Source organism: Pithys albifrons, chromosome 8, assembly GCF_047495875.1.
Source record: "Pithys albifrons albifrons isolate INPA30051 chromosome 8, PitAlb_v1, whole genome shotgun sequence".
NCBI lineage: Eukaryota > Metazoa > Chordata > Aves > Passeriformes > Thamnophilidae > Pithys > Pithys albifrons.
The window spans coordinates 12413685-12702042 of NC_092465.1; the positions used below are offsets into that span (position 1 = coordinate 12413685).

At 42.2% G+C, this 288358-nt stretch overlaps 1 protein-coding gene across 4 annotated transcripts; it reads right to left on the bottom strand.

Moving 5' to 3' along the window:
* Positions 1 to 12847: 12847 nt before the first annotated feature.
* On the bottom strand, positions 12848 to 205252 carry GLI2 (GLI family zinc finger 2). 4 transcript variants are annotated; one of them, XM_071562407.1, is made up of 14 exons: positions 205198 to 205252; positions 153952 to 154114; positions 80790 to 80895; positions 54066 to 54268; positions 52194 to 52385; positions 41674 to 41875; positions 39372 to 39585; positions 37686 to 37811; positions 34082 to 34213; positions 30376 to 30525; positions 27023 to 27187; positions 22327 to 22605; positions 18914 to 19250; positions 12848 to 17861 (listed from the first exon to the last, which is right to left on the bottom strand). In XM_071562407.1, exons 2-14 carry the CDS (start codon positions 154082 to 154084, stop codon positions 15505 to 15507), a joined length of 4596 nt encoding a protein of 1531 aa, XP_071418508.1. In that variant the 5' UTR covers positions 154085 to 154114; positions 205198 to 205252; the 3' UTR covers positions 12848 to 15504. The 4 variants fall into 4 exon arrangements, with proteins under 4 accessions (XP_071418508.1, XP_071418509.1, XP_071418507.1 ...); XM_071562408.1 differs by having other exon boundaries at positions 37698 to 37811; positions 205190 to 205252; XM_071562406.1 differs by lacking the exon at positions 205198 to 205252 and adding an exon at positions 204662 to 204873.
* Between the last annotated feature and the right edge of the window lie 83106 nt (positions 205253 to 288358).

The window sequence follows — 288358 nt, forward strand, 5'->3', positions numbered from 1 at the left end:
AAATCCAGGCTGTGGGCTGGAGATGCTTCTCTGGGTTTCAAGAAGCAAGCAGTGTCACAGCTTATCAGCAGAGCTGGGACCTCCACCTCTCTGCAAGGCTGCCTTGAGTCTTCCCATTTGAAGACTCAGGAGTCTACAACTTTGCCAGACTTTCAACAGTCTCTGTGCCTGAACTAGATTTGGAAAGTTTCAAGTTAAAATGATGATGACATTTGTAAGAGTGAGATTAAGGGAAAATATGATGCCCATGCTTAAACTATTCTCACAGACATTTTCCAGGGAAGCTCTAGGGCTCCTGGGCCATGGAGCAAGACTTCGACAATTGGCATGTGCCTACCCTTGAGTCAGGCTGGGCTTTTGCTAGTCCCATCAAAATGCACCCACATTAACACTTTCAGAAACAAGGGAAATGAAGTCAAACCAAACCCCGTGTGTGTTTTCAGGTGCCATTTTTGATGAAATGAAGTTTGAGGAGTGCACCGAAAAGTTTGTAATTTCTGGGCATTACATCTGGTGAATGCTCCAAGCTGTGGAGTAAGAGTGCTTGTGTGAGATTATCTGCCTTCATTCTTGCTGGTTTTAAAAAGTTATTTCCAAAGTTTATGCCTTCATGAGGGAAAAAAAAGCATCAATCAAGCTGGAGGCATGGATCCTCAATAAGAAGCATCAAATAAAATCTTTGATTTATAATCTTATCATTTCCAAGCCAGTCACCTTATTTTGGAAGACTTGTGTTTGAGATCAGTGTTAATTGAAGAGAATACCTTAAAATAAGCTCACTGTGGAGATATCTCATTGAATCAGATCCTAAAGGAGCAGTAATACATCAAGTATCAGATATGAAAATAAATAAACCTCTTCCTGGCATAACTAACAGCTATTTCTGCTATTAAAGCTAAAGCATTTAAAGCAGTGGAACTATACTGAGTGCTTATATTGTTATTTCCTTGATTTTTAAAATTTATTTTCAGTGGTAGCCCCAGCTAATTCCCTTTCAGACTGCAGTTACTTCCAGTTTCACCTTCAGTTCTGATTTGGTGCTGGTGGTGATACACCAGTGTGGAATAAAATCAAAATTAAACAAACAAACAAACAAACAAACAGGTGAAAGATCCAATTGGTGGTGGTGGAGAGGAGTGGATAAGGATGGCATTGGGCCAGTGGTATTAGCAACTGGCACTTTTTAAAGTGCTAAAAGCTTTGGACATAGATTACCATGCGCATATTTCAATTTCCTTTAAACCCAGGGAGATTTCCTCTTAGAACACACTCTTTCTCTCTGACTCTTTCTCTTCTTCTTCTTTTTTTTTTTATTCAGCTAGATTGTGCTTGATGGGGACTGTTAACTGAATGTAGCATATTATATATTACTTCAATAAATCACCGACAGCCGAAGCATTCAATATCATGCAGAGCAGTAATCAGGGGAAGTCTTAATCACACTTTAAATGGTTTGGATTTATGCTCTGCTTTCCATGGGCTACTGCCACTGCTGGAAAGGCATAGAGACACGTCTCCGTGGTGGCCTGCCAGGACCTGGTCCAGCCAGTGCTAGGGGCTGGGAGCACAGCCAGGGTGCAGGGTTTATGGCAGAGGTGTAGTGCTTGGGCCAATGAGGATGAACAGCCATAGGGTTATTCCTGGAGATTTTTGTACCTCTGCAATTGTCTCTTTAGATTTTTCAGGGATTAAGGGGTAAAAAGGTATCACTCTGACAATGTAAACAGCTGCTTTAATTGCATTAAGGTTGTTCAGATGTGTGGCAAGTCCTGGCTTTTTCTGGACAAAAAAAATGTTTTGTAACATAGAATTTATTTTAAAAGAAATAATCAGATAAGAGCAAAACCAGCTGCTGTATTCCTTTACCTTTTGCATTTTGTCCAGGAGATTAGGAACGCCTCCTGGATTTTTGTCAGGAAGTGGGAGAAGCAAAGAGGAAGGGCTAGCTTAAGAAAACCTAAACAAACCACAAAGCCCCTAAATAAAAGTTTTAAACACATTGATGTATGATTGGTGACCCACCAAGACTTTCCATGAAAGTAAAACTTTCCAGGCGGGGCTGTGGGTGTGAGGTGTGTGTGGGTCTCGCAGAGGCAGGTGCCAAGTGTCAGCCCACCAGCAGCCGCCGGCAGAGGATGAGCACCTTCCTTCCCAGCGCTGTCACGCGCCCGACCTTCACCTTCACCCTTGCAATGATATACAGATGTGCAGTGATGTCATCTGCCTTGGCCACTGGGAGGAAAAAGAGGAGAAATCATAGCAGAAAACAATAGCCCTTTGGGGGAGGGGAGGAAGTTAATCATTTGGGTGAGCTCCATGGTCTGGAGCATGGCAGTAGATGCGAGAATGCTCACCGAGCATTGGCACCCTCTGGGGACAGGGACATCTCACTGGGGGGCAGGGGGTTAAAAGGTTTGTTAGCCACATCTGGCTGGGAGAGCCCTGGGCACTGTGTCTGGCTTTCCCAGTGCAGAAATACTTTGTGGGCCCCTTCAGCTGGAGAGAATGAGTCTCCCTTCCACCCTGGCATTAAAAGTAGTCACACTGCCTGCACCATAAATTACTGCTCTACCAGTGGAAATTTGAACAAGACCCAAGCGGAGCAGAGACACAGCAGCTGAGATGGTTAAACAATAGTCCTACACACAGGAAACTCTCCCATAATGGTGGATTTAAGTTCCAAGGAGCTTTAGTATCTGACTGTTAGGCTCATCCCCTCCACCCCTCATTTTGTTTTTCATTCAATGCCATGTTGTTCATGTCTCTTAATAGGGCATCCTTCATTATCATTATCCCTAATAGTGGTTTATTGTATTAGTTACAGTTAATTTAAATGTTACCGAAGCATTGAAAACAGATTGCAGATGTTTTGAAACAGATGTTATTTTAATGTTAAAACAAAATCATGAATATTTATGGGTCATTATTGACTGGGTTGAATTAAATTCTTTAAATAGTAATGTATGGGCTTAACATCTTTTGAAGGAAATGCTCCAAAAAAGGTGAATGGAAAAACACTGTCATGTAAAGATGTATAAATCATTTCTTCTGGCAGTACTGTTTTTCCTTTATGAACAGTCAGAATTAATTGCTGTTATATTACTAAACCAGGTACAGTTCTTCTTCTACAGCTGAAGTTAACCTAAGACAAATTTTTTAGCTCAGAAACACCTTTCCAGCTCTCTGTTTCCTAGAGAAGGGGCCCACGAGCTCCCTGCAAGCAGACTTAAAATTGTAGGAATATTATGAAATGAAGTAATTCATTTTAAAGGAAAATAAGGTGAAGATGATGCAAGCACATGACTCACTTAGTGTCAGTCTTTCCTACAGAAACACAAAGAGGGTTTGTTAATTCCCTATGTGGGCTGTCTCTGCTTGAGTTGTATTTCTTTCTTTATGGAGATGGAGTTAGTTTTCAAGGCAGCAGCTCAAAATGGCCCTTCATTCATTACAAAGTTATTTAGTTACGGGTAGGTAACTCTGAATGACATTTCTACATCTTGCACTTTATTAGTTGATCCTAGCTGCTAAATGACATGGGGAGGTAAGCAGACTATAGCAGGGGAGTTCAGTGTGTTTTGACTAATTTTAGACGGGATCCAACCTTCTGGAGTTGAAAATTTGCCTTTGAGATGATCAGCTTAAAGGGAGTCAATGATGGTCAACTCACGTTGGTGGGGCAGTGTAAGAAAATGCAGGAATTTAAAAATAATGAGGCTGCAAACACAGGGATGATTCCCTGTTCCACAGAGAGACAAGCAACACTTCTGCTGCCTTAGACGAGTCATGTCCTATTTAGAAGAGGAACGGCCCAAGCATTAGTTTGTCAGCACTGACTCTGAGGATGATGCTGAGATGGGAATGGTATAAGCAAGGGGACATGCGGCCACCACCCATCTTACTACACTTTGCTTGTGTCTGCTAGGACAATGTGCCTTAACCTGCAGCATTGAGCATTTGTCCTTCTTTTTTTTCCTCCAAATTTATCCTTGGAGGAAAGCCTCAGTTCTCCTGAAGCTGGCAGAACTCCTTGTCTACAGGCACAAAACCCCAGAGCAGATGGGCACAGGTTTTGGCTAACCACAGTGGCAGTTGTTCAGCATTAAGGTCTGTAATCTCATCCAGGAACATCTGAACAGTCTCCTTCTCCCTCAGCTGAGGGGAGAGAGCATCACCCGCACTGCTCAGGCTGGCACCCACCTCAAGTGACACTGCGCTGCAGCCACTGGGCACGACAGAAACACCGGGATCTCAGGAACTACAAGGTCAGGAAAAGAAGCTCCTACAGTGTTATCTAGGTATGGGGGTCAGAGGAGAAGTGCTAAACAGCTGCATATGACATTTGACTACCGACTTGAGCGGATGAATAGAGCAGACCTGACTTCTGGGTCAGTTTGCCATCTGAGGGGTGTCTGAGCTACAGGGCTTGGCTGCACTTAGGTCCAGTGAGCTCTACCAACTGACTGCATTGAGGCACAAAGTCACAGAGCCCTTGCAGGCTCACAGAAATGTTAAGACATTGTTTTGATTTCCAGAAGTTGGCCAAGAAAGTTTTCTATTGTGGCCTTATCTCTTAATTTTAAAAGCCATATTGAGAAATTACATACATCCAAGTGAAAAGGTGTTCCTTCAACAGCTTGGACTTGCACTTCCATTGCGTTCATGTCCTGAGGATCACAGAAAGGCTGGTAGAGTACATTATATTCAGTAGACTGCCAGAAAGGGAGTTCATTTAGTTTGATGACAGATTAATACTGATTCACAAATTAATTTTGTCTCTTTGTATATCAAGGGTGTCCGCAACTTATTTAATTTGTAATAAATATAATTATAGAAATGAATGAGCTATCAAGATTTTTAAAGTATGATCCATCAATGTTGGCATGACTTGTAATCCTGGTCATTATAAATAAAATGGGTCTTTTGCAATATGGAATGCAATTTTCCCTGTAGTTTGTCTCATTATTTTCTGACATGTGGGTTAATATTAAATTACAATGCCTTAATTTTCAAATCAGGGCTCAATTTGTAAATAAGAGGTTAATAAATAACCTTTCCAGCTGGAGGCCTTATTGTGACTTCATTAAAATAAACTTTTAAATGAGATGAAGCCTTGATGGTATCCACATTGTCTCATCCTGTACATTACAAACCAAAAAAAGAATCTCCCATGGCTGCTAAAAAAACCTTTTGTAAGAGTCACTGGGCTTGCAACACATTCATATGGTCTTTTAAATGTCCCACATTACTGGACTATACCCTGAATTGCTCCATCTCCTGCTTCCTGACACATGGAACATATACCAAGCTGTCTTTCATTCTGTGTGACCTTGAGCACACTGTAAAGGCTGCAGGTGGATGGAGTTTTCTGTCACATGTTGTCCTTCAGTTGATGAAACTTATCATTTCTAAGTCACTAGGCTCAGATCTGCTTCTCAGATCTGCTTTCTGTTGTACTTCATGTGAAGTTTAGATAGGATATTAGGAAACATTTCTTCACTGAAAGGGTGCTCAAGCATTGGAACAGGTTTCCCGGGGAAGTGGTGGAATCATCATCCCGGGAGGTGTTTAAAAATGTGTAGATGTGGTGTTTATGGGCATGGTTTAGTGGTGGACCTGGGTGTCTTAGATTAATGGTTGGACTTTATGATCTTTGATATCTTTTCCAACATAAGTGATTCTATGATTCTATGATGCTCATGATTGTCTCTCTCATCACAACTTCCAGTGAAAAAGACTTTTCTCAATAGGTGCCACATTCTTCACTGGGATTTCATATTTTAAGCTAGATTTCCGCCATCACAGAGATGGAAGGAAAGCTCTGACTTCTCCATTGAAGACACTCACCTCTAACTGGTATTGTTTGGGCCCTGAACCTAAATTAAGTTGGATTGTTCTTTTCCTATTACTGGTTTTCCAGCTTGGACAAAAGCTATTTCCATTGCAAAGGAGAAGCTTCCCCTGAAAGAAAAGTAACATTATATGCAAGTTTACATATATAAAAAAACCAAATACCCAAGCCCAAATCAATAACTCCAAGATATGGTAGGAAAACCCCAAAAACCCCAGGCCACTCTTAAAGCAAGCAGCAGGTTGCTCTATGAGACAGAGGCTGAACTAAGGCAGCTTCTAAGAGCAAAAAGGTTATTTGAAACAGAAAATTTCCAGACCTTAGCATCAAGAGATTATTTTCCAAAGAGATCAGCATGTTTGCTTCTCTTTCACCAGACCAGACCCACATCTTTTATCACTGGTCCACAATGAGTAGCTTGTCTCCTCCCTTGCAGGGTGTCACAAATATCAGCCCTACCAGTGCAGCGAGAGCAACTCACACCAGTGTCATTTGTTCTGGGCCAGGGCAAGTTTCCTTTGAAAAATTGGCATGCCCTGCCCAGAGCAAACACCCTGAAGCCCCAGGAACAAGGGGCCATAAAGACCAGAGAGAGCAGTGCTTTGGTCTCCTCTCCCAATGCTAGCTCAAGCACCTCTGTGCCTTCCTCATCCTGCTGCCTGCCTACAGGAGCATTCTGGACCGTATGCAGCTGGGCCATATACAACTAGGTAAGGAGCAACAAGGACTCATTTTGTACCTCTACTAAGCCGCTATGTTGATCTGCCTCCAGCAAAAATCCCTCTGAGTGCAGAAGGAGATAAATCCTTCCTTGAGGTCAGTGAGATATTTCTTGGTCAAGTTTTCAGGCTTTGGGCTGTTTTTGCCCATGAATGTTTTTGCTCTGTGCTTTCTTTAGCTGTGAGAAATGGTAGGCTCAAAATTTGTTGTCTTAACAGAGAAAAACCACCACAAAAGAAACATATGACTCAGGTCTGTCCTCAAGATCTTCTTGGTCTTAATTGTATGGACAAGGTGAGATAAATGCTCCTAGCAGACACTGTGTGATAGCAAAACCTCTGGAGCTGGACTGGTTCTGCCAACAGGGCAGAAGTTTTGTCAGATTAGAGGGATGCAGCAGGATAAGGAGCAGAGAGTGAAAGGCACAGGTAGAGTGAGCAGCAGACTCTGCAGCAGTAGCCACAAGATGCAGGAGGCACTTGACGTACTACAGGCCACTGGCCACCTGAAAAAGATGGGAAGGGGTGATTACTGAAGAAATGAGGACCCCAGGGTAATGTTCCTGTTGGCAAAGTGTCTCAAAGGTTGGACATCTAGCCCCATTTTTCTATTCAGTTTCCTCCTTCATAACACTGTTAAAATATGGTCTTTCTGCATTCCAACTATTTTTCCATTCTTCACACAGCCCAAGTACTCTTCTTGGGCCCTCCTCACATGTGACAGGATAGCCCTGTGGTAATATAGCCAATAAGGCAAATTATGATGCCTCACTATCTATGCTAGGGGAGAATCTTCTTTGGATTCTGGCATGATACCTGGTTTGGTTCATTTGAGTAGTTCTCACTTAATCTCACTTAATCTCACTTAGAGAACACTGATGCATGCACAGAAGACCAAATTTACTACTGAAATCCCCTGGTGGTTCTACAGTTTTTATTCAAAAAATGGTAATGTCTTTTTTTCAGTAGTAGTAAAGGTGTTCGAAATATCTTAAAATAAATAAACTTCCTCCTCTCTATTGATGGGGTTTATTCTGAGGGGAGAAAATACCGTCTTTGTTCACCAGGTGTGCTCCCAAATGAGCCATTTGTAAGCCCTGCTGAATCTGTTGAAACATCTGTGGAGCAGTGCTTTGCCTGAAGGACCGTGTGTCAGCAATGAAATAAGGGCTGGGAAAGATGTTTTACCTCAGCTAATCTAATTGCAACACAGTACAATACTTGGTGTGTTACCTGGAATAATTTTAAACACCCCTAACAATGTGGTTTTTCCTGTTATAAGGAGGGAGGATGCTAAACTAAAAGGACCACAGCCCCTAATTTTATTTTACACCTCTGTCTTTTGTGAGATTTGCCCAATTCCAACTTCTTACAAGTGGAACAACTTTGTAGTGGGAGCAGGGGTTGAAAACAGCTCTTTGTGGACTCTTTGGAGACTTTAGTTTTTCTGATATTGATTCACACATGATGAATCCAGCATACTAAATACTCTTTGCATACTAAATGTTTTTTTTTTGTTAATGTAAATGACAGTTAAAACGTTACTGAAGAAATGTGCAGAAAATAGTTTAAATGAAAATCCTTTTGGTGTCACTATTTACAGGACTACTTTAGAAGTCATGTCTGAGCCCCATGGTCTTGTAAATTCAGTGTTTAGATTTGGAGGGTTTTCAGGATAAAGTTGTTGATGAACTATCAGTATGTGTTAAATTTTGAGGAAGCTTTTGAATGGGTTCAGATTTTAGATTTCCCTTGTAATTTTGGGAGATTACATTATTAATTTTTTAAGTGTTCAATGACCACAAAGCTGACTCTCATCTCTAAGAAAAGCTTTCTCAAATACTTTGGTTGTCATTGGTGCTTTCAACACATAGACGTTGTTGATCTGCTCAAAATGTTCCCACTTATTTCCAGTTAATCATGGAAATACTAGGATCTATTTTTTTTTCAATTAAGTAGAAACCTTCACCTGGCTCAGTCCCAGCTTCTGTTCCCTGAAAACATTTTTCATATTCTCTGGCAAATCTCCTGATATTACTAAGACAGGCAATCATTTTCTGAGAGCTCCTTAAGCAAGGTGAGACCTGTTTGTTTCTTGGATGTCTGCTTACAAGCAAAATTCAGTGGCCTGCAGGAAGCGATTAGAATCACCATTTGGAGCACCCTCCTTAGTTGGTGCTGGTGCTACAGGGGGTTCAGCCTCTTAGACTGCAGAGCAAAACCCCTTTTTCTCACCCCTCCTTAAGATCTCCCAGATACAGTAAGACCGCCCACTTTCAGTGTGCCTCGAGTGATGTTTAATCCTCTGTGCATTTCATCGAATTTCACTTATCGTCATTATTGATGAGTGACACAGAGGTTAAATGATTCACATCAAGACATAAAAAAACCCGTCAGTTTTCAGTCAGTGGAGATACTTTGCTCCAATGCCAATCAGATGGGTAAGTGCAGCAGGCAGGTACCTTCTCAGAGGGCTGCTTTGCCAGTTGGGAAATGGGCCCAATAAAGCCACCTGGAGATTACCAAGTTCTTGCTATACAGTAACAGTAGGCAGACAGGGAGAAGCACGTTTGTTTCTTGCAGTTTGGCTGAGCTGCAGAGCCTGGGAGCGCCTTTGCTCTGAGGTCTGCAGGCAAGGGGAGGATGCTGGTGCTGCCAAAGGGTGGGGCAGCCCACCTACAGACTCCAGGCCCGGGGCTGCTTTGTCTTTCCATGCTTGCTGCGAATCCATCCCAGTTGTGTTTCTTGGTCACTGTCACTGCTGTGGTTGGATGGCTGAAGCCCTCCAAGTGCTGTACCACTGCTGTGCCAGCCTGTCACACTGCCCTTTCAGGTGATGGCTTGCTTGCATGACTGGTCAACAGAGCAGTGGGCAAAAGAAGTAATACAGCTAAAAATGTTGCTTTGGTTCCAAAAGCTGTGAAGTTCTACAGATCTACTCTTCAAAAACAGATCTCTCTTATACCCTCAGAAGCTTAATTTCCTTGTTCATTTTTTTTGTCAGCTCCTCAAGACCCTTGGAACTCCCAGGTGGGACACACAAAGCCATGAAGAAAATTAGCCCTGCTCTGTCCGGAGCTTTGCTTTTTTCCTTCCTTCTCTGCTGCTCTTCTCATTTTATTTCATCTATTTTAACTGCTACCATCACAATGTAGCATGAACCTTGGTGCTTTGGCCAACATCCAGTTGTGAAATGTGTGCTCTTCTTCTGCATGATTCACTCTGCAGGTGTCAGGAAAGCTGTTCCTCATGCTCCTGAGTCAAAAAATTCAACTGTCTGTCTGTCAAAGCCTGGCAGAGAAGATGTTTGCATGGGCAGAGCACTCTGGGGTACTTCCCAAAGTGGAACAGAAAAGGCATACTGACAGGGGAGAGAGGAGGCATTTATGAAGGTTGCCATTTGTGAAGGTTGCCTTTATCATACAATTTATGTACAGCAAATTGAGAGAGAAAGGGAAAGGGAAAGAGACAATCCTTTAGAAGGCATTCGGAGCATCAGCCCAAGCTTCTGCTTCAAAGTCCTTCCTTAAACAACCTTTCTCTATGAAGACTAGCCTGGGAGGTACTTAAAAAGAGTTAAGGCTAGACAGCAATGTAGACCAAAGATTTATGCAGCCCCATTCCCTGTTTCCTGGTGCAGGAGCTGCCTTTCGTGGTGTGCTACCACGCCTGCTGTTCCTTGGTGCTACCACCCTACACATGATGGCAAAGGTGTGATGGCAAAACAGCCTCTGAAGGACACACCTAACAGCTGCAGAATTTGCTTTTTGGTAAGCCATAGATACTTGGGGAGATGTTTCCAAAAAATGTGCTGTAGTTGAATGCAGCAGCTCTTTCAAAGTTGACAGCAGTCAGGCCACCATGCCCCCTACATATCTGCCTGACAGGTCAGTGCAGGGAAAATGGAAATAGGGAGGGAAAGGGACCTGTGTAATGAATCAAAGGTGCTGGTGCAATTGGAGAAAGCTACAGTAGTCACAAACCTTCATCACATGTGAAAACATAGCTTTGTTCTTTTTTTAAAATTTTATTTTTACACCAAACATATTTAATATAGCAATTTCAAGTTTTACATGAAACATAAATCAAAGAGAAATAAGTCTATTGGCCACAACATAGGTTGTTTTGTAGCTTCTAAATTTCTTAAGTGTTAGGTCATTTTATTTACAAGTTAAATAGTTGTCTGCAAGAGCCTTGCTTGGTCATAAATTGTCCTTCCAATAATATAAAACACACCATTTATTTACAACACGTAGGCTCTTCCAAGTAGATCCAACAGCTCGTAAAGAACAAGAGCTCCTGTGTCATCCCTACTGAGACCAATGCAATAAAGAGCTGTCGGAGTGACTCCATATCCAGAAAGTGCAATCAGATCCAGCAACAGTAGCTTTTATGGGCTTTTCCTCCCCCCCAGGAAAACCTGAGATATTAGTGTAATATTAAAGAGCTGTGATGATTTTACCCAGACCGAGATCTTACTCTTCCTATGCTCCCACTGGTTTTGGGAGTGGTGTGAGGTTCATACTCACCAAAGAGCATCAGAATCAGACCTATTACAATGGCTTGTTTTCATAAGGGATATGATTGATTAAAAAGAAGGTTAATTGAATATTATGCAGCTGTCACAGTAGTATAAACTCCAAGCTCTGGCTTATAAACAGTATTTGTTGCAGAAGGGTTATTATCTGCTTACAATTGGAGCAATGAGCCTTTTCATCCTTGTTTATTCTAGGATGGTGAAGCAATAAAAATGCACATGCTGGTACCTGACCTCAGGTGGGCTCCTAGGAAATCTTAGCCCAGTTTAAGTAATAAATATGTTCTCACACAGGCAGAGGTGTGCCCTGATTGAACTCTGAAGTGCTAAAAGCAACATTTGATCTAGATTAGAAACTCACTTTAGGTATTTGAAGTAGAAAAGTAGCAGGAGCTGATCTGAGTCTACGAAGCCTTCTGTCAATAGAAAAGCTCTGAACAATTTCCTTTTAATAATATGAATGCATTTTTTATTGTGATTTCTGTAGTTCTTGGACAGTGCAGAGGTGTGTTATGTTTATGCAGTGGATTTACAGGCTAACAAGATCATTAACACATTCACTGACTCAACCTCAGATCATGCTGAGGGTGACTAGATCTGTGTAAGAGATTCAAGAGCACGGTATTCACCTCACCCTACTGGAAAAGGTATCTGAGCTGGCTTCTTGCAGTCTCTCTGTAAACAGTGAGAGTGGCACATGACTTCCAGAGGAAAGTCCACCTCATCCTATGTGTCTAAACCAGAAAAGATTAATTTCCCAAGAGGAATGTGCCAATCTCTTGCTGTGGACTATGAAGGAACCCTGATGATAGGGCAAGGATTTGCCCCAAATATTCCTGATTTTACCACTCATCTCAGCAGGGATACTGCACAGAGGAAAAGGAGTGCATCCACTTCAACTGCTTCTGCATCAAACTGCTGGTTCATTTATACCAAGTGTGATTCACCAAACAATTGCTTTGTCCAACAGCTGACCTTCATTCCAAAGGGATTGCTGTGCTGGTGAGGATCACCTGTGAGCAGCCTCCTCACTCTCCCTTAAAGCTCTAGTCCTGTCCACACCAACCCTCCTCTACAAAATCAAACTGCAAATCAGTCTCTTGAGTAGCTGAGCTAGCTCTTGCTGCAGCCAAATTAAACCTTTTTCACCAATGGGCTGGATGAAGCTCTAACTGGATCCCAACCGATGTATCTGTTGCTCACTGTGTCATTCCTTCCCATCCCATACATAATGCACAGATTAATTTCTCCTTTCTCCAAACCCAGTATTCAATTTGTCCCTGCCATGGCCCAACACAGTTCTGCTGATCTGTCCTATTTCTGTCTCCTTTTGGACACTGTCCAAGACAGTCAACAAGCCATTTTTACTGTAAATCTTCCAGTTGCCCATTTCTGCAGCCCTTGTGCTGAGCCCCTCTCCTGTGCTGTCTTTGCTGCACTGACATTTTCCTTCAAATCACCTCTGGCAAGAGGCCAGTGAAAGACACCTGGACAGCAGGACTGTGCTTGCAGCACACCCTGGCCTTGCTGCCGCTCTTTCTACCACCTCCATCTCATTGTTGACTGGAAGTTCTTCAAGGCAAGACCATCACACATCCATGCTGTGACACACCAGGCCCATCCAGTTCCTCACCAGGTTTATAAGCAACCACCAGAGTCCAACTGACTGCTGGTGTGGCAATGACAGACCAAGACCAATCACCATTGCCAATAAAAAGAAGTAACAGCAGACACAATGAATTATGAAAAAAAATTACTTTTTAATGTACAAAAGGTTTATATACAGGTTCAGCATGTTACCTCCATTCTTATGATGTAGAAAACAGCTAAAAATGTTCTTAAGATATAAATTTGACAGAACAATTCACCTACAGTACTTTTAGTAATGATGTCTTCTATACATAATATATACAGTGCTGGAATGGTTATTATAATACTTTTTCTGTAAATGAAGGAAGATCACCACTGGGAAGTCCGAAAAATCTCAAGTCATTGGAGATTTGGTTTCGCTTTTGTATTTGAATTTTTGCTAATGAGATATCTGTGAGGAAGGACTCAGTAGCCATCGTTGCCCTATGCAGCTGTTAAAAAATCAGATTACCAGTTGAAGAACACGCGAAAGCCTGATCTGTCTCAGTACAAGGAATGCCCAGTTACACTCCAAGTGACCAGGACAACATACAATGTCCTATAACATGTACTGCCCTCTTTTCATAAATGCAAAGGCAAGGGCAAGGTCGGTAATTGCAGGAGAATATATACAGCAGACTATAAAACAATCCCTTTAAACACAACTTTCATGGGAGACACAAATAAACAGCCAAGCACCTTGCTTTGCTTTCCTGTCCTCATGCACCCTGGACATCAGCAGGAGTCACTGAGGGGTGAAGGGCAGTGGTGAGAGCATCCTGTGTGTGCACTCTGCATTGGGATGAGGACAGGTGAGATTGCAGGATGCTGAGCAACACCTCCCTGCACCATCTGTACCCAGGGCTACCCAACAGCAGTGCTGTCCCAATCTACCACTGTCAAGCACAGCTGCCAGATACACTGCTGTGTATCTGATATCACAAAGTTTGCCTGGAGGTAGCACCTGGCATTTTCATGTCAGTCCCTGTTCATGCTGAAAGAGTGATCCTGACACCCGTTTGTGCAAAAGAAAAGCAAAGACACCAGAAAGCACCCTTGCAGAGCTGCCCCAGTCCCGTGCAGAGAATGGGGGTCAGATGCAAGTGAGAATATCACCCTGATATGATGGGGAGATGGGAACAAAAGAGTGAAGCTCTGCAGATGCTTCCCCAGTCAGACTGGAAGAACCTGGGGGGAATGTCATGTTTGTTCCCTGTCCTTCAGCATATGAGGTACAAGATATTTGAGATCAGCATGAGAAGAGTTGTCCTTGTCCAAAGCAGTCAGAAATTAAACAAGGCCTTGTCCCAAGTACATGCACCCCACTGCTTCTACCCTTTCATCTAAGGACAGAAAAAATAAATAATGCAACTGAGATTAACTTCAGAGCCAGGTGGGACTGTCTTGGAAACAGCAGATCATTATTATAAGTAGTTCTATTTTGGTGGAGGATTTGGCTTTGGGAGGCCCTGCTTCTCCCATCTCTTCCCCAAGGACACTTTCAAGAGATTCTCACTGATCAAGCTACTATTCTGGCTCAAATACCTGTTTTGAGACTGTTCAGATGTATGCCTGCACTGCAGAATGAAGGTTCAGTCTACTACTCAAATGAACAACCCAGGTTGACTGTGGTGTTTTTTGGATACGGCAGCACTTTTCATACTGTGGGACATGTTAATATAGCACTGGGTGCATGCCAACAAGCCTGCTTGTGGGCTAGGGTGTATTAGCTCATGCTTGGCCCAGCATCAGTGCAGCCACGTGCCTGTTGTGTGCATGGAGCCCTGGCAGAACCCTACATTGAGATCACAGGGATACAGTAATGTGTGCTCCAGGACATTAAAGATGCATGTGGGGCCCGCGCAGAAAGTCACTGTGCTCAGAAGGTGCAGAAGTTATGCATGTGTGTCAGTCTGCATGCCAGAGCCTTCCTGCCACAGGGGATTATTTCCCAGTGATTGCTGTTCCCAGGCCTTTGCTCCACTCTGCACATGATATAAACTACGTTGTAAACACATCTGATCAAAGTGTGCATTCACCTTTTATGTGTCTCATCAATGTGTCTTTCCAATGTTTTCTCAGAAATACCACTATGTTTTTATAAACGTACATTTTATATATGCTTCTGGCAATACACTATATTTGATTTTTAAAGGAAGAGAGGCCTTGGCTACTTAACAAGAAAGCATGGTAAGGCACTTTGCTGAGAAGCCGTTTGGAATCATTGCTCTTTGCAAGGTACAAACATATTTATGGTATAAAACAATACTGCTGGCAGAGGGCTTGTTTGGAGAGATAACTAAACCCTACTCTCGTCAGAGTGGATTACATAGTATGGCTTTTATTCTAATCAAAACTGCATCCTCCTGTTTCTTTCTGGGGCAGTTTGAAAACAGATTTTTTTTGCAAATGTAACTATTAGAAAACAATGGGGAATGCTATTTACAGGAATTCCAGGAAGGGAGAGTTTCATCTCTAACCACCCTCACGCTGTCTCCTAGTTTGGTGGTGATACTGTTCAGTGCTCTGGGAAACCAAGCCAAAAAAATAATACTAGAGGTGCACCCCTGTGGTGCTGAACTGCCTGGATATAGTTTACGTAATTCTGTACAAAGACCTCTTAAAATTTTCCTTTAGAATCCCTTCAATGTATTTAATACTTTAAAAAAAAACTACTCTATGGAAAGAGATTATTTTTTGAAAAGCACATTCATAAAACTGTTTCGCTCAGAGCCCCTTGGATCACGCTAAGGCCTTGTGCTTTACTGTTATGACATCATGTTTAGAAATTTACTCTCTTCTGCCAGCGTAGTTAGCATGGAGCTCATATCACCTATTGCCATATTGCTTATCCCTGCAGGTATGGTGGGCAGTGTCAGAGAGTTTCGTGGAGTCGTCAGGCGAGAGGAGTTCTGGGAGAGGTTCTGCAGGATGCTGGGGCTCAGGGTTCCCGACATCAGGCTCGAATGGTCCCCATCATCCATAATGGCATCAAAATCTATCTGGGATGGCTCAAGACCTTGAGAATCCACCGTGCTGGACACCTGGTTTGCACCTGGGGAAGGCAGAGTGGCTGGCTTGCTGTTCAGTGTGCACTGCTGCTGCCTGACCCGGCAGTCCGCGTGATTATCAAAGCTGCTGTTCTGTTCATACATGTGGATTTGACCGTAATAATACATCAAATTGTTTTCCCTCGTTCCGTCTGCACACTGCTGGGCTGGCGCCAGCAACATGTCACTGGTTCTTTTATGCATGGCCTCTGTCATCTCCTGACCTGGGCTGACGGTGTTTGTAGAATTGGGAGTTCTCATGTACCCCAGCTGCTGGACGGTGCGGAGGCCTCGGGGTCTGCTGCCTGGGTTTGGCTCGGGCGGAGGACGAGGCTGGATCATGCTGGTTGGATACGTCTGTGCAGCTGAAGCCATCATGCTCTGTTGAGGCTCAAAGCTGGGCTGATTGGAGGCCATGATGGGCTGATGAAAGGTCTCCTGAGCCATGGGGAAGTTCAGCTGGGTTGGCTGAGATGAGTAGTTCTGCTGATTCGGTTCATGCATGACCTGTCCCAGCACTGGGCGCTCACTGTTGCTCCTGACCATCAAAGAAGGGTCGGTCACCATGTCCATTGGCTGAGGGTGAAGATGGGGTCCGGACTTTGCTGCCATGTTGCTGCAATTAGGAGAGATCTGATTTGCATTACCACTGACTGCACTGGGGCTCAGCATCTGATGAGTTTGGTTATAGCCTGTGTGTAAGCCCATATCAGGGTTCATACTGGGGCCTAGGCTCATTGGCTGCTGCCGCAGCTGCATGCAATTTAGCCTCTGCCCATCCATGGCCACGTTTCTTTGCATAAAGCTCTGCTGTGTCACATTCATACTATTGTCTGGAAGCTGCATCTGCTGCTGGTTGTAGTTCTGGTACTGACCAAAGTTCTGCTTCTGCTGGACCACTGCTAAGTTCCCTTGTGAAAACTGCTGCTTTGACTGATTGGGCATGATATCAATCGTACCTGAGCTGACTTCATTCCACTGGACAGGCATGTTATTTTTATTCATGTCTGAAGAAGTATCAAAACTCATGGAACAGTCTGCCATCATGGGTCCCAAGTGACTCATGCTTGCCTCAGACACTGCCATCCTGCGCTGGCTGGGCAAAGCTGGATGCTGCAGCTTCCCGCTTCCCTGGAAGTTCTGCATCTCATTGCTGTACCCCATGGAGGTGCTCTCGGCCACAGTCCCATTGCTCTGGGATTTGATGTACTGTACCACGTCATCCGGCAGCACAATGTCATCATCTCCAATGGGTGCCTCTGTCTCCCCAGACATGGCTTCCATGGCGATGTTTTCACTGATGCTCAGTGGTCGGGGTGAGTAAGTGTGCCGGGGAAGGCTCCCATCGGAGTGCCCATAGCTCTGGAGACCAAAATTCCTCCTGTCTGTGGGGTGTGGAGGATGTAAGGGGTTCACGCTGTTGGTACTGTTGAAGCGGTGAACTCGTGGGAGGGCCTGGGGGTCTCCAACAGGTCTCCTCACTGGGTCACTTGCCCGTCTCATGCAGTTACCCTGCACTTCATGGGGAAATGCTGGAGCTGATGGGTAGCCGTAGGTGTTACCATCACTGCAACGCCTTGGGCCTGGTGGGAGGCGGATGGAGGGCAAGGTGGGGTCTGGTCCATCCATAAGTGAGATCCTGTTCTTCAGTGTCATCCTCTCCATGTTTGGCAGGGGAGTTGGAGGAGGGCCCCCTGTGGCAGCAGCATACTTGGCTTTCAGCCTGTAGTGCTGAGCTGGTGTGAGGTTCAGCAGACCTGGCATCCCACTGCACTGGCTCGCCTCGCTCGACCGCCGGGAGGCGTCTGTTGAAATTGGGTCATAGGAGTCAGCAGAGCTTGTGTTATTGGGACGGTGCCCGAGATGTGAAGCCTCACTGGAACGGCGGCTGGAGAAGTACGGGGAGATCCCTGATGATCTGCGGCTGACAGTGTAGGCAGAGCTGACGGTGCTTGTTGTACTGTCACGGCGCTCGTTGAGTTGGTTCAGCATTGTAACCTCATTGACAGACAGCTCCATTATTCTGGGATTAGGCAGCGTAGCAGAAGAACCACCACAGTTTTCTAGAACAGAGCCTGTGAGAAACATTGAAGGGAAGGAAAAGGTTTAGTTAGCTGAGACATTTCACTTAGTAATGTTTCTGGTGCCAGGAAACAAACTCACAGAGCCACTCCCAAATATTTCATGGTAGTGATAGTGAATTTCATTTGCTGCTAGTGAATTCAAAGCTTCATCTCTAGCTCTATGTCCATGCAAAAAGAGCAAGGTAGCTGTGGAGAAAAGTTAAGAAGTCCCTCCTGGAGAGTCTTTGTAACGTATAAGACCCGATCCTCAGCTGCTGAGGAAGTGTCTCCACATGGGCTTCCCTCAGTAGGAAAAAAAGTATGAGAACAGTGCCACAGGGACAGCACGTAGCTACAACCACAGCTGCTCTCTGAGACAGCTATAGTCAGAGACAGGAGGTCAAGAGCCCAAAAGCTGACATTCAAAGCCTCTTCCAAGAGTAACCCAAGAACTCCCAGTATACTAAGCTCTGAGGTCTAGTATAACCCAGGCACTGTGCCTTGGGACTTCTTGGCAAAGCTAAGAGGAACACTGTAGGAATTATAAAGATGCTTTTAACAGGAACTGCCAGCCAGTAAGAAACTGGCATATGAAGCTGGAGGCAACAGCCAGAAGTCTTCAAAGTGACAAAAGGCCTGTCAGAGCAAAATTAGGGAGGGAGGTCTTGTCTGGATTGCTGTTATGCTCTACTGGTATCCCAGGAGGCACATTAGCCCTTGGGGGACTATTACTGCTGAAAGAAATGCAAGCAGTCTTGTGGTTGTCACTGAGACAATGAGGACAGCTGTGTCTGGGTCCTGGGCAAGCCCAGAAACAAGGACACCAATACCTCTGCCTCCCTTCATAGCTCTGTAGAACTGAGCATCTGGGTTGCTGTTGCACATCACCAGATGGCTGTGTTTACACCCAAGCTGTCCATTTTATCTGACATCTTCATCTAGCAAGGACTGACTCAGAGGCAATAAGAAATGATCCTCATTCCTTCAGGGCAGACTCTTGGTTATAAAACCAGAGTCAAACTCTGGAGGATTCCTACAGGACATGGTCCAGGCCCAGGGCTTACCATTTCCTGAGATGGGAGGCAGCTTGGTGTTTCTGGCTTGTGGAGCTGGGCTCACCCATGAGCAGGAATCCTTAACTGTCTTGAGTTTCTCTTTCTTGAGCTGTTCAAGTCGTTGCATTGTCGTCATGTGTTTCCTTAGCTGCAGGCTGACTGCTGAATTACCAGAAGAGACCGTTGAGTCCACAACAGGAGTGTTGTCATCCAACGCCGTCAGATCTCCCAGACTTCCCCCGCTGTGCATGTTCATTTCTACTCCACTGTCATTGTTGTTGATGCTGCCAAGGGGTGACGGCTCACTGCTGCATGACGACTGGCCACCAGGACTGGACTGACACATCTTGGGGAAGGAAAAGAGAAGGAAGAGTTGGATGCGTCAAAACATGGATGGAAAGAAATCAGAAGCACAACATCCCCAGTGTTAGTCCTGGAGCACCGAAGAGATCCTGTCCCAGGCTCTCCCCTCTGTTGTTACCCTTCCCTGATGTAGCATCAGCTTTACAAGAAGGCATTTGCCCTTTCCCTGTGAGAGGAGGTCAGGACAGCACCCCACAGCTGGAAAAACTATGGTTAAACTGGAAGGTGGAGAGAAACCAAATGCTCTTCTCCAAAAGAATAAGGACGGATGTTACTCGAAGAAAAGGAGAATATTACCTGGTTGTGTAAGGTACATTGCAGCAAACACTGGCTTATCTAACATGGAATCATGGCCTAAGTATTTCAGACACAACTTATTTCTGACTTTAAAACACCCTAACATATAATTAGGTTAGTTGAAAAACTTCCCAGCCAGATAAAAACTTGGTTCACTGTTTGCAAACTCCCACTTACAGATAAGGCAGATAAGCACCATAAATATTTATTTTATTTACATTAGGAACTGCATTTCACATTGAGTAGTTTATTTGCTGCAGACGCTATATGGTCTGAACTTGCTCTGAGGTAGCTATTACTGCTGCCAAAAAGGATGCCTGGCTTCTCTGCTTCAGGCCCATGCTCCAGCAAAAATGGGAGTGCTGAATAGGCAACACACTCTGCCCCAGGCCAAGGTGTAAATGCAGGGTGTTGTAGTGTTTTATTTTGCTCCATAGCACACCCCATGGGCAGGTTGACTGACTCTGACTGCCCATCAAACCAGATGACAGAGATTGCAATGCCAGGATGTAATATCAAGTTGTGATGATGGGAGAAAGGAGACAAAGGGGATCCTTGGGCACTGTGTTCTCCCATTTTTTGTACTCAATATATGCAGTATCCCCTATCCCTCCCCATTGCCCTGCATGCCTCTACCTCCACCCTGCAGGGATTAAATGGAGACAGGAGATCTGTAAGAAATCATGCTTTATACAGCTATTTTAATACAAAGGAGTTATTTGCTCACCTTAGTACCGACTGTCCTTAGGAAGGTAGAGTAAGGAAGGGTGAGTGGGAATAAAGAACAGGTTGTTAGGACAAAGACATCATTAACAAAAAGGACCATGTTAGTAAAAGGAGGAAGAGGGAAATGCAGAATACAGCACAAATTTCCAACATTTACCCCACTCCCATAACTCATCTTCCCTGCCTTCCCTCTTTGTGGGCCCAGATAAAATCCCTAGAAGAGACTTTCTACCTGTTTTCATGGAGTTTGGACCCAAAGATAGGTCAAAACCAAGGGGCCTGGGAGTGATGGGAACCAGTGAGGCATCTCACCCCTCCCACCACCCTGACCTTAACCAGGAAACAGGAATTGGATGTGGACCCCCCACATCACATGCCACCTGTTAGGCATGCACCAGTGAAGTATCCAAGGCTGGATGGGGACAGCAAAGAGAAACATACAACTCATGGCCTTGCTGCCAGCAAGATGGCTTGGCTGGAATCCTGGGAGCACAGAGCATTAGGAAAACAACTCCATACGTTTTGGAGAAACAGGGTGGGGACTCATCATTGTGTCTGCGTTTTCATAGGAAAAAACCAACAAAACACATGGAGAAAGTATTGGAGAGAGGTCATTCTGTCCAGTGGTTCTCACACTCAGCCTTTGTAATACAGAGCCTCATCACAGTAAACTGTTCCTTTCATCAATTAGAGACACTTTGGATGGCAAAATACTCAATTTTTTCCTAACTGAAGAAATGCTGCGTATTAGTGATTTGTCCAACAGCACATCCCCTATCTCTTTTCAGAAAATGTCTGTAGCTCCAAAGGATGTTTTTCTTAGCAATAACAATCTTTTAGCCTGGATTCAAATCAAGATAAAATATATTTTGGAGCTCAAAGTCCTTTCAGCCCTAGTGAGAAGTCGGGGGAATACGTGAATACTCCTTTGCAGCTGAAAGTCTTTTCTGCTGTATCCAGATCATAGCCTGTCCTCCTCTGAGCTTGTGCAGCACATCAGGACTTTGGGTACAAATGTGAAAAGAAACATCCATAGTGATCTGTGTGTTGCAATGCTTCATCACCTTCACCAGCCTTGGGCTTCCTCTGTGGGATGGAAAAGGCTTGAATGTGTTTGAACCCATCACTATACACAGCTCCTTTGAACCACTGGAGCTCCTGTAATGGCCAGAAGGCTGATAGACAATCTTTGGTTCAGCTGGTGGTCACTCATGGGGTTGGTAAAGCATGATCACAGTTGGCTGAAAGCCTGCACTATGTAAGCCACAGTGTTGCTCCCAAGTTTACTCCTACTTTCACTCCCTAGCCCCACCATCCCATGACAATGTTCTGTGGCAGCTGGGAACATGTATTGAACTTGTGCACTCCTGAGCTCTAGCCAAACTTGACTGATCAGGAAGGCTGGTCTAGGTGAACTTGAGTGGTCCCTGCCAACCCCAGCAACTTTGTGCTTCAGTGTAAGGTGGACAGACCAAGGAATTGAACTTGCTTAAACATACCCAACAAAAATAAAACAGCTACTTTTTCCCCACTGGCTTCTTTAGACAACCCACAACAGAGTTGTGTCAGCTAAAGTGCAGTGCAGCAGTAGCAGCCTGGAAAGAAAAACAGAGAAGGGTGCAGGGAGGAGGAGAAAAGTGACTACTTAAGCCAGTACATCAGCTTCAAGAAATGTTCATCCATCTGTGCCTTATGGTTGTTGCCCAGTTTAAGCTGGTGAGATAGGTAGAGCTCGTTTGACCATGACACTCTTGCGTTTTACCCACTCTCAAAGCACAGGAAGGACCAGCTCAGCACTAGGCATCATATGGCTCCCATGACTATGAGGGCAGAAATTTGTGATGCTGGGTAGGAAGGTGCAAAATGCACTGGACTGTGCCCTGACCTGCAGTTTCATTTCTGGACTTGAACTCAAGGGTGTTGGCAGGTGAAGGGCACCTAGCCAGAGAGGTAAATGGCATACAAATGCTTCATGCCCCCATTGCGTCAGAGAGATTTGGGGCCACGTCATTTCTCCCAAGAGCAACTGCTCTTACCACAGAATTCTCTGTTTTTATCGTTTTGACTTGTAAGCAATCCTCCATGCTCCTTATGGTGCTGTTGGCCTCAGGGCTCTCTGAAACCTTGCTGCTCTGCTTGGCACTCGCCTCATTGTCCCCATTTTCCTTGAGAGGAGGTGGCCTTGGGTGAACGTCGTTGCGCTGCTTCTTTGTGACGTGAGCATCAGGCCCGTGCACTGTTTTGACGTGTTTCCTGAGGGAACTAGGGTCCGTGTACCGCTTCGTGCAGCCAGGGATTTTACAGACATAGGGTTTCTGTCAATAAAATAAAATCTTGGGTTATATTTAGAATAAGCCAAAATATTCCAGTTACAGCATACAGTCCAAGAAAACAATGAGCATCGCAGCAGACAGCCCAAAATGTAGAGCATCTGCCCCACAGGCAGAATCCCACAGGATTCTGTAAGACTGAGATATCAAAGATGTGATATATGGGCTGCTGCTGATCCACACAGACTTGGCCAGTCACTTCATGTGGCTAAAGTTCTTGTTTTCAGTCTCTGGATTAAAAGGCAGCTAAGAAATCATGAAATAATTTCCTAATATTACTTTCCTATGTATGTATTTGCTTGGGTGGCCACAGGAATGTTTCCTGATTAAGGATGGAAGGAAGGTGATATAGGGAAGTAGGTGGGTTCTACACCAAGAAAATGTCTGAAACCTTCCCTTCTGGATGATGGAATTCCATTGAATCCAAGCCAGACTGGATTCAGCCTACCCAATCTATCATACCACTCCAGCACCTGTCACCTTGAAATCTGTTATTGTGCAAAACAAACCACAGGCATGCAACGTTTTTTTCAGACGATAGCACTCAAGTCCTGAATTCATGAATCATTGATTGCCACAGGAAAACAAGGCTGAACCCATGCTTCTGAAAACAGAAGTCAGCAAAGAGATACTTTTCTTCTTTTAACTTTTTTCTTTTTATTGAGTTTCCAATTCCAAAGTGTATTAGCGCTGCAGTTGTTTAAGCTGGTGCTGCTGCACTGGAAGCTCTGAATTAATCACAAGTTTTGTTTTCAGTCTCACTACTACTTTTTGTATTTTTCTGCCAATGCACTAGGATAGATGCATGAGAAAAAACAGATAGATGTTATTTGAGTTATTTGAAGGCTACTCAAAATGACCATTCCTATTCTTTTTTTTTTAATCTGTCTTGTAATTTCATTCAGGAACTTAAGTGAAAATATACAAAGGAATATATTTTCTTTGTAGAAAACCAGAATAATCACATGAAAAACACTGAAAGTCTGTTTTTTATTCAAAAACATACTTTCTGACTGATCCTGGCACATCACTCAGTGAAGTTAAATCCTCATCGCACCCCACTGAGGTAAATATTTAATATATTTTAAAGCTGGGTAAACCAAAGCACAAAAAGTAAAATAATTTGTTTAAAAAGCTATGCAACATTTTGGACAAACATTACAGAAATATTATTGCTGCTATTAAACTCTATTCCTGAGAACAGAACCCCCACCACAGATGCTAAAAAAACTCTTATACATAAACAGCTCAAAGATCCTTTAGGCTCAATAGTTCTGACTTTTCAGACCCCAGCCATAAGGGTAACATAATCACTATTGGCTGGACAGCAGATGCTCCACCTAAGAGGATTCCATCATTGTCTTCATCAGGCCATAATCCCCTGCAACTGAACTAAGCACAACTGCTGTTTTGTTGGCTTGTCTTCATCTATCCCCTGAGTTATCCAGATTCTGACATCTAATGCAGTGTATGCCCTAGTGAAGTCAACAGTTTAGATATCTCAGATGCCTCCCTCCTACTCCCAGGTACATACAGGGTAATACTTGTTAGGGTGAGGGAACCAGAGAACTCCCCAGGTACTAAGGAGAGTTTCTGCATTTTACCCTTGTTCATCTTGAGTTGCAGAAAATGTCATACCGTGCCTTTGACTGGGCATAAACTCATGCCACTCTTTTGTGTATGCAGTGGAGAGTGGTCACAGGATGAAAGCCCTTTTCCCAGGTGTAACTTTGAAGATATCTTCTGAAGGAATTCAAATAGTCACTCAAAGTTTAAAATTAAATGGTGTGTCTGACATTTCAACAATCAAACAAAAGCCAGTTTGGTAATATATCCTCAGCCTTGAACTTCAGCATGTTTGGACTATACACCTACATCCTGTCACACGATGATAGTGACAAATACAGGGAATCTGGAACTTCCCCCTTAGAGAAGATTTGGATGATTAATCTGAAATTGTGGTGTATTCCAAGTAAACACTGGAAGCAGAGGAAAAAGGGCTAGGAACCACAACAGAATTGCCAATGGGTGATGGCAAATACAGCCACAAACTTCTGCTTTGCGTTTGTGTGGTTTTGTGAGCCAAGGTCTCAGTGCACTTTGCTAACCCAGTGGTCATGGCCACAGCTGGATGCACGACCCTTGCCTGGGCCTGCTGCCCAATGCAATGAGCTTTGCCATGAGGCATTCCAACGGTTGGAAAGGATCACGTTATATGTTCCTCAAAAAGAGGGTGTCAAATATATGGCCCAGCGAGCCTTTATATGCACCCTACAGATCTCCCCCAAGTCTTGGGGCATGTCTGTACTGCATCAAGGAGGACTGAACACCAGTTCAGGAGTGAGTACGACCTCAAAATGTACAATCATGAAGTGCCATGTAGTTCCCATGGCAATGTCAGCCGGTCTGGTACAAATCCTCTATTAGTGGTTGTGCTGTTTCTGCACCTGAGATGGCTTTGGCATCCTCCAGGGAAAAAACAGCAGAGAATAAAATTCCTGTCTGTTATGTGAGTCTTTAATTTGTGTTGAAAGCAGCTTGTGCCAAGTGTCAGCATATTAGATCAGGGTTCATCATAGGCATGAAGTTGGATGCTCCTGCCCTACAGGCCTCACCTTCATGCACAAGGGGAACTCAAAAGGGCAGACCTTCGAGTGTGTCCAAGCTCTGCCCAGATGCAGTGAGGAGCCATCCCAAATCCAGTCCATCTTACAATCTGGATCACCCATTGGAGAAACTACATTTAATAACACAGCCAAAATGAAAATCTCACATCTAGGGATGTGGGAGATTATCAAGCTCAACAGATGGGATACTCTGCCCTGCCAAGAAAGGATCCTAGTAAAGCTCTAGGGATCTGTGATCAAGTGATCTATGGGCAAAAAGTAGCTCACATACTGCTTCAGTGTGCACAAACTGGGCTGATTGAGTTTGTACCCAGCACTAAAAGCTGTACCAGGAGTCATGATTCATTTGCATGAGAATCTAGGAATTGAATAGAGATGAAAATCTCCTTTAAGAATGGGAAAAAATGCTGCAGAAATGTGAATCTTCAGTGGTTTGATTTATGCAGCTTATGAGCAAGAATACAAAGAGTGGCTTAACATTATAGGAATTAAGAGGTGGAAATAGCAACAATGAAAGAACACTGGATCCAGTGCTGGAAGAAGGCAGAGAAAGTATCCAGGACTGGAGAATGAGCCATTTACAATACTTGAAATGTGAGATTAAATTACAACTGCCTACCTTTCAGGGGAAAAAGCTTTAACATAGAGTAAATGATGTCATAGTCAAACACTACTTACAAGGAATGCAGGTTGCTGAGCTGACGAGAGGTTGCCTGTCTTTTTGGTCCCTCCTGGCCTCAAAGTTGGTGTAGCTTTAAACAACCCCAAACTACCCAGTGTACGTGTGGATATGGGTTAGTTTTAACCGGTGTCCTGCTGGGTAAGTGGCTTGCTGGTGGAGGACAACCCTGATGTTGGGGTTCATACACAAAGAAATACAAACAACACCACAATCCTGGTCATTCATTGGCTCCATCTCACACAGCACAGAAGGACATTCTAGACTTTGAGTCCTTATTCTGACTCCAATAGAATCTCTGAAACCTACAGACCTTTGGTTATCACTGACTGATATGCCAGAGATAAAAATATTCCCAACAAGCCCTTTGTAGACACAGCATCACTTCAAAAAGCTGCCAACCGTGGCAACTGAGCTCCATTCTCCAATAGTCTATATTTAACTGTTGCAAATGAGGCTACAGACTGAATTCTTCAGGGCTGAAAACTCTATTAGAACTTTAGAGTATTGTTTTTTCTTCCCTTGTCGGTTAATTAGTGGTAATATAAATTTCAATTGTTGGCTGTGGTTGATTCCAACAGACCATCACATGCGTTACAATAAAGGCAATTTCCTTTACTTCCCAACTACTAATAGTGAGTCTTAATTATCCAAAGTTAACAAAGCATTGCATTGTGCTCTATCATTGTACATCAAACGATGGAGGGAGTATTATTTCCAGAGCATCAGGATCCAGGGTAGCTGCAATATTACTACAAGTCTGCTCCACAGTAATATTAAACACCACAATCACAACTGTACAATACTATCTGTGCTATTAAAAATTACAGATTTGGAAAATGCTTGTTTTAATTTCCAAAGTCAATTAAAAAGTTTGCATACTTTAACATCTGTTTATGATTTCAAACACAGCTTCCATAAATATAAAGTAATGTGGTCTGGCTCTCCAGCAAAATAAATCCCATTAAAAAATAAGAAAAATCTCTCATTACAGTAGGTTTCTTTTTACATGAGTCCAGTGTGTAAAATGTATGTTTATTGTCAGCAAAATTTAAAAAAAAAGCCCTCTGTTTTGCTGCAGTGAGCCCAGGCTTACCTCATTGGAATGTGTCCTGTTCTGGTGCTTGGCTCTGTCTGAGGCATTGGAAAAGGCTTTATTGCAGCCTTCATGTTCACAGACATAGGGTTTTTCTCCAGTGTGGGACCTCAGGTGTGTCTTTAAGTTCTCCAGGCGGGAATAGGCTTTGGAGCAGCCCTCAAACTAAAATAAAAAAACACAAGAGGAGTGATTAATTAACCAGAAAAAAATTGATTTACCCTCTGCCTAAACCCTTCTCATCTGTTTCTCATTCTTTCCTTTTTTTCCTTTCCTTTAAAGGCCTTGTGTTTTAGGGAACAACATCCACTTTGTTGAGAGAATTTGCTTTCCTAGGCAGGTTGAGAGTTTCAGCAATGAGTCATATTCAAGGTGCTGCTCCTTTTTGGGTACCTACCTGACATTTCAACAAGAGACTCTTTTTCCAGAAGGTTTAAACACCCGTCCACTCCTCCCAGAGCTATCTTAGCCCCTTCTGCCACCACTCTGCAGCTAACACGCTCAGAAATGGAGGGCCCCTCCTTCCCACCCAGGGAACTGACAGCTTCTCGACAGTTTGACCAGCCTTGCAACTTCACTAGCACCAGCACTGGAAAGGGCAGACCATTCCGTAACACAAAAGCACAAATCTAGTGAGCTTTGAAGTTTCCCAAATTACAGCTTGGGTCTACTCTTGGAGGATGCTGTGGTCAGGCTGTCTGACATTACCAGTTTAAAAAATACAACTCTCAGTCTTGAATACAGATGGATTTTTGAATGACAAAACAGGCCAGGAACCTCCCTCCTGGAAGGAAACCAGCTGCCCACACAACGAGAACGCGCAGCTTGGGGGACATGGTGAGGCTTTGGTTGATGTAAGTCCTGCCATACTCCACTCTGGCTGGGCTGGAGGCTTCTCCCTGTACCTGTCCTGTCTCAGTGTGGGAGGATTTCATCTCAAATCAAGTTCAATCCAGATGTGACAGAACTTCACATTGCTCTTTTGAGTCTTGGCCAGAGAAGAAACTGGTGCCACAGCAGGACAGGTCATGACCAGTGTCTGATTTCCCCATGGGCAGCTCAGTGGACCTACATGTCCAGAGGTCTGGCCAAAGTCAAGGGCATGCAATAGCAACAAGTACTCCACATGTACAGGACTTGCCTGCACTGCAGGGAGTGAGGCAAACATGCAGCCCATGACAGCCATGAAGCATGTAGGCACAACATTTAACTTTGTTGTGCTGGCAAATAAGTAGGGTTACTTAAATCTTTAAGGTCTAGCATAGGGATGGTGGAAATAAGGCAAACTCGCTCTGATCTTGAGATATTTAGATCTCTTCAATGATAGTACAAACATCCTGCAAGAGCTGATTCCTCCCACAGCTTTTTCAGGGTGGGATGATCCAGTTCCTCTTCCTCAGACAAGTTTCATTAGCCCATTTGTCCCATAGAACACACCACAATTTTGAGATAGCACAGTACATCCCTTTCTTCTCTTGCCCTGTGCAAGCAATCCTTTATAGCTCAAGTTGCTTATGGTTATTGAAATACATCATTCCTCTTGCTGGAAAACAAAGAGAACTCAGCGTGAAGCAACTCATGTCCATTCTGGTTTTGCTGGATACTGACACAAAAATGCAGTTATTAAGAGCAAAAGTTCTAAGGCTACATTTTCAAATAAGAGCTTCTCAGCAAAGTAGCCTGTGCATGTTCAAAGCAGTAGTTCCCACTCTTACGTGTGGATTTCATTATGTCAGTGGGAGTTCTGGCTGTCATCTGCTGAAATAATCCTTGACCAAATCCCAGGCTGCAATTGGGCTCATCTGTAGCTTTATGTACACCACAAACTTCTTGTCTGAAACAAATGGTGCTTTGAAAAATCACTGCCAGACTTGGACAAGGAATGCTCTGCCACAGAAAGGCACGCTCTGCAGAGCTGCCATGTATCCCAGGCAATTGGAAAGAGATGGTACTCCAGTTCAGGGAGAGTTGCTGCGACATATTGCCCATGGAGGGACTGCAGATCTCCAGGAGGCAGAGGAAGACTTGAGACTCAAATACACACAGCTTTGCCATTGCTCCAGTGTGACAAAACTGAGGCTTGAAAGAGACAGGATTGTGCAGCAGCGCTTTTTCCTGCTCCATCACAGCACTGAAGAGGATGCAGTCACTGATGCTTTTTGTCTTCCAAGTCCCCCTACCTGCAAGGGCAGGGCTAGATTTTCCCTCAGTGCTCACTTTGTACTCCACCAACAATTGTTATTTCTTGATATTTTTAAGGAAGATTGGTAAAGCACTAGACTGGGCAAAAGGCTTTAGAAGATTAAAACAAAGGACATGGCCCTGTGCCCCAGGGGAGCTTATGCTCTAAATTAAATGAACACAGGGCTAGAAGATTGATAAAGGAGTCATGCAGCAAGCAAATCATACATATCCTAATATTTGTAAGGAGGAGCTGGGGCAGAGGCAGGGAGAGAGCAGGGCTAGAAGTGGCTAATGCAGTAGAAGAGGAAGATATGTGCTGAGCAGAAAGAGACATCCTCGAGACTCTGGGGATAGGAACAGCGAAATGCTGACAGCAGAGGAGGTATGAAAAACTGGCAGGAGAAGGCAGACAGCAGAGGATATCAAAAGACAAGGGACAAACCTTCAGGAGGAATAAGGTCTCAAGCATATGAGAAGGGAGATTGTGAACACCTCTCCTCTCCCACCAGTTGACCACAGCCACTAAACTTCACACCTTGCTTCCCTCTTGTGCATCCCATTCGGCCTCCCTGAGCCAGCAGTGAGGTGGGAGACTTCAGGTGTGAGGGCAGATGTGGGCTGTAATGTCTTGAGGATGAGCAGGACAAGAGCCCAGCTCTCTCATGTATTGCCAGGGCTGAGATACAAAATAGCACCCCATACTCTTACTCAGGCAGTGTTTAAACACTAGACGGTGCTGCTGAGATGCAGAAGGTCTGGGCACTGGGGTGATGTCAAGGTTAGGTGGTTCCCCACAATGTGGCATTACTGGATTTCTTTCTTAGATGTAGGCAACTAAATTGTCAGGATTTCCACTTCAAGTGACTTGCCCTGCATTGCTCTGGATCTCCGTGGTAGATCTGAAACCATTCTTCTCAAAGAAATGCAGTTTTGTCCACTAACATCTTTACCATACTCCTTGAGCTCTTGCCCTGTCCCCTGGGTCTAACCTGCAAGTAGCTGTAACCCAGACACAGAGGGCTGGACTGACTCTGAGCTGTGTGCCAGTGAGTACCTTGCTAAAGCCCTACTTGAAGCCATGCCTGTGTCTGCACATACAGTTTTGTGACTACCAAAACCCAGTGTCCCACTTGTCAAGTGAGATGCACCACATGTCCCTGGCAGCTCACCGTGCACTTGTGTGGCTTCTCTCCCGTGTGCCTTCGCATGTGCACCACCAACATATACTGGGCCTTGAAGGGCTTCTGCTCCCGTGTGCAGTCCTGCCAGCGGCAGACAAACTCCTTCTTCTCCCCATGGATGTGATCATTGTTGATGTGCTGACAGGAGAGAAAGGAAAACCAGGTCACTCCTGGAAGAGCTGATGTCAGCAAAGCACATACAGTGCTCCAAAAGCCAAACATTCTCGCCCCAGTGCTTGTGGTCAGGCATTGCACCTGGGTGCCAGGTGCACAGATAACACCAGGGACACAGGATCCAGAACTGTGGTCTGGTGTGTCCTGCAGGAGAGAGGAGAAAGGAGCTTCCAGTACACTGGCTCCAAGGCAACTATAAATGGGAAGTTAGCAAAAGCAATGGGGACCCATGGTGGAAGGGAGAGAGGAGCCCTCTCAGTGTCCCCCCAGCTGCTTGATGTCACTGATGAGGGTGATGACAGAGTAATTTTTGTCTCTGCTGAACCCTTCTGTACCACATTTATGCAAGTGGGACCCTCTTCTGGGACGCTGCTGGAGAGTGGCAGAGAGGAGGAGTCAAGCTTTGGTTGGATTTAGAGATCTTAAAGGTCTTTTCCAACATAAATGATTCTATGTTTCTAAGGCCGCTTGCACACCAGCCCACACACCAGTCCCAAGACATCCACCTGCTGTCCAGTGCTGGTGGCTGACAGGAAATGACAGCATCTGTGAGCTATGCACCAATAAAAGCTCGTCTGCATCAATTACTGCTAATTACTCTGGTCCACGAAATCCTGTGCTGGGGTGTTGAAAAGCCAGACCCAGAATGGTGCCTTCGTCCACCCTGGGAGGAAGAGCTGCTTTTTTCCCAATGTAGGGCAGATGAAGCTCTGCTGAAAATAAGCAGAACCAGAGACCAGTCTGTCGGAGTGCTGTTCCTGCGGCGGCCTTGTCTCTCTGAATAGGGTCTTACTGCCAAAAATAATGCCTGTCCTCACTCCTGTGTTTTCAGTAGACATTCACTGACAGGAAATCCTAAAATAAACTACTTTGGGTTTGGGTTTTGGCTTTTTTTGTGCTGAGATTTTTTCCAGCCCCTGCTTTTGTCGCCTTGGCCAAAGCCAGACACACACTTTACAGCTTGGGATGAGAGTTTCTTGGGGCAGTGAGGCAGTGTGAGGACACAAAAGTACATTAAAACAGAATCATCAGCCTTCACAGTCCCAGCAAAATCCAGCTTCAGCATTCTGTGTGCTGTGGTCGAATCCTGGAGTCAGAGACATGCTGTCTGGGGTCCCAATTCTACCCAGGGACAAGAGGAGGGGTGTGGGGCTCAGCTGGTCTCTCAGGCACTGCTGGTAAATACTGAAAGCCAAAGCTGCATGCTGGGAGAGTGCTGTTTGAGAGAGGTTTTGTATGGGTTTGGAGTTCTGCTGCCTACAGCTCTGGTCTTATTACGTGGCCACCAGTGTGAGATTTTATCCTGAGATGGTGGGAATCTGGTGAGCCTCCGAGGAGACTCATGGACATGCTAAACCATGCCCAGACCAGACTGGGAAGATATGTCTCCAGGCTCTGTTTGTGTGGGAGTTTGACTTGCAACCAAGACTACAGAAGGCAGTGCTAGGAGTGGGGGAGAGCACAGGCTTGCCCATTTGATCTTGCTTGGGCCAGAGGAAGAACATTTATGGAAGGGGAACTGTAGCCCGTGTTCAGGACTATTCACTCACTAGCTGGGCAACATCTTCCCATCACATGGTGGAGGAGCAGTTGCACAACTCACTCAACTTCAGCTACAGCTCCATAGCCCCCACCTAGCCAAAGGCTTTGCCTGAGCTTCTCTCAAACTGAGTGTGATCTTTGAGGTTGGGAGCAGTAGTGGTGCTTGCAAAAGTATGTCTTCACTCCTGCAGCTTCCCGTTGACATGCACTTCTCCCACAAGCACACTGTGCACTGCCTATGGGGAACAGACCCTGCTTGCCCAGGTACTTTTCTTTGTAGACAAAATAGAATTTTTCCAAGCACAGTGAGATGCCACCTTCTCAGAAGTTGGCCCATGACCTCTGTATTTAATTTGCATATGTATTTTGGGCATCCCAAATCCACAACCCCATGTTGCTAGTAATCATAGTATAGAAGCCTCCATTTTCATAACCTTCCAAATTTAGGAAAATCTTGGCTATTTCATCAAATGTTTCAATTTGGTTTTTTTTTTATGGAAACAAATTCTGCTGAGCTGATTGGTGCTCTGCACTTTGCTCTAGTCAGAATTAGTTTTTCTTACATCTGAGAGGGAAACACACAAAAACTGCTGGGCAAATGTGGGCCCAGCCCATCTGACAGGGATGCTGTTGTTTAATCCCAGAAAAGCAGTGCTCCATGGCATGCAATGTGCAACCCATTAAGCACTTTATCATTCATTTGTCCTTGAAAACCATTTTCAAATCTGTCTGTACTCAAGGACTTGTTGCACTGAACCAGTGACTTCTGGCAGAGGTGGGCAGACACTAGCCTTACATGGAAGAAGAGCATGTGCTCAAAATTATAATTTAGAGTGTTTTGTAAGTTATATAAAAAAGGGTGAGAGCAGACACAAGCCCTCAGGAAGAGGGCTACGTGTGAGTTGCACATGGGTGGCCCCTGGCAGACTGGGAGCCTGGCTGAGACAAGCAGCAAAAGGCTGAAGGAAAAGGAGAAGGTAGCAGATCCTGTTGCAAAATTTGCTCAATCCAACACTGCTGCAAGCAACAGGGTTGCTAGGCTGATGAATTCCCAGAAGATATGGACTGGTTTCAAACAAATGAGGCTCACACCAGGGACCCAAAATAAGGACTGGGAGGGTGTTGGGCTGGGGGCAGGATGGGGCTTAGTCACAGATCATGTCTGATTGCACAGGCACTTGCTCTGAGTATGGGGGATGTGTTGACCCCAGAAGCCAAAGGAAACCAAACGATGGATTCTCAGATGAAGCAAAGCATACAAAAGGTTCTTGGAATTAATTAGAATTCAAAATCTGATTAATGATTTGGTTTCAGGATCCTTCAGAGAGCAGTTTTTACTCTGGTTTGGGGACATCACTGTGATTATGGAAGTGCTATTTCCCAAGTTTTAGAAAATCAACCCACTTTCTGTATTTCAGGCTCTGATGGAGACAGTGGGGCATATATTCAGACTCTGGAAGTGCTCTGTTTTTGTGGGAGGGATGAGCTGAGCAGGTCAACAGCCTCTAAGTGATATGGCCCCACAGTTCCTGTCACAGCATCATAAAAGGCTTTCACAGCCTGGACTAGGACTGAGGACAGCATGAACGATCTCTGACCCAGAGCTGGTGTACTGTGTGGAAAAGCTCAGTCAACACAGCCAGCGAGGAGGGAAGGGCTCAGCCCCCTTCCCCATTTTCTCATCAGGTCCTCTGCAGAAAGCCTTCTGTTGTTGGGCCATGCACAAGGGAGACTGAAACTGCAGCCTCAGCAGCTGAGAAGGGAGCAATATCACATAATCTATGAGAGACTTCTTTCAGCTGAACTCCTCGGGGAGCAGCGACCTGCTTTGGCAGTGTTTACACACCGTATCTCTGATTTGCACCTTTAGTAGCTCCCAGGGTGAGCTCTGGCTGTACAGCAGCTAGTGATAAAAAATGAGGACAAGTGCACAGAAACCCAAATTTATCGCTGGGGTTTCCTCCCAACCATTACTCACATGGACGAGCTGCTCTTGAGTGTCATATTCCTTTGTGCATCCTTCCCAGTGACAGTTAGTCTCATAAATAACCTCAGGCTCCTGTTTACATTCATCCTTATCTAGATCTTCTTTCAGGTCTGTCAGATGCTCCTGTAACACACAACAGTGCATTGTATCAAGTGAACATCTTTCATCTGAATTCCTCTATCACTCAATAGATTGAAGGGCAGGTATCAACTGATCACAAAACTATGCTCATTGTGGCCACATAACTTCCATGATTATCATTATGGTTTTGGTAGAAGGGGATCAGAGTTAATCACAAGATGTGAAACATCCCAAAGCCATCATGATAGCAATGCCTGATTTCAGCCAGGTCATGGGCAGTCCCAGGAAAGGCTAGAGTAAAGAAAAAGCTGACTTTTGACCTTTGCTTGTGTTCTTTGCTGGAGCAAAACTTCTGATCTGGGCAGAGTGGGGAAACATGTGCGTGAAGAAACCACAGAGCAGTTATAGCCTAGTGGATACCACACTCACCTTACATGGGCTGGGGAGAGGGTTCCTGTTTTCTACATCTTTCAGTAGGTAAGAAAATCATACCTAATCCTTAGCCAAAGATTTATGCCTACAGGATGCTCCGCAGGGACAAAGTGATAAGCTCTCAAAGCACTTCTCTGAGAGGGAAATTTGGGAAGCTTGAGTAAGACCCAGTGAAAAGTGGCATTGGAGAACAGAGCTCCAGGGACTCTAAGCTCATAAATGAGTTACTTTAATGCTGAGCACACTGTGGGCTCTCTCCTTAACTTCTCTGTCTCACCAGCTCCTCAGTGCTAAATGAAGCACAGAAGATTTTTATTATGGCTGCTATGAGGATTAAAGCATGGGCAACTACACAATAGTGTAACATACAACGTAATTAGTACAATTCAGAGTAAGAACAACTGTCAGCTCTGAATGCATCAGACACTTGCATGAGAGACAAGGTATTCAGCAGCCAATACTGCCTTGGGAATTTGGCAAGACAAAGCCTTGCAGGTTTTGTCCCCCTTCATTCTCTTTCCTCGCAATTACTACTAATACCTAGCACAAAACATTCCTCCTCCAGGACAGCTTTGCACAGGAGCATCTGGGGTGACTGACCACAGCAGATACTGTTCCTAATGATCTGATGCTCCGGTAGGACCCATATCTGTGTAGACAGAGCCAGACCCATCTCAACCTGTCTCTGGCTTGCCCAAACAGATCTATCTGGCTGCCATCTCCTTCCCCACCAACACCTCCCTAAATGCCTACCAGCGAGCTGCAATGATTAATGACTTAATGGCATTATATGGTTTGGAAAGTGAGACATACGGTACCAAAGTTCAACAATTTTCATTAACTAGCTCATGACATACATGCCAGCTGTGACGTTCAATTCAAAAGTTTAGATACGTAAAGAAAGAGATTTGTTTTAATTAGCTCCTAATTTCTTAAAAAAAATATTGCAAGGTGCCTCTTGAGACAGAAAACTGTGGTAATTTACAGAAAGACTTATGGAGATTCAAACTATAAGAGAACCCAAAGCAACAGTCTGAGAAAGTTCAAACAGCATCTTCTTTTTCCTGCTATTCTTATTTGGTTGAGCTGTGAGCATTACTTTTTGTTGAAACATTCATCTCCATGCAAAATGCCGTTCCTGGAAAACTGTAATTTTCTACTAAAAATCTTATTTTGCCAAAATTTTTCTACCTTCTGTTGGAAAAAATGGACTAGAAGCCATTTTATTTGTTGAAGGGGATTGACTTGTTTCATGTCTGGCTAGTTCAATGCTAATCTGAAACTGTACTGAAGCTCTTGTGGCATTGTAAGAGCTCACTAACTCAGGTCCCTCATGCCAGGTGCTTCAGTGTGTCCCACAAATCTTGCCTGGATTGCATTTTTTTATAGCACAAGCCATTGTGGGAGATGCTGTCTGGCCAAGGATTTTGAACACTCAAACTATAACTCACATGAGGCATCTCTAGTGCAGCATTTCCAGTGCAGCATTTCCAGTGCAGCATTTCCAAAACAAAACATACACATACAAGTTTTTTTGGGGGGTTGGATGAACTTTACAGTCAGCAAAAAATGGATCAGTCAATAACTAATTGACTGTAATACAACTTTTCAGCACAGTCTCCTGCAGAAAATGAATTCCCAAATTCAGTGAATTACTGTTGCTTAGATCAACCAAAGAGGAGACACCCACTACATTCAGTGTTTTAACCTGTTCTCCTTGCCAAGAATGGACTGCCTCTTACACAGTACTTTCCAGTGATTTCCCAGTCAATACTGAAGTGCTGCAAGATGTGGAGCCTACACTTTCCTTAGGGTATTGCTTCACATATCACCTCATTAGGAACTATTAGATGATCAGCATGCATTTTCCAACTCTTAATTTCACCTTGCTATTGTAATCAAATCTCCTTGCACCACTTTACACTGCTTCCTCCCTTCTTTCAGTGCTAATTTCAGTGCCTATAAGACCCAGTGGATTAAACTCCGGCGCAGGGCTGCAGGGGTGAGGCAGGCTGCTGCTATCCAAGCACTCACTGAGGCTGGGCACATATGATTTTCCACTGGAGCAGAGAACAGAGGATGACAGCCATTGAGCAAGCAGTTGTCTGTCCCACAGCTCCTCAGCTACACATGCTTTGACAAAGCAGGTAATAGCTTTCAAATATTTTTCCATTTGCTGTGAGAAATAAACACGTTGCCCTATTAGCTCAGGTGGTGGCCACATTGGTTTTTCAGGGCATGTGATTTTGCAGCAGTGTGTAGATACACTCCTAAACTCAAAGCTCCAGAGAGGTGCCTCCTTGCCCTAATCGTGCTGACTACAGCATGTTTATCTTTCCCGATATGCTATCTTCATCAATTTTACCAGCCCCCTGATGACTGCACACATTGCTGTCCCCATGCATCATGCTGAGACCTGCTCCTGAACCAGGGCAGAAGGAGAAATTTGTCATCAACTCTTCCATTCACTTGACAATAACACGGTCTAATATTTCATGAAAATGAAGTGCCCAGAGCACTCCTGATAGTTTACAGTTGTGATAAAGGACGGTCAGATGGATACTGTCAGCCATTAAACAGTTTGCAATCACAGAGCTCCAGAAAGAAAGCAAAGGCCTCTGGGCCCTTCTTGGTGTCAAGTGTTGTGTCACCAGTGTAAAGGATGTTTCTAGGAGCAATTCCTTGTTGAGTCAAAAAGTTGTCCTTTTTTTGCAAGCCTTCCACCTACATGCAAGCTTCCCTCATAATCTATGTTTGCTCTGAGACATTAATGCTGCCTGCTTTGCAGAACAAAAAACTCAGACATCATTTTTAAATTATCACACTTGGTATATTTCCTCTCTTCCTTTTTTTTCTATCCAAGCACACCTGCAGCAAGCTGAGTCCCAGGCACCCATTGAATGTTTCACTTAATCACTGCAGCTCTGCTCTGTACCTTCCTGGGTCTCACACTCCAAGAGACACCACCTGCCTGGCAGACTTTGTTGCCCTGCTCCCAGCTGCAGCACAAGGTGCCAAGAGTATCATTCCCAAAGATGAGACCCAGCAGCTTGTTGCCTTGGCCCCACAACATGTGTCTCACCAGGGAGGTTACCTGTGTGTTTGGAGACACTGGCGGCAAGCCCTCGACTTCAGTCTTGACTTTGCTGCGCTTGTTAATTACTGGATTGACGGTGCTGCTCACGGCCGACTCGCTGCTTTGCTTGCTCTAGGAAAGAAAACCAGGCAAGATATGGCACTGGGGTTTGGGATGAGAGACAGGCAGCAGCCCACCTCCTCATTAAAAATTAACTCAAAAATCAGTCAAGGTTGAACTTCAGAAGTGGCAGGAAAGAGCAGGGTATTGGCCTGTTGGCCTGGATTTCATTTGAAAACCAGCCCGTGTGGGTTTGTGCAAGGCAGAGGGATGGAAGAGAGGCAAGAAGAGTCAAGGGTAGTCCCATCTTCTGCAGGCTCACAAATGAACTTGGCCTCACCACTGCTATGCTGTTTCAGAGCAATCCAGTCCATGTCAAAGCCACTCAAGCTTTATACAACCCCCACCCAAGCCACAATTTTAGTTCTCAATGTGACGAAATGATTTGTTGAGCAAATGAATTCCTGGGGGAAGCAGGGGTCTCTGGTTATGTATGAGGGCTCTGGCATGCTGGGTGCATGAAAGACCATGCGTGTATTTTGCTCAGTTCTTAAAAAATGAGAACAGCTTCAGGAGAAAAAATATCCCATTGTATGTGAATAAAATTGGAACATTAACGTTTTCAATACTCTTGCTAATTGCTCAAGATTGGTCCTGCAAATTATTAAACAGAGGCAGGACTCCTGCCAGCCACATTACTTTGGTAGCCAGTTTGAAGATGAAAACAAAACCAATCAATCAAATAACCTGCAATAACAAACAGAGTTTTCAGTGCAGCAACCATGAGAAATCCTAAAACAATAAACCAGCCTGAAAAGTTCAGTATGATACAACTAAAACAACAATTGGAAATGGGTGTGAAATAAGGTGAAATAAGTCTCTGGGGAGAAAAGTAACTGCAATTTAAACTTTGAAGGAATGTAAGTGGAATAGAAAAATGATTAAGAATGTGTTAGACACATTCACTAACCCAGTGCATGTGGAGGGCTTGTGCACACATATATGTGCCTGGGTGAGGTCACAGGATTTTTAAGGATGCATTTGAGGTGTGGGTTTTCACACACATCATGGCATTCCCAGTTTTCAAAATCCGGCCCCTGCTTTTGCAAAATTTGACAGTAAAAATCAACAGTAGGGATACACTGAAAAAGAAGGAACAGTAAGTAAAATGTGAGGAGGTCCCATGTAGGATGCACTTATTTATTAAAGATTAAGATCATTGCCATGGTTCACATCAGTACAAAAAAGGAAGGAGGGACTGGTGAAGGTACTGATGAAGCTTTGTTCACAGGGCTCAGGTACTTATCTTGCAAAACGCTAAACATGTGCTGAATTCCCTCTATTTCAATAGGACATAACACACGTTTAAGGAGTTTTTCTGCTTGAGATGACCTTTATAATCATGTTCAATACTTTGATGAACCAAGACCTTTGGTTTCTGCATAGGCGGTACATGTGTGTGAAAGGAAGGGGTGTGGATGCAAAATTTGGTTGTGACTAGTTCAGAAACACTGCCAGAAAAACAGCAAAAGCAATGTAAAGGGATAGTGCGAGTAAAAAAGAGAATGGGTAAAACTCCTATAGCCTCATGAAGGGCAGTGTTCATATGCCATGCAGGATGGCTGTCCCTACCTGGCTGGAGTCAGAGATGCAGTTGCTGTTGTTGTTGATCTGTGTTGGTGGTGGGTTGACAGAGACCACTGCCATGTGCTGCCGTGAGGGGAAGGTCGGGGATGGCTGGATCAGCGGAGGAGTGTGTCCAAAGGCTGAGCTCAGGCCTCTTTGTTGTGTGAGGATCTGCTGGTATGTCATGGGGTTAAGCGGGTGGGGGAAACTGAATGCAGGACTGCGGTAATAAGAGAAAGAAAAATTGTAAGTTATTTTAAACAATATTTGACACATTAGTTGGCAACTGATTCAAGTTTGGCTTCCTGGAGACTCCAGAAGACAGGCTGCAATGTCCCAGCTAGATGCCTTCAATGCTATGAGAAGCCTGAGAGCCTGCTTTACTGCAAAGACATAATTTGATTTGCATGTACTTCAACAAACTGGTGAATCATTTTGACCCATTTGAGATCTGTAATTTCTTTGCTTCCTGTGTAAAAAGCCAACAAAAGTCCTTGTCAGGGAGTGCAGAAAAGGATAGGACTTGGACACATCTGGCTTTGCAGCCCCTGAGGCTCCTGAGTTTTCCCAGACAGACCTATTTTGCAGACTTGCAACCTCGGGGTTACGTTAACCTGGATATGAAAAACCAGCATCACCTGGCTCACTTGGCACAGATTACAGCCGGGATGAATAACTATCCACTTTACATAGTCCAAACACATGCAATTTACTCTGCATTCAGGTGAGGTGCTGGCTCAGGGGACTGCTGAAGTATGTTACCCTTCCTATGTAGGTCACTGGTTCATCTCCAATCTAGGTCAGCAGTGACCAGAAACACCACCAGTCTCTGGCTGTTTGGGCAGTAACTGGGGCAACAGGTCCAAGACAAAGCTCTGTTTCTGGAAAAAAGGGGTTCACTTCCAGGGCCAAGTCCACTGGGCAGAGAGAGAGAAGCACAGAAGATGTTCTGTGGTTACTCCAGGCAGCTAATTCATGAACTATAGATTCTCAGCCCAAAAACTGATTATTTGCCACCTTTAAAAAGTGACTGCCCTGAGAACCTTTACCCTCATGATACTTTCTCTCACATCACTGAAACTGTCCAAGGTGTGAAGGTTCAGAGAATGGGGCTATAATTAGCAACAAGTTTAATTTACAATTTTGCTTTTAGAGAGAGGATTTCATTCCAGCCACTAAGACAGAAAAGTATTTTCACCCCAAATTTCTAGCAGTTATCCCCTTATATTTGTAACCCACTATATAATTCCTGACATTTAGGATACTTTTAGAACACCAAGAAGAGTTTCAAATTATTATTATTATTATTATTATTATTATTATTATTATTATTATTATTATTATTATTAAATTATTCTCTTAGAGGATAACATTTGACTATTAGGACAGTCTCTGCACTCTACCAATTTGTTGAAAATACCAGGCATTTTCCTTAAAATCTGAGTGTAAGTTGAAATGCTAGAGGTATGTCCAGCTAATGACAACAGGTAAAAAGACTAGAAAAAATAAGATTAACAGACAAGGAGTTGCAATTTGTTTAAATCAACATTATGTTTGACTTTACAGTCAATTTCTAAATGATGATGCTGCCGGATAAAGGAACTTGCAAAACAATGTTAGAGCTACTAATAGCAGTATCTCTGTTTTCCCCGACAAATTTTAGGAGTGCATAATCTTTATTACTCCTTGCTTTGCAACATCAGTGTTAATTAAATCTAACGTTTTTAACAGTTAAGTAATAAAAAGAATAATAACATTGTGAAACTTGGGTGAAGCAATCACGGCAGGAATTGACAACACTCCGCTGCCTAATGTAAGTGCTTTTTAATTAGGATTTGAACAAAACTTTACTCGAGGGTTTAGATCTGTTTTAAATGTGTTTTCAGAATTAGGGTGTTCAACCACCCAGACAACATTTTTTCTAAGAATGTGGGCCAATAATTTGGAGAACATTTTGGGCCAATCTCTTAAATCAGAGTGTTTCTTAATCAGTCCAACTACTCACAATGAGCATTTTGTTAGATGAATTTATTATCTGTTTCTGCTTGCACGGAGGTATGATCATACTTCAGTTACTGGAAACATAGTAACCAATAACCTCCATCCAGCCAAAAAACCCACCCCATATGCCACAAAATACCGTTTTTCACATGCAAAACCAGATGGGGGCTTGGATTTACTGCACTACACAGCCCTGATGCACAAAAGCAGAGGTTGCAAAGAAGGGACCATCTCCCTTGCTGGAGGATCATCCCTTCTTTTGTTGGGATGGTTCCTCAGTGGAATGGAGCCGGTCCCAGAGCATTACCTGATTGTCCCGGCAGATAAATGGCCATAGGAGCCACTTGCTGCTGAACTGCTTCTGGAGTTGTTGATATACGCCACGAGAGAGTTTGGGGAGGTCCTGATCATTGTCTGGAGATCAATGCTGGCATCAGACAGCGGGGAGATAGACAGGGCTCGTTTTCGGCTTAACCTTGGAGTCACCCGTGGGCTTGAAAACCGGGACACTGTAGGAAAGAGAGACTTTGTCAGACTAAACCACTGGGCTGTTCCCTTCCTGCGGGCAGGTTGGAAGTGCTGAGAACTGCTGCACCCATGACCGCTGTGGGTCATTCAGGAGCCAGAAACAGCACAGGGACCAGCTGCATTCTGATGGGAAGTTTCCTCTCTTCTGGGTTCTGAAAGATAGGGGCCAGTCAATGCCATTAATGCGCGCTTGCTTCGCTATCCCTGGAGGATACAGAAGGCTGTCCATCACCCCCTTTCACCAATACTGAATTAACTTAAAATTAAAACGGAAGAGGTCCTGCAAGGTTTCCAGGAGCACAGCCATACCCATTGACTTAGCGTCAGGAGCAGCAGGCCAGAAGAGCCGCACATCCAAGCCAGAGCAACCATTGCAAATGGTGTGCGTGCTTGTGTGGGAGGGAATGGAAACCAAACGAGCACCAGCACAATGCTGACCATCCAATTAATGAAGGAGGCAAGGCTCCAGAAATCCAGAAAGTAAATTAAGAGTTTTAAGAAAACAATTTGGCAGCTCAGGCACAAAGTTCAAACTCTTCCACTCCAAGGGGACCTGCTAGTGCCTGGACCCTATTAGCCATTGTCAATCATTCAGGCATGAAGTCATTTCCAACCCTGCCAGTCCCGTTTGTGGATCTGCAATACATGACGAGTTACTACTGTACAAGTTTGGCAGCCCTCAGTGTATCAGCACTTGTAACTGAAACGACTGACTTCATCGAGAGGAAACTCTGCCTAGACCTGACCCACCTTCAAATCTCTGAGGTGGCATGGATGGGAGTTGCAGATGGGCCAATACCACAACATTACCTAGTACCAGGGTACCAGATCCAAAGCCTGCCTGAACCCTAGCCCTGCCTGGAGTAAATCATCTCTCCAAAGCAAGCAGTGTTTACGTCGTCTATTTTAAAAGAAAAGTTACTGAGGGTAAAGTACTGCACTCAGCCATGGGGCCTGGCTAGTAATTCCTGCCATGCACCTAGGGGTGCAGGAGGGCTCAGCTGCATCATCTCCTTCCCTTGATTAGCACAGCACTGCATCACCACCTGACTTTTCCAGTGGTGGTCTCCCCAGAGAGCTTCCTATGGGTATATTCTATTAAACACTGTGAATAAAACTCAGAGAAGCAATATGAGCTATTTTCCTCTAACTGTTTGAAGGCACTGATTTTGGTTGCAAATCACCAAATATAAGCCTGGCACTTTGCAAGAGTATAAACTTTCCATCCTGATGACAGTACTGGTATGTGAGAGAGTGACTGGGACATACAAGGAGGGAAAATACATCCTGTCAGCTTGATTTGTGTTGGCTCACAGAAGTTTGTGTCAACATTTCCCTGAGACCAGTGGCTGGATTGCAGTCTCCCAGTCTCCACATGACTCACCATTGCACCTAAGTGGCTCTGTCATTAACATGCCTGGGTGCTGTGTAATCGATGGGGTTTAGTACCACCATCCTCTTATTACCCATAATGTCCCTCATAAATGGTCCCGAAGTCCCACTGCAAGTCCAAGGCTAAGTCGGTACTTGAACCAAGCACTCTTGTGACTTTTGTCCTACATTTTCAAGTGTTGCTAGATGCAGTACCTTTATTGAATTACTGACATTACTGAGAATTTCTCTTAAAAATCAGATTGTTGGATATATGCTGAATACATTCTTCTTATAATATTTTGTATAACTTCTTATAATATTTTGTATAACTGCCTCATAGGGCAGGTTGATGCTAGAAAACATGACTCAAGGATCAGGTAGCAAACAGAAAGAGTAGTAGCATATAAAAATCACTTCTTCAATATTAAAGATGTTACATGATTTGGAGGAACTATTCTCAAACTTCCCTAATGCTTGCAGCTGGAAGACTCCATCCCTTGAGCCACTTTCCTGGAAAGCTGGAAAAGGTGCAGACACTTTGCACAAGCACTATGGACACAAACCCAAACTGAGCAAATGAGCTTCTCTCAGCAAAGGCTGGCCCTAAAGGCTGGGGTGCAGAATTCTCAACCTTCACACCTGGTTCATGAAATCTGAGCCCTGCCAGAGCCCTAGACTAAGCAATGTGAAGGTTGCTTGCATCCAGATCACAATGGTCAAAACTGTGCTCTGTCCACAGCATATTAATGTATTAACGTAACTGGTTTGAACTAATTAAACTTTCCGGGTTTTCCCTCCTCTGGCCACAAGGCACCTTGATTCAATACATGTGCCACAACCTGGGAAGACATGGGTGCTGTTCCCAGTCCTTCCCAGCCTATCTCCTTGAGCAAATTGCTGCTTCCCTCTGTGTCCCTATTTCCCAGTGTCATTTATTTAGATGAACTCCTTTAGAGAGGGTTTGTGTTTTATTCTGTACATACTGCACCAGGTGCAATGGGGCCCCATCTCAGATGAGTTGTCAGTGTTTCTGTCCCACAAATAATATGTGTCTTTCCAGATATAGAAACTGTTTCCTACATTTGCATTCCCACAGTCTCCTCCTTCTCTAACAGAAGGAAGCAGGCCAGATTTGACAGTCATATTTATCTCTGTTACTCCCACACCTCAAGGGAGATCTGTTTATTAATGTGCCACTTCCCTTGATAAATTACTAAATAGAAAGAAAAGCCTTGTACTCATTTCTCGCTGTTCCTTCACATGATTTATGTCCACAGTGCTGGTTCAGCCATTGGTTGCCATTAATTTGCAGAGGGAAGAAGTCCTGATGTCCAACAGAAACCTGGGTTTTGGCAGTGCAGCCAATGTGGGCACCTCTCCCCGCTGCACACAGGTACATCATTTTTTCCCCATGTAAAACTCTGCAGGAAGCTGTCAGATTTTCAAGACAGCCTGGGAATTCCCCAGCCCAAAACCAGCAATATGCATTGTGTTACTGTCCACTCTAATTTAGATCTTGCAAGTACCGTGGGCTATCTGAAAGGTTTGATGGCAGATCCAATAGGTTGGGCTCGTGCTTTACATAAAAGCCTCTTAGGTTTTACAGGCTTCCAGGGAAAGATGTGACCTATAATAGTACTATGGATGAACAATTCCTCTCTTCTTCATGGCAGTCTGACCAAGATGCCTGGGAAGGGAAGCGTCTGGGAAATGGAAAAGGAGTTTAAACACATTAAGAAATGCTCACTAGTGCATTTAGGAAGAGATATTATTTTCAAATTGCTATTCTAAAACAGATTAGCAGCACTGGGATTGTTCTTAATAATAAAGTTCTCCTGATCTGAGGACACTGAGCATGAGGGTTAAATGATACCAAGCAGCAGCACTGCTAAGCATTACTGCACCTGTACATTTAGGAAAGGTGCTCAGTATGGGCTGACTGGCAGCCACTTGGGCACAGAAGCAAAAACCTCTGTTGCCTGAGTTCCAGTGATGTCTCAAAGGAAAAACCACACACAACTTCTTCAGCAGGGACTCTGCCCAGAAAATTAAATGAAAGCAGGATCCATTTTTTAGACACAGAGATGGAGAGCTTCAGGAACATTTACTACTAACACTCCTTCTCTCCTCTCCCCTTCAAAAATGCTGACCTCTCAAAATGAACTGGGTTAGCTTCAAGATTTTTTGATATTTGAAAAATATGTTGGGGGAAGTTCAAAAACCTAGAATTATCATATGTTAACATGAATTTTAAACAGTCACACATTGAAATAAAAGTAGGAAATTACTCAAAAATTAATTCCATTTCTCTACCAGTGTTTCAGTTTTTAAAATTAATATCTTTGTGCCTCTCTACCTTGGATGGAGATGTTTCTTAACTTCAGTTTCTTTCCCTTGACTACTGAGAGATGGGAAAACCTCTTTTTTTCTCACCCAGGTCCACAATGAATTGATGGGCCAAAGCCCACACAGCAAAACAAGAAAAAAGATGGCTCCATGAGATAGAAATCTGTATCGCTGCCTTCTCTGGTGTTGGATAGTATTTCCAGCCACATACATTTACAACATCCCCAGGGTGGGTGGTGGCTGTTACTTTATCAATTTGCTCTGCTATTTCTACCTCTCATCTTGAAAGAACATTTATGAAAGCCAGCAGATGATTTCATGGACTTAGAACATGGAATCAGTTTAGTAAGCTGACCTAGGGACACCCCTATTTGAGATATCTCACCTTACTTTCAGACTAATACTTTCCCACTCTGAAAACATGGGATGTTGATGAACTCATTTTTTGGATATAGTAGCATCTCAGTTTTTATTTATTAGGTGTATATTAAGAAAATTAGCACCGAATGGAAGAAATCTGATTTTCTCTTTGTTTTTGCAAAAGCTGAAGATACCTTCTTAGAATTCAAACTGTTTCAGAGGCCTGAAGTAAGACACAGGAACTTTCAAGCCAAAAGACTGTCTCTCCTTCTCTCTCAGAGTCAGGTGGACAAGAAAGCTGGTGAATGCAAGGCTGCAGTAAAGGTTGAGCCCAAAGCTCTGAGCATTGGTGGCAGAATTGTGGAAAGCAGTTCATGAAGGATAATAAAAAATTTTGACCCTGCTCCCTCTCCTTAAAAAAAGTCAATTCCAGATACATTTTACAGTGTTTCAACTGTTGTGCACTGGCCTTTTCTTTCCATTTCACACACAGACCCAACCACACTGACTGTCACAGGCTCAGGTTTATGTGCTAGAGAATAAATATAACCCACGTATTTTAAAAAACCTTTTAAAACTGCCTGAAATAACTTTTCAGTAGAAAAAACTTGACTTTACAGCAGCACAATCTTTGCAGGGTACACGTAAATGCCACAGCTCACAACCAAAAGCCATTTCTCTCCTGGTGTGTGTGTGTTTAAATATCTCATTTCTAAATTAGCAAGAATTCAAGGCTGAGTTTCCAAGTGACTCTGGCTGTGCCTGTCAAATGTTCCAGCCCCATCCTCCAGCCAGCCTTGAGCTTGGAGGACAGTCCAGATTTCCTAGTTGGAAGGTAGAAGAATCCTTGGCAGTTTCCTATGGTGTCTGTGAATTATCACATCCACAAGTTGCTCAGAAATTGGGATACTCTTCCTAAATTTAGATTAATCCACAACAGATCAGTGATGATCAAATGGTCAGCTTTTATACATGTGGCAGCTTGTGGACTGACTCCTGTGACTGATCCTAGTGCCGTTTTGCCCACGGGCAGGATCAGACCCTGAGTCATCTGGGAGATGGGAGCAGAGGTTCCCGCTCTGGCCACTTTCTGTGGCTGTGGGCCATGAGAAGGATATTACAATAGACGATTTTTCTGAAGGGAGATTTCAGACCTCATGCCACGTTAGATATAGTGGCAGCAAAGCCTTTCTGAAAGCAAACATCAGGCACTCAGTGGGCGCTCCTTCAAGGCTCCTTCAGGGTAAGGAAATCTCAGGCAAATCGTTACAAACATGTTGCTGTGATCTCAACTGCAGAGGGTCATCGAGGGAATCTGCTCCAAAAGGGACAAGCCTGTAAGGCACATGGGCTGCAGATGGCTCATCACCCTCTCCCCCCTCCCCCCTACACTGAAATCCAGCCAGCGCCACTGCTTCCCCAGCATCCCCTGGCCAAGCCCCAGGATAAATATAGTGTTATCAAAATGGTGCCTCTTCCTGACCACTCACCAAGAAAACTCCATCCGAAGTGTACAGAAATATCCCTTTCCTCCCATCACCAAATTAAATCCAAGGGCAGCATAAGAACACAGAATGGTCTCTTAACTGATAAGCTGCAGCATTAAACTACAAAGCAGTTCCTTATTCCCCTCTCCCTTTCTGCAGGGGCAACACACCTCTTTTTCAGACTGTAGCAGATGCTGGACATTTGTTCTGGCAGCAGACACTGTCCTGGGACCCTTCTTTCTTCCCTCCCCAGGCCGAACAACTTTGCAGTTCAAGGAATACTAATGGTTCCCTCAAATCCTTGCTGAAAGACATGGCTGCATTCTTCTATTCCCAATCCACAAGGTAACTGTTTAGTCGACTGAACTTGCATATGTAAATTGAATTCTTTAGAAACCAGATTGCAGCAGGATTCCAGACACAGCACTTATGGGATGCTCTGGGACTTCTTCTCTCTTCTGTACATATTTTTCTGGGGAGCAAAATAGCATTGCTGGCTAGAAATGGGTGGGAAATTGTTTCCCCTTCTCTGAACCTTTTCTGAGATTTCAGCAAGTTTCCATTCTATACTAGGACAAAGAAAACAACAAAAAAATAGGTCTTTCAGAGTTTTTAAGGAAGCAACTACAGGGCGTGCCATCTGTCCAGAGTAGTCAACGGCTGGCCTGTTTGGGAAGTCATCTGCCATCCAGCACATCCAGCCTGAAAACCCAGAGCTGCTGGTCCCTGTAGCTTGGGCAAGACACTTCCTTTCCAGGTCGCCATGAGGCTGAGCTCTCTCCCTTCGTCCTGGTGGAGCAGTCGCTTCACATGGACCTGCTGAAGAGAGTCCTGAGCTCACCCCTCAGGGATATGTGCCTGCTGACTGCAGTCAGTACTAGGCTGCACTGCCAGCCCTGTTCCTTACCCTGCTGACTACTAAATCATTTCCTTCAAGTAGAAAGGCTCCAACAACACTAACTCAAAGAGACTGGTGAAGCTGAATCATTGTTTGATTTGGGGAAATAAAGTCGTGCTTGATGATTTGTTCATATCCCAGGCAACCGTGCCAGCTGCTGGCTTGCTGGCTATGCTGGGCTGAACAAAGCCTCTTCCCAGTTAAATTGCTGGTTGTGAATCAAGGCATTTGTGACCGCCTGGCACCAGACAGCAAGAAATAGGGTAGGACTACTCCTGTTGCTCCAGAACTGACAAAATGCAATGACAGCACTGCAGGGTCATTCCTGCTATTGTTAAATGTAAGGTTGCAAGGTTGCACAAACACATCTCTGCAGCCTTCCTGAGCTGGAGGGACTATCTCTGTGCAGCACCACTTGGACCTAAGTTGAACTCAAGATCTTTGCTCCCCATTCCCTGACTCAGCACAGACAACCCAATCACACTTCCAATGCTGTGCCAAGTGATGGATTTAAAGATGATCTCTACTTTCCATCCTGGCCGTAAGAGTCTTATTCCAAAGATCTGGATCTTTTCCCTAAAGCTGCCACTGCTCTGCTCATTGACCATTTAAACTTCATTCTCTTTGGAGTCTCCAGTGATGAAATGACTTTGCTTTGTACAGCACTTTGACATCCTTTGATATACAGAGCTATAATAGTAACAGTATGGGTTCAGCCTGGATAGACTCCTCTTGAGAGATAATGTCCCCACCTGAAGGACTGAGGTGAATCACGGGAACCCCTGTTCTTAGGAGAAAAAAACAGCTGGATGTACTAAACGTGCTTAGAAAGCTGGAGTCATTTCCAGGGTCATCCATACCCCCCACTAGTTTTTAGTGCGCTAGGGATGTTCTTGTGCAACCAATTCATCACCTGGAATAATCCAACATGTAGCACCACTTCTAGAACACAAATGCAAAAGATTCTTTTGTTCTGGTGAACAGAACCTGTAAATTAATCTGAAACTTAAGCCATCACGTTGTGACATTGGAAAGTGATTAACTTTTGATTTGAAAGTCTAGGCTTTCTAGACAATAGGTTTAAACCTGGATTCAAACTCCACTTTTGGATTTTGGGTCCCTGTTTGGATGAGGAAATGAAATATGAGAACTGGCTGAAGGGTTGTTTAGTCTCCACTGGAACTGATCTGAATACCCCAGCAGTCTGGTGCGTAAGCCTTAAATCTGGTCTACTTTAGGGGTGTAACTACTTCTAGCCACACACTGAATACCCTGCAGAGATGCAGCTCAGGGCACTGTAGTCAGCGTTTGAACTCAGAAGACTTAGCACAGTGTTGTCACCAACAGCTCCAGCTGACATTTATATCCTATTATTTTTCCTGACCCTAGACATGTGATGGGATGAAAAACACAAGAAAAAATATGAAGGCATTGAGCAATTCTCCAAGAAACATAATTACAACAATCAGAAAGACTGTCTGTCTGTGGAAGAACTACCTTACCACAGGGTCTAGGGCTCCCATGGACCTGCAGATGTTTGGAGGTGATGTGACACTGAATAGGCCACATTTAATATATGCTTATCTGCTCCTTTTCATTTTGCAGGTGCCAGTGTTAGCACAGATGTGTGATGGTGCTGCATGTAGTTTAGTAAGAGCTACGTGCATTTTCAGCAAACTAATTCTTGTAAAGTTTCTATGTTCTGGGGCTCCTTGAGAAGAAAAGGGCTGTCTGAATGACAGATTCAGTGAGGTGGTGACTCACACTACTGGGGTTTTATGCATGCTACTGATATTCCTGTCTCAGAAAAACACCATAACAGGATGCTTTATTAAATTATCTGTTCAACTATTTACTTAGGCCCTGCTGATTTAAATTTTTGAAATAACTTTCTAAAAACAGAAGGAGACTCTGGTTCCTCAGCCAGCATTTTAGAGCCATCCATTTTACTCTCTGTCCTAATAATGCACAGTTCTCTCTTTTCTCCAGCTGATGGATAAACACAAACATGTAGACCAATGACTGGCACTGGGCTGCCGCTGCTTTACACATTCTTAAAAAGTAACTTTCTGCTGTCTCATGTCACGTTCTCCTGATGTTTCAAAGTTTTCATCTCAGGGAGAACAGGTGAAGGCCCAGAAGACTCATTCCAGTTACTCATCAACAAAACTTTACCAAAAGATCACAATAAGTGCTTGGTGAGCCCTGGCTCTGCAGTGAACCATGGCTATAAGTTTGGCTGCATGAACTGAGACCTTAGATACATTATTCACTCCAGAGTTGTTTTCAGGAGAAGGCAAACAGTACTAGAGTCTTCTGCCAAGGAGAGTATCTCAGTACCTCAGTATCTCAGACTGATTCAGCAAACCAGAGGATGAGCATTTCGGTGTCCTGAAAGTCAGTCTGTGCTACCATGAAAACAGTTGTGATTGCTCCCCTTCCTGGTTGTTTATCTGGCACTTCAGTGAGGACACTGCTGGTCAGAGATGGACTAATAAGGAGGCAAGGAGGAAGGAGTCTTCTTCATAAGCTCGAGAAGAACTTGGCAGGGCTGGTTTGCACCCATCTGCTATAACCGCAGGCATTAACCCTTTGGAGGGAAGACAGAGTAGTTCTACTGAGCAGCTGCTTTGTAGCAGAGAAGTCTAGGATATATTGTGGGTATCAGAAGGCAAGTTGGTACCAAGGAGCATGTGCTTTCCCTTTCAGACTGCAATTCAGGTTCCCATTAATCTAGGAATTGGCAGCATGACTATTCAGGTAAAACTTCCACAGCAGCTGCAGACAAGAAACTGTTTTTTCATTAGAAATATCTGTAAGCCCCCATCACTGTACAGCCAGAACAGCTTTTATCATTCTAAACCAGTCGCTTTACGAAGCAGCAAGACCACAAAGTCTTTCATCTTAAAAGCTCAACAACAGAAACTTTGAAGCGGTAATGAAACGACGCAGATCTCCACTCCAAAAATTATAACGGTCCACAGGCAAATCCAAAGGCATCCCAGGAAACAGAAGCTGGATCTGAAAGTCGAACTTAGACTTCTCTTTTTTGCAGCAGAAATAATCCCCAAACTGCCCTCTGTAATATCTGTACAACCCCAGTACTCAAAAAATGCAGCATAAAGTGAAAGTAAAGACATTTCTAACAGCTCTAAAAATCATTTGGGTCCCAGATATGTTTCCAGATAGACTTTATGCATCTCACCAGGGCAGCAGTCAGGCCATAGAGGTGACTCAGCACCACAACGTCTAACATGATTCTATTTCTTCATTTAGGCAGAAGCAAGAGCCTTCTGGTTTATAATACCCAATACTAGAACAAATACCACATTCCAGGATTTCTTTCCTCCTGTGAAGTACTAATGTATTCTCTCTGTCATGGCTCTCCATTAACATATTTTTACTCCTTGGGGACCTGAGAGGTCCAAACAAAGATGAGAGGTCTACCCTGCCTAGCATGGCTATGCATGAAAATGGCCTGCCTTTCCCCCAGACACTAACCAGGATAAACACGGAGTGGGATGGGGAGCTCTGCAGACAGAGCTTGTCCCTACAGGTCACCCATTGCCAATGCAGCAGGACAGCAGCAATGCCCAGCTCACTGGTCCAGCAGCCACACAACAACCATGCCATCCTCCCAAAGAGACCAGGACGTATGTATATTAAACTATGTGTACTTTGGAAGGAGGTGACCTTTTAAGCCAAAAATTATACTGCAGCACTCACAAGTTTCAGCAGGGCATAGTGACCACCTATTGCAACCTCCATTTGGAGGGTAGCCCCATTCATCTACCGCAAAACTTCAGTCATGCCAGCAGTCAAACTGCTACTCACCATCAACGGGGCTGAGGTAATCGTGGAGATGTGCTGTACTGGCTGCTCCCCCGCCCTGCATGAGGAGGTCCCCGTAGGGGTTTGGATGGCCAGCCATCAGCGTCATTTGGTGGTAGTAGTCGGTGGGGTTGGCTCCTGGTGGTGGCGGGGGCAGCCCAAAGAGACCTCGTTCCTTCAGGTGCTCATGAGCCACTGTTGGAGTTGCAAGCGAGGAGAAAAACATGGGGAGAAGGTTCCCACTGCTATGTTAGACCTCAGTGCTGACGTTGGAGGCCCCGTCTCCCCCCGTGCCCCCCGCCAGCCCCAGCCACACGGCTCCGTGTAGGGCTCTCGTGACGTGTGCTTGGGCGTGCTTCTGCGGACAAAAGAGACTAAGCTGGGGCCTCTGCATTCCTCTATTTCCGCAAATTTATAAACAATCTCTCGTTCCCCCTTCTAATAATCCTCCCGTTCGGACGCAGCCAGCACCCCTGGGAGGGGGGGAGAGGGCCCAGGCTGCCGGCAGCAGTAACCCTGTCAGCATTAACATCCCTGCCTATTAGGAAGGAAAGACAAATGCAGCCCAGTTCCCGATAGCAGCGTGAGGAAATTAAAGCCAAGGTCTAATGCATGGAGCTAGGTTTAGTGTCTGGCAGCATAAAACCATTTTGGCTGCCAAAGCCAATTACACTCACTTTCTCCCAGCTGTAATTTTTCAAACCTGCCTTCCCACCCGCTTGCCCCATTAACTTATTTACCACTGCCTTAAACAAAAAAAAAAAAAAAAGAGGAAAAGAAAAGTAACCCAAAACACAATGCCTTTATTCCACAGCAAACAATGAAACTGGCTTTGGAAGGAGAGGACGAGGCAGAGCACACGCACACCAGCCATCAGACCTCTTTGTGGCGGGTGGCTGAGAGTTTGGATGATGTTTTAGGGGAGGGAAGAAAACACATGCATGTCTCCATCACTCTAGTGATGTTTTTTTAGCCACAGAGCATGGTTTTATGCCAGACACTAATCCAGGGTCCCTGTTGCTCTCTGGTGCACTTTGCTTTGCAGCAGTGAAGGGCTGCCTGTTACTGCAGCTGCTCGGGAACCCAGAGATGTTGGGGTTTGCTGGATGTGCAGAGACCAGACCCCCAACCCCAGCTCCTCCCTGGGAACTGAGCCAACCACCTGCAACCACGTAATGAAGCTCTTTTGATGAACTAGGGCATGACTTACACCTCGCCAAGTGAAAGCAGTGTTGTGCATTTTCTCCTTTCCCTGCCTAAACATTATTGACCTCAGTTCCCCAACACGGGGTCTGACTGGGCTCAGAGAGCATGATCACCTCTGCTTGCACCCAGGGCCAGCCCCCCACATGCCCCTGCCTTCCCCAAAACCTGCTGCAGGGCAGCTCAGGAAGAAAGAGGTAGAAAGTATGGCCCCTCTTCTTCACACAGGAGCCACCCTGACCACAGACATAAAGTCCACAGAGGATAACCCAGCTGGCATTGCCTCCTCTGCAATGTCAGTCCTAGACAAGCCAGGCAGCCAGAGCAACTGTGACCCTCTTTGGGAGAAACAGGCCTCTCTGTAGAGATGTAAGATTGGGGAAGCTCCTAAGAGAGATGAGAGTGCTGCAGAAAGGAACATACTTTAAACAAAATATTTATAATACGATCCAGCAGTAATAGCTATTCTCACGCTCTGCTTTCTCAGTGCGATGATGCAAAACAAATGTGTAGTTAGAGGGAAAAAAAAAACCAACAAAAAGGAAAAGAGACAGCTCTCCCACTTCAGAGAGCAGCTGCAGAGCCTCTGCAGCTGTAAATCCCCCGGTTTTAGGGAATTTCAGTACTGATGAGCTACAAAATCGCTGCAGTACCAGTAGCACAGTGCCTTACCATCGGCAGGGCTGAGGCCCCTGGCAGCAGAGATGACAGAGAGTGTGGGGCTGCTGTGAACAGAGCGGAGGTAATGCTCCATGTGGGGTGCCACGTAGGGGTGTGGTGGGCTGAAGGGCGACTCGCCAGGCCCGGCTGGGTGCGGAGACAGGCGGATGAGGGAGATGTCAGAGATGACAGGGCTGCCGCTCAGAGGAGGAGGCCTGGGAAGAAAACAAAGACATGCTGTCATTCGCAGCCACCTGGGGTGGGCATGGCCATATGTCACCCTTCTCTGTCCTGCCCCACTGCCTTTGCCCATGAGAGAGGAGTTCAAGCACATAGTGGGAAGAACCTCCTCTCTTGGCATACGCAGACCCTGAAGTCCCCAAGCTTCCTCTGTACAAGCACCCATAAAGCACTGAACACATATCTGTGCAAGGTGGCTCATCCCAAATGGGCTGGTGTGAAAGGGAGCACAGGCTGCTTTTGGCAGTGCCTGTGCATACAGGCAGCATGGAACACATCTTGTGTTAGAGATCCCACCCAATCTGCTTGGAGACACTGCCCACACAAAGATATTCAAGGCAAACCAGGGGTTCGCAGGTTCCTCACTGTCCCTGAGTATCCAGATGTTTAGTGCTGCCACATGCAGACAAAGACCCAAACAGGGCTGTCTGTGCAAGGATGCAAATGGAGAATTTATGTGATGTTGAGCTGCGCTTTGCTCGGCACAGCACGTGCGGCTTGGAACAGTGCAAGCAAAGCAGCCCTCCCCTCCTGCGTCCATCATGGCTAGCACAAACCTCCATGACAGGCTGGCAGTAAGGTTCAGAGAGCAAAAGTTCATGAGAGGTTTTACTGCATGCTTTCTGGGGGCCACCTCTCTTAAATCCCTCAGATCTTCCTTAGGCCAAGTGCTACCTGAGAAAGAAGTCAGTAAATGCTGAGGGATTCAGAAGGTAACAAAAAAAGTCGTATGCATGTTTCAGCACTTAAGCAGTTTTTTGAAGGGTGAACAAGGATGGAAGAGAAAGTCGGCAGACTTCTCCCAGACACGTGTCCTACTGTACCCTCCACCTGCAAGGACAGGAGAAAAAGTTACTCGCCCTGACTGGAGAAGCAGAAAATCTGAGCTGGACACCAAAAGAGGCAGAGCTATCATTAGACAAAACAAAAGAGGCAAAATCTGCTTTGTATAGCGCTCTCTGTACTCACAGACTGTTGGAAGCAAAGCTGTTGTTGACACACAGGTCACAGCAGGGATGGCATTCATCCCTAGCTGGGTGCTCTGGCAAAGCTGAGGGAGATGGATGTGCACCCTGTGGGCTGCACCCTGGGCACAGGAGACAACGGTGATTGGGAGGTCAGGGATCTGGAACGTGGGCTGATCTAAGGGAGGGTATTACAACGTCCTTCCCTAAGACTAGCCAAATATGCCTCTAGTGAGTGCATGTAAGATCTGTCTCTCCATGCACAGACAACCACAAATACGATGGTCTGAGCTGTTTAGACATGCCTCCTGCACCTCAGGATCACAGTCCCACCCTGTCTTATCAACAGTTCAGGTGCATTTTAATTTATTTGTAATTCTTGCGTATCAACAAAACCACACAGAAATGTAATATAAGCTTTGCAGACTTATTCAGCAGTTTAACGAGCATGTTTGTCTTTGTTTGATCTTCCGTGTGTTTCTCTGTCTTTCTGATAAACTAGTAAACCTTGTGGCTTTTTGAACACCTTCCGTTGATGGGTAGTAAATTAAATGCCTTCTGAAATATTTATAGTTCAAAGTACTTTCCTGTAGCAATACACTCTGTGGCTCACTGGTGTGAAATGCCAAGCAATGAAAACCTATCAGATATGAAGGACTTGCCGAGACACACAGCCACCAACACAGGCACTCCTCCGACCCAGGCCAGGGTTTTGCCAGAGGAACACCCACCAGCATTGACCCTATTTTCTTTTACAACACTGAAAGACAAACTGATGATAGCATGGCTATTTCAGACCTCATAACCTTCCCACCTGTATGGCCACAGCCTTCTGTTACCAAAATTATAGTGTGACCAAAGTCACTCTCTGGTGCCTCTCGCCATGATGTCAGCCATGGTGGCGGCAAGCTCGGAAAGCTGCAGCCGGGGCTGGTTTCTGTTGAGGCTGCCAATAAAGGCGGCCGAGAACGGAGCTGACCAATTTATTTCTACCAGGGAGGAGGGAGAAGTGAATCAAAGTCTCTGTTCCAGATTTAGTTTCAATTCATTTCTAATAATCTCCATCGCCTCATCTGGAAAAAATGAAGCAGGATTAAAAAAAATGATGTCATTAAGAAAACATCTGACTAATTTTTCTTCTGACGAAAACTTAATATAAGTGAGGGGCGATGTAAATTAAAAGCAGCCCCAATCTTCCCTGGGCCACAGAGCCTGTCTTAATACATAAGCCATGAAAGAAGTTTTCTTACATATACAATAAGTTCCTTCTTTCATCAGTACTCACAGCTTCTCCCAAAAGGGTTGTGAACTTCTTTGATGCAGTCTTGGAACTATGTATTACCAGGTTTACGAGCCTTTGGAGCCTCTGCTGATCAAACTGTGAGGCCGACATCTAAAATGTGTATAACAATATGAAGGGTTTGCTGTTCATTTTCTATGTGCAAAATTGGGCAGAAATACTGGAGTCCCTCATAACAGAAAACTCCACCCTGTCCAAAGAGGTAACACTAGGAAAAAGATCAAGAATTCTCCCAAAATGCATGCAGCTGGTGTTTGAACATGAGCTTGGCCCTGTGCACAAAGACTGGGCTAGAGAGCAGGCTGCTCCTTATGGCTCTACTTAAAGCTCATTGTTCCATCTGCAGACTGTGACAGCCATGCTCTCATCCAGGTCTGGCTTCCGTGAGACCTCCCAGGCAGGGATCACCTCCCATTGTTGTACACTCGGAGTTCTAGCAATACACCATCCCACAGGGCAGCATGTCCCAAAATAACATGGCTTCCAGTAGCTAACAACCAGGAACAACTCACTCAGCCAGAGAGATCCTCTGCTCCTAAGTCCCTCAAAGTTTGACTTTTCCCTGTTTTTTCCCCAGTTGTGTTATTTCTTATCTAATCCCTAAGTCCCACATTGAGCTGTTACATTGGCATTGTAACTACACAGTGAGAGGCACCAGTAACCTCACAAGTCTGCTTCTGACAAGGAACCACCATGTCCTGCTCTTTAGAGATCCTGCTCTCATCTACTGGATGAGAGATGAAGTAGTGCTGGAGGAAGGCAGCTCTGACTCCATGCTCAGCTCACATCCAGGTACACAAGACTCTGCATCACCATGCCCCAGACCCTGCAGCGGGACAATCTTCATCTTGGTGTGGTGAACCAGACCATGCAATGAAGTCACCGTGCCAGAGGTGTATTTCTCAGCCTGGCCACAGAGCTCCCTGCCCAGACCACCGCTGTCCATATCACTCTCCACATCCTTCCTGGATCCCATGGATGATGGCACGAGGAAAACACCCTGGCATCTAGGGGATTGCTCCTGGCTTTGCTGAAGACAATGCTATAAAAACATTGCCATCTGCAGTAGGATGAGGGATTTCACCTGACAACATGTATTTCTGGAGAAAGTGAGATTCTGGTTTTCAAATAGGCTAAGGGAATTGGCTGTCCAAACGCCATTAAATTTAATGTGAGCCAGGGGCCTGTTTTCCCCACAGCTCCAGCAAGAAGCCCAGGCTCTATAATTAATGCCCAGGACTTGTAGAGCAATTTGCATCTCTGATGAAGCACGTGAGCCTGGATTCATTTCCTCCCCCACCCAGGAGAGGCTTTTCCTTTGTTGCTTTCTAAAAGAGGGAGACACTGAGGTGTGGGAGACATTACCTGACTCCATCTAAGGGCTGAAGAGCCTCATGGTGATGCTGGATGCATGCAAGCTGATGAAGACTTTACAGAGCAGGTCCACCTGTGCCATGGATGACTCTCCTTGGAGAGCAGAAATCCTTGTACTCTCTACCTGACTCCACCTGCCTGCAGAGCAGAACTGTGGTGCAGTGGTGACGTGGCAGCAGAGGAGCACAACCAGCAAAAGAACAGATACCAGCATCTGAGACACGACAAACTACCAGTGGGATGCTTTGGTGATTTCCCAGGAGCTGATTACTCTGTAACAGTTGTTCCACTGGGGAAAAGATATCAGCTTAATTTTCCTGCCACTTGGGTTTTGCTGAAAGGAGTGACAGTTTGTTTGAAACTCTGCAGTCTCATCCCAAAGTTTGGGGGAAGGAGCTGGTAGTCTTCCTTTGAAAAACAAAGCAAAAATTCCTCAGCCTGTGGTTTTCAGTGAGGCAGGACACCCGTATCCCTGGATGCGCCTTGGAGCCTGGTAGGTGCTCATCTTTGGTGTTGCTGCTCACAGGAGGTGCATGTGTGGTGCATGTGATGCATCGCAACTGGACGCAGTGCTGAGAAAGAATCCTCATAGTCCCATGGCAGAGGAGCAGCATTCTCTCTGAGGAATTGGGCTGGGCTCCTGGTAGGGTAAAACCTCAGGGATTGGCAAAACCAGTGCGGGCTGCTATGAATAGGGTCTTGGGGATGACTTTTTCTCATCCTGCTTTCCCTCTGTGGACATGCACCAGCAATCCCAAAATCTTGCATGGTGGAGATGTGGTAACATCTCACTGCTGTTGCATGTGAGTCTGACGCCTCTGTAAGGGGCACTCAGCAATGAATGTAACAGTTAAAGAAGTTGCACATTACTGAAATAACCTCCATCAGTTAAATAAACACCAGAAAAATGGGGACAATTAGCTAGCACTAATGTCCCATGACTAGTCCAAATTAATACTTAAGTGACAAATAAATTTATTCAGCTGAAAACAAAGGGCTGAATACTTTTCCATATGCTTAATGGAATATGGACACTTGAAGGCAATTGTTTGGCTGTACAATAAAAAACATATCTGCTAAACAGACATGGAAGTGATAAACAGAGATGCTCATGGGGAGGGGTATCATAGCCTTATAGAGTTTTGCTAAAAGAAAAAAAGCTTTTAAAGTCAACAAGCCTGTCTAAACCCCACAAAAAAAAATCCTTGTTTTTGTTTTGTTTTAAACAGAGCTTGCTGGCCTAGTTTTCCAAGTGCTGTGTACCCAGAACACCACCTAATATCTGAAGGAAATGGAGCCACACAGATGCCCAGAAAATGCACTGCTCTCACAGCAGGCACTGTATGTATGGGATGCCAAAGCTGTATTCAACAGGAAACCTGAAGTGCCCCAGGATTCATGCTAAATGATTCAGTCTAAACAGCTCTCACTGGTCCCTCAACTTCACATCTGTTTATTTCTGATTTAAAGTCCCTTACAACAGGAAGGGCGAGAGGTCGCAACAGTTGTGCAGTACCCTTAGGATCAAACCCCACGAGGTCCCTCAAAACAAGGTACCTTTCAGAGGTCAAAGCTGGGCCATGACTATCAAATTCACATGGCATTTGATCATTCACAAAGATTCCCCTCCCTCCCTCCGATGTTTTCAGCTGGGAGAGCAGAGGATGTACAGAAGCAGCAGCACAAAGCTGCCTTGCAGCCGCTTCTCCCCCACCAGCCGCTGCCAGGGAGTGCAGGGCAGCCTGGTAATGAGGCGATGGGGAATCACTTGTACTTCCCAGGTCTCCCAGCACTGCAACAAGCTGATAATTATCCAGTCAAATGACCTGATACTCAAATATAAAGCTATCAAATTGAAGACACCAGCTTATGTGTCCCACCACAAAGAGATCGGGATGGGGACTCAAGAGACATCGCTGTTGACTCCCAGCCCCTGCCCTCCCATCAGGATGCTCAGCACAAGTAATTTTCTTTTTTTTCCCTGTATCTTCTCAGCTCTAAAATAAGGTTAATAATTCTTTTTGTCATACTCACAAAAATGAATATATACCTTTGCTAATTCAGCAATTAATGCTCTCTCTTATAAGAAACTGTTACAGAGACGATGAATCTGGACAAAAAAACTATTACAGCTTCTCTGCAGAAATTTAATGAGCAATGTTTCATGCAGTTCCTATTTTCTCTTTTCCCCTCAAACATGTTTTTGAGGCATAGGAAGCATGAAAAATAATAAAAATAATTTAAAAAAAATTTTTTTAAATAAAAAGCTCTTTATAACAGCAAAGGCAAGTTCCTATTGGACACATTTATGGATGGAATTGGTAAATTCAGCAAGACTCTATGACAAAGGTGTATGTTTTTCTAAAAGTGCTCCAAGCGCACTGCTAAGTTTGGAGTTTTAATAGTATGAAATAGTAATTTCTCTTACTGTAGAAATTCAAGAGGGGAATCCTATAGCCAGTGTCATAAATGTCAGATCACATAACTGTGGTAATTCCATTGGGCCTGAACAGACACAGATCTCTGAATATGAAATCCCTTATTCTTGAATTTGTGGTTTGGGCAGTGCTTTGAAAAGGATTTAGGCAGACTCTGTGAAAAATCCCATTCTGCATCCATTGGCAATCGTAGTTGTCATGACTTGAACTCTAATCTTATACCACTGAAGTCAAAGGGAACTCTGCCACTGACGGCAGGAGCAACAAGAACCAGCAATTCCTCTATTTTTCATCTACACAGTACCATAATCTAAGGCAGGTACAATTTCTTATCACAATTTTTTTTCCATCCCTTGGAAACACATATTCAAGACTTAATGCCAATTCTAGTGTAGGAGGTAAATTTAAAATATTTGCTCCAGGTAAGAAATTTTTTTTTGGTTTCCAAAGTGGAAACAAAAAAAAGGTAAACATCTTTCATTTTTTCTTTGAAAAGACCATTCAATTTTCAAATACACTTGACTTCAATCCTAAGTCTAAAATATCTAAACCCAAGAACCAATCAAATTAAATATATGAATTCACCTGGTATATGAGTATTACTTTTTTAATCAATGAAATCACCATTATTTTGGCTTAGAGCTTGAAACATTTTTTCATCTAAGTTACACCATGAGTTAACAATGTTTTTAAGCTCACAGGTTGTCGGCAGTGTGAGGAGACAAGGGTGACTTTTGGAGGGAGCAAAGTTGGGAGCATGAGTACGGGAATTGGTTCTCAGATGAAAAACTCTCCTAACCACATATGGTTTCTTTTTGCATTTATGCTGCATTTACCACAACACAGGTCTAGTTTTGGCTAACATTTGTAGCCACAAATGCAACAGAACAACAATATCAACATTTGCTTTTAAAATGGCAGAAAAATGCAAATTTTTATAAGTAAGGTTGCCCTCCATTATACAACATACAAAGAAGCAAGACATCAAAGGTAGAAATTAGGGTTAATATAGGACCTTCAAACCCAAATCAAATTAGTGTCTTGGGGAGAGATCTTTGATTTAAGCTTAATAGTGGTGATTTTTCCTTGGATTGTTTTATACTTAATCAGCCACACAACCCACTGTGCAGACATATGTTCCCAAAGCACATCAAAGCAAGTAAACATTCTGTTTCAGATCCTAATATCCTTTTTTATCCAATTATCTTACTTACACAATCTTTTAATTTAAGTTCTGAAAGCCCACCTTTTCACACAAGCTTTCCTTTAGCAATGGAGGTAGAGGGATGACCAGCTCAGTTCTTGTGAGATATTTGCCAAAAAACCCACACAACGAATAAATCAAAGCACAGCAGACGAGTCTCTAAGATAGTTTCTTGAGAGATTAATGATGAAAGCCTTCAGAGAAGAAACATACTTTAAGAAGGGGAACTTCAAGGAAGGTAGATAAGGGGGAAAGAGAGAAGGAAAGTGAGAGAAAAGGCACGAAGGCAAGCGTGGATAGAAGTGCAGGAGCCAGTGAAAGGAGTTCAGTGACAAAACAAAGGAGCAGTGCAAACCTTGAGGCATGTGAGCTTCAGGCTGAAACCCCCAGGCATGAGATCTTGATTCCAGTAGTCATTAAATTCAAGAACTGGGATATCAAGACACTGCAGGCTCAGGGCAGGGAGGGGATGAAGTCTGGGCAGTGGCACGGTAGCTTGAAGGAGCAAGTAAGGTGGGAAGTCGTGAGTAAAGAGATGCAGAGTGGTGTAGACATGGACTAGATCCAGAGAGCAGAGCTGAGGGAGATCTGAGAGAACTGAACACTGGTGTGGGGATGTGGGAAATAGGTGTTGGAAAGATGTGTCAGATGTGACACAGTCATTTCTCTGCATCTGATTGTCTTCCCTTGGGATACATGTTGAGGATATTAGCACTTTCAAGTGAATACTTTGCTTGCAGCTGTGAAGACACTGGGCTTGGGAAAACAAACGGGAAGTGCATGTTTGTGGGGAAGAAATCTGAATTTTTGATCCCTGCCCAGTGTCTTCTTCCTATGCTACTTTTGGGTGGGGACTTCTCTCCCTTAAAAGGTAATAACATCCAAGTGCTACAGAAGGGTTTAACATTTAAAAGTCTATTCCTATAGTATTTCTAAAAAGTCTCTTTTCATGTTATGCCAACATTAACCCATTGAGGAGAAAGCAAGTTAGTGGGAGCAACACCACAGCAGTGAAGCCCATGGAAGAGTCAGGCAAACCATCGAAAATGCTTATTCATTCATTACACTTTAAATCTGCTTTGGCTTCATACCCGTCATATCCCAGAAAAGCAAAAAAAGACCATTCCTCTTCATCATGACTGTAATACAATCAACTGGCTGCAGCGTTACTCTAAGCAACATTAACTAACAGAGTCTGTGTCTGACACCTATAATTTCATGTTAACAAATTAGGTAGACTCTTGCAATTCCTGGTACCTTGAATGCCCAAGAAGCTCATAACTTTTCTTTATATGCAAAATGTCAGGGAAAGGGCAAACAATGTTATGCCAGAAGACCATAGCCAAATCACTTGGTTGGAATGTGCTGTAAATCATGGGGTGAATGGAAAATTAATCTTTGTTCCAGCACTGTGACTTCCAGCATTAATGCTTCAGCTAATATCCTCCTTTTCTATTGGGAATGCCCTCTTCCCATAATCCAAGGTCCTATAACCTAATTCCTATAGCTAAACAAGACACCAAGGAAGGAAAACCTACATCCAATTAGTTACAAAAACCTGAAATGTCCTGCTTCTCTTTTCTAAAGTACAGTGGGAAACCACTGGTGTTCAGGCTTTAGACAGATGACATGCTTGCTCTAAGCATCAGTAAGCTGCCATAACTAACTGGAAGTAACCAAAAAGCCATAGTTTACAAAGAGGAATAAAACAAAATGGGAACAGGTATAGCACAGATCACTACAAAGCCCTTCCAGACACAGCAGTCAGAGGAGCTCTGTCTGTATATAGAGGTGATTGTGATAGCTGCACAGAAATACATCTCACACACACACACACATGCCAGGTGTCTGCCTCTGGTGCATCACAGCACAAAGGAGGAAAAGATGTGCATTCCCATAATAGCAAAGCTTTTGGTTGGGGCTCCCTGGGTTTTCTATAGGAATTAATTTTACTGGCATTTGACACATTTTAAACAGCAACAGCACTCACAGCAACCTCCAAAGGGAAATATTCCTGTACAATATATAATAAATACATTGATTTCTAATAATAACCACCTGCCCTAAATCTTCTTGCTGACAGGTTTAGTTGGACCAAAGGCCCTTTTCACATCTACTTCATGACAGTTCCCATCACTACATAAAGACTTTGAAGTGCCCTAACGTGCAGTAAAATGCAAGATAACCTACCAAACTGTCAATATTTCTTCACTTCTAAAAGGAAATGCTAATGGCACTCAAAGAGCTCAAGATGTAATGTAAGATCTGATCCAGCAGCCTGCCTGATCTAACCAGCCTTTCCTTTGCTACGAGTATGTTGAAAAGCAAGCAATTATGTGGTGAAGAGCAGAACTAGGTAAAAGTTTTTCACTGATATGATCGCAGGGAATAAACCTTTTTTATTCCAAACGAGCTTTTCTCTCAGAAGTGTCTGGAGTTTTCTCTACAAAGTAAGAAAATTAGCAGCAGCATAAATTTCTTCTAATTTCAATCTAGTACCTTTTTTCCTTTTCTGTTTTTTTTTTTTTTGTGGTTGTTTTTTATTATCATTACAAAAAAGTGAATCTGAATGAAACACGAATGTTTTAAAAATCTGGATGACAATCAAATTTTCCATAGGGAAAAGATGAACACAAATAATTCAGTCTCCCTCCAACTGACTGCGATAAACAACTGGCATTTCTCTATCAGCTCTAGCCTGCAGTGTAAGACTAAGAAAAGCTCTATAGCAGGAGAAAGTAAATGCAATAAACAGAAGCCCAGCCCCTATAGCAAAACCCCAGCACTGCTCACTGCACTGTACAACTTCAACATACCAAAGGAGCACGGATGCTTCCCCGACTCCCCAAATCATCATTTCATGGTAAAAAAAATGAGGTATTTTATATCTCATTTGCCACATAACCACCCAAAAAGCCTTGCTTCTAACACTCCCAGGTCTGCTGGTGTCACTGACTACAGCTGCTTTCCTATTCTTCCAGTTTTTCAATGGCACAGGAAAATATAACACATTTATCAAGGAAGGAATAGGGATCTGATGTTCCACAGCTGTTTACTGCTGAAAGTTTACACAAGCGCTTTTCAACCTGCGGTTTTCAAAACCCTTGGGAATCACTAAAAACTCCTTCAGGGGCTGTGAAAGGCAGCAAAAAACCCCTGCAAGCCTCTTGTTATTCACGTCAAATTCACTATACCATGTTTAACAACTCTGGAAGAAAATTTTTAGGGAGGCCACAAACTGTAATAGCTTGCAAACCCCTCATCAACCCTATGCTTCCCAAAATCAATAAAAATAACATACAAAATGTTCTTAGAGTAATCCCTGACCACTGCCCCAATCATCCAACACCCACTGACGTCAGCTAGTGCTGGATGCACGTGTGATTTAGGCAACTTCCCTACGCTGCCACAGAGGTAATCCCATCTCCCATGCCAGAAGCTCTCTGTACCTACAGCGATACTTCCCTCCCTACACCATGCAATGGGAGACCTGCAGGCCTCATCTTTCATTCTCTTATCTCATGCAGCTATTCCTTATGCAGACACATTTCTGTATACAAATCCCATTATACTTGACCCTCAGTTCACCCTGTTTCCATTACAACGCTGTAGACTCAACCAGACTTGCTCCAGTGCCAACTCTGTGCTGTCATTCCTTGCGCAGAGTGGTAATAAAGAAATCACTGTTTTAAGCTGACAAAGAACAGATTTCTTACTAAGTAAACACTGATGTTTTGGTAGGGAAATTAAGTTATAAAATTGTGTCTACAAAGCGAGGCCATACAGATGGAGTTTGTTAAGAGACAGCAATACAGTCAACAGTGGTTAATTCAATTGCCTGCTACTTATCAGATTTTTTTAAAAAAAGGCTTATCCAGCTTTTGTAAATGCAAATGCAGAAAAGCATTTCAAAGAGCCGTTGTCATCATAGCTGGAGAGTGATGTACACACGCACATGGCCTTTGAGGCCAAAGAACCCACCCTTGTGCATCCGCCGTGGCTGTGCTGGTGTCCAGTGTGTCTGGTGCTCACCAGCCTGGCAGAAGAGGAGGTCTGAGCACACACAGCTCATCACCACATCACCAGCCTCCAGTGGCTTCTGCCCTCAGGGCTGTGCCGTGGCCCCTGTTTCCTTGGCCACTGTATCTCTGCCTGCACAGGGCCTCACATCAGTATTAGACACACCAGACCTTCCCTCTACTCACATTAAAACTGGGCACTAGGCTCAGCTGGGTAAAAGTAGGAAATTCAGTATATCCAGTCCTTAGCTGACCCTTAAATTATCCCAACCCAACCTTAAATGTTGCATTTAATTCCCAAAAGTGCCAGGTTGATGCCTGAAGCTGTAACAGCAAAGGCACAGCCATTCTTTACCCTCTCCTTTCCAGGGAATTGCAGTTGGATTTGGGATGCTGCTTGAAAAACAGTTTTTTTTTCACAGCATCAGTGCTGGCAAAGGCCCCCAGACATTCTCCTCACTCTCACAGTTCTGGTGCTTGTCCATCCTGCTGACCCAGGAGCAGAAATAGCAGTATTTTCATCCCCCCATGACCTCAAAAATCACTGTTCTTCCATATCACCAAACACAAGTTTACACTCCTGTTGTGGCATTTAAGTGGTGAGAGGGGTAAGAAATCCAGCCCCATTTCTGCACACTCTCAAACTATGCAGAGCCAAGGAAGAGACAGCTCTTGTCTTTGCTTGGTCAACTGCAGGTGCACAACTGAGGTTATGGCCATTGTTTTTCACAACAGTAGTCAAAGTCTGTCTGAGACAATACTCTATGTAGCCTGAATGCAATCTCAATGCAATAGGGACAGTTTAAAATGACCACAGAATTGTGGGGGGGTTTAACGTTTTATAAGGAAGGATAGAGAACCTGATTTATTTTTTGCATAGGATAAAGTTCACTATGGGATTCAGCGTGCAGCGTGATGTAGTCTCAAGTGAGCCAAAAGGTGTTAACACTGTATGCCCTTTAAATGATGCACTTAGTCAGTAGAACAAGGTGTGCTTAGGCTGGAACTATGTACATACACTGATTTTATTAATATAAGGAAAAAAAACTAAAAAAAAGAGATATTGCTGGGTAATTAAGTCAACAAGTATTGGTTCTATTTAAAATTTGAGAGAAGGGCTATTAAATATACTCAAATTTTAATGAAAACATTTGCAGCAATTTTAGTAATGCAGCATGAGATGTTATTTAAACATTTCTCTCTGGTTTTTGAAAAGGCAAACACAGGGCCATTGTACTGTGGTCTGGAAATGAGAAATCAGAACTGCTCATGTGCAGTGGATTGCTTTACCTGTTTTAAGAAACACAGTGGCAAACAAACCAAGCCTGGAAATCAAAGCTATGCTAAAATCCCAGCAGTGGGGTTTTCCATGTAGTAGCAGCTTTAGAAAGTCCCATCTGTCATCTTTTTGCATCATCAGGTAGGTATTTTTGCAGCCCAAGTTGATTTCAGTGGGGTATAAGCTCCCATGTACGGTCATTGTAGGAGTAGGGTGCTGATGGGATATTGGTATCAAATACTTCTGTCTCAGAGTTTACTTTAAAAATAGGACTTAACGTCCTGCACTTTGCATATTGTGGGGTTTCGTTTATTTAGTTGTATCTGCTGCCTGATTTGTTAATATAAGCAAAGGATGTAACAGGTGAAAATAATGTGAATTTTTAAAATATTTAATGGTTTAAATAATCTGCAGTGTTTTTAGCAACTAAGGAAATTCGCTATTCAGATCTGAACTGCTAATATTCACAATTCCCTTTGTGCACATCACATTACAGTACAAGCTTTAAAGCTGTTCATAATCTAATAGGAAAATAATTTCTTTTACCCAGCATGCAGTACACACTTGGTACTCATGAAAGCTGTAAGGATTAATCAACCATTCATGCTTGCTATAAAACAGCTTCTAGCCAATAAAAAAAAGGTACAAGAATGTACAGGCTATTTTCTAAGGTCAGTCATAGAGTATCTGAGGGACAGAGTAAGTGCGAGAAGAGTTATGAGGACCTACTGGTAGGAGATAAACTTTTAATTACAAGTCCCACTTGAAAGCTCTCATTCTGCTGTTCAAGAAAGCAGTAGAAAAGTTTGACAAGCCAAAAATCAAGTAGAAATGCAGCCCATGCTATTGTACTCATGGATTTTTGCTGGCATATTTGTCAATTTCATGTGACACTTCCATAGATGCCAGATTCTCTGGCTACACCACCTCCATCTTCTACATTCAGCCTTCACAAACAGCTTCTAAAAATCTACAGTTTCATTTTAATCAAAGATTTGCTCCTGGATGCCAATAACTCTTTCAATTGAAACTCAAAATTCAATCAGGGGGGTGCAGACCATTATGCACTGTAGGCAAAGAGATGAACTTTCAGCCTAGCTTTCACCCAGTGTGGATGATAACAGGAGGAGGAGATTAGATTGAGACCTTGCACTGGTAAATAAAGGCTACACACACTCAATACATGTACACATAAATTCCTATTGCACCGGAATTTCACCGAATGCAGCAATTTTACTGGGGAACATGTGAACCACAAAATTTACCTACCTGGGAGAAAAGCCATCGATGAACACTGAGCTAGAACGGTTAAGGCTGGGTTTATAAAACACAAAGTAATGAAATCAATCACAGCAACCAGACTCTGGAAAAAGGTCAGTTTGGCAACATAGTCAAAAAACAAATGAAGGGATAGGAAGGCACTGCATCTAGTGACAGATTTTGGCAGGAAGCACAATCTACTTTTCAGTGCAAGGCATCTCAAGGAATTTTCTATCCCTCAGATTGTGCCATTTACTCAGAGTCACCGTGAGAAAGGTCACTCACCCAATATGCTACACCAGTGACATACCTGAAGCCATGTGATATCTGCACAGAAATCACACCCAAGCCTCTGCTCACCATCCATCCTCATCAGAAACCATCACACAATTCACCAGAAATGCAAACCATGCCCTGCAGAGATCAAGAGAGGAGAAACCAGGATGATATGATCCTGAGGTCCACCAGTGCATCAGGACTTGAAGGGAAAAAAGTTACAGCTTACAGAGCTCCTACCTTCTTCACATTTGGCAGAAGCCAGCTCTTAAAAAAACAAACAAACAACTCTTTGAAGAGTTTCTTATTCTTGTGGTAACACTCGTCTGGGCAGTGACAGGATTCAAACCAGACGCGGTCGAGGAAAGTCTGGAGTCATACCAGGTTTAGATCTTACATGCCAAGAGAGGTCAAGACCTAGCCAAGCCTTGAATTGATGACTTGCAAAGAAAATCCCAGGACACAGAGGAAGTGGTGTTGGTGGGAGAGTGCCTTTCCCTCTGACTCATTAGGCAACACCATGTGATGATGCTCTGGTGAGGAATATAAAGTGGTTGTCATTCCTATCCACTAAAGCCCAGCAGTCCAGTGTATTTGTCCTCTGTAAAGGTCCTGTGGAACTCTTAGAAGACATGGCTTATAAAACATCTAACTGGCTCAATTCCATTTTAGTCTCTCATATTCTGGCCATTTCATCCCCTGAAGGTGGGTTTGAATTTCTCTGACTTAACCTAAAAAATTATTTGGTTATGTGTGCATGTACCATTTCTTTTCCAAAGACAGACAGAAATCTATTTAGACTTTGGAACGTCACTATTTTTTCAAGTGAATAAAGTGGTTTGGGGCCTGCTGACACTGATTTCCTTATGACTATTTCTCTGTTTAGAGATTTCTACTAGAAATAATACACAAACAGGTAATAACCAAGCATTAAAATGTACAGGATAAAACTCTGCAGATATCCTACTGTTCATCAGTTCCTAACAATACTTCTTACAGAGATATCAGTTGGGCTGGAGGACTACGAAAAAAAGGGGAAAAGCTAGAAATAACTTCTATATAATTTCTCCCCTTGGAACCAACTGCAAAATCCTTCCCACTGGTCTAGAGATTATAGAATTATTCACCTTGACCTGGACGCTACAATACACTAACTTCCCAAGAGATGTCATCACGAAATGAGTGCCTTATGATCAGGGTAACACGGCAGCAAAGATCTCCCAAAGAACTGAAAATATCATTTGCTCCTTGAGCATCTTTCCAAACAAGCATGACCAACACTGTCTGACTCGAGTCATGATCAGTTACTCAAAGCAGCACCTCAAATACTGCTAATTCCTTGAAAATTTGCTCTTCATAGAAAGCAAACATCAAGACATTTTGTCCACATGGTAACTCGGTGGCTAGGCTCCTCCAAATTGGCTTGTGTGACAACAGTGTTGGAATCTCTGTGATGAGGCTGGACTCACAGCAACATTAAGTGGAAGTAACCACCACAGCTCTAGAGTCCTTCTTCACTAGACCTTGACTTCTACTTCTAAAGAAACATAACCAAAGTGAAGCCTTTCACCAGAATAACAGCAAATAATCCATTCCCATAACAGGTCTGAAGTCAATAGCCAAGTCTATATCAGCACAAGAAAAATCACTAATATGAACTATTTTTACAACAGAAATACACAAGCACCATTTAGTAAACATTTCTATTCTATGGTATCTTCAGGAGAACACCTCTCTTCAGGACAGTATGTGAACATGCATTTAAGTTTTTCTGAAGTCAACAAACCTAAACAGGCATAAACTTACAATTAAGCATATACTTACATGTTTTCTGGAAGAGAAAGAGGCTTTACAACAGCTCTGTGGCCTGGATCACTCTCTGCATCATCAGCTCATCATTTCTTTTCAAATATCTTCTACAAATCTTCTTCTTCTTGCTAATCCTCATTAGACTGATCTTCCTTTAATTTACTGATTTGATGACTGAATGCGTTAATTCCTTCACCCTCCTATCATTCTACAGTTTAATTTCTCTCATCTACAACACAGTTTTCTCTTGTAAAATATCACACTGCACTTGAGTAATGATGAAAGCATATGAAATTAAGTGTTTTATCTCACAGTGAAGTCTCAAATAAGAATGTGTATGTAAGAAAACATAATCCAGCTGATGTCCCAAGTTAATGCAGTTGTAAGCTTGAAACCTTCCTATTTTTATTTTATTAACCACAGTCTGGTAGACTTTCCTTTACCAGTGGCAATTTGGGATGTGTGGTTACTCTGAGGGATCTTAGGAAGCCTTCAGATGGAGCATTTAATCAGCAGGTACCATGTGTGGCAACTGGTTTGCAAATCAAAAGCCGTTTAAGTAGCTCCATAACCAAGCTAGGAAAGCATCTTGTGAAGAGTCAAAAGGAGGAATAAGACAAATTCTTCTCCAGAATACTTTCACAGGACGAAAAGGGAAATATTTCAAAGGTCCTTACAGGTTTTAAGAATGCATTTATTTCTCTGAGAGACTTAAACTCAAAAAGCTGAACATGACTTCATTTCATACTTCCCTAAAAATTTTTTTCAGTCATCTCTGACTGTACCCAGGTGCTGTTATAAGTGACTTGGGTTTGCCTGTGCAGGGCAGGGAGAGGTGTAAGAGAGAGATAAAATGAGCTGTGGCAGGAAGAAATACCTCTGCTGTGAGGAGGCTCCACCTCTACAAAAGAAACACTGTCACACCACTGCGTTCACAGAAAGGGTAGCAGATGGTGGTGGAGCCTACCTCTAACATTCAATCCAACAGCATGTGCTCAGCAGTGGGGAGACCATGGTGCAGGTCCTTCTGCTGCCCAGGGATTATGAAAGGATAGCTCCTACCATGCTCTAAATTGTTCCCCCGCAATATCAGCTTAAAAAAATCATCAAAAGGCTCACATTCTCCTGCTTAACTATCAGCTACCACGATCAATTCTATCAAAAACCAATCCCACACATGCCAATAAAGCGAGTGCAGGGAATGCAGTAAACTTGCTCTTGAAGTGGAGCCTGGCCAACTGATATCATCTAAACCTTGAGTATGTTTTTTTCCATAGCACATCCTCCCACAAGATTTGCTATGTGCATGCTCCAACAACAGAGAGGAGTAGAAAACATCCTATCAGTCCTGCAGGAGCTGCATGACCTGGCCTTGCATGCTGGACTCCAAGCATGCACAAGCCATCTCATTAACATGTTTGTGTTTCTTAACTCCATCCATTCTTCTAATTTTTAGGTACTTAACTCCTTTACTAGAGTAGGCTTTAGTGTCCTGAGTTTCAGTGGAGGTTAGAGGAGTTTGACATGAACTGTGATCCAGCATGTTTGAAAAGCCCACTGAACCTTTACATTACCAGTATTCAACAAGCCAGTCCTAAGAGTCAACACTATTTGGAAACCCACAACGCCCACTTTCAGACATTGTTATGCAGACTCAATACAGTGAGATTTATGATTTGAAATAATACAAACACTTTAAAAAATTTATCCCTTGAGAAATGCTATTTTAACTCTTAATTGTATTTTTAGTATCAATGGTGAAACATAAAATAGCAGGAAAGAAAAGCCTTCAAGGCAGAAAATAGTGTAAAATCACAAATTCTCAAAATGGTCTGGCACACAGAAATAAAACATACATATGTGGCTTAGTATCAAAGCCAGGAATCTAGAATGCCCACTTAAATGCATGTGCTCCCGCAGGAGTGCTGTGCAGATCTGAGATTTGCCAGAGTAACAGCACCCAGATCTGCCCCTTGGTTTGTGCAGATGTCTGCACGGTGTCAGCTGCATGCAGGGTATCCAGATCCACAGTTCTGCCAAACAGGGTGCTTTTTTTTATTAGTATTACTTTTTTTTTAACTTTCCTCCAGTCATCTGGGTGGTCTGAGAATCAGACCCAAAATACCTAGGCTCCCTCGAACCACATGTTGTAATCCCAGCAGAGTTGACTCAGTCCTTCATCCATCCAGGGTAAATTGACTTCTCTGCTCTTTGCTGCGTGGGGGGAACTTTTGGATGAGATTTGAAAATTTTCACTCTGTATGGACATTAAAAATCCTACATTTTTCTGCCAGTATCACAAGACCGCATTCCTGCCATTAGTTTTTATCTCTCAGCACCTTGTGCGATTTGCTCCCCATGGCCACTGGTAGCTGGGAATCCAGATTAACCAGCACCTGAAAAGTGAGGTGCCACAGGCTTCATTCGACAAGCCAGTGGGATGGATGGAGTTTGTTCATTGATTTTCACACACACTGAAAGGATTTCAGAGAAACACAGTGAAAATGAGGAGGCTGAGCAGACTGATACTTGATTATATGCTGCAGGCTGCAGTCTGGCCAGAGAAGGGAGGAAGGATATGACAACATGGAGCAAACATCTGAAGGGATGTATTACACAAGGAGGTGTGCTCAAAGCAGGAGCGTGAAATTAAGGAAGAGAGAAAAAGGATAGTGGACCAGGACAGTGAACTCTATGTAGAGCTCTACATACTGAGAAAGGATTTGCTACAGGATAGAGTAAAAGTTCAACCAAGAGATAAGACTAGAAAGGGGGAAGATACACACCCCTGTGCTGTACAAGAAAAAATGTTACAGAGAAGCAAAAAACCACAACAAGTCTGATCATCTCATGTCTTCACGACCATAAGAAGCTGGAGAGGTGAAACACCATCTAGAGAGTGGATGTATTCAGGATTAAGAAAAAGAAAAGGCCAGGATGGGCAGTGCTCGTCATTTAGCTGAGAGAAAACTTGAGAAACAAATTCAGAACACTGGAGTTTAAAAGGGCAGGAAGTTGGCACTGAACATTTATCTATTCTCACAGATGCTGAAAGCAACAGAGAATGGGCAATCCTATTGAGATAGCTTCTGAAAGACATGCACTCTCTGTTTAGAAACTCTTTAGAAAGCAGCAGGAGAGGTGAGTTCAAATAATTTTTTTTCTAAAGCACAAGCTTAACAGCGGATAAGGTGGAAGCATGAAGTCACTTTTAATCTACTATAAAGTGAGGTAAGCAAAGGGATTATCACTTAAGACTCGCTGACATGAAGCTCTGAGAATGACATTTAAAAGCAATGGTGGATTACAGAGTGACATCATATTAAACGAACACATGCCAGAGGTTTACATAAAAGACCGCAAAGATCACGCTTTTGTTCTCAATACTAAAACCTCTTAGCCATTTTTACACTTCTGGTGGTGATTAGGCTAAATTAGAGCTGCAGTTTTTCACAGCAGCAGCAACTTGGTGGCCCAGATCTTCACTAAGTACTAATGGGCACGACTCCATCTGAGCTCACTGAGACCCCTCACTCCAGAACAATGTCACCAGCATTCAGCAACTGAAGATCCAGCCCAAATGTTTCTAAATCTGATCTGCATTTCATCTCACAATTTAGTGACTCTAAACCATGCCCCTCCAGGTCCCTCTGGACTTCAGGTTTGAGTTATTCAAAGTATTCTGAAGGCTATTTAACTAAACACACATGATGAAAATATCCTGAAATTAAGGAATGGCATAGATATGCAAATCTCTCCCATAAGGGAATATGCTTAAAAACTATTTCTCTTTCAAAAGAGAAAGCTGTCAGGTTTTGTGTTTGGTTGGTTTGTTTTTAGTTTCTGGGGCCTTTTTTTTTGTAGAATAGTTTATCAGATTGGAAAAGCCTACAGAAACATTCTAGTCCTGATGAGTATTTTGGATTATGTCTGCCCCATTTTCAAAAGACCTGATCAGCCTGTCCTCCCAGTGAGGCCAGAAGAGGCTAAGTGTGTACCTTCTCAGTTTCTGCACAGGTAGGCAGCGCTGTGTACTTCTTTCCTGATGACTGAAAACATGCTAGAAGCCCAATCTGGGAAGTCAGAGGAGTCACAGACCACCTGGCTATTTTTAGCCCTCAAGACATCAGAAGGGCAAGCATTACTGTGATGGCATTTTAGAGATAAGAAAAATAAAGCACAGATGGAATTAAAGTAATTTTCCAGCTCCCAAAACATGACAGCAGCAGCCCAGTATTTAGTCTGTGGTCTCCTGGAGTTGGATCAAGTGACCATCAAGTATTAATCTTGGTATTGACAGTCCCCAAATCACCTCCTGTATGTTACCAAAGAGCCACCTAAAAGCAACATATTCCTGCTAATTACAGACCAGAGAGAGGTTTGCACCAGCCTTCTGGAAGGGACTAGCCTCTGCAAACCATTGAAAATTCACACATTATTTTCTTAAATAAATAAAAGAAGCATGTGGGAAAGAAGGGGACAGAATAAATTGGATGTGGGAGCCCCCAAACCTGTTTCCCAAATGAGCAATGTATCTATTCCGTGAAACTCGTAAAACTTTGCAAAACACATAAGAAGGCCTCTCTGAGCAGCTGTTTGCTTTGACTCCGGAGGGAGCTCGCTCTGTCTCCTAAGCAGCACAGTACCATCAATCACGGCCTGCCAAAGATTTTCTACTCCAGTAGCAAAGTAAATATGAAAACACACAGGTTTTATTGGTGTGTACGTTCTGTGGCTCAGCAGAGCAGCATCCTTGCTGCAGGAACAACCACTACCAGGGGTCCCATCCTAAACCTCCTGAGGGGACCCCAGCTCCTGCCTCGTGGGAGCTGTGTCCCATGGAGGTTAACTGGAGGCACTTCACGCACATCCAGTCATGCACAAAAACAGCTCCGAGAGCACATGATGCAAACAGCTTCTCTCCGCCGTGGAGCCATGGATCCCCTGTGTGGAAGGGATGATGAAGAAGGGCAGCAGAAAATGGGGAGCACCATTAGGTAAGCCCTGGCCAGGCTCATCTGAAGCACGGTCAGGGCCACAGGGCACTTGGAAAACTTCACTGCAAAACTCCAATACCCCTTCACTGCGTGTATTGGAAGTGAGACTTTTCAAAGGACTTCTATCCGGCAAAATTGATGGGGGTTTGTGCGTGCTTTTTGTAGAATGGGAACAGCAAAAAGCACATCTGTGACAGTAACAAATTCCAACTCCAAAGCAAGAGACACTGCTGTTTCTAAAACCAGTTATAAGATGATGATGATTATTTTTTGTATGGCTAAACAACATATTTTCCCTTAACCCCACTTGGCCTCCCTTGGCTGAATCTCACAAACATCAACAAAGGAAAGAGCAAATCACCCTGAAACAGAAATTCAACTCGGAAAAACTTGGGTTTGACATTAAATTTGGCAAATTTTTAAATTTGAGACATAGCCTTGTTATGATGAAAAGTTCAACAGTCAGCTTGCCTACCGGTGAATTATTCTGCCTAAACAGCTGAGGAACATTGGAACTGGTCCTGAAAAGGTGTTCTGTAATTTTTAATGTAGCAAAAACAAAAAACTAAACTTCAACAAGGAGGGGGAATAGGATCAGATAAAGAAAAAAGTGTAGGCTGGGTATCAGGGAAAATCTGTAATATATTAAGATCTCAGGGAAATGCAGGAAGATCCCTGATTAAATGAGATAAAATCCCTACCAGAGGGAAATTAAGGGCAACTTCACATTATCATAGAGATGGAGTCTTTTCTATATTTAGGTCTTTGGGACAATTTAGTCCTCATGAAAGCCATGGAATTTGTGATTACCAGCTTGTTGTTTTTGTTTGGGTGTGTTGTTTGGTTTTTTTTCACTATTTTTATTTGTGGACAGAAGAGCAGCAACAATATTTTGTTAATAAATAATGTCAGAACTGCATCCTAAAACACCACCAGGATGTTAGCAGAAAAACAAGGCTGCTTTTGTTTGTTACACTGTGTAATGCCTGATGGGTTTTAACCACAGTTTAGGAGCTACTGTTAAAAAGCTTCTTGCTGAGTCAAGCCTAGACATGCTGTTTACAAGGGTTAGCCCCGAAGGCTCTTGCACTGGCAAGGACTTTTAAGCTGAGCTAAGGAGTTTTTAGCTATTTTTGTTATGCTTTAAAAAATAGTTGAGTGTAGCTAAGCACACCAAATAGTGGGGAGTGGAAGGAAGGGAGCTATCAGTAATCACCTCCCATATCTACTAGCAGCTTTTCTCTGGAGTCAAGGGCTTGGTATTGCAAAGCTGACCCTGAGTCCCCTTAGTTTAAGGTAGATTGGAATTATTGCAGAGACCAGGCCACAATGGAACTTCTGAAGAAGTTTGCTAAAATAAAATACGCCTTTTACTAGAAATGGACCTGTTCAGTCTTATGAATTGAATTTCTCTAGTTCAGCTTTGAACCTGCAGACACACTCTGGCTGATGACTTTCGTTCCAATAGCTCTGACCTGTGTTCTGCCTACAACCAATGGTAAAGAGGGAAATTCTGACAAATCAATAAAAGCTGCACACAAAAAATGCATGCAACACCCACCATTGCTCTTCCACAGCATCTGGGCCATTCTCTGCTGCAGAAGAGAGGATGTCACGGAAAAACAGTACATAGCTCTGTAATTTGATGCAATGTCTCCAGAATAATGCAGAATCTCCAAATTTATTTTTCTGTCTTTTTTTTATCTTTTGAGTACTGTAGCATTACTTAACTATTAAATGGATGCTACTTTGTGTTGCATCATACAATTGATATGTACTAATACAACTTAATTTATTAATTCTGCTCTAATTCTACACTTCTGGGATAGATTTCATCCCATATTCAATTTAACTCCATTCTTCTGCATTACACCCTTTAAAGTGTCCACTGGGCTCCAATCCTGCTTCTCCCTCTATCCTCCATATTACCACAAGCTCACAAGCAATAGAATCCAGGACAATGCCTTGAATTCACAATATTCCTGTTGGTTTGCACTGCAGAGAGCTCAAGGATCATTTGAATGAGATACTTTATTTTTCTAGACAAGCCAAGCAAGCACCATGATTCTGTCAAACTGTTCTTAATGCAAAAAGGAAAAATAAAAATCCCAAAATCAAAGATGTTCAAAAAATGTATCATGAAGTAAGTAAAAACAACAGAGTTTGTACAGAAAAGCGGGTTGTCCTAATGGCTGGAGAAACACTGGAACGCCCTGAAAAAATCTCAAGAAGGATTCTTCAAGGAAACACCAACGTAATCTGGTTTTGGACATACATAATAAATCCTCAGTGAGTTGGAAGAAGCCTCAAGTCCTGAAAATAATTTGTCATGCTACTTAACAAGGAAATCACTGAGACAGAAGGAATGACCACACTGAAGAGAAACGCAGCAAGTGTTTCAGGCCCATCTTGGTGTGGGGATCTTTTATTACTTGCACTTTCCACATTCCTATCTACGTTCTCAAGAAAAGGGTCCCACGGGTGGTCCTGCTCAAGAGAGCCTTGTAACTGGAGTTCCCCCCAGTTAAGATAAAATAACGTATGTTCTTATTAGGCCAAATGCAAACAGTGATGAAGGGGAATGCACTGCCATGTCACACTGAGCAATCAGGAAGCAAACCTTTGACACAATGCAGCAGGCAGATAATAAGACCCTATAGTTAGCAACAAATGAGACTGCACTTAATTTGCTGTGCAATGTTCACATAATTAGATAAATTTGGTACCGTCAAGACAGCAGACGGCTAGAATATGGACTTGATGAATTGGGGGCTCTCTGTCAGGCACTGATCACATTAATCAGGAAGCCAAAATGCAGTGACATAATTTTTCTTCCAAACATTTGCCATGATTTCTAGAGTGAAAATATGCATGTTGTTCTTTATTTTTTATGCACTGTTTACTTTAAAACAAAGAGGATTGATTTCGGCACCATTAGTTGGAATACAAATTTCTAGAGGCTCAATTGTACCCACAGTCCACCCAGTGTACTGAGCAAGAGCCAGGCAACCACTAAGTCTGTTCTAGCCTAGGTCTACCACCATGTTCTGGATGATTTCACACTGGACATCCTCCAGCGAGGAGGGGGAGTGCTATGTTATGACCTCCAGAGCAGAGACTGGAGGAGAGATAAGAAAGACAAAAGAAACATAGAATGAAAACTAGAGGAGTAAAGGGCAGGACATAAGGTTACAATGTTTGCAGATAAAATTTAAAGAGGAAAAGTTATTGAGAGACTAATTCTACAGCTGCTGAGAATATTCCCAATGTGGTTGTGCCATAGTGCAGGGCACTCGGAAAACAGCCAAAACAGAAGTGTCGTTCTCTTGACCCAAAAAATTTGCCACAGCCAAGAAGCACTTGGCTGCTCAGTCTTGGTGCTTCACCATCCACAAAGGCACCGTTCACTGCAGTGCCCAGGTAGTTGCAAAGAAGACTGTGTTTCCTCTTCTAAGACTTGCAACCAAGTTTTCTCTTCAGTACCACGCAAGTTAGTTTTGTGAGCAAAGCTGCTGGGAAGGTGCGGAATCCCAAAGAAGAAAGGCAATAGTTATTTGCAAATTGTTATTTGCCAAAAACTGTACCCAAACAGTCAGCAGGACACTCTTTGTCCACTGACAGACAAATGTGATCACTGCCAAAACAGCAGATTATTAATACTGGTCCAGATGAACTGAAACCTGATCTGCCAGCACTATACACTTGGCCAGAGTTGATCAGCTGAACTCCAAAAAGATAAAATACTGGCTTCCATTACTGGCAATATGATTCACAGGTACAGAGCATCAGCTGGTGTGCACTTGGTTGTGTTTTGGAGAAGATCTTTCTTCATGACCCCACCAGAAACTGCTGTGGAGCCCCAGGGTAGATGCAGTGCACCAGTTCTCCTCATGAGGAGTGAAGGGGAGCACCAAGTGAGGCACACAAATAACACGTGACAAACATCAGAACATCTGTCATCCTCTCTTCTAACCACTATTTTGAATATTACCCTTTTCAAAAGTCAGGATGTGCTTTATTTGCCAGAGCTCTGGCTTACTATCTCCCAGTATGTTGTTTTAATAGTCTATCTTTTTCTACAATTTTTACATGTACTTGCATGAAAGATCAGAACTATTTCATTTAGTCCCCTTATCCCCTCCAGTTCCCATGTTAGCAACCTGCTTTGTCATTTCCCTTTTGCACACAGCACATAAGAAGCTGCTCTGTCCCTTTAAACATGCAGTAAAACTGACTGCCAGCCAAAAAGACAATGACTTGTCTTCTGGTAGGATCCAGGGGAATGCCCTATCATTTATTTCCCACAGTATTTTGGAAGCAGAATAAAGCCCTGATAGCTGTGGGATTCCACAGATCTCCTGGCTGCTGCTTTCTGCATTACCTGCCTCCCAGGGACTGTTCTCCTACTCACACCTATCCAGAAAAAGCACAGCTCCACAAGTAGCCCCTGCAAAGCGGGGTGAGCACTGACCCTGGCCAGACAGCAAGGCTACAACAGGACTCCAAGGGATCAAAGGAGTGTTTTAAGTGATGAGCCCTAGTTGTTCTTCCCTTGCTCTATTTACAAAAGGTTTCCATCCCATACCGGTTCCCTTCTACCATGTGCTCTGGGACCTGTCCCTAGCTGATGTCTGAACCCTGTGTTACAGCTGCAGGTTGAAGGATTTTGGGATGGCTGTGGGACCATCAACTCCATCACACCGCTCCTCACCTCCCATGGGGACGGTGCATTTCAGAGACAAGAAGAAATGTTTCCAGCCACATGATCATTACAACCTCTGTTCACATCCCTGCTGGCTCCATTTTCCTTGCCCCGATCAAAGCTTACAGGAGGTGAACCCAGATCTCTCTATAAGCATCTCCTGCAACATGTCAGGACTATTGAGCTGCCATGTCCATGGATGAGAAGATTAACCATGAACCGTCCCCCAGGGTATAGCACCCGACCAACACCCGTGCTTGCTGCCTATCAGCTGCCTCAGGGAGGTGAGGCTTTCATGAGTAGGTCACCGCTGAAACCCAGAGTCCTGCCCCTCCAGAGTGGACACAGACACCACATGAGGACGTGACTTCTTATATTTTAGAAAATGTTGCCCAGCCCACTTGGGCTGTTGTCCAGTGAAATCAAACTGAATTATGGCATTCCTGGCAGCCTTTTGCCCACACCTGGCAGGCAAGGAGGAATGGTACTCAAGGTCCCCAAAGGGAGGAGGCAGTGCTGGGTCTTTGCCAAGATGGTGACAGAAATGACCCAGGCAAGGCATGATGTGAGAAACACAGCGGGTGCAAAAACACAAGTCAAGCCTGTTCCTAGGACCTGAGCTGGATAATGACAAAGAAGCCCTGTATTCCCATACTGCTGCTCTAGGGGACTTCTGTAGACTTAACAGAGCTGTAAAGCGTTCTTTCCAGGCAGGTTGGTATTGTCACTGGATGGGGACAATGAGGTGGAGGGTGGCCATAGGGACAGCTTGCCCAAATGGCAGTAAGTCCCTGGGACTTCAGCGGTGGGATTCAGCATACTGCAGGTGGCTGATATTTTAGCAAGGCACGGGAGTGGAGGTGCAAGACTTACCCATGGATAGCGTGGATAGAGTGAGGTTCATAATGGTATCGTCCTTCCTGGTGGCGCATGTCAATTGGCAAAGGAGCGTGGAAGGCCGGAAAAATGTGCTGCGGCACTGTTATTGGGAATAGAAGAAAAAAAAAGGGACTTCAAAAACTTTTCCTTCCCTTTTAAAACAATTTCAAAGGCACTAAATCTCCATGAATTTCAGAGCAAGAGCAGTGCAAGACAAGAGGTCTTCATGATATCCGCGCTATCATACACCAGAGAAGTGGAATGAATAAATAATCAAAGTCATGCGGAGAAATCCTACATCTTCGACATAAAAGATCTCCAACAGGGTTTTTGACAAAGACAAGCAGCTAAGCGCTCTTTGAACTTGAGGAGATTATAGCAAGCACCAAGGAAAACTAGACTTGCAACGCAAATCAGACTCAATAGAGCCTGGTGGGATCCAGACCTGCATCATCCCTCAAGCCTGGAGTGGCAGCAAACACTGTTCCTGAAGGTCTGTACACACAAGTCGGAAATATTTACCTAAAAATATAAAAGCAAGAGCAGCGCTAATGCAGAACATCTAGGCAGTCAGAAGAGGCTCAAAAGTGCCTACTGCCAGGTTCTGAGAGAGGAACCCAAATTGCTCTCACTTGTAATCACTTGAGGCCCTATTTTTTATTCATTTGAGAAGCTTGTTTCATCTTTGATGGAAAGATAAAGTGGTCTCAAAAGGCACTGAACACCTACATTGACTTATTAAATCTACAGGTTTTAATATTTATTATTGACCCCAAAAGTTAACAGCGAGAATATTTGAGTGAGTTGAGCTGATGGAAAATTCATCAGGTTTTTTCTCCTCACCACCCTCAGCAACGCTGCCTGGCTGCCTGGGCCTTTCCTGCTAAAATTACAGAAGCTAAAGAAATACAATTAGCAGAGGCTCGATAGCAATACCATACGATCACGATAGCGATGCCATACAGTCACCCTCTGACAGGGCTTAGCGCATCAGTAAAGATGCCTCTTTCTAGATTTGTGGCAGCAATTGGCTTAGAGATAAAATGCTGATCTTGCTCTGCCTTTACAAACAGAATTTATTCATTAAACACTACTTAGTATTGTTGCAGGTTTTCCCGTTCCTTCTCTGGCTTCTTGGCCTTTCTGTCTAACTGGCAAATAAAAGCAAAACAAAATCAACCTCCTAAAAGAGCATTTCAAAACCCAGTCTGAGCTCCATATTTCACTGTGACTTGCCTCTGCGACAGGTACCATCTCTCTGTAGAATGGGGAAGCACCATCCAAAACCAAAGTGTCAAGGCTTGTGTCAAGTCGCTCGCTGACGCTCAGCAAACTCCAGTAAACGCCAAACTTTTTCTATGAAAACTTAAAATTCAGCCTTTTGCATCTGTGACTCCAGCTGCAACAGAGCTACGCTGATTCTGTCCGGTGGGGATGTGCTTCTCTCGGGTCCGTCGCGCAAAACCTGCGTGTAATCCTCATATACGTCTTTCCCACCATATCAGCAAGAGGATCTGAGGCTCCTACTCCCATTGCAATGTACAATCCCTGAGCACAGTGCAGCACAGGCGCCGTCAGTCAGGCTGCCGGGAGAGGTGAGAGACTACACAAAAACAACCCTCCTGCCAACTCTGCTGAAAGGCGTTAAGCTAAGGTAGTCGGGGTGGAAAGTATTTAGGGCTCCACAGCAGACTTGCTCTCCATGCTCCAGCAAAGGTCTGGCACCTCACACTACCTGATACACTGGGAGCATTTTTGCAGCTCGCCTAATGTCAGGACACAGTAGACTAACTGTTAGCTGCCTCCCCCACTTCTGCTCCCTTCCCCTCCTCTTCCAAAAGCAGCTCATAGAGAGAATGAACTTGCATCCTTTATGATTTGCTTTGGCAAGAGGAAGAATCACCCTTTAGCTGTATTGAGTAGGGATGATCTCTCACATAACGATACTTGTAAGGATTCTCCATTTTAAGAGGTAACCAGTGTTTTTCCAGGTCAAAAATGCATCAGAGTTTAGCTGTCACACCTCATCCCCTGCTTTCACAGCTCAGTAAAGCCTCTGGTCTCCCCAAATCATGCTCAGCTCAAACAGCTGCCCAGGCAGGCAGACACCTAAAGCTACTGTCCTCCCTGGGGACATTGTTGTCCCCAGGAGTTTTTACATTACCACATACAAAGCACGGTCACAAAATCAACTGGCCCTGCGCAGACATCCAATGGCAGACAACACAAACATCTCTTCCAGCCTCAGCCCCTAGGCTGGGCTTCCTGCAGTACTCGCCCCATGTTTATGCTGTACAAATAAACCCAAAGGAGCAGGAATAATTCTGTGGTCCTGGGATCAACACATAACCCTGCTGGTGAAATTTAGGATCCTCCCAAAGCAGGGTGGCCACTCTGGCAGTAATGGACAGGTCCATGGCTGAGTTAACCCCCAAAGTGCAGGAAAGTGCGAGCTGACATGGGCTGAAATTGTATTTGCCATTATGGTCAAGTTTTAATGATACTGCAAGTCATATCCTAATCCTTTGGCCCATTCCCTAAAGCATTTTAATTTATTAATAATGATAAAACTACTAAAACCAGGTCAAATTAATATCTTAAAAGGCAGGCCAGTTATGTTTTATTTTGTAAGTGTGCATTTCTACATGATTGATTGCTGAGGTAACACTGGAAATTTTTGTGCTAAAAGAGTCTTTCCCTGTCATGCAGGAGAGCTGGGAAATAAAAAGCACAGGTTGTTTATTACCTGGCCTCCTTTTCTAGCTATTGCTATTGGCATAAAAATGACATCTGAGGAGAATTTCTCCCTTCTCACACCTCTGATTATTAATGGGAGAAAAATTTCCATGAAATTCCTCACTCCCATTGGCACTGTGGGTTTGCTTGTAGCATTTCAACTTATTTGGTCCATGGGAGGGTCAGTAATGCCTCTGCCTTGGGCATCTGTTTCACACTCCCATTTCCAACCCCATCGTGTGTTCTGTGCTTGGCTGCCACTAATGGTGAGGGGAAGGGTTGTTTTTTGTGACATCCCTTTGCAATGTTCCTGTTCATGACTTCCCTTCTGCTTCCCTGACTGGGAGCACCAGCCAAGGCTACAGGATCCAGTGGCTGGTGCTGTTCTTTTTTATTCTCTTCCAGGTGCTTGGTCAGAAATAATGAATGGTTTTATAGGCAATCAACTACCAATTCATAAACATCAGCCTGACTCTGCCTCTTGTTCCCACCCCTCCAGAAGAGTACTGTAAGCTGGCAGCAGGACAGCAACACTGTCCATTAACAAAGATGGATGTTTTACACATATGAGTTAAAAAGACAATTAAATTCAATTACGTCAAATAAGTTATGGTGATGTATTCCTGAATAGCCACGGGAAGGGCAATATGATGATTAGGGCAATGAATTTGCCAACTTTAATCTAATCAACACAATCTTTTGTTTAGCATTATCTGCTTTGCAGTGGCAGAGGATTTACCAAACCCAAGCAATCTTTGCAGATTTAACCCCAAAGCTGCCCAATTAGCACTAATGATGATTGTTTTACATAAGAGGGAGGAAGGTTTTAGGAGGCCTGGGGAAAGCTTTTTCCCAGGAAAAAGTCGGGCCACACTAAATCATGCAGTACAATACACTGGGGTGCAAAGGCACACCATGGCACCCTCAAAAGTCCCCCAAACACTGGAACCACAGATAAACATTTTTTCTGCTTCCTGTTGAAGGAAGAGAAACTGAAGAACACATCAAAACCAACACCCAAGGGGCAGGGACAATGAAAGAACAGGGTGTTTTGTATAGAAGTAATACAGTTCTATGTCGAGTGATAGGCACGCAGCTCCCAGGTGAACCATGGTGGCAGAGCAGCAAGGCGCAGTCAGGAGGCCCCACCTTCCACTCCGCCGCAGCTCCTCCAGGAATGTGTCTGCTCCACTGTGCCATTTGATAAGCGGAAAGACGCTGCTACCTGTCCCCACTTGTCGGATCTGATTTTCTGGCCAAGGTTTATGAGCAAGACACAGACCTCCCACTGCTGTATTCTCATCCTTGTCTATTCAAAGGCCAGCCAACCCTCTGGCTTCAAAGAGAAAAGATATGAGGCAGAAGCACAGGTTTAAAGGGGATGTCCCTTTACCGAAAATGCCAGGAATCAGGGTGGGAGGCATCAGAAACAGGCATTTTTTTGAGGATGATGCAGGCTTTTGATTATCTCCACAGATAAACCTGTACCTCAAGAGAAACACAGACTGCACATATGGGTTTGTACGTCAGGCAAAGGAGCTGTTTAGACATCACTCACAGCAGCACCTCTTTTTGAGCCCCTAAAAGAGAATTAGGAAGGGTCAAGTAAGCTTTTCCTATTCCAAATACTTCAGCTTTCACACAATTGCTAAAAATCCCATAAAATGACAGAAGAAGAAATCAGACCCCACAGTGCTAAACTGGGTTTCATTTGCAGTTCGCTTTAACAAAAATGATTCAAAAAGCCCTTGAGAAAGGAATTACAGAACATCCTCTCTTCCCACTTGCAATTGGGGGTGCTGCAGGGAGGCTGGGAAGAGACCCTTGCTACCACTAAATATGTACTAGGCTTCCCCTGCTTTATCTGATGCACATGCAAGTTGCACAGACCACCACGTGGGCTAAATAAAATATGGTTTTCCTTATCAATGTCCAGCAGTTTTCTGTGGCAACAAGCAGTCCAGCCTGTAAGTGGGTTTCTGGCCATCAGAAACCAATCAACAAGAAAATTCATTTGATGAGGAAAAAACCCAAAAGATCCCAGTCCGGATAATTCAGTACCTTTAGTGTTTTTATCAACAAATTTGCAAAAACACCTCTAAAAAACTAACATCTTATAAAAGAGGAAACATGAATACTGACTTCTTGAGATGCCTTTTGGCTTCATTTTCTAAGGGATTAGTGATGCATGTGACACACCTTTCTTAAAGGGATCACAGGCTACCTTGCAAAGACTAGCAGAGGTTCACTTCTCCTTAGGAAGGGAGACAAACACATTTGAAACACAGCCGTGTTTTTTAACTTGAGAGGGGCTGAAACAGGGTAACGTAGAGTAACTTGAGCAAGTCCACACAGTCAAACAAGAGCAGGTTACCCAGTGAACCTCAATCACAGCAGGCAGAAACAGCAACTTTATCTCTAAAACGCTTCAGAGCCCCAGGGTACTGGCTTGATTTGTGTTAGTGGGAGAAAAACTTTTCCACACAACAGTCCACACACTCCTGTCACTGGGTTGTCATTAGCAACTGTGCAGAAGCAGCTGACACAGAAAAAAAAATAGGAAAGGGATGTCCCAAAAGATGCTGGTGAGAGTCCACCAGCAGTTCCACAGCAGCAGCTTTTACTGGAGAAGGTGGGATGCTGCTTGGTGAGACACAGCAGCTTACAATAACTTTTGCTTCTTTTTTTCCCCCTTCTGGGTCCACCTTCTTTGAAAAGGATAATAGGAGAATAATTGCTGTCTACACTAGACACTACAGGGAAACCTCTAACACGAGGAGACTTTTCCTAGTTTTCCCCATCTCCTCAATGTCCAAATCTCACTCTCTTCTCAAACAAAAGGTTAAGGTACAACAAATGTGAAGTGTTCTTCACTCAGTCATCCCCCAGAGAACCCCAAAGCATCAGGTGAGAACAAAATTTTAAGTAGCATTTGTTTTTCTTACTACACTTTTAAATGTCTCAATTTTACTCATCCACATTCATTCAAAGGGATGTGTTTTGGCATCCAACTAGTGTAGTGGCTGTGAAACAGCGAAGGCAGGCCCATGCTTTGCTCCCCAGCCTTCCTGTGGTAATTCTCCTCACATCAGAGCTATCCTGGGATTGTTGAGTTCTGAGCATCCTTGGACAGCCTCAGCATGCAAGCAGCGGGGCCAAACCCAGCCTCGAGTGACTGAGTGTGTGTGTGGCTACTTGACTCCCTTTGATAGCCCATCCTGGGTGTTTCAGTGTTGAATTTGGATGGTGGCCCCTCTGGCAAAGTGCTGCAGGACTGTAGGTGTCTGCAAGGGAGATGTTTTTGTGTTTGTGTGATGTCCCCAGAATAATGATCTAGCTGTTTAAGTGAGCTGAGCGAATGAATGAGCACAAGAAAAACATCTTCACTGAAAGCACAGCCAAAGTTAATGCACCATTAATAATGGTCTGGGTGAATTACTGGAAAGGATAATAGGCCTGGGGTCAGGGAAGGTCTGAGACAAAGAACAGGGAAAATTGGGTCACAGAAACATGACAGAGCAGATCACACTGATGCGTCTGTGGGATTCTCCTTGAATGAAGTCATATACCACTACACAGAATATTAAGGGCTTTGCAAGGACAGCCATTCCCAGAACCACCACTCGGATCGATATGGGGAGGAGGGGGAGCAGCAGACACAGAAGGCTACAGAGGCTACTTCTTAGTCCCCCACGAGTTCCCCTTTAAGACAGTCATTTTAATGTTGTTTAGGTACTTTGCAATATACACCAATTCCCCGCCTCCCTCAAAAAGGAGTACTTATGTGGTTGCCAATTACACCAATCTGAGAATTTTCTAAGCAGAGAGACATGCCTGGGGAGTATCTGCCATTCCCTGAATGGCAGCACCGTGCCTTTCACAAAAGCCAACTGAGGTGCTTCAGCAGCTCTGCTTTTCTCTCTACAAAATTGCAGCAGACCGGCCAAGGAGCTGCAAACTCTTCTCCTGCCCTGTCAGCTGCCTGTCTTCACGACACTAAAATACCAACTAATCTCACTTTGTCAGAATTTCCCCTTCTTTAAAATGGAGATAATAATACCTCCCTACCTCAGAGGTTTGGTTCATGTTTATACAGCACTTTAAAAATGATGTGGTAATTAAGTACTCAGTATTATTATATCAACGTGTATAATGATTCCAGCAGACAGTACTATAAACAGGGCTGCACCATGCCTGCTTTCCTTTTGTTTGGCTTGTTAGCATTTGCTTTTGTTTTGATACAGCATACTTGAATAATTATTGGTTAATTGTCCTGTTGTTTTATTACCTGCTCAGTGGCTTTGACAAAAACAAAAGAGGAACTACACAGGTAGGATAATAGGAAATAATAATGTTGGCCCACTGTGAACATTATGACAAGCTAAAAAGGAGGCAGGCTCTCACCAGCTCACCTGTGGGATACCTCTCTCCTGCCTCAGGCACTACAGATCATTCTGAAATAAGCTGTTTCCATCCAGAGGGATGCAGAACCAGATTTCTGTTGTAACAAAACTAATGCAAAAAGATGCTGATCCTGATTACAAAACTATTTTTTCCAGACAATGTGTATCAGGATGGAGAATGTAACATGCTTAGTTTAACTGTGGGTTGGGTACAGCAAAACCAAGTTTGCCATCCAGGATAAGAAATAAAGATCACACAAGTAACTTCTGTTGGGCAAACAGCTCAAGTAATGATGAATACCTTGTAGGAGAGTTGGAAGAAGCCTTGCTGGAATGCAGATATGTGAAAAGTAAACAAGAAACAATAAAATACATTGCCCTTCAGCTGTAAAATCACCAAAAAATAGAAGCCTTGAAAAGGCATTATTGTACTGACATCTCAGAACACCTGCAGGTCAAAGCCAGTGTGACTTCACACTCAGAGAAATTTAGGTGTGGTGTGGAGCAAAGGACAACACTAAGAAGCCTTCCCTCTCCACTCCAGTACTGCTGGAGTCTCCCTCATGCATCTCGCTGCCACACAATGACCCAGGAGCAGCTGGTTTCCCTGTTCAAGTCCCTGAGGGAATAGAGACTTTGGATGGCCGTGTGGATGCAGTAGTTATTTTACACAGAAAAATGCCCATTCCTGGGGTTACCTGTATAAAGAAACGCCATTTTAAAATCCACGTGACACAGGAAACATCTTGATCAGACACTGCAAATAGAAGTCTGCCAGAGGCAGCAACTTTGGATGAGATCACAACCACCATACATGCACTTGAGGATGGCCCAGAGTTGTTTATCCTCTTACAAAGTTTATTCTACTGCTTCCTCTCAGGTGGAAGAACAAAACCAAGTCTTCTGAAGATGCTGAGGGCTGCCCTTACACAGCCCCTGCCTAGGACACAGGCACTGCTGGCATGCTGTGGGCAGAAACGTGGTCCTGGGGGCCGTGCAGCCACGGAACACATTCCAGCCTGGCCACTGCTTTTGCATTTGGGCAGCACTGCTGAGCCGCAGGCTGTGTTCAAAAGCAGGGCAGGCAGGCAGGCAGGCACCTGCGAAGCGAGCTGAATCTTGCAGCTGGGATAGGGCGAGATTACATCAGTGAGCACCCCTCACAGCCCCGTGGCCAACTCGAGGCAACACTGAAGGAATTTGCCCGTAAATTTCCTCTCCAGCCCTAGAGTGAGGCAGCGCACTTAAATGAACTCAGGCCCTAATGGAAGTAGGATATTCTTGTTCGTCTCAATGTCTAACCCATCCCGAAGCTCCTGGCAGCTCTGCTCAGCTCTCTTACGTGCAATGCCTAACCTTCAGTAAGGGCATTAAACCTGTCAGTCTTTTCCCGGGCAAAAGAGATGGAACAATTACAGTGAGGCTAAAAATGGCCTTTCCCTATACATGGAAAATTTAGATTAAAAATTCAAGAGTTCATTGACATTGTCTATAAGAACATAGAATTTTTGTTAGGAAATCAAATCCTGAAATTCCTCAGTTGCTATCTACCATCTCTGAAATGCAGGATGAGGGGTTTTGTGCCTCATCCACTGAAGGGGCAGGGACAGCTGCTGCTGGCAGACACAAGGACACCAGGAACCCTTCAATGTGCTCCCATGCAGCAGCTGGCTTTACAGCACCCTTCACGTGTGACAGAAAATAGGGCACTTCACTTCTTGGTGAGAACACTGAAATTTTCTGAAGCCTGCTGACAACTCACATGGAAAGTTCTGGCTTTGCTCTTGTAAAACAAGTTGTACCAAAAACTTTGAAAAACTTTAAAATTGTGTGTGTGCCATGAATGTATTCAGGTCTATAGAAGTATTTTCAAACATGTAGATGGGCATCTGTGAATGAATACATTCTCTATTGCTGTACAAGAATTCCTAGGGTTACTGATATGCAGCAGCCTTAGGGGACAAACCATTATTTCTTTGTACCTCTGGGAAGGGTAAATAACATGAAAGCAGAGCTCTCCTGCAGCCGGGGGAACCACACAAGCATGAGGAAATCTCACAGTGGGGTGCCCAAACAGCGAAGCTCTGATGGCTTTTCGAAGAGCAGTAATTAGAAAAGTCTCTTGATCAGCCTTGCTGCCACCAGCCATCTTCTTCGATCCCAAATAGTTGGGGGAAGGTTTAAAGCAGAACAATCTTCCTTCAGCAAACATTTTCCAGGTACCAGCAGTGCTGTCAGAAGCAGCACAGAAGAGATTAAGATGGTTTAAGTTCTACTGCGGACTAGAAGAAGAACATAGAAGTGATGAACTTGAAATGCCTTGATTTAATTGCAACAATATCTGCCAACATGGGAAGTTTCTGAAAGAGATTGCTGAGAGGTTTTGCTTCCTGGGAAATTAGAAACAAAATAAAATTGCCATTTCCTGCTAAATAAATGTTGAATTCTTCTTTGGGCCATAATGAAATCTGAAACATCAGCAGTGCAATGGCACATGGAAACCTGCTCCACTCACATGTTGCTGCTGGAGAAGTTGCAGGATGCCAATCCCACCTGGGGCATACCAGTCTACCCCACCATACCTGATCAGGAGTTTCCATCTCCATGCTGAGCATTTTCAGACCCAGGCTTTCCCACCAGTGCTAGCTTTTTATTAGTTGGATGAAGAGATATGACCAGCAAATGGCAGAAGAGAAACCCAAAAGGCCTAATGCAGCTTATTTTTTCTGCAGGTGAGCTATAAATATTGAGAGTCTTGAAAATCACTTAATTGCCAGGCTGTCAGGCCAAGATGTGTTTTGAGGATGCTGCCAATCTGACAGTTATTAACAAACAAAGAGGCCACAAGCCCTGACTGCACAGAAATCCTTGTTATTTCTACTCATGTGCCACCTCCCAACAGGAAGTACTTAATAAGAATAATAATATCCCAAAAGGCCAACCTACGGCAGTGCAATTAAAAAGCTTTTCTGTCTCACTTTGAGGGGAGGAAAAAAAATGAGGGGGAAATTAAAATCAGACAGGAAATTCCACTAGAACAAACTAGCTTATGTCCTAATAACATGGGATTGTGCCAACTCCTCCAGAAACTCAATAAGAGAAAGAAAAAAAAAGGAGGGGAAAAAATGAAGGAAAATAAAAGAAAAAGAGAAAAGCAGCCCTCTAGACTGACTCAGATCTGAGGTTACATTGTGGTTTGGTTGTGGCTGCAATTCTAAAGGGAGAAAGGCAGCACAAGCAAATAAAAGGCGGCTTGCTTTTCAAGCAAGTTGCTGCTATATGATGTAACTCCTGTATGAAGGCGCAGCCACTGCCCTTTGTTGAGAAAAGATACAGCCCAATAAGCTCAGAGTACCAGATGGATCTTGGGGCTTGTTCTCCCAACAGCTGCTGACAGAAAATGGAAAGAAAAATAAAAAAAAAAATCCCAACCATCGAGAAAGAAATCTCGGCACATGAAGGGCAGGCAGAGAGGTAGGGCAGACCAGATGGTGGTTCAGCTTGTGCCTGCCTGGACAGGCAGTAGGAGAAAAATTAGTTTGTCAAAAACTTCTACGAAAACTTACAGATCTCTCAAGAAAGACACGTTCACAGAAAAAGAAAGGAGAGAAGTTTAAGGACAGAAGTTTTCTACAAGGCATTATCATCCTCCTTCCTGAGAAGCCAGTAGCATACTGGATTCAGCAATTGCTTGTAACTCCAGCTGATCCAGCAATTTCCAAAAAAAAAAAAAGGGCCAAGAGGATTTGCTCCTGACTGCTCTGGGAGCAGGCCAATGAATGGCAAACCCTGCCTATTTCACAGTAAAGCTCCTTTCACAGTGGAAGCCACACGACTTTAAAACAGCTGGTGAAACAAGATTGTATGAACCTCATTTGATTGCTGAGTGCCCAGAGTATTCCCTAATATTTCCTGCCTTTGTCCCTCAGTCCCCAACACCTGAGATGCCTCAACTCTTCAATTTGCTTCTTTTTCTGGGTACCCAAAGAAAAAAGAAATGCATTTGATGCACATGCAGACGTGGTCCTGACAGCAGTCTCACCTCCTGCGGTAGAGATTGTCAGAAGTAGAGAACCAGAGCATGAATCCATAGGCAGGTCAACATGTTGCTTGATATGGCTCAGGTGCTCCTGCAGCTTGATTTTATATCTGAGCAGTTTGCGTTCCAAACTCCCTTGGCTTTCAAAAGTGCTACTGCTTCAGATCACCTATAATACAAGGCTAATTTATAAAATGTGCCATTAGATTGAGGCTTTATGGGAAAAAGTACTAACTAGCATTTATGACCAGGAGGCAGCAGGAGCACCAGATGACACTGCTGCCTTTGGTTGCATCTGACCTGACCAAGCCCAGCATCTCTGTTGGCGAGATGTGGAGTGACAGTGCAGCAGCCTAGGATTGGAAATGACAAGACTGTTGGAGTACCAAATGCCAAAAGAGTGAGTCAAGAAGAAGGAAGAGCACATCAGCTAAAACAGTGGTCTCTGGAAAACACTTCTCATCTGACAGCAAATCTAGCAGAGCCCTGACCATGCACCTTCCATTCATGCAAAAAACCCCTTATTGAATGAGGAGCGTCATCCCAAGCTGCATCCCAAGGAGCAGGTCTACAGATGGAGAAGTCTTTTAGCATTCACGCCCCCAGTCATGCATTCACACCCCTCCCTCCCCTGGAGGTGGCACTGGCACTCACAAATAACACACTGAGCCAGCTCAGGGAGTTCATCCAGTTGAAAACTAATCACTGAAAATTTTATTGCGCAGGGTTTAGGCTGGATCAACTCCCTGAACCAGTTCACCATGAGATCGCTGCTGAAGAAAATGCAAAAGCTCTTAGGCTGCTGTTCAGCAACCACTTCCAGACCAGGCTGCCACTGAAACCATTAGTCCTGACCTCCCCTGGCCACTTGTCCCCGATATTTTTGTGTGACTGCAGGGCTGACTGGACTGAGAAGTGCACCTCACTGAAAGATAGGTTACCCCTTCCCAAGAGCTGATGCTCACAGCTCAACTTCCCAGGTACTGGTCCTGTAAGGCATGGTTGCTTCTACATGTATGGTGTAGCTGGGCTGACTAGCCATTGCTAACTAAACACATTTCCCCAAATCCATCAGGTAGCACACCATGAGATGTGTGCTTAACCAGCCAGCACAACTTGCAGGAGTTGGAAAGCTGCCTTGGAGAAGAAAAACTCCCAAGGAGATGCCTAAATCCTGTGAAAGCTCAAGTGCCAATGCCAACAAGAAAGGGCATGCCAGCCCGCCCTGATCACAGACCTACCTGAACGGTCTCTCCCATTGCAGGGCTGCCTGCTGCCATCACGGGGACACCTGTTCTGCCTCGTGATAAAAAGACTTGCTCAATCTTTCAGGACAAGGCTGCGCTTCAAATTCAGCACTGGCATTTCCAGCTTCTCCAATCCAAACCACAGGAGTGAGTTTGCTTTCTTTATGCATATGCTCCTCCAGGCACTAAAACAAACTGAAATTCAACTATTCCTATATAGGCAATGGCTTGAAAAATTTCCCCTTCGTATGAAAGGTCTGTTTATATTATTTGTAAAATTGAACAAATTGAGTCTGGAAAAAACCCATGCAGAGTCTGCTGTGCACTTTGACCAAACTTCTTTCCAGAAATGGAAGAAAAAGTGTCTGTTCCCTACTAGTTGTGATAAAACTGCAGTGCTGGGTAGGGTTTTTTTCTTGCATTTACAAGTGATAAGCGTCTTGATAGCTTTCAATGAAGAGTTTTGGGAGCTTTCCTGCTTCAGGACACCAATCCCCAAAGCACTCCTAGTCGATAAAGACAGAGAATACTGCTCGAGCTTCTTTTAACCAGGCATAAGGCAGCCTGATGCTCTTAACTAAGCAGAAGGTCTGATGAGAAGGGTGAGGAAGTTATCTGTTTTACCCAGCTGTGGTTTTGGTGCAGGCTAATAACTCCCATGTATCATCCTGCCTTGGTATGAAAATTTTCCGACTGGTATTAAAAATGGTCCCAGTGCAGTTTGCAGCAGATTCTCTGGGCAGCTCATGCAAAGAGCTGGTTGTTAGCATGCTGCTTGTGTAATGAGGGTGCTTAAGACTGTAAGGGGTCTCTAGAAGGTCCTGAAGAGTGATTGCAGTTCAGGAGACTCACCCACCTGGCAACACGCTGATTTATGGCCTGCTCAGTTAATAGCCCTGCTTAACACAGGAGTTTGTCGAGATTAAGTAATTGCCTGAAACAAAAAGTTTATTATCTTTAAGTCTCTGCTGATGAATGACTGGGTGTTGGAAGAATCATGTGAAAGATCATCTGTGATTCCCTCCCACTTTAAGAGGAGGAAAAAAAAAAGAATAAATAATAAGGTTTTAAAAGACAAGCTCTTCCAAAACGATTTTGGAAGCTCACAATGTACACTGAAACATGGTCGCAATTGCAAGGAGGGGTTTTCATACCTAGGGTGCCATCTAATAAATAGCTCAAGTAATAACACAGTTCTGTGATGCATTTTTCCCCAAGAACTGCAAATGTTTTGTAAACATTAATTAATGCCACCTCTTGAGAGATAACTGATCCTGTCACACAATAATAAGATTGGGAATAAATCAAGATGCAAAGCCTGTTTAGTTTCCATACATCACATACTGGCCTTTCCCATCCTAAAAAAACCCTGGAAGTTTTCCAATCTAGAAAAGACTGCAGATAACTGTAAAGTTGAAAGATTTTGCATGCTAAATTCTGCTACAATTATTTCTCATCTTCATTTCCAGATGCTTCAGCAAGGGTAATCGGCTTGATTAAGGTCACACACACTTACACTGCCTCATGAAACCAAGATGCAAAGTGTACCAGAACGCAAGGCTTTGCAGCTTCTTGCCTTGTTCCACCCCCACCCTGAGATGAGCTGCCTGCCTGCTGAGCATCCCTCGCAGAGGGACTCGTGCTAGAGGATCACACGATCCAAACCTCTCCTTCCTTGTCCCTCACTTCCTTTCCACCCCCGAATTTGCTCACAGTTGGCACATGAGCACGAGAGGTTGGACACGAGGGAAACAGGACTGACAAGAAACCCCCATCTCTATTTTAACTGCTAAGTAACGTTCCCACAGTCCCAGATGTCAGACACACTGTCCCTCCTCACATCACTTCGAGGCCTTCCTGCAATAAAATGGGAATTGGCTCCAGCTTTTCCTAGCACTTCTCATATTACCTTTTAATCCAAATACATATGGTTCAGGGAACACTGAGAGACTTGAATGAAAGGATGTACACCAAGAGAATGCAAACCCTGGAAAAAAGGGGATTAGATCTGCAAGACTCCCTTGGCCCCAAACATGTGCCCCCCAACTCCCCAGCATATTAATCAAGGGTCTGATGAGATTCCTTTTGAAATCCCCCAAAAGATTTCTGTAGACTTCAGTGGCTTTTGGATCAGACTACAAACTCAGAATAAATCATACACTAGCTACATCTGCCAAGTTTATTTCTTTCTTTTCCAGGTTTCAGAACAAATCCATTTTACTGCTGGGAAAAACCAGAATGAAATAACTGACAAGAGTTCAAATATCCTGTATCACTCCTCATATTAATTCAGCCAGTCAATCTATCCCACAACTTTGGGAAGTGAAGCAGATTACTTTGGCCGGATCAAACCACAAAAACTGTGTTGCTTCATTTATGTTCAGTTTATAATTTAAGACAGTCTGTGCAAACCCTTTCCTTTGGGTTAGAAGTGACAATGTGGGAGACTAAAGTTAAGCACAGGCTTAAGCTAAGCCTCAATTAACCAAATTAAATCTGTACTGAACAATGTAATGATCACGACAAACCCCTCTTACCTCCCCAGTCAATTTTGGAGAGCCTCTCTAATTAAAAAATACCTAATCTTAAAGGATGCACAAAATAAAGGACTTCGAAACGACACAAGACTCTGGAACCTCATGTTTTGCACAAATTTGATAGTCTTATTAATTTGCAGTTAATGCACTGCCTTTTTTTTAACTCTATTTAGCACTGATAGCAAATTCCCTATGTGTAAAAGACCTCATTACACCTCCAAGTTGGGTGATTCTGCATCATGTCCCTCTATCAGCACCTGTCCTCAGTGAGCAGAAAATGGAGCTGTTTCCCCACTCTCAATTCTGAGCCAGACTGATGTGTGCTGATAACTTCAAGGTACCTTGGGATATCTGCAAGATGGGAAACTTCCTATGGCAAATAGCTTCAGATATCATTCAGGGTTTAATTTATTCATTCATCATCTCCTGAAAGCAACATTAGCACTGGCTTTGAGCTGAAAAGCCTCTGCACAATGGATATAGCACTGTATTGAACTTTTCTATCATTTTCAGTGCTTCCAGGAAAAGCATCCAGACATCCTGGAAGACCCTTGGATTTGCTCTGACCCACTGCTTGGAGTTTCATATGCCATTTCAGGATGGGATCTACACAACCACTCGTGTACTGGGCCCCCAAACTAGGGCGGCAGCATCAGAAATAGGCATATTATAAGTTCTTAAAAAATGCAGCACTGGTAGATCAAAACATCTGTGAACACTGTGTTTTACTGACAACACACTTCTAACTTTGAAACAAGTACTGCTATCAGGCTATTAGTACAAGCACTTTACTTTGAAGTATGTACTGTAATTCTTGCTATTTTACTCCCAGCTCTGGAATTCATTTGGCTCAGGTTACTTCTATAATTTATCTTCCCACTGCAAAATTCAGACTGTAATACAACCATTCAGAGTGGTATGGGTATGTGCACCCTCTTTCCGTGCCCCTCCTTTATCATGCATGATATTTTCAAAAAGAAACCTTAAAGGGGTAAAAAAAAAAAAAAAAGAAAGAGGTTTTCAATTCCATTGATGTTGGATCTCAGTTTTTCCCATGAGAAAATCACTTAGCACTTCTCTGACTTCGGTGAGTCATTGCTGTTCCCCTGCTGACGCTCCATACTCCCCTCGTGGTGTTTTACCCAGGCATGTAACTCACCGTGGTGTGGTAGTCATGTTAGCATTTTCTAATAGGCTTCTGGGCTGTCCCCTGAATGTGATGGCTGAGACAAAAGGTTATGATATGATTTCTGTTTACAGAGCAGGTATGATAAGCTGACATTTGCCTCTAGCTGTTGGGTTTGATAACTCAAGTACGGCCTACATTAGTGCTCCTCTGAGCTGGCGACATTCTTGTCGAGAGTCATTTTAGAGGAACTTTCCACTGAGCCTCCTAAAAATTACAAGTGAATTTCTAATGAATGTGAATGAGGCCGCATCAACAGCTGAGGAAGTTGCAGTGCCTTAATCTCTGTACTCATGTCATCACATGTCATGTCACCTCTGCCACCTCACTGGCAGTGGTCAGTGCTCTTCTGAAGACTCAGTTTCCTGGCTCCCAGTCTGAGGATGATTTCCTTCACCCAGCCCCCACAAGAACTGGACATGTCCCTCAAACGGAGTATGTGCTGCCAGGGAGCATCAGCAGCATGATCTCTTGAGCAGCAAAGCTCCAGCAGCAGATGCCTTTGAATACTTAAATGGCATTTTCCCACCACCAACCCCGATTTCACAACTCGTAAGTAACAGCCTGTGTGTGCTCAAAAGGAGAAGGGATCTAGGTCAGGAACTAGGGACAAAAAAACATACTGCAAAAAGAGTTACTTTGTTCCTCAGGGAACAACAATGCCAGGTAGGCATCAGCACCTTGAAACATCACTGAGGCTGCTGAGGAAGAGGAAGGAAATAAAGCACCCAGATAAATCTGTATTGGCACCCTTTGGATTGTCAAAGCCACAGCTGGTGGAGGTGATGGCACACCTAAGCACGCTGGTGGGTTCACAGGGCCTTACTCCATGCCTCCAGGAATCAGCTGGTCCCGATCCTGACATGTTCACTTAGTAAAGAAAAGAGGAAGAAGAAGAAACAGAGCAGAGGAAGCTACAATGTGAAGGAAGGGGACGACTACTGCAGCCTTTTGAACTACTAATTGAACAGCAATGGCCACAAATGTCTATGGATATGTACAATTATTCACAGTTATCCCTCTGAGATTTTCAGTTATTCGGTTGGCCAGCAAATGAGGTTTTGGGCACAGAAATTTTTCAGATTATTGCTTTGTTTCAATTCCTCATTATACATTCTTCTTTTATCTTCTCTTGACTTTGTCTGTCTCATCTAGTACCAATGCAAGCTACATCCACAGCCCAAAAGAATTGCCAAACACAGTTGTGACAGTACACACAAGTGCTAATTATTATTATTACTAAACTGTTGTAACCACAGCTCTCAGCCAAGAAGGGACTTCCAGAGTATAATCCAAATCACAGGTACCTCTATCACCTCTCCTGCCAAACACTATGAGACAGACAACTGGGAAATGCAGGCAGACTGGTTAATACATTTTCCTCTGACTCAGATGAAAGAAATCTGTTAGTAGTTGGGCAAAGAAGGAACATGAATTGTTCACCTTCAACTACATGATGTTTCTTAATTCATTAGTTTTAAGTCACGTTTTGCTACACTTATTTATGTCCAGTAATGCCACAGTGTGTAAACAGTTCCACTGACTTTAATGAGCTCCATCTGGGGCTGGATGGAAGATTTGGACTTTGGAAAACAGCACTCATTTCAGGAAAGCGATGGTGTATATCCTTATCTCCATCACAGTGCAGTTATATCTCTTTTCATATCCTGAACTTTCAAGCAACACAACACAAGCGACACAGCCTAGTCATGCAGTGGTGGTGAGAAAGGCAGGGCCAGGTCTCCATCAACCCATGGCAGGCACATCCCCCGTGTTCCAGCCCTTCACCCCGGGTCAGGAGAAAAAGGCAACTCTGATGTTCAAACCAGGACACTTGAGACCAAACTATCATATAGCTGGGAGCATCTTTCGGTTACCAAGCAGGGAAAAGAGCAGAGAGATGGTCTGCATTGAAAAACATCAGCACTGCTCCCTCGGCATCCTAATTAAAGTTCTGTGACTCGGGCTCCCAGTGGAAACAAAATGCCCATTTTTATCACCTCACCTCATCCCGGGTCTATAGAGAAATGAAAGGTGAACACAGTGACTGCTAATATCTTTAGCCACATTTACTGAAACCTTTTGACACCAAGGCTATTTTTATTAGCTAAGTGCACTATGCCTCTATCAGAATGCAAGTTTTATTGCTTACAGTTCAGCCTTGCAAAAAGCCTTTTCCAATCACTGTCTGTGGCAAAGATAAGCCCTAATGACATGGGGAGAGGTTACAGTACCTCCTAGCACAGCCTGGCACTTAGAGCAGCCTTGGACATCCCACGCATTGCTAACTCTTGCAGCCTTCACTCCCCTGCAGGGCTATCTGTACACCAGGGCTGCAGCCACAAACATCTGGCTTAGCCAGTCAGCTGGACATGTTGAAAGTGTACACATAAAACAGGAATCAACATAGGCCTACGATTTTTGTTCAGCATTTCAAAACAGCATAATAAGCAGATTTTATTACTTAGAAGTGGATGATACATTCATTCTCCTCCTCCTCCCAACCTGCTGACCAGAAGCTGCAATGCCCAGCACTACCCAAGGACCTTCAAGCAACCCCACCAGGTCAGACAAGGCTCATGGTGTCCCCTCTCCAGCACTGTCCCTCTCCCAGAGAAGACCCTAAAGCCAGAAGATGTTTAATCCAGAGTACTCCCCCTAGAAATTTTTCTACTTTGAGTCCTGAGCCAGAGATGTGTCTTGATATTTAATAACTTTGAGAGTTTTTCCTTCCAAGCTGTGTCTCAGTTTCAGCAGCAGCAGAATGGAAAAAAAGGGCTGTCTCAGTTTTACAAAAATCTTTTAACTATACCACTGCTTGCAAATGGCTTCAAAAAAGATCGGACAGAAAACATGCATATGTATGTAAAGCCCTTAATTTTTAATTATATGGGACTCCCTACCTGTCTGTTCTTTTTTTCCTGGAACTGCTGACTCTTTCAAACCAGTAACCTGTATCCCAAGTGAACAGAAGCAGTTTAGAGTGATACAATCTAGTGTCTAACACCCTCAGAGCATCACATGCCACACCAATATTGAGAAACCAGGAACATGAACAGATGCAGTCAGATTGCTCACGGTGGGAGTTCAGAGACAAATAATTCAACCTTTCATCACTCTCTAATCCCAGGAAAGATATCAAGGTTAAACTACTGAGAAAAATACAGAGAGTGTTAAGCAACATGGATGTCTTTCTGGAAACGTGTAATTAGTCTGCTAGCCACGGTCACCCAGCTCAAGAATTTGAATTTACAGTAATTCCTTCCTTCACAAGATGCACAACCCAAGTAGGTGCACTTGCTGTCTGCAGCCACAGTGTGGGTTTGGTGTCAACCGCGTGCTCTATAATTGGCTCTTTATTGTGAGTTACTGTGAAAGGCTCCAGGCAGTCCCCATAGTCCTTGCCCTTGATCTGGGTTAAGATACTTTGACCCATGATCCTTTATAATAAATGATATCCCCCTGTTAAAGAATGCTGCCTTAAACAATATGGGCCTGCCCTCAGGAAATGGGAAAGGAATTTTCCTATAAAAGCAGATTAAGGAGATTCCACGCAAATTTCATGCATTTTGAATAATCATCTGAACCATGACGAACCAGCTTCCCCTTGCAGGGATCCTGCTTCAAATCTTTGTAGTTTGAAAACAAATTTAGCTGTCTCTTTCTTGGCAGCAAGGCATGCTCTTTTTCTTGGACTTAGCACATCAGGCTGAGTGTGGCACTCAGGGCAGCTTTCTCTCGGGCTTGTTTGCCCACCAGACAGAAACCACCAGCCAGGCACCTGTACATTCATGTGCAAGGATGGCTGTAGTTTAAAGTTTATACACAACCCAGTATTGCCTGTTGAAATGGGAAGAACTCCAGTGCAGGAACCAAAGAGGGATCATTGTGGCCATACCCCTTCTCCTTGGCCCAGCAGGTAACAGAGGCAGTGAAACCTTCCTGTTGGGTACTGACTTTCTTATTTCATTTTGGTAGCTCATGGAACTTAGGGTTTGGGATTGGACTGTGCTGAGCAGCTGTACAACCTGCATTGATGGTAACCCATGGGTTGCCCCCCGCCCTGGGACAGCTCTGAATGTTCTTCTCTCAGTATTTTCCTTTTGCTTAATTTCTGATTTCTCTGCCATCTCCCTAAACACGATGACAATAGGTGTCCCACTTTTCCAACTCTGGGCTTCTCTCCAGTTCCTCTCTTAGGGGTTTCCCAGTTCTGAGGATGTCTGCACTCGCCAGTTCCCCCACCAAACCCCTTCTCTAAGGCACATCTCCACTGCTCTTGGTCATGTCTCCACTGCAGTCAGGTATTTCCCCTGCCAGATGTGCACCATTCCTCCCAGCACCTTCTTGATGGTCAAGGTTGTATCTGCCTCAGCACTTCTGAGGTTCACTCTCTGCGTTTGGAACCAAAGTCAGCCAAAGTCCTTACCAAGGCATGGTATTTCACATCTTCCTGCTGACCAGGGTCAAATGAAAAAGCAGCAAGGAAACATCATCTACTTTTACAATTTTAATTTCTTAAACAAAATGGTCCATTTTGAGGGACATGGCTGTGTTAGTTTGACACAAGCATTTTTTTTCTAGAGTAGTGTGTGGTGATGGAATCCCATGGGACCGTAAGAATTTTAAAGCATTACACATTTTTAAAAAATATATACGTAATACAAATTATAACAATTTTCACTATTCTTCCACGAGTTTGTATCAAAATGTTTTGCTGATACTCATGAAAATATCAGATTAAAAATTTTTCAGTTTACAAAATGAGTCTTAGGAATCTTTTACACGGAGCAATGTTAATGAGATTGCAGCCATAAGGAGTGAAAGCACAGAACAGTGTTGTAGTGTATATGTCAGCCCTCATGTGTGCTTTCAGAGAAGGAAGCAAATAAAATGTTTTGCCAGGCTCCTGAAATGGTATGATGTTAGGACAAACTCCTGCACAGCTTTACTTACTGGAAAATACAAAAATGCAACAATTATCAGTTGTCATTGCTACAGCTAAACTAGGTGATATTCAAAAGCAATGCTATTTTCCGGCAATCAGCATTACAATAAAAGATAGAGAGAGAGTTGCTCTAAAAAGGATGGCACTTTCTTGCGCCAAGTAAATCATTTATGAAATTGGGATTTTCTTTTAAACAAAAAAGTTTGGGAAAAGAGTATTACAGTTAAAAGCAAAGCAGACAACAGCATGCTAACAGCCTAACGTAAAGTCTATTGAAATCAATGAGAGTCTTTCCACCAACTTCATTGGGGTTTGGATCAAATCCTCCAGGAGAATAAGCTATTCTGCAATATCTATTATTACGCACTGTTTTGTTCTGGTAATTAGATGCCGGGAGAGCTCAGTGCGATTGTTTAAGGAACTGATCACTCACCCATGGAGACCTGTGTTCAGAGCCTGGGTGGGTTGAACTCAAAGAGGGGCTGCAGATTCCCACTGAAGCCTGTGTGCATTCCCAGCTCTGCTGCTGCCATCAGGCAGACAGGACAGGCAGCAGCGAAAGAAGGCAAAGGTTGGGCCTGAGCTGGCAGAGATGTGGTGAGCCCCTGCCCAAGTATACCTGGCTCCTGCCCTTCCTCCAATTCCCCCATTTCCCCTATGCACCGTCACTCATGCAAAGTATTTTCAAAGTAAAAGTGGACAGCCAGCAGGCTTCAGGTCTGCACAAAGCAGCTCTGTATGGCCCGAGGCATTTTGCACAGCACACTGAGCATCATCGGCATTACTAACTATGCAGGGAACATGACCCTGTGTTTGCATCTTGTTTCCAAGGTAAAACGTACTGCTCCTTAGAGGATAGGTCTGAGGGAGGGACTGCAAGTTCCCTGCAACCAAAACACAAACAGAAAACGGGTACACCATTCAGAAAGGACTCCCACCATGAAGCTATGCATTTGGCTTACTATGAATTCAGGACTCCATACCATTAGCAGCCAACAGAAAAAATGGTATAGCCTGAATTCTCAGAGGAGATCGGCATCACAGAGCTCTGCCACTGCAATGAGGCTCAATGCAGAGAGTGAGCAGACCTATGCTCATCAGTTTGCCAAAGGAAAAAAAAAGGAACAACTAAAGGAAGTTCAGCAGGTTGTGGCTGGGATGAAGACAGTGCTACAGGTTGCTAGTTCACAATTTCTTCCCATGGAAGACCTGGAAGTCACCAACTAACGTGGAGAGGATGCTGGCTACAACGATCAAAGGCACAGTTCAAAGCCTACCCGCGGCACTCCTCGCTGTAGGACAGTGCTTGCAATAAAAGGATGTATCATTTCAGAAAATTATTACAACTTCAGGGAAGAAAAAAATCTTGTGATGACACCTGCAAATCAGCCAGTCCTTGAACTTCGATGTTGACATGGCTGTGAGAACACCACTGGGAAACAGCTTGCACACCTGCCCTGCAACTGAGTGCTCTCCCTCTCCAAAGCCAGAGTCAGAGGTAGACAGAACTTGACCTCGACCTAAGCTGCTGGTGCTTCTCCTGTGAAGAAGTTTCATGGAGACCCCTCCCTGGCACAGCCTAGCAGCACATGGAAGCAGGGGGGAGGCTTCTAAGCAAGGGCCTGGCATTAATGGCAATGCTTGCTTGAGTCAGGTCTTCCTTACTCCCAGCATTTTTTGCGCAGCTAAACATTACAGCTAACCTACAGCTGCCTGTCTTTCCATCAGATGGCTGCAGCAGCTGGGGGTCCTCCACTTTTCCTGTTTTTCTTGCTGAAGGGTAGCCTCTTGCTCACACAGTATGCTGCAAATTCCCAGCTCCCGGTCCCAAACCACCTCTTGGTCTGGGAGCTGGCTCTTTTGCACCAGCAGCAAGAGGCTACACTTCAATCTCTGATACTTCAGCAGAACTGAAACCCTCAGATGTGCCACTAGTCTAGATGCAGAACAGCTATCATGCACCATGCTCCATCTGTGATGTCTGACTATCTCTCTGCACTGCTGGGCCTCAAAATCGCAGTACATGAAGTATTGCCTCCACTGCTCCCCATCTCAGGTATCACAGGATTTACTAAAACAGGGTGCAAGCAATCTACAAGAATAATTCAATCAACAAAATCAACTGAATGTGTTTGGATGAGCTTTGGTCACACAAGTGTGAAAACCCCCCAGAAACAGCAGACTAGTACAGATCTCATGGGGGGACTGCATAGGCTGGTATGGAGCAGTGCTGTGAAAGTGAGCCCCATGCAGTCAAAAGCGTGGCCTCCCTCCCTGCGCCACTCCGACATCTTGGAGATCTGCAAAAGTTATTTGCAGTAAGAGGCTTTCTTGTAAAACACAAATGAATACCAGCTGTCCAGACAGGCTCAGAGCACAGCCTCTCTCCTTGGATGGGCTGCGGTCTCCGGGGAAGCCTGCTGGGCTGGTGGGTAGTGCCTTGTCTGTCCATCCAAGGGAGACACACAGGCAGTGGCTGTGGTGAAAGGGCATCAATGCTCCTCTTGAGGTGTCGCTTGGTAAGCAAACTAAGTGTTTTTTCCCTTAGAGGGGAATATGTGGTTTATTATCAACCCTCACTTTTTTAAAAAATACATCTCTTTTTAACTTTGAAAACAAATCCCATTTTATGTTACCCAAGGAAGTCTGAGTCTTCCGCACTGTACCCACAGACACGCTTTGGATGCACTCATCCATTGCTCCCCTTTGAGCACATTCCTGCCCAGTGCTGGGCTCCAGTGGGGTCTGCCTCTGCATATCCCAAAGCTCCAGCTGGGTTGCTCTACCCATTTCTTTTTTTTTTCAATTTACCTTGGAAATAATATTTCCTGGCAACATATTAATGCCCTTTTCAAGGCTCAAAAGAAAATCCAAACAGCAGCACAGACCAGAAGCCAAGTGCCTGAGCAATGAGAGCAGTAACTGCTTTGTAGTTAAATATTCATAATTGGTTAATATTGTCATTAATATTTAGTTTTATTTTACTTATATGTTTTATCTGTTTAAATAGTTACTTGGCCTTCTCTCCGATAAAACATCACGGACTGTGGCAAATGTTTCACTCTTCTTGCACTGACACAACAGACCTCACTTTGATTTGTGGGGTTTTTTCACTGCATATGAGCAAAGGCAAACACACAAGAGATAGCACTGTTTGCTCTTGCTGCTTCTCAAGACTTTCATAATTACAGTATGGAGGGACACCAGGCTTTCCCAGTTTCCCAGTCAGGTAGAACAAGGCCAATCCATGTCAGGGACAGTATCCCAGACCCCAGCAGCTCTGGCCACTGGGGTGACACATGTAAGTATGTCCCAGTGATGATGCAAGGGCAATGTTCAGGTGCTGGCTTTAAGCATTTGTTGGCTGGGAGTTTCAACTTCCAAAATTATTTGTAGGTGTAAATGGTGGCATACAACCCTGTACCACTTGTGTGAGAGCTGAATCCTGACACTACCTGACGGTTTTTGCATAGTTAAGACTGAAGCAGCTCTGAAGGGTTGGCTGGGACCAGCAGCCACAATGAGGGAGTGGTGCTCTGGGGCAGTGCATGGCACTGTGTAGTTTGGAGCTGGTTAGGATTGGTTTGGTGCAGCTGATGGCCAAGCCAGTAGCCCTGGGGGAGGGAGGAGGCAGGGCAGTGAGTGCCTGGCCACGGTGGCGGGCTGCCAGCCCCAGAGGAACTGCAGGGCTGGGTGCCACTTCCATCCTCACAGCAGAGACCTCAACAACTCATCTCACTTGTGTCCTCACACTATGGTGAACATGAGGTATCAGGAATGCTAATCGCTGCTCAGCTGAACATTTCCCCATAATAACCTTTAATGACTCTGTAATTACTCTTTAAACCATTGACTTTGCAATCATTTTTTAATTCCCCTTTGCCACATCTCTCCCTGTGCTACCAAGCTGGCAGGCTGAACTGTAAGTGAATATTAGCCTGCTAAGTTGAGGGTTGTACCACTGCAAGGGCTTTGAAAGAGTTGGGAGGGCAGGGGGAGGGGAGGGAGGAAACAAAAAGCACAGCGAGATTTTCCCCAAATTGGTTTCCCTCAAAACAAAGCCCTACCACTTTGCTAAGCTGCTTTAGGGAACGTTTGGAAAAAGCAGGGATCCCTTAGCGACTTGCTCTGCTAAATCTGCAAATAGACTTCTGTGCTGCAAGCACTGATTTTCAGCTGAAACAAATATCAGAAACTATATAGTGATAATTCAAGGGAAAGACAAGTCCTGGTGAATGAAATTGACTGAATCTGCCCCACTGGAAACTAGTATTTCATTGGAGGGGGGTTACAGAAGCAGTAAAAGAAACTTGAGTGTCCAAGACTCAGCGTGAAGCCAGCACAAAGCAGGCAGGGACGGGCAGTTTCTTTTCAAGCCTTTGCCCCCAGGAACAATGGCCCTATTGCAACCACCCTTTGCTTTTTTTCCCGTGATTAACATGCAGCCCATGTGGGAAGAATGGGAATTTATTCTGCAGTTGAGATTCCAGAGGTGGTATCGGGTCAGGTGGCTAATCGTTAAATCAAACTGCTGTCATCTTCATTCAGGTCCTGTCACCCAGGGCCACGTTATTACTTGGGTTTATGCAAAATAAACAGCTTTGCTAAACATTCCTCTAAAAGAGGGTCAAATAAAGAAGGGAAGGAGGAGATACACCACTGACATCAAGTAAATCCCACGTTCGCTCCTAGCCCTGCTCCTGCTCTGTCCTGGACTGATTAGATGGGGATGGGGGAAGGAAGGATTTCTTCAAGTTTTTAGGCCTTTGTTTTTATCAGCAGGCTATTTTTCTCTTTTCTAATTCCACTCAAGGCTCCTTAGTGAGTACTGTTAACTTATTCTTGTCTGGGTCTGGCTAATTCAGTTTCTTTCTTGAACTACATAGACTTACAATTCTGTATTTTCTATAGGTGAACTCAGCCATAAGAAATCTCTTATAACTCCTCTATAAAAGACAATCTCTCAGAGGTTTTCTTCAAGACACATAGAGAGATGCTTAATGCAAGGCACTTGGAATGTTAATTGCAGTACTGCACACGCACATTTTTGGATCAATGGGTTATTTGGAAATCTTGGGCTTGCTGCTCTGACAGGTAGCTGAGGGGAGAAAGTCTGCTGGAGTGTTCCTGGTTACTAATGGGCCAAGGCATTAGTGAGGGAGCAGATTACTGCCTGGCACATAGTGTTAGAGGGAAAACAGTGTGGTATTTTGCAGCAAGGAGAGAAACAGCATCTCAAACCTCTCTTGCATCACTCTACCTCCAGTTTGGCTTCAAAGAGTCCATCTGCAAGGATACACAAATGCATGGGATCCAAATACTGGCTCATTCTAGTCACTCCCACCACAGAGCACCACAGTCAAGGACTCTTCACAGAGACCTTCCCAGCACCATGCTCATGTGATACAAAGGACTGGTCATCCTGCACAGCAGCCTGATGTCCCCAAAATAGCCAGACAGAATGTACAACTGTGAGTGCCAAAGAGCAGCAATACTGTCCTAGATATAGGAGCAGAATGATACCCCTTAAAAGTGAGGCACTCTGCTGTTTCACCTCCTTCACACTGGCAGCAGTCAAAAACTCCCCCAACAAACCCCAAACATAAATCCCACCCTCATGATTAACATTCATCTGCCAAGTTTTAAAATATGTTTTTGTTCTCTGTGGCTTGTTGATGCCAGGCAAAAAGTCAAAACTGGGATTAAAACTGAAGGGCTGTAGCCAGGATACTGTCACTTCTGGTTTCTCTTCCCTCAAGGATTAAAAAGTTACTTTTAATTAATGTTGTTTCAAAATGTCAATCCTGCTGTGGCTGCCCCCAGCACTGTTTCCAAAGGCTGGTAAAGGCAAGTGCACTCAGGCTCTTCTGACACCTCTCACAGTCTGCCTTTTGTGGCACGCACACCCCTGAACCAGCGCACATGAGCCGTCCTGGGGAGTGATGTACCTGTGAAGCCAGGGAAGTGTGCCCATGTGGTGGGTCTGGCTTGGATGGGTAGGGGCAGGTAAACTCCAGCTTTGAAATGCACTCATGCAGCCTGAGAGGGCCGTGCACAGGTTGAGCTCTGGCATCTATTACAAAAATGTTTTCACTGCCTGAGCTCCCTGGGGCAAAGTATTGATCTTCCCAAGCACTGAAAGCCTGTTTCATGTATGAAGAAATCCCCTCCTAGCCCAAACATCAAAACATCTAAGCGTGAGTCCAGCTTTGCAGAATTATGCCAGCTTATTCCTGGACTGTACACAAATTGGATGCTAAACACACACCAAGGCATATGACTAACACATGTCACTTCCTTCCTGCATGCTCTGGCAGCGAGTTCAATTGAAACAGGACTGTCTGAAAAATCCTGCCCCAAAAGGTCAGACACAGAGAGTGTCTCGGTCCTTCTGGTTTCACAGAGAATCTGGTATGAGGAAAAATTATGGCAAGCAAAAACCGAAGCAGAAATGTGACCACAGCCCCAACCTCTGATTGAAAACGCCTCATTGCTAGTTCAACCACAGGCAGACAGACATGATTTAATCCAACTTTTTCACTCCCCTTACTGCTCACTCACACTTTTGCTGCTCCTCGGGGGTATAAAACATTTTTTATCCACCCACTGTAGCCAAGGTACATATGCCACAACCACCAACTATGAATTTATTCAAGGTGTGCTCAGAACTTGGCAGGTTGAAACAGTTTAAGAAGCCCTGGAACATTTTTAAAACACACGTCCAAGGAATTATGTATCTATTCAGCCATTTGGGGAAGGGGATAGCGCCAAAAGTTCCAGGGAGCTCTCTAAATAAAACTCAAGTGAAGTGGGAAGGTCCCACTCCCCAAAATGATGGCATGACCCAAATCTTGAATTGCACTTTCCACTGCTAACTGAAAACTTGGTGCATCATGGATGGAGAGGCCCCACTGGCCACAGCACAGCAGGTGCCACGAGTTCTGCCCTACCAAGGTGGGTGAGCATCTATCTCCCTGGCATGCAGGGCCACAGGGCTTTGAGAAGCTGAACACCTGGTGCATCTGGGCCCAGACTACCTCCATCACTCCTGGGCATGACGTGAGGAGCACCACTAGTGCTTCACAGATAAAAATGTGAATAATCTGGTCACCTTTCACCTTTGCACCATCTCCCCAGCTGAGGGATTGACAATGAGAGCTATCACAGCAGCTGATTTCCCATCCTTCACCAGTGGGAAGCAAAAGGGCTGAATCTCACTAAGTGCTCAGGAGAAGTAGCAATTAAAGCCAGCTCTTAGGCCGGAAAGCACCAGCGTGAGATTCTGGCAGTCCAAGAACAAGAGATTTTAGTGCTCTGTGAGTAAAGGCCAGTACAAAGTTTTTGCCATTAAAAACTTTCACATTACATTTTTGCTCTATTTTGCAGGGAGTGTAGATCACGGGAAATAAGCTGGCTGAATTGTCTCCCATATAAGCCCATCCATTTGCAAGCAACTGACAGTAAGTAGTCAGAAAGCAAATGACTACAATTAAAGGAAGCAAACAAGCAAACCCCTCATTGCTCTGAGACAGGTGGCACAAGAGAACTTACCTCTGTGCACAGTAGGGAAAGAAACGTTCATCAGCTTGGAATCATTTCACTCCACTGAACAGAAGGATCAGAGTCATGTGACCACTGCTTAAAAAAAGGGATGGGAGGGGGACCGAGAGGGAGAGATCCCATTCATCTATAGATTGTTGAGGGTCAACATAATGAGTTCTGCAAACTGGACCAAGCAGTTCTGTAAGGCATTATTGCTAGTAAATAAATCACTTAGCAGGAGAAGAAAACGCATGTATAAATCTTCTGAGCTGGTAGCAGACGTGTTTCACTAGCAACTACCTCCTGAATAACATGCCAAGAAAGCCAGTAGAGAGAGTTTGTGAATGCATGTCCAAAGCTTCTTAGCAAACTGTCATATTGATCTAGCACAGCCTAAGGAAGCCTAAGAAGACTCAAGGAGTTTGGGCAAATGCTTGTATTAGTGTTCCTTTCCTCTTAAGAGTTTGCTGAGACGGCACTTCAGTGTTTCCCAAGTAGTGCACCTCCGACCCTGGCAATCCATCAAGTGAATGCAAATTGCGGACCAGACAAAACCAGGCAAACAGCAATGCTGCTTAATAATAATGTACTCCCAAAGAGAAGGACTTCCTCTACAATGATTGCTGTGTACACATTTAAACTAAACACCCAAACTTCTTATTAGCCTCATCATGATTTGTGTTTTTGTTCCCTTTGAAATGCTCCAAAGTAAATGGTACAAGTTTACTCAAGGCTAACCTCAAACAGTAGGCTTTCTGAACTGTGCAAACGAACAAAAGTTGGGCTATATATAGATGGCCCACATTTATTATAAGGCCCTTTTGAAAACCAACATCCAGCAAAGTAGAGCTAAGGAGCAAGTTTAAAAGAAAATAATCTCGGTAATCACCGCTCTCTTTGCATTTGGCCTGACCGGCCCTAATTTAGTGGGATTGTCCAGAAAAATGCCAGGGGGCAGCTTCCCTAAAAGTCCATCTCCAGCCATGTAATCAGCAGGAGTCAGATCAAGTCAGAAAAGCAGTTTTTCTTCTCACCTGCACAAGGTGTTCCTACTGCCAATATTGTTTCTCAGAGCCTTTCACACTTGGGGGAAAGAAAACACAAAGAAAAAGGGGAAGAGGGTTCCAGAGTGCTTATTTATTAATTGCATGTTAAACACCAGAAATGATCCCAAGATCATGGGGTAGCCCAAAATATCAGATCCTCTGCCAAAGCACTTCTGATACAGCTCTTAAGAAATGTGGTTATCACAGACTGTTTGTTTTAAACTCTGGCTAATGGATCAGGCAGACCTACACTGAGAAACTCACTAAATTATATTTGACCTTGTTAATTTAGCTCAAGAATTCATTATTATATTCTAATGAGCTTTCCATTCCTTGCTTTTCACTTGGATTTGCAAAATCCCTTCTGTGTAAAGGAAGTTTTCGTTATCTGTTTTAACGGGAACATTCCCAAAATATCCAAGTGCTTACGTTTAGCTTGACTTAGACCATCACTACTACATTATTTAGCTTGGAAAAGAAAAACACTGCCACACACACATGCTCAGATTTGTCATGGGTTCATGGGATATATGAATATACAGGAGAAAAGACCATGTGCTGGCTGTCACAGACTGGCTATGGTGCCCCTTGTTGGAAGGGATCAAAATCACTTTCCCATGGAGTCAGGCCCAACCCGCTTGTGAGTCATTGCCTTCAAAGAGCCATTGCAAAATGTGCCTAAAAGTCCTCTAAGGCCACTGAGATGGAGCTGCAATAGCAAGTTGCCTTTTGTAAAAAACCCACACATACCTTCAAAAGGGACTAAAATCAATCAGGAAATCAACTAATAAGCATACAGAGTCTGGTTTCACTCTCCATATACTCAGTTAATTGGAATTTATTCTGGAGCACTGATACTACAGTAAAGTGCCTGTAATGCGGTGCCTGCTGGCACTTACACACACGGGAGTACAAAAACACTGACTCCCATAGAAAGCAAGACTGCTATGCTGCAGACACAGAACTAACACTCTGTGGTGTCAGCCAAAAGGAGTGTGATGTACTCCACTGAAGTCTGTGTTTAAGGACAGTCTATGTATGATTGCTCCGCCCTGAGCACTCAGTCATGCAAACTTACTGTAAGCACCACTGGAGCCAGACACCATAATATTACTGCAGGAGCAATGCCAGAACCAAGGGAAAAAAAACCCAGAATTTTGGCTTTGTAAGATGATTAGAGCTGATTCCCAAGCAGCTTGGGCCAAAAGTATCAGAACTAATTATGAAAAATTATTAAAACAGGCCCAAGCAGATCCTGATGGTGGGTTACAACGTATTTCTACTCATCTTTCCATCACTGATAGTGAAATTGGCAATCCAGTGGTTACTTTGGGAAATGAACATTACGCTGAGAATAAACTATGACCAAAAATGGCCATCATCCCTCAAGCACACAACAGGCCAGAAGAAAGAAGAAAGCAGCAGTGGTCTTGCAATTAGCCCATGCTTCAGTCAACTGCACATCAGGGAGCTTTCTTGGGCTACTCCAGAAACACCCCAGTACATGAGCTAGACCTGTGCTCGTGAGCAAGTTATTATATTCTTAGTGAGGATGGGTCAGCATTCCCCTGGCCTTGACTTAATGGATGTAAATATGTTTAGATCTCCTTGCTGCTGCTAGAGTCTGAATACCACAGATCCCAAGCAGGAAGCCACTGATGACTGGGTGTGTGCAAAGTATAAAATAGCCTGTTTATGGCAAACCATTCAGTATTACTAGGAGCATAGCATCCAAATTGTCTGGGAGAGTGCCTTTAGAGTAAGCCACACTTCAGCTCTGTACCTTCTTAGGAGCAGGTTGAAGAGGGTTTAATGGAGCCTCAGCACATTCACAGAAATATTTCAAGAGCATTTTAAGAGATTTTAAAAGTCCAGTTTGAGACTCTGTGCTGTTTTCTGACAGCTTGTGTCTCATTCTGTTGAAACGTTCTGCCTACATGCTTCAAACCAGACAACCTATAATCACAGAACCATAGAATGGTTTGTGTTGGAAGAAGCCTTCAAAAACCAATTCAGCATCCCTGCCATCTTTACACAAAGCCCCATCCAGTCTGGCCTTGAACACTTCCAATGATAGGGCATCCACAGCTGCTCTGGACAACCTGTTCCAGTACCTCACCCTCCTCTCCATAAAATATTTCTACCTCATGTGTTCTCTAAACACACTGTCTTCCAGTTTAAAATCACTACATCTTTGACTTTACAGCGTGTTTCTTCATCTTTCATGTAGGCCCCCTATAAGTATGGAATGGCTGCAATGAGGTCTCCTCTGAGTCTTCTTTTCTCCAGGCTGAACAACCTGAACACTCTCAGCCTGTCTTCACAGGGAGGTGCTCCAGTCACATTTGTGGTGTCCTGTGTGCTCTCTTGTGCTGAGGGCCCCAGAGTTGTATGCAGTATTGCAGGTGGGGTCTCACAAGGTAAGAGTCGAGAGGCAGAATCAGCTCTCTTGTTCTGCTGGCCCCTTGCTTTGCACCCCAGGATACAGTTGACTGTCAGGTCTCTGAGTGCACATTGTTGGCTCCTGTCCAGCTTTTCATATCCCAGTACTCCTAGGTCCTCCTTGGAAGGGCTGTTGTCAATCCTTCCAGCCTGCAGTGATAGTGGGTTGCCCCAACCCAGGTACAGAATTTTGCTGAACTTCATGAAATTCACACAGGCTCACCTCTCAAGGACATCCAAGTCCCTCTGGATGACATCCCATTCCTCCAGTGTGTTGACTGGATCACACAGCTTGGTGTTGTTGGCAAATTTGCTGAGAATGCACTCAATTCCCGTCTGTGTCATTGATGAAGATAATAAATAGTATTTCTCCCAGTAGGGGTCATTGAGATATATCATTCAAGTGTAATAAAAAGAATGCACTAAAATGAACAGTTCTGTTCATTTTGTTGACGTTCCTCACTGAAAAGTCTCTACTGCAGAATTGCCATGGGCATCCATCATGGTACGATCATTTTGGACTGGGAGGTATCCAACAAATTGGACTTTGATTTCTCTTATGGACTGAGGTGGTAACAAAACCATTTCATAGCAGCTCAAAACTAAGTCTCTAACATGGCTGCTGAAGTAGTTAATTTCTTTCTTTGCATTCTAGGACCCAAAGATAATGCTGGCTCCCTGACTGTATTTACCACGTCTTCACTTTACTAAAAGTCATTTATAGATGAAACAGACAGGGATGCATGCTCATGCCTCCTTCAGAAGCCATGGCTGACATTGCTTATGGACCATGTAGGACCCACCACAGCACTTCTGTTTGGTAGCTCTTGCGGTGTAGATGGAAAGTGCAGGTTTGATCAAAACAGGGACAGAGGCCAAGGATGTGATTTTCATTTGCGAGTTTGTCCCTGCTTACCTTGGGCCCATTGAAAAAGCTCTGTCTGAACAATTAAACATTATGGGCCTGAAGAGGTTTCACAAGTCTTCTGTGAGAGGGAAATTAAAATGTTTGTACAAATTAGAAGCTAAATTCTATCGCTTCCCACATCTCAAAATTTTAGTTTTTGCGAACACACTAACGCATGGCTGCACTTAAGCCTCACACAAATTAGATCTACAATAAAAATTACAGTGCATTCTTTAAGAGTTAGTCTCTTTTTCAATACAAACCAGCTGTTTTGTAACTAAGAGACAATTTCCTCCTTTTTCTCTCTCCCTCTTGTTTTGTTTTAGGTCACTGACTAGAAGTAATGTCTGTGCAGAACTACCACAACATTTTCCTATACATCAGAGAAACCAAAGTCATTAACTGAATTCGAAACAAGGAAATAAACAAATAAAAAAGAACCACCAAAGGGAAAAGAAACAACATTAATGTTACTCGTTTTGATTTGGGTTTCAAAAGAAGCACTGAGTTAGGGAAGGACCTTAGCCTGGCTTACCTTACTTCTTAGTAAAAGAAGCTGGGGCATGATAGATAAGACAGTGCAACAAGGTCATAAAAACGCACGTAAGAGCAAAAAGTCCTTCTGCTGAGTGATTCACTTCTTCACATGTGCATTTCCACATCAGCACCAACCTGCAGCACCTTTCAGGTCCCAGTCACTAACTGAACCACCTGGGTGTACACAGATACAAGCAAAGCCACAGGCAAATTAATATCCTCACTGTTACCAGTTATGCTTGTATCTACTAAGTTGCTCCTTCAATTAACCCCAAGAGAACCACCATTGCACTCAATGCTTTGCCATTTCTACAGTGGGTCCCATTGAACAGACTGGCCAGACCCCTTTCCAGGTACTCTGGGGGTTGAAGATACCCAGCCACTGACAGGGTAGAAGCCATGTGGCTTCCCAGACTTCCCAGAGAAGTGCCCAGGAGTGCAACAATGGTGTGGTGACTTAACAAACAAAGAACTGGGTAGCTGCTCCAAGGCACACCTCCTTAGCCCTGAAAAATTCACCATCCTGATTCTGGAGCAAGAGGTTACAAGTAAAACTGAGGTGCTGAGCACTAGAGATTTTCCCCAGAGACTGAATCCCACAGTGATGCAAGAAATGTGATGGTCTTTAGAAACTCATCTAATGCAAATGTTCATTTATACAATGAGTATATGAACAATGACCGAGCATCGAGAGTTACAGCTGAGTAAGGGTTTCTGGGCTGGTCTCAGAGGAGCTAATCACTAGAGAAAAAAAAATCCCACCTCACTTCACATATGCAAATTGAAGCTTAAAAGAGCGAGTAACTCTCATTATACCTTTCAACACACAATTTGTGTATTTCTGCCAGCACCTGATGCTATGTTAAAGTGCATTCAGTTTCCAACTATCATTCTCTGGGCCCCTACTACATGGTATGAATAGACAAAGCATGCAATTAGGGTCAAATTTCTATCTGATGGCCACTGAAGATATTTTGTTTGTTTTGGAAGGGGGACAGGGTGGGATGGGTAGGAGAGAAGAGTTTGGTTAAAAAACAATCTTTATTTTGAGCAGCCTGGGCAGAACTGCAAAGCATTTCGAGTAGAGAATATTTTCTTTGTTAAAATCTTTAAGTGAGCCTCAGCAGTGAACTGATGAGAGGGTAACATTCCTCACTGCTAATTATAAGCAATGTATAAAATTTCATTCAATAGTAAAGTAGCATAGAAACACAATGAAAAAGCTACTGCACAGCTAAAATACCCCAAGTTGTTAATGAAAAGTAGCTGAAATAACATATTGGTTAGGCCAAATCTGTGAACATAAAAGATGCATTTATATCAGAGTGGTGCATGGAAAAAAAAGATGACGACAATACTATTTCTGTGGAATACTAAATGATTAAAGGCAATAAAGATTTCTGTACAGCTGGGAGAAACTTACGGTCTCAACTCCTATAAAGCATACTGCATGAGCTTTGATAAAGAGTTGCTGTACAAGGGAAAACAGGTCTTTGAGAGCAAAGATTCTCCTAAGAATGTGTATACACACACTCTTGTGAATCAGAAAGCCTCTAAATATACACCACTAGTTCAGTTAAACCAAACAACTTGCTCAATCTCTGGGCTGAAAGTTACCTTTATTGTCATTTAAAACGCACAGCAATTTGTAATGAGAAAATACTGATCTTTCAGAGGTGAATGCAAACAAAGATTAAGAGGCAGCCCTGGCCTCTGGAAACCCAGGAGCTCAGAGGGATGTTAGGGGGATAAGTATTTCAGAGCACACTACAAAGGCACCACCGTTCATCTCACCCACAAATCGGTTTCTGAATAAATGTTGCTTGGGCTGTCTCTGAGACATGCTGATTTCTAGCGACTGCTTAATGGGACTACTCAACAGGAATACTTAAAACAAAGTTTTGCCTCTTGAGATTTGAACTATTCAAGTTTAGATAGATTTCAAGATGTAGTTTCTCATGTACTTTGTCCTTAGGATGCCACTCCAGATTGGTACCCATAACTCATTAATACACAAGGCACTAACATGCAAATAAAATAATTTCTGCCAAACTGAGACAGCTTTGGGGATTGTATATTAATAACAAAAAGTTGCATTCATGTGCAGTGATAGGACTGTACTCCACAACTGCTTAAACCTCACAAATTCTCAATAAGGATATTCTTTTTTTTCCCTTTGTCTGATAGAGAAATAGCAATACTATTTTTCTTCCCAAATTTGTCTGAAAGGTCTTTCCACCTTGCCTTGGTAACTGGGAGCAGAATCCAAATTGTTCTCAATGCTCCTGTAGATCTAACAGGAGCAAACAGGTCCTAGTCCAATGCTTACTGAAGTCAACAGCTATAAAATGGTAAAATAACAGCTTTCCAAGGGACTGCTAAAGCACGTACACACAAAGTGTGTAGCCTGAGGCCAAATAAAGAGCCAAATTTAGGACTTGAAGCAATTCCCAGTAACTCTGCTCTCACCACCAAACAACTCCAGATATAGAGAAAAAAAGTAAAAATTGACCCCTTTTTGTAATAAGGAAGGGCAAAGATACCACTGCAGCACATCATGAGTCTCAGAGCCAGCACATAGGGAGCTGCTGCTGCAAAAGGGCCCTGCTGGGCACTGCCAAGAACTGGCTGCTTGTGCTCCATGGGAAAGCACAGGACAAATGGGGGGTATCCAATTAGGAGGCTTGCATGGGCAATCCCACACAGACCGAAGGCTAGTGTGAATTTTCCATGCTGGAGGTCACAGCCTAGTCCAGCTGCAGCAGCAAGACCAGCACCAGCTGCCCAGGCTGTCCCACCATGCTGCCAGCACCCTTGGTTTCTCTCATCAAATATACCCATCCTTGAGTCTTCAACGTGAATTGCTGTGAGCACACAATCCTGGTGCAAGTTTCCAGCACTGTTGTGCCTTTTCAGGCTGTCACCTACACCAGCTGCAGTCCACTCCCAGCATAGAGGGAAGAGAAGTATTGATACAGGCACACCAGAAGTGGATGTGCATGTAATTGTAAAATGATAGCTACTTCACTGGAGCTTGGAGTAGGGAGGTTACAATGTGCCTAAATTACACAGTTAGCTCCAGCATGTGCAAACATGGCTTACAAAAGTTTAACGTCAGTTTTTCTCTCTTGTATGAATTTGGGATGTTTTTTCTCTGCAGCTGCCAAAATGCTAGCTGTTGACAAACTAGTCGAAGTGCTACCAAAGCATCTTTCATGAGCTGACTGCGTACATCTGAACAGACACATACCTCATTAATGTGCTATATTTCAGGCTAGAGAAAACAATGCATGTCGAGAGACTATAAACCACAAGTACAAATGATCCAGGTCACCTATGATGAATATAAGCAGTGTTACATGAAACATGACACATTGGGCTCTCTCTTCTTGGGAAAAAAAAAAAAAAGAAAATTAGAAGAGAAAAGATGCAGAAGGGGTCCACATTCTTATCAATTCCTCTCTTTTGAAAGCTGTTGGAGCCAAGGAGATTTTCAGAATTCTTTTCCTTGCTGTTCTGCACACAGGGTGCTTTCACCTCCCACCAGACACCACCCGTCCTGCAGGAACATCAAAAGAAACTGATTTTGAATCCAGATTAGTCTCTAAGTCCAGGATTAGGCTGATGGCTAAACCAGAAAAAAGAGCTCAGTTTGGGAAGTGGGAAGCAGAGGATATGAACATGGGTCTCTTGCCTGGTTGTCCATTTCTGCATCCTTGTGAAATGAAATTACATGAAGAGATTTTTCTGGTGAGAGTCTGTTTTCCCCCAAACCAGAAACTCAGAAATTTGACCTGGGGCTTGACCTTCTCCCCCTCTCAGCACAGAGACCCCAGCTTTGGTGAGCTGATGAAACCAAAACATTGGAGTAGTTCTGCTGATTTGAAGTTTAGCAATTTATTTAAGCCCCTTCTTGAAGCAGAGGTCAGGTAAAATTTTATTCTGTGAATTTGATTCTGTGTGATTTGCTCAATTCCGTACACTTTTCTGAATAAAGAAGCTATTTATAATTTTGATAAGTTTCCAGCTCACAAGTACATCCAGAAAGGTGGAAGGGAAAAAAACCTCAGTTAATAAATTGCTATTATAGAAGGAATATACGACAAGCAATGCTCTCTGTATATTCATTAGCCCACACCTACTTTTGAAACTAAATCTTGAGAGATTTTATAATTCATGCCTTCATGCTCATCAAAACATTTTTTATAGCAATCACTTTTGTGACAGGTTCCCCCCCTCCCTTCATTCGAAGTAAGCAGAGTTATGGAACAGTCACACTAAAAAAATACCTGCAAAGTAGCAGCTGCCCAGGAAAAGGCCTAGATATAATACGACTGCTGATTTTTGAACTGCTATGCATGCTGTGTATGCCTGGAAACATAACAAATGTGCATGGCTTGGCTTGTAGCACCTAATTTGCAATAATATTGAAGTCCCCCACAATAACTCATTTACTCTTATAATAAATATATAAAAAAAGACAAATTGCTACATCGAACATGCATTTTCTTCACTACAAGTAGCTGCTACCCCAGGGAGAAAGCCCTGTGCTGCTAACTAATAGTAAATCCTTTGGAAAATCATGTGTCATAATGATGGACAACCAGGGAAAAGGTATTAAATAGATTTAGAGGTTAGATACTCTAACAAGAACAAAAGAGGCCTTTTGCAAGCTAGTACCAATCAGAGCTGGCTCATTGATATGATTAGCACCAAGTCCAAAGAAAGTTTCCATTACAAGACAAGACAACAGGGAGAATTCAACCCAAAACCTTTCTAGGAAGATCTGTTTGGGAATGAACAAGTCCCAAAAAAATTAGGGAACTTTTTGGTTCTCAGAAGATATCATGGTCTTCTCAAACTACATTTCGACAGGGGTGATTTTGCTCCATCTGTTATCTATTGGCTCATGATTAGACAAAGCACATCTGAGTTAGAATGCATTACGATTATATGATGCCAACAAAAAAATACAGACTGTCTGAACACGTCTGATGGCCAGAAAAGAGAAACAGTGCATTATCTAGAAGCCTAGGCAATACAAGACAGCAACATTACTTTGCTTCATCTTTAGAAAATTACTCATAAGCATAAATTTATACACAAGGGTCAGGGTTTGTGTTTTGGTTTTTGTGTTTGTTTCTTTTTCAGAAGTGAGATCAAAATACCAGTGTTCTGCAGAATTATATACAAAATGGAAAGATCGTGTCCAGATCTCAACTTCAGATCCAATCAGGATTGTGGCCTAAATTGATTTCCACCAGCACTTTCTAATTAGATTTGATACACTGGGGGTGTGGGAACCTTAATTCATCATAAATGTCGCAAGTTTATTTCATACAGAAGCAAGGAACAGCCCAATCTTGACAGAAACAAAGGGAGAGAGTCTTTTAATTTGTATTTGTGTGGATTCCCTGGTATCTTTCATATCTGCAGAACACCCAGCTGCTCCCCAACTGGCTCCAAGTTTCTTCCTCCAGAACATTTTCTATTGTTTCTGATACATCATCCTATAGTGATTTATCACTATTTTGCAATCATTATCAGTTTACTATTTTGACCAATACACCATAAATCAAGAAGAAGAATGTTAGGTGGGACTTCATAGTGTAGCTTTCATTCATTACCTACAAAGATTATAGCCATTTCATAAAAACCAATATCAAAGAAAGAAGCTTACTGGCAAGGACCAGTGAAATTCATTTCATGCTTCAAAAGTTTGTGATTGGTCTGGTAAGGAAAAAAACCTTCAACTGTTGGAAATTGTTTTCTCTTTTAAACCAGCAAATACTCAAGATTGAGCTATGTCAATTGTATGCCGTAATTTCTACTCAAATGCAATGGAGACTATTCCATATCTGTCCTTGTAAAACCCACTGTGCTTACTATTCATGAACTGCTGGAGAGAGAGATACATAAAGCACAGGTCTCCAATACTTTATGCTTGCTGCTCCAGAGAGCTGTGGCACTCGGAAACGAGGCTCTGGGAAAGTCAGCTGCACACTTGGCACTACATTTCATGCTCATGCAGGGGACAGTCATAAGAGGAATGACATGAGGACTCCAGATCAAAACAAAAAATATCCCCCACACAGTTTGGGGAGAAAACTGAATAAACTTTGACAAATTCCCTTCATTAGTATTTGTCATTCCTAGAAGTCTGCTGTCCTGACTATTCCTATGCTTCTCTCTGAACTTCTGAGAAACTTCTTAGGCTAGTCCAAAACTGCTTTTCGATACCTTCTCTCTCCACTCACTTCTCATTGAGCGTTATACATTACCATCCAGTATCCTGACATAATGGTCTGTTACCAATATTCACTCTCTAATTGGGTCAAACCTTGTGCTTACTTTGTTTCTCCCAATGGTAAGACTCCTCAAGATTTTTTTTTTTGATCTTGCATGAGTCCTACTACTTGTAAAAATCTATCTTTAGTAACCACAGTCTCAAAATTGAGCAGTTACCCTCTCAGTCATCTATCTCCACTGGAGAAGCATTATGAGGGTCCTGTGTTTGACAGGAACCACCCTCCCACACTCTCTCAGCCCAGCTTTGAATGTCATCTGATTTGGAGCTCCTCTGCAAGGGGGTCTTGCAGTACATATGTACTGGGAGGTCTCATTAGTTGCATGTTGGGGACATGCTTGAAGAACTGACACACTGAACTTTTAAAGTTCCCTTCCTATTTTCCTCTTTTCCAAAGAGAATAGGGCTCAGCTGCCTCCTCCCTAGCCCCCTCTCCACATCCAGACTCACAGGAGTGTGCATCAAACTTAGGTTGCACAGAAAGCACAAACACACACTGCTAATTTACACTTTAAGAGGCAGAAGAGAAACCTTTCTCTTCGACTTACCATTTGTTACTCAAATGCCTTTCTCCCTGTCACAGTTACTGGGAGAAAGCCGCTGAACTGTAGCCGTGGAGCTCCTGCACAAGGCTTCTTGAAGTTGTATATGGACTGAACATCAAGTGGACGGCTGTGCACAAAGGTGTGGTTACCATGAATCATTTATTACCCCAGCTAAAGCTTTAGGAACAACATTCACTAATGTAAAAGATAACTTGACTCTGGGAATACTGCTGTCACTACGGCTGCATATTTTACAAGGGGAAAAGATTCCTTTAGGTCTGTTTGTTGCATTAACCCTTTCAAGCCTGCACTTTTACTGCAAGGACAGTTTGATCTTTTATTTTTCTTGCAAACAGAGAATAACAAACAGCTTCCCGACTTTTTATTTAAGTTTCTACATAGTACACCCAACCATTTCAAAATACTCGTGGGTCCTGAAAAAATGTTGGAAAAGAAAGATCTCACCAAAGACAGGAGCAGCACATCTTTATTTCCATGTGTACCCAGTTGTGCAGCTACCTCTGAAATATCTGAAGCACACTGCATGATTATAAATAACAAGACTGGAAAACAGCATGTTCTGTCCTCTGCAGATCACCAGAACATAACCTCAGCCAGAATTTATCTAAGGGCGAGTGTAAATGCAAAGCAGGAAAAATTTCCCTTATTCGACAACAGCTATTAAATTAACAATCTTCTGAGATGCTCAAGAATATTTCCTTATTCACTCTCAGCTGGTGTTTGACATAGAGAAGAAACTCCTCCACTAGTCAGTGCACCACCGTGGCACAGGGGTAGGTACATACCACACCACTGCCAAACACACAGAATTTATGTTTTTCTGTATGCAAAGAGCAGCCAAATAACTTCCATCTGCATGACCTTCGCTTTAGATTAAGAAGAGACAACTGCAACTGCATGTCTATCTCTCACAGTCTGCACTAAGATTAATGCTGAATGTTTACCTACCTCTGAAAAGAGCACAGAGCTTACTAATTTAAACACATAACAAAGACAATGCAACAGGCAAGCTAAGTGATGTCCATTCTGTCTCTAGTTACAATTTTATGACTCTTGAAAAGGTCATATTATTGTCACAGACACTTAAAAAAGCTGGGATATTTCCTTGCACTTCCTTGGTCACAAAGAGTGTGAGAGAGAAGCCCCTCTTGCAGCTTTTGAGGGTTACTTCTAGCACTAAGTAGAAACACAGAAGCAGCAGAAATAGAATCCATTAAAGTTGTGCAAGAAGAGCCTGTGCTGGGCTTTTTAAGCTGGGTTAAACATTCTTTAAACAGGTCTTAATACCCTTTAAGTATTTAATCCTGTTTTCTAACATTCAATAGCTCTGGCTATCCAGATTCCTTCTCACCCAAGGAAGCATCTCCCCAAGGCATGTGTGGTCACCGACCGACACCATGGGCACAGCCTGCCCGTGCAGCTGCCTGAGCCAGGAGCTGCTGGCAAAGGGGCAGCAGCTGCAGGGGATAACCCTGTCTCTGCCTGTGCCTCCCAAGAGTGGTTTCCTCTGGTGGCATGGCTGGGGTGTCCTCAAAGTATCAGAGACCACTTCTATGCAAGGGAATTTGGATTTGTCAAGGGCAAGAGTGTCACATGCCCTCAAACTTCCCACCACTCAACACACCTCCTTCTGAACACCAAGGTTTTTCTCTGACCACATGGCTTTTGATAAATATATATATATGCAAGATATTTAACATAAATATGTGCGCATTTATATATACACATATCACACATACATATGATTCATGTCATCAGCTTTCAAGGAAGGACTGAAGGACACATAGCTATTTGCTTCCATTAGCAAGAACATGCTTTAATCCACCATGCGAATCCGCCCGTCAAACAGAAACTTTGGAAGACTTTCTCTGCCACCAACCTGCCAGAAATCCAGACCCTGAGGGGCAGTGCCTTAGAAACTTCTTAGTAATGTCTAATTGCTGAGCATTGCTAAATACTTTTCTCCTTTGGGTTTACTTGTCATATGCTGAAACATGTGTGCTTGGGCAGTGAGAAACTGGAGCCACACGCTAACTCAGCAGCCCTGCAGCACAAGGGCATGCAGCACTGGTAAACCAGTTTGCTTCAGAGTAAGCAGGAGAAGACCCACATTGGGGGTACCTCTTCACTGGCAGAATCCTTCCCATCCCCCTGCAGCCACATCGAGCTCATTCCACACATCTATAATGAATCAGACTCCAACTCATTAATAAAAAATGACAAGCCATCATCTCATTGAATCTTTCACACTGGAACGGCATGCAGATAAAACCCCCAACTCTCTCTCCTGAATTCCTCTGTGGCCCAGCAGCTAATGAGACTACAAGATGGACAGGACAAAGTGAGCTGCAATTGCACAGAACTTAGCTTGCCAGAGAAGGGGAAATAACCTTTTCATTACAGTCATGAGACTTTAATTTTAATGCCTTTTTTTTTCTCTCTATATTAACAAAAAGGTAGGATCAGAGGCCTTGCTAGGGCCACCACCCAGTTCACTGAGCTGTCGAAGTGTCACAAGGCACAAAGGAGATGAGCTTTGCTATAGTAATGAGCTGTTCAGTGCTTTAGGTCCCAAGCCAAGATTCAGCAGTGCAAGATTTCTAAGTGTGAGCAATAACCAAATACTAGCAAGGTAAAATAAAATAAACAGACTAATGAGATTCACAGACACTGAACTCTCCCCAGGGAGTTTCCTGGTCACTTTGAGTCACAGGCATTCAAATCATGCCTGCTAACCTCCTCTCCAGCTCCTGCATCTCTGACCCACTGATACAGTGCTCACAAAACCATGAATCAAATGTTCTGTGCTTCCAAGTGAGATGAGAAGTAATAAAGAGGGATCAACAAAAGGAAATGGTAAAAACAAACTGCACTGTCTACTTGATCTTAAGAACTACACACAGATACATCCTTATTTAATAAACCTGAGTTATACAGTGGAGAAAATAAAAAATACAGATTGCAATTCCATACATACAGCACCAACTTTATTCTGCATAGCATTCTCCACAGAAACTACAGTCCAAAACATTTTACACAATTAGAGGAATAAATAACAGCAGAGAGAGAGAGAAGGAGAAAAGGCAGTCGCACAGCACTGGGAAAGGAAAGTTTCCAGCTGAGACTTGGAAGGGGACAGGCGACAAATGGGGAAAGTCAGTGACACAATCATCAGCTGAGGATTGCCCTGGCGGGAATGAGATATGTCCCTGCCCCAACCTCGCTTTTTAACACCTAGTCCTAAGCTGCTCCTTTCCCCTTCTGTCTAACTTTGGGTTTAATTCCTTTAATTAGCACACGATAGAGACCTCTGTTAAGTGCTGTAGGTCTGTGATTCAAATCCCAAGGGTGGTTGCAAAGGAAACAGAAAAATCATTTCTGGGCCCAGTGAAACTGGCATTTTCTGTTAAGAAAACAAAGAATTTTGACTTTGGAAAATGATGAAAAAAGGTTTTTCCTTCTAGACAAATAAGAAGATTGGTTCAAGAACTCCAAAAAAATGCAAAAGTTTGGGCTGCTCAGACTACCTTGCATAAATTAACACAAGCTTTAATTATATAATCACACATCATTTTTGTCCCCAGTGCCTTTGTCTTAGCCTTAAGGGAATTGCTTCAGACTAGGGCAGGCATAAGAAGGTAAATAAGGGAAGACAGTCATTAGAGTGATACAAGCAGGAGGTGCAGCACTGCACAAGCCATCAGAAGTAAAATATAGCTAAGTACTGGTGGGCGGCTGGGATTTTTAGCTCCAGGGTGATATATAACATTAGATCATAGTTATTTGTAACGTGATAGTGCTATGTAAAGCTCCAGTAAAAATCATCTCTGCTCTACTGTTTGCAGGCAATGTGAGGAGATGACCCTGGACCAAAGTCTGTAGTCTCAGCAAATGTCAAAATAAAACTGAGGGATGGAGTGGAGCAAAACCATGATAACACTGAGATAATGAGAACTAGTACTAAAAAGCTATGGTGAAAACATGCTAGCTGCTCCATGATTCCCAAGACCTTGGATCTGAGCTCAGTGATGCTCCTGCTCCTTCAGTCAAGGCCAAATATACAGATGATTCAATGGAAAGGCCAGAAACTGTCAGCATCCCAAATGTCTTCATCCAGCCCACCCCAACAGCAGGAATAATGAAGTCAGTTTTACAAATAAAAGTTGTGCATCTGCCAGTTCTGGTTGCAGATTGCACATTCCTGCATCACAACCAGACAACGTGAAAAAAGAGCATCATGTTGTCCTAGGGTCAAGTAATCATTTATCTCTTTCCCTTGTGAGCAATAGACAGAGTGAAATTATGTTTGCTTTCTGGAAAATATTTATTTGTTTGAATAAAAAAAAAGTCCCAGACCCTTCACATTTAAATAAAAAAAATTGCTAAGAATTAAGATAATTTCTTCAGGGTTTTTTTTTTATTTTGACTGAGAGGACTTATGTTTTTTGAGTGTGCAGAAATGCTGAGTTGACAGTGTGAACTGTCCACAAAACTCCCTGTGGACTTCTCCCCCATCAGTGAAAAATATGATTTAAGGAGTATGAGATTTCCCACAAAGCAGGAGGATGTCTTCAAAATGGAGAGGTTAGGCATTTAAAATGCAGGCTGAATAACAATCCCATTTTAATTTCACACACACATACACACAACAGGGTGTCCTTGTAGACATTTAAAAACCAGAGGCTATAAGCCTGTAAGTATCTCCCACCACACAAGGGCCAGTCTGGCTTCTACCTAGTTCCACTAGTTGTTTCTTTGGGGTTTTATTCATCTGCCATTACTATTGGCAGTCAAAAGTAATAACAATCAATACATGTCTCCTGAATTATGCCTTAAGGAATGACTGAGTACCTGTGGGCAAGTAGTTGCAGATGAATTCCTAACCTCAGAGCACAGGACAAACTTCTGCCTCCCCAAATGCAGGGGACAAATCAAGATGTAACATCAAAAGATGGGGCATAGGGTTGTTGGTGTCCAGGACTGAAAACACAAGGGCAATCTAGGTTACAAACAACTCATGTTAAAATGGGATTGTATACATTCTTATGCATATGAAAATATACTGAATTTTTACTGAAATAAGTTATTTGTGTCCACAGAGTTGCTAGACACTGCAGCTATGGATAGTTTACATTTCAGGGCTCTCTGTGCTTTAAGAAAATGTCAGAGAGGGACAAAAATAGGAACATGAAGGGTGGGGGGCGGGTCTGAAGTACTCAGTGCTAATTTAACTTGTTCTTCACTTCTTTCTTCCCCATCTCTTGATGTTCTCCATGACTTACTGTCATTTCTTTACAACAGCAGAAAAGTTGAACCACTGCCACCTACTTTAAGGAAATCCCAACTCTGATGACACATGCAAAACAACTGGAGTAGTTTGTGACAGAACATAACTCTCGAGGTCTAGCCCAGTGTTCTAATAAATAACAGATAAATAAATAAAGAGATAAATCACCATTCTCTAAGCCTGAGCAGTACCATTCCTGCAGCTGACTGGGGGCAGTGAGGGAGGCTCAGGCAGGGCTGCTCCATCACCTCTGGAGAATGAGGGCCATCTCCCCAGAGCTGCACTGTGCCCCGCACAGACTTCTAGGAGTAGTTGATTACTTTTGCCTAGACAATTATAAACGATGGTACATACCACAGAAGTGTCAAAATTTACATGAGGACTGAGAAGGCACAAGAACAAGCTTTACACACACACAGCTGCAGTCTGGCAGGGTGGGAAAGATGTGCAGTGGAGAAAGAAGTGTGTAGATGACCAGCTAATCTTTTTCAGACAATTTCCACACCACATCAAATCCTACATTAGTGACACAATGAGGGGAAAAAAGAAGAGAAAAAACAGCTGCACTTTGCACACAGACTTTCTGTGTTTCAGCCTCCTGGACTCACTTATTTTACAAAATCAAGTTATCTGAATCTTAATGTGTAGTACTGCAGGAATTCAAAGCCTCTTCTTTACCCACTAAACTTGATCTGAGGCTCAACTTGACAATGTCGATAAATATGTTGCACTGCATTATTCATGTCCCTTCCTTTGCCTTCCTCCTGCCTCTGCCTGGCAAGCGGCAGCCACCGCTGGTGCAAACTTGTGAGCTGGGAGCAGAGAGACCTGCCCTGTATAAATACCTGCAATAAATAAAATATAAACAAGATATGTTGCATGGTGACATCCATCTCTTCTCCTTCTCCACGCTGGGCTCTCAGCATGGCAGCCCCTCAAGGGGAGGGGGGCGGGGTGGGGGTGCTGGGAAAGAGGAGCACAGGCTTTTTACTTGGAAGACAGTGCTGGGGGTTTGTCTGCAGCTGTGTTAAATAAACCACTTGGATAAGGATAGAAAACACCCCAGCACTAAAATATTGGAGAGCTGAAATTCTGCTGATTAGTGTCAGGAGATCAGTGGTTTACAATGTGAGCAACATTCTTTCAGCTACTCATCATTATTGTAATCATCATTATAAATCTTGGCAACCAGCAAAAAACATCTATTGTTTCTATGCCTCACTTCTTTCCCCTCCAGATCTGCAGAGTTAGTGACAAGTATATTTTGTTGTGGTTTAATCCTCAGAGTTTTATCCAGGCAACATAGGGGGCCACCTCCGATGAAGACACTTAGCTGCAGCAGTACATGAGCAGTTGTGCTTAGTGGCCAAGCCAGGAGAACCCATAACTTTGGTTTCTTCTCTTCCATGCTGTCAAATGGGCTGAAACTTGTAGTTTTCAGGTTCTTCTTCTAATGCCATGGTCTTAACCTCTCCAGCTTTAAGTTTGCTTATTTGTACCTCACCACCAATGTGCCCCAAACAGATTTTATGTGGTTTCAGTAAAGCTTCTTTGCTCAGCTGCGCAAAAGTAGTATCTCATCCAAGGCCCTTCTGCTACAACATATATCTTGCTCCAAAGAAGTCACATCTATGCTTTCCCTGTATCTTGTCAGGGATCCACAAAGATTTCAGGCTGCTTAAACAATAAACCATAAAAATACACATATGTGCCCACACACACTCAAGAGTTTCTGCAGGAATAACCATCCATAATGGTGAGTAGTGCTGTCCCTGCTGAAACTGAGTCATCACAATCTGACCCTTAAGGCTGTGAAGCCGAGATGATGTCACATTACTGTTAAATGAAGCAATATATCAAGGGTCACACAAAAAACATGCTGTGCCAAAAGGTCACAACACCTAGGATATATTCAGAAATGGAAAAGACCTACAAAAGCAAAGATATCAAAAGCTGGAGCGAAGAACATCCCTTAATGCAATCTAGGAAGTGGTGAAAGCCTCAAGAGCAGCACTATCCCACTGAACGAGTATTCATGTGTTTACTTCCTCTTAATTACACATTTCTGCTGCATGACTGTTTGGAAAGAGGCAAAGGAAAAGGACTCTAAGAGTGACAGGATATCCCCGTAGTCACTCTTACCAGCTTAAAAGATTCCCTCTACCATATCTATTATATTCTTGTAACTCAATGCAGCTGCCAATTCAATCCTTATTAAAATGAACTGTGTGTTCATTTCTGGTAGGAACACTGCTGTCTGAATTCTGGGAACCAAGCGAGATTTGGGAGGCTCTGTGGCTTGGGGCAAAGAGCTCTTTTTAAGGAGCTTTGCCAAGTCAGGACTGTGAATGGTTTTCCCCACTTACAGCCTCCAGACCTTTATTATGCTTGGGCTGCAACATATACCCAGCTCCACCTCTGCCAGACCAAAGCTGCTACTTTGCTTCTGAGTCATAGCAGGCAGAAATGTGTATCCTTCATGCCATACCTCGCCTGAGATAAACTCTCCATTTCAGAGGCTGGTGACAGGAAAAGGATGAGATACAGGTCGGGTAGAGGAGCTAGTCTTGCCCTGTATTCTTTCCAGTCTGCACCATGATCGGGAACACTGAAGCCATTAAACTGGGGATGTCCACAGCCCACTCTTCGCACCACTGACTGCTGATTGCTGTCCAGACTCTTCATGCAAATGCATGGCTTTTGTCCTTTACTAGGTGAAGCCACTCATCTGTACCAGTAGCCATGAGGTGGCTGCAACAAGCTGCCTTTGGTTTGGGTGGCAAGCTAAAGACTGGCAGTTTGGCCTCCGGACAGGATAATTCTGCACAGTGATGGTGTGGATTTTGCAATCTGGGCCACTAAAGCTCATCTGCTGCTGCTATCTGAACAGCAAGTTTAAATGCTAAACTCAGGGATCCACTGAATCTGATGGTTTAGTCATTACATTTTTTTCTTTCAGCTCATGTTCTTCTGGCCTAGTTTTTGCCAGAAACCCTGGTTTCTCTGGCCAGAAAATCTAGCTGGAGCTGCCATACCTGTCACCCAGGATGGGTCCCAGAGCCTTTGCCAGGATTAAGTACGGGAGAAGGATGTGCCTGCACCACAGACCTCTGACTGAGACTGGCTTTATGCTCGAACTCAGCAGTGCTGGGATCTCCGGCTCCTTGGCTCCAGGCTGTCTCCTTATTAAATACAATTACAAAGTAATGTTTTTACAACCAGTTGAAGTTTGTACTTGTTAGATCAGGAAAAAAAAACCCCATACCGAAATGCACTTCTCCTGATCTGACATGTAGAAACATTATCTATGAAACCAAACACATGCACTCATAAATATATTAGCCTACAATAGATAGTGCCTTCCCCAAAGTTAAGGCCCTGAAACCAGAGGACTTCCCCCTCAAGCCATGTTTTATTTGGTCTAACAAACCATGGAGATAATTGTTGCAATACGTGCATCCTGTAGAGCCTGGAGAAGGTAAGGTGATGTATTCAAATATGAGGTATTTGTCAATATACTCCTCAGAGCTGACTGGGTAACCAGGAGCATGTCACCCCAAGGCACTTCTGGCCAGACACAGATGCTTTTCTCCCTGTGAAACATCATCCCATTCTGGTAGCACTCCTGCTATAAATCAATACAGGTATTCAGAGAGTAATTAGAGTAACATGATCTGAGTGTCCTCCTTTATAAACACTAGCTAATTAATTTTCATAGTGTCTCTAAGGAGACAAGAAAATATGATGACCATTATCTAAAATATATGAGAAGAATATTACTATTATTAAATCCAGAGCTTGAAAAAGAATGGGAAAAGCCTCACCAAAGAGATACACATCAACATTGGACTACCCTTACAGTTTACATATTCTGTTAACAAAACTCAGAGATTAACATCTATTTTACCAGTATAAAACCTTAAACTCTGTACCAAAAAATCTTACACTCTGTTAAGGTACATGAATTTTCTCTGCAGTCCTCAGGTCCTGTTCTAACCTTTCCCCTTGAGCACTTGTGGAAGGGGACTGGTAGGATACTGGAATGGCCCTTACAAGACTTCAAAAGGCTGTTGTGGCGTTCACGGGGCTCCCTTTGTACTATGTAAAAGCTACATAAAACAGAGCAGCAGTACCTCTGCAGCAAGGCTTGGCATATCTCTGTGTACTGAAGCAGCATAATTATTTAGAATCCATTTCTATCCATGTAATTTCTTTATCCTACTATTGTGTTGCAAAGAATGAAAACCATGAAGAGCTGATCATTCATGCACCCTCTTCCAAAGTTTTTTTTTGAAGTTAAAAAATTCCTAGTTCTGTCAGACGTAATCTCAAAACTGGAAAACTGTAAGCCTCAATGAAAAAAACAGTCAGGAGCAAAGGTGGTTGTTCAAATGCAACACTGTCTGAAGTCTCCACTGGAAATTGAGATGGTCAGCCATGACACACTCGCTACTGCCTGCAAACATAAGAAATTAGTGTGGAAAAGACTTTAGGGAGTCATAAAAGATCTGAGTGCATCTGTATGGATAACACTATTGGCAGTAAATAACCAACTTAAAAAATTAAGTTTGGAAAGGAAGAACTACGCTGCTTCTGAGGCAAGGTCTCGTGCATCTCTTTTTTTAAGGAGGTAGCTCAATACAGCAGTTTGAACTGCTGAACCATACTTTTCTAAGTCTTAGAAGAGCCAGGAAATTACAATCTGTGAAAAGCTAGTTTTATCACAGGGAGAAGTCTAAGAGGAAATGACTGTTCAAAACAGATAAATAAATAAATAAATAAATAAATAAATAAATAAATAAATAAATGCAGCAATCTCACATTGGCAATTACAGAAGCTCCTTCACAGATGATCTTCTCCAATCATTCTCTCATAATCAATGAACAGAGGAACAGTTCTTATCAAAACAAATTTGTTATTCATTAAGAAACATACCTGAATAGAATAATTGATAAGTCAAATGTTTGTAATTACAATGAAAATCTCACAAGGCAAGTTCTCTGGGGCAAACCAACTGGATTTTTCACTGCAAAAATACTAACTTTAAGTGTGTAAATGCCAACTATCTGGGTACATTCTGCCTTATCAAGAGCCAGGTACATAAACAGTGAACTCTGCAAGACAGATTTGTATGCAGCCATTGAACACAAATGGTTACTGTGCAATCTCCTATGGAAATCAAATTAAAAAAATAAAAATAGTTTCACATGTGCATAATATGGCACACAGATGCTCCTTACACAACATGAAGAGCCGTTGCAGTATAACTCACCCATGATCATAATCACTTCTTTCTTAAGTCTTGGAATCCCAAGCAGAAGTGCACATGTAATTGCATGCCTGCTTTTGCATATACAACTGCTGTCGCTGCAAGCATAAATTAAAATATGTATATTGCTACATAAAAACCTACTCTGTTACAGATGTGAATTTTTCTCAAACTCTTTCCAACTTCTCATCCACTATCTGACTGGGCTTCTGGTTTGGTGCTAACAGAGCTCCCTTTTATGCTCTTCAGTTTTTTACTGCATTCCCAGCATGTAAGAAGGAGGAAACACCCATTCTTAACTGCAAGCAACTCTACAAAATTGCAAAGGTCAAGAGCAAAATCAGCCAGAACCTTAGAGTGTTTATTTTTCACACTGACATCTCCATTCAGCCCAACTTCTATGCTCACATTCAACCTCAAGAACATGCTTAAATATCATTGAACTCAGCAGGGACCACAGCAAAGTGCACTGAAAGCAGAGCACTGGCACTTGCAGGGTAGGGATGCTATTTGGTGAAGAAGGGGCTTAGAGCCCTGCACATGAGAAGCAAGGGAAATCAGGACCACCTGCAAGCAGCAAAGCACAGCCTGGCCCCCACCCTAGAACAGATCAGTGGGAGGATTTACCCCGTCATCCCTGCTGGACACTGGTAATGGGCCTGTGAAGGACCCTTCAAGCCATCGTGCAAAAGAGAAATTTCCAGTTTCAGCTCAAATGTGCGGTGTCTGGGCAGCCTCCAGGGGGTGAAACGGCACAATCTTTGGAGAAAATGGGACTGGTGAAGATAAAAACAAACATCACCTTGAAGAACCCCACCAACAGGAGAAACATTCCCCCATGATAAAGTGACAAAACTTTCTGCACCAGTTTTAAGGCTGAAATGGACTTTCAGAGACTGGTGGCTGCCCCATTCCTCAAAGTGTTCAAGGACAGGTTGAATGGGGCTTTGAGCAACCTGCTCTAGTGGAAGGTACCTCTGCCCATGGCACAGGAGTTCGAACTAGATGATCTTTCTGGTTCTAAGATTCTATGACTCCTCTGGTTTGTTAGCTCCTACTGGTCCTAGCAAGAGACATCAATTATGCGCACAGCATGCAGTGGGATAGGTGGCCAGCACATACATGTACACACATACACACAGGGTTTTAGCAAAATATTTCCAATAGAAAAAAAAAGAAAAATAGAATCAATCACTTTTTCCTTGACATAGTGTAAAAGAGGTGCACGATGCTGCATATTTAATCACACTTTTAAAAATCACCTGTTGGATTGACTGTCTGAAAAGGAAGGGAGAGGAACAAAGCTGTCCATGCCTTTTAAGTAATGAAATACTAATGAGTGCTGATAAATTCATGCCAAAACTGCAATAATGATAAGTCCACTGTAAAGAATAATATGTTTATTTGCAAGGAAGAAATGGAGGGATCTGTGCTCCAAATTCCACTTGAAGTTTTTGAAATCCCACCCTTAAACAGCACAGTTCAATGCCAAACTTCACAAATCTGCTAGTAACTACTTGCAGAATTACCCAGGAATCAAACCAGCAACAAGTTTTGCTACCCACGGGTGTTGATTGTAACCACATGCAATGAATATAAGAAAAATAACAAAGATTACATTAACGTTTAGTTATTATTTTCTTACCAGCCTCCCATAACGAATGTTGCAGGAGAATAGAAACATCAACACTTTCTAAGATTCATTTTCAGAAGGCTTTTGAAATGCCAGGATGTTCTTCCAGCCTTCACCAGGTCTGAAATCCTATGGAAGAAGGTTCCCTGGAGGACATTTTCTTAACAACTGTATCAGTAAACAGACTTGTAAGTCCTTGGTTTTCTTCATCGATTTGCCAAAATAAGCTTTAATAAAGAGCAGCTTTTCTGTTTCCCCGTTCTATTTATGTGCAGAACATGAATACTTTTCTACCTCAAAGGACTGGATTTTCTAAATCACTTTGAAATCCTCAAAAGCTGTTATAAAACCAGTTATCTTGACTGAGATTGGGACAGGAAAAAGGGTATAGAGGGAACCCCACTGTGTGAGTTTGATAGGACCATGTGTGTGACCTCTGCAGTGCTGCACGGGGTTTAGTGTCTCAGGACATTACTCTCACAGAAGTCAGCATGGCAAGCAGTATCAAATTGTTTGAGTTTGATTTTGTTAAAGTAACAAATGTGAAAAAAATAATTGTAGCAAAGCAATCAGATTAAAAATCATTTGCAACTACAGAAATAATATTTTAACAACTGGGGAATAAAGGGAACCCACTCTGTAGCTTAACCGGATCCGTTCCATCTGTTATTTTAAGGGGTGAAGCCTGAACTGAGAAATCTGTGTCACACAGAGGCCGGCAGGTTTGTGAACTCTATTGGGAGCTGCTTAACAGTTGGTCTTAATCGTTTTCCAAGGCACAAAGCCGAGATCAAGATGAATCTGTTTCCCACATTGTTTCCTCCCAACAGGGTTGGATTTCAGATTTGCCTGGATTAGAGTAAAGCCACCGGAATTCCCCACCTGGACATTAAGAAGGTTGGAGGCCTTGATTTCAAAGACAAGTGGTATGCAGTAATTCCAGCCTGGCCCCACGGGACTACAACTTTCATTTCTAATCAGTGAATTGTCTTTGTGCAAAATATTTTTTTAAGAGGAGGAGGAGGGAGATTTTATTACAGCTTCCCCTTTACTTTGTAATTTTCTTTCAGAGCCAACGTATTTTTAGCCTAAGTACTAATGAATTAAAAGTAGAATTATTAATTCACCTTTTCCAGAGAAATTAATAACAGAGCTGAGATTTTTAAATCCCATTCTGTTCTTCTGCCTCACCCTGCATTTGCTCATGTGTTACTTTTTCGCATAATCGGCTTGGGCTCAGTGGCTGTGCCAAGCTGTGCTTTAGTCTCACAGCACGCTGCAACAGCAGTGACCAGGACCTGAACCATCTGCACCTTTATCCTACAAGTGCACTTACCCAAAGGAATAGTCCTACTTCAGCTCAGGAACTGGAGAGGAAGAAGGTCAGAGGTTCTCAAAAACCTCCTAGGCTAAAGGAAAGAATGGGACCTCTTCTCTTGCAAAGCCCAAAATATTATGGCGTGCACAAATCTCTGTGCAGATGTCTCCTTGTGCTTTTTCCCCTCTAAGATGATGGGCTCAGGTTGAACTGGCCACTCAGCATCCAATTTGCAAAGCACTGCAGGTGTCTTCAACTCCCTCACAGGGGGATGGGTCTTGGTACCTTTCCTCCACAGTCCGCTCTACCCTCCTGAAATCCTGATCACAGACAAATGTCCTGGCCCAAAACCAAACCAAACCAAACTGAAAAAAAAAAAAAAAAGGAAAAAAGGTTAAAAAAAAATGAGGGATCAGGAAAACATAATTTTCCTGTATAGTCTGTGCTGGGTTGGGGAAAGGGTTTTAGCTGGAGGAGACCTTCTGCTGGTATAAACTGTGCTTTCCCCTTGAGTAGTTTGTTGACGCAGATGAGGCTGGAGAGGCCTCTCTGAGATAACACAAGTGCCAAGCTCTGGAGTTTTTTTCAGCAGTCCTCCCTCACGAGGAAAAGTCACACCAAACCAACAGTACCAAACGCATGTTTTTGCTGCCACAAACAGGGACCATCAAGACCTCCTGATATGAGTGTGTCCACAGGAGGCAAGGACATGGCCTGAAAAAGTCCAAGTGCTTGTCCCGCCAAACTGCAGCCCATCTCAATGTTTTATCTGTTGAGCTCCAGCTTCCATTAGCGCCCCAAGAAGGTTTACCCTGCCAAAGAGTTCCCTGTTTGAGGCAGTCAGGTTCACTTCATTTTAATAGACTTTAAAGAAAGAGCTTTGATTTTGCCCCCTGCAAAGACCAACTTCTGCTAAGAGAACCAGAAACAAAGGAAACAAGAGGGTTTGCATCACCTGTGTGGCTGAGAGGAGTTTTCAAACATAACTGCCTTGAATCTGGACAACAAAGATGGTTACACATGTCATCTCAGATGAGCCCAGATAAAATCTTTTCAATTCCCTCTGCCAAAGGCCAGGTGTCGCTGGCTCTCTGACAGGCAGAGGCAGCAGGGCTGGGGATGGCTGATGGAATTACTACTTCCACAGCTGTCCCTGCTTTGCCTTGAATCAACTTATCCGTTATCAATCCACTCCTGGACCTCAACAATTTACAACAGGCATTTAAGCCATCACCCAGTTCCATTTGCCTTTACCATCATTCTCTCAAGTGCAGCACTTGAGAATGCTGATGACAGACAAGCCATGGTCCACTCATCAGCTATCCCAAGCCACGCTAACCACAGCTTTCATTTACCTTAAACATTGTGAAGAACAAAGGGAGAAAAAGTGTAAAAATGTGGGCCATTCCTCCACATCTTCTCTCCATTTGCCGTGTTCCAACATAAGGTTGGCCACTTGTAAGTCAAGAAGCAATTCCTAAAGTTAACATGAGGAAGTAGTGTCCATTTCCCTCATTTTGCTACAATAGAGCAGTCCTGTTTCATATCCATGGGGGCAACTTAATAAAATGCAGGACTGGATATTGTTACATGCCACTGGAATATTGCAAGTTGGACAAAATCTCACATTCAAAGGAAAAAGAACCATGTCTCTGGATTTAGAACAATAACCGGAAACAAAGGCCACCAACTGCTTGTTCAGAGAAGTCTGGTATTCGCCTTGTTAGATTCAGCCCTATGTGAAGTGCCACACAACAGGCTAGCAAACCAAAATGCTAAATATAAAATTTAAAAAAAATTAAAAATCTTTACAGCATCCATGCGATGATGATGTCTGAAGGTTTTGTAAGAACACATTTTTATCTGACAGCATGTGTTTTCAATACAGACATATTTGGGCCTGCACGTTGCTATTTTAGTGCTAACATTTACAAGCTTATTTGCTGAAGGGAATTTTTAAAGACATTTTGTCAGTGGCCAAGTCCAACTTCCATTGAAGTTAAGTAGAAGACTCCCACTGACCTCAATAGGAAACAGCTCAGACGGTCAGGGTGGGATTCAGAGCTGCTAAAACTCATGGGAATGCTGCAAGTTCAGGACACGTCTCTTGGAGCAAAATGGGTAAGCCCAGGAGGAGAACACCACCGTAAGAAATAATAGGAGAATATCCATTAATAAATATATTAGGACATGGGACCATGTAATTTTTACCCTGGTTGTGCCAAGTGTAACAGATTTACAGCCCATGCCACAGCTCACCACCAGCTGATGCCAACGGGATAGTTTGTGGAGCTGTGCATTACTGCTTATGCTCACTGAATCTGAATGTGGGGAAATAAAAAAATTAAAGCAGAAGAAAAATCTGCAGAAGGAAAGATGTTTTCAGCAATCCAGAGTGATCTTGCTGAAATTACAAGAATTATTCAGACTCCTAAACTCAGATATAGACAAAAGCGTCTGGAGAGTCCCAGCTTCACTCTCTTATTTCAGGTAATTATTTTCTTTTAGTTCATTGCAACTAAGAAAACTTTGTTTAATAGCTTCTAATATTGCTACCACGACCGTAACTATACTTCCTTCATTTGACTGGAGAAAGAACTTGAAAAAATTGCTTGCAGACAGTTTTTTTTCTCCTCTTTTTCTTGTTATAAAGCCTACACTTGCTACACGGGCACAAGGGATGGAAAAAGTATTTAATTAGTATTTCCAGAAATATCCTCGCCTAACCCATAATGAGGTCATGCCAGATCATAATCCTCTACAAATACAAGAGACAAAGTGATTTCCTTTTCATACAACATCCTTTTTTGGGTGCAGCATCGACAGCTCTTCTGTGGTTTCAAAGGAAAACTAAAATTGAGTCAGTCTGAGCCAGGGAAGTCCAAAAACACCTAATACATCTTCCTGTGAGATGAATCCAGCAGGACATACCTCAGTGAAGACATGGGTGGGATTTAATACAACCATGAAGCTTTCTTTTAAAGAAAATCAAAGGAAAAAACCCCAAACCAAAACCACAGCTCCAGTCTCCATGAGCCGAACTGAACTCCTTTGAACTGTCTGCTCGAATAATAGTTCCCTTAAATTAGAAGGGGTGTGTTTGGCCTACCTGTGTCTATTTGCCATTCTTCCCACCTGCCAGAACTAAACCTGATTCTTGGGTGGACCCTTGAAAACATGGAGCACTGTGGACACCGCTGGTTTGGAGACCCAGGGATGGGTTAGATTAGTGCTAGTGTTGTCAGGGTTTGGGTTTTAAATCAAAGAGGTGCTGGCAGCAGGTGCCAAGGTCCTGAGACCAACCTTCTAATGGCAAGGTCATCCCTTCTTCTTTAGTATTTCCAGCAGTCAGAGCACTGCTGAGTTTTGAACACTCTCCAGAAATAAAAAACCACCCTTTGTGTGGTCCTTCCTGGACGGGGAAGCTCAGGAAACACTGATGCCACATAGTCCATCCTCCTTACAACACACTTCATGGAGTTACATTAATTTCTCTGTGCAATAAGCCAAATGACTTGTACATGGCAAAAATGCTAACTTGGAGAAAAGCTTCCAATTTCATCTTAAAGAAATCAAGAGCCTGAAATCCACAAGGTCCCTTAGTGGCTCATCCCAACAACTATTCAACTCCAACTGTTACATTCAGGCAGGCAGCAAAGCTCAGGTAGATGCCCACGTTTACCTTGCAGCTGGCGATGGTTCATCAGCTTTTCCCCACTCGAATAAGGGGCCAGAGAGCACAAAGCATTCTCTCTCCTTCAATACTCTGGAATTAAATCATAAAGAGGACATTATCTGCTGTATTTGCCCTCTTCTGCAAACATACCATGTGTTATTTCACTATAGAAATCACTGGACAAAGTTGATTTACTGACCAGCCTCACTAAGCCAGTCATTCTCCAATCGTGTCTCCCAGCCCCCAAAGTTTATTATTGAGTTCTTGGAACATCATGTGCAGAGTGTGAAATAATTTAATGGTGGAGGGATTTTTCATCCTCCTTCTCTACCCCAATATGACTAAATTTATTGATTTTGGATTGCTGTAAATTATAATGTAATTATCCTGCTGTACAAGCAGCTTCCCATTCCAGAAATTAAAAAGCAATTCAGGTAAATGATCTTTAGTTATCATGGTGCATCCCTGCAGAACTCATTAAACTGGGGGATTAGACAGCACACCAAAACTCTTACAGGGTGGGTGACATTGAAAACTATCATGCCTGAAAATGCAGAACTTCATTGGGATGATAACAGGGGTAAAGGTGCTGGTATGGCTTTTTTTTTTTCCTTTCATGACAACTTTGAAATGCTATCAACTTGCACATCTCCCAGGATCTCTACTGCTCACTTATTGACCCTTTTTAAAAATAAACACCCTTCCTTTGAGACAAGAATACCATTAAGTGGCAAAACTTAAGAAATTAACGACATCACAATGCCTTCTATAGAACTCTGTTATTTGATCCCATTGGATCTCAGGTGGAAAAGCAACTCATGTGATCAGAGTCAGCATGTACTTTTTGAGGTGGGAGACTGCTAGGTGGCATTAAAGAAAGCTCATAACAGATTTCCAGACAGCTATGGTGAATTTTCCAGCTTTCCTTAAAGAGAGCTCTATCTGGTGGGATCTCTAAAAGATTAATCACTGACTGACTGTAGTCACAGAAGATATTGCTATCCATGCACTTTGCCAGTGCAAATGTTCTTAATCCCTTTGTCTTGCCCACCAGTTAAGTTTTGCCTCCCTAAATCTGCCTGCACTTCAGACATTTTCCACTTGCTGTCCTATACTGTTGAGATGGCAAAGCAGCCATCATCAGCTTCACACTGAAGGCAGCTACAGTCGGTGGCAGATGAAAGGATACGTGTGCGCATAGTTTGCACATCATTAAGTTCGAAAAATGCTTTGAGGATGAAATGTGCTACATAAATATAACAGGTTATCAAATTTCTTGGTGCCATTTCCTTTATCTAAGGCTGCAGTGGTCTTCCATGGATTGTGGCTAAACCTGCTACTGCTTTTAGCTTCCCAGCTTTCTTTCCCCCCTCACCCCAGGAGATTTAATGTTTCTCCCCCCAAAAACCAATGAGTCTTCACACTTTCTGGTGACTCCGTACAGCTGCTGCACAGTCATGGGGAGTTCTGCTGGCTTTCAGGCTGTGCCTGTACAATCTCCTTGCTCATTTCCTCCAAAAGCAGCGGCTGCTGGACTTGAAAGACCCCTCTTGCTCCCCCTGCTCTTCCCTAATACAGCCCTTAATTAACACTGAAGGCAGCTACCACTTTTGAGTAGGATAGTGCAGATCTTCGGGATATTAGTCAAGCACCATAGAGATTTATAAACTTGTCAGCATGACCAGGGTACTCAGAAAAGAAGCCAAAGCCTTCAGTTTAAAAATCTCCTACACCATCAGAAATTTCAACTTCATCTGCAAGTTATTCATACTGTGAAAGTTCACTAGTTCTGTTATTTCACTTCTAGTAAGTACCATGTCCTAATATGGACATTTTTGCTGCATTCAGCTGAATTCTGAAGATATACAACATACCCTAGTAGCCTTTTCTCCCATTTAAAACAATCTATTAATTCAGAGTCTCATGAAAGCCCAAATGATAATATCTGGTCCCTCCTTCTAGCAGAGAGGGCTCAGTGTTATCTCTCTCTCCCCCCACCTCAACAACACCTGGTGCCACAATTACACAAGGTGTTGTGGCAGGAGCACAGAACATCAGAGCAAATCTCTGTTCTTTTCTGGGATGCACACATACTTTTCAAATTTCCTAAAAGGAGAGATTATTTGGTTTTGGCCAAATATCTGAAACCGCTCACAGGCCACACACAAGTTACTGAGCAAGCAGACGACATCCTTTTCTTAAACCCTTATGGACAGAAACAGATTTTGAAAACACATACTTTAAGCACCTCAGCAAATTGTTGCCCCGGTGTGTTGGTGTTGGGAGCTCAGCGTCTGCCCTCCCTCCTCCTCATCCTCACCCTCTGTTCGCTGTTTACAGAAAGAAGAACATTGGTGCTGGACTGAACCTGCTCCAGTTCTTTTATATAGATTTAGGCCGTATAATTTGATCGTGACCACAGGCAGTTTTATTGCCCTGATTTATATGGAGCCTCACAGGGGTTTGGGGTTTTTTCTTCCCTTTATTTGGTAAGAAAGTGAAACTCAGAGTAGGTCTTTTCCCGCTTAAGCCTGAGGACAAGCTGTAGCCTCTCCACAAGGGCTGCCACCCTCCCTCTCCCCTTGCTGTTGTCTCAGAGGGGAATGCACACACTGCAGGAGCTGACTGAAGCTTCTCCTCAAGCACAAACCCTCCCCAAGGCACTCACTGCATCACAGCACTTGGCTTTTCCTGCCCAAGAGAATGGTCCCAGAGACATCCAGCACAATCAATGTTGCTGCTCCCCTTATCCACCAGTGTGATACTCTGACAGAAAACCCCAGCATCATTCCTCCTCTTACCTGCTAACCATCCTCCCAGGGAAGTCAGTAAAAGGCTTCTTTGGCCAAGCCATCACTTTTACAATCCAAATAGCAGGGGATGAAAATCCAGGCAGCTCTGCCATGGAGCTAAGGGAGATGTGGCTGTCGGGCCAGGCATGCTGCTACCAACCATCTGCATTCCCAGGGCACACTAAATCTGGAATCTGTATTAGTATTCTCCAGCAGGCATCTGGCAGATATTAAATACCAGCCTCCCTGGAGAACTTGTTACCTCCTCATGCTTGACTGGGTGAATATAAGTGAGAGCCGTGCTTGTATCTGCTACCTGAAGAGGCTAGATGAAGCCTATGTGAAACATGCCAAGACCCCATATCTGTCATTACCATACCAATTTCCTGAATGAAAATCCTGCCTGTCTTTCATTTAATCTGTCTTCTGTCTCATTACATGACCAGAACATGCCGTACTAACTACAAAGACAGGTCAGTATGTGACTTAAAACCTAATTTCTTTTACTTACCTAAACAATTACTGCCTGGATGAGCATCACGTTTTGGAATAAGACTAACAAAGCCCACCAATAGTTCTGCTCTGTCATTGGCATATGAAGAGCTAATGAAGAGCTAATTTTGCACTGGGCCATGGGCTTAGAAAAAGGGTTCGTCAGAAATCCAGTTGTGTCTCCTTGGCAACCTCACCTTTGCAAACACCAGGTACTTTTTTCCAGCTTCTCTACCTTTTGCCTTTTAGTGCACCCAGTTTCTTCTTATGCTTCTATGAGTGTGTAATATTTCCTAACTTTTTCCTTTGCTACCAAGTTTTCCTCTTGAAGATCCCGCAAAATGTTGTCTTTTGGCTCAAACCCTGCTACATTCTTGTTCCTTACATCTCTGGACAGTAGCTGGTCAAAGGCCTTCCAACCCCTCTGCATAACTCAGCCTTCCTCATGCACAAATGGTCCAGGCTACTTTTGCTGCTCTCTAAATTGTGTTATCAGAGTAAAGTGTTTTGATCATAATCTGACATAAAGGTCTCTCAGCTTCTCTCTACTACTCTGAGGCCACTGGCACCTTGTGTCCTACCCCACAAAGCAGTAATTTTGCAACACCTTAAAGCAGAAATCACATCCTCCCTAGTTACGAGTTCACACTGATCAAATACTGTTGACATCCTCTTTCCTCACCCCATACCTCACAAAACAAGGCTGAGTGAAGCAAATTCAGAAGGACATTTCTATTCTGCCCTCAGGACGTAGCTATTTGAAGGTTTTGAAGTTGGAAAAGAATAGTTTTTATTTGGGCCACAGAAAGGAAGAATAAACTAAAACCATCTTTACAAAAGACATTGCAGATACAGGCACTGATGAAAGGCCCTTTGGGCTGATACTTTGAGAAGCTCATTTCTATCCTCACTCAAGTGCTACAGAGGTTAAAGACCTGCTACAACCTGCCATGAAAGGCAAAACCCACATTAATAGGAAATGTGTTCCCCTCCCCCATTCCAAATGTATTTTTTATGAGTAAACATTTCTGTATTAAGACTTACTGTCTTCAAAGATCCCTTTTATGTCCCAAAGGTAACCATTTAAGTGTTCTTATAACAGCCGTTACTTATCTTTACTATGGCCAATGCACATGAACTCAGTGTCTGAGACTTTAATTTTGCCATATATTTTTTAGTAACTACACATAAATCCAGCCTGTTTCAAGTGCCAGTGACTATGTGACCAAAAGATAGCCTTGGATCTTATTTCATCTGCTAAGACATTGTTCTGAGCAGAATTAAAAGCAGCATAAAAATTTGCAAAACTCTCAACCCTTTTATCTTGCTTGCAGAAGTGATGCAGAAAACACAGAGGTTGGAAAAAGAGATGCAAATGTTTTTCACACATTCAGTCATCTCATATCTATTTTAAGAGTCGCTGCTCCAGCAGTTGAAATACAGGACCCTGCAGTAAAGATGTTTTAAGGGTGTCTTTGTAACAGCATACAAAGGTTCCTCTGGAGTTTTCAAAGGGAAAAAAATGCACCACAGAACAGTACTGCCATCTCCTCTGCAGCTGATTACAGTATTAGAGTGTGCATGTGCACAGCAGGCTAATGGGAAGGAAAGCTGAAAGTAAGTTTCTCATTGAAGCTATCATCCCACCACAGTGATTTTACTCTTCTTCCATCACCTGGCACCCAGAATACCACCTTTCCTGGGAGTCTAATTACAAAGGACCTTGCTAAGACCACTGCCTATTGCTGGACAAGGTGAATATAAGTGTCTATGAGTGTCTTTTGGGTGTCTATTGCTTGGGTCACAGTGAAAACCCTGAAGGTCTCCTTGATTTCTGCAAATTCACCCAGGTGTGCCCAAAACTCCATCCAGGTACTTGGAGCTCACCCATAGATTATGTATACAGAAAATGGTTTTAAATTGAGAACATTAGTTTCCTCTTGCTTTGATACAAAATATTTGCACAGCTATTAACAACACAATGTTCTCCAGCTGAGTTCCAGGTAACTGGACCTGGAAAAATTTTCTTACTCCAGGGCACAGCATAGCCATTTGGAATACAGTCAATCTCTGTATCCCCAAAGAGTCTCTCCACTACAGATATTGAAAATACCTTCACTGTAAGAACTTAACCTTATCTTCTCCAACCCTATAAAACTGTTTTATTGCCCCTGCCTTGACAGCAGCAGGTTGACACCTAAGACATATGAACAAGGTCACCCTTGTAGCACAGGGCCCAGGGGCAGCGGCACCCTCTTGTAGGTAGTGGGGAGCAGGGAATGGCAACCTCCACACTCTGTGACACATTAAGTGTTTCAGTGTGACCGATGTCATAAACATGCTAACCAGATGCTGATGGATGGGCCTGGAGGCCCAAAGAACAACCCAAGTTCATTATATAAATGAGGGAGTGAAGGGAAGTCAAGCAGCTTTCCCAAAATCATGAAGGAAGTTTGGGACTTCATCAGGAACTGAAACTAATTTTCTCCAGGCTCAGTTCTGTGCCCTCACTGTAGGGAGCCACCAAAATATTGGGTATCTTCACACAAGCAGCCTCTGGGAGTCGGATCAGCTTCCCACAACACATAATAATTCCTCTCGTTAAAACGGGACGTGCAAACTAATGCCTGAAGTCCTCACCTTAGTGTTGCTCTGTTTCTACTTTATAGTGTGTCTGTAAATGCCTCAGAAAGAACATGACCAGCTGTACCAGCAAAACAACATGAACATACTTAGCTTACCGTCGAGCCTCACTTGCATGCGTTCACAAAGGACATGGATATTCACACCAGTTAGGATGTAGGAGAGGATGCTGTTTGGTTCCCCCCATCACTGCTGGTTCACCCCACAAAGAGCAGCCATAAACCAAGGCGAGGCTCAGGTAGAAAAACTGAGCAAGAAAGATCATTTTTCTACATTACAAACAGAACAAAAAATTCACTTGGGAAAAATCTAAACATTACCCAACACTGAGATCGCAGGATCAAGGGTCCAGAGCCCTTACAACTCTCTCAGCTCAGAGCATCTCATTAGGTGCATAAATATCTCTGCTTTCTTTAAATGATTAAACTACTGTTGAAGCAGCACACACAGGGCCAGGGGCTTACAGGAAGATACCTCCTCTATTGGATGGTTTTCAGGAATGTCAGACACTGATCTTCAGTTGTCTTCAACTGAAGTCACCAAAATATCTACTTTAACTGTTTACTTAAGGATGCATTTGTTTCAAGCTGTGATTTTTTTTTTTAAATCTGTCAGAATCAGGAGCTGATCACTATCACTGTAAGAGAAGAGAACAGAACAGCTTTCTGGCCAAAACAGCACCATTCAATCCCTGCAAATGGTGGCAGTAAATAAAAATATTTTGCTTACAATACTCCTTATTTATAATTTCCTTACAATTGGAAGCATTTTTAATGGAATGGTCTTAAAAAGATCTGGGATTCCAGGAGGAGGAAAGATATATAAAAAAAAGAAGAGAAAAACCCCACTGAGCTTTCTAATAAGTGACAGAAAAGGCAGACTTGATTTCAGACAAGTTTGTGTGAAACTTTTCTTGCTTGTGTTCATGTGGCATCACATTCAATTTTTTAAATTTATTTTAATTTTGTACTCAGTCAGCCTATGTGCCTAAAATTTTGATCAGCTCTTTTCAGCAAGTTTTGCCTGATTTCAACCCAACATCACCATGAGAGTTGTGTAATACCCAGTGTAGGTCCTTTTCCAACACATGTAAAGTCACAAGTTTACCATAACCCTAAAAAAGTTTGCAGAAAATACTACATCGCCTTCATCCCTTCAAGAGCTAAACTTAGAGTCTTTGCTGAGGTTTTATTCTCTGTTGTTACCATTAAGATCTTAGAATTCATCCTGTCAAACACAGTCCCCACACAGAATTCACAGGATATTTATTTATTTCAGAATTTAAGCAATTTATGTCCCACATGGTTCTGGAAAAAACTCTCACCTCTAATTATGACCCCACTGTGCTAGGTTCTAGACAAAGGCACAGCTACATTAGTTTAAATTCAGTAATATCCTGTTTGTGCTACTGAACATTTTCATACCTTTGTGCAACTAAAAGGAATGAAACTGACTGCTTCATCATGATGTTCTCAAAAGCTTTGCATGATGCATAGACAAGTTGTGTTCAGTTGTCCTGGATGGAAAGAAACAACGCCTCTGTTTGGCAGATGGGCATGAGAATTTCAGTCATTTGACCATGACTACATGGCGCATCACTGAGAGAGAAAGGACTAGCTCACAGATACGGTGAACCAAGGAACCTGGGCTAAGAACTCTGTGCTACCACGGAAGTCCCATATCACTATATATGAACTTCTGAAGTCGCAGAGGTAAGTTCTTATCATTCCTCTGAAACATCTTAAACCGTTTCAGCCACTTTGGCCTTGGAAAAAAATCTTCTGTGCTCTCTGTCTGCAGAATGGGAGCAATGACATCTCCCTGTCTTGTCATGATGTTCATCGGCAGACAGAGACTGAAGAGTTTCAGTGGCGTTGGGACTGATCAAAGCAAGAGAACCCTCCAGAGGACCTGGGCTCCCAGAAGCTACCAGACAGCACAATTCATCTTCACTAATTAAAAAAAAATAATAAAAATAGTGCAGTGGAACTGGCTGTGTCCTCTCAGGCCTATGCACCTCACTTATCACCACAGGAGACCATGAAAACAGACCAAAGGTTTCATGGGGGGCAGTTTAATGAGGTGATGAACCATGCCAAGTCCTACTTTCACTCTGAGGTATATGGATGTCTTCTCAAGGCCATGCAGAAACTCTTCAGGAAGTGTGGGGAATACAAGCCTTGTTTCTTGGTGCTGGTATTGGATGCACAGCATTTCTAGGAACATTTTTCTCTGCCACTCGTCTGACCTCTGGAGCAGTCCCACTGCTCTGTGCAGGCAGCCATGGAACGCTCTGCCAACCCTATCAATTATTTAGCATCAAAAGGTAGACTTAATCTGTGTGATAAAAGAATGGATTTTATCTAAGGCTTGTTCCCCTTGAAGTGATTTACACAACTGGCCTCTCCAGTTGCTTTCCTTAACATAATTATTTATTTTTGCATTAATAGCCTTTCTCCCCTTGGGTTATTTTTAGGAGCTTTTTGTAGCCTTTGGAATTTAGTAGGGTTTTTTCCTTGTCTTTTTAGTGGGGATTTTAAATTTCCCATCTCTCTGAACAGGCTGTTAAGAGCACCAATTTTGTCAATAATGGTGTAAAGCTGGAGCAGCTACAGGAAGCAGCTCCCCTGGCTGTGTTGACACTTGGTTGTTGAGTTTGCCTCTGACTTGAGAAGGCATGGGGTGGGATTTAAGTTCAGAGTCATCAGTCAGGGCTCTCAGACTGCTCATCTGGTTAGGGACTGATGAACACAAATGAAAGGCTTTAAAGCATTAATCTAGTCCTACCTTGGTTCCTTGCCGTAATGCCACTCTGCAATTTTGGCAAAATTGGGAAGATTAGGATTTTTCCACCTAACATTAAATCAGGCATGAAGCCCTCAAGCGAATAAAGCAGGCATCTTCACAATGTGATTTACTCCACCCTAATGCAAAGGAATCCCAAACTAGACGCCTGGCATTTACGCAGCCAACTTCAGACAAAAGAGGTCCTAGTCCTGGTCATCCATGACTATGGCAGACTCAAATGCTATGGTTAATGGATGATGTTGGGAGAATTAATTTACAAAACCTGTACAAATTCACAGATGTTCAGGTAAAAAGCTGCCAAAGATAGTAAAACCTCAACCTATGAGGACATGCTAGCAGAGGAGAGAGTCCAGGAGATAATCCATTACCATTACTAGATTTTCTTACTTGACTTTAAGTGATCAATCCACAACACATAAGCTCAGCATCAGTTAAAAAAGTTGTATTTCGGTACCCTCAGAGAGGCACTTTAATGAAGTCTAGGCTGGGTCCTTGAAAAAGAATACATATAGTACATGCCAGAATAAACTTTTGGAGCTTACAAAACACAAAAGTGGAAGCTATTATTATTACAGCTATTATTAATGGTAGTAATAATACACTCACAAAATACAAAGGTTTTTCAGGTGGTACTTAATGGTTGGGATCATTGGTGCCAGAACCAGCTTGTGAAGAGTAACTTTTTCTATTTTAAACTCATAAAAGCTTTCCAACTTGGCATGCAAGCCTGCAGTGTGGTTAGGAATGAGATAAAATTACACTGTCTTCAAAGTACCTCCACATCTGTAATGGGCTGAAATTATAAAAACTCTTTGTATGACAGTTTAGGGGAGCTGTATACAATCATGGAATGCTGGCTGGTGTTATGAATCATAGAATTATTTAGGTTGGAAAAGATCCTGAAGATCATAGAGTCCAATCATAAAGCTGCTGCATTTTCTAATGCTTTGGGGATATGGACTCTAGCTTCGTCTGTAAGGGCTACACAATATGAACCAAAAAGTCTGTAAACATTAACAGTTATCCACTTTGAAGTTGCACCTCTGTCCTCAGGGTTGGATACTACACAGACAAATCCAGTACAGAGGCTTGGGAAAGGGGTTTTCCCCATGAGGAAAAAAAAACACCAAGTGGCCAAGAAGTAAGACTCCAAGTCAAACTTTCACTTTTTTAAGCAAAGCAAGGGGTTACCTGGCAAAGTTGTACAGCTGACTAATTTAAAGAAGAGACTAGAGAGACTTAGCATTGCAAGCCATGGAGAGAGGCAAAAAGGCAGGCAGGAGTGGAAGTGCTTTTGTGGCACAGTTTAGGACAATCTAATTATCAAAATTCTGCCACACAGAGCTGAAGAAATAAACCTGCTGCTCCCAGAGTGCTCTCTGCCATGTCCACACACCAGATACTGCTCACTGAACAATAAAATGGTGCAGCACAGCTTTAACTTCATCCATCTCTACATGGATCTTTCTAAATGTGCAGGTGTCAGGTGCCCAGTACAATTCAAAGCTGGCAACTAGTCAGTTTTTGATATCCTGTGACGGAGGAACAGCCTCAGCATTGCACCAGTCTGAGCACCTGAGAGTTCCAGTTGCCTAAAAGGACACGAGTCGGTACACGAGAGTGACCTGTAGGCAATCTGCCCCTTCAGAGGGCCTATGGTAGCAAGAAAACACACTTTTAAGACCCAAAAGAATTAGTTTTATGACTGAAACAGTCAGAGAAGAAATACAATTCTTGATAACTGTTGCTATTGTGGCAGCGTTGCACTGAAGCCCTACTGGAGGCAGGATCCACTGAACTATATGCAGTAGACACACAAGAAGAGACAGTGGCAGTCAGAGAATTTTGCAGGCTGAATTACAGGATTTTCCCATTATTCAATTTCAACCATTTCCCCCTCCCCTACTGGAGCCAGCCCCAGCTTTTCTGTTAAACAGATCTCTCAGCATTTTAAGTTGTATAGAGCAAACCAATGCAGAGCAAGGAAGCTTAGAATGTGCTTGTAGTGGTTATGTTTCTTTCTTGGAAAATGTGAACTGAAGAAAAACATTCTTTGGGGAAGATCCCTGCCCCTCCACGGTGAACAGAGGAGATGACTTCATAGGGGCTGTTCTCATTCTAATTTGTCTGAGTCTCAGGCCACACAAACTATATATTTTTTCCGTGCGCTGAGGGCAGCTGGGATGCTGGCATTTCCTCCTCCTCATTTACATGGTCTTCCCATAATCTAGCACTGAGACAAGCTGAACTGCATAAGGACTCCCTGCCAACGCCACTTGGGGCTTGCTTACGGAAGACCTCTAGAGTGATGGGAGGTGCTCTCTGCCCTTCTCCTCTGCCTATGAAAGGGCTGAGTGTGCTACTTCTGCAGAACTTAGCATTCCTGCCAGCACATAAATCAAGTGACCAAACTCCATCCCCATCTCTGATCCACTGCAAAAATCCCCCATACTCTGCCTTTACAGCACACACAGGGCAAAGAGCTGTATTTCATCAACTGAAGTCTTAATATCAAAGGAAAGTCGTTACCTCCTGGAAAAAAAAAACCTTGCTAGAGTCTTACTAGTTCTGAAGCTTGGCTTCGCAATGTTTACACCAAATGACTTGTTGAACTTCATTATATACAAAGTATTTCCATAGATCAGAGGCCGGGAGACCTGTGCAGCTAACATAAAATAAATTACCACCCCGTGATAAATGGTTCTATTAGCAATCCAGATTGTTAAACTCAGATATAACAGGATGAAGGGAGCACTGCCCCATTCATTCTCCCTGCGGCAGATACTGAGTTGTAAATAGGTTATTTTGTGTGTAAATAACACATTAAAACTCAGCATTAGCCGTGTCTTTTGATAGAGAGGAAATTGTTCCAAATAAATAATTTCGGACAGGAATGTAAAATAAGCCAGATTTAATAGTGCATGCCTGCAATAGCCGTGTTAAACATGACTAAAATGATAAACCCCAGAATATACTAATAGTAAACTATGCTCTGACATCAAAGTAATGAGGCTGTATTTTTACCCAGCTTTAGAAATGCTAAAATTAGTCTTGACAGAGCCAGACATCAGAAAAATGTTTCAAACATAAACACCATCAATTTGGGAACTTGGTGTTTGTGTCATGTGGAGGGTGGGGTGGAGAGGGAAAGGTGCATTCTGGGCCTTGTTTAAAGTCAGGCAGTTAGCATTTAGGAGAATTTGTCTTTAATTTTTATTATAAGATGAGAAACACATCTTCCTAAGTATCTTTGCCTTTGAAAAAGTGGCTTATTTAAATTTCCCTTCTAGCCACTTGCCTGGGGCCTCCTTATGCATGCAGGTACAGAGGATGTTGCAGTGCCAACGTGGTGGACACAACCCAGTCTCACTCATGGGGTGCTCTGCTCCAGAGTCTCCTACCCTACACAACAATATGCACTTTTGCATTCAGCAACAGTTTTCCAAACTCAAAGTGTTAGGTGTTGCCCTTCCAGAAGTGGAGACACCAAAACTGAGTGCCTTCTCTGCAGATTTAACTTGTCTATAGCTCCTAGGTACTGCCATTATGAACAGTTTTCATCTCTGCCACACATGCTTCCATGCCCTTAATGAAATAAAGAAGAGGAGCTTTGACTCCTTGACCAATGTGATTTATGGAAAAATAGAAAATTAGGAGAGACTTCCCTGATGTCATTTCTGTGAGGCCAATTTCTGAACATCTGATCAATGAGTTACTATAAAAAACTGTCACAGAAGATCTCTAAAACAGCAGCTTCAGAAGACTAAAAATATGGGATGCATATTGTTAGTACGAAAGGACTCTTCTCCAGTGTCAGCATGAACAGTATTGATCTCTTTTGCTACAGCCTTAACTTAATTTGTTAGAGGCTGGAAACATTTGGGACAAACATCCAAAGCAAAGGAACTAGAAATGGAGACTGGACATATTACCTTATGATAATATTGTCTAAATAATTATATAATTAAATAGCTATTCTTCAATTGTTTAGCTAATATTCAGTTTGTTGCTTTGATTACCTTAATTGTAAATAAAACCTTATGAATCTATTCATTTCTACAAGTGAAAAATAAAACCTTATGATCTGAGAAACATGCAAAACATACTGTGTTGGCACTCCATCTGTGTGACTCAGTAGAATAAAGGAGAAGAAATGTGTTGCGAATTACATTTGTTTGGCTCTGGAGAGCAGCTTGGTGATCTGCAGCACTAGCTGAGCCTCACTGCCACTTTCTCATATACTAGTACAAAGAGTAAAACCTCTGCAATAAATGAAATCAAGAATTTGTCTTGGATGAGAATAAAGACTTGTTTGTATGGCCCTAAAGCAGGGTGGGGAGCGCAGAGGCCCACCCTTTAAGAAAGCTGATTCCCTCCTTAAACTGAACTTCCTAATTAATCTCCAAGCCTTGTCTGCTTTCTTCTGTAAAAATATGAGCAAAAATATGTGTATTTCTGGCCCGTTATGAGTAATTGCTCTAGTTTAGGGAATCAAACAAGTTATATTAACATGAATACTGTGTAAGTACAGTCTCATCTGTATCCAGCCTTTTTGTTATCATCTGCTAAATCACACCTTGCAGTTAACTCATGTTAGAAGACAACTTTGTATTAATTTTTGTACTTACAAGCGTGTGCACAAGAATGCTGCTCCTTTTCAGAAGCCTGTATTATGTCTCTAGCCAGAGTTCAAAGGAAAGCCCTCTGAGCCACAAGAGCATGTGCATCACCTGCAGAGACCTGGGGCCAGTGTCTGATCACATGCTGCTTCACTGCTGGCCATTTTGGATAACTTAGGAGCACTTCTCTTCACAGCATGACAGATTTCACTCTTTACATCTTATTACACAATGCTTTCATCACAATTCTCCTGACTTCTTCAAAAAATCCTTAATTTACTCCTCCACTTCCTTATAATAAAAGGAGAAATATTGAGCCCATAAATATTTTTTTTTCCAAAGGTGAGAGGACACTGCTAATGGGGGATATTACACTGGATGCTTAAAAAACAATTAGGTCCCCAAGGATGCCAAAAAGGCTGATGGACATTCCACCGCTGGGCATCCTCATTTCCACTGAGACTCTGGAGATGGGGTGGCTGCTTCCTCAGTGGAGGCACTTGCAAGGCAAGTGCCAAGTGGGGAGAAGGTGTTTATGAATAAACAGCACATCTATGGGTTGTGAATTTTAGCATGTGCTGGGACTATGTTGATGCCAATCAACCCTTAGGGTCTGCCAGTCAGTGAGATGATACCTCAAGTGGGCTGCCTCAATAGTTTGTACAGCCTGTGCTTCTTCAACAAGGATCTGCTGGAGGATGGCAAACTTCTGCATGTTGCTGCCTCTGCCTTTTCCCTATTTCTACTTCCTGGCAAACTTTCCATTCTGCCACTTCGTGTAGCACTCATGATGATGAGTGGCTTAGACCTATCCAGTGACATGAAATTGTGCTTCCCTTCAAACAACTCTGTAAAACACTTTCTGATTCTTTCTTAAAAAACCTTTTTTGCTAACAAAACCTAACAAAATCCATCAAACACATGAACTAATCTGATAGATTATAATCTAGCCACTGCTACCTTACCCTGTGCATCTGAATCTTCACAAGTCAATGTGCAAATGAAAACTGAGTCACAAAGATTATGAAAAAGGAGGAGAGATAAAGCAGACTTGAGCAACTTGGTTTGGAAAGTATCTTCAAAACTCAGCCAATAGAAAAATCAAACTCTCTAGACAAGCTGCTCTGGCTAGCAAATAAGGTATATTTTAAAGATGGAAAGAAAAAAAAAAGCTGCCTGCAAAGTTTACACAGCTGGGATGTCTTGTCACATCCAAACTGGTGCAGCCCCTTCTAAGTTTGTCTCCTTATAACCTGCCCAGAGAGGACACCCAGTCCTCAGCAAGACCAGTTGCAGTGCCTCCCCAGCGGGCACAGCCTTGCCCACAACTGTGCCACCATGAGGGGCCCTGACACCAATTTGGAGATCCACCAGCATATGTGTGCCAAAGAGGAATGTGTGTTTTGCCTGCCACAGTGAGCAAGAGAAGGCAGGAACAACATCCCCTGCATGTCCACCTGAACTCTGGTGTTACACTCACCAGTAATAGTCCCATGCCTGTAGGTGTCAACAAGAGTTAAATTCAACAGCAGCAAGACCAAAACCTTGCTTAAAATACTGATGAAAAAAGAAATTAGGACTTGAGCTGTTTCTGACATTAACAAAAATGGCACAAGTGAAGGGGTTTCTTTATGAACATTCTTGCATTTGGTCTGGACATTCCCAAACTCCTCCCTAACCATGAAATCCCAGCAGAAATGGCTGAAGACCGTGCAGTCTGTTTAGCTCATTAGCAGGATTATAGTCAGCACACAAAACCCCTTCCTGACCAAGGTAACAGGGTGCTCCCATCATCAGCCAGCCTAACCACCCATTCTTCGGAGCCTCTGCTCCACCCATGAAGGGCACCATGCTGCCAACACTATGCAGCACTAGTCGGCTGGTGGCAAGCACTGACGGGATGGATGCCCCAACTCCCCAACAGCCACTTCTCACCACCCACCCTTTCTCTCATCCCAGCCCAGTTCTTTGGAAGCAGTAGTGATCCATCCCAGTGCAGTGATGTTTGGATGCCACATGGTGACACAGCTTCCCATTGGCTCTGACTCCGACAGCAAAGAACCCCAATAAACTCAGTGTGTTCGCAGGAAGACAGATGTCACCATACTTATTAAATTCTTACAGTCTAATGAAAAACACCCCTGCTGCTTTCAACTTGTGGAAAACATAAAGTACCTCCTTGTGCCACTGTTGCTCCTGCAGCTGCTAAAGGAGTGGGTTTCTTCCCCGTCTCTGTAAAGCCATTCCCCTCCAGAATGCCACCTTTCCCTTCTTTTTTCCCAGCAGCTGTTGAAGCAGAGGTTTCCATCTTAGATGGGCATCTTCTAGCTCAGGAACCCTACAGGACATAAAACAAAACCACATTCTGGTCACCAATCACAAAACAGGCAAAATCAGCTCCACAAGGAAGTGGCTGATAGTTTGGCAGTGCTCAAAAGAAAATTGCAAGCAGTAAAGAATTCCCGGGTTTCTAACTCCAGCGGCACAGCCAGTACAGCAGTCACAGACACAAAAGGCACAATCATGTAAAGGGATGGGTGTTCTCACAGACCTAAAAGGATCAGAACCAAAAACCAATTTTTACCCATGTAAACTTGGGCTGCACAGTAAACCTTACAGGTCCAAAGGGCTTTCCAGGATTACAGGACAGGTGAGATGCAAAAGTTTAACATGCATAAAACCCATTTGTCCATCCTACACATGACCCAGCACATCATAAGAAAAAACTCCGTCAGCTAAAAATTTCCAGTGTTTAATATAGATAAACATATATTTAAGGTGTTTTTTTACATTCCTACAGTGGGTCCTTAAGCTGTGGGCTGTTTTGGAACACATATCCTGATCAGAACTTTTCAACAATGCTTACTGATAAGCCACAGCAGCTCTGCCAAAGCCCATCCAGTCCTCAGTGGTGGGGACTAACATCCCTTATTCCCCTGTCTCCCAGAAAATTCTCCTATTCTGAAAAGTTGCATCTGAAAATCAGCTACAACTTTACCCCCCTTATAAAGGATGAACTAAGCACTGTGCAAGATACGCAAACCAAGATACCAAAGCACAAATAACCTATTTTTTAAATCTTAGGTCAATGAAACATAGAAGCTCCTGAAGTGTGTTAGCATGACCATTTGTTCTGCATAATTCAGACTTCAGTGGTCTCCAAAACCAAACATGAGTATCCCAAATTTAACGTAAAAATGGTGTTTCTCTTAAGTGAGGAGGCATACTTTGTTTCTGAATGCAAATAACTTTTGTTCCCCCCGTTTTAACTTGTTTTATTTCTCATGTCTCCACCTGATTCCTGTTTTCACAGAATCCGCACAGTTACCTGTCACTGGCCTCAGGCTGGTCTTTGGAAAACCCACTGCTAATTCCTCCTTTCCTTTCTAATTTTAATACAGATTTGCTATTTTTCACATGCAAATTTTCAAATGCAAATTTTTCAGCTCCTGAGGTACCCTGGAGCACACCTTACCATAATGAATAAGGAAAAAAAATCTGGAAAACAAGAAAACATTTTTGTGTGTGAAAGTAGTTTTATTGCCACCGTCAGCTCAAACTTCTCTCCATTCGCTCTGGAGGACTAACGGATTCCTATACATCTTAGACTAAAAAGTTAACTCTCCTAAAACCTTTTAGGCATAAAGACTTCAGGAACTATCACCCTTGCTGGCACCCCATAGGGACCTGGTGCATGGTGGATGTGGTCCCCCAGCACTGTCACCACTGCCTGGGCTCTGGCAGAATGATGTCCCACGAAGTAGCTGTGTGCTGCGACCTCAACAGCTATCCCAGGAGCCTTCAGGCATGGCTTGCATTAATGGGACAACTAACTGATGGATTTGTGGTCACAGTTTGCAGCTGTAAACTGCGAAGCTTCCATTGGAAATGACAGGACCTACAATTACAGGCTTTACAGATGACACAAGGCTCCAGTGAATACTGAGGTGGCATCTCAAGGTCCTGCCCCGGCATGTACTGGGCTTGATGGCAAACATGGGGTGGGCTCCTGGGGGCCAGGACTTTACAGTGGTTTAATGCAGGAATCAGGTTGGGTTACAGACCACGTATGAAATAAATACACTCGAAATGGAGGAGTATTTGACCTAGGTCTGACAGCCTGGGCTTCTGTTCGTTAAGCAAATAAACTTCAGAGGCTCTATTACTAGCCCTCCACCTGTTTCTTCTTAGTCCCTTCTTTCAAGTCTTTGCACTTTTGTTTGAAACCAGACGTTGGCCCTTGCACCCCCATCTCCCTTACCGGGCTACCCTGACCTGGGGGCAGCCCCAGGGGTGAGGGAGTTTCCTTGGGGCACTGCAGAGCTCAGCAGCCAGCGAAGGGAAGGAAGGAACTACTAACAGAAATTGTTCTGTTAAACATGCAGGTTAGAGCCATGCTTTTTTTTTCCACAGAGGTGCCTGAAGCAAAATCTCTAAATCCCTGCCACAGACACCTCAGTATGGACCCAGTTTTTCAGATGTGTCATTTATCCAACTGGACTGTGACAGGAGATCACACCTGCATTGCAAAATCTGGTCTTTGCAGCTGTATACTCTCTTTTCAGATTAATTATGAATTTAAAAAATATTCAAGTGTTTATAAAGATTGCTTGTATTAAACAGAGACATCCTCAAAGACTGGATCAGAAAAAAATAAATAATGCAACTACTCTAATCTCACAGGGTTTAAGGTAATAAGTCTATAATTATTTTTGCTTTGTAAAGGTGCCTGGGGCAGAGCAGGCTGACTATGAGGTTACAAGCTTTTCCCCAAGTCAGCAGCAACCAAAAGTCATTCTCCTGTCACAGCATCCCACAACCAGAGCTGACCTTCCCAGCCTAGGAGGACACAAGCCTCCTTCCTGCCAGCTCCTGCTCTACTCAGCACCTCCACCCACAGACCAGGACAGAGATCACTGAGCAAAGGAGCACTAACACTGACTTCCTATCCCACTTTCTGAAGTTTCATGGACAATGGCTGAGAGTTGGTGACCAGCAGACTTCTCAGTGGTGCTTTGGAGCAATGCGTGATCAGGACACAGCACTGGAACTCTGGAGATTTAGGTTCCCATCATGGATCTCCTACAGTCTCCTCTGTGTCCCTAGGCAAAAAGCTTACCTCCTCTCTTGCAGTCAGTTTCCACAGCCATAAAATGGGAAATAGTACTTTGCCCTATTTGCAAAGTGCTCTGAGATCCTTGGAGGCACAAGGCTATGGAAGTGTTTTTATTACCAGTATAAGATATATTGGTGGAGGCACTCAATCCACACTATCCAGGAGCACAATATCCATTTTTTAAGCAATACATACTTTGCTTTCTGTTTGATGCTAAACTTTGTCCGCTGCTCTGTGCCACACAGAATTTATAAATTCAATGACAGATTAATCTTAGCAGCGAGCCATTTGGCATGAAAAAGGGTTTCCCAGGGAGCCTGCTTTTTCCTGTAAAGAGCATGCATTTAGGAGTGACTATACGGAGAAAGACCCTATGCACTTATTCAAGCACAACTCTCTGCCCTCCGTCATTACTCAGAATTAGAAACCAGAATGGATTACTCAGATTGTTCCTATGGTTTGTAGCCTTCTCTGCAGGAGGAGGGTTGGGTAATTGATTTTGACACTAATACCAGCACTATTCATATGCCCTGTAATATAATTCTGCAGCAACACTAAAAAGGCAGCCATCAGAGATCTGAACAAGGAAAGTGCTATATGATTTGCCCTAGACAATCCCAGCTATTTTAACAGCTGTGTTGTATATTAAAAGGGAGAAATCCCAACAGAATTAAAAACAACAAAGTCACATTTGCCTTTGAGGGAAAACAAAAAGCTGTAAACTTTCTTAATAAAACAATCTCTCCTGCTAAGTGCTTGAGGAATGGTCAAAAGTGCTGTCCCAAAATGCTTGTCTCTTTTGGAGGGTATCAGCCTGAGCAGGACTGTTAGCAATTCAGGAATAAACAGATACCCATCAGCCATATCCCTCATGTGCCCTTTTTTTGAAAAGGCATTATTTCCTTCTTTAGCATTGTTCTCTTATCAGGAAACCTCCTTCTCTTCCTCTAGACAGAGTAGAAAATATCTTTTTATTTTTTTCCCATGAAAAATGAATGACCAATTTTGGCCATCTCTACTCAAAGGTAAGTAACACTGTGGGAGTGAGAGTGAGCCTCTCAGGCAGAGGGCAGGTACTGCCAGTAGGCTTGTGACACAGGTCAAATCCTGAATGCCACCTTCAAGCCTGGCAGCCCCATGGCAGGGGTAGAAAGGGGTTTCCAAAGTATGGTTTCAGAAGCCATCTTGCTTTTGTGAATAGTTTGGGCTTTCTCATACCAACAGCTATTCTCTTCTTAATTTTGAATTCATCTCTGTCTGACCTCCTCATGCATAGCTCCAGCGGTGCTAGTGAAGGGCCATCACCCTGATGGGACACACTGGAAGTGTGTTGGTTGCTGACACCAGCACCACAGCCAGGATGCAGCACCACTGTTGCTGGCTCCTGGCAAGATCAATGGGAACTGGGATAACCAAGGGCAGCCTTTGCACAGCTCTCACTGGGTTTGTGCTTACTCATCCCCAGGGAGATAGCTGATCAGTTCTGCCACATCATGTAGGTATAATCTCAGGTTTGGTATCTTTTCCTGGCATGCTGCTTTAGTTAAGATAAACACGGCGATACTCCCACAATCTCTTCTTTTGCAGTGGACTGTGTCACACAGTTAAAGCCTTCTGAATACATGATCTACTTATGAAATTCAGTGTGAGCCAACTGTTCTAAACATTGGCTTAATACAGTGGCTGCTGTGATCCTTTTCAGTCTCCCAGGGTTTGAGCCAAATTATGTTCTCAATTACAGAGAAGTAGCAGCAGTTAACCCGGTGAAGTCATAGGCTCTATACCACAGCAAAACTTGACCCTTCTATTTTCTTTTATTTCAGCAACAGCTTCAAATTACTAAAGAAAGTTTTCTCTGTCCAGATGCCACTACTAAATATTGGACTATCCAAACATGCAGTCTGTTGCTGAAGGACCCTACAAGTGTTTACAAAATATCAATCTCAGGTAAAAGCAGCAAAAATACTGATTCATAACTAATCACTTTCAGGGTTCTCCTGACACAAGGTTTCCCATGTTGACATTTCTTGGGAGTGGTCTGCTTGGGCTGTAAGCTGTGGCACACTTGCATAGAGCAGTCGATGTCTGTCTGGGTGCCCCTCCTGCCCCTTCCCCTTGAGAAATCTGTGGTGAGTCCCTACCAGCTTCTGGAAGACACCTTGGGGAGGGAGGAAAGGAAGCAGAGACAAATCCATACTGACAGAAGCAGTGTTAGGAGGGCACTGAGCTGCTCAAGGGTTATTCTGTTTTTTGATCCCCTTCCCCAACTCCTGATTAGAGAAGAGTGATATCAGGCTGACAGGGGGAGGGGGGAGGGAGCTGTGCTGGCTTTCAGTGAAGAGGATAGAAACACACACAAGTTCTGCCCACCCAATCCCAAACATAAGGATAAAATTGCTAGGAAAGCTGGGTGTTCACAAGGCTTCACCAAACAGTTCCAAGCCTGTGGCAAAAGCTGTATCATTCAAAAAGGTAAAAAGGAAAATAAAAAAAAAAAAGAGAGAGAGAGAGACAAAAAATCCAGTAGAGTTGGCAACACTGCAATAGTTATACAGGTTCTGGAATGTACAAAGGCTGAAATCAGAGACTTAGCATCTCTTTTGAACTTCAACAACAAGTCTCTTCAAATCACTCCGTTAATTGGCTTTAGAGTTCTAAGTTTAATGAACAAATCTTTTGCGTACGGCATGAAACGGATATGCTTCTAGATTAACTTCCTGATCAACACCATCTGCTATTTCCATATGGCAACAGCAAACCAAAAGTATGAGGAAGAAGCCACTCTGCATTACTGTGAGGGGTCAAAGTGCACCCAGGACTGCCTGGTGCTTGGCAGTGTTTCTCTGTTCTGTAATAACATCACCTCCAACCAGCTCCAGAGGCTCCAGGGTTATTACAGGCATAACTGTCCAAGGACATAAAGAAAGAAAAAATGCAGGGTGGGAAGGAGGCATGAGGGAAGGAGGGATGTTTTCAGGGATGACTGAATGGATGTGGAAAGAGGAGGATGGAGAAGAGCATAGAAGACAAGAAACAAGGGGATAGAGGGATAACCTTACAAACTTACTGAGGAGTACGAGTGAATGGAAGTACAGGCACAAGGCGGGCAATGGCAAATCCTGTGGAAAGAGAGAAGCATGGGAAAGAAGAAGAAAGAGACTGCAGATAGACCTGGTACCATGGGAGATGGAGATACACATCTTGCTGGAGCAGGGGAAGGCTCAACATGATGTCTAACATGTCAGGGACAGGACAGGGAGGCAAGGCACAGGGGGAAGAGAGACAAAAAACATTAAGAGAACTCACTGGGAAAAAACCCTGTGAGATGCAAGGGTCTCTGATGGAAGAAATACATCCTACAAACAGCTTCAAAGAATGCAGCCCTGCAGCATGCTCTAACACTCTTTGTAGATGGAGTACCTACATTTTGTGTCTAGGGACACAAAGAATCTACTGCTTCACATGGAGTCAGATGAAATGAAACATGACAAAGGAAACAGATACACCTCAGGAAAAGTTTCAAGTGCTGTCCACCCTTACACTGACACTGACCATAGCAGCCTTCCACTTCCTTCATCCTTCCTTCAGACAAGGACAGTGGAGTTAATGGTGGTAATCAGAAATTATCACCATATGCAAGGTCTTTAAGTATTCAGCTACCTGCTCCACAACTAGTATTCAGCAGCTACATGCTCCTTGGAGACCTTCCAGCAGGGGCCAGTCACTGATAGGTCCTGGACAGCAAGAGAGTAATGCTGGTGTCTGCACAGGGGCACCCAGGCCCCTGAGACTCCTGGTCCTGGGCAGGACTGACAGAAGTGGCACAGGACCTGTGCAAGACATGGGTTCTTCAGGAATATCAACCAGAGGCCAGGCTATCCTACGACATTCCATGGCACCAGATGACAACATCGAGGCCACTGTATTGCAACATACATGCTTTCCCTTTCTAAAGCCATTTATTTTCTGTCCCGTATTTATTGGAAAGGAGAAGACATTGAATAAGGAAACTCAGATTTTCACTCATTCTTTGGGTCTAGCCTGCTGCTCTTATTTTTCACAAACACTAATGTTCCTTTAATATTGCTGTTTCATTATCAGTAAGACCAATTTATAAAATAGCAGGTAAATTTGAACAGTTTTCTCACTCTGAGTACATTTTCAAGTTGCCAACCTTAAAGCCTTGAACAGAAAATATCTTTTAGATGCTGAGTTATAAACAATTACAATACATCATCAAAACATACGAACAGACATAAAAGCTCAAAGCCAGACACAGAATCGGCATTGGTCCATGCCGAGACATGCAGGTTGGGGTTCCTGACTTTCTCTCCTTTCCCTCAGAAGTCATCTTTGTTTCTTACTTTGGAAGAACTGAGAAGATGGAGGAGTGGGGGCTGGAGGGAAGAGCCTTTTGTGGTAGAACAGGAAAACAAAGTCAAGCCTGTACTTTTGCAAAGCCAATCCTACATGTCTTATCATGAGAAAATTTCTACTAAGCAAATTCCAACATGCGAAAAACCGTCAAAGAAGATAATAAAGACACTCCTGCATTCAGACTCTGCATTAACATGCTGCAAAAATATGGGAGGATGCCAGCAGGTAAACAAAAATTGCTCAAAAGTGATGCGTCACCATTATAACTAGTCCATGAATCTTCATTTGGGTTTTGTTTACTTGTATGGTTTTGTTGCAAAGAGTGAGAGAATTGTGGCAAAGCATTGTCTTAAGTTTAGTTTTTTGATGAAAATCCAAAGAAATTTTCCATTTCCTGTTATGGAATTTTCTGGGTTTTTTCCAAAAACAAAGCCCAAAAGACAAATATTACCTATCTGTACACACATGTATCTAATGAAGAAGTATTGTGTTTAGTTTAGGAAACTTTTGTGCAGCAGAATGGGAAAAAAAAGGCATAAAAACCCCCTTCATCAAGTCTTCATGCTCCAACAAGAGCAGAAACTGCAAATAACTAACATGTCAGATAATACATCTGTATTATATGCAGCTATAACAGGGTGGGTTACAGCTAAATAGGGTGGGTAACAGGCTGTATTAAGACCAGGGTGGAGGGCTATTAAACTGTTTACAACAAAGTTAGACTCTAATTGCAAATCAGTAATAACCTATTGACTTTTCATCAGATTTATGAGTAAAATATTCTAAGAAAGTAAACTGCACATACTACAAGAGGGGCAGAAACTCAGATTCTGAACAGAGAGGTTCATGCAGATTCCACAGAACAGATAAGGGTTAACCTGTCATATGTGGCTAATAGGAAAACAGTGGCCTTGAAATCAGATTCAAGGGAGGTTTTGAGAAGTGAATGTTTTGTTGCCTGTGGTGACTGAAGGAGAATCCTCTCAGGGTCTCACTTCCATGCTGCAGTAGTTTGGGCACTTTCAACTCTCATGAATGAAACCTCAAATACAAACCACATGCACTGAAGTTTAATGGGTTTGCTTTAAGTAGGGGTGGGTGAGTAATATTGTCTTGTAGTGACTAGTCCATCCAGATGACATTGAACACGCTCCAGCTCCAAAGCTTGGATAAGAAGAAACCCCTCATTTGGCTCAAGAAATGAAAACCTTTTTGACCAATGAAAGATCAAGGACTGCAGCCTTGCAAAAATCCCTATGGCAACTAGGTTCTTTCAGAACATGTTTCATTACAAAATTTTGGTTTATTTTTAAACATTCCAGTTCTGTTCATCAGCCTATTGAAAACTCCTTCCAGGGGCACACGTGTAAGCATGCAGAAGAGAGAAGCCTGGGAAGGAAGCAAGAATGTAATTAAAAACAAAAAAGCAACACTTCAGTTGGCTCGTTTTCCTCTGCTGAACACATGCACCACACAAGCTGCTATTCCACACTTTATTCCACTCCACATAGTGTCTTTATAAGACTGCAGTTGCCAGCTGAAGGCAGGATGCAGACCACATAAAATGGTTGGCAGTTCATAAACAAGAGAATGGAGAAAAATTCATCCAGATGAGAATAGGAGAAGAGTTTCTAAGAGGAACACAAGGTATTTAGGGTTGGAAGGGACCTATGGATGTCATCAAGTTCAGCCTTATGATCACAACTAACAGACCATCTGAAACCCCCCAAACTATTGAAATATCTTTACAGTTGCTCTAATAAGAGGGGTCAGAGCTATATGGGACATACCCATGAATCACAACACAGCCTAGTCTGCAAGGACACAAGCTAGCTGGTGAAGAAAAATTCAAGAGCAACTAAGAATCCTTTCAAGCAATTTTATATGAGGGGAAAATGAAATCAATACTTTGAACAGTACTCATTTTTGTGATCTGCACCTCAAGTTATAAGGCTATATATTTTTCAAAAAATTAACAGTTACGGAAGTGGTGAATGGCAGAGCCTCTAAGTTTTCAGCAGTGCAGGTCCACCTTCTACAGAGAAATGAGACTGTGCGATGTGGCTGGCTATCATTTCAGTGGAAGGGAATAAGTCTTTCAGGAGACAGCCTAAAGTATTCAGGAGGGTATTAAGCTAATGACAAAAGACAAGGGTGAAAATGAGCACTCATTTAGCCAGAAATCAAGATGTCAATATTAAAATTAATCAAGGTACCAGGGGACTCAAAGAGAAGAGATTCCTTAATTGTGTAGACTTTAATGCTATGAACACGAGTAATAAACAAGAAGTGGAATAGCTCATTTAATACACAAATTAGTCCTGACCAGTATTACTGAATCTGGTGGAAACATTCATATGAGAGCTACAATCATTTTGTGTATCAGTGATTGGAAACAAATACAGAGTCATGAAGTCTGTCAGTGACAAATGACTGTTGACATGGTAAATAAAGATGATTACTTTGTACCAGTGACATGCTCTCCATCCTTAGATGGGCTAGATACAAAGATTATGGGTTCTAAAGCAACCACATATAAGGCCACACATCTGGAAAATAACTGATTAAAATGAAGACTGTGTTTTCAGAAACACTGGCTGGAGATGACTTCAAGTTTTATGGTGGGCAAATAGTGGCTGAAAAGTTCTATGGGGGTTGCCAGTATTAAAACAATTAAAGCAATGTGTGTTTGTCTACACAGAATTTGGGAGGTTGAAATGCCTCCCTGCCTAACCCTGAACTGCCTGTTAATGGAACAGTCCAAGCGAAGAGATGAAAATTGCAAAGGTTCCAGTGCCATACGTGAGAAAAATGAAGAGCTCAAAAGAGAGACACTTGTAGAATGACCTGATTAGTAATATTAATACATAAACAATCAGTAAAAAATTTGATAACAGATGCCTCTTGACAGAGGTAAGAGACATTAAAAGAATCTACAGCTAAACCAATAACAATTGCAAAGACTAAGATCTAGAAGTTAAACAAGGGAAATTCATATTAGAAACAAGGCTCTCAATTTCAACAGAAAGAAACATTAGATTCAGGCTGGTGGCAGCCTCTCTAGCATGGCAGAGCTGACCTTTTGTTCAGATATTTTTCCAGAAGACCCGCTATAGTCTAAGACTCATCACAGGATGTGGATGGGTTGAAGTACAAGAAAGTACTTCATGGTGTTATAGAGAAACACCTCTGGTGGTGTTACAGAGAAATGTAGACTAGATCAGCACCTTGATCCTCTGTGCTCCTATGTATCTGTGCTATTAATGGTTGATTTGCCTTACCTTCACAGATGAAAACATCTGCATGTATAATGATTAAATTTTAGCATGCCTGTCTCTGCTGACAAGTGAACTAACTTTACCTTCCAATTTTAGTTTTGTCTTTTGCGATAATGACTTAGTAGACTCAAGTAATAAACATCCCCCAGAACACCGATAAACTCTCAGGTGTTTATATCCAGCCAATGGCAATGTTGCAGAGTCTACTATGCAGTTATGTCTACTGTGCTACAAGTATTTTGATGACTGAGGCAGATTATAAAACTCTTCACCAACAGAATATTGTGCAATTTTCACTTTGCAGCCTACCAGAACTGACTTGGTTTCTTGGTCTGGCAAGAAGTTGTGAGCATCAAAAAAGGAAAGAAACAGCATTGTAATGTATTTCATTCTCTTGTTAAAAATCTAAGGGGAAAATCTCCCTTCTCAACCGAAGAAGTGGTGTCTCCACAGCCTACAGGAGACTGGTAATACGAGGAGATCTTCTCCTCCACTGCTCTGCAGTGTCTGCTTCACATACAAAACAAGGTGGGCTGACATGCCAGGACACTTCATGTCCACAGAACTTACTGGAATAAAACACAAGCCAGCAGTGAACGTTTAGCAAATGTCGGCAGGTTGCTATGGCTCAGAGGAGAGGTTCAGGAGCCATGCTGTGCATATGTGACTGTGCAGTTGAAGCAAGTGAAGCAGAAGAACTGTGGTGGTAACCAGGCCAGGGGCTGAACACTGGAAACTGCATGTGCTCTTGTCGGGTTGCCACAGCTTTTCAGCAGCTTTGGGGCACAATGAATGATGTGGCAACTAGACAATACACCCCAAAAATATTCTTTTTACTATTTCATAAGGCTCAAATCATTCAGACTAGCCTGAGAAAATTCTGTAAATACTTCCTCCTTATTTGCTTTGGTTCCTTGATACTATTTAAGAAAAAATAAAGGATTAATATAAATTCTTCAGGACAAAACTCTTTTATAGGAGCATGTGTATATACACACATATATATTTTTTTAGTACTGCTAATTATAGTTATTATTTACCTTGCAGCTACTGTACATTATTTCTGTTGCCTATTAATGCATACAATAATTATGTTCTATCTCTGTATCTTTTTTCTATATGCAAGCCTGTTGAGTTCTTTCTAAACAGTCAAAACAAGATAAGCCTTTTACCTCCTAGCTACAATGCCCTTCCTGCTCCTAAAGTTTAATCTCCACTTTCCCTCTAATCACCTCATTCCTCCACAACCATCTTCTAAGCCACATCACAGCCACTTTTCTTACTCTCCTTGCCTTTTCTCTTTTTCCTGGTCTGTCTCTCTCTAAAACCAAAATTCCACTTGTGTCTGTAACTCTCATTCCATCTTCCTCCTTGTTCACAGCTAAGCTGTATCCAATCTTCTGTACTCAGTTACCTCTGGGATTTCTCTCCACTGAATCTTACCTACATTTTACTCTCCTATTGACCTAGTTCAGACCTAATTCCCTCCAATCATATAGAAACTTCAGTCTGTCTCTCAAATATCTCTCATAGCAGAGTCCGGCTGTGCTTAGACAGTACCAAAGGATGGCAAATGCTGTAGAGGTGGGTAGCAACTTCTTCATTATTTTATTCAAATTTGAAACCTGGGGTGGTCCTTAGGTTCCTCCAACCTCACTGTAAGATTTTGCCTCTAGGCCACCTCTGACTCCTGCTTCTTCCTTCTGCACAATGTTTCAGAATTTAGCACTTCCCTGAGTTTCCTGCCACTCACCTACACAGCTGAACGCAAAACACCAGCCTCTAAAGCCATTCATTTTCATTTACAGCAAGTTTCTTTACATTGGCTCTAATGAGTACAAAGCTGATTTCACAGCCATTCAGAATGTGGGAGCAAAGAGCATTTTCCTAGCTTGTCACTTTGGTCCTGTCACTTTACTTTACATTCTTTGATGGCATGCTCTTTTGTTTTGCCTCAACCATTGTCTCCTCTTTCAAAGCCTACCAAAGCCTACCACACTATGCTTTCAATCTCATTGGCTTTAGGAAGACTTCAACAAATGCATATGCACTTGCTTCCATCGGGCCTAAATATGTGTTCTTTGGGTACGTTTGGTCATACAGACCAGAGAAATCTGCCCACTCCCAGTCTCATTCATAACTAGTTTCCAATGGTGAAACTACTGACTTGGGCTGCCTTCTGTTCTATTACAGGTCTGCAAGATGAGAATCAGACTCCCTTGGAAAATCAGGAACCAGTGAACACATCTGTTCTGATTTTAGAAGTCCTAGGGTTCTACAGTTAACTGTAGTTTTCCTTCTGAAAGGGAATAAATACTTGCATAACTGGTTTATAATAACTCACTTGTCCCTCACTAAAAGAAAGATCCTACTTCTTATGTCCCCTTCCCCTGCATAACACAGTGTCAGGGCACCTTGACATTCAAAATTATACACTGGAAATACTGAAACATCTCTTCAAGTATTTGTACTAATTGCTTCTATAACCTAGCACTGAAAAGCCAGTTAGCTTTTTTGCTACTGAAGAAATTAAACTTATGTTCTCTTTCATCCCTACAGTCATCCTTTTGAGACCAAACTTTCACAGAACTGAAGGCACAGGGATGGAAGACTTGTCATCAGCTATTGATGACCACACAATTTCTTATCTCTAAACCATGTCCACAGCTCCCCAACATTTGATACTACTATGTCCTCTTGGGCTTTTCCCAGCCTTTCATGCATTTTAAGTGGGACAGCTCAACACACTTTCTGTTTTGGAGCCAGTATCTCCACTGCAGACTCAGAGTTTCATAGGTTTATTGCTAACTTATAAAATGTTAATTAAAAACAACACAGAAAATGTATCTTTTGAAAACAAAAATTGTTGGGCATCCCCAAATCATTAGTGGCATACTGAGAAAACAGTAGATATCTTCCCTTTGAACTCCTGTAACCAAAGATTGGTCTTTATTTAGTGAATATATCCCAGAAGATGTCTGCAGAGGAACAGACCAGAAGCATGCAGTGGGTGGGCTTTTCATCACTGCACCCCACTGACATTTGCAGAGCAGATGAGTGGTAGATGTGAACATTCATTACTGTTTAGGCCTTCCCTTTTACTGATCAGTGTAATGATACAACATAGACCCAAAGCCACATGGCTTCTGCCCTGCCTTCGGGTTGGGACCTGGACACAACCACTCATATTGCACATTATGCAGAAAACTCTCCCAGCTTTTACCAGATCTGTGGTCTTTTGAGTTCCAGCCCCCAGAGCTACCCAACTGCACTGGCAGCTCAAGGCATTTTTTGGGACAGTGAGAACTGGCAATCAAAGCAATAAACCATCAGCAACTCCAGCACCATATGCAAATTACAGAGCATGCAAGACCTCAAAGCAAACAACATGGTGTGTAAATAACTTCAGTGAGAACACAGAGGAAGAGATCTATTTGTTAGAGGAATAAATGATTCCTGTCTCTTCACGTGCAGTGGAGCAGACCTTGGTTTCCAGGACAGGCCCACTGCAGAGAAAGGGGGAAGCACTCACTGTTTTCCCACTCCCTGTGCTACCAAGACTGGTGTCTTTGCCAAGAAGCATGACTTTATGACTGATGAGCACAGAAACCTGTATATAATTAACTGCAGTACCTGCTTAGGAAGAGAGTAGTAAACTACTACTTCCTGAGAGATATGGTAAAATAAAGGCACAAAAAGTTTCCATTGCTCCTCGAAAATCCAAGATGCAGTTCCTTGGCATATCTAACCCTGCCACTGTGCAACACTTGCACAAGAAACCAAACAGACACCAAAATAACACTAATTATTGCCCAGTCTCTTCTGCTATTGTCAAAGTTGAGGGGAAAATAAACTGAAGTGACAATGAAAAGAGTTTTTGTAATGCAATTTTGCTGCAGTGACAGTACCTGAGAATAGACAGATGACCAGACAGACAGCTTGTCATTCAAATCCATCATAACACAGAGCTAAAAGCTTTTGGAGGTACTTTTATGCTATATATTCACTATAAAAGGAATTGAAATTACTAACTTCAAGATGACACTGAAATTTATGTGAGGTCAATAGTATATGATAGTCCCATACGTCCAACAAGAGAGTTTTGCTATACACACATTTCAAATATTTAATCAAATTTCTTTGACTGAGACACTCCAAATGTCCTCTTGATCAGCCCGCTACATCCACAACATCTTAACCTCCTCTGATCATGACAGCACAGAGTACAACTGCTTTTCATGACATCCTTGGGAGATTTCTCTGTTGTGTCTCCCTGGAATGGGGCTGCACCATCCAACTCCTTCTGCTCTGCAATATCAATGCTAATCCCCAACATCCTTAATAAATGCAAACACACACTTCCCCAGAGCTCTGTTCTCAGAGTAGCTTTACTTTGCTAGTGATAACCAGAAAGGTGTGAGGATTTCTAAAGAGTTACTCTAGGCTAGCAGGGAAAATATGTACACCCAGGTACTTGCAGTCACTTTTCGCATCTAGTTTTGACTTTTACTGGTCTTGGGTCCTCTGAAGAGATCAGTCTTACCTATCCTGCCCTCTCACATTTTTTTCTCTATCCACATAATCCCTCTGCTGTAGCTTCCAGCTTAAATTTTCACCCTAGACAGGACTCTCAGTTAAACAAAGGCTCTCCAACTCTCCAATCATTCCCTAAGTTTCCTGATCTGCCAGTAAAATCCCAGGGCTGATGCCTATCACCTTCCATAGCCAGCTCCTTTGTTCTGCAGAGGGAGTGTCACCATAGCACATCCCCACAAGAGAGGCTGGAAAAATTCTCCTCACAGCTGTCCCGAGACATTTCTACCTATCTAATGAACAGTTGAAGTTTGGAGGTTGATAATACACCTCTCTGCAAATACCAAAATCATACCATGATGCAGCAATGATGTATTCAAGCACAGATAGAATACCCAGTTGTCACAGCATTGCCTCAGGACTGTCACACCACAACAGACAAATGGTCCTGCTCATCCACCCTGTCTGTCAGCAATCAGTGATGGATTCTTCAGAGTAAGATACAAAAAGGTTTTTTATTTTGTCTGGTATTAGAGCAAAGTAGCAGAGGGCAAGGACTTTTGCAAGCTGGGGCAGCAGATGATCTCTTTGTGCTATGTCAGGTGAAGTGAGAAACTGGGGAAGAATCTTTGCAGGAGGTGAGAGCGTGTTTGTTCATAGGCAGAAAGTATTTAGAGATCCCCAGATCAAAGATGATACAGGAGCACAAATTATTGCTATTAGGGCTTCCCTAGATTTGAATACTGTAACCAGAAACACTATTACCTTAGTGCAGAAATACCTCAGGCTTTACTGCAACTAGCAGAGCCACATGTTATTTTACTAAATGCACCATAAACATACTTCCACTTCTGAAGTTAATCACAATTGCCTTACAGGAGATTAACACCATAAAGTACTTTCACAGCTGATGTGTCTTTAAAAAAATTCCCAGAGTTAAACTTGTATAAATAATGTAAGTGACAAGGAATATAATTATTAAATGTTGTCATTTTGAAAGAAAATTAATTAGCGATAGCTGTAGCTGTCTTGTGTCTATTTAAGCAGTGTGCATCTCAATTAAAATTTAATTGCAACAGATTCAGTCACAGCAGGGAAAAGTGATAGAAATGAAAAGCAGTCGGATCCTATATTGCCGTCTACAAGAGAAAGTGTAGTGGGAACAGTGGGGGCAGTGGAGGAGAGAGGCATGAAGGTAAGAAAGCACATACACAGAGCCATGCTGCTGCCCAGCCAGGACACACAGCTCCAGTGGGTTTGCTAACCAAGCAGTTGACTGGCATTGGACACCAGCACCAACAGAAGGAAAATCTCATGCTGATGGAAGTGCTATTGCTTTGTGCCACAGCAGGTGTTATGGGTTTGGCCAGGTGGGCCTAAAATTAAGGTTTTAAAGTTCAGCTAGGCCTAGGATTGTCAGCTGATTTAAGCTAGGCTGAGCTAACTAACAGCTGACTTCTTCCAGCCAATAATATTGTATTCCATACCATACTACATCATCTCAAAGGGTGTAAAATCCAGTGTGTGGGAGTGGCTTGGTCAGTTCCACCATGGCTGCACTAAGAGGAAGACATCTAGCAGCTCCTCTACTATGCTAGACCCTGCTTCTGTTGCCTCGCATTTTGTTTGCATTCAGGGAAGTAGAAATATTTTGTTGTTATACTTTCTCTTTCTTGCTGAGTGTCTTTTGGAGTGCTTATGAATTTAGAGTAATGGGCTTTGTATTAATTGGGGAGTGGGAAGTTATTCCTTGTTATAGATATGTAACTTGTGTGTGTTATATTGTAGTATCTTCTTAATTTTCTCTTCTCTGCATAAATACATGTAGTTAGTTCCAGCATAAACCTGGTTTTGAGGGTTTTTCTTTCCTCTCCCTCTTCTTTTCCCTTGGCTGGCTGGGGGAAGGAGGAACCCTTTCACTCTGTCCTGGACAGTTGGCGTTTTGCCAGCTCAACCCAGGACAGCAGGTAAGTTCACATATTCACTGTGGTGTGAGAAATGGCATTATCCTCCACATCATTCCCTTTGCTTTCATCACCTCCTTAAAGACATCTTAGAGAACCAGCCAAATCCCTGAGTAGGAACAAGTGGGGCCTTCCTTCAGGAAGAACCAGAAAGATCTTGAAGACAGAGCCCTTCTGAAGCTCTAAGTCACTAGAGGTACAAAGATGTGGTTTGAAGAGGAATAGTACCCTCCAGGTAACTTGGAGAAACAGTTAGGATCCTGTATAGCTCTGGACATCTTCTCTAATAGAGGTGAAGTATTGCCATCATTCACATGGGGAGGATTTTGGATGTCTGTAACAAGACATTTTAAAGAAATTGGATAGCCAGGAGGAGTTAGATGCCTGGTCCATCTCTGCACATACAAGGTATTCCAGTGTGTCCCTGTGAAGTCCAGCAGTGAATTTACTACACTTCTTTAAAAATGTTGTCCTAATTCTTAACCAAAGTATTGAAAACAGCTTTTCCTCAGATGTTCATTTCTCAAGATTCAAGTTATCTACAACCTGCTTACTCAAATGAATAATTCACATGTCAGACAACAGGGAGTATTGCTGCAAATGATATTGAAACTGAAAAAAGGCACAGAGTCCTGAGTTCATTTATGACAAGTAAATAAAACAGGAAACAAAATTATATGTTCTGGCCTTAAAACCTGAGCTAATTATAAAATACTTGCTGAATATAACATCACTGAACTACATACATATTCTTGAAAGACTTTGGTTAGTACTTATTCAGCTTCCAAATGAGAGAAATATATTCCCTTCTAATTCCCGGGGCACATTCTCAGTCAATCTGAAAACCAAGTTATATTGTTTCTGACTGACATCATAATTATAATGTAAATTTACAGTACTTGATCATTTTGCTGGTGATGCTGAAGTCATAACAGAATCCAACTCATTCTCCTGCCCACTCATAAAAAGTGTTGCTTTCTGCTGTCATAAATAGGGATAGCAACCTGAAATGGTATATTCATATTAAGACTAGAGATAGTGATGATGATGATAACAATCACAGTCATAATAACAATCCTGTCACAGTCTTACAATGCTACTAAGGTATGATACAGTCATGCATGATATAGCCATAGTGAAATTAATATTTCAATAAAATTTTGTAATCATGATCTGGTTTTAGCTTAAATACAGAAGTCTAAGTAGAGTTTCAGTATCAAAGTCTTAGATTAAAAGTGAAAATAAGCAAGCACATATGATCTAGTATGTCAGTCTGCAGTTATAACTCTGATGGAGCCAAATGCTTCCTGGTAGTTAAAAAAAAACAAAAGGGCAAAACCCAAAAACTCAACCCAAAACCCAAAAACTCAACCCAAAATGCAAAAAACCACACCTTAAGAAGTTCAGGCTGGGTGCTGAGGAAAGTTTTCTCTAGGAAGCTCATGAGGGGCTGACACCTTGGAGGTTTGCAGGACTCCACAGAATAAGCTGCATCCAACTTAACCTGGTGTTGATGCTGGTCCCCATTGGGGCTGGAGGCTGGACTAGAGCCCCACCTCAGGTCTCTCTCACCTGAAATTTCTAGGATTCTGTGATTCTAACACAAGTGGAGTTGAGAAATTTCAACACTGGAAGATCATCCAGTTAGCTAAGGCTTCACTGCTGCTGCTGCTTCTTGAAATGTTCAACATTAACGAGTTTCAGAGTGCCTGTTTCAAAGCTCACAATCACCAAACTACTGGGAATCTGCCACGTTTACCCTTGTGTCTTTTTGCTAAAACCAATCCCAGTTGCACTTGAAGTAATGTGAGAGAACCTAAATCAAAGGTGTAACTGATGATGAACAAGCTGAAACATTAACTCACAGTATTACTTCCTTCTTTAAAACCAAACCCAAAAATAACACCCAAACTTTTCATCTTTTCATTGGAGAAACACTTAACTTTCAAACAACATGATCAACAACTTCTTTCCTTCTGCAAAACAATCCAAACTGGGGGGAAGAGGGAGGGGGGGCGGGGAAGAGAGCAAGGATAAACTCCAGAAAAACTGCTCAGCCTAATTTTAAAAAGTGTACAACCTTTTTTTTTAAGATTATCAGATGTTTTCTATCTCATCATAGCTAAAACCCAAAGAAAAGAGTCTGTTCACTGGAACAAACCCTGATCTCACAGATCAAACGCAGAAAGCATGTGCCTCTCTGTGTACAGCACTCGCAGTTTATGTGTACATTTCCAAATGTTTTCAAATACACTGAATAACAGGGTGCAATTTTTTTAATCCCTGTTCAGTTTTCTGCATATTAATATACAATTACATGCAGGTTTTCCTCTGCTTTTGTCTGCTACTAACTGGGACTTGAGGCAATTCTTTTTTCAAACACTTTTCAGCTCACCATAAAGCTAAATGCATATAACTTCAGATCCTGAATCAGACTGCTGAGCATACCTTTCATCACATTGCATTATTTGGTCTTCATTTAGCTGTCACAAAACCATTTCCTTTCTTCTACAGATTAATTACAGCCTGGTGAGGTTTCAGCACAAATACCTTCGCCCATTGGAGCCTCTGCAAAGACACAGTGATTCATGCAGTATCTATGCCTCTGGAAGGGAAAATAAAGCTGAGGCAGGACATGCAAGCTGTGAGTGGATCCGATATCAAAAGAGCTGGAGCCTCCAGTGAACACCCAGCCATACTAACACAAATAAATTTCTGCACGACTTGTACAAGAGCCACAGCTAAACATGAACCACCTCTTTAGTTCGGAGCTAAGCTGATTTAGCTACACCATTCATTCATCCAGGACTAAAGATTACAAGGCAGGAAGCGTCACTCAGTCATGAATTATATGTGACACAAAAAAGCCACAGGTGTGGTTTGAGAGACTATGCGTGCAGCCGCTGCAGCCTTGGATTCCAGTTAACTGCTGTAAGTAACTATGGAAAATGGACAGTGGGAAACTCCGTAGAAATGCAGAGAGCAAAGCCGTCCAAGAACACTTTCCCACTTGTTCAAAGGAGTGAGATACGCCATTTAAACATGTGTCAACTGTATCTGATGATGACCATGTCAGTATATTAGGTCTGGATGGTTAGATACAAAGGGCTTGATTCTTTGCGGTGCCAGAGCCATGCTGTCAGCAAGCTGGCTGCCGCTGCCAGCCTCGCAGCTGCCTGCCGGCCGCAGGCAGGGCTCTGCATCCCGATCCCGATCCCGCTCCCACCGCGGGCGGCCCGGCTCGGCTCGCACACCTCTGCGGTCTGGCACCACAGCACGGAGTGCCCCGGCCAGCCCCCTGCTCCTGGGGGCACCGACATCTGCAAGGCTCCTCCACCAGCCGTGACCGAGGGGTTTGCCCTGGAACATGGTCAACCCTCCGATTTCTACCACTTTATTCTTTGGGGCGTAGTGAAAAGTCCCTCCTTTTAAAGCAATGGGGTTTGGAGAAATAACTGCAAGGATATTTCCATATTAGAAACTCAGATACACGTGCTACAGAAACCAGAGCTTCTACTACCTAAAACGAGACAGAGCAGGTCCTGACTTCTGACCGGGTCTGGATCAACCGTTCTGAGGTCTTGACAAAGTCACCTCTCTGCCATGAAATCTTGGCAAAACCTTCCTGACAGTCCTCTCCTGCCAATTTCTTCCACTGCACAAGCGGAGCTGTTTTACCAGCTGCTATGGGTGTGCACAAGGCCACTTGTGTGGCCCGTTTGGGAAATAAGAGATAAGCAAGAGATCACGGATCCAGCTGAACTCATTCTTACAATCACTGAGAGCTAAATATACCAGTGAGGTGGACGTTTGCTCACTTTTTCTCTTCAAGAGCAAAATATGCTTATTCTTGTGGCAAGTCAGCTCAGCCTCCACTCCCATATGGGAAACCTCTCTAAGTGCTGACTTTGAAACAAAAATTTTTCAGTAAGAGTCCTGAAAATGAATGCAACCCTACACTCTGACATGTCCAGCTATTTTCCAAAAGATGGCATATCAGATCCCCTGAAAAATCTCTCATGCATCTGATCAGACATACAGAGCACACAGATCTTGAGACCAATGTTTGCTGCTTCCTCAGTGATACGCAGTACATTTTTTTTCACTCTTTAGGGGAGAAGAGCCTTGTTCTTTGGTGTCAGTCTATTCCTTCCCCAGCAAGAGAGGTACATCTGCTGTGTGGGGATGCCCCTGTTCTCAGGCAGGTACCCAGCAAACTCCACCCAGCCACCAGGGATAATTCCAGCAGTATTTTGGCCTCAAAACCACAAAGAACAGCTAGTCCTTTCCAGTGTGATGTCTTTGCCAATAATAATCAACTGGTGTTTTGGAGAAATCACCAAAAGAGAGGGTTTGTTTTTTTGTCTGGTTTTAAATGGTATTAAATATCTGCAGCCCTCTTCAGTAACAACAGACACAAAGGAAAGGGGGGGGGGGGGGGCGGGGGCAGTCCAGCTTCTTCAGTTGTTTTTTGCTGAATTTGGAAAGGTTCCTGGATAAAAGCTTAAAAAGCTGCAAGTTTGTGGAAGGCACATTAGCAATGCTTAGTGAGGAAAAATTAGTGAACCATGTAAGAAAGACAACCAACCCAATCCAGAGGATGTAATCAATGGGCAAACTTCAGGAAGAACAATTCAGTAGGAGGAAGTATGCCAAGAGCCTTCAGACAATTCAACAGGAGCCACCCCGAACTCAAACTCAAGGCAGGTCACAGCGTGAAAAAGCACCAAGAAGAGAGATACATTTTAATTCATTAGATTGTATTTTACAAGAGATGGAGCCTCTAGGGAAGCCATTATGCTCATATAGATGTACTCCGGTGAAACAGATGAAAAAATACCTAGACTCCCTGATGTGAGAGGTCAAACAATTACAATTTCCTTAATTTCATATCCAGTTGGGAAATTAAACAACAGAACTATGAAAGCTTTACACTTCATTTTGAGGAAAGTGGCAATTTAAATTAATTTTTTTAATGTTATAAGAATCGATGAGTGAGTAGAGGAGGGGGCTTTCCCCCAGTGACCTTCCCCACCACCTCTTTTAACAATCTTGCTCATTCAAAGGAAAAATAAATAGATAAATGGGAGGAACACAAAGTGTTTCATAAAAGACTGACTCCCTCACAGACAAAGCACTAAGTGTTGCTTCTGATGAAGCTGTTTTATTTCTTTAACAGTCTTCTCTGCACAACTCAAAAAGCTTTGTCCATAAAGTGCTTCCCAGAGTTGGAAGTATCCAGTAGGCTCTGGAAAGAAGCAGCATCCTTTCCTGATGCTGCAACATATAGGAGCAATTTAAATGAATGAAAAAGGAAACAGAAGACCTGCAGTCCATCCAGGCTTGGGCTACATCTTTTCTCCACAACTCCATGAGCTGAATCATGGTTTTGCTTTTCTAGTTCCTATAAAGCTGGAAAAATGTTCAAGGGTTTTATTGGTAAAGAACTCACTCAAGTCCTGCCCTTTGACATGGTTTCTTCTAAAGCCTGGAGCAAGGTAGGTTCCTGCAACACAGGATGGACATGGAAGAGAGAGATTTGGAGAGCAGACCAAGAAGGCTACATGGTTTCTGCACTGGCTGCAGTCACAGCATTTCCACAGAGCCCTCTCATCAGAAAGAGGTTGCAGTTTGGGGTCACATGCTGCTCTCTCAGTGCTAACCAGCACATGAACAAAACTTGGTGGCAGCATCCAGAAAAAGCTACAGCCAGAGAGAGCATGTCATTAGTAGAAAAACAAGCTAACGCTTGACATAGAGAAAACAGGCTCAGGATACCAGACCATAGGACAAAACCATAAAGACATCTCAACAAAAAACATATTAGCACTTGTACAGAGAGAGTGAAAATAAATAGTCAGCACATACAGCTGGCTATTGGAGATAAATATGAGAAAATTAATTGAAAACCCTTTTTAGTGTTTCACTGGGGGGAAAAATGTGAATAAGAGGGGGTGTTTTCCTGGCCAGAATTAGTCCATGGAACATCTGGTAGCAGGGTTCAATGGACACTGTTATTCTGAGGCTAAAGAGATTATTTTTTAAAACTGTATGCCTAAAACCAGCAAGGCAACAAAACTTATATTTCAGAGCTGCAAACTCTGGCACCCACATGTGACTTTGCAGACATTAAAGATTTTCTAATTAAAGACAAGACCATTTGGAAGACAGATGATTCCAGTTTACTGTCAAGGCCATTGGGACACATGACTGAACCACAAGCTAGAAGCCTGCAGAGAGCAGCTCAAAGGCAGGCTGGGCCAGGACAGTAAGTCTGTGTCCCAGGATACTTGCACAATCAGTAGGGAGGAAAGTCACCCATCTGGAAGCACTGAAAACCAAAGTAATTTTTGTCTTGATGCTGTAGGTAATCGAAGAAAAGACAACTCTACCTACAGCTATGAGGACATAGAAATATTCAGTCAGAAAAGGAAAAAAACATTAGCCTGACATTTGCAGGCTGTGAAATTCTTGGTCTACATCTGCTCAGACCAGTCTCTGGGGACCAGCTTTCCTCCTGAAGCAGCTCCAGCTGCAGAATAATCCCAGATACTGATAAGCAGTATCACACTGCAGAAGCAAGACTAAGAAGAGATGACGTAAAGCGAAACCAACTGATTAAAAAGTTATAATAATAATTTAAAAAATCTAAGAGACAGTATTACTTAGGCTATAACGTAGCTGACATACAGGATTACCTCCAGTGGCCTGGGAGGTAAATCAATGGATTTTTTTTTCTGTACTATCCTGCACAAATTATCTTCAAATTTATGCCTCACCAGTCATCACAAATGCAGCCTGTTCCAGCAACCAAGGAGACAGCCTACACCAAACCAAGCCTGGGATGCTGTGATCCCATTGTCCCGCCTGCTCCCATCTTCCCTCCCATTCTTCTGTGCTCACATTAATGCAATTACTGTGTCAATCAGTCCAGGGAACTGATCCAGTTAAAACCATGATTCTAGGAGAGAGAAAAAAAAAAGATCAATTTTCGACATCTGAATGTGTATATTGTTCACTTGACTGTCAGTGGGGTAAAGACAGAAACAGGACTGCAACAGCTGGATCAGTTTAAGCTGCCTTTTACCAACACCTTGACGAGGAAAAATCCTAAATACATCCTCTCACATGAGCAGCAGAGATGGGGGAATCCTGGTGCAAGTGGAAGGGCCAGAAATACCCATGAATGTGGCTCCATGAGGCACCTGGGACAACTCTTCAGCCTGTAAAAGGCCGGCATTTGCAGTGTGGTATTCATGATGGTTTCCAGACCAGGACATGTGGGCTCCAAGTGCCATCCTGACAGCATTCCTGCAAATCTGCCATTGACCAAGAGCATTGCCCCAAGTACAGAAAGTCTGAAAGTCATCTGCCTCCCAAGAGAGGCCACCAGGCAGCAGCTGGAGAACAGCACAGGCAGGAGGAGATGTGTGAAGTTCTAACTACTCTGCATTAACCTCTTCTCAGAGCTTTATTGTAACTATTTTTAAAACACTAACCATGTGTTATAACGAAAACTGCGAACCAGATACTGCCAGTAAGGAACCCCTCTATGACAGGTACTTCTTCAGGGACCTTCTACCCCTTGGCCCAACAACACTCTTCTTTCATTTCAGGCTGCAGTGCTGAAGTTCCCAATGAAACTTCTGATCTTCAAGAACCACAAAATTTAAATTTCTGTTTAAAATATAAAGTTCGCTAATACAATGTATTGCAATGCCCAGCAGGGGCAGTTGAGGTTCTGGGCTGCTTTTACACCCCAGTAGTAGAAATCCATGTCACCTAAACATATCTCCAACATGTCATGTTACACAAGGGGCAAAAGCCTAATGACTATATACTAACTCTTCCTTAGTTACTTGAAACTACCATCTCACTCCAACTAAAATGATATATGGATGTGATGGCCCTGAAGGTTTAGACTCATCCATTTAAACTCCAACCAGACACTGTATCGACAAGTGAGTTTTACAGAGCTTTGTTTCTTCACCTATGAAATGAGGAAATCTGTGCTTACTCGCCTTTGTTAATATTCTTTTGTTCCTGTTTTGTAAATGGTCTTAGAGAACATTTATCCCACTAAGGCGCACTGTGCAAATTATTATTAAAGTTCCTGCAAAGTACACTGCGTAGGATCCATAAAACAACACTGCTTTTATCTCTCTCTCTGCACGCCGCTCTATCTCCCGCCTTAGCATAACAAAGACGATGATGTTTAGGGCATCAAAACAGATTTTTCCCGAGGATAAAAGAACAACAGCCAGTGGCTAAATAAACGTATATGGAAGTCGAGTAATCGAAGCAGAATAAATAGATTGGTGATGTCTCAAGTAAATCTCAAAGTTTTCCAAACGAAACATTCTTGGAAACTGATACTGTCACCCTCCTAAATCACTGGTCATGGCTGGAAATTCTGCTACCAGAAAAACATTTGGTGCCCCTTTCTGTGCAGTGAGGAATGTAACGAATAAAAAATCCCGCAGCCCCGTGTTTTTATTGTGGTTTCTAAAAAGCTGCGCTGCTGGAAAAACTCAATGGAAAGTGCAGCTTTCTGCGGATGGTGAAGAATTATTTTTTCCAGGCACACAGGCAGAGGGCTGTGCTCGCAGGGCCGGGGCGGAGCGGCTCTCCCTCCCCCTGGAACGCGGGCAGGGTGTGAATGTGGAGTCAGCCACTCACCCACGCGCCGCTCCATTTCCTGGATTTAGTGAGTGGTCTTTGTTGGAGCTGAAAGGCTGCAGCTGGGGTGGAGGATACAAGTTCACCAGGGGTTATTCAGCTCCAGACAGTCTTCATAAAAGCACAAGTAAGTCAGAGCAAACTTTCTTAATTTTTTTTTGCCTCCCCGAAGCAGTGAACTTCTGAACTCTGCTATTGCGAGTCCAGATATGACAGGACAGTAGAGGGCTGCTAATTTGCACTTCGCTGATCTGCACAGCCCATAATTCACACAAACACACACAGAGCAAACACGTTTTTCCATACTGGTCAGAAAAGATTTAATAGCAGAGTGTATGGCTGAGGTCTCCTGTTACTCAGACCAGGTTTTCCAAAACACACAACATATGTCTACTATATCTGAAAACAACTAGTACTTTAAAGTGCTCCATATGCATCAAGCCCAGGAACAAAATACATTAGGTGATGTATTACCCTTTCATTTTTACTATGCACCTTTGCTTCATCACTAATAAGCGGAACTAAATTGCTCTTACAGCTGTGAGTAAATTCACACAGGGGGGACTTTCATAAAGGGGAAAGCTCTAAGATACAGAGGTTGCAAAGCAGACAGGGAATGACTCGAATATTTCTGGTTTATTGATCACCTGCTGACAAATGCTTGGGTACCACCACTTAGCTCCTATCCAAAAAGGGACCTTCCAAGCAGCTTTCACAACTGAGCCCTGCTCCATCAAGACTCCAAATCTTAATGTCTCTATACAACCTTACTAGCAGTATGCTACACATTGCATATACACCAGCACACACATAACAGAGCTCAGGAGCCTCTTGTCACAAGAGGCTTCCAATGGAAAACATCAGGTTGTCTACACTGGAAATGCCTGTGGCTTGTGCATCAGTTAGAGATAACTGCTCATGGCAGTGGGTCAGAACACTGCTTCTTTCATCACCAGCTGTCCAGAAAGACACTCAAACTCCCCAGCTTCTGTCATTCCCAGGCAGCCCCACCTCATGCACTGCCTTCTGCACCTGAAAACCCAAATGCCCAACCCAAGCTGCTGCCAGGAGCAGAAAGCTTGTGAGCTCCATGAATCCAAGCTGTACATGAAGCTTAAGGGGGCTTTAAGTCCTCTTCTCTGGGAGTCAGGGCAGACAGCTGTTCTCTTTCATTTTGGAATAATCAGCTAAAATCAGGTTTGGTTGGGTTTTTTTTTCTTCTGCTTCCAGAGCAAAAAAACATATGGAATTTCCTTTCTGTGAGACACTTTTAAGAGCTCTGTTGGGAAACAGTGAATTTTCCCAAAATATTTCCCCCAAACCAGAAATATCAGTTAGCACTAGGTCCAATTATATGACAGTTCATTTCTTGTCAGACAACCAAATTTGAGATCCATCTTATCCTTGGGCAAGTCGCTTTACAAACTTTTTTACTCCTCTTAGTCAAACATATGAGATTCTAAAGACTGAAGAATCCTGTATGTGATTTGCCTGGAGAGAAGGTGGTGATTCATTACACAAGGGAAAATGTGTGATAAAGCAGAGAAGCTTATCCCAGCTGTTGAAAGGGATGTGTAGAAATCCATGCACGATTAAAATGCCAAGTTTCCATATTCTTCGGATATTCAAAGGGAGAGATGAAATCTTTGTATCCTGCCAAATTGTAGCCCAACAGGAATGTGTGCTGTTGTTTTGACAAACTGCAGCTTACTAGAGAAAACTTAATTTTCACATCATAAACTTTCCTTAAGCTGGCTTCAGGCTTCATACTTGCAAAACCTCAGCTACAAAAATGTTATTCAAAACCAGGCAAGTTTAGGGACACCAATACCATTCTGTGTCTGAACCACATCTCCAAAATCTAAAGCTTGGTTCGGCAGCTCTCAGTAATCCCAAGTAGCACTTAGACATATGGTCTACCCAAGTCCCGTGCTGCTTTTCACTGCATGCTACATATATATAATAATGACCTTCTGGCTCAACACAAACCAAAGTTTAAGATCCAGTTTCATGAATAGCATCAGTTCTCTTCTCCTCTACCCACTCCCATACATGCGCATCCCTACAACAGCTGTGAGGATTTATGGGTGCAAACCATAACAAAGGTGGATTGATCCAAGGAACCAGCACTGGTTGGTTGCTGATCATTTAACCTTTATTCCTAAATTTCTAAGGGAATTTTAGTCAAAGTCCACAGCCTGCCACCTCTGGAAGTCATTTGCAGACACAGCTGTGCTGTGAACAGAGCATGCTGGACACCTCCAGGCTGGTGCCTTGGTCCAGTATAATAGGATGCATGACCTCATCGGTGAGCTGCCAGGACATTGTTCAACCTGCCTTACCACTTGCTTATCTGATGCTAACTTAGAGATGCTGGAGCTGCACCTCACCCCTCAGCACATGGCAACAGAGCCCATCTCCAGCGCTGCCCTTTCCTCCTGGCCCTCAGGAGAGACACAGAGGACACAGCTCAGAGTTATGGCCATTTAGTTTCCCATCTTGTCAGAGAAAAGTGACAAGAAATTATTCATCCAGAGTGGACGTACTGCAAAGACAGCTGATTTTCTGGACATCCCAATAAATCCTGGATAATTTGTTCTGCATTAGAATACAGTACCCTGAAATACTGGCAGGTGGCCAAGACCTTAAGCAACATGTACCTCCAACTTCTACAGTATGCATTGGGACACAGGTGGGGACTATGAAGCAGTGGTCTAATTCCCAGGAGAGGGAGCCAAGGATTCCCATTCCCAGACACTGTTATCAGGTTTCCCAATAACCCTGACTGTCCATCTGTGATTCAGCTTCCTGACTTGAGCATCTGGTATATAATTTCCTTAAAGCTTTAAGATGTATGGGTGGAAAACACTTGTACGGGTGTTGATGAAAAGAACAAACAGCCCTTAGCCCTTTAGTCACTGCTGAATTTGTTGTGAAATGAGAATGCAGCAAACTTCCACCACCTGTGGCTGGTGTTATCTCCTTGATTTTTTTATTTAACATGCAAAGTGAGTGAGTAACTGTGTAGCTCTAAGCATAAGCTAGTTCATCTATAGTCTATGGCAGCTAACAATAAATAAAATATTAAGTTTTGCCAAGGAAAATAACTGTAAAAAGAAGCTGATATAGTGCTTATCTTGGGAAAACAGAATACAAAAATCACTGAGAACCATGTTAGCACCCAACAAAACAGAAAGCAAAACCAAACTGTAACAAGTCAGAGCACTTCCTACTGTAAGAGGTAAATAAAATAAACTTATGTTGACACAATGCACCTTATGATAGAATTACTGTTCCAATGCTTATTTATTCCTTTTCAAACCCCAAACTTGGCTTCAAACAGATTTTGTGGAGAGACATCTTATTTATACGTAAACAAAAATAAGGTACTGTTAGTATATGCTGTGAGTACAGAAGGCCTAAATCCACTCCTATGGAGTGCTTAAACTCAAAATCAGAGGTAGCATACAGTTTTTACATGGAGTTACCTTGACACTGGACTATAGCACATCAGCAGCACTTAGAGCCCTGAAGTAATTATTTGAACACAGGGAATTTCTCCTGTCGAAAGTTTACATCTGTGCAGACCAAACTAAAGAGCTTTCTTTGAAAGCTGGAAGAGATTTCACTGAAAGCTAAATGAATCTTACAAACATTTACTCTCAGAGGCCCACAGTGCTGGGCCAAGAAGCAGGACTTGCAGGAGATAAAGGCAGGGCACTAGTATGGGAGTGTGTGTGTGTGTGTGTGTGTGTGTGTGTGTGGCTCATCTTCACGAACGAAGATTTGGGAAGGGCTGTCCCCACGTGGGTGTGCCCTTCCAGCCTGCGCAGTGGATTTTTAGGTGAGGCTCAGCGTGCGCAGAACTGGCCCCACCGTTTAAGTCCTGAGGTCCATCTGCCACGGCCGAGCGAGCTTGGACAGTGCCAGTGAAGTCCTCAGGACTAGAACCTACAGCACACGGCATTTTCCAGGAGATCTCCTATCCAAGTACTAATCCGGGGCTGACCTGCTTAGCTTCCGAGATCTGGCGGGATCGGATGTCAGGGAGGTATGGGAGTAATGAAGGATAAAAGCCCTGGAAAAGACACAGGGCAGTGTAGAAGCTGTGCAAGTGCCCAGTACAATTAGCTAAAAACTAATCAGCCTTTAAATGCTGATTAAGAAAAAAAACAGTCTATTTTCAGTAAAAGTAATCTAATTCCACTGCCTGGCTTTCATGCACACATGTTTATGTGTCTTCTCATACGGTAGAAGAAAAAGAAAAGTGTGATCACTGCACTTAGGCTGACTCCTTCAGTTTTGGCTTCTTCTTATGTCCTGCCAGGAGGGTTTGAGTGCTGATCTCTCCTTTTGGGCAGTCAGCGAGACATCCCTTTCACAGTAGAAGGAGAGCAAGAAAGAAACATCTGAAACTCTTGCCGTTACTATGGGGAAATGTAAGGAGATAAACTACTGCTTTATTAATCAAACATCCACAGCAAATTAATCCTTTCACTGCACAAGCTGCCTCAAGATCTTTCATTGCCCTCAACAGATAAGGAGGGATGGTAACATTTTTTCTTTCTTGCATTGATAAAAGTGTGCTTACTGTGCCTTATAGTCTGCCACGCTGAATGGGTTGGCTCTTACAAACCAGGACAACTTCTGCAAAATGAATTTCTGCAGCTCCTGCTGGGACTTCATGACTCCCATCTCCCTGACCCTTGAGCTGCAGGTTATCAACCCAAACCAACAAGGTGGGAATCCTCCAAATGCTACAGGTCAAAATACAGCCCTTCTGTGAACTATTAGCTCTAAAACACCAGCCTTTGAACAAGGAAGTACAGACACACCTGCAAGGGGATAGAGGAGGAACAGGAAGCTGCAGACACATATCAACAGTTTGCAAGGATGCTCCAAGACCTTCATCAATTAAGAAAGTGGCCTGGATGGCTATGGTGACCCCCACATGGTTTATTCTCAGCTACCCTTTCCCCAAAACACTTTCCTTGCTGTGCTCCAGGCTTGGCTTTGGAAAGATGTACTTCACAGTGAGGTTCAGAGAAGTTTGAAACAACAGTTAAAGAAACCTGACCATATCTGTGCTATCCTCTTGAGGAGTGCCTCACTGGAAAGTCTGCCTTCTAAATGGGTAGGGCCCAAGTCTACTAACAGAGGGACAAAAGTACCATCAATCAGTCTCCAGGAAAAAAAAAACAAAACAAAAAAACAGCTGTGTCACCTGCAAATGCTATTAGTGACCCCAGCTGCATAATTAAAATTCCTTTTTAAGGTGGCTGCAGAAATAAGGTAGGGAGAATAATTGATACTCCCTCACAGTAGTGAAACCAAACAATTTTTTAAAAATAAATCTGGAGTCATACTGACATAAATGATTTATTTCTGCTGAATAAAACCACTCAGATTAAGGTGGCAAACTTGAGGTAGCTTAGTGGTTATGCTACTCTCCTGAGACGACAGGGTCTGAGCACACATCCACTCTTGGTCTGGATATGAAAAGTGGTTCAAAGCAAAGCTCTCCTCTCCAGAAGTGTGCTCTCACCACAGCCCTCAGTGATGGGAAGGGCTGCAATGAAGATGCAATTGTTTTGACATTTCCCCACATACAAAATTCCCCTTGAAAAGCATCCACCAAACGAATCCAGTTCTGAGGAGATCAAAACTGCATTTTTTCAGCAAGGAAAATATTCATCCCCATGCAAAGGAGAATGAAACCCTTCAGCAGTTCATTTTTCCCACAGACTGAGAGAGGAAATACAGCATACAGACATAGACCTCGTCAGGGACAGCATGAGGAATACAAAACACATTTGTAAACAATTATAAAATACACTTTCAGCTCTTGTCTCATTTATGCTCCAAGAATGCCAGTACTTTAAAGTTTTCTGTCCTCCCTCTCTTCATCAGAATAGCCAAGTTGCCAGTGTATGCTGAGTGCTACAGCTGCATTTGTTTCTCTAATTACATGAATCTGCCATCTTCCCCGTGCCGAAGATAAACTACCATTTTAGTTGAGATACTCTAACTTGATTTACGCAGCTAGTTTACCTAATTTTCTAATTTAGCCCTTCTAGATAAGGAAAAGCAAAATGCATTCAAGACAGTCACTCTTAACGATAAATAGTAGAGAAATGAACCTTTCCTCAGTTACTGTGAAGGACCTTTTAAAATGACAGACAATGCGGTGTGTTCTGCCAGTAGGAAAGTGATCCTCTGACCTTAGTTTGCATTTCAAGTGAAGTGAAAAGCAGGAGAAGAAATGGGAGTTTCTAAAGAAAAAGTTAAGGTACAGTATTGTAGATTTATAAAAGACCATACACCACATGCATCAATGGGATCTTGTTTGTCCTGATTTCTTTGAAGCAAAGTGGGAGATTTCTTGGTTTTTACACAGAGCTGCAGCGTAACTTTGATACCTATTCCAGAGACCATAACTGAACTAACCCCCAAATGGTAATACTACAACATCCAGATGGGGAGAAGCGCAGGAGGTAAAAGAAGGTCCTGATCAAAGAGCAGACACTACCGACCTGGTTGAACTTTCCATGCCAGTGGGGTCATCTGGGCTGAGTTGTGGCTCAAGGGGCTGCTCACACCCCTGCCCTCACCTCCACTGCCACAACACCAGGAGCCGCTGCATTACACCCAGTTCATGTGTGCAGTTCATGTGTGGAAAGACACAGCAGGTTTGGTGTATGGTTTGCATGCCTTTGCATCAAATTCATGGAACACCAAAGGTGTTTTTGAAAGTATCCTTAAAAAAGACTCTGGAAAACTCTGGCTTCTTAGCAAACAGGGTTGTGCCCTAAGTAGTAAGCAATAGGACTACTGCTGGAAGAGCATCCCATGGCCTAATACATCACACTGTCAAAAAGCTTCTCCCATTATTCAACTGAAATTTGCCTTCTCTTAAATTTCATCCCATTACTTCTAGTTACACCCCATTGTACCACTCTAAATAATTCTTCATAGCCTTGGTGTTTACACCCTTCAGATATTTGTAGATTTATATCTCAACCACCCCATTTGTCATCCTTTAGCCAAGTTATCTATATTCAGCTCTTTCGGTCTTCTCTTGTAAGTCAATCCCTCAAGCTCTCTTGTTACTTCTTTTTTTTCTCCTGAACTCTCTCCAATTTGTCAATCTCTATTGTAATGGAGTGAAGCAGACCTGAATGCATTACACTTCCTGCTGTTACCAGTGCAATGTCCTTAGTCCCAGCTGCCACCTCAGTGCAGGACAAGCAACCAAACCAAGCAAATGTTGGGGTTTTTTTGGTTTTTATTTTGTGGTCTTTTTAGGTTACCAGAAGCAGTAAATTTGCAAAATTTCATGCTCAGCTTCTGATTCCCAAGGACCCTGGTGTCCCCATATTTGCTACATCCTAGATGTTACTCCTCTGGGGTTTTTTTCCCCCAGATAGTTTAGGTGTTTTTCCTTCTTGAATCCCATTTTGAAGTGCTGTGCTGCTGCTTGCAAGCACAGGTCACCTTTGCCAAACACCAAGTCTGCCTGCCACGTTGCTTCCAGATTTGAGGGTTTATTTCTCCGCTCAGGATGTCATGATGGAGCACCCCTTCACCATCGTTTTCATCAGTTTACCAGGTCCCATCACAGAGCATTTCTATCTTTCTTACGATTCCACTAGAGACTTTCAACTCAGCAGGAAAAAGGACACCATACCACAACTTTCTCATCTGTGCACTGACTGGCATTACATATGTCTGTGCTAAACCTAGCTTTACCTTTTAAAACAGCCTGCATGGTCACAGAAAACACAGTGGCCTGCAGAACCCCAGTATAAAATGAAGCATAAACAGATGACATTCCTCCAACACCTGTGTTTTCATTAAAGCCAGCATTGTTCTTCCCTGTCCTTTGAACATGTCCTGCTGCACAGCTCCTACAACAAAACTGTCTGGATAAATAAGAGGAGGACTGCTGAAAAGAACTGACAGGGGGTAAACCCACAATTGAACAGGTTCTCGGTTGCACAAGCCTCACAGCAGGATAAAGGCCCTGGAGAATAACCCTGGGCAGCAGAGCTTGTGGCTGGGGCAGGCACCAAAGCCCCTCCCAGTGACAAGGACAGACCCCATGGAGGGAAGTGAGCAAAGGCACAGATGACTTCAAACAGAAGAGCTGCCTTTAAGCTTTTCTGACTACTGTTGGTCTACCTGGAAGGAGACTGAGTGCTTTTCCAGACTGTGCTGTGATCTAAGTGAACAGCCTCAGTTTGAGAAGATATCCCATAAATCTACAGTTTGGGCTTAGAGCAGATGGGCATTCACTCATCTTCAACACATTCACCCTGTCTCATATTAACACCATGTCTTCACCAACTGACTTTTGAAAAGCTATTTTGCATACTTATTAAAAATAGTTATTTCCTTTCCTAATTGTAACTTCCATTTAGCGTCTAAAATCATCAAGTCACAGTACTGCAGACAACCACCTAATAAGAACTTAGCCACAGTCCACTACAGGCATGAATTATTCACTCTGCTTGTAGGTTTAGATATACACTCAAGTTATTATAAAGCCCAGCTTTGTACAGACAACAGCAAAGCAAAAGCCTTCAAAAACTGTGAAAGACACTGAAGTCCTGAAGCCATGTCAGAGATGCAGTCAAAGCCAGGTGGGACTGATCAGCTCCAGTTCAAGGCCTCTCTCCCCAAAGCAGAAAGCATGGTGGGGAAGGACAAAAGCTGACCCCTCAGGGAACAGCTTAAAAAAAGCATCCAAAAACACACAGCAAGCTCTGGCAAGAAGTTTGCATTTGCCATCACTTAAATTACAGCAAAGGAATCCCCAGGAGGGAGGAAATTTGGACTTTATCCAACATGCAAGTGTGCTGCGTGAGGAGCTGTGGGGGGAAAAAGAGCCACACACAAGCATTGTGGATTCAGAGGAGGCCAACACACAAACTGCCAGCAACCCTGAACTCTTACAAAGGGCACGAGCTTGGAGTTTGGCTTGACTTTCCTACATCGACAGGTATCGTGAGAGAAGTTTATTGGACGTGATCGCAAGCAGAATTGCCACTGTCATCAGTTTGCCATGAGTTATCTTTAGAAAACACTTTTGTCTGTTAAAAAAAACCCCTCTATGTTATCCTTCAAATGTCTCAAAAGTTTATGAAAACTGAAATAATAAAAAATATCACAACTGGCAATATAACTAACATAACATTGAGAATAGTCCCCTTGCTATCTTATGTGCTGGAGCTGCTATCAATTCCTACAAAATGTGCAGGTCACGCTGACTTCCAGAAGACTCAAATCTCAGTCAGCACTCGTTTATCTTACGACAGAAAGGATAACTGCTCTACTCTTCCATAATGGCCTAAAGAGTTATGATGTATTCTGGATTAAGTCCTTCGAAAACACCTAAACAGAAGGGTTTTTCCTCACAAAACTCATTACTAAGTTAAGAAGTAATTCAGTCATGTAAATTTAACTTAAGCTAGTAAATCTAATAACATCTTTCTAAAAGCAGTAAAATGTTCAGACCTTAATCCTTTTAATTCACTGTTTATCCCCTTGGCACATACACTGTTTTTATTCTAGTCACTTCTGCTGTAATAAAAAGTTAATAAAAGCACGCAAGTTGCTGGACAAATTGCAGAGCTAATGAAGACTGGTTTCCTACAGGTTTGATGTCTCATGCCCCTTCTTTTCCCAATGATTTACCCCAGCTGCCACCAGGTTGTCTTAGCATCTCTCTCTTTGTGACTCCTTCATGTCCCTTAACTACATGTGAGCCAAGAGGCAGCACATGCCATGGCTGGCTGTGAGCTAAACATGGTTTTGCACCAGCACTCAGGTCTAGCAAAGAAAGCTAATAACTTCACATTCCAGCCTTCTCTACTACTGGGCCACTGGCACTTCTGCTAAAGATCAATGAATTTAAGGCCAAGATCTCCTTTAAAAAAGCAGACTACAAATGGTCTGTGAACTTCCTACATAGTAATGCAACAGTTCTAAGATAATCCACACAGGCATTGCTACCAACCAGAGCTGTAACACATATGTGTCCCACAAATGCCCTAAAAGTAAGGTGATCTTTGCAGACCACAGGAAGGGGCCTCTCAGATAAGGAAAGGGCAGGGAATGCATTGCTTTCTGAGAAGCCCCAGGGGAAATAACCAAACCTACAAACAGTTCTTTCATAACTCAAGGGGATCAGGTTCAGGTAGCTTCTCAGGTGCCACCATGACAGTGTTAAAAAAAAGGAAAGGTCTGTACCAGCAATGCAAGTCCCAAACCTGGTGAGCAATTCCAGTTTATAGCATTTATCTTGAATAGCTCTTGCATACTTGTATGCAGACAAACCACAGTGAAGTACATGTGTGTCACTGGCTGTCTATGGAGGGTAGGCTGCCATTCTGTTCTAACACAAGCTCTGGATGGTTTCAAGGCATAGCTCCATGTCTAGCACATTAGTATAAACAGGTCACACGGGTCCACAAGAGCAGGAAACAATAACACACAAGGCAGAAAGCAAGCCCTCTTGGTCACACATGATCTCACGAAGCAGTCATCACTCCCTAGCTCCTTGTTATGAACCTGGGATATTAAAAGCAGCCATGTGCCCTCGATGAGGCCACTAGAGCTGCAAAATTTACCAGCAATTCAAAGGAACTAAGCCATTGGCCCTGAGGGACATGGCTGATAAAGTGGCTAAGCCACTATCCATCATATTTGAGAAATTGTGGCAGTGTGATGAAGTTCCTGCTGACTAGGAAAGGGAAAGCATAATGCACGTTTTTAAAAAGGAAGACCCAGGCTGGTTAGTTTCACCTCTGTTCCTGGCAGGATTGTGGAGCAGATCCTCCTGGAAACTAGGCTAAGGAAACTAAGAGGTGACTGGTGACAGCCAACATGGCTTCACTGAAGACAAATCAACCCTGAAAAATTTGGTGGTCTCCTACAAAGGGGTTACAGCCTTGATGGGTATGGAAAGAGTGACTGACACCATTTACCTGGACTTGTACAAAGCATTTGACACTGTCCTGCAAAACATCTTTGTCCCTAAATTGGAGAGAAAGATTTGACAGATGGACCACACAGCTGATAAGGAATTGGCTGGATGGTCACACTCAGAGTTGCATTCAACAGCTCAGGGCCCAAGTGGAGACCAGTGATGAGTGGCATTCCTCGGGCTGGTATTGGCACCAACACTTTAACATCTGTGTTGGTGACATGGACAGTGGGATTGAGTGTACCTTCATGAAGTCTGCCAACAATATCAAGCTGTGTGGTGTGGTCAACATGCTGGAGGGAAGGGATGCCATCCAGAGAAACCTTGACAGGCTCAAGGGATGGGCCTGTGTGAATCTCAAAGTTCAACAGGGCCCACTGTAAGACCCTGCACCTCGGTCGTGGCAATCCCAAGCAAAAATACAGGCTGGGCAGGGAATGGACTAAAATGATTGGATTCTTCTCAGCCTTGAGGGGAAAGACTTGGAGATGTTGGTTCACTAGAATCTCAACATGACCTGGCAATTTTTGTTTGCAGCCCAGAAAATCAACCATATTAGAACAAAAGAACTGTGACCAGCAGGTTGAGGGGGATGATTCTCCCCCCTCTACTTCAGTATCTTTTTACCTCAATTCCACGAGGTCCCCCCAGTCCCCTGCAGCCTAATCCACCCCTGTTCTCTGCCAGCCTCCCATGATACCCCTGGTGGGAGATGAGCATCTTCTTCCTCCACCATAGACACAAGCTGTATACACTTCAATCAGTCAGGACACGGGAGTTGCTCTCCCTTAGGCTGGTGGGCCCAGCATGGGCACCAAGCATGTCGCAGCAGTATTTCTGCCAGTACAATACAGCTGGTTGCTGACTCTGACTTGAGCACTGCAGTTACCCAGTAAACACAAGGAACTGGTGAGGAAGGAGGTCCCAGTCCCAGCAGGACTTGCTGAACCTATCTGTCAGAGCCACCACCTGGTGGAAACCCTGCACTTTCATGGGATGTTGCCAGCTTTTTTTTGAACACAGTACACCTCATCGTTCAAGTACCACACTCATAATTACACCTAAATGAGAAACACAAACTTTCTATTATTGTTTTCATAGAAAACCAATAAATCTTTCATTTCTACTGGAGAGAGAACTACAAGGTCAACACTTGAGACACAGATTGTGATCCAGCCTTTCAACATGGACTCGAATCTAAGCTTTCGAGCTGAGTAAGTATGCAGACTCATTCATTTGTCAGTGTGACTGCAAACTAGGACATCAGATGGCACACCCTACACCTAAGGTCCCAGGCTGGTGGAAACACCACTTACAATTACAAGGTATAGATGGATACAGGCATTTGCATAAATCCCACTCATGGCAGTGATTAAAAAAAAAACGAAAAAAAAAGAGGGAAACTAGAAGGAATACAATGAAATATGATGAATTTTCAACAGAGGTCTATAGCACTTATTGGAGTGATTCCTCGCACCAGCTGCTCTTGTCTTCCCAGATCATCCCCTGCAGTTTCTTGCTTATCAGAGATGCTATCTGAAGTTCTACCACTCAACACTCTTTTCTGCAGAAACCCAAGCATCAGGCTTTTCTGTGTAGCCATTTTATTTTGGTGCAGTGAACTTAATAGAGATGTGGAGCAAAAGTGTCCTACCCTGGGGAAGGCAGCCCCAGGGAGCAACTGTAATGCAAAGCAGCCTGTACCATTCACGAGAGCTGCAGTACTGGGCTGCTGTTGCCACCTCTTCTGCCACATTCATCCTGGCAATGCAGATCAGGAGAAGTGGCATCCCATGGCCACAATGCCACATTGACATGCAGTACCTGATGGGTGGCTGGACTTTGACTTCCAATCTGTAGGCAAGTTGGTCACAAGTGGGAAAGCTCCATTGTTGTGGGTTGGAGGGGCAGACAAGCTAGAGGGGAGACAGTTCAAAGGAACCTTTTAGAGGTAAATGCCCTGGGAGCCACTCTCACCACTGGAGGAACCCAAGAGATCAGGATTTTAATTTGCCTTTTTGCTTTCAGTTTACTTCTGGTGACCTCACAGTAAACCGCTTAACCTTGTAGGCAATAACGTGAAATGCCAGCATTTTCAGCTCATACTATTCACACTATGCTCTAATCTAGTTTGCATGTCCAGTCCTGTCATTAGCTGAAGGAAACATTGATCCAAGACAGTAGAAAAGACAGAGTAAAAAAATTGTTTCTGGAAATGCAGTGATTCTAATGGCAGGCTGTGGTGGTTCGTTATCTAGACCCACAGCCGAGTTAAACTGAAACATATTATATTTCATGAAAAAAAACCTTTTAACCATATGTTTAGTCATTTGTGAGCTCTTGATCCTAACGCACAACATAAGCTGCAGTATCAGTGTCAAAAGTGCCTGATTTAAAGCATAAGAGGCAGAATTACATGAAGTCAAATTAGAATCACTTTTGTACGTTTGCAGGCAGAGACCTTCAGGTGGAGTGACAGGTACAGGGGAACACATCCTGGGGTCTGCACCAGATGAGGGGAAGAGGAAAGTTTATTTCATTAAAAGTTTTTCTGTGAGATTGGCTAGGGAGGAGATGATATAGCTGTGGGGGAAGACTGAGACAGCTAAAGAATAACACATGGTATGCTTTCAAAACATACAGCAACATGTGACATTCGTCTGCAAGTCTGGCACTGAGGAGCCTGTGGTCTGGCAGCAGGGAGAATTTCTGCTTTTTATTTCTTAAATCATTGCAGGCATTTGAACTAAACCCCCCACCTAATAGTCTGAGGGGAAGAACATAAAATCAGATTTTACGTATCATACTTTCAGTCAGCCATTTTCTCAGTGGATTGTTTTATCCTCCAATTCCCACATCATTAAAGCGATGCTGTCTCTTTAAAACACAACGTGGTGCTGTGCCAAAGCCTGCAATAAGAATCACTGGCACCAAAACAGTCAAAGCACAGAGCTTAATTCTCTACTTAATAAGACAATTAAAGAAGAGTATTTGGATACAGCAGTCTGCAAGTACCAACACAGAGCACTGATGTCTCCAAAGGCATGTTGATCTGAAGGCTTTATCAGAAAGCATCTGTCACAACCAGATGCCATCAACACCTGAGAAAAGTGGGAAATAAAGTGGGTTAATGTGGCTGTGACACACACACAAAGGTTTGCACTGCCCAAGTCTCTATTTGTGAGCATTTTAGAGCATGCAGGATAAAGTGCCCTGATGTGAAAACACTTGTACATTAGAATAAACTAAAATATATGTACACAGCTACCTCTGTTAAAAATAGTCTTGTGGAAATTACCAAAATTACAATGAAGTTAAAAGTGCTGTGTATTTTGTGTCTTCACTGCCAAAATGAAAGAAGGCTTATAGGAAGGCTGTTTTTAAATTCTTTGCTTTGACAGATGCATGGATATTATACATGGATGAATTGAGGTACACAGACTAACACAGGCACCAGTGATTGCTCATATGGAATCTCTTGACCATATTTGCCTCTAAGTTTCCAATCAAATAATTCTCAGATGTCATCTCCTCACAGGCTTCATCCTGCAGAGCTGAACCAAAGCTGGGGAAAAAGATAACAGCAGCGATATAAGAACTAATTAGTCACCTGATTAGCTGGCAAGAAGACAAGGTCCTGCAGTTCTGTGACCTAAAAATGCCACTGGTGACCTTAAAACTCCATCTCAAGGGTATCTGGAAATCTGTAACCTCCAGGGAGAAAGAGAGAGAAACGGGTGATGCCTAAATTCCATTAGCTCACATGAGATGTTGAAATAGCGCAGACATTAAGCTGAGGATAGGTGTGACATTTGAAGCAATCAGCCAGCAAAAGAGCACCTGCAGCACTGCACTTTGTTTGAACTGCTGCACCAAGGACTCCCAGTCCAGCCTGCATGGGAGGTTTGTAGCACACCCAGAAGGCACGCCAGGAGCACAGACTTCATCCTAGCAACTAACAACACACTGCAAGAGGAAAAATAAAACCCCAACCGCTCTGCCTTCGTTACAGCAGGGCTAACATCCAGCCAGCCCCAGGTGGCAGCCCCTAGGCTGCATCATGTCTGGAGAAGAGATTGGCTGAGGAAAGAAGTCACTTCAAAGAGGACATTCTGAGTGGTTGCTTTCCTCACTTCAACTGGAGGTACCTACACCTCACTGATTATCTGACCCTGGTGAACCCCATGAATGCGCTAGTTATTCCACATGCAGTGACATGAGAATGGAGTGGAGCAATGTCAGGAGGTCCTCTTAGGCTGCAAAGTTGCATCTTCAACCGCAAAGGAGGAAGACACCCAACATAACCAGTGTTAGGCCCAGTTGCATTGTGCCCTGTTCCTTCAGCCTGACAGCTGGAGCACGTTGTCAGCTGACTGCACCCAATGCACTAGAAGCTTCCAGCCTAACCTGAGGCAGTGCCACCCTGGGAAGCCATTAGCTGGTGCAGAGGAACCCAAGGTGACCTAAAAAGGGCCAACCCAGGAAGGGGCAGCAGAGAGCAACACCAGCTCACAGACAACTCATCAACAGCTTGGAGTCTGGCTCTTGGGTGTCTCTTTAGCCTGAGAAGAGATTAAAGGAAACAAATGCCTTGGCAAAGATCCCCCTGCCATCTGCACCTTGGAAATGCCCTCTGGAAAGTAGAAGAGGAGGATCCTTCACCTTACACACTCCTGGGAGAATGGTGCAACCTCCAGCAGCTGCCAGCACTGCCCCATTTCACCCCAGTCCCCTCAACACAGATCCAGACCTGCCTTTTGCCGCCCACTTCCCCCTGTTTGCTTTGTCCCAGAGGGATGAACTCACCTCCAGCACCAATGAATTTCTGAGAAGTAGTCTAAAACATAGTTTAAATTTTAGCAAGCCTTGCCAGAGGCCTTGGAGTAAACTGCAGAAGTAAGAACATTTTCTGAAACAGAAAATGGTGATTAAGAATGCTGTAGCAGGGTCTGTAATTAGGTGCTTTGCTGAAATAGTGCAACCCCAATATGCACAATGTTTTCCCCTTTGTTCCCTCTTCTTTAAAGAAAATGGGGAAAAGACCCCAACAACACACACAATAAATCAAGGATGAAAATATTAGCCATGGACATGGTCCAGTAACATATGTGCTGCGCTCGGCCCTGTGTTTCCTTACAGTTCTCAGAAGCAAAGAACAAAGTTAGGAACACAGTTACCGCAATTTACAAAGAAATTTAAGATTTCCAATTCTGACTTATTGTGAATTGAAACAAAACCTCAAAATGCTGAAATTCTCCACAAAAGGAACTCTAAAACAATCACTTGGAGTCCACTGGAAAATCAATTGTATTGCTACTGTATTTCCTACAGTGGAATTATACTTTAAAATTCTAAACAGAAACTTATTTCAACTCAAAGCCTGTAAAACAACAAATTGCTAACACCCTCAGTAAAATCCTTCAGCTCTTTTTTCCTCCTGCTTTTTTACAAAACTGACCTGGTTTTGTAAAAGATTTTAGTGTTGTGACGCCAGATATTGGAATATGATTCCATCAACCAATCCTAGTCAGGAAATACCAAAGCTGGGGTTGCCAAAGCAACATAATTAACTTGATCAGGGTACATACACTACGTGCTGCTTCCCAAATGGCCCTTTAACACCCAGTTAAATCCTTGGCTTGAATGACATATCAGAATGAATTTCTCCTCTGAGTTCCTCAAGAACACAGAGCAAAAGAAGAAGTTGACAAAATTACTAAAAGCCAAGTACCACTCTGCTCCCTGGCCAATGGTCCCCTGGGCTTGAAGAGGTCAAGGACCAATTCTTGAGCCTACTCCCATAACTAATGGCTGCAGCAATCACAGAAACACGTGGTCCTGTTGCATGGAGGAAATACATTTTGTAAAGATTCACTTTTCACTCACTATGTTACCTAGTTTAAGAGGTTTGATTCTTTTGTGGCATTATCAGTAAAATTCTTACTTCCTGGACTGGGAGACCTGAATGTTAGTGCTAACTAAACCTTGACCCTGGGGCCACAAACTTCAAAACCTGAATATGCTGTCACTAACTCAATGTGTACAATGTATCAAAAATAAGATTCTGTCTGTTCATTGTGGGGGGGGGAGGGAAACAAGGAAAAGAGAGAAAAGTAAGAAACAGAAAAAAATTGAGTGATGGGCTTTCAGCCTGTCATCAGACCACAGTGACCTCAATTTTTGAGAAATAAAGTCAAAATCTATTCTTATCTGCAGAGATTCAAGATCTATTTATGTGTCAAACTTTCTCCCCTTTGTCCTTAGCCTTTGGGAAGCACACTAAAAATTATATCAAAGCCTGAAAACCCTGAGATCACATTCGCATTCACCTTTGACCCAGGATGCCTATGGCTCTCACCGGCTCTTCGGCTCCTCCTCACCATTCAGCTAAGGCAGCAGATCTGAGAGCACCTCGCAGCAAACTGCTTGGGAAGAAATAAAGGCCATAGCGAAAGGGCATAGCAAAATCGTGCTGCCCTGCTCAAATTTGGAAGGCCAAAAAACTTGCTTTGGCAGTTTCCTGCTTCTTTGTATCCATGAAGGATGTTTTAACACCATCTTCCTCTTCTTACACACAAATATTTGATTATTCTCTTTGAAATGTCTCTGTAACATCTACAGGCATAACATGTGGAATGCAAACACTGATTGATTCTTTCTTAGCCATCAAATGTGCTTACACAGCAACTACACAGAGCAAATGCACACAAATCTCACATTTCATGTTTTAAAATATGAACATGCTGTGGGTTGGGGTTTTTTTACTCAAACATAATGAATGAGCTTAAATATTAGAACTTGAAATTATTAAGTAAATCATGGCACCTGTAAAGCTTCTATTTGCATAACATTAATTCATGATGGCATGTAAAACAAATTCATCACTCTCACTATATTGTAGTCTGATTTATGTTGGAATTGGAAAAAATAAAAATCTTGAGCACAAAATTATGTTGACAAGATGTACGTGCTCTTCGAAGTCCAAGATTGGTTTTTTTTCTGAAGCATCAAAACAACTAAATTATGGGAAAGAGAGCTGGGAGAAAGCATCTTTAAAAATGAATAACATACTACCGCCACACATACACGCTCTGCAGTTATTAATGTCAAGCATGGTGAAGATACTCTAGAAAATCATTACCATTCATAGCTACTAACAGCCATTAAATTTCAATCAATTCAACTTAACACAAGTGTACTTCAGCAGCCCTTACAGTTCCTTACAGAGGTGGCTCAGAAAGTCCTGTCTGACTTATTGCATTGTCCACTGCACAAAGAGGCATTGCTGAGGATTGCTCTGAAAAGGAGCGATCTTGGTGTTGGGAACTGATGCTCTTTTAACACCGTTGCAATCAACAGACTTTGCTTTTAAAGACGGTGTGATAAAAGGACTCTAATAGAGCTCCACAGGTCAGCAAGGAGCGGAGCAATATACTGATTCTACCCGGGGATGCCACTCTTCCAGATGAAAAAAAAAAATTGGTGGCATGTTTTCAAGGAGTTTTCAAAGAATTTTAGCAACAGAATCAAACTGCTGAACAGTGCAAGAGAATTTCCAGTTGATCCACTTGCTTAAAGAGAAGATAATCACTAAATACGCAGAACATTTAAACAAAAAGGGATTTAACTTCCAGAGACTGGCTATTTAAAGCTCTCAGTCATGAATACAAGCCACAGCACTGTGCTATTACAGCATCTCTCCTACTCATCTGAGTTGCATTTGTAACACTGAAGTTTATCCACTGTTACTGCAGGAATTAAGCCGTGCAACTGACCACCCCCTGCAGATCTTGGAAAGAACCAGCCTGTCTCTCATCGCGGGGGGCAGAGGCGACTTGCCACCTCTTGGCAGGGGTGAGGGACTCACAAGGTGCTCACCTCTGAGGAGCTGGACCCACCTTGGCTTCTGCTGTGCAACAGAGCATCCCAGAGAAGGCATCTTTCTCTGAAGAGATTTCATTTGTTTCATCTGGATGAATTATCTACACAAATTCCACATTTCACATGGGATAGAAGATTTTATTACCTCTTCTTTTCCTCCCCCAAACAGAAGCCCAGATTTTCCCATCAGGGTTGATTCTGCTGGGCACAGAGTCCCTTCTCTAGATCTACAGGCAGTTTAAAATTGCAGGTGTGTACTGCTACAGAACAGAGAGTCACTCCACGCACAGAAAACAGATGCAGTCACAGATGTGCCATTACAGTAGCTGAAATTACAAACTCAAGTGTAGATTCCTTTTGTGGCTTTTAGCTCATCCCTTAGAAGTATCAGCATTGATGCTACTATTCATTAGGAGAGTATTTGGGATTATTCTACAGAACTGTATGGTCTTCATTCTCTTGGGATTTACACTTTAGCATTTAACACAGCAGAGCAGCAAAGTTCCTCAGAATCAAGAAACACCCAAGAAATCTCTCAGGCAGATATATGCTTCATTTTAACTCATTTCCTTACACTTACAAGATGCACTAAATGAAATGAAATTAATGCTGAAAGGGGCGTTTATTGAAAAATCTTCCAGTGACAGGTTCAGAAAGTGCCAGAGTTCAAGTAAATCGTTCCATGGAAAATGTTAGCAAAGCTTAATCATACTGGAAGCCACATTTAATTACAGCTTTTTAAGTCCATCTGGGAAAAAAAGAAGAGACTTAAATATGTCACCTGAGATGATCTAGATACTGAAACTATTTGTAAGTTAACAAAAGCATTTGCATCACAAAGCGCTCTGGGGCACCACCACGGCAAAGCAGGTGTGTAATGAACAAGGATCACAGCACCAAAACAATCAGGACTGTAAATAACTACTACTAATCTGCAATCATTTAAATTTGGGTTTAATTGCTAGGCAGCAAATACATTTCATTCTTGAAGAGGTAAATGCTCTGCGGAATACACACTTAAAGGTATTTAGTGACAGAAGCACCACAGTCAAGAATCCGAATGTCAGGAGGGCAGAGAAGAGCAAAGCAGCAGGGTTGGGGCTGCCATGAGTTCACAACATTAAACAAACTTTTCTCTGGAAGAGAACCAATAATGCAGCCATCCCCACTGTACGTACTGTAACTGCTGCAGGAGGAACACAATGAGTCACATGGGAGGCAAGAGGGCAGTGACTATAGAAACAAAATTCAATCTAGTGGCTAATGAATAAAAAGTTCCTTTTATTTCTCAGTTGTTTTTGGTTCATTAAATTTTCCACAGATTTGCAGAGAAGAAAACGTGATCAATAAACCTTGACAAAAGTGAATATGTGAAAAAGGCGAGAGAAAGGCACAGGAAGATAAAAGTGATATCCCGATCACAGATTTCAGAGGCAGATGACCAGAGCTCTGGGCTGCTGAATAATCTGAATAGACCATCATTTCTTTACAGCCTTTTACTTTCTTTTCCTTGACTGTTGGAACTCTTCATTCAATACAATAGTAAATGCACTAAAACTTTTTTTCTTATGCTAATGGTCGAAATCGGGCGCTCACAGTTAAAACACACTTCCCACCAACTTGTTTTCTTTAAAAAAAAAAAAATTAACCTATTCAAGTTAAACTAAAATGTCAAAGACAGCTTAAGGCTTACTCTCACCATTCCTCAAAATTAATGGTTTTCTCCCCAGTAGATACAAAAAAAGAAAAGACTTGAATAAGGATAAAGCTGCTAGACTCTTTTCATATGAAAAAGAACACTTAGAAAGTAAAAAGAAATACATCCAGTACAAAAATCCTGGTACCTACAATTCTAATTTGTATTGTTTCCTCTGAGAATATTTATAATTGCAAAAAGGTGACAGCCAATCACAAATAGTTGTGAAACGATGAGAAAAGATTCACCAGTGACTAATGTATTTGGGCAGTCATGCCCATGACAGTATCAGAAACACTTCCACTCATTACAATGGGAGCCCAAGAGAGCCTATTTTCAATTTTTTTTCTAATTTGGGTGTCCACTTCCAGGCACCAAGGCCTCGTTTTCTGTGGTCCTGAATATTCACAAATCCGAAATAATTTTTACAGCTCTGAATGCTGAATTAAAAGACAACTTTCCTGTTCCTTTCATGCAACACTTCTCAATTTTAGTGTATTTGGGGTTATTTTATTTACAAGAAGTTAAAGGGAGTATGGGGTGTGGTTTTATAGTAACAAAGTGTGAATAAAACAAAGTTCTGTGGCCCCTCCTGGAATATGCCCATCTAACATATATTCATTCCCAACTGGAACTGATCTGTAGAAACTTAACCTGATTACCCAGTATTTCCATTCCACTCACTTATTCACAAGGGAAAGTTGCAATTTTGCCCCTTGAACTATCAGAACTACCATGCAAGATCCAATTGTCGTTACTTTTACATCAAACAATAGTCAGTTTCTATAAGATGCACATATATGGGATCTGCTGTGTACACAGGTCAAGAACTGCATATCCCAAGCAGACTCAAAAATATATGTACATATATATAGACATGCACAGGCAGTCATGTATTTTCTATATTCTAATACAATGCCTTCTTGGCATCATTCATACTAAGATTTATTCTTTCCTATTATTTTATTTAGTGTTGTTTTAATTAATTCCTGAATACCTCTTGTTGTTTTGGTTTTCTTTAAAAGGGCCTTGGAAACAGAGCTGAAGCAAACACTAAATACCACTTAATGCTTTGTGGCAAGTTGTCCAAATGTGCAACTGTTTAAAATATTTACCCAGGTATAAAGGGGGTTGTGCAGCTCTCAAACAATGCCCTGGAATCTTTCCCATCAGTAAGAAGGCAGACAAAAAGCAGAGACCGCTTAACCTCAATGCCTTAGCAGCAAGTGAGAAGTGCAAATATCGCATTTCTATAAAGCCCTGGAATCTTCATAGAAATGGAGTGGCAACTAATTAGTTTGATGCTATAGTCACGACTAATGTTCCTAAGTAGCTTCTTTGAAAAAACTCACTGCCTTGAAATCCTTGGCTAGATTATTAAGTGGAGGCTTTGTGATGGGGCAATAGATAGGTGTTTGCTGCACAAACACATACAGATTTTGGTGACTGCTTACTGAATCCACTGCCTTCACTAATCTGCACTGGAAACTTCACTATGAACAGAGCACTTCTCAGAGTACAAAAGCATGAAGTATCTGTGTACCTTTCAGACTACTGGGCAAACAACTGGCTTACAGTAGGCCACCAAAAACAGGGGGAGGCAGTTAACCAAGTGTCCTCCATACTTACAAACAGAGAATGAGGATAATGCAATTGCTATTAAGTCAGATGCTCTACCATATCCTTAAATAAAAAAGCTGGGGCCAGAGGATTGGAAAACTCACTAGAAAAATTCGAACTCTTTCAATAGGAAAAAGCATCAGGATAATAATGAAAAACATATTTTCAAGTTATACAATGCGTTAGCGGTCACATAACTCTTTCTGTATAAAGCTGATCACATAGTCCCAGAGTCTGTACAGCTTCTATACAACTGTGCCACTGAAAGGGAACTTGTGGTATAAACCTGTAAGATCATTACAATCACAGAAAGCATAGTTAAAAATGGTTCTTTGACATAAAAGTTTAAACTTGTTTTCAAAACAATGACAAAAATCCTGGTTATTATATATGTACAGCCAAAAGGCCGTCTTTCCAAATGTGCCTTCAGTATTCAGTGTGACATTTAGGAATGCAGACTGTTATGTATTGGATATCTGAGGTCAATTTCTGTTCTCTTTTATCCAAGTATAACCTAGAGCAGCTTCAATGAAATTATGACAGATTCATACCGACATATGCATCTAGTTCAAATTCTTCTATGGCTCTAATTTTTCTTTAATTGAATGACCTAACACAAACAGTATTTGTCCATCTGTATACATCTCCTTTGACACACTGAAAAAAAAAGACATTGAAAGGAAGCTGGAAACAGTCCTCGAGATCTGTTTTCTTTTGAAGAACAGCAGTTGCATTTCTGGGTGCTTCAAAGTCACATACTTTAAGAAATAACAACATTCAAGATCAAGTGAATCTTACCTCACCTTGCTTTAAAGATCAGCTCTTTCACAAACACACCAGAGTTTGGATATACACATACCCGTAGATTAACAAGTTCATCTTTAGTGAATCAGGCACTTTTCAGTACTACACATAGGTCATGCTTTCAATCAAATGACAAATTTCCAAGAGTTGTTTACAGTGGAAAAGCCATAATGAATTTCTTTCACTTTTTAAAAGTTGTCAGTTTTGCAATAACATTCAATATGACATTTGTATTGCAATTCAAAGTTTGACAGGTGTCAACATTTCCTGAAGTTCCAGCCAAAATACAAATTACCATATCCGCCCATCAGAAAAGTTGAACCAAACTAATTCACCAACTGCAGTTGCTGTATGCAGCAATTATGTATTTCAAACATCCCAGGCGCATAAGTAATTATTTAATTATTTAGCAGGATCCTCTTTTCCAGGTGAATGTAGTTTCTTTTCTAGTGAAGTTAAGTATATTAGGTTTAGAACAACACCACCAATAAAAAAATACCCAAAGCTTTTCTTAAAGCAAGGTAGCTAGAACAAACAGATCAAATCAGCAAGTCTTGTAACAAATCAGTCCACTCTGTGTATTTTGAATTTCATGGCTTATTTACTTTACATTTTTGGCATCAGCTCCACAGTGCATGCCAATACAATATTTGTTCAAATGCTGTTTTATGCACACGCTAGTCAAACGCTTACTTTCAAATTCTTGTACATCCCAAGAGCCTCAGTTGCAAAAAAAAAAAAAAGGGGTTGTTAAAAAGAAAAGTGAAGGGGATTGGGAAGGGGTGGGCAAACTTTTACAACTAGTCCCTCTATCTGTGGCAGTAAAACTATAAACACGATACGCCAATGAAATGCTAATTTCTATACACACAAAGTTTTCCAGCACCTGGAGCCGTATGAAAAGCGCGGGCAGCTCTAGGCAGCCACAAGTTTCGCTGGCCCAGCCGGCGGTAACCCTCCCACGCCGGGACATTTGCTCACCCGGGACACGCACCGGGAGGCCGAGCCGTGCCCCGGCCCCGCAGAGGGGACATCGCAGCGCGCACTGCACCGCACCCGCGGCGGAGGAGCCGCAGCCCCGGTCCGGGAAGTTTTGAAGTCCAGGTTAACTAAGTGAGCAAATAAATAAATAAAGCCCGTAAACATCGGGAAAGCTGGCAGCAGGACCACCGATAATTCATCCTAAGCCCCCTCGCTGGAAAAGTCAGGTTTCCCAGGAAATGATGGCAATCACTTGAGGCAGAAAAGGCATCTAGATGAGCCCATCTCCCTCCCGTCCTCCCTGATTGTTTTAAAGCCACCGAGTCTGGGGGAAAAACTCTCAACTCTCTAAGTCCTTAATAGGATTGGAGTCCGGGTCTCTCCAAGCCGCTCCTCATCACACAGGGATCAAGTTGCAGCAGGGAATTTTTTAAATTCCTCAGCAAATATACTTGTCGAAAGATTGCCCCTCCCGTGGGGAGGAGGGGGTGGGATGACAAGAACGAGAGGGGGTAACTTCATTTTTCTTTTTCTAAAAAAAGGAAAACTCACTGCTGGCTTTGGGGAGCCCTTCTGTCCTCCGGGACCCGGGGAAAGGCAGTCCCGGCAGCGGCTCGGGGCTGCGACTGTCACTGCAGCCCCCGGGAAAAACAATGGCCATGGAGGCACGGTCCCGGAGGAGTCTGGACGGAGAAAGGGGGCGCACAGCGGACACACGCGTGGTCACATCCTCCCCGCTCACCTGCGAGGTGTGGGGGGAGCACACGGGACGGGGCCCCCTCGGGCACCCGCTGCGAGGGAAGACCTTCACCCAATCTGTACCTTCCCTCACCACCCCTCTCTTCTCCCCCCCCCCCCCCCCCCCCCCCCCCCGCCGCAGAGCAGCTCCAACAAAAGCGGGAGAAAAGGGGGAGAAAAAAGCAAAGAATAAAAAGCACAATGAAAAGCCACAATAAGCATCAACTTTACCCAAAAAGCGGAGCAGCAAGTTTTCAGCAGGAGAGCGGTTGCCGCGGAGGAGCACTGCTCCTCCGGACCCCCATCATAAACTTGGGGGAGGGGGGCGTGGGAGGGACCTTCCCTCGGTCCTTCCCTTTTGTGCCTCTCTCCGCCACTCCGCTCCGCTCCTCGCCAAAAGCTGCCGCGGATGCCGCTGGCGGCGCGGCGTTCTCCCCCCTGATGCCGCGGAGCAGCCCCGCGGAGGCGGGCGGGGAGGGGGGGCTGAGGAGGGCTGGGGGCGGCGTGGAGAGGTGCGGGGCGCCGCGGCTGCGGGGCGGCTCCTGCAGCCCATCCGCCCAGGCCGCCAGCGGGACACGGCGCGTACACGTATACGTACTTTATATATATATACACACACATGCATACACACGGAATGAAGTTGAGCAGCGTGCAGGAAGACGCTAGAGCGCTTTCAAGCCCTGACATAAGAGGAAAACTGTCTGTAGGGTCCGTTTTCTCTTCCCCCCGCCCTTTAAGAAAAAAAAGGGAAATCTAAACCTTCCCACCCTTTCGGCGCGGGAGCAGCGCACTGCTCCGGATTCTCTCTCTCTTGCCTCCCCCCTCAGCCTCTTCCATCCCGGATCGCCCCCTCGCCTCGGCGAACCGCACGATTTTGGGAGCGAGGCTTTCTGCAGGGGCGGTGGAGCCCCGCCGTGCCGCCCAGGAGCGGGCGGGGAGCCGGCAGCCCCTCCACGCCCCGCTCAGCTGGAGCGCATCTGCAGCGAACCCACACAAATTCCCCTTCCTCGGGGAAAGCCGCCCTGATCCTCCCCGAACAGCAGAAGTTCGGCTTGTGCAGATTCGCTCGCGCAGAGGCGGGGATGGAGCTGGGGGTGGTTTTCCTCTAACTTTGGTGGTTATGTTGCTTTTTCCCCAGGAGTTTGCGCGACTTTTCAAGCCCCCGCCCCGGCAAGGCTGGAGGCAGCAGAACTCCGCGGAGCAGCAGAACTCCGCGGAACATCCCGGTGCCGCGGACATAGGCCTGGGGAGCCAGCGCCCGCACACGGGAGGCTTTACGCGCCAGGAACATCTTGTGGGGGAAAGCATTCTTTAAAGACAGCTCCCTAAAGGCGATAAGTAATCTCACGGGAGGACGATGATCTAGTTTAATCCTCGTGGTTTGGGGCCGAGGCTACGAGGAGTGGAAGAAGAATCTCCAAAAAGTGCCCGGCTCCCACCCCAAATATCTTTTTTTGCAATGATGTGATTCATTAATAGTAGTACCAATGAGAAACGCAGCAGTATGAACTTGAGCTTCGGCCAGGCTGGGCTTGTCATTTGATTTGTTTTGATTTCTTTGACTACGGAATCTAACAAAAGTTTGAAACACAACCAGATGCTGCTGGGGAGGGTCACCACGCTATACCCCAGAGCAAGCTCAAACTCGCCGTATCATCAGGGTATCTGACTCCGGCAGGATTATGGCCAGTACCATGGCAACCGCATGCCACATCAGCCCCGAGCTTCACTTTCAGTCCCCTGGGCAGTGTTAACATTTGCCAGCGGATTTGCCCGACACGCAGCCCAGGTCCGGGCAAGTGGAAAATGAGCCTAAACCACTCGGAAACCTTCCTCTTCTGGCCTGTGCAAAGCAACACGGCAAGACCATTCCATACTAAAATTTTCATCCTAAAATCCTGCACAAATACTTTTTTTCGGGGGGGGGTCGGGGGGGGGGAGAAGGGAGTTGGTTGTGGGGTTGGCATTAGAAGCCTGATATTTGATGGCGACAACTAGCTCCTCATGCACGCCCAAATTCCATTTATTTCACTCAGACAGCTTGTGAGGCAACAGGTTATTTTGCCAACCACCAACACTGCAACTTCTTTTGGGTCAAAGTCTAGCATTACTATGCACCCGCTATCTCATCCAAAAAATTCTTTCCCCTCTCCACGGCACACATGCAGTCCGTGCTAGCACAGCAGCCCAACCTTACCCCATGCAAGTGGGTAATTTTGTGCTGAGAGGAGTTTCATTACACCTACTACTGATGAGCAAAATGCAAGGGGAAAAGGGGGGGTTTGGTTACCAAAAGTAGGAAAAAACCAAGTCTTTGATCTCCAAAAAACAAAGCTCACTTTTGTTCCCAGGTTACTTTACTGGGAAGAGATGACCTGGCAGCTTGGGAAATGGGTTAGAATAATTTTGGATGGATCAAAAAGAGAAGCTGGCAAACAATTAACACCAGTTATGTTCTAATTTCTTGCTGCACAGTTACAAACACATGTACATCCAGACTGTTGGCCAAGAACATACTTAAAATGGAAAGAAAGAAGAATTAAAGGATTAATTCAGAGTTAGGAAAAGAAGGACAGTTTCCCCTTCTAGAATTCACACATGTCAGTCGTTTAGAAGATGGAGATTTTTAAGCCTGGATGGAAACTCCTCCTTTTTGTCTGAAGGATGATGGCTGGCGACGGCTGGAGTTTTTTGAGAACTTTGAGTCAGCTATTACATTATCTGCCTGCTGTAGCTCATCTATCCTTCCCTCTCCTGCTCTGCTCATTGAACTGCCCTCTCTTAATCTTCCATAGGTGTCCAAGATTAAATAGACGACAGAATGACTGACATTTGGTATACATAAAAGAACCAAAATATGAACAAGAGGTCAAAGTGCAAATCTTCCCTCTGGTCTTCCCTCCTGCTCTTGTACAACTTGATAGGGATGAAACCAAGTACTGATATAAAGATATACGACATCGTGTACTGAATATACCTTGCTGTAGCAGGAGCATGTGGATATAGAAGATACATTCCAAAATGTTCAGGACTAAGGAAAGAAGGTTTTTTAATCACAATTTTAGAGAAAAGCTCTCACAATGATAAAAGATTGATTTACCACCAGGTCCAGGATTGCTAATCTGGGATCTGTCCCACTTCTGTAAACTCAGTGGAAAGAATCTGGAAGTTAGACTAGCCTCAAAAGCTGCAAATGTGGCTGTTAAAATGTTTTATATAGCTCTGAAAGAGGACTGTAATTTTTTTATTAAAGTACATCTTTAAAGAAAATTGTTGAAAAACCAATAGGGGATGCTCCATTCTGTTCTGTTCTGTTCATGTCTATATGATTTATTTCTATAAATCTTCATAGATCCTTACGATAAATTAAAAGGCCATTTGAGTATTCCAAAGGATAATCACAGGTAAAAGCGACTAGAAAAAAAATCACATTTAAATATGCTTCTCTTTTAGAATGTAGAAAATAATTACATATGGGATGATCATTAGCAGATAAGAGGCCTAAAACCATGTTTCATGCAACTCATATCTTTATGATGTCTGGTTTAAGTCCAAGTGGGAAGTAATACATGAGCAGTTCTGCCCTGATTTAAACAGCTGTACCAACTCTGGGGTCAATGAAGTTGCACTGAACCTGAATGCAACTTGTATCTATCGAATATAATTAATCACAATGATATTTAATGAATTAACAATGTCATGTGCAATGCTGGCTCAGAATTTTACTAGAATAGGGAGGATTTTTTGGCACAGTACATTCCCTTCTTTTTTTAAAAGTCACCCTCTTACCTGGGGGAAATCGTAACTGTGGGTAGACAATGAGACAATACTCATCAAGATGATATGCAGCTCTGATTCCTATCTCCCTCCATGTATGTGTTGTTTCTTGTTTAAAGCTTCAGTGTTAAGTTTCTTGAGGCAGGTGCCATCTTCCCACATTCTACATTTTGATTAAGCCTTATTTTATGTTTTCCTCTCTCCAAAGCATATTTGAAGTATAACTTCAATGCTAATTTCCTGATAGTTGCCGCTTCTTTTTTTTTTTTTTTTTTTTTTTTTGAGTTGTTGAACTGGAAGGATCCATTCTTGCCAGGTTTAATCTACACTGGAACATGAATGTAATGCTAATGCCATAAACTCTTCTAGAGTTTTTCCATGATTAAAAACCAGTACTTCCATGCTACATCAGCAAAGGAGGCATTACTTTTATTTATGCAAAACTGGTCTGGAAGCCAGCCTTTTATTTCAGAGAGCATGCAAGATCTTACTCAACTTTAAATAGAAATTGAAATACCCATCTAAAACAAGACCTTATTCACATGACTACATACACTGAAATTACTGCTCATAAAATGATAAGCAAACCATTTAAATGGGTATTCACCATGAACTAAGGATATATACACCATCCATTACCTGTCTTAACAGAAGAACAGAAGCTTCTTCAAAATGCACAGAGCCTGTCATGTCTGCACAGTTTTCAGGAAGTGTTGCACTTGTGGCTACTCCTGCCAGACCCAACCTGTTGTTGGAGGGTGAGAGGTCCCTTCTCCTTCTCAGATCTGAAAAAGAAAGCACAATTTGCTCCAAGAGTAGCAATTCCAAACTCAAACACCCAAATTACAGAAAGTTTAATATGAAAAGCTCAGGGATGTGTTATGCCTCCTACAGTGTTTCCAGTTGTTAGAAAAGCAGCAGTACCTTGTGCTTATGTGGGGAAAGGAAAACAGTGGCACTGCAGAAGCATTGCTCTTTGGCACAGATGTGAAAACAAAATGTGCAGATTCTAAGGAATGGTCTTTTCTCATGAGACTTTGCAGTTTCCAATTCTTTATTTTCCTTCTCCCTGTCCCTCTAACTGCAGCCCCCTCTGCCAGCCAGGAGATGAGCTACAGGGCTCTGCCTGCCTGGGAGTTGGAGAAAGGAGCTGGGCAGCACAGTAGTCTTGCAGAGCTCCTTCCAGGCTTCATCTCTCCCCAGCAAAATGCTTGATTGGATGAGGAGGCAGATAACAATTTTCTTACCCAGGGTTGATTGGGTTACATGAAGTCTATTGTCTGCTTAGAGGGAGAAGAGAGCAGGGATGCACAAAATAGTAACTGTGGTACCTGAAAGTGGCATTGTGTGAAGAACTGCAAACGAGTGGAGTTGGCAATGTACAGAAAGCAAAACTCGGCCATTGATATGAAGTTAATGAGATTTGTTGGAAGCTATGTTTATATTTCATGAGGGAAAACTAGGGAGAAGACTTTTCATTCTACTCCAGGAAGAGAAAATTTGTTAGGTTTGCAGAAAAATAGAAATCCCTGTCAGCATAAAATGTATAATCTAGATCTGTAGATGTTACACTGTATTGCATATAGACACTGTGTATCAGTGTATATGAATAATTTGCACTGGTTTACGCTGAAGTCAGGCTGCTAAAGCATTATCTGTTGTGGCCAGTGACTTTAATAAAAAGTTTGTGCTTTCCCCCAGACAAATATCTTTATCCATTTAACCTTTATAGTTCTTTAAGTATTAATTAGGATCTCTAATGCCTTTCTCATCCAAGGCCAGATAAAGAATCCCTGGTAAAACTGGAAAGGAAATCCCAATTCGTAGTCCCAAATTCAGGCTACTAGATAATGCTGTCTCACGAAGAAATCCTTTGTCAGAACTCAGTCTTCTTTCTTCTGCCTTGACTTTAAGGGTATATAACTAATTGAAAACCATCTCACCTTTTTTAATTTTTAAAATCACTTTTCTAACTCTTTTGGAGGAATTACAAAAATCTTCTTGCATTTCAGCAAAACCATGAACTGTTGTGCTAGTCTTAGTTTTAGGAGTCTGTAAAGGAATAAAAGCATTCAAAATAATAATATGAGCATATCCTCCACATCTCAGAGTTCTTGTGTACTGAGGGCCCCTTTCTCAAGATAACATCTCCAAGGGTTGCAGAACAATAGCCAAAGTTGTATAACTCCTAAGAGTTTCAGAAACAGTTCCTATTTTTCAGTACTCAAATGATCAGAAGTAACCTGCCTTCTTTGAAAATGAGATGTCTGTGAATTATCTCAAGTAAGGCATCCAAAATACATTCTTTACTGTAATTCTTGACTAAGCAAAGAATGTGGTCACAGGTGTATGAAACTGCTGGATGAACAGCACAAGGTATCTGAAAACTCTTATCAAGCCAATGTGAATATCCACTATGTTTGTTGAATAAATGAGTGACACCAACATCTTGGCATCAAAAGGACCCCATATCCCTAAATAATAGCCCTCCTCTGTACTGCCCACAGAGGTCCAGCACAGTTTTGCTGAAGCGACAAGTAACGTTTGCAGTCATACTTAATATATTTCAAATTGGTTATATTGTTTACAGATTGCTTATGTCAAAACTGGTGAATTCTCCAGTGTGCTTTAGGATTTATGCATTCTAGTTCTTTGAAAGGTTTTTTCTTATTTGTTGCTACCTGCAAAAATATATATCTTGGCCCCAATTCACAGTGGAACAATGTTAGGTCATTATTCCTTGAATTGTTAGGCTGTAAAGAAGCAATTTCTCACTAACCTGTGACACAGGAAATTGTGATTCTGATATCAGGTCATTGCTGGAGTTCCTTTTACAACAATCTGTTTTTCTGTCAGCAAATGACATTTATGTATTATTTCTAAGAAGTGTAGCCTTCAATATTTTTGTATGTATACATTCAATATTTCTCTTCTGCCTCTTATTCTGCATAGCCTGGAATTTTAATATATGATTCAACTGATAAATAAATATATTTTGATTGATAGTGCAAATACCTGGCAGCTGAAACTAGTGCTACCTCAAAGCGCTTCTCAGAATAGTTGAGTTTCCTGCTTTTGTTTTCCCTGAGATCTCTCTCATAAAGCATTGCAATGAATGATTAATGCTTGGATACCCCTTTTCTCTAGATTTTCTGCTGAACTTAATGTGTTACCCAGTGCTCTGTATGGAGGGAACACAATCCAAACTGCCACCGTGGCAAGATTCAATACTCTATTTAATTGGGTTTGGTTTTAGGAACCACAATCACTGGTGAGCTTCAGAACTTCCTCTTATGAGAAGAGAATAAATATATTTTACCAATGTAAAGCAGCCTAATGCAGTTGTTTTATTCTACTCTTTTGAAATTGGGAAACATGTAAAACATTTGACAGATGACAGTGTGCATATGTTTTACCAATAAATATGCATATTGGCTATACAAGAAGTGGTTTACTAGCAGAATATGTTTTACATATACTTAGGGAACTGATGCTATAAAGTTACCACATCCACAGAGACAAAACTTATTTCCATTGAAATGCACACATCATCAAACCTTTCCACAGAACTAAAGCACTTCTCTCCCTCTGTTACTGTTTTTTTAGGATAATACGCACAGATAGGTAGCTCTATAATACTAATATAATTTCTTGCAGAAAGAAAGATCCCAAACATTTCCAAAACAGAGCCTAAATACTGCTGGCTTTACACACAGGAGGTGATCTATGTGTCTCATGGGATATAGTCCTCAGTGGCAGGTAATACATGTACTAGGTCACATAGCCACACACAAGATAAACATGTAACTTCTATACATTAGAATCACACTGCACCATTAATAATCCGAGACAATTTAGACCTGTTAATATGTTTATGGAACAATGTCATCAACAGAAGTGACTAGCAAGAACCATATGAACTTTCACCAAAACTGAAATTAATTTCTACTCCCTACTAATCATTCACTCATTTCAATCGTTTCTGATACATGGAATCAAAGTTTTCCAAAAAAGAATGAAAATTACAACATTTATACTAATAAACAAACCAAGACCAAATAAATTCCATGCCTAAAGACTTCCAAAATTTGGAGTGAACAAATCCTAGAAAATGTACTGTAGTAGCAATCACACACAAGAAGAGGGGTTATGCTACTAATATGTAGTTATTAATCCCTGATTTCCTCAGAATCACCAATCAAATAATTATTCAGCATCAAACATGGGTTAGAAAACCCCATTATATTATGTTGACATAAAAATGAGGAGTAAATCTGGTTCTTTTGGTAATATGACCTCTTAATAGGACAATTCATCTTCTAGTATCACTGCAAAATTCTCAATTCCAGCTGTCAGAGCTGATATGATGTAACCTAAATACTAAATATAACATGGTAAGAGTGACAGAAAATGTGGGCACAAGGCTGAGCATCTCATCTAGTGCTCTTGGTTTCCTGTGTATCAATGCACAGGGAGAAAATTGTGCACAAGCCACGTCAGAGCATGTAAGTCAGGCTGTTGTGAATCCCTTTTTGGAGAGCTGTGCTTTCCCCCAGCCACCCAGGAAGCCCCAAGGGGAGTCCAGCTTCCCCCAGCCAGGTGCTTATGGCATGAACGCCTCAGTACTGACCATGTAGATTGTAATCAATGCAAAGAACAACATTCCTCTCTTCAAAGATCATACACAGATGCTGACGACCACTGAATACAGCCCAGTAGTCCTGATTTATGAATATATTCTAAATATCAGAAGGAATACTCTTTAAAGTCCTTCTGTCGTTTGGTTGCAGCACCCCTAAGCAGCAGTAGTGTCCCCCAGAACTGGGCTTGTAACTCATGGGATCCTGGTGTAGTTCAATAGTTTGCTGCATCCTGAGACTTCTCTCAACACAGCTCCCACAACTTGTCTGAAAACCAAAATGTTCTGAAATGAACCTACTTAAGCCAGCAAACATTTTTTTACACCACTATTTTACATTTTCCCCTTCTGACCACACAAGCATGAATCATGGTAAAAGTAATCGGGTACACCCTGGAGGATTGTCCTTGCCCAGCCTTTTCCTCAGCTTTCACAGAATGTCACAGTTGCCACCTGAAGTGTGTGACACCTTTCAGGATCATGACACAAAGAAACTGAGTCTACTGAGTCTATAGCACTTTCCACCAGCCTGAGTTGGGTTCCCTCACCTTTCCATCCAGGGGTGTTATGCACAGACCAACTCTTTTTTTCCAAGTGCTTTCTAGCCAATGCCCATTTTCTCCAGCTTTTTAAAAGAGTTAACTGTCCAGGACAAAGTTATTTAATCAAATTCTGGATGAGTTTGGACAAAAACACAAAGCAAACACAGTAAAAGGCTAGAGCTAATGTAACCTGAGACAGTGCATATCGTGTAGTCAAAAAGTAGAAAGCTCAAAATGTATTGTAGGGGAATAATGCAATCTATGAGTGATGCAGTCAGAACCATGAGAAAGCCCACAACAAACAAAACCTGCAGTTCAGAAGACCACAGTGAGCCCTGGGTCTTGCATGGGTACAGTCCATGAGGAAATGGGTCATCCCAGATACAACACTTTCCAGCGAGCAAAGAGCTCCAGCCACAAGTGTCATTCAGGGATTGTGCAACTTGCAACTGAGCTGCTGATCTCTGGTCTCCCTCCCACCAACATCTTCGAAAAGTGTTCCTGCAAGCTACAAAACACTCAGCTTCCACAAAGCAACTGGAGACAGCTGTGCAGAAAGTACAGCACAGGCTCAGAGCATTGATGTTTGATTTTCTCCAGTGATTGTCACTGGGATCACTAAATAGTAGGAGAGGGGCTCACATGCCTCTAGTGCAGTGCCAACAATACAGTCACAGAAATCAAAGTCTGAGAGCAGCTTTGAACAATTCTAATTAACACTGTTAACAGTTCAGCAAAGGGAACTCAATGTCATGAAGTGCAGCCAGCAAAGTGAAATGGTTTAGTGACATTCAGGAGGTCTGCATGATGCTGTGTGGACTTTTAGCACAGAACATCTGGAGGAAGGCCTGGAAATTATTTACTTTTTTTTTTTTTTTAAATCCATTTCCCTAGATTTGAATCAACAATGACATTTCTTTGACCATTTCAGTCTCCTGAAAGGATACACCAATTTTTGTTCCTACAAAAAAGGTTTGTAAGATCTTTTGGAAACAAAGTGGTCAGAGGCCCCACCTTGCACTTCATCTGAAGGATATCCAAGCAAACATTGCCTTCTCATACCATGCTGGGCCATCATCTCAATGCTGAAGCAATGAAAGGATTGCCATCAGCTGAGTCACCAAGACTGATTCCTGCAGCTCCTCTGTGGTCCTTGATGTATCCAATTCCAGAACAGCACTGACCTTGTCTGATCTCAGAGAGTTTTTGAAAGCCCAGCACAAAGAAATTTCCACGCCAGCTCCTTCATTCATGTTAAGCTTTATGGTTCCTCTGCAATGGCTAAAAGGTTATGAAGAGAAGGAAGCACATGAAGTATCTCCCTGGTATGGAAATCACATATATGGTGATGAGTTTACAGCACCCAGCACAGACATGTTTAAGAAGCAGCTCAGTTGTGGTGCACTGCATAGGGAGAGTACAAAACTCACACGAGGCAGATCTGGTGGAGTGAGCTATGAGGATACTCTCAGACAAACAGCAGGAAAATCCTCTGAAGCCTTCCATCCTGTGTTCTCTGTATATGCTGCATCTGCTCCAGAATGGCAGAAGACTATTCTAGGCACATTTTATGGAGTTCTTAAAAATGTTATTGGGACTATATATTGTATCCCTTTGCCAGTAAAGCCAGATGACTGCACCATAGGCTAGATCTCCAGATGGTTTAAATCATGGGTCTTGCTCTAATTTGCTCTAGCAAAGGATCTGGCCCCATGAGTCTAACTACACGAGGTAGATGGAGCTATAAAGAATGTGCCAAATGAGCTAAAATAGCTTTTCTAAAAATAAATACCACAATAGGACTTCCAGTGCTACACATAGGCATTAGTTCTGTCAAAATAGGGTTGCCAATCCCAGGCATTCAAAAATCATGAGTTGGACATAAGTTTGGCTTTAAACAAACCCACAAGATTAAAGAGAAACAAGCAAACAGTAATATCTAAGTACCTCTTTTGGTTTGCATTCTTGTATTTTTTGAGCCTTCAGGACAAACATTGGTCACCTTTTAAAGCTTTCTCTATTTTTTTTCCTTCTTTACTCTTTCCTCTTTCTTGGAAGCAGCAGGGCGAGAAACTTGCTGCTAAGAAAAGAATGTTAAAAAAAAAGAGAGAAAGATTCCCATGTAATTGCCTGACTCCAGAAATTTAGCTTTTAAGAAGAATATCATGAGACTCATGATAAAATCATGAGAGTTGGCAACACTATTAGTGAGCTGGAAATGATATAAAGCTCTCACTTCTGCAGTCTATGAAGTATCAGACTTTTAGTCACAAGCTTTTTATGCACAGAAAACCTGTCATTGCCATATAACTAGGCTTTTCATTGCCACAGGTCTTCAGATTTCCATTAAATCAATTCACAGAGTTTCTAGGGACCTTCTGTTTGTGTGCAGTCAAAAAAAATTTGGCAACAAAAGACTTGGAGCAAATTGCAGATGGACACAAATGGGAATGGGCTTGAAGCAGGCTGGGAGCCTGAAGGAATGGCTACATCTGGGGGAAATGAAGTATTTCCACACGGCTGTATTTACTGGACGTGTACAGCTCTCTGAAGAGCCAAACCCTCCCTCCAGGGATGGATCAGCAAATCCACCTTTTACACTGACAAACTGGTAGGATCCCAAGGCAGGGAAAGAACAAACAAACGCAGAGAATTGCTTTGGCAACTTGACATCTACAAAATACATAGAAAAGATTACCATGTAACAGGGGTAAGGAAGCTCCCAGTAGCATGGGGCATTGTCCTCATTATTACGTCCAGTCAGTGCTAATCCACCACAACAGGAGTAATTCAAATTAGATGTGTGAAAAAATGAGTTCATCACAATCCAGGATATGGGCAGTTCCAGGCATCAATCCCACCCAAAAAGAGAAGTTGGGTAACCTTTGTGTGCCTGATGCTGCCACAGTAGAGTGGGTCACTCCAGGTGTAACAGGCTCCAATTAACTCTGCGAGATGCAAAGGTCCTTACCTAGGTCACAGGAAAGTGAGACACTGCTCCATGCCTTTGAAAACCTATTAGGAAACATTGATCCTCTCAAATGAAAGTTTGAAAGACTTGCACTAGAGTTAGGAAAAGAGATACAGATAGGTGTGAGTACATCACACCTCTCTGGGACTGTTAAAAGGCCCCCACTGCTGAGGCAATAGCATATGACAAAGCTAACACATCCAAAAGAATAATTTGTTATTTGCCTTTGTATGCAAAGCTCACACATGTTCCTTCAGAAGTGAGTTTTAAGTGAGATTTCAGGTGCCACTGGCTGCTTTGTGGCTAATGGAGCTCAAATACCCAGCAATGTTCAAGCTGGGCATGTGGAATTTGTGGTATGGTTTTAGACGGAGAGAGCTTGACACTTAAACAGCTCATCTACTTCCTCAGCACAGACTGCAGAGCCAGGAGAACACTATAGCAAACTTAGTTACTGATAAGGGAAAAGTCACCAGGACCGACTCTGATGAATCTTGCACCAAAGCAAAGCAGGAAAAAATCAATTAAACTCAGTGAATGACACTAGCACAAGCCCATCCCCAGAAGAATTTCTTAAGGTTATAAATAACAAATTCCAGAGGAGAACACCTGGACCCAGCTGAAGTGTCCTGTGACTCAAGATCACCTTTCCAAGGGTCTGTAACAATTTATGAGTTTGAGTGAAACAAGAAAAATGCAGTAGAGATTTTCAAAGCAGAGTTAGTTTTGAATTTTGAAGTCAAAACTGGAACCTGGAGAACCTCATGCAAGCACAGGAGCAACAGGACTGTAGATTTTATTTCTTGGCCTGTTTGAAGTCCTAGACCTGCTATAGTGAAAGGAGCTCTCCACTTGCAAGGGAAAAGGTCACTGGAAAGCTCTGGAATATGGAATCAAGAGAGCTGCCTGCTCTTGAAAAGTATGTTCAATTCCTTTAACATTCAGAGAGGAGACAATGTTTTTTTTTTGTGTCATGGTGCTGGACTTTTTGAGATGCTCTGTGTCCAGAAATCCCAAAGAGCCAAACCCCACATGTCCTAAACTGTATGAGAGTGGTTTGGTTAACACATTCCTTACTGAAGAGCCCTAGAGTAGCTGTGTAGGTCCTGCAGAGCTGCCAAGTAAATACATCTGTTAGATGCACATTTTATCTCAGGGGTGCTGAAATGTCAGACTGATTTCACGTAGGATCTATAAATAAATAAACTAACTTGTTGAATTCTAAACAAATTTGTGAAGCTCACGTCATCATATCTGTTTTGGTTTCAATGTTTTCTGTATATGTGAAACAGTTCAACTACAAAGCTGGTAAGTAGATGATGCTCAGTTAACGGACCAGAACGATGACTTCAACTGTGACAATCTGCCATCTCGTGGGAAAGTGAAGATCGCACCGTAACCAGGCACAGAGAGCTCAAAAAAATCTTTCCAAATCTAGCAAGAGTGGAACGACCTATTCTAGGAAAGTGGGAGATCCACAGGCAGTGCCTCGATTGGCATTTTAACCTCTCAAGGGCAGTGCATCTGACCATAAATGTATAACATGTATATATAACATGTAGCTATATTATATATGATGCTCGTAACATTACTTCTCTGTGTGTCTACTCTTGTATATTTGCAATACAACCAGCCAAAACTTTGCTGAAAGTCACTATATAGCGGCCCATTGATGTGATAACTGAGCATAGCCTAAGTTATCTTCTAGCTACCCAAAACCAAAATTTCACACAGCTAAGGGAGACTGCATGTGGTTTCAGAGCAGTCCTAAGATGTATATACAGAGCTAAATTTCCCCACAGGATTCTGTATCATTCTGCTGCCAACAGCTAAGTGCTTACAGAGACCTGGGCACATGTTGCTAACTTCTTTCCTAATAGTGAAGTGTTCCCATCACTTCCACTTCCCCTACCTTATTTTGGCACACAGAAATGGCAGGAACCTGGTATACAACATGTTGGTGATTAGCATCCTGTGGATGCACCATTTTGAAGCACAGGAAATCTGATTCTCAGGATACCCCTGAGGATAGCAATTTTTTGGGTGGGATACACCACCGTAGCTGTAAGAAGATACTACTTTTGGAGGGAGCTGCTTAGGAGGAACAATCCATAAGGGTCAGCACTTCTCAAGAAGCATGCAACTTCTTCTTTATGGTAAATGTATTCATGGAAGTTTAATGGTAACACTGCCTGTTTGCAGTGGAACATCATGTGCATTTCTGGCATCTGTGGAATTGCCTTTCAGCTGCTGATGGCTGGTTTTTTGCTTTGCCTGGTCCTGGAAAAAAAAGAGGCGTACAAACAAATCACTCCTCAATTCTCTTATGTGACATCAGCCAGATAATTCCTTTCACTGTGGGCAGAGTGTTCAGCAGGCAGCCCAGTGTCTGACTTCGGGTCTAGTCAGATCTGGCTAGTTTGTTTGCTACTGTTGATTTTACACAGATGTGCAATTCCATTCTATGGGAAGATGTTTCTTTAATGACTCATTTCTGTTAGTCCTCTACAGGACACAAAAACACTTCTGTTAGTATGAACTTTCAGTCATTAGTTTACACGAAAATGTAATTGTTCTAAGTCCAACTCTGCCATCTCGTGGTAGAGATTAAAAGGTACTGTTTAACCTTTCAGAATCCCTGGTCATAACTATGTATACTGAATATAAAATATGTTTGCTAAAGACCCAAAAACTTATACCAGCCTTCCAGCAACTGCAGGAGGCCTACAAGAAAGATGGAGAACTACTCTTTACAAGGTCATGGAGTGATAGAACAAGGGGCAATGGTGCCAAACCGAAACAGGGCAGGTTTAAATTAAATATAAGGAAGGAATTCTTCACTCTGAGGGTGGTGAGACACTGGAACAGCTTGCCCAAAAAAAGGTGTGGATGCCCATCCCTGGAAGAGTTCAAAGCCAGGCTGGATGTGGCCCTGAGCAACTGATCTAGTGGAAGTTGTCCCTGTCCATGGCATAGGGGCTGGAACTTCCATCCCAAACCATTCTGTGATTCTACTATTATAAAGTATTTATAGTAAATATTCTCTTCTGCATCTCTAGGAATCCATTTATTCTTCAATGATACAGGTTAAAAAGTGAATTACCTCCGAAGCTGTTTGCTTTACATTTTGTCTTGGCTAATAAAAGGCTGACATTTGTTTCACATTTGTGAGAAGCTGGCTTATAGTCAGGTTCACTTCCCAGTTCTCATGCAATAGTTTCATGCTGCAGTGTTTGGATTATAAACAGGGGAGCATTTAAATTCAGGCAATTACTTTTCCTCCTCACTGAGGTCTAGGTAGGAGCCAAGTTTTGAACAAAACAACTCAGTAAATTATATGCAAAAATTATTATAAAGCAAAGAACCTTTAAAGCCTTTTGGAAAACAGATATTTGCACAGTGCCAAGAGTCCATTCAAAGTAGTATTCTCTCTGAAACCAGTGACCTAGCCTGTCTCCCACACTGGGAACAGACACTTCAGAGGAAGGAGTAAGAAACCTTGCTTTCGAACACTGACTGATCTTGGTGTCTTCCTCCTTCTCTGTACAGCCAGGGCTTGGCAAGTCATGGAAAACTAACACCTTATTTTCCCTGTGACGTTGCAGTTGCACCAGTGTCGCAACATGAACTTCCCTTCACCCTGTCTCACCACTCAGATCTCAAGTGACCATCTCTTTAATTGAAATCTTGACTTATTCAGTATCTGAAGAAGCCTCAGCCTAGTCCCTCCACCTGACAAAGGATGGAAGTGCTGATGCTCTGTGTGTCAAAAGAAACCACTGAAGACTAGCAGGGAGCTGAGCTCCAAACATCTACTGGAACATCACCATGCCATGTTGAGCTCAGGTGAGTCTCCGGTCACAAGGTCCACAACATCTAGGGTGGTTCAAGAGACCAGACTTTGTCCAACTTAATTTTCATCCTCACTGTCCAGTGCTCAGATATGAGTCATGCACTTGCCTCAGCTGATTTTGTTCATAAACCTTCAATGCATGCACATCCGTTTCAGATTTAGCAAGGCACTGGATTTGGAGTTTTGTTTTGAAACCATGTCAGATCCTATCAACTTTTTGACTATGCAAAAATGAATCGAAATTTCTAGTGCAACCCTTCCCATTCCTTTCGCTCACCTTTCCATTCTTCTACTACAAGAATTTATGCATCTAGAAATGCAAAGTCATGAACAAATTGGTAGAAAATAAAAGGTGTCATGAAGGGCTTGCAAATTAGCGCCTTACATCCAGCCAACCTCATCTCTCACTTCCCAGTCACATCAAATTGTGATTCTTTGTCCTCCCATTCTCCTACCTGCTGCAGCACCTTGTCTCCAGCGGCACCTTGGAGGAGGCCAAACTTGGCAGCTGAAGAATCCAGATGTCAGGGTCTACAAAGAAAGTTTTCAGCAGTGGCAGCTGCTTGTTAGATCACATTCCCCCAAAGGCATATGTTTGGCTCTGATGGTGTATCTGTTGGTGGCCATGGCTGGTCTTCCTGAAAGTCATATGTGGGATCAGCTCCCAGTGGGAAACTCAAGTTTCTTCTCCTGAAAGGCGGTCTCCACTGATTTGCAGTTCTGGGAAAATGTTCTTTCTTTTTTCTCATGTTCTCAGAAAGAGTTTATGTTCAGTTTGTATAAAACTGAATTATTAAGAAAGGCAGCTTTCCATAATTTTTAAAGAACTTTCCTCTTAAAAGGAGAATGAAACCCCTTTTATTTGTGTGGTTTCAAATGTTATTTTCCATAATAACAAATATATACATTCTTGTCTATAAAAGGTTTTATCCGTGGATAGGAATTGTCTTTGTGATATTTAGATAGGTATTAGTCTTATTTTGAAACAGAGGAAACTGAGACAAATACTTTTGAACCTAAACACTCCATAAGCACTTAAAAGAGTATTTAGTTATGAGATTACCTTGTAAACATAATGATCAAACTAGACTTCAGAGTGACACATTAGAAAAGTCAGCATTTACCCACAGATGGAAAATATTTGATACAATCTTTGTCACAAAGTAAACAGCGAGACTTGTGTCATTAAATGAACTGTGAGCCAGGCAAACATCATATCTGTCTTCAAATACTCTTCCCCTTTTCCTCTGGGTAGATCTCTCAGAAGATGGCATTTTTCTACTGCTGCAGGTACTGCTCTTGCTGCCTGGGTGCTGCCTTGGTGGCTGGTCACAAAGTCAGGATTCAGGATTTTGGCTGCTATTGCCTGTAAAAGTAGGATAGCACACTCACAAAGAGGGCATAGGGTATTGATGAAATCCTTAACCACAGTGGTGCTAAGGACCCTGTGAATATCCAGTTTGATGGCTCGTAAGAACAAATGCTATGGATTGATTTTCTATCAGGGAACAGTGCCAGGTCCTGCTCCTGATGCCTGTGGCTGTCACACTTGAAGGGAGCACTGTTGTGAGCTTCAGCAATTCCCGAGAAATTGGATGCTACAGTGCACACCTGAATGTCTACATATTTGACTGTCAATCATACCTCCTCTTCCTCTCAGATCCTTCTTTGGACAGTGAATTATATTAAAAATATGTGATGTAAAGACATTTAATTTCAGATTTTAAATTTGTAGTCTATGAAGTTTATGAAGTGTTCCTCTTTGGGATTTTCTGAGGATGCAAGGCAGCAAGCATATCCTGCTGAGTTTCTATTTGCTTAGGTCAGACCCTTCTTCTCCTAGGAAGTTTTAACTTCTCTTTGTGCTTCCCTCTGCCCTAGTCATAATTTTTGGATTTTCTCTCAGATGCCACTGCTCAGTGAAAATACCACTACTGCTTAATATGAGGCAGCATACAGGCTCTAAATAAGGATCCTGTAGGTCAACTCAACATACATTCAGCTTTCTAAAATTTAATCTGGATAATTTTGCTAGAATAAGAGAGGTTTCACAATTGTTATGATTACTTAAGGAGCCAATATCTGACACATGTGAGGACCTGCCTTATATTATTCAGTCTCCTGATAGACAACTTCTATGTACAACCAAAAACTCTTTCATATTTGAACATCATTCTCCTGCCTTCCCTAAACACAAAGTTTTCTGAAGTAGCTTTGGTTGAGTTAATTGTGATGATGTGAACTTAGTCATGTGATGTGCTGTACAGCTCAGACCAGCTGATTGAGACATCACTCATTTGTATTAGCTTTACAGCAACTGTGAACAGCATCTTAATGGATCACCATGAAAGCTTTGTGCGTTGGTTATTGTAATTACATTAAACAAGAGACATGGAGAAGTCCTGGCATGCAAAGAGGAGTTTGAGAGGTGCCCAGTTGCCTGCTCATGATGACACAGTGGCTGCAGGGTATGAGCTGGGGGTTGTCCTCTAGCACCAGTCTCCTGGCATGGAGGCCACATGAACCTCTGCTTTGACACCAGGAAGCAATCATACACCATCAGCATTGCAACAGCTGCAGAATCTTCTCCTGTCTCTCAGGGGTAGTCTCTCACTGCTGGTGGTAATCTGTATGGGATCAGATGGGACTTATTGAGCCATATCACACAGACATAGTTAAGGAATCCAGTTGATTCCTTCTTGTTTTCTCCAGGAGAAAGGGATGCTTACCCATGGTTTCTCTCCTACCTCTAAGGCAAGGCAGCTGTATTGCTGGTTAACAGTTCAGTTCTCTATAAATCAATGCTGTTATCATCAGGACATAGAGTTCCAATTTTTCTTCCTATGTCAGGGCACCAGCAGAGAATTGTAGAGCTTTCCCAGTCTGTGTCGTACTTTTGCTACATGTAACTGGTGACACCCTCAGAGACCTGGCAGGGACAGCCCCAGACCAGACAGTAGATGGCACCAATGTACAGCAGTTACAGTGTGCACAAAAACAGTCATAAGGAAAAAAAAAAAAGAAAAAGAAAAATTCACAGTGCTCTGCTCTGCTTCCAGCCCTTCTGTTTGTTCTTAGCTCAAAAATGTCTTTTCTAATTATCATTTTTTCATAGTAAAACCCAGATCCCTGCACCCTCAGGTGTAAGAACAATCAAGGCTCTCTGTGATCAGTTTTTCTCTTTTCTGCAATTCACCATTCTAAAAAATCAGCACAAGAATTAGGAATCCCTGTCTTCCTAACCGATAAATCTGGTTCACAGTCAGGGTATCCATGCACAGACCCAAATTTCAAGCTGACAACCAGATTTGAACATGGAGTGAAGTTCTTTGAGAGAGGTGTTTTTGGGTTCCTCTCCCACTCTGTACCCTGAACTATAATCTGCTTCCCAGGAGTCACTGGTGAATTTTCTTCAATGGACATATCTGGCTATCACAGGAACCTTGGATGTCAGCAAGAATGTCTGTTTCTTACTCTTATCCTGCAGGATATCATAGTTTCAATTTCACACCCTTTACTCCTGCTCTTAAGTTTCTTACACTATTTTATGGCCTGTGATGTGGATTTCAATACAGGAGACAGAGGGACATATAAACCCTTAAAACATTGATATGGGTTAACATGGTTGGCCGCAATTGTTCAGGTCTGTCATGATCCAATCGCTTCTTTAATCCTAATTTCTTGGTACATTGGAAATAACCTTGCACTTTACTTACCTGCACTCATAACTCAAGTTTAGGTCTGCAACAGGATGAGGAACTCTTGCCTTCATGGTTTTGTTTACAAAGGGGAGAACAAGGCAGTGGAGTCCATGGCACTGTCTTAAATATCTCTTGAATAATTATGACACTGCCATTTACTGTCTTTACTCCTCCCTGCCCTCCCACCTTCTGTAGTCACTCAAGGTTCAAATCCAGGCTGCCATAGTAGCTAAGCTTCTCCAAACTGTGTAATGTCCACATTTGTACTCACAAACAGGTTTCACCTGAGACTGGCAGAATCACAGTTTCTCTAGAGACATAAAGAGCAAAACCTCTAGAGTTGCCAGAGGCTGTTCTGGCTACCATATATTTTAAAGTGTCTCAAAGCATTATTTCTATAGAACAGACCATTTTTGTGAAACTTTAAAATAGTGATAAAAAACCCACAAGAAATCCTGGCAAGCTGTCACTGTCCTCCTACAGCTTTTAGCCAGCTCTTCTCTTTGATAAACTCATTATTGGCCCTATATAATTCTCATATTCCCAACAATTGTTTAGTTTGGTCTGCCCCTTCTCTCATACTCTAGTTTCACTCACAAAAGTGTTTGTTTCAAGGAACTTGAAGTTTTAAAAGTAAGTTTTAGCTATAGTGTTGTGTCCACCTGAGTTCATTAGAAGGTGAACACCCTTTGCTTAACTCAGTCAGAATAACCTTATTCTGAATAATATTAAGGTACTTGAGGGGAGTCTCTTTGGCTCAGGAAGACAAATTATAAAAGACTTCAAGTCTTGGTGGCATCTCCAATAGTTCTGAAAATCCTGCTCTCTGGGGATTACGGATGGTCCAGTAGGCACTACAGAGAAATTTAGTAGACAGAGACTCTCTAGAAGCACTGATTTCTTTTCTGTCCTTGTCAGAATTGCTTAAATCTCTGCAGTCTCCTTTCCTTCTCTCCCCTTCCTTTCCTCGCCAGGGTGCAGTTACGAGACCAGAAGTAAACAGTCAGATATTTGCTCTGTGTAAATAAAATCACATATAGGTTCCTTCCTTCCCGGTTCTAAGGACAATGAAGTAAAAAATTTGTGAAGAATTAAAATCTACTTTGTTCTGAAACAACCTTGAAACCTAAAGAAGGATTTCAGATCAGCATGTAGTTTTACACCAACAGGCACATTTAGAACATTATGACTCATATAAGTATTTCTGGGTCAGAGGAAAAAGGGTTATTTACCTTTTGCTGAAGAACCACAGCCTTTCAAGGGAAAGGAAAAACAGAATTGGAACATTCTAGCTGGGTCATCAGGACCAAGTTTCTACAGTCCCTGCCATGGTATATGAAAGGTGAGTAAGGAAAAAATATGTATTTCTCCTTTACCTTCCCCCCAGCCCTAGACATATCTTATCACAAAACAGCTCTCAACACCCAAATTAAACCTGAAGCACCAAAGATCAAAAGCTTCAAGACTGGACCATGAAAGAGGACAAGTGTAGGATAAATTAATGACACAGCCTGTTGGGGGTGGGACACTGTAACTCATGGGCGTTTGTAGGTGAAACTGCCTGGGTGATCTTAGATTAGTAATGTTGATAACTGTTACTTGGCCATTTAATATAGGTGGATACAGTGGACAAGCTTTGAAACATACAGTCCTTGGGAAATGAACTGTGCACCATGCTCCAGAAAAGGACAAACCTATAGGAAGCAGAAACAGATGTTGATACCTGCTGTAGAATACTCTTCCCTGAGCCCAAATCTCGTGACTGATTTAAACCTGTCTGTGTGAAAAGAACATATCAAATAGGTACATTACTCACAGCACTACTGTGCACTCATGTCCTTCAGCACTGTGTATCCCTGGGAAGTGTCCCTCTCTCTGAGTCACCCAGGTCCCAAACAAAACTTTGCCATTATGATCTGCCATTACCCTGGTGTAAGAGTGTTGGTCATCAGGACTTTGTGTCATTAGGGCTCTCCCTACACCAAGGTGCTCTGCTTCAGATCAGTGGAGAGCCAGCAATGCTAGCACATTTCAAAAGACAGCAGACTCTGCTTTACTGGATACTGATGAATTTACACTTCTTTCTAGATGTACAGCCTAGAGCGTCACAAGAATGCTGTTCTGTGGTTTTTCAAGGTCAGAAAGGCACATATTTGAAGATACCTAGTGGTTATATGCCTTGGTTATACATGATATCCATTGAGTCATATATGTGCAAGGGTCTACACACCTGGAGTAATTCCTTTCTGTCATCCCCAGCCAGCAGTCTAGAAGAGTTACAACTTGTCTTTAGAAGAGTTAAAAGTTGTTTGAAAAGAAGATGCTAAAAGGCCTGAATGATTCTGTTGGGTTGGGAGCATCAGCTAGTTTAGCTTTGTCAGAGGAGGAGGATGAAATAAAGGCAGGCAACTGCTATTCTGGCTCCTGCATATGCTCAGTAGCTAGACCTAGTTAGAAAAATCTACTCTGACGTTCAAGGCAATACAGTCTATTTGTCAGCTGATTGGTTTGATGAGGACAGTCAAATCTGACAGCAATAGGTATAGCAGAATGAGTAATATCCTCCATAGCACAGCAGTGCCACGGCAGTTCATACAGAACATGGGACTTGTGGTGTTCCACCAACATGGAAATCAGGGCCTGCGACTGTGATAATTCTGTGTCACTAAGGTATCCTGGGGGATGGTGAGATAGATGAATATCTAGAGATGCTTTCCATAAGATTAACAGAATAAAGCAGAGCACTACAATTTTTCCCATGGGAAGACCAGCATTACTGGGAAACCTAGCTTGCTTGCTCTAGGCCACCACAGTAAGATTTCCTGAAGATTATATGACATACATATCCCAAAGATGACACAACATCAACATCCAGATTTGTAAGAAGACAGCTAGGGAATAGTGGTTCAAATTTGTTCATGTGTGCAGCGCTACAGTGTCTGCTGTAATTGATACCGAAGTTAGAAATGGAGCCTTCCTAAGAAAGCAGTAGAGTGCTTAGTCCTTACTGGGTTTGGTTCCCTAAGAAAATCTGTGTAGGTGAAATAGCATTAGAAGAGTTCATGTAGAAGCAACATATTTAGGATAGATGAAGTCAGACTTACCATTCACTCAAGAGTCGTGGATCAAGCACATGGTGTATTGACTAAATTAGAACATAAGAATGTTTATAAGATCAGAGGTTAAAACAGATCCATGTAGTTTTCAACTGTGAGACCTGCCATTCACATTTCTACATATCCCTGTAGCAGTACACTGTGAGATTTGCCATTTACTCTGCTATTTTACACATTTTAAGCTATTTTAATTCATGCAGTAGTCTATCCTCTTCTCCAGCCATTACTCAGTTCCCACAAAAGCATTATAAATAGTTTTCAGGCTTTCCCTTATCCACATGCTTGCTGACCTCTTCAAAGAACCCCAGTAAATTGTGATGCATGAGGAAAAAGGGTTCATTTAGGTCCGTCTTATCGTGATCACTCTGAAGCAATAGGTATTTTTTTCCTTAATGTCCTTGGATAATAGGTTTTAGGGTGTTGAATCAAAGTCCTCTGTGGTCACTATTACAGAGCAACTCTTTGACTAATCCATTTCTTCATCCATACCTCCTAGATATTTAAATTCCAAATAAATTTGCAGATGGCACTTTTTTCACTTCCTTTTCTGAGGCAAATAAGATACTTACACTCATCAGTTGTGGGCAGACAACTTGACATAAAAGGCAGGGTTCAAAGCCTGAAATTTTCTGCATTCTAATTGCCAAATTGAAACAAAAATAAAAGATCTTATCTGAGATAAATTAATGTTACATAATTAACACTACTTACATGAAAATATGTTATGTTCTAAAAATGCTAGAGGGTAAAAAATATACAACAACAATGATGAGATGAAGGAAAAAACCAGTGTACTCCAATTTTCAGGCACGAGTGGGAAGGAACTGCAGAATGCTGGGACAAAGATGTGTAGGACAAATATATCGCCTGCTTGTGTACTGTTACCAAAATACTCACTGAAACACATGGGGCATAAACAACCCTATTTAGAATACAAGATTGCACACATAGTTAAAAAGCTGGGAAAATAACTTGAAAACCTAATGAGCATCAAATGGATACTGTGGAGAAAAATGCCAGAGAAATGGCAGGTGTGAAGGCTACGTAAGATCATCTTCGATGAACAAGTCAAGAGGGTTATGAGTACTTAAGATTTGTATCACTTCTTCAGATCATAGATGATAGCTCTTAACAGGAGGATGCTACTGACGAATTACATTGTCAAAATATTGTTGTTATATAGGCATGAAGGGTAAAATATGTTTAAACACACAGTTTTGGATATAGTGAGATATCTGTTCAGCTCAAAGGAAAAGATGCAGATATTGCTAAAAAAGTAGGATCCCTTCTGCAATCAGAAATGTGCATGCTGGGATAAAACCATTCATGTGAGCTGTGGGCATGACACTTTCAGAAAGACATAGAGTATGAAGAAAATAAAGCATGAAAGGTCATGGATTTATAGACCCCTGATCAAGAAAGTAATGTTGACATTACTCTATTTGGAAGAGGCTGGGGATACATAATAGTCTGCAAATATGCAAAAGATTGCTTTGCAGAGTAAAGTCAACATTTGTGTTTAACTGCTTTAAAATTGTGACAAAGATTTGATTGATATCAGAAAAAACTTACTAACTGTGGGGGTAGGGAAGCTGTAAGATCACCTAAGATGACTGAAGAATCCCCACAATGAGAGCTTCTCTACAAGTATGTTAAAAAAATAGCTTTTGGAGGAAATTCAGGTGTGCTTGGTCCTGTTCTGTACCAGAGCACCCCTCTAGGTCCCTCCAGTCCCATCAATGATGTGTGTATTTCTGTGAAGTTATGTACAAGGTCAGGTGTTTATGAAAAGATGATGATGATGATGTAGCTCACCATATTTTTTCTAAATAAAATCTGTGTATTATAAATACTCATTAAAAAAAAGGTAAGAATTTAAAAACAGATATTCCCCTGAAAATTATTTTTGTTTATCAAAAACTAGAGCCCTTATCAAAATTTTTCAAATGAAAACAAATATTCTGATTGGGGGAAAAAAAAAAGCTCAAATTTAGGACTGTTTCCCTGGTAACCACGAACACTGTCATTTTGTGGACTTGTTCTTCCCATTCTCCCCCACGTGCCAGGCTTCCAGTTTGCCCAGCACCCCTGTGGCTGGGACTCCTGTTAGTGTTGCTCCCCCTTCTCCCAAAGGGTGGATAATGAAACATCATGGTAAGTGCAGACCGAGGCGGATGCATGGCTAAAAGAGAACAGGATCAAGAGGAAAAACACAGTTTCAGTGAAGTCACATGACCAAATATGTAAAGAGAAAGGTTTAATATGGATTTTTATTAAATGAGCCTCTTCGGGGTTTTTAAGGGAACACATAGCTGTCTCTTGTCCCCCACAGACAGCTCGAGGACAATTAAGCAATTTCTAAGAAGCTTCAGATAGCATATTTCTAATACATCCAAGGAATTATCCGATTCTGAGTTTTTTTCACTTCTTTGGTTTCCTCAGATGAAGAGATTGCTTTTGCCAACATTCCAATGTTGGAAGCGTCAACATAATGTGCTTCCCCTAAAGCAAGAATCAGCCTCTGCCAGGCTGTGCTCAGGGGCTCAGCACTGGGCTCAAAAAATGAGAAAACAAACCACCAATAAAATAGACTTACCTTCACCCCAATTCAATGGGAAGTCTATCACCCTTTATCAATAATGTCTCTTCCAGATGAATGATCTGGTGGGACAGCAATTTCACTGTCCTGTGTTCACATTTCAGAGGGGTACTCTAAAAGGAGCAGCTGGTCAACTTTGTGGAATAGGCCAGCAACTCCAGCAGAGCCCAGAGGGGTATTTTAGGTAATATACTTCAATAACAACTTCACATAGTGCTCAGGTGAGTGGTGTTGCCCCACCTAAATATTTGACCTGAAGTTGCTCACTGAGCAGGCTCTCCAGGCTGACTTCTTTGATGGATCAATTTGGAATGTGTTAATGGCATTACTCAGCACAATAAATAAAATGCGACTCACCTTAATGTTTCTTGGAAGGAGTCATGGAGTTTATGACACCCAGTGGGAACAGCAAGAGAGGGTCATCTGGAAGGAACAGGGAAACATGCAGAGTGCTCACAAGGGAAATTTCGAGAAACAGATGGAGAAAATATCAGAATTCTCAGTAGCCTCCAAGGAACAGATGAAAAACTTTTGGGTCAATAAGCCAGAGAGTGAAAGGCTCAGAAACAAGGTTTGTGGTCAAATTATCTAGTCCATATACTGGGAAATGCTAATAATCCACTAGCTCCTCCAGTCTTCATGAGTACAAAATGTTGAAAAACTTCTGAGATGAAGCAGTAGGAAAGATATTTCCCATGTTATTTATGGGATTTTTTTTTTACAGTGGGAAGGAAGGCTTTTTTTCCTCTAAAGAACCTCTAAAGGAATATGAATTTTCCTTTTTTGATGATAAAATCAGTAGGAGAGAGGGAATTTTCTAACCTGATCATCAGATCTGTTACAGAAGGCTCGATTGGTGCAGAAACACAACACAATAACAGTTTTAGATGGAAGTACCATTTGTAGCTGTTAAATTACCCAAAGGATCTTTCACATGAATGCTCCGGACTGAATAGCATGTGTGTACACATTCCAGTCATGGATCCAAAACAAATTAGGAAGCTAATACGTACCCTCCACTGGGACTTAATTGACCATTAGTTTCCTAGGTTCTGAAAAATCATGTCATTATATCTAACTTATTTCAACATTGCTTTTTACCCCCATAGGATCCTAGTGCTATATACATTTAAAAAAAAATGCATCCTCCACTGCAATAATACTATTGCCTTTTGAGGGTGGAAGCTTCTGCCCAGCAACACTTCACAACTGGTGTGGACATTTTTACTCAGGAATTGAAGGATACCATATCTCAGTACAATTACGCAGAAGAATGTAGGTCAGACAAACATAATTACCAATTATAGAGTTTAGACGGGGATGTGGCAGTAACAAGCTCACTGCTGGGAAACAGTATAGCTAGTTCTTAATAATAAATTTCCTTTAGACATCAGCCTCTCCCCAAAGATTCACACCAATAAAATGTAGCAGAAATATAACAAAATCCCTTCAAACGTCTGAAGGGAATTTATCTTTTGGGAAGGAAAAGAAAAGCAGCAGATAAAGATTGAAAGTAATTATAATTTCAGGGCTAGCTGTAGCCATTCCAAATCTAAACCTTTCATGAGCAAGTTCTGGGATTTTAGCAGTGCAGCCAGTTGCCCAACAGGCAGCCTACTTCATGTTTGAAATGAGCAACAACCCACTAGGAGTGTGACACCTCTAGTAACACTGAACTGGAGACTCAGTTCAATATTGACTTGGAAAGTACCAGTACCAGACTCAAGTGTGTAACTTCTGCAGAAATAACCCAAAATATTCTTGACAGATCATCTCTACTTGCATATTGTTTCATCTTCTGAAGCTGGTTAGTTATGCTGTGGGGTAAGGTTAAACTTGAAAGTGATAAGTCAAAGGAAGAGCTGAGCTTTGTGGTTTGTTTGGGAGCTCTTAACCTCCCTGTAGGCAGGGCTCTGCTTGGAGCATGAGTCGGCAACATATAACACTATGGTTGGTTTCCTTTGAGAGTAGAATTCACCACCTTCTGTATTCCCATGAGTGAATGGTGAGCCAGCCCCAAACACCAGTTAGAGCACCCCTGATTTTATTGTTTCTTGTATTCCTCATGAAACAGTTAATCATGTGACTCTCTGAGTCTGAAGATTTTGCAACTGTCACAAGGCTGCACCAGACAGGTACCTCGGTCAGGTATTTGGACTTTCTTTAAACTCCATAAAAATAACAAACAAAAGGGTTGACCTTGTACTGTACGTGCATGAACGCAGGATTTAAACAGATGCAGAAAAGATCAAGAATTTCAAATAGGCCCAGGAGAATGCCATTCTGCAGAAGTATATTAGGGTTCAGTGTAAAATCTCACCATAGAAAAAGAAATTAAATGAAATAAAAAATAAGTGTAAACCCCAGGAGTACTAGTAAGAGGTTGAACCTCAGTTTCTGCTTTGTGACACTAATCATAGATACACAAAGATTTGATCTTTTCACAGAGCAAATGAAAATGCCATCCTAATTCCAGCAGCTGTAGCTCCATCCTTGTTTGAAAGGAGTTAGAGAAAAAACATAAAACATAGCAAACAGAGATGGAGACAACCAACGCCTGCACAAGTGTTTAACAAGACGGCACCATAAGTAAATGGATTATTTTGTTTTTTATCATGCCTCTTTCATTAAGCACCTGTAATTCTGTGACTTCCAGATCCCATGTTCATGCCTAGAACAATATCCACTTGGAAGAACAAAAGGGCAGTATTTCAGGTAAGGAGAAGGCAGGTACTGAAACTCAGAAGTATGACACTGTTGCACATTTATAAACAGCCATAGGTACTGTGGTGTTTATACATCACCAAGAGACCGGATTTTATTCTAAATAAGGAAAAATATCTAAAAAATATCTAAGTGACAGAGGCTTTACATGCCCACGAGATGTATTTCTGAAAAAGACATGCCATGTTTCAAGTATGAGTTATAGGGCCAGATGCTGGAATCCGGGTGAAGAATTATAGGCTGTGTTTATAGAAGGTCAGGTCGGGTAACCACAATGGCCTGAAAAATATATTAATCTCATTTGAAAGATGGAATGCGATCTTTAAGTTAATATAAATACACCATCTGCAGCACTGAGCCCTGATGAAGGCACCAGAATATGGAGTAATTTAGGCAGAAAGGAATGCACCAAATGTGAGATAAGGCCAAAATGAAAAGCAAAGCCCGATGTCTGTTATCCCCTGGAGAAGGTGAGGTTCAGTCCTGAATCTGACGCATGGTTCCCAGACCTGACCTGTGTTTCAGCAGAAATCTTAATGATCTCGTTAGTCCTGGGTGCAATACAGTTCACCCAAATGAGAGTGAGGAAGTGATTGGATGACAACCTGCACTTGCACATTTACATAAGGAAAAGATACTGCATCCAACATGAATTACTTATTTTGCAACTCATTCTGATTAACAGAGTGTGGTAGTCATGCAGCTGGCAAGGGACGCTATCCTAAGAGCTCCTAATTAAAAGTGGACAAAATTAAGACAATTGTAGCTGGTGCTTCCCATGGCTAATATCCTCCAGCTGAGGAAAATTATGAGAAAACAGTGAGTGGGAGGAAGAAATCAGAGAGGAAAATATGAATGGAAATCAGAAGTTCTTTCAGAATAGAGTCAGTCCATCAGTCTCATTGAAGACAAACTGGCTAAGGCTCAACTAGTCCAGTGGTAAACCAAAATTATTTTAAAGATTCAGCAAATGGGAAAAATAAAGCAACTGTCTGAAGTGAAGAGAAACTGATATTCAAAAATAAAGAGATTGTGAAAAATTGGTCCATGGCTATGCTAAGTAGGATTTTTTGAGTGTTTGAATTGCATAAGGTAAAATTCTGAACAACAATACGAAAGCCAGACTTGTTCAATAAATGTTTCTGTTTGGTATTTTGGAAAGTAATATCTTGATGGTGTTTATATGAGACCAAGGCTGAATAAGTACTTTCCAGCCTATTAGGAAATAAGCAGGATGTTAAACATCATATAGTAGAGATAAACATTTTCAAATCAGCAGGCTTGGATAAATAACACCCAGGGGTCCTAAAATATTTGACTGAGGAGAACTCTGGCATGCTAATGTTAATTTTTAATAAATTTTAATATCAGAGTGATTCCAGGTGACTGAAAGCAGGGTAGTAACCTGGAAAGAAAGACAATGTGAGAAAGAGAGATAAAGAGAAAGGAGGGGAGAGAGGGAGAACAGGAAATCAAGTGCAATTACAGGGGAGTTATTGAGCCGCTAACCTCACATCAATCCCAAGTAAAATAGTGGAAAAACTCAGACAGGACTGAACTGCCAAAACATGAAATAACAAGATTTTAATTACTGCCAGTCAATGTGGGTTTATGGAAAATAACTCAAATAAAACTGTTTTCATGTTCTGCCTGGAAAAAAAAAAGCCAACTGTACAGATGCAGCAGGATTTCTCAAGGCTTTAGACCTAGTGCATGACATACTTACTAGATAAACACTATATAACATGAAGGAAACTTATGTTAAATGGCTAAGACATGGCTATTTAGCATAACTCAAAGCCCAGCTGCGTCAATCAGATCATCATCAAATGAGGATTCTTTACTGGTTTTCTGCAGGGCTTTGAAGCATACTCGGTGCTATTCAGCATTTTCACTGATGCTCTGCAAGGGAATATAAAGTCAGCACTGATAGACAGATGGCTGACACAAATATTAGCAGCCTGGTAAATAATGATGAGGAGAAAATACTAATGCTAAGAGTATTTTGGGTCACTTGTTAAAGGGAGCCCATTTGAATGAAATGCAGTCGGTACAGAGGTGATCTATAAGGCAGAGAGCAAAGTAAAGATCCTGGAAAGCTGTGATTCTGCTGGAAATGGTTTGGGAATCACAGTAAGCAAGTAACACAGCATGAAAGTACTAATTCCAGAAAGACTAAATAAAAGGATGAGCTGTCCGATGATCCATATACCTCCAAACAAGGGAGTGGTGAGCAGTAATGTAGTTTTATCTCCTCATAGTACATCTCACAGAAGCCTGGAGCCTGGTTTTGACCAACCTCTATTAACAACTGAAATGGCAATAGAGAACAAGTGTTAGACTGATCTGATGAATGAAGGAGACACCTGACTTTGAGAGATTTACAGACCCATCCACTGAGTTTACTGTGAAGAAAAAAATGAGTGATGTCTTGATTACATTGCATAGTTACTTCCAGACAAGAAAGTACTGGATACCAAAGGGTTCTTACATCTGGCAGAGAAAAGCATAATGAGAACCGGTGACTGGAAGTTGAAATCAGAAATTCAAAACAGTCACAATTTTTCAAATAGTGACAGTGATTAACCACTGCGACAGACTTCTAAAGGAAATGATTGATTATCCATTTCCTGATGTATTCATATCAAAATTAGATGCTTTTCCAGAAAATATATTTTAGCCAAAATAAAAGCTATGCTTAATTCAAATGCAAAGTATTGGATAACAGCATGAAATATAAAAGTCTATGACATGTGGGAGAGAAAATGTGATGACTGCAGGGTCCTCTCTTGAGTGCAGAATCTCTGGGTGTCTGCAGGAAAGATACCTCTAATCTGATATAGCAATGCAATCTAGTAGGGGAAGAGATATTTAAACTAAAGTTGAAAATGAGCTAAAAAATAATAATAAAGTGATTCTAATTAACCATTGGACATGCTGATGGTGATACAACTCCAACAACCGTACATCTAGGCTAGATTTTTAAAAATAAAATCTTTTAAAATGAAGAAAAAAACCCCAGCAGAATCAGAGATAGAGAAATAATTGTTTCTAGCTGTAGGCATTGCAGTTTAATTATCTGGGAAAACTATAGAATCACTGGAGGTTTTAAGACTTCTAAACACACTTTCAGTTCCTTGGAGAAAAGGGGACTGAGGGGTGAGCTCATAGCTCTGTACAGTTTCCTGAGGAAGGGAAGCAGAGAGGGAGGGATCCCTTCTTCCTGGGATCCAGTGATAGGATGCATTGGAGTGCTCCAAAACTATTTCAAGAGGAGGTTTAGACTGGACATTAGGAATCATTTCTTTACCAAGACGGAGATCAAACCAAACCCTGGAAGAGCCTTCCTAGCGAGGTGATCAATGCCCTGAGCCTGTCATTTGGACAATGCCCTTAACAACAGACCTTAACTTTTGGTCAGCCCTGAACTGGTCAGGCAGTTGGACTAAGATGATGATTGTAGTAGATATCTTCCAAATGAAATAGTCTGTTCTATTCTATTGCACTGATTCTTCTTAGGGTTGGGATAGGACCGTCTGAGGTCCCACCCCCACCTATTGCTATAATTTCTGTGCTATGATTCAAGTAAAAGTCATGATCATGATGCTAAAAGTAATGAGGATAAATAGGTCCTCTGTTATGCAAAAGATGTAATAGAAGGAAAATCTGAACATAACATTATATGATGTTACAAAGCTTCTGTATCTGAATTACTCTAGAAGGTATGTCTGCCTGCTTTTTCATTCTTTCGTTATCCTAATGTCTGAGAGAGATCAGAAATGGAGTTTCTGGTTATCTAATACCTATCTCAGTACTTACCTGCCCTGAAGCCGTGTAGCAGTTCAAGTGCTTTCTGAGAAATGGTATTTTTCGGGTCATCTGAGGCCAAATTGAATCATGGTGAACTTGAAAATCAAAGCACCATGCAAAGGTGGCAGGGGCTAATGTGTCCTCCCAAGCAAGGACACATCTGAGTCAAGATGATTCACAATGAGGCCTGTACAAATAACTAATTTTTCAGTTTGCCAGGTGAACTTGAAGGGAGAAAAAACATTCACACTGCCCTGAAGTGAAGTTCATGTCTGTTTGTTGATGGAAAGAACAATGAAAAATAGAAAAGATGTGTTCATCAGTCTGACTAGACTGTTTGATTTGATTTGAAATTGTTTTGTCTTTGTGGTCTGTTGCATATAAACATAAATTTATGGAAAATTTTCCTGAAAAGTCCACCTGTAACAGAATTTTTGAGTGGTGAACAAATGAATCACCTCCCAGAATTTTTGTGGCTTTGTTCAGACCTTTCTATGTGTTTCAGCTTCAACAGCTACACTGCTGGATCATGATATTATCAAAATAGATCAGAAAGCCACAGCTGTTCAAAACCAGCCAGATACACCCTGCAGTGGAAAAGTCCTGCGAAACTTACTGAAAGGAGTTAATCTCTGGACATTTCTCCAAAAAAACAACATTCAGGATAAGAAAGTTTTATGCAGTCAGACCTTCTCCTTAAAACTACTGGACGTTACTAAAAGAAACTGGAAAGTCCTGACTCTTTTTCTTATCTCTAATTCTGGCCACTTAGTTTTTTTCTCCTCTCCAATGCAGCAGCTAAACATCCATGAAGACCTCAAAATGTCACCCCGTTCTCAACTACCAGACAGAAAGCCTGGTACCCAGAGGGAGCCAAGTTGCAAGACCTCACATGGAAATTTCTCAGCCAAAATACATTAAAGAAAGAGGTACTGTTTTTCAGAGAGAGAAATCTATATCATTAGTGCTGCAAGATGTGCTTTTCAAACACATATATTGAAGAAAGGTAATACCTAGAGAGCACCTACTTCAGTTCAGCTTAGGATATAGCTATGTGGAAAGAGTGCTCCCACCAGTAAGGACAACCACACGGGATTTGATGGAAAGTTCAACACCTTCCCATGAAATGCAAACAGCCTCTGAAAGTGCAGCACAATCACAGCTGGCTCAAACTTACTTATTAGGAAAAAAAAAGTTACAAAATCATTAGCAAATGAAGAAGACTTAAGCTCAGCACTAAGTACATGCTAGGAATGATAAGGAACAGGCACTTAACAAAACAGTCAAAAACTCTTCTTTTTCTGCCATTAACAACTCTCAGTTTGTGAATTACTTTTTTTCCTGAAGAAACATGTTGGTGTTCAGAGAACTTACATCAAGAGCAGAGCACAGTTTTGAGTCCAGAGACAAGAAGATTTTATACTTATTTCAAGGAAATATGGTAACCAAAAGGCCTGAAAATCCTTGTACAACCTTTTTCTGTTCTGAGGAACAATAAACATTTACAAAGTGGAAACACTTAATGCAGATATGGAGAGAGACTGGTAGACTAGATTTAGGATGCCCACCTTCAGGCAGCTGTTTTAGTTTCTATTAAACCATATTCAAACTCTGCTCAGTCTAAAAGGCTAAAGGATTTAAGTCCAGAGCAATTCCATATAGAAGCTATTTTAACTTATTAGATGTTGAGTTACTGTTTCTGCAGGCAAACATTGCAAAACTTAAGATTCCTTTGGTCTGTCCACCCCATGGTGCCCAGGAGTCTGTGCACTGTTGAACAGCCCTGTCCCTCCATGGAGTGCAGTGCCCAGCAGCTGCCTTTTGTTCAAGAGCACAGTGGGAGCATTTTACAAGCTGCCAAGTTTTATTCTTGAGATGAAATTGTAGTTTCCCAGCTACCCTCTAGAATGGAGTTCCTGCATAATCTTCTCTACCTTCTTTAAATTATTTGCACTACATTATTCTTCAGTTGGCTAAGTATCACATCAGCTTAAAAAGAAATATAGGCTTAGTTCCTAGACAGTGGACTCCCATGATGGAGGTCATTAGATCATACACTTGCACTACTCTAAAATGTTGTTTTCCTTTTTGACTGCAAGTACATTGACCAGACCCAACTTCAGTTTAGTTTCACAGAGCTCAGCTGGATTTACAATGCCAAGAAGCAAAAACTAGAAAAAAGGATAACACCTCCTTTTCGTGCCATGAAAACAGACCAACTTTGCCCTATACTCCAGGTGCAAATCCCCTGGAAAACGAAGGTGCCATTTTTCCAGCCTCCTGTTTGCGGAGCCACATTTGAAGGCTGCACCAGGAGGGGGCAGGAGAAAGCCGTGCGTGCCTTCCCACCGAGGGAAGCCCTGGCAAAACCGATTGAAAACTTCCCCAAGCTCCAAGTTAGCTTCTGTGCTCCTGGCACCATCCCTCTTTTACACACATCAAATGATATGTTCAGAGCACTCCGAGTGTGGATTATTTGCAGGCAAAGATCCTGCAAATCCGGGTTTGTAATGCATCCCACGGTGTGATGGCCAGGCTTCCTGAAAGCCTCCAGCTTGGTCCAACTTCGCTTCCTCCCCAGTTAGTAGGAATTTTGACATTGAGATAAATGAGTTTTGGCTAATTTTCTCTTACAGCCCTTTGACGTAAAGACCATTTCAGGCTCAGCATTTGTGCAGCTCTTCTACAGAGCCTTACTATGCTCTGTGCAGTAATCAACAATACCAGTGCAGTAGATGAGACTGAATGTGGTCTTGTATAGCTAAAGGCAGGGCAGATCGATGCCATGATAAAGCACCTAGTGGTTGTCTGAATAGAGCACCTCGGAGTCACTCAAGTCAAGGTGGCTGAGCAGGTCTCAAAGGGTACAGGGTACAGATTATGTCTGGATAGGTCTCTATTTTCAGAGAAAACAGCGCCAGACACCTATCTTTGCAGGGGGGAACTGAGAGCTGGGGACGGTGGGGAAGACTTACACATTTCAAAACTTCCAACTTCTGGGAGGGTCAGGAAAAAAAGTAAAAAACCCCTACTCTTCTCTTGTGGTATTTGGAATTTCTGCTTTCAGTCATAGCCAGAAACCAGAGATGTAAAGCCTTATGAGAATTAAATATGTAAGGAAAAAAAAATCAACCAACCTTTGCTGAACAACAAAGAAGACTTGGCTCATGTTGGTTTGCAACTATGGGTGAAGGTTCAAGTCACTTACTTCAAAAATACATTACTCATGAATGAGCTTTATTAAGAAACCTTGTGCTTCTATAACTCTTTCCATGTGAGGTTTTCAAGTACTTTATGGAATTAAGCAAAACAACCCTGGGAGGTAGATTAGTTCTAACATCCCCACATTACAGATGGGAAAACTGAACACTAAGCACATTTGTAGGAGAGCCAGAAATAATATTACCTAACTCTCGTGTACTGCTTTTCAGCAGTAGATCTCACATATTTACAATGGAGGAACCATTATCCTTATTTTATAAAAAGGCAAAGTGACTTGCTTGGTCTGGCCAATAGCTGAGCTGAGCTGAGTGGAGCAAGAGGAGCCAGTTCTTCCCAGACCTGGTAGTCCCAAGGCCTGATTTTACTAACTAAATGACCAAACCACGGTCTGTTTCTTTAATATTAAACAATTATGCAAAGACACACAGAAAAAAAAAGAGAAAGAAAATCAAATAAAATGCACCAGGGTTGCTTTTGGGAAGCTAAAAATATGCTTTCTAATACTGAGAATTTTCTTGATTGACTACATCTCATGTTACACTGATACACTGTATCTTGGCTTTGGTAGTGAACATGGGAAAATAAGCAAATTGAATCTTTTCACATCAATCATGTGGTATTACCTGACCACAGACAGCATCAGCAGAAATATTTAACATCAAAGAAGATTGTTCTATGGTCTTTTTGATGTTGCAAACCCGAACACAGAGGAGATAGTTCAGATTTTCTCAGAAGTAATGACACATGAACATAGAAGGGGTTATGATGTTGCTGTTTAAAACAAATAATAAAAATCCAACAACCCTCTCTCCAAGTAAAATTGTCATTTCCTTTTGATAGCCTTTTACCTTCTTACAGGAAAAGAAAACTCTTAAGTTCTTTTACTCCAAAGCAGTCTTGTGTTGCACCCAATTGCCTTTTGGCAAGATGTCTTGTCCTAGAGCAGATCTCCAGTGAGCTGGGCACTCGAAAGACAAATCAGGAAAGTAGTGCTGTCCCCAGAGAGCTCTCCATCTACATGCATCTAGATGACATTGTTCCACTCCAAGAAAACCATGTTTCCTCTGTGCAACCCCATTATTTTGGGCCCAGAAATAACAGTCCAAAAGCAGGCAATGTAGAGGCTTTTGAACTAGCAAGTAAATCAAGGAGAGCTCATACACAGTTCTGGGAGGAAAAATTATGACCAAGAAACTCATAAAAGCAAGTGGAAGTTGCTGCTTTCAAGGCTGTTTCTGAGCTAGAAGAGTGACAAGTCAGAGGATGGTGCCCTGGCCCAGAAGTAATTCTGTACATTGGGTTGCACAGTGGTGCTTGTCCGCAGAAAAATGAATCTACAGCAACCACATTAATATATTGTAATTATATATATTATAAAGATTAAGATCATTGCACATAAATTATAAATATCACCATATAAAGAGATTTCATGAGTCCCCAAAATGGGCTGAACTTAATCCAATCTTTAAAATGGTTTTGGTACAGTTGCCTGTGGACTGGGCTTCCTTCTCTAATTCAGTCAATCAAACATCCTTCCCAGAGACTAAGCCAAATTAAAGCCAATATTACACTAGAGGGAAGGATACAGAGGCATTTACACATGACTTAAATTCAAATGGCAACAGAAACAAATCCCCACTTTTCTTTTATGCATTTATCCATTTTTGTAATATTAGCTTTTAGCACAGGCAGGCAACAGAGTCAATTTCTTTTGCTCTTTGCTGTGCGCCAGCTCTCATGCGTATATCTGATTAGTTACTTCTTGCTTGTGACATGTCTTTGCCACCTGCAAAATAGTCACACAGGGGCCCAGTGACTGGGTGGGTTTTTGAGCTTTTCTTTTTCCACTTGCAGAGTCCTTTGAGATCACTGAAAGGAAATTCTGTAAACCTGTGTTGCTACTCTGAATTACAGAGAAGAGATTCCATTTGAGTGAGGTAGACATTATTACTGTTGGTATTTGTCTACAAAACCCGACCTTTTACTGTGCTGAAAAGAGCCAGACACTATAGGAACTGGTGAGGATGACACAATGGATGTCCTCCACTCTCTTGTGAAGTTGGGCAAACCCAGAGGACTTTGTGTGTGCCTGACTCTGTGGGCAGACAGAGAGCAATTATTCCTTTTTCACTTGTGTTAATTTAAGAAGAAAGGTCATTTTGAACACCTAAGAGAGTTTCTGTAATAATATTTTACTTATTTAACCAATCTTCAGTTTTAACAGATTTATATCTTAATGTCAGCACTAACTATCCTTTCAAGGACCAGAAAAACGTTTTTATGTCAAAGTCCTGTTACTCTCCCTTAAGTATACATGTGAAAATGAAAATATAGAGGTATTTAAAGGTTCTTTTCTGATGTGGAAACAGCACTGAGATCTCCAATTTTCATGTGCTTTTCTATAGTCCTTGCACTGTATTTATGCCCAGATTTAAGCTCCCTAAGGCAATGCCAACTGAGAATGACTTTTGGGCCAGTGTCATACTATACCACAGCTAGAGACCCATGCTGATTTCTCTACTAAGAGTCAACTACTCAGACTAAGCATGGAAAAACTGTCACAGGAACCCAAACTGGACCTCTGTGTTGCACAGCATAGGTGCATCCCTTTCCCTTGAACAGTCCTGTTCTGTACAGTGCAGAGAAACATGCCCATGGGTTAGCTGTCTCCAGTGTGCAAAACTGTGTTCTTTGGCTTTCAAACACCCAGCCCTGGTGTGACAGGTCTAGCAGAGACTAAACACAAGGTGGAAAATGCTGCAGCCTCAGCAGTGTTAGAATCTCCCAGGGCTTGGCTGATACACTTGTTCAAACTGTCAGGGTTAAACCTATTATTATACACGAGTTCCGTGGAAAAGTCTGCAAAGAAAGCAGAGGACAGGGGAGTCTTCCTCTGTGCAGTAGGCTAGGGCTGCCTGCTGGGATCATCAAGGAGCTTTATCCAATACTTTATGCTCTTGCAAGGGTCTAGGCTGTTGCTAAAACTCTCTGTCACTCTTGCTTTTTTCCTTTGATTTTCCTTTCTTTTTATTTGAGGTTTTGGGGTTTTGCTGTGAGGTCGAAATGACTCAATGGAGCCTGGGGAAGCATGGCCTGCAGCCCATGGGTTACTAGAGGCTGGATGATTCAGAAACTGGATACTATGACCCAGATGGTCCTTTTCCAGCCCTATATTCTTAGGCTTACACTCACTGATAGCTGCAAGACACTCTCAAAACTAAAATATGGCCCCTTTTTATACTAACCAAAATACAACCATGAAAGAAATCTCTCTTGTTTAGACATCTGGACTGCTGCCGGAGAAAAAATGGACAAGAGGTTTTCTTTAGGTCCACTGAGCAGAACCTTGCACTGTTCACATCCCTGAAGGTGATATGCTCTCATCTAACTAGAGCATCTGTTCATTTATTGTCCCCAGGAGTCATCACCTGGAATTGGGAACATCAGGGTTTTGCTTGAGCATTCAGCATTAAGTTGTTGGCAAATCTTCACTGTAGCATTTTTTCTTATCTAATGATAATTTGATGTATGAGAAGCCTGCCGAGTGAAAGCATGACTATTATGTGAGCAAACAATACAGCAGTATGTCCAGTATTATCTGTGAAATGTATTTCAATACCTGTGTGATTAATAATGGATTTGGAAGCACAGTGAAAAAAAATGCAAAATAATATGCAAACTTCTGTGAAGGACAGGGATTAATACTAGAACCAAATGAAGCCCTGGAAAATGTAGCACTCAAAACAAATTATCCAAAATGCAGGATCTTCCCTCAATGTAATTAAATAATAACATAAAACTCACAGATCAACAGCCCAGTGGTTTTCTCCAGTAAATATAAAACAAAGAAACTCAGCAACAGTTGAGTTGCTTTTTAATTATACCAACCACTTCAATAGAAAACCCTATGAGGGTTAAGAAAAAAATTACTGCTATGGCTGGGCAGGCTTGCTCTGTTGTGCAGCATTCCAGGGAGGGAATTTGGAAGCAGAGGGAGCAATTCAGTTCTACATATTTGGTCCTTCTAGCATGCATACAGGAAAAGAATCGTCTTTAAAAGATGGCATCATAGTTCTGCAGCCTTCCAAAGAGGACTTGAGAAGAAATTTGACCTAAGCACTTACTAGCACAGGACATAAACTTTGCTCTGTTGCACACATCAGCCCTTCAGAAACCCCAAGATCTCTCTAGTACAAAAGTTAGTCCTGAATGTCTGCGCTAAGCAGAGTCTTTGCTGATAGAGGTCGTCTGCTTTGCAGGTGAGGAAGTCTGATCTGTTCCACTTCCCTCTACAGGACAGTGCAGCACATCCACTAAACAGTTTTCAAATATGTCATCTCTGAAGTCATCTTAAATACGGTGAATTACCTGAGCACACAGACTAGTGGGCTGTTCGGGAATACAACTGACACTCTGAAAATGGTGCCAGAGACCAAAGAGGATGCTGGTCCCTTCCCCAATCAGCAGCCAGTAAGATTAATATTAGCTATTGTTTTAATTGTCCTGCTGATGTGAATTTCTGGCTTGCATGCTTCTCTTTTCTTTGATTTGACTCTTCTAACACACTCACTGAAATACAGGTATAAAATAAGTAGTTACAATTTAAAGTGTAAAAAGCTGGTGTGACAAAACAACTTGGGCACAAACTAAAAAAAAAAATTTAAATACCCAAGAATTGCCTCAAGGCAAATCTTCTTTTACTAAGTTAAATGTTATTCACCAAAGGAAAAAATACATAGTACAAGAGTAAGTCCTTGAAAGGAAAATAGCCTCCTAAACCCACAAACCCAAGCAAATCAAAAGACAACTTGTTCACAGAGATAAAGGGAAAAAACAGAGAGGAACGTTTTTAACAAGGACTTTTTTCATTCTCTCTTTTTAATCTAGTATCAGTATCAAGAGCTGAATGGGGAGAGCCTTTGAACAGCACCTGCATGGGCCAGCAGTGAAGGTCACATACCAACCTACAAATCTCTCCCCCCTGGCACTGGAGAGACAGTGTTACATTCCTCCCTTTGTACTGACATGAAGTGGCTTCAAGTCCATGTCCAAGTCTAAATAGTCATGAGCTGTAACCCAATCATAACTGGTGACTTCTGTACACTGGCCAGCAGTGGAAACTTGAGACTGCTGGTCCCCACTCTCCTGCAAACCCCTGAGTGTCCTCCCTTCAGCTCAACTTTTCCCCTTCTCACTAGCAACATCAGCTCTGATTATCTCAGGCTGGCACCAGTTTGCTGGGAGTCCTATGCAATTAAGTGTTCAGAAAAAATCCTAACCTCCAGTAACTTTATTAAGGAGGGCTGTGGGCAGGAGTAGGGGAGTAGGTTCCTTTCACTAGGTTCAATTGCATGAGAGCCTTGGGAAACTTTCTGGCAGTTTGCTGCAAGGTTATTGAAGCAATTGCTGCATGCCTCAGTCCCTCCTCTCTTCTTTTTTAAGCAAAACTTAATGAAGGCAAGAGGAAGAAATAACTTTTTGTCACGTTCACTGACCTATTTTGACTTTTAAAAAGGAAACTGACAGTGCAGTTAAATGGTATTTTAACCACTGCTGCTCAGCTTTTCAGCAAAATGTTGTGTAGTTCTTCTAGAGCTTTAAATCACAGAAAATTATCTTCCCAGCAACATACAAGGGAGTTGCTCGGCACTTGTTCTACTACAATTATTTTGCAGTGATACACAAAATGCCTTTTCCGATACACTGAGATTCACCAGAGTAACTCCCTCTGCAAGGGCTGTTGGAAAATATATACTGTAGTGCTCTATCTAGCTTTCTTAATTAGCCGATGATGTAATTGGGGATAACAGCTTGTATTTGGTTCTAAAAGAAATGGAAAAGATGAAAGGATTAGTTCATGTTAATATTTTGGAGGACTAGATAACTAAACAGAAACACACACACACAAAGGGAAGAAAATACTAACCGGCCCCAGCATGCTCACAGTCCATGCTGCCTTCCTGTGCTCAGGCTCTCTTTGTGGGGGATTGCACAGAAGTGATGTGCCCTGGTAAAGGAAGAGGGCCTGGATGAAACCCTGAAGAATCTGTGAAAGGTGTTGTGCAGGAGTGAGGGTGTAGAATTATCCTATGTGTGTGAAGAGCCATAAGCCGTCTTCAGAGATGGCTGGCTGAAAGAATTACACATGCTATGGACAGTCTGTGCTTAGCAAGACACCATTGTGGTCCTGAAAACCTAAAAAATTGACCTTTAAGTGCTTGCCAGAATCTGGGAGATAACAGTTATTCTTCTGACAGCCACTGCACTGAGAAGATTTTACCTCAAGCAGACATTGTGCTCACACAATGGATCCCCTTGCCCAAAACATTGGTGTGATGACGCTTATTATGAGGCTGACAGTCCCATTATAGAACACAGCCTGAGCTGCCAGTCTGTGAAAGAAAGACATTCTGTGCACTGTGTGTGTGTGACAGGCAACATAGTTAAACCTGAGTGGACCAGTGATTCCTACAGGTGCTTGTGGATCACCAGAGACTAGACCATTGAGTTTGAGGAGGATCACTGGAGTTTCACAAAACACCCACTCTTTCCAAGCAGCTGCCTTGTGCTTGGAGCTGTACTGTTGAGTGGTGATGCAGAGAAATTCTAGAGCATGTCAGTTCAATCAGAAGTTCACAGCTAAAGCCCTCTTTAATCTCTGTTACATATTAAAACATATTTATTGGGTATTTGAAAGATTGCAATACAAATAGCAAAGGCTCCTTGCACCTCAGAGGATGTTTAAGACCACTAAAGACCACTTAAAGCTAGCAGGTTTGTTGGAGGTGTCTAAATAATTGTAGAACAGGAAACCATGGAGAAACTGAAGATCAGCAGAAAATTTTAAAGAAAGAATTGTACTTCCAGGCAAACCACCCACTTCCCAAACATCATGGAGGTACAAGGCATCTGCTGTGCAAAGTTTTCCATACACCCCTGACAGAATTAAATGTACGGCCACACATAGAGCATCACAAAACCAAACACTTAGATTCCTCACTGCATAAACTCCCAGTCAGCTAATGAGGAGCCTGCAAAATAGGCCAGAGCCTCTATTTTCAGATCTAGATGTGTTTTACTTGGAAGGATTTAATGTATCAATACCAAATGACAGATTTTTTTTCCTTGTGATGTTCATCATCCAAATAAACTACATACAAATATTCTATGTGGCAGTACTTCTTCAAGAAATTTCTGGCTTATCAAGATCCTAAATCTTATCATTCATTTAATATTGCTCAAATTAACCATTATACAGTGGGTGAGGTGGCAAAGTACCTAACGTCATCATGACATAATATTGTCAAGCAGTGTTGTGACAACTTCTGCATTTTAGAAAAAAATAGCTTAGCCAATCTTGCACTGATTGAATTGACAGCAGCTAATTATTGGTTAGTCAGATAAAATTTGAGTGTATCCAGATGAAACTGAAGTAGGAATGGCAGCTATTAAAAATAGCTTTAAAGACAGCAGCAACTTCCCAAGTTGTTAAATAAGAAATAATAGTTATCTTCTGGATGTTATTGACGGTTGTCTTTATATCAACAACCATATCACATCATTAGAGTGTAGTGCTTTCCAATATTTCAGAAGATATAAATTAGCTTTTCAAGAAAGGTTCATGACCCTAATTTCATTTTCTCCAAATAAATCTAATGCAATGCCTTTGGAGAAGATAATGAAGATCTACAGCTCACCTGAGGAATCATTTAAAAGACCATTAATCATCTTTAAAATACATTGTGGTGACATGCATTACCAGATTGCCCTTCTAAAGAACTGTATGCAAGATATTCCTGGCATGCAGTAGATTACACAATATTGCCATCAAACTTGGTCTCTCTTTACTGGAAGATGTGGAAACTGAAATATCAGACTCGAGGGAAAACATCTTTGATTTGCAGTGTCCCAGGGCAACGGTCAGAGGAAGCCAAACAGGCAAGGAGAACAGAATAGTTGAGATAAGGATGACTTAGAAAACAAGACATACAACATATGCATATAGCTTATGGGAAGAGAAATATTTATTGTGAAAAAACATGTACGAAGTCATACTTAAAAAATCATTATCTCAATCAATCTCTGGGCAAGGTAGCCTTCAGCTGTTTGAAAACCTCTTTCCATTGCATCTAGAAAGGTTCCCCACCAAAACCAGTAGCAATTGGATAAGTAAAGGAAACATTAAATGTGGAACAGAAGTGGACTTATTTCATCAAAACTGGACAAAACCAGTCATTTTTGAAGCCTAACAAATGACATATAATTGAAATAATTCTAATGTTGTCAGTTAAAAAAATCTTGACGTTAATTCCTTTGTAACCTCATTCATGTGTAAATCATCTGTTTCAACACTTTTCTTAAATTTATAGTTATATACAAAACTGCTAGCAATAGTCACGCTTTGAACTGAAGTTACATTTCAGTACAAAACAGAGCACTAAAATTATGTCCACTTACAGAGTTTTTCCTGCTGATAGTCCCTACATTTAAAAAGTATTAGTAGGTGTTACTAAATGCCAGATGCTGTCAGAAGCGATGAAGATGTTAATTTTTAGTCTTCACCACTTCAGATATTATCTGATATCCAGTTTCTCTGACAAATGCAGATATTTATGAACTGACTACAGTGATCTTCCAGAACTGGAAATTGGTCTGCACTATATGATGATGACTAACAAGTTGATCATGATTAAAAGCAGAGTCCTGTAACTAAAGTTAGCCCTGAGCTTAAACGAGGGGCTGTGGTTGTTCTAACTTCAGTAACTCATTCTAACTCCCAGTAAAATGAGAATCATAAAATCAATTACTTCCAAGCTGAGTTATTAATCAAATTTCTTTGCTGTATTTAGACAATCAGTTTCCTCTGTCCTTATCATCTGCATTTTTTAATAGAAATTTCTTCTCCCTCTGGAACGTCAGGAACTTTTTGTACAACTTCAACATTTTCTGGTGAACAAAATCCCAGCTGACTGTTCAGATCAGATAGACTGTAGTCAATTAAACATAATTTCCCTCTGGTCATCGTGTATTTATGCTATTGTGCAATTGATACAAGGTCTCTGGCAGAAATGCAAGTGTGGCTACTAAGATATTATGCATAGGGTCATCAGGTGAACAGATTCATAAAAGGAATGAACCTTGAAAGCAGAAAAAAAAAGGACAGGAATGAGTAACCTATTGATATCAAAACTGACCAAAGAGGATGAGAAAATAAACAGACCTTCAGTTTTGGCCCAGAAGAGGTGATCAGAGACTACAGGAGGAAATGCTTTGTGGGGTTAGAGGCAAGGCATTGAACGCTGAAATAGTACACAGGGTTTGTGCTTTGTTGAATCACAGTTTAGTTTTATAAAAATTAAATCTGGGCCTGTGCACTCAAAAAATTTCTTTGTGTCTATAGAGACGACTTGAACATAATTAAACTACAGAATTAATGAATTCCCATTTTGGCATTGCCTTAATTCCAACAATTGTTTTCAGCAGATCTGAATGATATCTCACTTTTGTAGATCCTGTCACCAAACTACCTCCAGGCAGAGATTATTATTTCCTTCATGTAAAATATTATAAAACTATAGGAGCATAAGGCATAGCTATAAAGTGGAAAAATTTTAAAGACATTGAAAGAAAACTGCATGTGGAGATCAAGTAGGACTGCTATGGACTGAACCCTAGAAGCTTTAAGGACTGTTATTCAATTACATGTTTCTATCTCATCAGTGTTACTTGCTAATGTATACAAAGCAAGTTCTGTTTGGTGAAACACAAACGGGTCCTACTGGAGCAAGGGGTGCCAGAACACAGAACCTCAATGGGGTAAGGAAACAGCTGTCCATGAAGGTTACGTTACTCTCTTATTTAAGTAGATGGCTTTGTGTTCCAAAAATATAACTTTAAAAAAAGTATAGTAAACAACACACAGTGACTGCTCACCACTGAAAACTGGGAAAGATAACATTTTGCACTAGTGATGGCAATTTTCCATAAGATTTTGTAGTTATCTAGGTATTAACATGGTAGCATTACAGACTAGACAGAGGAAATGTCTCAAAAGCAGAGGTCAGAGGTCCAAATGCTCTATCTGCAACATCATAATTCTGATTTCCTTCTGTAAGGAGAACATATGACTCAAGCTGAGACCACTTGGTCTGTTTGGGCTTTTTTTTTTTTTTCAGATAGAACAACTGACACTGATGAAAAAACAAATATCAAAAGCTGAAAGAAAATAATAACCAATCAATATGTAATTTTGATGGTCCAGATCTTGTACTGAAAATAAATGTTTTTGAACAAATGAAGTGTATGCTTTTACATTAAGAGGATGACAGATGGAGGTTTGCTATATTTTTCTAAATAGATAAAAGTATAAAGGCAAAATGACAAGTCCAGTTATTTAATATGATAATGGACATCATGGCTTTTTAAATCAAAGGGAAAACTGAGTAAAGAATATATAATTTGGAGGCAGATAGCCACAGACTTGATGAAAGGTGAAACAAGAGGTAGAACGGGTGACAGAGCAGTTCAAAACTCCTGTTTCTTTTTCATGTTCCGCACAATGAACTGCATCAAGAAGCAAACATCCTCCTATAATATCTATGTCAACTTTAAGAAGCTTAGCTCAATTTATTGGGATATTTGGGTGCAGGTCAGACATCAATCAGCTCGTTTCCCAGTTTCATTTTGATTATCAGTTAGTCAAAAATCAATATTAAGGGTTTGCACTTTTACTGCTGGATAAGGCTGTGGGGCACAACTGTGGAGGGAGTGGCCTGGGTCACAGGTCTGTGCCTTGCTATGGCTAACAGACACACCATGTAATCCACTTTAAAAACTGCATTTCCAGCTCAGGTTAGGCAGGCTTTAATACAAATAGGGAGAGAGAAGCTGTAAGACTGTCACTGCTGTAACAGTCACCTTCTTATTTTCAGTGTGCATTTGTCTGCGCCCATTTTTTTGCTCAGTCTCTGCTAGCCTTTAGCTTCAATTACTCCTTCTTTCCCTGGTATGTACATACTCACAAGACACTTATGGAGAGAAATTTAAAGATGGGGGTATTCTGAGAAAGCCCAGTTTGGTTGGTAACCTTTTCTTATAATTCAGGCTTCTTTTCTCTCCCCATTCAGCATTGAGGCCCTTTGCTAGCAGCAGTTTCAGGAAAACTGCAGTGTGATGCGTGGGAAGAATGGGAGGGCTGTGACTGGGTTGGGGAAGAATATCCAGTTTCACATACTTCTTCCCTAAGTCCGTCTTCTTTCCTTAGTCTTTACATTTCTATGGCTGAAAACAATCTTCTTGCTATTGTATTTTCATTTGCATGTCAAACTCAGCTGATTACTAGAAGGTCTCAGTTTATTCCTATACTTTCTGAACTACAAGACATAGATTGCTTTCAATAAAATTACTCTCAGGCTTTCTGGTTTTATTCTGTTGAATTTCTGTTTGGATCTGGAGCCATTGACTATATTTTTCTTTTTCCTCTTCTGGAAACAGAAGCTCCAAGTAGTTTACATCACTGATAAATAGTTTTTGCACGTCTCTTGCATTCAAACTTCTGGTCTTTTTAGTTCTTTGAATTTCATTAACATCTCCCTAAATTTAATAAAGTTTGTTTTCGAGTACAAAGTAATTTCAGGGACAGAACTATTTGTATTTTTCAGTTTTAACCAATTTTTACTGGAACAAGTCAGGATTTCCTAACACAGAAACTCTTTCTTATTATACTTTCTTTCAAAAATAGTACTTCCTTTGCTTACTGAAACTAAGTCTTAAATAGCACTGACTCTAGCTGGTTCATTAATCTTTGTGGAAGACGTGTGTCCACTCTCCTGTGTTGGAATACCTGGGACCTACCACTATGAATATTTGCATTTGCACCCTACTCTAGGAAATTATATTTTTCTCTAATAACAGAGTTCTTAAGAGAGGAAGAAAACTTTTAAGAACAACAGAACAACACAGAAGACTATAACCAGTTCCAAGAATTATACAGCTAATTGGAGACTTTCAGCAACATCTACCCACCACCATGTGATGACAACACTGTCCTTCTACCCAAGAGCACTTGGCATAACCTGTTGCTGCACACACAGTGCCTTCAAGACCTTCCTGGCTACTCCAGCAGAGGTGGAGGACCAGTGAAAGATCCTATCCCTCTTGCTCTCATCCCATACCACAGTGAGCCCCTGCACCAAGTACCTCCTGAGGATGTATCATGGATGGCCTTTGTGAGCCAGATCATTCAACCAGTAATATATGCTGGATCATAAACTAACAATATGTAAACCAAAACCATCATCCTCCTCCCATTACCATGTATCTGTCAACTTGTACTAATTTGAGTCCTTATCTCTCAGAGGTTAATTGGAACTGGCAGCTGCCTCCTGGTAACGGGACTGTAAGAGCAGTCATGTCGCCTGTGCCAAGCTGTACCAAGAGGTGCGTTGTGGCCATAAGTACAAGACATTGGGGGAAAGAAGAACAGAGAAAGCAACCAGGCCTTGGGAGGAAAGCTATGAACAAAAGTAATAATTATTACAGGGATGTTTTAATCAAGATATTAGCTTAACCCAAGACACTTTGTTAAATAATGAAGCTAAAATTTTTTCTTTGCTGCACTCTGCTCCAAGTGCATTTGTTCTGTTGAGGCAGGGAAATTGCAGTGGATATAAGTTCAACTTCTTATAACACTGGCTTGAGAGTGAAAAGTAAATAAAAGAGGCCCTAAACTAAAATATGCCTATTTCATAAAATGTTCTCAGCTTAAAGCAAGAAGGCTAAAGAAATAGCACATCTCAGTGTCAGAACAGCAAACTAGTCTGTTTGCTGGCTAATGCTTGACTTAATCTGGCTCCACTTCCCCACCTTGGAAATGGTGAAGGAAGGTGAACTACAGGCAGACATGACTTCCCTGGTGTGACCCCAAGTATTCAGTGTCTCAGAAATGCTGTGGCATCAAGGCAAGAGTTTTGCTGAGCAAGGACTGTGGGAGCACAGGGTGCAATGTCAGGAGCAGCCCCATAGGCTGCCCCTGGGGGCAATGAACACCAGCACCCACAGTGCCTTGAGGGCCACCAAGCTGTAGCCCATGCACATCTGTGAAACCATGAAAAAGAGAGCCTGTAAATTTAATGTAGCAAAGACCTAAATGAAATCCCAGTGACTAGAAAGTCTGCTGGTGTAGCATAGATACATGTAGATATAAATGTATTTGTGTACATATACTGCATTGTTGTCTGAGGGAATCTTTCTGAAAGCTGTAGAACATGTAATAGGAATTATGTGCAAACTGAAGGATTTAAAATGATCCAAATACTTTTTTTTTTGCCCTTTCCACAAAATTAGTACAACTTCCAAACAAAGTCACACATCTAAACAGCAGAAAGCAGAATGTATATTACTTAGAATTTATACACAGCATTACCAAATAAGAGAGACATTTGGTAAACCATGTAATAAAATGAGAAGTAACATTAAAGATCACTCTTCCTTGAAAGTATCCTTAGTGCCAACAATTCTCCAGATCATACTTAATCAGTATATTAGTTTGTCAACCCCTGGCGACAGGGATCATCTCTTTTTAAGTGTTAAAAGGAAACTTAGGTTGGTGGTGTCCCAATCTTGGATAGTAGTGCTTAAAAAATACCATTTAGCATTGGCTTCAAGTCTGTAACTCAGCTGAGGATGAATCACTCTCCACTTTTTGTATTTTGTAGTCTTACTTGTTATGAAGTTCACTAGCTGGCTGAAATTACTAAGCAAATAAGATTTTTTATGGGAAAGTACAAAAGTAAAATAGTTCAGCTTCTGAATGAATATTTCCCAAAATAGGAAATTAAACTATAAAAACGAAAGCTGAGAGGAGGCCAAGGGAATTAGCTGTTCAGCTGTCATTCATTTTATGAGTTCCCTCTGCTTAGGCTAGTTGTTTTAGGGGAGATAATTTTATCTTTGCACATTGGTAAGCAATAAACTTAGGGAAAAAATTCAATGCTCTTATGTTTTGGGAGACAAATTACATGTATATATGTTTTTATTCTTTTTTTTCATGACAGAGACAAAAAACTGAAACAGTGGTATTGGTATAAAAGTCCCTTTGTCTTGCAAGCATAGTCCATTTTGAAAGCAGGAAATGAGACAGTCCTTTATCCTGGTAATTTTCATCAGTTAGCCATAGGTAGGAAGTCTTTTTAAATGACACCTTTCAAACCTACAGACAGATGAGCACGATTTATGGAATTTTCTCTTTCTGATGGTTGAACCAGCATTAACAGAGCATCATATTTTATTGGTTCACTATTTTTATTATATCAAATGTCTCTCTTCAGTTCTTCCAGAACACTGCATAACTATGGAAGCAATTTCATCTTTTCTGTGACAGAAACACTAAAATACAGATCCCATAGGACTATCTCTATTTCTAAGATGGAAAGTTGGTATTCAAAGACATTAGTGACAGATGTCTACCTGCCACTGAGAACAGATGGACTCTGGTTACTTACTTTTTATTTGAGTTTTTGAGTGTTTCCTTTTTTTGGTCAAGTTTATTATTTTGTACAATCAAAGCTATTGGACTTTTTCCCCAAATTGTCCTTGTATCCTGTCCAAAAGCTATCAATTAAAGTTATGCTACCCACCACCCAGTCAAGAAATAGGATCCAAGAATTCAAGGTATCAACTCCAAAGAAATACACACAGGACTGGATTTTGAACAAAACTGAAGGAAGATACGAACACTATAATCCAGCAAGAGAACGGAAAATAAAAATTTTACACTAAAGAAATGCACATTAATTTTTTCTGGGTTTCTGAAAACATTCCCCAGTGAAATATCCAAGTACTTTACTACTGAAAATATATAGATTAGTACTGAGAAACACTAACAGGTAGCTGGCATTTTAGAAGCCAGAAAAAAACTGGATCAGATTGAAGCCCTTTAAAAACAAAAAGCCTTTGAGGTTATTAGTGAACCTTTCATTCTGTGGCATGATGGATTCTTGGTCTGTTTTCTTGGGCTTCTTGGTCTAATAGGAGACTTACAATATTGCCCTAAATTTTAGCAATATGCATTCCAGCACAGATTTCTGGCAAAGCATGTGAGTCACCTTCATGTTACTTGTCTCTAAGACTTTATCAGGCCCTGGCATGATCACAGAGAAACAGAAAAGTGTATTAAATCTGCCTACCATTCCTACTATTCCTCACAGCGCCTCAACCACCTCTGCTTTCTACAGCTTGCAGGTACAGTGCTGGGCTCCCACCAACCAAGCACAGCAGGTGGGTCTTAGCTGGAGGAAACTGTATGTCTTCCAGGATCCTTGGCCTATTAGGATTAACTAATCTTAAATTAGCTAATACAAATAGGCATCTTGAGGTCCATTCCTTCCCATGGTCAGCAAACAAAATAAATGCCAACAATGAGATTCCAAGATTTTAGCTTCTCTGTGAGATTACAGCAGAAAGCAAAATCAGTGTCATCTGTGAAGCATTATTTTTGAGATGCATAAGGGCAGACAAACAGTAAATATGATAGTTGTGTAATATCTACTGGACCATTACAGTTACTTGCTGTATTATCTGTCATAAGTCAATGAAGCCAAGTACAATCAAATATTCAATATAACTTAGCTTTTGTACAGTACTTTTCATCAGTGCTGTTCATCAGCACCTAGCAGTTTATAAAAAAGTGTTTCATTATCACATTTTAACAGGTAAAATGATAGCTGAGACAAAGGAGAGAAAGTGACTTGCTGAAGGTCATTCAACAGGCACAAGGCAGAGCAGGGAATAGACAACAAGTCTCATGAATCCCCATCCAATGTTCTTGCCATTAGATAGCACAGTCCTTCACAGTAACTCACTGTTCGTCTGCTCTTTCAGCAGCCTGCTGCAAATTACAGTCTTCACTCTAGATAACTGTGTCCTTATATATTGGGGAAGACAAATATGGGTAGTGTATGGCAAACCTAGAAGGCTTCATCTACAAAGAAAGTGATTAAGAAATAACAGTCAACCTATCAGCAGGTAAAATAGATACCATTCCCTTCCTTGTTTACTGGAGTCTGAATAAGGTCACAGAATAAGTTATAACAAGTGTCTTTGATCTCTGCTTTTTCATCCCAAGGCCTGAAGTGGATGTCAGTATTATGACAAAGCAAGGAATGATGCAGACAAGAGATGCCTGAGAAAACCCTCATGTGGACTGCCAAGTATTCAAAAACAACAAAAAATGAGGCCACAACTGGATTTCTTTGGAGAGTTTTTTTTTTCCTGCCAGGTGCCTATGGAGTTTTGGACATTTCCATGACCATTCCTTAGCAGGTGTTGAAATAAAAGTTACCATTTCCTGCTCCTTAAGGGTTCTTAGAATTAGGCTTCCAGCCATAGGCTTATCTAAAATCCATGGAATCCAATTAAAACTGTACTAAAGTCTAGACTGAATTATCTTTTCAGGAACTACTGGTAACATGAATTAGAAGTTTGCACTGAGCTTGTGCTGAAAGCATCTATTACTGGTGAAGCAAAATAAATTCCTCTTCTGAAGTAGCATCCAAGAGACATGCACACATTACAAATGAGATGATTGCTTAATTTTTAAGATTTTTCAGTTGTCTTGTGGCAATTAGTCTTGTACTTGATTCCTTTCCTTACAGTTTAAGTACCTATAATCATGATGGATTTTCTGCTAAAAGTACTGTGAGCATCTCAGCTTTGCTGGTCAATCTTGAGGCTGTATGCTGGAGAATTAAAGGAAACTAAGAATGATCTTCTTGCATTGTCACAGGCCACAGAGAAATAGAATCTACATAACTGAGATGTCTTCTGCAAAATTTAGGTGCTTTCTTGCATTCTGGCTACTCTGCTCTTGTCCTTCATCTCTTTGGATGCAGGCTTGAAATAAAATAAAGTATGCTCCCGTTTCTTCACTGAACAATCCCTGAGAAGGGATAACGCAGGGCTAGATTTCAATATGCAATGGCAAAGTCATGTAGCTGACTACATAAAATCATGAAAAGTCTGAAGTTTTTATAGCAAAGTTCTAGCTACACCTCAGCAGAAAAAGTTCCTCACTTTAACTCCCCTCAATGCATTAGTAGAGCAGTTGTTTTTTTTCACTTTGATAAAAGCAGTTGCACCCCTACATCTAAGATACAGCCTCCAAAATATACAAAGCAGTAAACAAAGCAATTTCTTCCTGAAATAAATACACTGGCTTGCAAAGGAAATGACTGGTTAAAAAGTTGGGTTTTTTCCCTGACCTTTTCATTCAGAAGTCCTAAGATAGTTCAATCTTACAAGATCCTCCAGAGACTGGAAGTGCCATTATAATAATTTTAGAGATTCTGAAAGCTAGTCATGAAATGTTCATTTTTCTTACTAAAATTTTCACAAGCACTGTCAATGTCGGGAACAGAGTACAAGAGAGCTGCCTCTTCTGTCCTTATTACTGAACTACTCCAACACAGCAGCATCTGTAGCAACAGTTCCTTTTTACTTTTATTTAAAGATGTGATCAGTCTTATTGCCAGACTCCTACCACTGTTTAATCTTTATAACATATTTCTATGTCCATCACTGTTGATATAAAAGCAAGGCTGACAGAGATATAGAGCTGAATGCCAAAGAGCAGAAGAAAACATGGTAATAATAAAATTATTGTAATGAAACATGGGAACAGCCAAGGTCCAGGACCTTTCAAAGGTACTCATACTCAGAATCAGTCTCTTCAACAACCTTTCTTGCAGGCCATATCAAATCAATCTGATTACTTCCAAAAAATTATATATCTATTAAAAAAATCTTGTAGTATATTACAACATAAATCACCTCTCATCAGGCAGGGAGACACAGCAGGAATTACACAAAGACAAGCTATTTCTACTCCTGAAGATTTCCATGAATTAAACAACTGCCTCTGTCTAATTCTGTAGGGAGGAGGAATTGATTTTAATAATAATATTTTCCAAACTACTACAATTACTTAAAAAGATACAATCTGTCACTTCTGAAATATGAGCACATGGGGTGTTTCTCAGTGAAGTCCTAAAAATACTTCATCTTTCAGAGTAAAACAAACAGAATTCCAACCTTAAACATTAGATAATATCAGTCATAAGACCTCTCACATTAGTTCTCACAGGTGGATATTTTTCACCTGCTTTCCAAGCCAACACATTACAGGAAAGGAAAAGTACATTCCTCACTGCTGCCTGAATCCTATCTGCATCAGTAGTTCTGGAAGCAGAGTTTCCAGGCACAGAAAGGAATCTGATGATCACAGAAGCATGAAAAATACACTTTTTCACTTGACTGAAATTTATGAAATGTGCAGCACCACTTAGCGCACCACCAGCATCCCAGATGTAGACATTTGCATATGGACACAGCAGTCAACATGCCCACATGGTATGTTCTCTCTTAATGTCACTAAACAGTTCAAATGCAATACTATCAAAAAATAATGAATCCTATTGACATGAAACTCATGAAATACCAATCAAATGGATTAAGATAACGGTTTTTATAAATGAGCATATAGTAATTGCAATTAAAAAACAGGCCTAGAATAGAAAATAAAGTCATTAGCTGAAAAGGGATGTATGCATATTCTAAAGGCACTGGGCAATATACAACTTCTTTTATAGTTAGACAATATGTTTCTCACATAGACAAGTGAGCACTCAGCAAGGACAGATTTCAGCTCTTGCACCTTTGTGGGAGGGTTTGGGTTAGTTTTTTTCAGGGTTTAAAAGAGAGCAGGGGAGAGGTAGTGAAGAAATCTGTTTTTTCTCCATAAAAGTGTTTGTTGTTTGCCTTTTGTGTTTTAAGGGATATCTATCAGGGGGCAGTAGAATGCATATCCTCTGAATTTAGATAGGGAACTATCGGTAGTAACAGGTCACCTACCTGTCTGTTGATTTTATTTTTTCTCATTTCATTACAGATGTCACTGCTATTAACAGATATACACAGTGCATGTTTAAACTTAATTTTGTATCCTGCTTGTGGTTAGGAATCTAGCTAAGTTCAAATTCAAGAAAAAATTGAACATATGTTTTTTAAGGGGGCCAGGTTAAACTGAGACACACAGAAAGAGGTATTGAAAACATGCAGGTGACAGATCAGCTATAGAAGGAAAAAGCAATAGTCCAATGTTCTAATCTCTCATTAAAATCATTGGAAATAACCTCTATAGAAAGATATCCACCAACAATTCATTTATAGTATAGCATTAGGATAATTTTCAACTTCCAATGGAAAATGCAACAAATCATTCCCATAAATAAAAGAAAAATGACGGACAGGATTTTATTACTGAAGGAACTACTGACACTTTAATTAGCAAACCAAGGATTATGCTTAGGGTGGATGAATCCCCTAAAGGGTGAGCAGTATTTTTGCTTCCTTTTATCAGGAAAGGAAAAGTTTAGGTCATCTGAGGAAAATCAAGGAAGCAGAGAGAAATACAATTATACCTCCTTTTCTCCTCCTCCAAAGACAGCCTGGGCATTCCCAGGCTGGGTGCTGGTCTCAGCAAACGCCAGAGGTGTGTGTGCCCATGGACTGCACAATGTTGGAAGGAAGGCAGATGCCCCTCTCCGCAACAATTACCCTCTGTTACTATTTGATGGACAGCCAAAGTGCTTCTCTGAAGAAAACAAGGGAACCACCTATGAAAAAATAAAGTGCTTTTCAAGAACATCCATCACTGGAAAGGGCTCATTTTCTTGTCCTCAAACAACCTTGTTCCTAAGGCTCCTGGGCTACCTCTGAGTTGCAGGAAAGAACATATTGGGGGTTTGCTATATGGTGTGATCTCTTTTGTTAGACTCATTCACTCATTCATTTTCTCTTTCCTGCACCAGCACAGGGTGCCTGACTGTGAAACCAAGGAGCTACTAAACTGACCCATATTGCTGTTGTGACACTAGTAAACTACACATATTAATACCAAGGCATCTAGCATGGCACTAATAGTTGGATTATTAGTGGCTGAACAAGCAGGCTTAGGCAGCCTTTATTAGGCTAATGAACAGATTTTTCCAACCAATGTCCCTAATCACCGTGCCTGCCTGCAGTAAAATAGCATGAATAACTGTTAAACCAGATACAATTAAGGTCCTCACTGGGATTAGAGCTACGGAGCGGCTGTTCCCAGGCACCTAGATCCCTGTTTCCTAATTCTAGTTAATAGGAGACCTTCTGCCTGCTTTCTGCCTTAAGCCAGTAAAGGAGAAGGCAGGGGGAGGGAAGGGGGGAAAAAACCCTTTGCAGAATATCAGATCCTCTCTCCTAACCTTTTCTGGATGAATAGAGATGGATTGTGAATCGTGCAAACCTAACATCTTCTAGAACAATGAGGCCCTTCAGCGATAACAATAGTACTAATCATAATAGTAGGCAGCTCCAGCCCCTTTCTATCATGTGCAAACAGTTGGGGCAGAATATGAAATTGCTTTAGAAATAGATACTGACTCCCTCCCCCCCCCCCCCCCCCCTTCACTTGCCTACTAAGAATAGCCTAATTTATTCATGCTTTTATTTGGCAACAGAAACTAGGCTGACCTGCCTCCCTTTTTATTCACACAGATAAAAGGGCTTTGGCAAAAAGGCAGAGGACACTCTCTGCATTTAAAGGTGTCTAGTGTTGCTCTCCAAAGGAATGACAGAATGGTTACTGCTTCTTTCATTGGTCCTCTTCTGCTCTCTGGCCTTCATCTCTTTTCTCTCCGACTTTCTTTGGGGCTGTTCATGCCATAAAAACTAGGTTAAATCTGGGGCGGAGGGGAGGGGAGAGAGTAAAAGAAACTCAAGTGCCTTCAGCATCTCATTCAGAATAGTGTGGCACTGTGTGGCTACAGAGGTCCTATGTGTAACTCACAGTCTTGGAGCTCCGGGAAAAGAGCATGATTTAGAGATTTTGCTGAGAGCGTGTGTGTTTGGCAGGGGGGAAAGAAGGGGGACTGAAAAGGTCTTGCGTTAACCCTTCTTCTATCTTTATATAACAAGAGTTGCTACTCAGAAAACACGAGCCATTGCAGAAACACCTTGCATACCAAAGCCAATCCATGTGAGACAGGCTCACTGTATACATCCTGCTGACGTCCTCAGCTGTGTAGTCACGGCAGAGCCTGCCCAAGGAGCACATGCAGCCAAGCCGTCACACTACAGACAGATAACAGTGAAGTTAATTGCTAAGTACAAACACTGGCATCTTTCAAGCTGGACAAAGCCCCTATGTATCCAAATACAGCTTCAGTGGCTGCCTGCGCATCCACTCAGATGAGCAAAGAGCTGGGTTATCTTCCTCTGGATAGGGGTGAGAGGGCTTCTGTCTGGGTGAGTAAAGTTCAGCTGCTTCCTGCTTGATTAGTGAAACTTCAGTCTAAATAATATTTTTTAAAGACGTATCAAAGGTGGTTGGTCATGTGTTTTAGCATTCCTGATGGTGCTGCAAAAAAGCAGAAGCACTGCTGACTGTCGTGCCAGGGACCATCTGCACGAGATAGCCACAATCAGTCACCCACAAAGTCAGGTCTTTTTCAGCCTACTGGAGCCTCACCTTTCCTACACATTTCTTTCCATGGTGATTTTAGCAGTGTTTCAGGTGGTTTGCCCCATCGTTGCTGCTACATCCAAGGTTCCCTTTTCTCTTGACCTTATCTCATTGCATACAAAATATTTTTATAAAATATGATCTAGAAAGTCACATAAAAAGGAGTCTGAAAAAACACTGAGGATGTTACTGTGCAAGACCAGCTTAATAGTATCTCCTGCCCTTTTAAATTCAACCACATCCAACACAGGCTAATACTTGCAGAGGTCAACATCTGACTCCTGGTTTATAGTTCTCCTATATCATCCAAATGACTGATTTTACTCCCTCTGCACCTTTTGGAATACCTCATTTTCTCACCTATGCCAAAATAAGTATGAATTCAGCAGATATACTATAGCTTACTCCACTGTAACTGAGAGCAGAATGTGACTTGTCTTCTCAGATGCATTATTAAGGAACCTAGCGAGAGCACAGATTTCCCTGCTATGTTATCACATGATAAGGTCGAGTTGATCTGCAAAGTGAAACCCTTCAGAATTTTATTTGGCAGTTTGCTTTAAAACATCAAGTGGTAAATGGTTTCTGCTCTATTTCAGTTCTCATGAACACAGTTCTTTTACGACTGAACCCTTCAACAGGTTAGCAAACATTGTCTCTCTGCCAAGACATGCCATTTCTTTTTTTGTAGAATACTTCTTTTCTTCATTCCTTTGCCAACCCTTTTCTCTTCTCTACACACTGCTTTCAGATTGCCAAGACATGATCGTGTGCTTTAAAGCTGATTTTGGAATTACTTGGCATAACGTCTTAGCTTTCATCTATTTTCCTATCTGGAAATACAATAGAAAGCTTTGACTTTCGAGAATTATTTTTTTAAGCACCTCTTTTGAGAACCTATCAAAGTGCTAGCTACCACTGATTTCATGTAAGAAACTAGACCATCAGGATTAATATTCTTTTTCATATATAAATGAGAAAGTTTGAAACTTCAAAGATAAAATCCAGATTTAACCTCCCTGCAAAGCTCAGGTATTGGCATCTTCTTATCAATCTGAAAAAATAGATGTAAGAGGTAAGTCCTGTTCAAGAGTACATTTCCTAATCCACTCCAGCACTGTCCAAGAAGGACTCAGACACCATCTAAGCATATAAAATGCACCAGATTGGGCATCCAGAGGGTTGTGTCCATAATAAGTCTATTAGTAGAGTTGAAGCCACAAATAGTAGTTGTGGGCATCTCATCTGTCATTCTGTTACACTGGTAACAAAACATCACTCTCGCTTCTCCCACTGATCAAAAGATCTTTCCAAGTCCTCAGCTCATTCTGGTAGCTCTGTCCTAAATGCTGTTTCTATTTTTTCCACACACTTTATGAAGTTGAAGCTCAGTAACCCTGGAGTTGTCTCTCTATCTTCCTACTCCTTATAGAGCCAATAATCACATTTACCATTTTAAGAGTCAGCTTTTATTTGGAAGTCCAGAATTACCTGAGTTTCTGTAATTACCCCAATGCCCCTTTCATGTCACTACATAGATGGAAATGATCTCCACCTTTTAAGTGTGATCTACATTTTCTGTCCATAGACGTAGGATTTTGCATTTGGCTGCATTATTTCTGAGTTATTTCTGCTACCATTTTGTGTCTTCCTTAGCTCTTCAGGGTGAAACCTCTTTGGGCAGCCACTGTACCTAGGTATGTGTTGGAGTGCTGTCAAACACAGCAGACCTTCATGTTCAATGAACTTTACTGTCTTTCTTTTCTCCACATACCATTCACATAGCCATCTTTATGTTGAGCTGCTTCTCAGTGTCCTTAAGAATTCAGATGCAAAGATATCACATGAGCCACCACATGTCTGTTTACTGCCTCCCTTCCATCGCCTTGAGTGCAACACAAAAATATGCTCATTTACATAACCTCTTGTCAGACATGCATACTTAAAGGCTAACCTGGCCACACAACACAAAATCATGAGCTTGCTTGCCAAGACCTTTCACTCTTACTCTTCATAATAGGTTTCAGAAGCATCTACAGAAGGCAAAAAACCTTTTCTGTCAATAGAGTACAGGATGAACAAACTCAGGATGTTCTTAGGGCTGCAGATCTCCCATATATTTGTAGACTAAAGATCAATACATATGTCAGATGTACCTATATTTATATAGGTGGGATTTATAATCCAGAATAGAGGTATTCTCTTCCACTAATTCTTGCCATAAACTCTGGCAACCAACCTATCCTATGGAGAAATGACCCCCAAATAAGGTTTTGTGGGGTGTCAGTTGCAATCTATCAGCCAGAAGAGTTAGGCTTTCCTGTGTAGATGAGGATCCAGGATTTTAGAGTGAGAATCTGTTTTAATGCTTTTTTGGATGCCCTTTCCATGGGCTGTTGCTACAGATTTGGTGGGATCAGTGAAGGGCTCAATGCCTGACAACAAAACAGTAAAACCTCTGCAGGTTCAGAAACTATTCCTAGCAGCAGGGAGTCTATACTTTCTCAAAAACCATCCAAGAGACTCACCCCTAGAGTATAATATGGAGAGAACCAAGCTACTCAAAACCTACAAAAATCTCCAAGTAAAATGTGACTTCATTAATTTTTCCCAGAAGAAACATATAAATCACTTGCTACCACCTGTTGTCTTTTGCCAGTTGAAGGTCAGTGGTTTTCAAATTAATCTCTGCGAGTTTTTCAAAATTCCTTAGTATTTCATCCCTCAAATATTTAATTGCATCTGACTGCCTTCAGGAGTTACACTGGAAGAAAAGCTGTTGTGCAAGGCAGCTGGGAGATCTCAAGCAGTTCCAACTTTTCCCAGTTAATTCTATAGCCTGAAAGCAAGCCAAGATCTTGGATTAACACTAGAAGGGCGAGGATTGTGGCTTCAGATTTTGTTACAAACAAAAGCACATTGTCAGTGTATAGCATCAAATGGTACTTCAGTGAACCATCCCTGATACCCTGAATACTTGACTGAAAGCATACCATGATTGCCATTTACTTTAGGGCATCAGCAAACTCTGATGTTGCAAGCCCATAGGGAGCAGGCATTTGTAGATTAGCAAAAAACCCAAACAAACACAACACCCTCCCACACCAAAAAAACCCTCAAACCCCCAAAAAACAACACAACCTAAATTCCCCACACTGCAAATAAAACAAACAAAAGCTACCTTGCATGGGTAGCTTTCAGACCTTGCATGCAGAATCATAATTAGACTTACAGAGATTTCAGTCAAATTAAGGAATTGTATTTTAGAAGCTTGATGGATATCTCATTATACATTATGCCTATCTTAGACTGTAATAATCATTCCCCCAGCTGCTTTTTGCTTAAGATGGCAAGTTAGCAGTCTACCTACTTTTCCCCCGACTCCCAGAAGTCTTAACAATGTGTAAATTCAATGAGGGCCATATGCAGTTTATTTAACCTTTCCAGGTGCTCTGGGAAAGGACTTTTAGCCTGTTGCTGATCTAATTTCATCTTCTGTCTTCACCTTTTCCTTAAAACCACAGTAAAACTAATAACTTAGCCTCAAAGCAAGTCTTCAAAGCAGCTTGTCAATTTTCCTTAAAGAAAAACTGGAGAGTTCAACTGCCTTTTTTTTCCTTTTTGTATAAACAACCTGAAATGGGGATCTAAAATGAGCATGATATTAAATTTCTGTTTTATTTCACGCTCAAAGTGCATGCAGTATGTTTTATGGTAATGAATGCACAGTCAGAGATTAGGAGTACATCAGCTGAAAAGTTGAACACAGTTCCCATGAGGAGAGGAAAAAAAGAGAATAATCGACCTATGAATACAGCCTTTATTACGATACTGCAGCTCTAGAACATCTTATTTATGGCTTGAGTGGAAATATTTGTGTACTATTACTTCTAGATTTCATTAGACTTATGTATAGTTATGGTAAGGATGTGAGCATCTCTGGAAGCTTGTTGAGATGTCTATGAAAATTCTGCATAGTGAATTCCACTGGTCACAGACCACATGTCTTACATGATGGCTTCTCAAGCAGACCATGTTCTCCTAGTTTGTACTTAGAAAGCAAACTCAGCAGGTAAATCTGTTTTTCTACTCTGTCTGTATAAACCCCAGCACAGTGGTATTCCTCTAAATTGTGATTTTAGAGTGTTTGGATAATACAGATAATAAAATCAAAACAATAACAGTATGAAACAACACAGGAAAACAAATTCAGCACTGTGCTACATACACAGCTTGCAAGAAACCTGACCCAACTCAAATCTGCCCTTTGCTCTACAACTTCCCCTACAAAGTCTTGAAAACGCATTATATCGGAGATGGAACTGCAACAATAAACTTCTCTTTTTCTAAGTCTTCATTGTTTAGGGTGGTTTCTTTACTTGAGAATACAGAGAATTTTATTATCTACCTTCAGGGTTTGGCTTTGGGGCCAAGAACTCTTGGACCTCAACATCCCATGTGAGGTCCTCAGACAGATCAAGTATTTCTGGGGTAAGTACCAGAAAGTTTCCTTGTTGTCTCAGGCCTTAGGGTTCTTGGAGGTTCTGAGGCTGTCTCTGTGTGATCTGCTCTCTAGTTCAGCCCATTTCCATTGGGGGTTTCCCAGATCTGGGTAGCCATTCCATATATTTAATCCTCAACTGAATACATACAACCCACCCACACCACAGGCATTGACAGCAGTATCATGGAGGGAGATACTGCAGATACTGTTGTACCTCCAGGGAGCAGGGGTTTTAGCTGCAATTGTTTGAAGCTGAGAGGGAAGGAGCATAGCCTACAGGAGGAAGGAGCTTGGAGGAGTCAGCCTACTCCTGGCTTAACTAATAGTTACTGAAATAATTGTATACAGAGGACATAACTAGTAATCAGGTCATGAATCTCTGCATATAGTTAATTTATAAGAAGTCAAACACATTTGGCAAACCTGGCATTGTCATATCATTAGCTGGCAAACAGTGTACAAAGTCTTTCAGTCCAGTGAGAGCAACAGTAAAGAGAAGATCACAATTGACAGGAAAACAATAAAAACACCTCTGAACACAGAACTAAGAATGGACACAGAAAAACAGAAGCACTAAATTTCAAGCCTTGTGTAAGTATAGAAGGAAGAATTCAGTCCATGACCAAGTAGATCAAGGGTATTTAAAAGATGAAATTAAGGAAATAATTTAAAAGTGAATACTTTGATGTCCTAACTAACTTGATACACAAACAATAAAAGAATAAGATCAGGTTTCTAAACTGTTTGATGAATAGACAAAAAAAAATGCATTTGTTAAGTAGTGCCTGAGAATGGAGAATAACATTTTAGCTCCAGAAATAAGCAAAGGAAATCAATCCCTCCTTAAAATGTGTTGCTCAGAGCCTTGATATCCATGTCTACATTTACAGATCTGAAAGATTCACTAAACACAGGCAAGATCATTCATGGAATTAATAATTCAGATGATTCCAACATAAAGGACTGACTACTGAGAGAAACAGCTCAAACACAACTACAAGTGCTTCTGAACAGAAAGCACTGATTTACTGAAAACATGCATCAAGACTAGATGTACTAATAGTAAAGAGCAAGTATACCAAAGGCCGAAGCAAAAGGTATCCAGGTGAGACAAATTAACTTGTTAAAACATAGGCAACATGACGTCAAAATTAAGATGAAAGATAAGAGTGGAGCATGCCTCCATGCACCCCAAAGTACTTGGAAAAACTTCCACGGAAAGCATTTAGCCCGCACTGTAACCACAGAAAGTACAGAAAAGGCACCACAGAACACAAGCGTAGGCAGTCAGTCCTCTGCAGCAGAGAGGTCAAGGACTGGAGTCTCCATTACAAAAGTCCATCTCAGTCTGGCTCTCAGAATTACCCAGAGTGACCCTAAACACGGGAATCACTGGCAAAGCGGGGACAGAGGAAAAGGTAGGACTGAAGAAAAGCTTAAGAGAGGGATCACACAGAAGCAGGAGTAGGGTCTCAGCTGCCAGAAGTAGCTGGCCTTGAGAGATGCCATGCCTTGCCACCCCCAGGCAGGTTGCACAGGGACAGCCCAGCCTCCCCAGACAATTCACAGACTTGAAGGTGGAAGGGCACAGGGCATGTCCCAGGAGGCACCAAGGAAAAGCCCTGAATTTACACAGAGAACACTGTCTACCATTTTGGATAAGTTTATTTACATCAGACCTACAAAGGTACAGGCAGCTGAGTTTTACAAGCACTCTTACCATACAGAGCATAAAAGAGCAGGCAGGGATGTTGGCTATAGCCAGGCTTTGAGCAACCAGCACAACCCCATTACTTTCCCTCTTCCAAGGAGCAATTTTCTTTATCTATATCTATGGCCTGGATCTTGCTATTACACCAGTCCCACTGAAGTCTTCTTTATTGTGATGGAAAAATCAGCAACAGACCCATATCCCTCTGAGGGACACCCTGGTACCAGTCACTCAACCCACGGCTGTGTTATAAAACAGCAACCTTCTGCTTTGCTACTATGCAGACATATGAGCTGTAAGCAAATTGTACAAAACATTTTAAGATACCAAGAAAAGAGCAAAAAAGTGAAGATGAGAAACAATAGCATACTGTTAATTTTTGGGTCATTTAACACAACTCCCAGTAATTTTCTTGTCTCTGTGCATCAAGTTTAAAACTGGAAAAAAAAATAATCTTCATATCTCCTCGTGTACATCTCAGCAAGCCCTACCATGATACTTTAAGTTTGTCTCAGTTGGCTTCTGTTATGTTGACTCCTGCTAAAGGATGAGTGAACACACTGAGGAATGGAGCCATAATTCTGCTCCAAAATCTAATGCCAGCTGGAAAAAGTGAAATTATGACATTGGACTTGTCAGTGGGGATGTCAACAGCAGTAGCACGAAAAGGTTTTATGAAATACTTTTTTTGCAGTCCACCAGATTTTGTAAAAACACTCAGATGTGGCCTGTTTGGGTCTGATCTAAACCTCTTTAAGTTTTTAGAGTCTAATAATGGGCTTTAATGATCCGTGGATCAGAACCTTTAATGGTAAACATGTTTAGAATAGCAATTTTTACATCCCTTAAAAGTAAATATTTTGGTTTATGCCCCTCTTCTCCACAACAAGACAGGAAATAGGCTGCAACTAGCTTGCCTCTTGGAGAAATTCCTTTGTATTTTCTTTGTGCATTATGAGCAAATAATATAACCAGCAAGCTGTAACCATGACTGAGCTAAAATCTAAGGTAAACTGACATTATTCCTCGTGGCCACTATTTGAGGAAGAAACTAGTTAAAGGTTGGCACAGCATTTGCACAAGAATATTTTATGGTATTTTAGGAACAGTATTTAAGAAACTGCCCAGGAATTAGTAAAAGTAACTAAGTTTAGTAAGGGTAATGCTACCCAAACAGCTCCAGACAAAGCCTCCTATGCTTTACAAACCTTTGCACTCTGCCAGAAGAATGTGAGAAAAGAGTTAATCAATAAAAGACAAAATAGAAGCATTACCTCATCATGATGCAAACTCCCATAGCCTAAACACTGATCCAAAAAGGAGAAAACTGAACTAGTGACTCCAGTGATAGGAGTAAACCTTTGGTCACGTCAAATGCTCCAATCTAGTTAGAGAAATACTTTGCTCCCAGTGAAGCAGCAATCTGTTTTTATCCCACAAAAATGAAGATAGGGATAAAAAGCAAATAAAACAATGAATTGTTTTTAAAACAGAGTGTGATATCTTTAGGCCAGACTATGCCTTACAAATTATTCGTACATAGCTGATTGCAGAGAAGCATCTGTCATAATTCTGTCCTCTACATGTTGCCATACTCTAAGTAGTAATAACACATGCTCATTACTAAGTAGATAGCAAATGATGTAGCTGTCTGTCAATGTATTAGCCACAAAGCATATATGTGGGTATGAAGAAAGAAATTATTTTAAGAAAAAAAAGAAATTACTTAAAAGCTATGTTCTCTTCCTGGAATTAGTTTCTTTGTCTGGATCATACCCTGGACTAGAAACCTCAGTGTGCACCAGAGAGACTCTTAGAATCACAGAATATGCTGAGTTGGAAGGGACCCACAAGAATCCTTGAGTCCAGCTTCTGGCCCTGCACAGAACCATCCCCAAGAGTCACACCATGTGCCTGAGATAACACTTACTGAACTCTGTCAGGCTTGGGGCTGTGACCACTTCCCTGGGGAGCCTGTTCCAGTGCCCAGCCACCCTCTGGATGAAGACACTTTTTCTAATATCCAACCTAAACCTCTTCTGAACCAGCTTCAGGTCACTCCCTTGGGTTCTGTCACTGGTCACCACAGAGCAGAGATCAGTGCCTGCCCTTCCTCTTCCCCTCACGAGGAAGTTGTAGATCACAATGGGGTCTCCACTCAGTCTCCTCTTCTCCAGGCTGAAGAGATCAAGGGACCTCAGCCACTCATTATATAGCTTCAATAAGTTTCTCAGTTCTCTTTAACATCACCCAGACTTTGGTCAGCTGTGTGGCTACAAGGTACACAACACACACTGTCATCTCAAGTTGAGTTTCAAGGAAGATTGTGCAGGGTGTATTTTGTCCCTGACAGTCATGCCTACTTTGAGCAGCACTGTCAAGCTTTGGTCCTTCCTATTACCAAAAATGTCTGGAGGAATAAACAGTCAACAAAAATTTTCACAGGTAACCACTACACAAATGTCCTCACTTTTTAGCTAAAATGGAACTTCTCAAACCTTTTTTATGTTTAGCACAAATTATGGTTCAATTTAGACTTTAGGCAAATGCAAACAACAAGCCCAGAGCGGACAACTCCACGCACAATGCTTATCCACTTACAGCAGCTTGATCATTTGAGTGTGCTACAGCTTGCCTGTCGTTTGCTTCACGCTGCTTTTGGAGCTGTTTTTTCCATTTGTTTGTGTTGAAGGCTGCATTTGTTTTCTTTCCTTGTACTGAAAAAACTGGAGTACTGTTGACAGTAAAATTATTAGGCCCTTTACCCTAAAGTTGTCAACCAGTCTTGGCTGTTAACAGACCTAACAATTAGGTAATTAAAAGTATGATTGACAGGCAAACAGCGAAAGAAATCAAACCTGTTATTGCACCCCTTCAGTGCAACAAATAAACCCTCTGTACGTTTTCAGTATTCACTGGCTTCAACAGGCCTAATTATCCCTGGTTGATGAGTATGTGCGTAGCATTCAGAAAGTGTAAGGTTTTCATGTCACTTGAGGTTTTTTTCATTTCTTTTTTTTTTTTTAGCTAGAGTCCTTTCTCTGATACGTGTGTGCATTTTGAATATAATGCTGAAATACTGGATGTCACCCCAACTGCTGGAAATAAGCCAACGTATAATAATATCCTATTAGGAATGCTTAGGAAAAATAAATCACTCCAGATCCTTGGAGTCAGTGATACAACTGCTATGCCCCTGTCAGAAGCAGGCAAGCGCATATGTTTAGTGCTGCACTTCAAGGTATGCAGTCAGAGCTGGTCTGCCACACGGGACCAGCCTCTGTGACTGACAGTAACAGAGCTGTCACCGTGTGTTTCCCATTTGCTGCAGTGTGTGGTTCTGCACCCTGCTGTGTACCTCTTCAGTGGCCACTGATTTGATATGATGTATTCTGAGAGGCAAAACACCTGACAATGTATGTAAAATTAAACCAAAATCTTGCTGCTCTTTTCCAATTTAGATATCTAGGGAGAACCCTGCGCTGTATGGGATCCTTTAATTTTTTATTCTCCCCCTTTCAGATCACATTCTCTGACTTTCTCACACACAAACCAGGCAATAAATCTGTGTGTGCTTCGTTTTTGGTGGGCATCATTCAAAGGCTGATTTGTTAGGTGTAATTACATTCACAGCAGTTTGAAAGAATTGAGCTAAGCTGCCTGCCCTTCAGCTGCAAGTCTTGGTTTACAGTGCACCCTATTAATATGCAACTGGGCAGACAGATGAAATGCCCTCAACAGGTCTTAGATGTCTTTAGCATCTTAGTCCACTAACTCTGTAAACATTGGTTAGCTCTGGGAGCAGGGACTGCTGTGCTGCACAGGCAATGCCTTGCTGGGGGAAGGGAAGTTGAGGCTGAGGATCCTTCCAAGAGCCTGAAAGCCACCTGAATGGCTTCAGGGACTTCTCACATATTTACCCTTTCTTGTGGCTAACAGTCTCAGCTTGCAACTGTCTCTTCTGGCCAAGCAGAATTCACCACACACAGCCAGGCTGAGAGACAAGGGGAGAAAAACCCTGTGAAAAACTACCCCAGCAACCTCACTCAGCAGGGCCAGGACCTCTAGGTCTTCAAACTAAATGACATCAGAGCAGGTGACTACACACAGGAGGGTTTTTTGGAACAATAATCAAGACAGATGACAATACAGCTATGCTGCTGTCTCTCTCCTCCCACTGTGTTTCCTCCTCTTCCTACACACTATCGTATCTCTTTCATGCCCTATTCAAAGCAGCATTTCAAACCAAGAGCCAGAGTTAGGAATGGCTTTTGGAGGGAGACTGTTCCCTGCAGCAGGATATAAAAATTGAGATGGTGAAACCTGCTATAAACGAGACTACATTTTTGTTTACTTATATATTTTATAAGAACTTGGCTGACCCTGTCACTAGAGAGGAGATGCAGAACCACTGTTAATGCAATACCTTCAATCTCTTAGCTTTGCTTCTTCTTAATTAATGAAAAAACAACTTCACAGTCTTTCCAAAACTGTGATAACCTCACTGCCAAGGCTGACATACAGACCAAGAAAATGAGGAGAGTGTTCCGGAGCAGATTTGCCCATCCCCATTTTCTGATGTATTTGATCCGTAGATACCATGACCTATTTTTACACTCAGCCCTTCCTCCCCTCCTGCATAACCCTGCACCTCTACCTTTCTGCTAAACACCTCTGTTCCACCACCAACTTGAAATACCACATCAGCTTCTGTGGAAGCTGGACAAGGGGAAACACACACAGCAGCAAACACAAAGCTGTGTGCAGGTGGTCTGCTGGCAGACACCCCATGTCTTTGAGACTTGAGGCATTCCTCCTGCCTTGTGTCAAACACGGCTGAAAATGGTTCACAGGCTACTAAGGATAAAGAAAGGATGGGTGTGCAGTCATATCCCTGCACTTTCCTCATGCATCCAAATCAAAATTATTAACATATATATATTTATATATACACACACCCCTTACTTGAAATTTGAGGAGGAAATGGTATTTTTTAAGTGGAAAAACTACAAATATATAGAAAGCATCAAAGGTCAATTACAGGGAATTAGTGGGCCAAACACTGTGTAGGAGCAGATTTATATCAGTAGGGCAGAGAGAACAGATCAGTTATGAGGACAGGGTTTGCCCTAAGGAGAATTAAAACAAACAAACAAAAAAACCCCCAAACCTAAAGATCAAGTCTCTGGCTCTCTGCAACATTTAAGGATGTGAAAATTTCCTAAGTAACAAGCTATTTTTATGCCATCTATTTTAAACCTTTCTGTTCATGAGATGATTCCTCTTTTATTCATGCTCCTTCAGTCTATTATACAGGCCATCCTTGCCCGCTACTACATCTTAAGACCATGCAAACTGTAAATATTGGTTCCTATTAAAGACAGGTCTGAGGATTTTGCGTTTGCATCCAGACAAAGTCTTTTCGAAGTTTTTAGGTGTTTTGATTCAGACCCACTAAAAGGCCTTGATTCTGCAAGATGCAAAGTGTTTTCAGCTCCTACCAAAGTCCGAGGCAGTTGAAAGCACTCACTGCTTTGAAGGGCTGGGCACATAATTTAAAAATCTCTGTTAAAAAAAAAAACAACAGACAACCAACCAACAACACTTTCTTCAATGATCCATTATTTAAGGGGCATGAATTTAATTACTTACTGTAACTAAGCTCAAGAAAGCTAGTCTTCTCACTTGGAAGGATACCAAATTTCCATGTCTGCATATAGGCACAATCACATACAGTGTGACCTTAACAAGATTTATGATGTGGTTTATTAATTCTCTAAACTGGTTCCATAAATCTACACTAGCCCTCAGTATTTAGCTGAGTAAACGGTCTTTGATCTCTGCAGAGAGAAGAAACATACAAATCAGATTTCTCTCATAAAGGTATTGGGCCAAACCCTGCCCTTGGAGGTAGCAGGGCAGCAGCTCCTCACCCCTCTCTCCATGGCAGGAGCACACAGCAGAATTTTGTCTGCCATATGGAAATAACATCTTCAATTAAAACGATTTGCATTTCTAGATGATGGGCATTTTATCTGTGCACTGCTGCTTATTTTGCTGCAACTAACAAGTCCTGGGGAATTTGGGAACTTTTTTCACATGGGGAAAAAGTAACTTTTACTTATTTTATTAACAGAAAAACAACGCTGTCTACAATTATTTCACTTACATCAGAACAATGAAATCATTTTGACAAAGATAATTTTACTCAAGATCTAGTGTGTAGATTTAAGCAATGGACTGACAGCTCATGCTCCACTGTAGACCAAACTCAGGTCCCTGGACTTGGACAGCACTGTGCTGGGATACTCTAGAAATTGCTTCTCACAGTTTTCACATAGCAGTTTTTCTTCTTGGCTATATAAAGCTATACTGGGCCTAGATGTGGCTTCATTGTGGCAGATTGCTACAACAGTTAACTTTGCTGCTGCCCTCTAAAACACGATAAATCACAAGCAGTTCCACTAACCTTCTAGAAAATTTCTACAAGAACAAAAGTCAAGCATTCTTTTAGAGTAAGTGAAACAGTGAACACAAGAAACATGTACCACTTTAAGATACTTCAAGTTTGTTTGATGTTGATCAGGAAAAGGGGGGAAAAATTAGAGTATATTTTACTTTTTACTAGCATTTTGAAATTTTACTTCACCAGTCAAATTAAGCCATGATGTGTTATTAAATAACAGCGTGTTTGCAAACTCATAAAACCTGAAAATTATTCCACTGAGTTAAAATCAGAATGTGACACAACACATCTTTTGCATTTGCACCACACTGAGCTTAGAAAGCAGCATCATGTTTAGTACCATGTCTGGGGAAAACTGAACAAATGCTATTGCTCTTCAGTTTAGACTTGTCCTCCTTTATGTTCTTAACCTCCTCATAAAATTCAGATTTGAGGTTTGGTTAGTTTAATTTTTAGTCTCAGTCCAAAAGCATTTGCAAATAGAACCTGAATTATCCCATAGGCTTATGAGTATATTAATGCAATTCTTTCCTGTACTTTCTAGTTTAACTTGGACATGCAAAAGCTCAGTCTTTTGTGTTGGAAACACAAAGAAACCAACCTAGTCTGCCTTTTTTTTTGGCTATAAAGGGGGTGAGCGGATTCTTATCAAACTGGATGAGAGGAATTAATTTTAATAGCTGTATTATTCTTTAATAATTTCTTTAACTTTATACTTCCATCAGTCAACACAGTGCACAAGAGGCAGTATTTGTCTACCTAGCTGTGCATCTCACACAGGTGGAATTTTTTTCAGACACCATCTGGAGCCAGAAGACTGAGAACAAAGAATGGGAGACAATTCTGCTCAAGTCTGTGCCAACTATGCTGAAGATAGGGGAAATGAATATGCAAAGAATAGATTTAGAAAATAGCTACTAGCTGCACTAGAAGACTTATCTCTGGGAGGCTGGTCATGCACATACTGCTTCTGATGACTCCTGAGCAAGACTTCATGAACTCTAAATGGACTCCTAAATTTTACTGAAAAAACAAAGAAACAGCACATACATGTCATGGTGGCAGTTGGATCTAAGGACTCTACCAGGCTATAAAAGGCTAATTGAAGAGACAAAATATACTGCAGGAAATGCTTTACCAATATCTGGAGCTGGGACACGTTACACTGAAGCTGCAGAAGCTACTCAAGTGCTGAAGAAGAAAAGTTTTTGCTAGCTAAATCCATGCCAGTTGGTGTCTAACAAGCTGTATTGGAGCCAAAGGCCCAGGATCTGTTGTTTAGGTGGATACTGATTCTCCCTTTGTACAATTAATACCTTTAAAAAAATAAATAAAAAAAACCACTCTAGAAGAATTCCTGATACCATGATAACATGTTCTTTTTTGTTTGATTAACATCTTATCTAGAGCTTAAATGATCCTTGTTTTTCTCCCCTGGACTCACTCCAACAAAACCACTTCTTTGTTCAAAGGTAGTGCCCCAATCCGAACACAATATGTGGCTGAGGCTGCATTAACACAAAATGCAGTTAAAAATGTCCTTCATGTGTGTGCTGTATACTGGTTAAAGTAAATTTTCTTGGCTATTGAAACAAGAGGCAGCACATATTTCTTTTGAGACTTCTCCATGTACCATGATTTCTAAAGTCTCTGAATCAGAGAGGGTTTCTTTAACTAGAGGCACTCCAAATCCAAAAGGCAGCTTTACTCTCTATCAATGAAATTTGTCATATCTGTTGTAATTTTTTCCTGTGTGCATTATAGTTGTTTCCCCATCTACATTTTCCTTTTCTTCTATTGACAGTAAATTTCAGCTGCCACTCTAGCATGCTGTCACTCACTCCTGTGAGATTCTTCTGCAACTCTTTATGCTTAAGTTTGATTTCCAGAATAATTTCCTATCACCAAATGCTCTCATTATTCAATTTAATATCTAAGTTCATTTATGAATATGTTGAACAGTACAGCTACCAGCTGGATACCCCTAAGTTCCATTTACCATGCAAGCTCACCGTTTATTCCCATTTATTTTTCTCTCATCTTCTCTCTGGTTATCAACCCCTAAAAGGATTGTCCCTCTTGTTTTATGGTAGTTGTTTCTTTCTTACCAGGTGTGTGCTGCAAATATAACACAGCAGAGGAAACAGACTAGGTGGTTTCTGCAGTGTGTAGTAGGGAACTTCCTGACACACCTGGTGAGGGAGATAGCCAGGGGAGGTGCCGTGCTGGATCTCTTATTTGTGAAGAAAGGACTAGTGAGTGATAACTGGGGGCCATCTTGGGCACAGTGATCACAAAGCTATACAATTTTTGATTCTTGGAGAAGTAAAGAGTTGGGTCATCAGAAATTGCAAGCTTGGACTTCTGGAGGGCAGACTATGACCAGATTAGAAGCATGGTTGACAGAGTCCCTTGGAAGGTAGTTCTGAAGGGCAAAGGAGTCCAGGAAGGCTGGACATTCTTCCAGCAGCAAAATCCTAGAGGCACAGGAACAGGCTGTCCCCATGTGCCAAAAGTTGAGCCAGGAGGGAAGAAGACCAGCGTGGCTGAACAGAGAATTTTGAATGGAGGTCAGGAAAAGAAGGGGAGTTTGTGACCTTTGGAAGAAGGGGCAGCAACTCAGGAAGTGTTCTCTTCACTGTGTAAAACTGGCTGGGTGGTCAGGCCCAGAGAGTGGTGGCGAGTGGAGTTACACCCAGCTGGTGGCTGGTCACAAGTGGTGTTGGCCAGGGCTCAGTGTTGAGGCCAGTCCTGTTTATTATGTTTAGCAATAGTTTGGACAAAGGGATCAAGGGCACCCTCAGTCAGTGCACAGGTGACACCACGCTGGGTGGGACTGTGGATCTGCTGAAGGGTAGGAATGCTCTGCAGAGGGATCTGGACAGGCTGGATTGATGGGCCAAAGCCAATTATATGAGGTTCAGTAAGGTGAAATGTCCTGCCCTTGGGATAATAAGGTCCTAACCTTTGGCCACAACAACCCCTGGTAGAGCTACAAGCTGGGGGCAGAGCAGCTGGAAAGTTGCTCTACAGAAAATAATCTAGGGATGCTGGTTGACAGCAGCTGAACATGAGCCAGCATGTGCCCAGGTGGCCAAGAAAGCCAATGTCATCCTAGCTTGTACCAGAAAGTGTGGCCAGTAGGACCAGGGCAGTGATCATTCTCCTGTACTCAGCACTGGTGCGGTCACACCTCAAATCCTGTGTTCAGTTCTAGGCCCCTCACTACAAGAAGGACATTGAGGTGCTGCTGGAGTGTGTCTAAAAAAGGGCAATAGACCTGGTGAAGGGTATGGAACATAAGTCCTATAAGCTGCACCGGGGAAGGTTTAGATTGGAAATTAGGAAAAATTTCTTCATGGAAAGCACTCTCAAGATCTAGAACAGACTGCCCAGGAAAGTGGTTGAATCACCCATGTTCAAAAGACATGCAGATGTGACACGTGGGGATGTGGTTAAGTGGTGCACTTGGCAATGCTGGGTTAATGGTTGGACTGAGTGATCTTAAAGGTCCTTTCTAACCTAAACAATTCTGTTATTCTATGAAAATAAATTGTTCAGGTAAACTTCCTGGAAATTCAAAATACCCCCTTATCAGCTGCATTGCAGAGGTTTTCATTTGTCTATATTTAAGGCCTTTACAAAAGCCTCCAACAAATCTGTGAGATAAAATCCCTCTATAAATGCCATCCCGGGTTTTCACAATATGGAAGTCAGATTCACACCTGCCCAGACATTCAACATTTGTCCTTTTAGTTCTCAAGGCTAGGAAGGGTTCTTTAGTACCATATTATTGACTTATATCCCATTTTTGATCCACAAGTACAACATTTTTCTGTAAAACCAATGTCTAACTAAGTTTCCCATCCGGTATTTGGGTAGATGCTTGTTACACCTCTGAGATTGTTGGATGGTTTCTACCTGTTTTGGATCTGACAAGACATGGAACATATTTAGCTGAAAAAAATTCTTTCAGAGAGGACCCTTTCACCCACCTGATCCCTTCCCAATCTGTTCTAGTGACACCTGATAATGGAAGTAGGAACACATCCTTACTTATCAGTCCCCTCTGGCAATTAGTTGGGTCTGCTCTCTCTCTCTCTGGTATGCTGTGTAGGAACAGGCTGTATATTTGTGTTGCATAAAGATAGTTTAGGCATATCGATGTTTTTGCATTAATGGGACGTGGGGAAGGTGATGAGCGTCTGTTTGTGTATCTGAGTAGGGTGTGGGTTTTTACTGGGTGATTAAAACACAAAATATTTTAGGGTGAGATAGATTATTTGAAGAATGTACAGCAAAGAAAACCACATGAGGGAAGAAGGCAAAAAATTACTTGATTTGAATACTCAGCAAATATGCGAAAGGCTAGGGAAGAAGACAAAATATAATTTCAGACGCTGATTCAAATCCCACTGAAGTCGATAAAAAATTTCCATTGGTTTCAATGGGCTCTGAACCTGATCATTAATAGCTGTCATTCTGTGATTGCCCTTTAACATCAATGTGTTTTAAATTTAACAAAAAAATTGGATAAGTAAGGCAGTATGTGAATTGTAGGATTTGCATGTGAATTGTAGAACTTGATTAACGTATGGAAAAATCAATTTATTAGGTCCAATTCTGCTTCCTTTGGAGTCAGTGAGAGCCTTGCCACTGATTTCAGCTGTAGAAAAGCCTCATTGCTTCCTAGAGAGAGCTTTTCATCTGAATCTCCAACAAGGAAGTGCTCATTCACAAGCCATGTGATCTAATCCATGGCAGCTTTAGCAGAACACACTGACATCCCTAGAGTAGGATGAAGTCAGATCAGAGCTGTAAGATGAACCAAGGCCATGTAAAGCCTTGCTTAAGTCAACATAAGGATATTATAGTTGAGATTTCACCACGTCCTTTCCATTGCAGTGGGAACTTGAAGCGAAGAGGGTTGAGAGAGAGTTGAAGCAGGGAGACCTGGTGATTCAAGGTTACGTAATAATCCAGCCTGCTAATCACAAAAGCATGGATAAGCATTTCAGCCTACATCACACAGGCAAGCATCTAATCTTGGAGATGCTTTCTGGTGGGGTGTATTATTCACACTTCTCTTTCTTTCAGTATTTCCCCCTTTTTTTTCTTCTTTTCTCTTTTTTCCCCCCTTTTTTTTTTTTATTTTTGCACAGCCTAAGGTGAGAGGAAATTAAAGAAATAAAAGAAGCTCCCCTGCAGAAAAACCACAGCAATCAGAATAACGATTGCAAAGGATCATCAGTCTTCAGGACATGACCTGAGCATCACTGAGGGCTAGAAGGACATTTTTCATGCTTCCCTTCCTTCTCTCCCTCGTAGTTTGTCACTGCAGAAATGCAGGGTAACAGGTAAGCAAAAACAGTTTCTGATTCTCAGACAAGTCTCAAGATAAAATGTACGGGTCAGCCCTGTTGGATCAAAACCAAAGGAAAACAAGAAAAGAATCCCTGAGAAAAGGATTAAGCAGGGTATCTTCCAAATCCCTGCCTTGATTCATTTGTTCCCAGAAATAAAAAGAAGCCAACTGAGCTTGCAATTGCCTTTTCCAGATGGGAGATAGAAACTTTCCAAATTCTTCATCTGTCATCAACCACGGATAGAAAACCCTTGTCATCGTCCCAAAGAAAAGAAGAGGGTAAATATTTGTCAGGGAGATGCTCTGTGTCTCATTTGTTAAGCACCTGAAGTGCAAATAATTATAGGTCAAGGCCTGCTATATGTTATTTATTGTTCTATTGTAGAATTACTATAAGCTGTTTTGTTTACAGGCAAACCGTAACCAGGCTACACAAACTCCCAAACCAGGGTGAGCAAACTTACTTAATATACTTTGTTGATATGTATCTTTCATTCCTAAAGATCAGTAATGATGAAAAATTTCAAGGGTTGAGGATGCACTGGATTCTGTATAAAAATCCATAAGGCAATTTAAACAGATGATTATGAAAACATTTATCTGTTATTTTCACAAACTTCACTAATCAAGCAAGTCATATATATCTGTCCCATGAGGGCACTAACAGCAATTTTTCAAAGTTTTAGCACAGTTGAGATCCTACAAGGTCTTACCAGTACCATGATATCTTAGAAGTTCTTTCCAAACTTTAAGATTCTATGATTCTGTGACATGGGTGCTGCTTAAAAGGGTTTAATATACTATGAGAAAAAGAAATGAATTCAACTGTGGAAGATGAGAAGGTGACCAGCTCAACAGGACAAAACAAATTCAGTGTACAAGTGGAGAAGCACAGATTTCAAACTGACTCTGCCCTGTCTGAGTAATTTAAAACACATTGCAAGAAGCAAGATAAAGGGGAGAAGGGAAGCCCTCCCAAATGTCAGCAGTGCCACCTATTTTGCAGCAGGGTTATAGGCAATACCCAGGTGATTTTAAGGAGGCACATCAAGCACCAGAACATAATATTGAGCCCCTCCTAAGGGCTGGGGTGTATTAGAGACCTTGCCAAGGAGTAGGCATTAGTGCCATGGGGCTTACACAGACTGGCACCTCCCTGGGTGGAATGCAGAAAGGACAGACTCAGACAGGTGCCAGTCACTTTTGCCACTCCTGAACCATACATAAGATGTATTCACAGAAAAGCAATTTACCCTGCTCTTTCCTAACTGAATCCTGTGGGTAAACAGAAACCTCACTAGACATCTCATTTGGAGTGTTCTGCTGGCCTTGCAAGAGGGATTAAATAACTGGGAAATAGGACAGAAGACTGAATATACTTTTCCATTATCAAACAGCTTTCATTGGGACATTCTTCAGAACCACAGAGAAGAAAAGGTTGTCTCATATTTGATACTTTGCTTATTCTCCAGATAACTGAATGACAGAAGGGAAGTAATAACAGAAAAATAAACCTCAACAAGACCCCAAAACTGACCGTGCCCTTTCACCACATTAAGATTCTCCCAGAGGTGAGTGCAAAACAAGTTCTTTGGCATTTTGGATGTATTGACAAGTTTTTGTCAGACTGCATATACATTTATTAAACACACTTGGATTCTTCAGTGCACAATTTACTTGGCTAGTAATGCTTTCAAAATACATGGACCACTGAAATTATTGTACAAGGCTCTTTCAGAGAGGCTAAAATGCTTCACTGCATCTAAAAATACACATAGCAATCTGAGGCACAGTTGCCACAGGTATCAGAAATACCTGAAAAGGGAAGATTTAATGCATGAAATATGCTAAAACTCATTTCTCTACTTAAATGTCTACAAAAAGACTATGATATATGGCAATTCCTTGTAAGTTCTCCAACACCCACACATCACAGCACCTTTCAACCTTCCTTTACTAACCTTATAAATTCACCTAAGGTGAGGTTGTATTCCTATTTCTGCTCTAGCAACAATCAGTGTTGAACAGATGAAAACTCAGGAACAAGGAAAAGCACTGGATTCAGACAGGCAGATAATTTCCTGATCGCCATTGTGTCACCTTCTTTCGGGTTGAAGTCTTTTATACATCTTGACTTCTGTGTCATACTCAAGATCATCTTCAGATCAACTTTTCCTGTCATGTAAAACTGAATATGCCAATACAGGAGAATAAAAATATGTGGAGAGGACTGAAAAGAATGAAGCAAATACTCTTACAGAAAGACTAATTATATAACCCATAATTAAGGAATACATAATTGCAAAAAGTTTTAAGTAAAATTACTAGATTATTTAGACAGTTTATTGTACTTTCCAAACAATAAAGTTGTTAATATAGTTTATGTAGTCAAATAGATGTCTGGAAATTCTCCCTTTACCACAAAACTCAGCCAAGTAATGCAAGAAAACTCAGGAGGTGACCCATATACTTGCTGAAAAAATGCAGTTAAAAGTTAGCAGCACCTCTTTTGAAGCTGCTTACTGTAAGGACAAAATCTGGCATTGAAAAACTCACTTTCCTGATGTGATTTTGAAGTCTGGTGTCACCAGTAAAGCAATCTGTATTTTGTGTCTTATTATTTGTTATATGACTATATTAATCTATCCCAACAAAAAAATAAAAACACAGATCCTACATACGCAATGGCAAAGAGCTTTCTGTTTCCTCCTGCCTAGAAGCTATACAGCAGCAGAATGTCATATGAGAAAGTGGCATCTACAACTAACACTGCTACTCCTTCACCATAAATAATTTACTCTTGGTGATCCATTGAAAGCAGATCTTAATTAAGTGCAATATAGTTGTACTTATTGATCTGTCGATATATTGGATTAAACCCTTATGGATCTGGAGGCATAACCTGTTTTCAAAAGCTTATTCTATATTAAATCAAGTACCACATTAGATGCTTAGACCTTCTTTTTAGATTGGTGTACTCTCTCCTGGCTTCAGAAATCTAATGCTAAAAATACTCAGCTACAGAGTTTATCTAGATTTATAAATACTGTGGCTGAGGCAGCTGTTCTCCTAATGTCTGTGTGCTAAGCAGACTTGCAAAGCCTGGCACAGCAGAAAGAGGTCCTTCACAGCACAGAGGCTACAAGGGTGGGATCTAGGAAAGCCTTGAGGTTCCATTACAACATAAAGTGTCTCATTCTACAGTCACAAGCTGGTGTCAGTCACACATTTCCAGTGCAGAAGCACCCACCAGCTCACGACTGCAAGAGATAAAACAATGGAGGCTGAACAAGTTTACAGTAGTTGTCCAGAGTGTCTTTCAAATAGCTCCTAATCCAACACCATCAGTAAGCAGAGGACTAGTTGCTAGAGGCAGTTGCTCTGCCTTAACTTTCACAGAAATAAAAGGGGGAAAAGTTAAATTGCTGTGGGACTTCTAGAACTGATGATTCTATAATCATATTAAGAGGAAGAACGTATCACACATATGAAGATTTAGTCCTTTAAAAAGGCAAGTTCCAAATTTTTATTCCTCTCGAAAATCTTTATTGTACAGTGTTTTGTGTCAAAATACATATCTAGGAAACAAAATAATAGAACTAAAATAGGTTGCTAATAGTACAGGAACTACTAATAGTTTCTAGAAATTCCTTTTCTTTTTTTTGTATTTAAGCTGAATTAAAATTTTTGTATCTCAGGAAATTTCATTTCACAGTGACATGTTTCATTATGTTCAAGGGATTTTGCAGACATGAACAAAAGCCAAATGTATAAAAATTTGATTAAATCTTAGATTCAGTGAGGACATTTTTGGATACAAAAGAAATTCAACATTAAAATAGGGAACTTTTTGTTTGTTTCATTAAATTGTGAGATTTATGTCACTTAAAGGGTTTAATTACTTCCTGTCCCTTGATCTGCTCCAGTGTATTTGCAGAAGCTGATGTCACCTGGACCTTTGTACAAATTTACTTTTCAGCTTCGTGAGGTTGCTCATTATAAATAGGTTAAAACAAATTCTAAATAAGCTATTTGTTACCACTGCTAACACCAAGAATAAAGAAAAGAAGAGAGCAAGAAGGATACTAAGCAAAAAATCCCCTTCACAGTTCTGGTTTTCTTATCAAATACTTCCTGCAGCAGCTCAATTCAAATATTTGAATTATGTCAGCAAGTAGACACATCTATTGTCCTTAAGATATTTCAGCTGGTCCTAAGAGTTTGAATAATTTTCAGCGAGGAACACTTATTTTGATGAATTTGACTTTTTTTTTCTGAAGTAGAGAAGAGGGATGGTTTAGGAGCTGCTCACTCTGCCTCAGTACGGAGGAACTAAAGAGACTGCATTTCTTTCTGATTCTTGTGACCACTGCAGTATTGCTTGTTCACAATTTCTTTCCCAAAGACCTACTCCCAGAAGTCAAAACTGAATCCAGTATCTACACTGCCAAGTTTACTAGCGCATTAAAGGCAGTAAAATCACAAAAGCCAAAAAAAGCTAAGTGTCCTATGATTTTCCTATTTGTGGCTCTGTACCTGCATCACAGATGCACATGTTCCATGTCCCTATGGCCTTGTGCAGGTGGAGCAGCTCCACGATGATCCTTGCCACAGAGCCTTCAGTGTGCAGGTCTGCAGCACCTTCTCCTAGTGTGTTTCCCCAGCCTGTCTGTGATGACAAGCAAGTTTTTTAACTCGAATGTATGACACTAGTGCTCATTGTAACACTATGCATTTTCTTCACTTACATTAATGGCTATGGAAGGTGTCAAGATAATAAAAAGCCACTATACATCTATTGTTAAACTCCTGCTTTAATTAACATTTTTCTTTCCAACACCCTGTCCCTTTGGGCAGAAATTCTGGGCTTGCATTTTTTACAACAGGCAGGTTCATTTTAAAATACCTTAAAAGAGAGGAAAAAGCCAATAGTCTGACCCAGAAAAAAGTACTCAATGTTTTTTTCCTTAATATATGAGACAGTCTGAAAGCATTCTGCAAATGTTTTTCCAAAATTTCATCTTGAGATTAGGATTGATTGCTTTATAAAATGAAGTAATGGTAAGTAAGGTGCATTTGTAACTTCTTATTTGCTCTCCTTGATGAATGCTTTGAAAAAAATCCTAAAGAAATAGATGCTTATTTTTCACAGTGAGGTACAGCCAATGTTTGTCTGTATTATCCGTACCAGTTGTGATGAAATCCAACAAACTTGAGTGGCATAAGTCAAAAATTTCTCTTATATTTTACAAAACTTAAATGAAGTCACCAGAGTAGTGCCATTAAAAGCTACCAAGACACGGAGTCATTTAAACGGCTTCCCCTAGATGTCTAGGTTAAGCTCTGTTAAAATTAATCCTTTTTCATGCTGGCAGGTGTAACAAAGAAAACCTTTTTGTATGGAGTGCAAAGAGGGTATTTTACCCTCTCAAAGGAAAGCTGCTTGATATTTCCATGGAGAAAACAGCACAAGTGATTAACAATTTAGATTTCCCATTCCTAAGCTTTGTTTATATAAATATATGGGGGATCATTTCTCAATCTGTAAGAGGATTTTCTACAGTCCAATGTAAAGAACTTAAAACTGCCATAAATGAGATGTTAAAAAAAATAAACAGATTGCCTTGATAAATGCCAGTTACTGCAGACTGAGCTCCACTGTAGTAACACACAGAGCAGCTGACATTTAAAAGGAACCTGACTAGAGCTCAAGCTCCCTAGGTAGTTTTCTTCCCTAAAATAATCTCAAGTCTGTGTATGGTTCCCACAAGAGAGGATCTCTGTAGTGTTGCTCAGCCCTTCCCGACTCACTGGTATGACCTACTTCAGGACAGCCTTTTACACACACACAATCACACACACACAAAAGCAGCAAGTGAGCATCTTCTTGAGCAAGGTCCAACAATGGATATGTCATTGCTGGGACAGAAGGGACTCCAGAGATCAGGTCTTTGACATAAACATGGAGAGCAATGTGAGCTTCACTCTCCTCCACTTCCCTACTGACTTCCATCCCTCTTCTATGCAGGATTAATCTTTCCTCAGAAGTTTTTCCCAACTAACATTTCCTTTCCCCAGCAGTGATTTCCATGAAGAACTGGATCCACTTTCCTTTGAGAAATAGTGCTGGGTTTTTTTCCCAAATGTAGAAACAGATGAAAATAGCAAGCGAAAGTAGTTTCCATCTTCATGCTGCTTTCTTGCTCCTTGAGGCTTTTCCCTCAGCACAGAGGGGAGGATTGATATACTTTGTCCTTAAGATCTCACCTTGAGGGAGCTGCTTCACTGACCTGCTTCTTGCCGGCTGTTTACAGATCTCAGTGGCAGCTCTCCCACCACTTTTAAAGAGTGGGACCACAGCCTCTGACTATCAGAAAAGGTCCCCATTTATGAAGATGGTAGCCTTGGTGCTTCTTGCTTGGTTGACTGCAAGCCTTTTTGATTTTTTTTAACTTCTTTTTTTTTTTTTCCTCTCTGCCTGAATCAACAAATTCCTCTTCTCCCATAATTCCTCTTCTTCATCTCTTAGCAAGCCTTGAACTCCTTCAGCCACTCCTGCTAAGCACCAACTGTATCATGCACGTTAGGACATAATTCACATAACTGACCCCTCCCTCAGTTTCTAGCAAACATGCATAAAATATGTTTCTTACTTAATTATAAGTATGCTTATCAATATAATTTCTCTCTGGCCCCAAGGAGGCAAGTCAAAGGCAGGACAAAAGAGCATTTAAAGAACAGAAGCAATAGCCAGGTTTGTGACCCAGAAAGGAGCAGCTCTTTGCTTATAAAACCCCAGTGTGTGCTAGAGGATAACTATGCACTAACTCTCTACTCTGTTCCACACTGGAAGTCATGTTTGAAAATACCAGAAAAGACATGCCTACAAAGTCAACATTCTCTCCCGTGTCCTTGCCATGACACGTCGTCTGCAGCGTCATGCAGGATGTGCAGGATAACCTCTTCATCAGCAGAAACAGATGAGCTTCAGGCTTCTACCCCTACTGTTGACCAATGATTTTCCACATACTGATCTCTCTGACTGCAGAGGGATTGTTGCTGGACATGGTCATAACTTCTGAAAACTGTGATGAAAGAAAATACAAACTCACTCTGCACAGACCCTGTGACTCCTCAGTGCACCTGAGAAGATCAGGACCATCATTCTATGAAATTCACAAATATAGGTATCAAAAAGGTCTCTGTTCTATTTCTATCTGTTAAATTCAGAACAAGTATAAAACTTTGAATTAAATTTCTAGACTTTGGAAAGTTTACCCTTTACACAGAGATGGAGAACTAATAAAGCTGGAAGGAAACAATACATTTTTAAAGCTGACTGAGACTCAGAACATCGGGTTAGGACTGTTCAAAATGTGCTCACTGCCACATCATTTTGACAGTACAGCAGTGTCTCAGCAGGTTGTAATGCAACTCCTCGGTATTTCTAAGTGCACTGGGCCTCTAGGATCACTCTCTGGGATGAGACGTCAGGGTTGTTATTAGAAAGTTGTTTACATTTAATTAAAACGGTCAACTTATCTAAGCTTTCATAAGGTTAATAAGCCCATCAAATTTCTAGAGGGATTATAATTAGAACATATATGTTCCAGTAACTTTCCTCTGTTTCTCCAAGATTTATATAAAATATTTAAGTCCATCAAATATTGAACATGCACACTTAATGATCTAAACTTTTATTTTAGAATGAGGTTTTTGAGTTTGAGAAGTTGATCTGTAAATACTTAACTTAAACGAGAACTTGGCAGAGGTACTATTTAGCTAGAGGAGCTTGTGAAAAGCTAATGATCTTTCATTCAGCCTGAGTAGTTTACAGAAAGATTCTGCAGTCTTTACAGGTTTAACCTCTTCAGTAGTTTCAGAGGTTTGAATCTTACACTTTTTATGCCTAGAGGCACACTTGTTTGTGATCCTGCACAATTTCTAGGGGATTTATTAGCATCTATTCCAGTAAAAACAGCAGTAATATTTCTATGCTCACAGGCCATCTCCTCTGCTGTAGTAATTGTGGACCCACTCCCCGGTGCCCACCTTGGTCCATAAGGATGCTCTTCTGAAGTGCTGCCTACACTGACAAGCCAAGCACACTGTCCAGGTCCATCCCTCCTCCTTACTCAAAGTTTGACATGAAGATGCCCTGGTCCTCCAGATGAGAACTGCTGTGAGAGGGACATACAGGTAAACAAGCTGCAGTGGGGCTGAGACTGGCTAGATGCCAAGTGGATCAGGTCCCCAGGGCACGGCAGCGAGTACTCTGGCTTCTTGGCCCCGAGACAACCTGTGCTGTTTTCCACAAAGTAGCACTTGCTGATGATATCGGCAAGGCAAGGCCCACAGCCAACTCATGCATTATGTTGCTGATGTTACAGAATCAAATTTTATAGGAGAAGGCAGCTGGAAGGGGCCTCGAGAAATCTAGCTCACCTCTCTGTCCAAGCACAAGATCAGCAATGCTTGTGTCATTTCGACAGATGCTCAACCAACTTGTTTGTAAAGCCCTCCAATACTAAAGGCTCCCTAATCTCCCCAGCAAGTCTTGACTATTCTTACCATTCTAAAGTGTTTTTTTCCTAATGACTAACCTCTTTTTACAATTTAAGCCTATTAGTTCATCTTATGTAAGTTAAACTCTTTATTCACTCCCTTTTATGTATTTAAAGATTACTTTATCTTCCCTCAGTCTTGTCTTCCACAGGCAAACCATTCATGCATTTTTCTCTTCCATATCATGGTTTCTGTATCTGTGACCATTCTGCCTGGTCTCCTCTGGTCCCTCCTATCTGCAATTACAGTTTTCCAGTCAAAGTGGCATCCAGCTCACAGTAGTTTCATACACTTCTGTAGTTTACTTGTAAGCAAACACTGTGAAACACTATCAAACTCCCAAGTCAACAGACACAATGACTATAACTTCCCTCCTGTTCAAAAGTTGTATTCACAGAATCATAGAATATGCTGAGTTGGAAGGGACCTACAGGATCATTCAGACCAACTCCCAGCCCTGCACAGGACCATTCCCAAGACTCACACCATGTGCCTGATACCATTCTCCAAACACTTCTTGTTCTATTACAGCAGGAAATAGACATATATGGTGTGATTTTCTGTTGATAAGTCTGTGGTCTTTGCTTGCTTCTGGGTGCTTATGTATTATCTCCTTAATTTCTTGTTCTAGTATTTTCTGGAGAAATTAAGTTAAACTACACTCTATTATCTTTTCCTTCTTTAAATGTACACTCAAAGTTTCCTTTTCCCAGCAGACTAGTACTTTTCACACCATCTGTAAATTATCAAAAGTATCCATAAGAAGTCCCTATTTAAGTATTCTCCAGATTTTACTTATTGAAAGAT

What these genes read in the sequence shown, in the direction of transcription:
- GLI2 (XM_071562407.1), bottom strand. Translation starts at nt 154,084, where the DNA reads ATGGAAACCTCTGCTTCAACAGCTGCTGGGAAAAAAGAAGGGAAAGGT. An exon ending in GGGCCTCAGCCCTGCCGATG is followed by an intron (nt 52,386 to 54,065) that starts GTAAGGCACTGT and finishes CAACTCCAACAG; the next exon opens with TGGCTCATGAGCACCTGAAG. An exon ending in TTATCTGCCGGGACAATCAG is followed by an intron (nt 39,586 to 41,673) that starts GTAATGCTCTGG and finishes TTATTACCGCAG; the next exon opens with TCCTGCATTCAGTTTCCCCC.